Source organism: Apteryx mantelli, chromosome 3 (genome assembly GCF_036417845.1).
Source record: "Apteryx mantelli isolate bAptMan1 chromosome 3, bAptMan1.hap1, whole genome shotgun sequence".
In the NCBI taxonomy this organism is placed as follows: Eukaryota; Metazoa; Chordata; class Aves; order Apterygiformes; family Apterygidae; genus Apteryx; species Apteryx mantelli.
Window position 1 is genome coordinate 54,406,350 of NC_089980.1, and position 288,358 is coordinate 54,694,707.

The 288,358-nt window shown below is 39.0% G+C and overlaps 1 protein-coding gene across 5 annotated transcripts; it reads left to right on the top strand.

The window, feature by feature from the left end:
- Positions 1-32,910: 32,910 nt before the first annotated feature.
- Positions 32,911-186,759, top strand: SMOC2 (SPARC related modular calcium binding 2). 5 transcript variants are annotated; one of them, XM_067293385.1, is made up of 14 exons: positions 32,911-33,549; positions 78,798-78,969; positions 95,981-96,087; positions 97,207-97,306; positions 105,272-105,319; positions 109,769-109,819; positions 110,622-110,696; positions 141,330-141,516; positions 149,956-150,038; positions 178,390-178,492; positions 179,358-179,632; positions 182,244-182,287; positions 182,399-182,498; positions 185,116-186,759. In XM_067293385.1, exons 1-13 carry the CDS (start codon positions 33,469-33,471, stop codon positions 182,468-182,470), a joined length of 1,398 nt encoding a protein of 465 aa, XP_067149486.1. In that variant the 5' UTR covers positions 32,911-33,468; the 3' UTR covers positions 182,471-182,498; positions 185,116-186,759. The 5 variants fall into 5 exon arrangements, with proteins under 5 accessions (XP_067149486.1, XP_067149487.1, XP_067149488.1 ...); XM_067293386.1 differs by having other exon boundaries at positions 182,247-182,287; XM_067293387.1 differs by lacking the exon at positions 182,399-182,498.
- Positions 186,760-288,358: the final 101,599 nt, after the last annotated feature.

Genomic DNA, 288,358 nt, shown 5'->3' on the forward strand with positions numbered 1-288,358 from the left:
TTTTTACTGGCCATCCAGTTATAAATAAAATATTTGCATACTTATGCTTTCTTCAGATAAGTTTCAGAATCTCAAAGACACAGTCATCTTTCACTTCTTCCACTTCAACTGCAACATTTCCCATTCTCGTGTCCTTTGAGTCCTGGGATGAGTACTTCACAGCTTTATGAATGGGAAAGATACGTTCCATTCTCTGGCAAGATATTCTGATAAATGGTGTGTACAGGTAAAAATGGCTGTCATTTAAGTGATGCTAGCTTTTTGGCTATGAAAATGAAATTAGAATTTGACCTTGTGTTTGGCAGATACTCTATTTTCTGATGCTAGCTCCTTTAGGCAAGTAGTATAACATCCTAGGGAAAGGTGATCCAGATAGTGGCAGGACCTAAGCAGTTGAAATACGCGTATCCCTGCATCATTTGTCCCTACCTGCAGAAGTATCTCTGCTGCCCATGAAACAGAAGCCTAGCATAGCCCCCTGTGCATTTAACAAGGAAAAAAAGGAAAACCAATATTTATACTGAAATCTAAGAGTAACAGAAAATCATTTTATTTATATCTTTCTGCCAGAAAAGTAGTTATGTGAAAATTTTAGCACTGAGTTCTTCCAAGTTTTGAAATAATTCTCATGAATTATTTTTAAGGTCCCAGAGAGATAGTTGTGATGTGGTCAGCAGTGAACACCTCTTAGCAAATACCCTTGGTGGAGGAGGATCAGGCTAGGGAAAATTTAAATAAACTGGACATATACAAGTCCATGGACCCTGATGGGATGTACTCATGAGTGCTGAAGGAGCTGGTCAATGTCATTGTGAGACCTCTTTCAATTATCTTTGAAAGGTGGTGGCAATTGGGAGAGGTTCCCGAGGACTGGAAGAAAGCAAATGTCATCCCTATCTTCAAGAAGGGCAAGAAGGAGGATCTGGGAAACTACTGGCTGGTCAGCCTCAACTCAATCCCTGAGAAGGTGATGGTGCAACTATTCCTAGACACCCTTTTCGGATACATGAAGGACAAGAAGGTGATGAGGAGTAGTTAGCATGGATTTACAAAGGGAAAATCATGTTTAACCAACCTGATAGCCTTCTATGATGAGACAACTGGCTTGGTGGATGAGGGGAGAGCAGTGGATGTTGTCTACCTTGACTTCAGTAAGGCTTTCCACACTGTCTCCCACAGCATCCTCATAGAGAAGCTGATGAAGTACAGGCTAGATAAATAGACAGTGCAGTGGACTGAAAACTAGCTCAGAGGGTTGTGATCAGTGACACAGCATCCAGCTGGAAGCCAGTCACTAGTGGTGCTCCCCATGGGTCAACACTTGTTCCAGTACTATTTAACATCTTCATTAATGACCTAGATGAAGGACAGAGTGCACCCTCAGCAAGTTTGCAGATAATACAAAACTGGGACAAGTGGCTGATACATCAGATAGTTGCGCTGCTATTCAGGGGGACCTCGACAAGCTAGAGAAATGGGCAGAGAGGAACCTCATGAAGTTCAGAAAAAAGGAAATGCAAAGTCCTGCCCCTGGAGAGAAATAACCTCATGCACCAATATGGGCTGAGGGCCAATCAGTTGGGAAGCAGCTTTGTAGAGAAGGACCTGGGGTTCCTGGAGGACAACAAGTTGGATGTGAGTCAGCAGTATGGCCTTGTGGCAAAGAAGGCCAATGGTGTCCTGGCTTGCATTAGAAAGAGTGTTGCCAGCAGGATGAGGGAGGTGATCCTTCCCCTCAGCCCTGGTGAGGCCACAGTTGGAGTGCTGGGTTCAGTTCTGGGCTCCCCAGTACAATAAAAACATGGACATACAAGAGTGAGTCCAGTGAAGGGCCGCAAAGATGATGAAGGGCCTGGAGCCTCTCTCATGCTCCATGAAGAGAAGCTGAGAGAGCTGGATCTATTCAGCCTTGAGCAGAGAAGGCTCAGGGGGATCTGACCAATGTGTATATGTGAGTCAGTCCCTCCCTCCCTTCTTCCCTCTAAGTAACCATACATATATCTGCCCCCTTTCCAAACTGACTTCTGAAGCTAAGGGTACCGCAGTACCCTTTTTGTGATGGTGTTCTGGGCACATCTGACCTCCAACAAAATGACAGAGTTTTCTCTGTTTTAGCAGGCTCTATTTTTTATTTTATCAACATTTTATTTTATCAACAGAATGCTGACAGTTGGGAAGAGGTTTTCTATGAGGCAAAAAATACAGAGAAGGACAAAAACCTGAGGAGTGCTTGCAGGAACTAAGCCTGGAGAAAAGATGAAATAGCATATTGTAAGGCCTGAAGAGTATAAGAAGGCTAGCAAGCATTTCTGCTAACATGCTCTATTCATTTGCCTTTGCACCCTTGAAAAGTAGACAAATTACTGTCAATTTTTTGCATTCAGCTGTAAAAAATCCTGTTCTAGTTCTTAGCACTAATAATATTTATCAAAATTATGCTTAGATATCGCATGATATATAGAAAAAATTGTGTGCATGAATTTACTGAGTGATATAAAGTCACCTAGATTCAGCTACCTAAAAGTTAGGTATATTGTTTAAGCTAGTGGTCTAGGTGTCCTCCTAGTCAATGAAGAGAGGTAAGTGCTTCTAGAGGGAAATTCATTTCTCTTGTGTTAGACCTCTGTCTTGAAGCATTATCTTCTGGAGGTATCCATTCTTCCCCGAGACTGTTTTATCCTCTGAAAGAATCTCACTCAAAATTAAAACTAGTTATTTACCACTTATTTTTCTAGTTGTTTACTGCTTATTTAAAATTAATTTAAGGGTATATTATGGGAAAATGAGCCATATTTAAAAATTCCCCTAAATGTTGTGAATCCTAGTTTGTCAGCTGATCCAATACCAAGCAATTATGTTAGTTACTCTACTAATTCCCCATGATGTTAATCCCAGTTTTTCAACACAGCTAAGCAAATAGGTGATCTGTTCTGTCTGAGCTCAGCAGAATGGATTGAAATTCTGAGGTTTTGTCCTGATAAATGTGACACAAAGTGTGTATGAAGGATTTGCTTGGATTTTTATATTCTGGTAAGAAATTCCATTAACTTCATGAAGATTATGATTGCTTTAAAAAAGCGCTGTATGTAACTTATAGGGCATGAAGAAGGATTTAATATCTTAAACTGAGTTTAAGCATGAATTAAGGTACACAAATGTAACATTTTCATCACGTAAGCCACTGCTCAGGTGTTGCCTAATCTTGGAGGTGAAATTATTCCATTTTTGTCTTAAAGGTCTCTAAACACCAAAACTCTGCTTCTAGACATGTCCAAGAACTCTTCTGTCTTAACAGGCTCTGAGCCTATACAGCTTGTTTAAACTTCACAATTAGATCTCATCTTTCCCTCATACTCAGCGCTTTTGCAATATGAGGACTCTTTATGAGTCTCCATCTGGGACTCTCTAGATGGAAAGAGCTGAAAATACTAATCATTTTTACAAATCTTTTACAAAGCTAAAGCAAGTAGTAGATTCCCCAGTATAGCATTCAGTACAATAAAATACTTGCTAAAATTGGTCTGCCTACACAAACCCAAAGGAACAATCGTTGTTTTACTAAAATTTTATTTTTAGCCTGCCACTTTTAAAATGCTTTCTTCACCTCAGAATTACTTGCAGGCTAAATGGCTCAGAACAGCTCTTCTGGTAATTGCAACCCAACTCCAGATTCTTGGCATTGCTCTGAGGAGAAATGTGCCAACCTGGGAAACAGGGTCTTCTGGTGGCCTGAGGGATAGGTAATGTTGGCAGGAGGCTAAAGCACTGTCAGGAAGGCATTTGAAAGCTAATGGCATACAAAATAGTGTATATATGTTGGCTAATATAGCACACTATAATTATTCAGGAAAAAAAAAATCCCCATCGCTAGTGGCTTTCTCTTGCTTGAACCTCAGTTTATAGACTTCCTATAGGAGCTTAATCTCAAGGTGAAGAAGTCTCAATGACATTATGAATGACAACCTACATTACATATATATGTGTGTGTGTGTATATATACAGTATAAATGTATATATAATATTTATATATAAGTTTGTGTGTGTGTGTGTGTAGATAATGTATGTATGTATACCTGTTCTTGCCTAGTTTTCTGCCATCTTGGGAAGAAGAAGGGAACGGGTCTCAGCACATAGTCAGTGTTCACTCTGAGCTCATACCAGACCAGGGGAAGTCACACAGTTCAGTCTATGTGATATACATGAACACATGCACAGAGTAAATAGGCTGTCAAAGACAAGAACATACTATTCAAGAACCTTTCCTTTGAATTGGGCAGTTTTTGCACCACTGCAAAGCCATCTCTGGTGAACCACCTTTGAAATCATTTAGCGTACTTCCAGCTGTGTGTTGTCAGACATTACAGTTCTTCTCTGCTTTATTCTACTTTAGAGGAACTTAAATCTGTACAGCCCCTGAAAGTCTGTTTGCTGCACATGCCCACACTTCTAGACAAGAGAGGGCATGAGGACCCTTCCAGGCTGTATATTCAGGGAGAAAAAGCTTGTTCCCTGCCTTAGATACAGAAAATCTCTGCTGCTATAGCATCGCTATGCAGAGGGCAAGATAACGATTCAGGTAACTTGCCCCGGGACATACATCTCCCTGGACATCACTCAGTAGTACTTGGCAAGAGATTACTTGTGCTGGAGCTAACTTGGTAACTTAGTTTCAAGCAGTTTAAGATGTTACTTGGGTGAATGTTTGTGTGGGACCATAGATACGGGATTCATAGCTGCAATTAGGGACCTGGGAAGTCCTACCTAGCCCCGCATTACTGTTTTAACCAGTTCTGTAATCCTCGATGTGCACAGATAGGAAGAAACCACACTACATTTCTTTATTCATCATTATGATATGTTTGCCTCTACCCAGGAGGATTGTGGTATTATTATCTTTAAACTACTTTTTAAAATACTCCTTATGCTATCTCTTTTTATTTTTTCCAGATGGGTTTCCTCTTGTTGTTGATATAACTGCGTGAACTTATCAGCTGAGAACTTCTATGGTCCCAATGAATCCATTTATTAGTAGAAATGGGTGGAATATTTGGGCAATGCATTTTTCATTTTATCCAGGTTTAAAAGCTGATGAAATTGACCCACTATAAAAAATGTTCATAGAATTTGATAGAGATGAATCCAAAAGGGTTCTCTAAACTAAACAGGAGAATTATAGGAGTTACCGTAAACACACAGGGAAATATATCCTTTCCATAGCCTTTGTTTGCTTTTTAAAAATTCAGCCTATTGAATTCTGTAACAAGAACAGAATTTCCTATTAAGTACTCTCAGAAAAATTCTTAAGGACTTTCTTAAGTTAGACAAAACACAGAAAAGTGAAAGACTTTTCAGCTGTGCTGAGCAGAAACATCTTCTACCAATATCAACTGTGATGGGAGCCCATTTAAATGGCTAGCCCAAGGTTTCAGTCAAGTGATAAGTTACTGAATCTAGCAGATATGACTCTTTTTTCTGCTCTACTGATAGACAATACTCATTCTTATCTCAGGGATCTGCATTACTTTCCAAAAGATAGAGGCACAGGCCTTCAGTGTAGCTTCCTGATCCTTTGGTAGGCTGCTGGCATTTTGATTTCGGTATAGCTTTGCCTTTGTTATGCTCTAGCAGTAGCAAAAATAACCTTGCATAGCTATCGATGTTTTTAAGAGACATTCTTGGGATCCTAAATGTTTAGCTGCAATGTTTTAAAATGGACAACAGAGGGCAAAAATTATGATGGCTTTTCAGAGCCAGGCTAACAGGGGTGGGGATGCAGAGCCCTGCACATGCCTCTGCCCAGGTGTGAGCTGCACTGTGTTTTGGGTTAGGCTGACAGGGCCATGGGGCTGGTTTGCATGGGCAGGCATCCCCCAACCTGCTCTCTGGGCTCCTTCCGTACCATCACACTGGAAACTGATCCTCCTCCTCTTAACTAAACTTGAACCAGATGATACCTCCCAAAGTGAACAAATGCTTCTTTATTTAGTGCAAGGCTAATCCAGACAAAAAGTTAAAAATACAAAATATAAGAAGTGGGATGATAAATGTAGTTCCATGGCAAAGAAATCACATGACTGTGAAAAAGCTTTTTAAATGCATCATGATAATCAATCAGACAGCTTTAAATATCCTTACCAGGGACAAAGAAAGAAGGAGTATATTTTCCATTTAAAGTTTTGTCAAGTGTAGCAATCACAAATTTGTACTATTTTAACTAACTTTACTGAGTATTTAATATACCTTTATTCAAATTATTTTTCCTCTGAAACGTAGTTGTGAGCAGACAGCATAGCTACTCATTCTTTTGGTTACTCTGTAAAAAGAACTGTTGGAGAGGCTTTTGGACGTATTCTCCCATTGTCTTCTACACTGCAATGCAACATGCAGATAGGATTTCCTGTGCCAAAAGAACTGAGAGGACTCTCTTCTGTGCTATTATTATCATCAAGAATGACTGATTCTGTTGTAGCAATGGAAAATGTAAAATATCAGCCATGATGATTTTTCAATCTCATATTGCAAGGTATACGTTAGGAAAAAAGTCACGTGATTAGCTTATGTAGCATTAAATAATAGAAAATGCAGTGCATTACAAATCCAAAATACCTTAAAAAGGGGCTTTGCTAGGGATGAAACAAGTCAGACTTGTGCTCTCAGTGGCTGGCAGCTGTCACCCCGTAGCTGGAGTCTGCCATTTGTACAGCCCTTTCAGACAAGAGCTATGAAAGAACATCATGGACGTTGTTTCATCTCCAGATTTTTTTTGTGACAGTTCCTCACCACAGCCCAAATGAAACCCTTTGAGATCAAAGCATGACAATCTAAAGAAACACTGCCAAATATATGAAAATGTTCAATGTATTTTGCACAACTTTGAACATTTGTGGAGCTCAAGGAAGATCTCATGGAAGTCTGTAAATGTTGTTACATGTGATTAACTTCACAGCATGGGTGCATTGTTATTCCTAGTTTATGGGTAGGGAGATTGGCACACAAAAGATAAGCAATTAGTTCTTGGGAAACAAAAATATTTTGTGCCCCAGAGGGGAGTAGATCCCAAGCCTCTTGAACAGTAAACCTGTCCATCTCTTATTTTCCATAACACCATTTTGTGGAACTACTGTTTCCAATTTGGATTAGACTGCAAACAACAGTTCATGCTTACAAAATAGTGTGTGCTTTATAGTAATAAAATGAGAAGGGAAACTCCTCTCTCACTAGATTTCCTTCTTACAGGTACCTAGTAGCCAACCCCAAGCAAACAAATCATAAATTCATGTAATTCATGATCCAAGCTTCAAAAAGGATGAGATTGTCATATGGCTGTGTGATTTCTTTTAAAAGGGTATCTTTCCCTTTTGATTTCTAGTTTCTGGTTCTGTAGGATACACTTAAAATACATTTTTAGCTTTTCTACACAACTACTGGAATTAGAAGCATCACTACTGTTGAGAATGAAAGCTGAAATCCCTTTCAGAAAGGAGCTGGGTTTTCTGAGAAATGTTTTTTCTGTGAGGCTAGTCATAAACAGTCAAGAGATGGCCACTTTGCTCAGTATCATTTTTGCTTCTTTTCATTAGCAGAAAAATATCTTAAAACATCCAAATCTACATGAGCACCATGGAAAGAGAAAGTGAATGGGATTTTTTTGCAACTCCCAGATCACACACCTGTTAACTTTACTTCCATCTAGGATGCTTGGCACAGGTCTCTGGGTCATGGTCCCCTGGCTGTCCAGGCTGGACACCTCTCCCTCATATGCTGCCGGCCCCCCAGCCCAGGCAGACACTGCAGTGATGGGGAGGAATGGTGACTGGAAGGAGAATTTCCCTCTGATGTGGCCCCAGATATACATCCCAACTCAGCAGGTCCAAGCCATTCCCAGCATCACTGTTTTGATGTAATTTACATGACTTTAGAGAAGCAACTAGTGCTGCTCCATATTTAAATATTGCACCTCATGGTACTTGTGTAACCCTCTCTCTTGCCTAGAGTAGCATGGAGGTAACACCAATTGTAATTCTTGGCCACTGAGCAGCAGTTGTTAAAATGAGAGTAGTGAGTGTCCTGCCGAATGCTTAAGACAGGGAGTCCCAAGCTCAGACGAATGTAGCTTGGCTTCCAGATCCTAGCCTGAGCTTTGAGGCTGTTGAAAAGATTTTTAAAAAGTATAATAATAATAAAAAGGATTTCAAATTTGTTTTGAAATTTTTGACACCTGATACAATATCAAATATCTACAGACAGCTGTGTCTGTCTTTCTGCAAGGAAGGGAGCAGTCCCATGGATGGGCTGGGGCAATTTATCAGCTGAAGGCAAAAGATGTGAAGAATCTGTGTGCTTTACACAGCAATGTTCAATTTTATTCTCATTGCAAGCATGAAAACTAGTGGGGAGGAGACATGTATTTCTGTCTGACTCCAGGTACATCTCCACACATATGAGTGGTGGGGGAATGGGCAGCTCTGGCAGAAGGTCCCAGCATCAGCACCAGGAGGATCGTGGCGGTGGTTAATGGGCTTGGGGCGACTCTGACACTGCAGAGCTGCCATAAGGGGCCAGCAGCCCCTGGGCCTTACTTATTCCCCCCACTTGGGAAATGGCACAGCCACAAGCTGGACGAGAGGAGGATAAGATGGTTACAAAGCCTGAACAACCTTATGGAGCCAGTAGTCGAAGAGCATGGGGAAAAAGACCAGGGCTTCAGTATCTGACCCGTTTTGGATGTGGGCTGGTATGTATGTGTGTGCTTTTCTCACAGCATTAGGAATATGAGCAAATGGTCTAAACAGAGGTGAGTTTTACAGACAATGTCTTGCAATACGTAAACACTATTACTCTTTGAAATTTGGGCAGGCAATTCCAGAGCAGATAATGGGTTCACAGTTTGTGACACTACCCAATTTCCACATACCACAGTATTAAAAAAAAAAAAAATTAATTAAGCCATTGGCTAAACCAAGGCATGTATCTTTAGGGGGAGTTCTGTGTGGGAGATCTTTGAAGAAAGTGTTTATCACTCCTAGAAACAACAGAATCTGAGGAAATGGCACCTAACTATTGGAGATGGCAGGTTATACTGAGAATCTGTTTCCATTAAAGAGAGCTTGGTGATGTAGATGCCCACAGTCTCAAGGAGGAAAGATAGTGCCCTGCAGAGTGACCCTGAAGCTCCGGGGAAAAAATGTTATTTGCTACAGGGCTTTCCATGGCTATATCATTTTGCATAGAGGCTACAGTTCTCCCACCTCACCCAACACTGGGATACTAGCCAGCTGCTAACCCCAGGATGTGAATGCTGCCAACTGTGAGGGGCTCCCGATTTTGTCTGTGGTGGTGTTTGGAAGAAGATCTGAGATGCTGCTGGTCTCTGCCTGCTCTGAGCAGATTCCCAGTAGCATGCACAGCATTGCATGGCAGCACTGCTGAGGCTGCAGAGGAAGGCAGAAGGGCACCTGGTTAAATGAAGAGGTATAAATGTCTGGTTCACTGCACCAAAGGCTTTGGTTCCCAACTCAGCAGCACTTGTGCTGTATAGAGATGCAGGATAGAGGGGGCCAGCTAGTTAGTGGTATCCCAGCTGGTTAGTGGTATCCTGCTTTTTGTGAGGCTTCTGCTGATGGGCCAGGTTACGCCACATACAGTGAGAGCAAAATAGTGAACTGGCACATTGTGAATAAAATTGCAGCTGTTAATTTGTAACCTACCTTATAAATTGAAATAGAGAGATACTCTAAATATCTCAGTTTACATTTTTTAAAGTTTGGATACTCCTTCAGGGGCTCAGTCTTTGAAACCTACTGAACATTATTATAAGCCCTGCATTCAGGGCTTTGTATGTAGCAGATTGGAAGGCTAGACCTGGGCAATTGTGTTTGAAAATCCTCACTGAGCCAGGAACCCCAAAGATGCTTCTTTGCTTAGCTGAGACCTGGGAACAAGCGGGTGCGTGACAGAGCTGCCCCTGCCCCAGGCCCCCTTACCCAAGAGCTGCCTGAATAGAGACTTTCATACAAATGTGAGCAGTAGGGGGACCTCCCCCCTCCACAGACACTATAAATACTGTGGTGTGATTACATTAACTTTCTTGGCACTGCCATTTGGCATTGCGTAAAAATATTCAAAACTGAGAAGTCAAAATCATAGGCTGGTCTTTCTATAACGGTATAAGCACTAGGTGTCACTGCAGTCCAAGGGAAAGACATCATCTCTGGGGCTCCAGCAATTAGGCTGACTGCGCTCATTGCCAGGAGAAAAATAATTTTTCATTTACAGAATGGATTGAGAAAAAACAGTTTTTGATGATGGCAGAGAAATAAAAGATAACCATGCTATAAACAAAAATGAAAATATAAAATGTTATTTGAATAGCATGTCTTATTTGTACTGCAAATAGCGACCTATTCCAGGATCATCTTTTTTAACATATATAGACAGAGCCTCCATCTTGTTTCAGCTGAGACCTGCATCTCAAGAAGGTTTGTTGGACTGACACTGCTCATTGTTATTTCCTCGACAAGCCGCAATTTTAGATAACTGATATATAAATTTCACACAATTTAAGAGAAGTGGGGTATGAGGGATTAGGGAGCACCAATATGTAAGCAAAGTAGAAAGCATGCTCAGGCACACATGAATCTATGAAATAACCATCCATGCCTCCCCAATACCTCCAGTTTCCTTGTTCATGATTTTTTCTTAAACTTTAACTTAAACTTCTCTGCCTATTCCTTTCCCTGTGCATCCTAAATTTCCTTCTTCCCTCTATTTAAGGAAGTTTGGATGTGTTCTCAAATAATTGCAGACATTGTGAGCTGGAAAAATGAGAGTGATAACAAATACAAACTTATACACAGAGTCAGTGAATCTCTGTATCCCTTCATGTCTGGATTTCATCATTTGCTGATTTGTAATGCAGTGGAGTAGCATGAATGAGAAACAAAGTTCTGGCAATGTTTTGAGTTTTTTCTTTCTTTTTTCTCTCTTTTAACAAATGATGGCTTCTGTCAAAATAACCCCCCATAAAACCTTACATAGTTCCCTTGCGAGTTCCTCCTATGCCAGCTAAGTTCAAATGAAATGTAGTGGTTTTTTATTTACTTTTTCATTTATTAAATATGTCCAGACATCCTCTGGCTACCATTAGAAATTTGCAAATGAAACAGATGGCTTGTTGATCTGTGTTAGCTCGGCACAGAATCTCTTCCAGGATATACTAGACACGTTCACCACCACGTCCTCAGGCGAGGGCCTGAGCAAACAGATGAGCCATGAATCCTGCCCAAAAAATCAACAGTCTGGGACACTGACAGACCAAAGGAGGAAATGAAATTCACAGGTAGACAGACCTCTACTGATGAATTCCTGACACTAATGCTAAGATGTCCCTGGTAACACTCACTGGTAGAAGAATATCCCTGCTGACCACCTGCAAAGAGGGAGAGGGGTCTAAAGGTAGCTTGGTATCTGCCACGCCTTCTGCCAGCAGTGGGCTCAAAGCTGAATTCTGCATTCATTCACTTGAAGAAGTGCAGAAGTGAAACAGGTGGATTGGATACACTCACAGAAGTTACTCAAAAGGAGGCTGAAAGGATTGGGCTGTTCATTTTGCAGTTGCAAGGAAAGGGCCCTGATCCTGCTTTGAGCAGGGCTGTTGGACTAGAGACCTCCAGAGGTCCCTTCCTACCTCAGCTATGCTATGATCCAGAAAGTCTTTTCCATTGCTAATTCCTAGGTTCACAGGTTACATTACAGAGAAAAGTGAGAGAAACTGTGATTCTGGTTTGCACCTTTGCTGAAAAGAAAATACTGTGAGGTCAAAGAAGTTGTAGTAGGATCAAAGCACTGTAAGAAAAAAAACGTGGCCTCATAGTGGCCTATGAAATTTGCTCTAGTTTTGTGCTAAAAAAACCTTCATCTATTTTTACCCAGTTACTGTAAGTGCAAAGTTATCCTGTTAAGAATGGGTGCTAGCAGGTTAGAGAGCTGCAGATTGATGAATGTAAATGCCCTTAATCAAGCCTGACAAGAAGCAGTTATTTGCCACACGAGCTCCCAACAGCACTCTGTAGGTGTCCACACCATAACTGAGGTAAGCTGGCATATGACAGGCAATTATTCATAAGCCACACATAACAAGATGTTCGGCATGCAGCTAATATCAGGTGATGACTTTCCTTGTTGATGCTGTGAAAAATCCATTTAAAGGTGAGCTGAGGTGAACTGGAAAGTTTTGGGTTGTTGGGATTTTTTTAGAATTTAAGAACTGTGTACATAATTACTAAGAGAGAAGAGCATACAGCTAACATGAATTTAGCTTAAAATAATGTTTTGGAAAATTGATGGTGCTGTTATATGTCCAGGCCTACATTCAGGGTCCAGTTCCCTGAGTAAACTGAATGCCTCGCAAACAAGCTAGAACAGAACATTTTGGTGAATTCTCCTTCTGACATCCATATTATACTCTATGGCTATGCTGCTTCCTTCTAACTCACTGATAGCAAGGTCTACTGTTAGTACTTCAGTCCTCATGCTTTTGGCATGTTTGGTACCATCCCATCATTTTTCTTTCCTCTTCTGTTTTCTGTCCCGTACTTCTCTTCCATCAGCTTATTTTCTTTTATCTGGTCACTTTGATCTCTTTTCCATTAGCTTCATAGGCTTTCCTGATTTTTCTCCTCTCCTTAAATGCAAATTCTACTTCACCTGGGCCAACTCTGTAAATGTTTTAGTCTTGCTGAATCACTCCTTAACATCATCCCCACAGACTTCTCTTCAACAATCCTATTTCCACATCACGACTGCCAGAGAAGGAGCTGAGAGGGAAATACAACTGCCACTCCACCTGCCCCGGATGACATCAACACATGTGATGCTATTCCACCACAGGACTTGCTGTTATTTTGTTTTGATTTTCCTCAACAACTGATACTGGACTAGCACCTTCACAAAGACCTGTTATTTAATAGCAGCTATGCAAGCTAGAGGGTCTGAGCTAGTAGCTTTAGAAAGGCAGAGGCTTTGATTTGCTTAAAACATAGCCAGCTTGTGAGTAGGTGTCAAAGGGCCTCTGCTGTGACACAGGCCCAGATGAGCAGAGGACATAAGACAATGATTTCACAAGAGGGCTTGAGCTTTTACAATAAGCTCAGGAACCAAAAGGCGAATAGCAAAGGTTAAAGAGAGAGCATGTGGAAAAACACTGCCTACTTCTCTTCCAAGATAAGAAGGAAAATATTTCTTTTCTTTCCTCTAGCTTGGAAGCACTCAACAGAACTATCTCCTTTCTTAATAGGTAGGAGAATCGTATGGTGAATCAAAATATGAAGCTCATGTTTGGCTATAAAAGAGTAATCCAGATGTCATTCCTGGAAGTATAGTCTCTTTCTAGACCAAAGCTGGTGGTGCCTTGAGCACTGGCCTGCACTATGCCTTTTCAACAAGTGTAACACAGCAGGTAAGAGCACAAGACTTATCTAAAGTGCAGTGATACAGACATGTTCCTCTGGTGACTTCTTCTCTGAAAGAAAAAATGATCAGAGCCTATCACGTCAATTTTACCAAGAGAAAAGATATTGTTGTGAGTACTGTCTGCTTGAGCTAAGATCCAACAGAAATAAAATTGCAAAATTAGCGCATTATTCTCTTGTGTTTGAGAGCCCAAGGAGCTCCAAAAGCAGCTCCTTATTCTGCAGGCACAAGCACACATAGGTACCATCTTTCCATCAGCTGAGTGTCAGGGTGTTTGGAAACAGCTTCTTCCAGACACAGCCCTGTCCCTTTTTCATCAACCAAGCATATTACCAGACCTTTATCTTCCTCTTGCTTATTTTGATCCCTTTTAAGCAATAGATAGCAGGTTCTTCTGAGAAGGTTTGATCAAGAGAGGAAGTCCAAATAAGACTCACCTACTGAAAATATGACAGGAAGTATTTAGCTCCCCCCCTCATTAAGTTCTTAGTCCTACCTAAGAGCTTCCAAGGCTTCATTTGTGGTGCATGCTGCATCATTTAGGCTTTCTTTGCTTTTGGCTATTCAAATTTTGCCTGCTGCTTTGCTTTATCACAGTGCTTTCTGATGAGTGCTGCGGGGAGAAGTAAGAGTGCATGCCAACCCCATCCCTCCACCACGGCATAAAATGACATTCCTCATGTTTATACTAGATTGAAACTACAGTGACAGTACAGTTTGCACATGTGTGTGGGTGCATGTGGCATGGAAAGGTTCTGAAAATCCTCTGTCACTCAGTGTTGCTGGACCCTTGCTAACAATTCAAGATATAAAGTATTTATTGTTATAAACATCTATCCAGTCCCCAGACAATCCACATAAATATCAAATGTTGCTCAGTGACATTTTCCTCTAAATATATTTTTCAAAATTTTTATTCCATAAGTTGCCCATATGCTAAATTCGAGCCTACTTGTGACAGGCTTTTGGCATCATATGGTATCATTTCTCTTATCTGGGTTTGATAAACAGGAAAGCATTTCCTGCAACAATTGTTGCACATGTATTTCTGGAATAGGCTTATGGGAGAATATTCACCCAATTTGACTTTTCTGTGAGCATTCATGCCAGTGAAATGTGATCATTTCAATGTTTAAGGAAAGACTGAAATGTTGAAGGGAAATAGACAATGGCATAAGCATATAAGTTTCCTTGCAATTGTAGAAGATTCTTGGATTATTCTTTCAGCTCTGATTTTCTGGAATTTTAAATAGATACACGAATTTGTATATGTCCACAAAGAACAAAATCTAGTTTTAGTTGGTCACAGAAATGTAATTTACCCTCACAGATTTCATTGGAGCTCCATATTTCAGCTCAGGTTATCAACACTACAATCTGTAGGACATAAATAGGAATGCCATAGGTACTTTTAAAGACTGATTTTTTTCTGAGTTCACTGGACGGCCAAAGATATCTGACAAACATGCCCATATTTTAACTACAAATTTGCATTTTATCATTGTCTGTCTCCAATTTGTTTATTTTTCTTTCTTTCTAGAGGTCAAATGATCATGTTCTCTTCATTCCAATGGTGTATAAGGAAGTCATACATCTCATCAGAACCTTTTAAAAGCAATCAAAAGAAAAAAAATATAAGATAATAAAAAGGTATCTGCTTTGTTTAGATAATGAACTGTCATTTGGGAACTGAAGGTACATTGAATTTTGAACCAAGGTAAATAATAAAGAAAAATACATTTTAAAAGTTCAGTTGAATTTGGTAGCAGTTTTCTATCCAAGTCAATGTGTAAGCCTCTTGTGGTGTCATTAGTTGAAATATTTTAAGTTTGAAAATTCTGAAAGCAAGTGTACTGCTGCAAATCTTGAAATTGGCCCATCTACGAGTCTTAGGCTGTAATATCGCCATCATGTTGAGAAGTGTCCATTGTGTGCACAAATACAACTTATATAGTTCCTTCAGAGGCACAAATTGCCCAGCCAGGAATGGAAATGATATTACGTGACTCAGTTTCTAATCAAAGCAAACCAATAGTGAACGTTTACAAATTCCTAAATAGAAAACTTTTAGTACATTAGCATTGAAAGTAGGTGTGTTAAAATCACTGGGTACAGCACTTGCCACAGATAACATGGAAGATTGTTGCATAAAAGAATTAAAAATGCTCAGGAATGATTATTTCAGAAAAGTGTCTCTGATCTCTCTCTTTACCCTCTGCAAGACAGAGGGAAGGGAAGAAGGAAGTTAGTACAGGGCTGTTGCTATCCTTTAGTATAAAAACGCTCATCACTCCTTCCTCTAGAAGGCCCATTGCTGGTGTAAGATGGCAGCTAATGCACCTATGGACTGAGTACAATGCAGCTGGATGTTATGTTATTAATGGTCCTGCTAATAGCTGGTGACAGTGAGAGAGTGAATTTCCACAGTTCACAGCCTTTTGTAAGACTTCTGGAATATTTCTCTCCACTATCATCACCCAGACTCCCCCTCTGACCTCTTTATCAGTCAGTGAGTGGTACCAGAGGCTTAAGTCACATAATCACAGCAGTGTGCCATGTGCATGCTACAGAGCGGCAAAATGTGGTGGGAAGAATTAGAAAAAAAGCATTGCCTAAAAAATATAGGTTCCTGTTAATACTTCATGAGGTAATGATAATGTCATTTAGTTTCACTTTCTCCTTTTGTGCTTACCAATCTCTCATGAATCTTCATATTTCAGCCTCAAGTGAATTTTCATATTTACAGCTATGCAACCTGATCTAAAACTCACTGAGATCAGTAGAAGTGTTGTCATTGACTTCAACGGACTTTGGATCAAGTCTGTATCTACCTTGGAGTTCTGGCTCCCTTGTCACCTAGCTATGAAACCAGAGGCTGAACCTGGCTTATCTACATAGCTGAAGAATTTAAAAATAAAATTAAAAGAAAACATGATTGTGTTTGCTTCCACTTCTGTCTGTCTTTCAAGAGAAACAGAAGTAGCTGCTCTTTTCAGTGCATCAGCATTAAAAGATAAAACCAACAGCTACAGGTTACAGTTTATTCCAGGTGTGCTCTGTGCTCAGCAAACCATGGAAAATGGAACAGTTTTTGCTCCTGTCTCCTCACAGACCATGGGGGCAAGACGCTTCCCAACTTCTGGTGCAGACAGCATTACACAAATGTTGTCGAAGCACCACTTCTGGCTCTTTGCCTGCATTTGGTACCTGCAGGAACACTGGAGGCTTGCACGGGCTTCAAAGTCTTGCACTTGGTCTCTCCAAATGTGGTGACATTGCTGGTGGCTGTAACAGGAAGGATAACTGTAACACCTACTGCCCTATGTGAGACAGTAAAGGCATTAAACATCACGAACTTGTCTCTTGCAATTGTCAAAGCTTCACCTTTGAGACACTTCATTTGCTCTTTGCAGTATTTATGGTTACTGTACTTCCACAGAAAGCTTACATGTAAATTGTTAGGCTGGATGAAACCAGTCTTGAGTATCTGCTCCCTAACAAGGAACAATACAAGAACAATATAAGTACTTGACTGTCAATTTCTATCAAATAGTTACACTTAGAATAGGAATTAAAACAATTGTAGGGAGTCACAGTTTGTATTTCAGGTGTTCAGAGAGGTTTAAAATACTGCTTTTTTTCAGAACAATGAAGGGATTCATATTACATATCTATTTTCATAATTTAAAAATCAGTTAAGCTATTTTCAAGACTGCTTTACAGCAGAAGTAACTGCAATCTTTCTGTTGCACTTTTAGGTGTTCTTGAGCCTGCTGTGAGAATTCTTGAATACATCACTTATGGATATGATTAATTTTTTCAACATATACATAAAGGCATATTTTAGTTGGTTTGTTCTCATAACACAAGATGCTAAGCAATCTTTTAACTTGATGAAATAAGTGTATAATCCTTATTCAAACTCAGAAAACATCTCATTAAGCATAATGCTAAGAACTACCCTGGTTTGCAGTGTTGTTGTGGGCTGGTCAAACAGCAAGAACTTACACTATTATTCCTTTGTTTTGTTTTGTTTATTAATACCAGTGCTATCTCTTAAGAGTCTCTGACTGTAGACTAGTGTCTAGGATTGGTGGCTTAACCACTTTATATAGCCACAGTTTTAGATAGAATGCCCTTTATAAACAGCTGTATAGAGTGCTTCTGGAAGGGGCGCTTTTTCTTCCTTTTTTTCTGTGCATGCTGTATATGTAGTTCCATATGGCCTACAGCCCTCACGGGACACTGGACAAAACACACTAATCCCCAGGAACATCCCTCTGAGGTTGTTTTTCTCCCTGCTGTCTAGAATGGGACAATACCATGGTCCTTCTTTTTCACTCTGAGACCTTAAAGAAGCAAGAGAGACACCACCATATGTGCCCTCTACCCTCGTCTCAGACATGCTGCTCTCATAGAACTTGGTCAGTGTTTTCAAATCTTTAAACCTTATTAGGAGTCTCGTGGTAGTGAGGAGGTACCTTTTTCTCAGTTTTCCTTCCCAGAAGCCCCAGCTCTAAAATATAGCTCTAAGTATATCAGGTCAGTATACAATGCACACAGGACCAATAAGCTGTTTATAGCTAATACTGCCTGGCTCCCCACTAATTTGTGCCTCAGGATTGAAGCTGCTTCAGGAATTGCAGTACTTGAAGGAGGCCTTGCCTTTTTCTGTCTCAGCATTTCTTTCTGGCAATCTATTTTAATGAATTTTGGAGGAACTTAATTAATTTTCTTGGAGATTGCTATTCTTCCATCAAATTGACCGATAGATTCGAAAGAGAGGAGGCAGGATGAGAGGGGAGACACAAACCAGACATACACAGATCATGATAAATGTCTGAATTCTTTGGGAAATCAAAGAGGAAAGCATCTATCATTTTATTTTATCATTTATTTTAAAGGGTCCTGATTTTCATAGATTTTGCATGGGCAGCATACAGTTCCTTGGGCTGGGCTGGCAGAGAAAAGACTGAGGTAACTGAGGGAGCCCACGGGAGGGTCCTTCTCTGCAGCTCTGCAGGGAGAAACAGGCAACTGCTCCGAGCCGGCCCTTTCTTCGCCCGGGATAGACCCTGCCAGGTGCTACACATGCTGGCCTCACTCCAGCAAAGCACTTAAACACATGCTTAACTTTCAACACATCAATTACTCATGGAGAAGTCAAGCCTGGAGAAGCTGCTTCTGCAAAGATAGCAGCGAAAAGGAAATGGGGAGGTGGTGACCTTATTGACTCTTTCCCAGTGGACCTGTCTGCAGACATCATTCGAGGCCTGGGGTAAAATGATCACAGAGGCTAATAGGTCAATGGCCTGCTACTCTATCACTGGCCTAACCCCAACCTTTGCAAAAGAGAGGGGAAGGGAGGGGGAAGGTCTGTACAGTTTGTCAGATGTTATCACAGTTGATAAGACGAAGCTTCGTTTTCAGGAATTTTTCTTTCCTAGTTCGCTATGAAAAGAGATGGCAACCCAGAGATCTGTGATGGCAAAGAGGAAACTCTCAATCTTTTGTTCTTGCTCTACTACTCACATCTGTGACAGGTTTCCCTTCTCCCTCAAGCTATTCCAAGCTCTGGCTCTGCGTGTGCCAAATATATTTCCAAAGCAAATCACAAAGGCATGGGGTAATTAGAGCTATCATTTTGATGCTGGGAGAAAGTATGCCCCTTCCAAAGAACAGGTATACCTCCTGGTCAACAGCATATTGTGGTGATGAAGACTATGGCATTTGTCTCTTTGTAAAGTTTTGATTGTTTGCTTGAGGGATGTGATAAAGGAGAAAGGGGAGAATTGCCTTACACTGCTGCCATCCCAGCCCTTCTCTGTTTCAAGAGCTCTTAGCAAATGTGGCTGAGAGGAAGACAACTATATATAACCACTAAAACTCACAAGAGTGACCCTAGAGTCACCTCTTCAGAAACATGGACATCTAGCTGAATTAAAAGAAAAAATAAAGTGTATTTTCAAATATGACAATTATTCAGAAAAATTGAAACACAGGAAACTGAAAGATAGGATCTGTTCCTCCGGATCTCCAGCAACTTGAAAAAACTTTTCTAAATGTTTGGAAGAGTATCTTTAAAAAGTACTGAGACAGTCAGGCATGTAGTCCAGGTTCTCCCTCTTCCAGAGAGACCCTCAGCAACACATCTGAAGCTCCCTTTACAAGACTGACACAGTAACAACATTCTCACCAGGAATCTGTTCTAGACTGTTCTCATAGTTTTTTCTTAATGTGCGTATTTTGTAAGAATGGCAATATATGGAGATAATTAGTTCAAGGCTCTTTCTTTTCTTTGTGGGAGTTTAAGTGCACACAAAAAGAAACTCTATTCCAAGCAGGCTGTGGTGCTTTAGTTTCTGAACTTGTGTGCCATACATGACTCCCTGATCCTCTGTAAAATTACAGCTGCCTTCCTAGTCTGTCCTAGGGTAGCTGCAGCATCTCAGTCATGGGAAATTTCAACCAATTGAGTCCAAATCATGCTTTAGATGTGGCAGTAGAGAAAATAGTTGGAAAACTAGCTGAAATGTGTACTGCATTCTGAAAGAAGAATGGACTTCCTGCCTGAGGTACAGGACACTTGCACTCAGGTTTGCTGTCTTACAAGTGTCTGATCCACTTTTGGTGAGTCACTTACTTTCAGTGTCACTGGTTGCCCAGCTCAGCCATGGGAATCACTGTGATTCCATTCTCCCATCTTTCATACATTTTTTTTTGAAGGTGGCATCTTCTTGGTGTGCAAGGAGGTGTTAGGGTGAAGCACTGAGCATGGAGAGGGGGCACATTTGCGGTGCACTTTAGTGATGTGGTTTGCTGATGCAGTCAGTTTAAGGACTCCTGTTTTTCCTATCTATTGTTTCTGTCTGCGCAACTGCCATTCACTGCCCTGTCAGCTGTGCCACTGCAAATTTTTCTGGGAGATGATGAAAATCAGCAGGAAAATCAGATCAGGAAACTTATCCAGTTAAAAGTAAGTCTTCCCTCAGTGAACATCATTTCTCATTTCCCACTTCCCATTCTGGTCAATACACTGACAGTACGAAGTGGGCTTTCAGACATAGCACAAAGGCGGGAACAAGGACTTTGGGATTTCTTAAGTTAGTTTAGCCAGCATTTCATTTCACTGCAGCCTGAGTAAAATTTTTTAGGCTGGAGAAGCATGAAGTGTGGTTATATGAGTCCCTGCTGCAACCCCATTATGAAACTTTGCCCTTTTTCAGGATTTCTATTCAAGTACTACAGCAGCACTTCACAAACATTAAGTGCTGCGTCCCTGCAACACACCTGGCAGGCAGATACTGTATTCTCTTATCAGATGGGCAAAATGAGCTACAGAGTGATCATGACTGGCTCAGCCATGCAGCAGGAGCCAATGAGAGAGGCAGCAAGAATCAGAAAGTCCTAACTGCTGTTTTAACTACTAGGCTTCTGTTAGAAACCAGTGGCTACTGAGAGAAACTGTCAATGCAAAAAATGTTTCAAGCAGCAGTGAGAATGGAGTGAGGAGTATCAATGATATGACTTGCAGATGGCTTTCATTAAATGGAGTTTTTTTGGATTAAAGACACAATTTGGAGTCAACAATAGAACTGCCTGAAATATTTCTATCTAATCTTGAAGAGGCTTTTTGACCAAATCAAACATTTTTCTGGGAATTTGTCAACTCAGCTGAAATTTCCTGGGAAATTCTTGGTTTGAAACAATGAAAAAAGTCATTTCAAAACATTCATGATTGTTAGTTTTATTACTGAATATGAAATATATTTTATAGAAAATACATGTTTGTAAGTCTGAGAATAATTGCTTTTTTTTTCACCAGCTCTTGCCAGTAGGAGCTTTAGCATGGGTTAGCTTGGGTGATTGACTGGGCTATAAACACTGTAGAAATGAGATAGTTCTTTATGTTATATGTTTTTATATATATATATGTTAAAGCAACAAGAAAATACCTACTACAGTGATGAAACCAGTGATGATTAACCTTTCTTGAAAGAAAGAACTTCCTTCTTTCTTGTTGTATTCAGCCTTTATCTTCAACCTTTGAAAAAGATCCTTGTTTTCATAGTAAAAATGATTGTTCTGTGGCATTGTGCTGGCTTAATAGTTTTGGGAGAAGGGGTGTTAGCAGCCAAAAGGTAATTGCATTTATCCAACTGTTATCATTTTCACATATAGTCATATCCTAAGAAATCTGAGTCAAGGTAGAAATTACCTTGATTTGCAATGCATAATCCAAATAAAATGATATAAAAACACACAACTCTATTTCCTGGTATATTCTAGGTTGTTAACGCAAGCTTTCAATAACTGTGAAAAATATTTTAGGCAAATCTACCTAAATAATCTCATGGATAGACACTGAAGCTATTGGAGTGAACAAGGTGAGTAAAAGTTTGCCTCCTTTGAGTAGTCAAAGGAAGTAAAGAATTGCCATACTATATTTTTAAGCCAATCTGCAATTGCTTCAAAAACCAAACCAACTGAAACCTTAGCTGCACTTGAGAATTCCTGCCAAGTTTCAGCTGTTCAAAATTAGCTGTGGACCTCAGGCTCCACTACAAACAGAGCCACCAAACTCCACCTAGGCTGACTCTGCAAAGGTTAGATAAACCCTTTCTCATTATGGTTTATAAAAAGAAAACTTATTTATAAGCATGGAAAAAAATATTCATGTTTTTCATAAATTATGAGAACAAGTGGTGAGGGAGGTAAAAGGAAGGGATGCAGCTTGAAATTCCAAACTAAAGGAGTAAAAAAGAAAGCCAACAACCTCCTGAAAGATTTAGAAGTTCCATCAGACCAAAACCAAATGTTTTCAAAATCTGCAAAATCTTTCCGGTGTGAAATAATGTCAAGTTTCAATGATAGTGTGATTAGCAGTAAACTATAAATCACTGAACATAGAGGGTACTAACTGACAAGTGACTCACATATGAAAGCTATTTCTCCATACTTTTGGCTTGTTTGAATACAATTTTTTATGTTGTTGAAAAGGAAAGGTTTATATAATCTCATTGCCTTTCTCAGCTCCCCAAACCTTCTGAGCTCTGTTGGCTAATTCCAGCCAAAGCTGATAGAAAGTTAGAAGCTTGAAGTGACTGTGGTCCTAAAACCCCTGTGAACATCACTGGCCAGGTACTAGAGAGAGGCCCAGAGGGCGGCACAGAAGAGCTGTGGAATGAGCTGGCTGCATCACCAGACTCCAGAAACTGAACAGGTGAGACCCACAGAGCATGTACAAACAGCAGGAAAAGCTGTGATCAGGGTTCACAGCTTATGAGACACGAGATTTTTCAGCTGCAGAATCAAGGCCAGAGGCAAACAGTCTGTCAGTTCTGCTATTCATTGAACAACTTTGATATCATCATATCATCAGTGGCTGTATTTGAGGAAAGAGTCTCTGCTTACTCTCAGTTCTCCTCTTCTTCACTTTGCTCTTTTTTTAATTTCATATTGAGAGAAAACAAATAACAGGAGCTGAACGAATACCCCAAGTATATAGAGATTTAGGCAGCTGGCCCATTTTGTAACAGCTGCTGTATCTCTTTCTCCTTCACTCTCCGGGAATTCTTTGTTCCACAGTGTTTCCACTCATGAAGTAAAAAACCAAACACATTCACAGTGTCTGCAGCAGTTGCTGCTCTGATACTATCATGTGAGCATCTAGTAAGAGAGTACTCTTCCCTAGGAGTCACTGATTCCTCCTGAGGACCAGCAGCTTGCTGTTGAAATGTTCTCCACAATCTTCCTCTCTCTTTTATCTTCTGTGATACCAGTTTGGTCACAGGCAGGAAAGGGCATGTCTTCCAGTTGTGGATCCATACCTGATAGGCAGGAATGGACAACTGAATGCTTGAGGGGCAGCAATTACCTCCACTGTAGGGGCCTCTGAGCAAAGGACTGTTTCATAAGGGCTCAGGAAAGACTGAATTCTTCCACAATATCCAGTGAATCAATTTTCAGACTCAACTTGTATGTCTATGTCACTGACACTCCAGTTTAAAACTGTTTTAGTTGCCACCTGCTGTATGGAGCAAACAACACAGCATTTAGCATTGGCTAGGGGTTTAACAGATCCTCAGTGGGTTTTGTAAGTTTTAAACTAATTTAGGTTCAGCCTTCAGCCAGTGATACATAGTTGGTCAGGATTACGAGCCCCCTGAAATTTCACTGCTGAAAGCTGTGGGTAATGACTACATGGTCAGGTGTGACTTTGTGGTGCTGACAGTCACAGCGGCAAGGCAAAGCCCAGGAGCCTGAACCTTGGTTCAAGCCATAGTGACCTCAACAGGCTGTCCAGAAAAAGACTTCCTTTTTTGGAATGGGAATCAGCTGCATAGAGGAAAAAAGGATGACTGTGCCTACTGAAGGCAGAATTAAACCAGGGAAGAGACACAGGCAAGGGAGAAGGAATATTCTCAGGGAACATTTGACAGAAGTTCTATATTAGGGGACAGAAAAGAAATGAACCAGTTGAACTTGATGTTGGAGAAAGAATGTGATTTGCCTTTTATTAATAAAAGAGGTCTCTCCACAAAAGAAATTCCCATCTTGGACACGTGATGTAGCACTAAGTGGTAACTGATACATGAAAAGCCAAAGCCCATTGACTTGTAGTTATACTGGACTAGACACGTTTTGGGGCTTGTAATTACAGGGAGCTGGCAGACATACAGATTTCATCTTTGAGAGAGAAAAGGACTTTCTGCCCTCCTGCCAGCTTGGATGACGAAGCTCAGTGCCAAGCTGGACATGCCTTCCAGAGCATTTGTAAAGCAGTGTTCAGTTCTATCCCAAATTCTTTCGTTCTCTAGGTTTACGAAAATCAACTAATAAAATATTTGTAGTGGCACCTGCAACTGTGAGACATCTCAGAAAGAAAAGCCAAGTCCTGCCTTCCTACCAGAGGAAGGCAGAGTCAAAGAAGCAATAGGTCAGAGCCGCCTACGAGGGAAACTGGAGCCGTTTCACAAAAGCTCAGGCACAAATGATGGCTCAAAGACAACTGCTATTCCCAGGCACCACCCTAACTATATGCAGCAATTCACTGTCTGCAGCCATCCTAATGGTGTGTTATTGGAGGCACTAATACACTGAGCCATAGGGCAAACCTGGTTTCTGGGTGCTCTGCTGGAGGTAAGCCACCTGTGTCACAAGGTGACATCTGTACAGTCAAGACCAGTTGTAATTACACCTGGGGCGCCAGTCCTACCTGCTGCTGCTTTGTTCAGACTGTCTCAGCACATTGTCTCTCTGATCAAGAGAGATCACTGGGATCACCCAGATCAGGGCTCGCCATGGTGATCTATACCAATTGCCTAGGTGGCAGATGATCAGCTATCTGATTTCTAGTGAGACGTCTCCACATGAAATACATAAAAGTTGTCAGCAAAAGAGCAATACTATAACTTTTTGGCCAAATTTTGCTCTCTATTACACCAGAGAAATACAACTGAAGTCAGTCTGATTTACAGGAATAACGGACAGCAGATTTTTTTTCTTTGAGATGACATTTAGATTCTATTTGCAGTGAATAGTGGCTGGCCACAGACAAATCTCAAAGAAAAATAACATTATTGTTTGTTTTTCTTTTCCAACTCCAGTGTCAGCCCCAGTCTAACAAAGCACCCTATAATATTTGCTTAGGCACAGAATTTGTTAGCCTAACTTATTTTTACTGTTTATTCCATGATTCTTCAAAACTATGTAGAAAAAAAATTCTGTCAGTGCCAAATATTCTCAAATACTCTTTTTCATAGGCTTAGTGTACACTAGGAAGAGCTTGCAAGCATAGCTATACTGGAATTTTTATATCAATAAACCCCTGGGGGAGGTGCAACTCCTGTCGGCACACCAGCACCGAGGATGAAATAACACATACTGGCAACCAGAGAGTTTTTTACCAACATAACTGCAAGGCACTTTTTGCTGAGACAGAATACCAGCAAAAGTTTCTCTGAAGAAATCAAGCAGGGACTCCAGGTCAACAGCCTGGGATGCCCCCCGGCATGCGGGAGACAAAGGTGCGTGCCCCACTCCACCTAAATCAGCTGAATCAAATCTGCGCCCCTCTTCTTCCAAAGTGTTTCTCTAACTTTGGACCTACTGGCTGGCAGAAGATCACTTCTCCTCTTTCTGCCCATCTGTCAGAGCTGCTCCAGGACAATTCAGTTCCCTGGTGGCTAGGATGGACACGGAGCTGGGAGGTGGAAGAACTGGGTGTCAGTCAGACAAAACAGGAGCTGGAAGCTGGGTCTCCTGTATCTCTGGACAGCTCTAATGTCAGCCTTTTGGCTAGCCTGAGAGGCAGAGCTTTATCTGATTTTCAGCAGAAGAGCTTGTTTGGGCCCAAGAAATGTTTCCCAACAAAGCTTTTGTTGCAATCGATATGCCTCTGCAAAGAAAATAGCCTTTTAAAAGTTGATGTTTGCTGACACAAACACAGGCAAAATCATATTTCACTGAAAAATTTCTGACCAGCTCTTGTGAGTGCAGGAAAGGCCAAATGACTTAAGGGTTACAAGGTGCCAGTTACAGATAGTGTTTCACATTCTTTCTCAGAAAAATAGCTATGAAACTACTGGATTTTTTTCCTACTTTTTCTGTATCTCTTCCAATGCAAAATACTTTATTCTCCCAGTGGAAACCAATCATTTGCTAAATATTTAGTGTAATTCATATCTCTGTCTCTCAAGCGGGCCAGTGTTTACACTTCTAAAGCAAGAATCTTTCTTCTTCTGCCATAGTCACTCCACAGAAATAAATACAAACCACAGAACCCACACAAATCTTTACTAAAGCACAAATTTTTAAACACCTTATGGATTAATGTTTTTGGAGCCTGTCAGAGATTTAAAACCACAACGAGAAAGAAAGGTTTTCTTAAGCTGTGAGAAACCAACTTTTTGTCTAACGTCACTGCTACACTAAAAAACACTTGGCAGGTTGTTTGTCTAAGCAGACAAGTCCTTATTCAATTGTTCATGATGTCTTTCCACTTAGTGCTTGCTATGAATTTGTCTCTTTGCCACCCTCTTTACACTTTACCTTGGTGTGCCTTAGAGTCACACACAGCCAGCAGCTTACCACTAATTCAGCCGAAGGGGAAATGCTAGTAACAAAGACCAGTCTGCCAAAACCCATAAAACTTTCTGCTTTTTGCCTTACTTTAAAACAAAAAAATAATATTGTCTTTTCTCTAAAGTGGTAAAGCAACACCTGCCCAAATGAGTTCTTGACATTACATTACAGGATATTTTATGGGTTTTGAAGAAACCTCAGCACTTATCAACATGTTCTTCAAAATGTATGATTGTTAATTAGTTTAGTAGCCAGGAAAGGTAACAAAACTAGCGGCAGGAAGTGCAGTCAGAGGCTTTAAGTAAGGCAATGGAAAGCCCAGGAAAATAACAGCATCTGAAGTAAAGAATTAATCCAAAAGGAAAGAACTGTTTAAAAGCAGAAATGCAGGCATGTCCATTGCTATGCTAATCTGCTGTTTTACTGCTGCTATCTATGCATCTATGAGGATGTTCCTGTTCCTGCTAGCTGGGCAAAAACAGTTGCTGAAAATCATAAGCAAGAAAAGAAAAGGACATTTTCAGAGTGAAGAGTAACTTGCTTTATATTTTTCACAAGCTTAGCAGTATTTTTCCCTGAAATTTTAACCGAGTTTCTCACTACAGCACTTAACAGCTTCTTTCTTCTTTCTAAAGGGAGCTCAGGAAGAAAAGATGACTCTCAATGGACTAAAAATCATTGCTACCCATTGTAAAACAGAATTTGGCTAGGTCAAGCATGGCAACCTCTGTGCAGAACAGAGCATGTGATAACGCCACTTTCCCATCAGAAGTGCCTGCCCCTCTGCCTACCCTCGGAGGCAACCAAAAGCTGGCTGAAGGCATGCACTGCAGACCTGAGCTTGACACAAGACCCACTGGCTAGCTGTTCCCACTCTTCCGCATTGCAGGGTCCTCCCCAATCTCCTGCTCACATTTCCAGTGTTTCACACCCCAGACGAGATCATTTTTTGTAGCGCCAGGCACAACCTTGAGGCACCTTTCCATCCATCATAGAAGATTCTTTCCTGCCTTCCCTGGAAAGTCGTTGAGGGCAGAAAGGAGAAAATACACTTTTTGGTCCCGTGTGCCCATTATGAGGAGGAGGAAGGAAGGAATGGGAGAAGGGGTGAGGGACACCTCACCTCTCCCTGTTTGCTTTCTACTTCCTGATTTCTTAAAAAGAATTAATCTCTGTGTAAGGTGCCAGAGTAACAGCCCTGGAGACTGAAGCCCTCTGCTGATATACAATGCAAGAGCAGTGCAGGAAGGGACACGGGAGCCTTCCTTGCACTGTCAGGCCATTTCGCCTCCATCCTGTCCTGGGTTGATCTCTGTTAGCGGTGATGGTGTGGCTTGGGCACTGAGCCCATTTATACTTTGGCATCTGTGCTGGGATTGCTCAGCATGGTGAAGGCTTCACAAACACCTTGTGCCCACAGGAGACGGGCTTGAGACCATGAAGCTCGCTTTGCACAGGGACAAGGAAGAGCCATTAGAACACAATGGTTTTCGAGTTACTACGAGTTTACAAATCTGAAATAGCAAGCTGGTACACAATACAAATGTCAATGCTGAGGACTGGAAATAAGAAATACTCATGCACTTTACCTAACTGCTTCATTAGGTATTTGAGACTGCGTGAACTTTCCATTGCTAAAATACCACCCTTTCCTGGTAAAAGCATTTCCATTCAGCTACACAACAGATCTTTTACTATTCTGCTGGCAAGCAGTGCATATGGGATGCTGAAGCAGCGCATCTCTGACAGCTGTCCAGGATATTCCCAATAAGAAGACTTCCTAAATCTCCTCATTCAAACTGATCACTACTTCATTTGCTATCTAAGTGGAGAGCTCTTCCTCTAGAAAGATGAGCCATATAATAAACAGGCAATGATAGCAAAATAAGTCTGGTCAAGAAAGGGAAATAATAGTATAAGAACATCCTAGGATGTGTGCCCAATGATTTTGAAGCTGTTTTGTGACTTACACATTCTGCTGTTATTTTGTGTTCTGATGGTCTAGTGTATCCTATATGGCTTCAGCTACTCCACTAGCACTCAGAAAGCATTTTACAGCCAGTACTACACTTCATGTAATAGTTATTTTTTTGTATCATTTTCACTCTTGGTGTAAATCCAGTTGCTGACAGTAGACAAGCATTTGGGATAAATTTATTCATCCCTAGACAGAGCTCCTCACACTGACATTTTCCAAACTGTGGTCTGATTCCAAGGCTCCTAGAACCGTGCAGAATCCAATATTTGTTTCAAGATTATCAGACAACAGGTTGAGTTTGTCAGCAATATTTCCAAAAGGCTATTTTTTTCTTTTTTTCTTTCTTCCCTCTTTCGATGTTCACATCCTTCTTATCGTTCCAGGTGTTCCTTTAAATCAGGAGCTGGCTAGTTTTTCAGGGTTTGCTCCTGATCCCAACCACACTGTTCCAAATTCTACTCTTGGGCAAAAGAGGAGTGCCTCTGGCCACAGAGCCGTGGCGTTCCTGAAGGATGATTTAATGTAAGATGAATGAGTCAGCTCTGATGCCTCTCTCTGTGTTACAACAAACAACCTCCTTCTGAAAAATCTAAAAAGTATGCTATCTTCAGATAGGAAGAATGTAGCAGAATCTACTAGCTCTGCTCTGCTCTCACTCTACAAGATGCAGAGCAGCTTTTTGTTGCCCTGAAGAATTAAGTCCTTTTCCTAATGCTGTCTGAGCATAAAAATGTGAGAAAATTCAAGATGGTGAGCTTTAATCACAGAAAATTCAACATGCTAATATTGGAAAATCTAACTGAAGAATGACACTTTTCAAAGCTCTGTGTTTCCCAAGGAAACCCCTGTTCCTCCTAACCAGTCACAATTTTGACCTTACTTCTACATTGCATCCTCTTTCTAAAAGGCCTAGCTGGTGACTTTATTTTTAATGATCAAATAATGTGTGGGCCTTGGTGCTTTGGGATTTGGGTTTGGCTTACCTGTGTAGCTCTCAAAAACAGGATCTCAGCTCCTGGTTCCCATAAACACTTTAAAAAATTCCACTCTTCATTTCATACGGCATGGAGCACAGCTCAGTCATCAGTGGTTTGCTCATAGCTGTGTTAAAAAAATGCATGTTAAAAATGTTTACAAAGACCATTTTCTACTTTAAAAAAAGAATTAAATACATGATTTTTTTTTTTTATTAAGAAGTTCCATAACCTCCTACTTCTCTCTTGGACTCCATCTTCCCTACTACCCAGAGCAAATACAAAGAATCAAGACAGCGGAGAGTTTTATTATTCTTTCAGACTAAACACATATATCTGATTTTTTTTGGAATGATCATCTTTATCAAATATGAAATCCTTTGAATACAGTTTAATGATACTATGAGTACTGTAGGGCTAGAGTCTGGGATCACAGAGGACTTTTCATTCATATTCATATTAATGCCATGGGAGACTTTCCATTGATGTCAGTTTTGATTTACTACCTTTGTTTATGAGAAGTGAAGTAATAATGCTTTACAAAAAAAAAATACTTCTTTTTTGTTATTATTTGTGTTGCTACAGTCTCTATAAGTCTCTATCATGGACCAGGACTTCATGGTGCGCAGTGATGCAGAAACAGAAGAGAAAGGCAAGTCCTGGGCACATAGCTTTGAAATAACTGTTCTGTATTTATTTGCACTTCTGTAAGTGCTTGTGCATTTTCTAAGTATTAAAATAACTTCTTGCTTGAATTTAATATTATTTCCCATTATTTTTTCAAACTTTAAAAACAATCAAGTGTATGGTGTACCTCAAGTGAGTTTGCAGAATGATGCTTGAGAAACAGAGAACTTGAAAAGCAGTCAAGAATGCAGGGCTTGTTTGGTAATTCTTTACAAGCAGGTGCCAGGAATCCATAGGAGAAAAAGAATCTCCTGCTAAGAACTGCATTATCTTCTGCCAAACAACACCCTAATCCTGCAATGAGAAGCAGGTGACTGGACCCTTACATACGCCAGCCAAATAGTAGGGCTCTGTTTGGATCTAGTGGCCCATCCCTGTGGTTATAGTACTGCTTGAGGAGGATTTACTTTCTGTAGTGTTGATATTAAGAGCTGAATATTTCCTCCCTTCTCACAATTTGAATTTTCAATAACCTTATTGGAACAATCCTGTCAAATTTAATACAGAATGGTAAACTGTCTATAGGATTTTAAACCAGCCTACACAATTCTATAGTAAAGATATAATTTCCTTTTGCTTTCTCTGGCCTAATTAAAAGCACCAAAGGAGAGTTCTCAGGCTCTAGTAAATTCTACCAAGTATTTCCTGTAGAACATTATTGGATTCACTGCTATTAAACCATACAGGGTTGGTTCACAAGGCTCACTCATCTAAGCAACTTGAATTACTTTCTACAACTTCCTGAGCCCATATTTTTGGAAAGTCGGGGGGGGGGGAAGGAAAAAATGTGGGTCTCATTATGAAAGAACAGACCTAGGACCTCAGGAAATTTGGGTACAATTCCTAGCTGTACCACAGATCAGGCCTGGGCATGGTCATGGGGTGGATGAGGAGGTGTCTGGGTCAGAACTCACCCTGACTGAAGACTCAGAGCGTGTCAGGCCCTGGGAGAGGGCTGCTCTCAGGATAAAACTACTGCTGACAAACTGGAGTGTCCTATGGCAAGTAATGTAAAACAAAAACTTCCTTCAGCGGCATCTGTGCAAAGGGGACACTCAAAACCACTCTGCCATGTACTGCTCTGAAGGGGCCCAGGAGTCCTGCTGGGAATGAGGACTGGGAAGATCTTTCTGGAGAGGTGAGAAAGAGACTGTATCAACACAGCAGCTGGAAAGAAAAGCTTGATGAGGGGAGAGCAGGACTAGGTATGTGTGGAGAGTAACCCCGGGGTGGCTGCCTGCTGTGAAAGAGGTAAGAATTTGACAAGATCTTCTGGAAGGGACATGAGTGTGGATGGCTGGAGTCATGGTCACAAGAATATAAGCACTTTCTCACTCTGACAGGGACGTCAACATTCCCGAGTTTCCCCATCCTCAGCTGTCAGAAAATGGCTGTGGAGTCCACACTGGCAAAAAAAAAAACCAAAAAAACCACCACCTTTTGAAAAGCGAGCTCTACAAATTCTTGCTACTCTGGATGCCCGGTTGAGACCTGGAAGCCTTGTCTGCACAAACTATGACTAGGCTGTGGGCTGCATGCTCTGAATACTGCAGAATCTGGAAAAGCCACCAGTGGGTGTCCCAAGTTGGCATCCAAGTTTAGTGTATATAATTTACTTTTATGTGTCTCAGTCTTGGTTCAGTGTGTGCAAAGCTATTGATCCAGAGTGCATGCTCTGTCCCCAGTCCTGGTTGAGGCAGTGTGTGTCCGCAGAAGTAAGGACAGTGTCATAACGCTGTGCCATAGTGTGAGGTCAGAAATGGACCCTCAAGGGAATCTGTCACCTGTGTGCTAGGACTGCTCCGCTTGGCAGCCTCCCTAATGTGCTTTCAGCCTCGTTCTTCTGCTGGGAATGAGCACACCCTAGGAATAACACAGACGCTAATAGTTTCAACCTCCTTGGTAGCACCACTGAACCTTGGGGACCTCTGTGGGCTGGCAGAGAGCTGTGAGTCTCAGGGGAGGAGTGGGGGACTCCTCCATTGACAAAGACGCAGTAAAAGGGTTTCTTTCAGATCCTCTGGTGGTTCATAGTAAGAAGATAATAAAATTCCTTATTCGGTTCCCCAAAACATAAAGGAGAAAAATAGATAACTGTCACTAGGGATGTTTTACATGGTATTTATCGCATGAGTAGCGACAGCCCCACAGCAACCTGCATTTCCCTTGCCAACCGCGTGCCACTTCCCCGCTGTGGGGAAAGGGCCTGGCAGCGACGCCCATCCCACAAAACGCTGCTGCCCAGCTCTTGTGCCTGCCAGCAAACAGGCTGCCTCGGCCCTTGCCCCCTTGCCCTGCGGAGGTGCGAGCCCCGGCAGAGCCAGTTGGGTGCACTGGGGGGGGGGGGGGCGGCGTGCACTGGGGGGGGTCGGCGTGCACCGGGGGGTCGGCATGCACAGGGGGGTCGGCGTGCACAAGGGTGGTCGGTGTGCACTGGGAAGGGGTCGGGGCGCCCCGGGAGCGGGGTGTTTCGGGGTGCCTCTCATCGCCCCCAACCAGGAGCTGCCTGCATTTGCACGTGTTGATTCAGGAGGAGGCGAGGGGATCACCCCGCGGGGGCGCAAGGCGGCGTGCCCCCCCGAGAGCCCCGGGGAGGGATCCTCGGCGAGGACCTGCTGGTCTGGGAGGAGGAAGCGGAGGCCGGGCTGCGGTGCGGGAGGAGGATAAGAGGAAAAGGGCAGGAGAGGCTGGGGCGAAGTCGCACACCGACAGGCTCCCCCGCTGCGGCCGTGCCTGCCGCGGCCCCCCGCGGGCTGCTGACACGGGCGGGTGGTGTGGGAGGGTCCTCCCTCCTCCTCCCCATCCTTTCCTCCCTCTTCCCCCGCGACGGCGGAGGCGCGGGCGGAGGGGAAAGAAAGCGACCCCCAGGGCTCGGCAGCAGCCGGCCCGAGGCGGAGGGAGGCGCGGCGCCCCGGGGGAGGCCGCGGACGGCGAGGTCCCGCGGAGTCCCCGGCGGAGCCTGCGCGGCGGGGCGGCCCCGCGAGCGGAGGGGTTGGGGGGCATCGCCGAGCCCGGGCTGTGACTTTCCAGGAGCAAGGGAGGGACGCGGAGAAAGGGGGAAGCCGCCGGCTATCTTCTGTATCCCCCGTCCCCAAACTTCAAGGGGTGGGGGAAAAAAAACCCAAACAACCAACGGGACCTAAGCTGGGACCTCCCAGCAGGAGCGACTGAAGAGGAGCCAGAGCAGGCGCTGGGGCGGGGGGGGGCGCCGTCCCGAGGAGAGTCCCCCGCCTCCGCGTCCAGGAGCCGCTCCGCGCTCGCCGCCGCCGCAGGATGTGGGTGCCGCTGCTGCTGCTGCTGCTGCTGCCGGAGCTGCTCCCGGCCGTGCCAGCCCAGAAGCTCTCCGCCCTCACGGTAAGGCTGCCCGCCGCCCCCGTCCCGGTGCAGCGCTGGGCGGCCGCGGGGCCGCGGCGCACCTGAGCGGCGGCCGCCGGCGGGCAGGTTGACGTGCTGCCGCCGCCGCTGCCGCCGCCCCGGCAGGTTTTGGCCTCTCATTGCCTTGGGCAAGGGCCGCTGCCCCGGGCCCGGGCCGGGGGAGGCTGAGGGCTGAGCCGCGGCCGCCTGCGCTTGTGCGTATCCAGCAGAGCGGAGCGCCGTCATGGTGCTACGGGTGACAAACACCCCACCCGCCTGCGTTTTTCCAGGGGAAAGCGTGGTAGTTAAGTGGAAGTTTACTGTGGGTCTCTGCAAGACTTCGGACCAATATTAATGCCCATACTGATGCTTTTATTTTCCCGAAGAGGAATAATGCTGCACTGAGGTCTGCTTTTGGACTGTCTTTGGTTGACCGATTTTATTTTATTTTTAATTATAAAGTGACGCGAAACAGCCCTCTTTGGCTAATCCAGACTCCATGATGCTAAACATGGAACTCCGCATAGAGATGGGTGAGCCAATTCATTAAGCTTGCTAAATAAGCCATAACCACTTCTCTAGCCAGAACCTGAGGTTTGCAGCTAATAGCTCAGTTCAGTCTTCTTGCAGATCTCGCAGTGTTTGCTAAGCTATAATTAATGCAATCTGTAGAAATAAAAACATTTTTCTTAAATGTGTTTTTAAACAAGTGCTTGAGTAAACATAACGGGCAGTGAGTACCCCTTTCAAGCTGTTTTTAAGTGTTTTGGTGACGGCTGTGCCCTTTAGGGGTTTATTATGCTAAAGTTACAGGCAGTTGCAAAGTGAAATAGACCCTTATTTTCGTCTCAGTCTGTCAAAAAGTTTCTGTAAAATACCGAGAATTTTGTAGAGCTCTTCTTTCTTTTTCTTTCTTGTCTGTCTTTCTCTCTCTTTCTCTCTCTCTTTCTCTCTCTCTCTTCTCTTGAAAAAGGGGGAGATAGGGACAGCTCAAGGAGAAATGGTGGTGGGGGATGGCTGAGCTGTTCATACCTGAAATTCTTCAGAAGAAGTTTTGCCTTCTCATCTAGTTTTTTAGAAATGATTTGTAGATTAGAAGCTGTTAATTGAAAACCTTAAAGGAATGAGTTCCCTCCACGAATTTTATAGTGTGTGACATTTGCAAGTGTGAGACAGATGAAGTCAAGTGAATTTTATCTTTTTAAGAACCTTGTTTCAAGCACCCTCAGATTGTCAGGCAATGTATAGTATTCTAGTTTACAGGTTAACATTGCCATTTAATTCTGAGTTTGCTTTCACAATCATATTAGAGCAAATTTGAGTGAAGAGAGTTTACAGGAACCTATGTGTTATATTTCCTTTCTTCAGAACATAAAAAAGGTCTAGATATTAGCATGGGAGTAAACTGGAAACGCTATCAAAACTTAGTTTGTCCAAAGGTAAAATACAACTGATTGTTCTATCATCTTTAATCTCAAATGATTCCGATACCTTTTAATAGAGCGTATGTAAACTGCTGCTGAACATGTCTGTCATTCACTGAGTGCTTGCTATCTCACAGAAGCTGAAGGAAGAAAAATCTGGCCAAGGACACTTGGGCAATGTCTTTAGAAGTTAAATGACATAGACTCATGCAGTCATATTTGACTTGAGCATTAGTTGAGAGATCTCTGAAGCCCCTCTGCTCCCTCTCTTCCCCAGCCAGAATCTGTATCATTTAATTGAGGACCTTACAGTAATGTGCATTTTTATGAAACCATGAACAGAACAGTCAATCTGTTGGAATCCCCACCCTATGCCACCAAAATGGTAACGGTGTTGGAGACTTTAAGCTCTTGGACTGAATTAAACTCAAACTTTTCAGAAGGGGTAGCTAGCCATGTTGCTAGGTAGCTGTAGGTAGTGAGGCTATGTTAGTTTTTCTGCTGCCTGTGCTCTTCTTGCAGAGATGGCTAGCACATATGTATTCTAGCCTACGTTAGAAATGCTTCTTCCATAAAATGGGTAATGAACACTCAGACACCCATAGTAAGAAAACAGCGCGCATACACACAGGCACACATACTTTTTACATCTTCCCACAAGACTAAACTTTGAGTTCTGGTTGCATGAGACAGGTTTATTTCTACTGTTTGTGTACTTCCCTATTTAAACACAAAAACAGCAACAAATACCACAACTCTAAATCATTCTTTACTCCTGTAGTCATTTTGCTTGTAGCTCATAGGCTGTATAATCCCTTCTCACATGTACCTCTCTCAAATAAGCATGGACAGTATCTGCATAAATCATAAGAAGAAACAAACCCAGACTGCATAGAAAGTCCAAGGAAAGGTATGTCTTTTTAACTTGCTGTGTGTTGATAGAAATCTACACAATTCTTTTCTACATGCCGGATGAAGATTTTCCCTTTATCTGTGGCTGGAAGAATAATAAAGACAGACTGACACTTTCAAAAATAACCAGAGGCCATGGGGACAGAACAAGTTTCACTGTGGACCTGAGGTTCGTGAAAACTGCAGGATGATTATGGGGAAGAGTTTGCACAGCCCTGCTGGATGACATCATCATGTGGCATGGAATGTGCACCTTGCCAGGTGGTGGCTATGACAAGAACATGGTCTCCTTAACCACAGTAATAAATCTGCCAAAAAATGAACCTTAGCAACTTCCTGAGAGTTAAATTAAAGTTCCCTCTAGTAAGAGCAACTTTAAAGTTAAGGTTCCTGGCCTCAGTGTCATTTTTAAAAGATGACTACATGGATCAGAGTTTTCTTCCTCACTTGTATTTTGAGCAGCTTGGGGTTCTAAACTTCAAATTGAATAATGACTGGTGGTGATGGTGATAAGGGGATGTCTTTATGTTTTGATCTGGCTATACAGACTTTTGGGTTGTTTTAACTTGACATCCTTGCTAGCTCCAGAAACAGACAGGACTTTCAGTTGTTTACAGAGCCATATCCATGTTTAATTACAAATAATAGTTTTGCATTAGATTTCCCTTGGTCATAAAGAAACACAGCAACCACTCATGACTTTAGCTTAGGTGAATATGTGATTTTTCTGATGTGGGAAGCTTTGCAATAGTCTAATAGCAAGAGGTTACAGAGTTTTCACACAAATGACAACTCCAATAAATTCTCAATTGCCAAACAGTCATTTGTGATTCCAGGACTGAGTCCTAGCAGGTCTGCGGGGACTGATGAGTATATGGCTTCCTATGACCTTCATAATAGCCATCAGACCAATTTCTATCAGGCTGGTGCATCAGAGAAGTCATCAGGTAGTTGAGATGCATCACGTAGCCTAGTCTGGTCCTTTGGTCCTCATGGCTGCATTTAAATGAGTGGTGAATGAGTGTTTATAGTTTGTCCCTCTCTGTCCAAACTGTGGACCCAACCAGAACATGCTTGGGTCCCCATCTGTGCACCAGGGTAGAGAAGGAACATGGGGGGTGGGCTGATGCACATGTGGATATTAATTTATTGGGAAGCCAGGACATGCACTAGGGCGCAAGAATTTAGAAGTTCTTCAGGGTTCACTGGGTTAGACACAGCCCACAGCTACTTTGAATTTGGAGCAATCTCAGCCTCTTGTGGTCAAAAGATCCTCATTGTTACAGTTGCTCCTGGACCCTTGTCTCCTGAGTAGAAACATATTGCAATAATAGACAAAGTGAGGGGAAACATCATATTCCAAATCTGAATTACTAGCTGAGCCACAGAACTGGATGGGGGAGGAGAACGTTATTTAGTATTGTTTTTACTGCTATTTCAAATAAATAAACATTGGCAACAGAACAATGGCTTTCATTTTGGGAAGGTAGCTTGAGAGCTGTCTCAGAAGAAACGGTGAGATCTGGAGAGACTGTAGCCAGTTTGGCTGCTCCTTATTTTCCCTCCCCATGTGTCAAATATTAATATAAAACATTCTTACTTTCTACAAAATATCTCAACTAAACTTGTCCTTTAACCTTGTTTATGGAAAGGCAGGTAATAGTCTGCAATTCTTGTAGTACATTGTTGGAACATTTTGGGGATGTTATATTTTTATTCTATATGCACCCATTCTTTCTGGCCATACGAATAGATGAGAGAGCTGAGCCTTACTGGCATATTGTAATAGGGGCACAGCCATATCTTGAGGATCTAGGTAATTTTTTTTGAAACACAGTATTTTAAAGGAAACTCATTCTCTTCCTAAAATACGTAAGTTTTAAGAGGACTGCACTTATCGCCACACTTACTTTGGCATTGTTTATGCTGTATTTTTGGAACCACCAGCTTAGCTTTTATCTCAGTTGCAGTGTTGTGTGTGTGTGCATGGGTTTGTACAAACAATAAGACACAAGTGTTTCTTATTTTAAAATCTTGATGACTTATAACACACCACAACTATTTCATTTTATGCTTTCAAAGCCTTGCTGAACCATGTGTTCTTCTCAATATGATATTGATCTTAGATCTTACAAAGGAAGAAAGTTTGCTTGAAATCGCTTCTTGAAATGAACACCTCTGCCGTTAAAAGTTCCTTTCACCAGAGGCTGAATATTTCAGGGAACAATTGTTTTCTTTTTTTTTCCTTGGCACATGCTTTTTGAGTATTCAATAGCATTTAATGCCCTGGATAGCTTCCACAACACTTAGCAATATAAGATGGGCCACTAAGGTAGTTCAGTAGAGGGAAACTAAACACAATCAAAGCTTTCCAAGTTAGGGATCCATTTGGATGGCGCCTACAAACCCAAACATTTGGAAAAGTTACTCTAATTGTGACTCAAAAACCAAGACCATAAATAAAACTGTAAGTGGCTCCAGATCCTAACAGCATTGTTACTGCAAATGGGCATTGGTACAACCAAGGGTGCATCAGCTCTGAAAATAAAACACTTTCAACAATGCTTCCATACACTAAATTCTCAAGACACTTCTCATTAAAGAAACAAAAACAGACCTGTGAGGGTTATTATTGAAAGAGTCAACAGAACTTTTGATCAGGAGTTAAAAGTAATATTTCTGCGTGTAGCCAAGATAAACTCTACCTTATAATGTGAAATACATAATGGAGATGGCAGGTTGACTGTACACACATAAGATTTTAGAACTAGAAGCATACAGTGGAAGTGGGCATGGTTGGGGGAGGGAAGAGCAGGACAGAGGAAACAAAAAGAAGAAAAACACACAGAGGACCTTTTGAACAGTTCTGAGGTGTTCGTTCTTTCCCTGTTGCCCACAGAATACCTCGAAGAACAGCCGTGTATATTCCTTGACAGTTGGCAAACCTTAGGGTTTCGTTCATTTTGAGAAGAATCCAAAGGTTTAGCCGCTATCCAAAACTTATCTGAACCATGTTGGTTTGGAAATCAGGCTAGGAATCTTTTCAAGATCTGGCTCACTCAGGACTTTGTTAGTGTTTCCATTTCTTTTGCCAAACCAGAATTACCACAGAGACAGCCATTTGCATGGTATTTTGGTACTTCCATTTCCTGTCATGCCTGAGACCAGGAAGTGCAGAGGCGCCTGAAAATTAAAAACTGAATAAGCAAGAGTTGAGATCAAAAACCTATTTTTGAACGGCAAATGAAGCCCTGAATTTGGTTCAGGAGTGGCAATTTTTATTTGAACCAGTTCATGCATTCTTGAGGAAGCTGGAAAGTGAATGGAGGTTTCATTTTTTGAAGGACTCAGAAATTTTAAAATGTTCTTTTGTTTTCTTTAGGATCAAAATCCAAATGCTTCTTAATTTTCTACAAAGGAAGTACTTTGGGTTGACTTGATATTATCTGTTGAGCTAGATTTTTAGAAAGTTCAGATAAAATACTTAAAATGAAGGTCATTTCGTAGTGAAAAGTTGGAATGCTTTCTTCAGAAGGAATGTCGAAATAGTTTTTGACTGTATGAATACTCCCCTCCTCCTCATCTTCCTCTCCGCTATCTTCTACAACAAAATTCTGGTGATGCCAGTCATTTTGATGTCAGTGGCCCTGCATATTCTCACAGGATATGTTTCTGCTGACATTTCTCTGCCCAATTCTAATTCTTAATTGATACTCACTGCCTTCACTTTTATCTACAGTGATAGATAAAACACTTTCCAGTGCAACATTGGCAGTAAGCCTGAAAAAGAGGAAATGCATCAGGAAAAAACTTACAGTTTACAACATGCTGATGTTACACAGCATAATTTTTACCAAAGGAAGAGGAAAGATAACTTACGATGTAGCAAAAATTTGGCCCTTAACAATACTTGGCAATTCTCTTGAAGAAAAGAGAGCTGATTAAGCAGAGAGAGTTGATTAAGCAGAGAGAAACTAGTATATTCCTGCACTTCTCCCATGTCTACTTGTCTTAGATACATAGGGAATAGATTTGAAAAACTGTGATGGATGTAATGCAATGGTATACACTGGATGCAAGCATGCAAACTCTGTTTGCTTAGGAGGAGGTGAAACCTGCCCAAAAGTAAATGGACTGCTTAGGTATTTTGGATGGTGTGGTAACACTTGGTATTATACAGTTTCTTAATAGGACTTGACCAAATTAAGAAAGAGTTTCAAAGAAGCAAAGTTAACATAGTATCACATCTTATCATAGAACCAGTGAAGTAAACTTGTGCAGAGTCAGTCCCTAAAACTGAAGTTTTACTCAATCCTTGCAGAAGAAGTTGCCTTGATGAGATAGTAAGTGCCCTTCAGTGATTTTTTTCCCCTTTCTACTTTATTAGCTTTTAAAAATGATCAGTAAGTATTTCATTAGCTGCTGAAAATCCAGGCTAATAGAGAATACATCCTAGAATTCTTGTCAGGACAGAAAGAGAAAACATTTCCTGAAGGTGATCCGGTCCAACTGTCTCCCTGGCTTTCTCAGTGTGTCACTAGAAAACTTGCTCAAGAATGCTTACCTCATACCTATCCAAAATCTTACTTTTTTTCTTCATTTACTTTAGGCTGCTTTTTCTGTCATCTTACGAGACAGTGAGTAAACATGTTTTCTTCATGTGTGTTACCTTAAATTTGCTCTGAGGATGTAATAGTATGCTTTTCTGTCTTTTAGGTATTCATTTTAAATCTCTATACAAATTAGCTGTCATACATATGCTATAAATCTTCAGCTGTCTGTCCTAGAGCACCTAAAGAGTACTTAAATGAAAACAAAGAAAAATTGCATTGCTCTGAAAGGCTTGCTGTTTATGCCATGATTGCCTGCTGTATTTTACAGATTGTTAGGGTACAATTGCTGCCATATAGAGCTCACAGTCTTCTGTTCAGGCTAGATTTCTCATACTTTTATCAATATAATGACCTTTGTTCAATATTAAAGCAAGATATTGTCAGTGAATAAGCAGCATAAATGATCAGGAGAGGTCTGTACATTTTTGACATGAAAGTAGTGGCACCTAAAGGACCATTTTAATAGATAATGATAATCAGGATAGACTCAGCATGATTTGTGTAGCAAGCTGGAGTACAGAGAAAACCTGCAGGTTGCAAGCATGTGTGGATGTCAGGGAGGGAAGGCAATGACTCAGTTTCATTATCTTTCCCCTACTGTTATCTGGAGTAAAGGGGAGGAGTGGGGGAGTTTAGTCTGAGTAAAGGAGTCTACCATTGAGTCTCATTACCGGTTTGAAGGAGGAGGCGGAGGGAGGGTGACATTTTGGTGGATACACAAACCATTTGACCATAATTTAACCATAAATTGACTTCATGAGCAGAAATGCTCTTAAACCAGTGCACATGTCTGAAAGTATCAGAGAGCAGAAGGTGTCTGTGAACTGCCTTGAGCAGTTCATATAATCTAGAGCACTGATTCCCAAAACTTTTTCTTTGCTAGGTGCCGCTATCTACAATGGCAGTGGGTATTGCCATTGGCAGAGGCAACTGCCATCCCTGAGTCAAGTCTATAGTGCTTTGAAATGGCTTGACTACTATTAATGGTAGAGGTTAAGGTCTGGGATCCCTTTTTGGAGAACAGAGGGTGGAAATATGGAGCTGGCATTATATCAGAGAGGCAGTGACACTGGAGTGAGGGAATCTCTTCTAGGTGAGGCTGTTTCTGTGTGTGCCATGTTGACTGCACAGTACTTGCCTTGCTCCTGATTTTCTATATGCATTCAAGCACACTGTGTTCCCATTTGGAGCTGGGAGGTGAACCTAATGCTCTTAAAAGAAGGAGAGTTACCATCAAAGGCAGGCATCATAAAGAGAAAATAAATATAGCTCCCACAGTGACTCTGACTCAGTTGCCCCGAACAATGGGTTTATCTTCATGTCTATCTGCTCATATAAAGAATTAATTAATGCATTAAATCAAACAGTGTTTTAATCAGTTCTAATTCACTTTAGCATCTATAGTAAAGCCACTGACTCCAGCCAGAGGGATGCCAGTGAAGCTGGCCTGGGCTCTGCAAGGGTGAATTTGTCAAGTACAGCACTCACTGTGTGACACCTTTTTAAGCCAATAGTGCTGTTAAGTGCTTCTCAAGTCCACATGTAGACCGATGTGCCTGTTAGAGTGAATAATCACTGTGGCAGATGTTGCTTTTTAAAGTCACAACTTCTATTGAATAAATGAAATCAACTAAGTGAAGTTTGGTCTAAGTGTAGTAGGGGATAGCACAAATTCTAAAGACACCTATATCCCCAAAGAGGGTACAGATGTGAAAAAAAACAACAAAAAACAACCATCAACAAAGAAACTATAGAAGACTCTGACTTGAATGTATGTGTATTTGTTTAGTGAATTATCTCCAGTCTGTTAAATGGCTTACTTTTTGGAGGCAGCCATCAAAGACTTCAGAGATTTAAGATTAAAAAGCCAAGAGTGGATCTATACACATCTTTCTCCATTTCTTCTTCTGTCTGTTCCGCTGCAAATGTAGCCCGCTGAGTGGCATTACTGACCCAGCATTGCCAAGGCCTGGGATGGCACTTACCTACTTCTCCTATTACACTTTAGGAATCCACCACCGGAGGGAGTGCAAGAACAGCACGGTCCACTTTTTCCCGTCTGTGAAGGGCTGAAAGTAATAAAATCGTTTCTCCCACCAGCTGTATAAGACTGGAAGTTGGGAGATGTGACACTTGGGGACCCTCACTTCTCAGCACTTGCCACTCAGTTGCCCACCAGTTAGGCCCTCAAAAACTCAACAGAAAAATCTTAAAATGTACAATTCATTTCTATAAAAACAAAGTGTTCTATGTCTTTAGTGACATAGCTTGCCTTGACATTAATCATGAATGCTGGTGACTGAACTCAGAGCAGGCTGGTGTGGACAAGAGGGGAAAAATGGCCTAACATAAAAGTTGCTCTTAACTGTGGGACATTAGAATGTGTTCAGCCTACTAAGAACTGGCATTTGGCCAGTTCATTTCATTGCATGTATCCATAGGATTTCTTTTTGCATCATTTAGTTACAGGACTTCTGGTGAGCAAGATAAAATAAAGTGGACAACTTATTTTCCACACTACATTTAATGGGATTATGTTTCAAACTGCATCCTCCTGGGATGGCAGTTTTCAAGCATGTCAAATTTTTGATGGATTTCAGCCTGAGTGGATTTAGTTGCAAATCTGAACTTTGTACAGGAGGTTTTATCTTTCCATCATGTTTCCTCCTTGAAAGGCTCCATAAATTACATTTTTGAAAGAAAAGGAAAGATTTTTTGAAAGGAGTGTTCATTTGGTAAATTGCTCTTCTGTTTAAGTTTCCCCTTTCCAGATGCTGAATAAATCCCAAAGCAAAAGTTCTGTCATTGCTTGGCAATGGATGTTCATTAGTTTGTAATAAAATTACAAGGCAATATTCCTGCATTGATAATTGATTTCCTTCTGAAGGGAAAAAGGCAAAATGCAGAGAACTCTAATCCCTATTTGTCTGTACCTAGTGCAGTCATTGTCTGTGGTGCAAAATGGGTATATAGTGCTGCTCTTCAGAAGTGTCAGTGATTTACATTTGCTAGCCACAACACAATGTGAGATACACGACAATGAGAGAGTCATTTCGAGGTATTTCCTACTTGATGGCAAAGCCAGATCTGACACCAAGATGAAATGATATTGCTTTATGCATCCAGGTGGCTGGTGACAAACCCACAGAAACACAGCAGACACAGCATTGCTAGTTTTGTAGAGTAAATAGTGCAATAATCACAGATTCACAATACATGTGGCATCAGGGTAAAACCAAAGAAATGAGCTATGAGAGACCTTGCTGGTTTGAACAAGCCCAGAAGACCTCAAAGCTGACATCCTTTGTGACCCTTAGTTTTGACTGGGCTGTCTCTGGCTGGTGCAGATTTTGCTCCAGCCTTCTCCTTCCACATATACTTGACCTTGCTTCCTTACTACATCTCATTCCCCAGTGTGAGCATGCCTTGTCTAGTTATATAGACTGTAAACTCTTCAGGTCTGTACAGCACTTAGGGCAGAAGAGCCTCATTCTTGGCTGGCCCTTTTGGTCTACCATCATCAACAAATTCAATAATAAATAAGTGTAATAAATTAGCATAAAACTCAAATGATACCTGCTACAGACAAAGTTGAATATAGCTAGTGGAGGATATACAAATAATGGAATTAATCTGGCAGAAGGCGACACAATCCGGTTCTTTACATCCTCTGCTTAGTATCCAAGCTGACTAACTTGTATTGACTTTCCTGGTTTGTCTGAACTGAGTCTAGGTATTCTAAAGTATTGGAGTAATCATTCAGCACTGTGGGAAGAGATGAGCAAAGGGTTTATTCCCTGGTTTTGTCATGCCACTGGCCAAAGGGGATCTACATAGTGCAGAGGGCCAAGTGTCATCTACTTGGTATTTCCTGTCTTGTGAGAGCTTAGTGTTTCAACCTTATCATTGCCTAAAGCAGGGGTTTTCAATCTGTGGTATGTGTTTCCTTTCATGGTGCAAAACTCTTTTTTCCCTAAAGGAGAAAAGCCCCAAACCCGTACAGCCTGGCCTTTCCTGCAAAGAAGAAAGGGAATGTCTGGATGCCTCTTCCTGTTTTTGCATGCAGCTTAGCATGGAGCTGGGAGCTTCTCTAACCACTGCTCCTTCGTACCTATTCTTGAGGGAGTGAAGATGGGGCTGCATTCAGGTTACTTCTTTTCAGTGGATGCAGACCAAAGAGCTGAGAACTGCTCTTGCTGCCACCCCACCTGATGACTGAGCTCTCTTCTTCTATAGCAGCAGTACCAAGTACCCTCTGGGGCAACCTGACCCAAAGGGTCTGTTGGCAACCTCACAGAAGTGTCAAACATTATTAAGAAACACTGTTCTTCTTCCTGTGGGGATCCTGGAGCTTCAGAATGTTATCCATCCTCTGCAATAAATTCCCTAGATTGCTATCTCTTCTCTAAGCCTATCCATGTCAGTCTTTCTTACATATGTGTATGCAGGGGTGAACTATATACATTCCTGTGCAATACTCTGCTTCCTTTTGCTTTCTAAAGATGATAGGAAAGCCTCCATAAGGCTCTAAAGATCCATTTGGGTAAATATCCAGAATTTTAGAAACTTCAAGTGTATTCAATTTGGTCTGACCAATTTGATGTGGAGCTGTTTGTTTGTTTGTTTTCCTGTAAGAGAGGAGAAGATGCATAAGAAGTGGTAGTTTTCATTTGACAAGATTTCTAAGTTGTTATGTTTTAACCATGTTGGAGATATGTCAGGGCAGCTGTGTTTGGTAGTTGATAGATTTGTGGAGTTATCTGAAATTGAAAAGAACACCATCTTCCTTCAAATCTCAGCTTTGGTTCACTTCACTAATTGCCTCTGGCAATAGTTTGGTTTTATTCTATTAACTCTCTTGACAGTCAAACTATGAGAGAATAGAGAAAGCCTTTACTGATTGAATTGCTAAGTATGACAGCAGCAATCAAAAAGTTACACAGTTTCTACTCCTTGACAGCAAAGTATATCATTCCTTTAAAGCTGCTATCCTGAATCTCCTCCTCACACCTGGGGGCGAGGAAACTCTAAAGTGAGATTCATTTTACAACTATGTTGGGAAATCACACTTATTTAATACAAGTAAAGAGCAACCAGAATTGTTCATAGAAATTATATGGTTACAAATAGAACTAATCACATGTAAAAACTCATTATTTCCACCTGACAGCAATTAAACTAGTGTCAGAGATGCAATGAAATTCCCTCAGGGGAGCTTCATATAAACTAGGGAGTTAAACTTGAGAAAGATTGTGCATGATGGATGGAAAAGCTTGAGAGAAACGACAAGTCTATCAAAGCTGAAGGGGGTCACAGTTCATATTTTACAGCTACTTTGTGGTATGCAGGATGTCTCTCAGGAAGAACCCTGCAGCTATCTGCTGTCAGCAGTGGCAAAGCAGGTGTGCATGTGTGTCTGAAGGAGGCAGAAATAGGTGTTTTCTATTGCCCATACCTGGTCTTTCTTGTCTGAATATAGGTCAACCCCTTTTAAAAACTTTGCGATTCTTTTTTAAATGTTTCTTTCTTTGTTAGAACACTACAGTATGGTGGAGTGCCATTTAGAAGATGTTAACAAAGTATAGCATGAACTAATTACTTAATTTCTTATCAGTTCTTTGCAGTTGTAAAATGGCCTGAGGGCTTTGTATATCATGTATGCGCATTCTGTGTCCTGCTCTTATACCAAGCATTGTTAAAAAAAAATGTGGTGGGATATGTGCCAGGCATCTGCAAAGCATTTCAACAGGTGGAGAAGGGTGGATGAGGGGAAGTGAGACAGTTTGCCCTAGTTTCCTGTTTTGAGAGATCAGAAAAGATTCTGAACACATCACGTTGCAGCACTTCCTAATGAAGAGGGGGTTACAGTCTCAGCTTCTGTCCTAGCCCTCTGGAATCAGTGTGTTTGTGTCAAAGCAGCAGTGTCTGAGACAGGCACTCAACAGAAGTTAGTTTGGAGCTCTCTGATCATGTCATATGTGTCACGGATAGAGGAGCTGCAGATGCAGCCATACATGAGTGTCAGAGGATTTGTATGATGGCAATACAAATATTGCAAAATGTTTAGTGGTCACAGCAGAATTTCTCCACTAGATCCTTCTGAGTTCAGTGGGAGTTTGAATTGGGCAAAGCTGGACATGCGTCTGTCCTCCTGACTCTGGAACAAGGGAAGCAACTTGCTCTCCTGAAATGAATGAGGGAGAATAAACTTGACAATGGGTGTCCCATACAAGGGCAGGAATGTGCAGAGGAGCTTGGAGGTGACAGGAGTACCTGAAACTGATACCGTCAATGAGCATGTTGTGATGTGAAGCTAGGGCCTCAGAGACCTGATAAAATCTCTGTCAGTCTGTACATGTTTAGAGCTGTTCATACCCACAACTCTTGAATATAGGAGAAATATGCTGTCAGCTTTTCATACATATAGCTAGAAGATGGTCAACAACAGGATACCACTGAACATGTACTACGCAGAGGAATAGCACAAAATCACCTCTTCCAGCTTTCTGGTGCCGGTATCCTGATACTGAGTGGTTTATACTTTCTTGAATCAGTCTGATCACCATATTCATGTTTGTTACATATTGTTGGCAAATGCATGTGCTGTAACTTAAAATTCCATTGAAATTTTAGGCAAACAATAATTAGATGAAATCAAAGTTGTTAGAATGCTGTCTGTCTTTCACTCTACAGGGCAAATATAGCTGACTCTCCTAAAAATAGGTTGATAAGTTGGAGATAAATCCCACATCCATCAAAATCATTATTACAAGACCGTCAGTCTAATTTTTGGTGAAAATCCCATTGTTGATCTTGGCAGCAAGGGGAGAATCTCTTCATAGACATAGCTGTTCTTAAATTTTAGTATGACATACTGTTTGCAGGCTCCAAAGATTGTTCTGGGTGTCAAAGGCTGGAAATGCGTGAATGTGGTGGTGGCACTAGTTCAGGTGAGATAGAACAAGCGTGCAGAACCTGGAAAAGACAGTAATCAAGGTCAATAGAATGGGAAGCTGTAGCAAAATCAAAAGCGTGGGAAGGTAGAAAGAAGCTCATGTCTCACTTTTTTTCTAAAAAGATATGCTTATCCCTAAATAAAATGGACTCATTTTTATAGAGTTCTTTTCTTGCAGGTAAACAATAAGACAGTCTCTAATGGTTTCATATTACACCAGAGTCACAAGAATTATCTGTATATAAAACTCTGTTAAACGAAAGCTAAGGCCATGCAAGTGTATTGTTCATCAATACAATCATTAAAAAAAGCTCAGGGAATTGGGAGTGCTAGGGCACCTGTCATTCATTCTGACTGCATTATATAACCAAGCAGATTCAGAGTGCATTGGTTCCATGATACACTCCTTTTTCCAAGCTAACACCTCTCCAGTAGCCTCATGTCCTACCATCCGGTGCTCTGGAATCCTGCCTGAGCTTGATTAAGATACATAAGGTGAGGTTCCTATGATGCAAGTATGCTTACCTCATGCTGATCTATGTCAGTTAAAAGTCTGCCCTGTTGTCCAAAACTATTTGTGCATTGTGTTAAAAATCCATGGGCAGCTTGTATATGAAAGCATGCAACATCAGGAGTTTGTATTTCCAACAGCCAGCCTCCGTCTTAGTAACTATATGATGTATGAAACTAGTTAATGCTGCTATTTCAGTTAATGCAGTCAGTACTCCCTCATGTCCATTAACTTGAAACTGTGAATGGTGCTATAAAATGAAGGGTTGGTCTCTCAGTGTATGGGTCACTCTCGTTGTTGCAGCACATTGATCAGGGTTTTAAACCTTTTCTAGCTCAGAGATCTCTGTTGCTCACTGTTTTGCTTTCTCAAACAGCTGTTGACTATATGCTGTCTGTCAGATAGACTTTTTTCTCCATCACGCTTTTCATGTCAAAGGTGAACACCATTGCTCTCTTGCTATTTCATTTTCCAAATTGCATTAGGATCTCTGCCATGGGAATCCATTTAACTGTTATGGTGTTGTTCAAATGCCCTGTAACTTGAATCAAACACTTGGCAGCTTTAGCCTGATGGACTGTGAATCCAGATGTTATCCTTCTCCTGCTCATCACCTAGTAAAATGCATATCCAGTACTTTGTTACCCTAGGGATCATTTATCAGCAGCACTCAGATTTGTTATAGACCATTCCCTACCCCGAGGGCTGTGGATCTTTCCAATGGATAAGTGCAGTTCCATAGCTCATAGTAGGTCACCTGGGGATACACACACCTTGGGAATTTCACTGGGTACCCTTTATCCTAGAAAGTGTACATCAGGGCTTGGGGGCTAGTCCTGAAGCTCTGGAAATACCTGAATTAGTGACAGTGTGCCTACAATGCACTTCAGAACCAGAGGAGACAGGCTGGGTTCTAAAAGAAGAGACAAATAATTCTGCTGTATTTATAGGTGAAAAGTAAATCACCAGTGCATTTCTGATTGATGGCTAGGTCTAAGAACAAGCTCACGTGAGGTACAGGGACAGTTGTCCAGTTGTTCATGTTTCTTTACCATTACCTCTGTAAAGCTTTGTTCTTTAGTACTGCATGGAAACTGAGTTGATGGAAAGGATGGTTCCCTTGCCTGCTGAAAGAGCATTTATCAAATGCTGAAAAGATATTATCTATAAGATAGGCTGAAAAGATAGGGAGAGAAGAATCACATATATCCAAAGATAGGTGTATATATATTCAAAGGATCAAAAAAGAAAAGCACAAGAGAAAAATGTTTTAATAAAAATCATATACAAGATAGCCATCAGACTGCTCCAGGAAGTCTGTAGAAAATGCTCTCCTCTTGCCCAAATCATGTATATGCACGTATTGCCTCCTTTGTTTGTTTTTTGTTTTTAACTGATTTTCTTCTTTTATGGATAAATGGCTTTTTATTATCTGGGATTTAAAAATAATTGTTATCAATAGTAAAACAAGTGAAACCTTTGCTAGCCAATCTGATTAGCTGAATGGCTAAATGTTTTCTTTCATGATAAGAGTTATGTAAGCAAAGCTACAAGTAATTAGAAAGTATATTGGCATAAAAAAGGAAGGAACAGAAAAAATCGGGCAAAAATTTTTATAAGTTCTTTAAAAGGCAATTTGTCTATGAAACATTCCATTTTCAAAAAGAACATTTCCTAACAAACAACTCTTCTGTTTGAAAGTTTTCTATAAGCTGTGTGCATTTTACTGTAACAATGGTTTATAGTCCCGAAGTTCTTCAAGAGACAGAGAAGCAGTCATTAAATTGTACTCTAGAAATAATGTACAGTAATGCAAAGGGTTTTTGTTTCCTAAAAGAGCAGACAGAAAATAAAGGCATGTGGAATCTAACAATTTTTTATGTAGAAGGGGTTTTTAATCTGAAAGAATTCCAGCCAGCTGTAGTTTTTCATGTGTAACGTAACATGAATGTAACTACAGGTTACTATACTTACATGTATGGTTTTGTGGTATATCAGTAACCATAGCTAGACAGGAGCTAATACAGTTTCAAATGTTTTGTGCATTGAGCCTGCTTTCGTGAACCTTTTCTAACCTGAAAAATATTCTGCAAAATTTGAAAACTTTCACTTCTCTGTTAGCTCGTTATTAATTATCATGTGATCTTATTTCAGTAATGAAGATGATATAGCAATATAGTGCTGCCTTTTTTGCAGTTACCCTTTCTCATTTTTGAGACTTCCTCTACTATTTTTAATAAGAGAATAAACATTTCTGATAAAGGTTTTGGCATATGTCAAAGATGTGGTTCATTTAAAAAACACTACATGAAGTCCTCTGTACATAAATCTGTAGCCTCCAGTACAGGCTGGCAAAAAGGTCTAAGGATTTTTCAGATTTTGCAGAATACTTTTCAGCCTTGAAATGGCCTACAAAGCTACACCCTATTTATGAAACATTTAAAGGTGTAATAACTCCTGTTTAACTTCAGTAACTAATATACTACAAAATTTTACCATAAAGACCCATACCAAAAAATCTCTCAGGTACATCTAAAGTATGGGCAAAATTCATATTTGAATTTTGAATCACTATTTAGCATCAGAAGAGACTGAGATCAGACAGGTCAAGTTATTGATTTTTCTTTAAGGAAGAAAAAATAACATTCTAGTATAACTACCATCAGAGACAAACTCTTACACAATAAAATCTTGCTCGCAGTTTTTTATCTGTTCCATATTCACAACCTTCTTTGCATGGCAGACAAGATGATCTATAGATATTAAAAGATGTAATTCTTGGGGATATCTCTAAAGACCCATTTTTCAAACATGCTTTTTAAAAAATTCACGCTATTTCACTTATGCATTTTTTTAAAGCTGTCTTTGGTGATCTATAGAAAATTACTTTTCAGGTTGCTTATTTCTTTGGTTAAGCAGCAGTTCAGTTGCATTTATATCACTTGCATGATCTTCTCAGTGTCCGAGTGACATTACCAATATCAAAATCTTTAGTGTCAAAACAGTCCAACTTTACAACTGTCTTCTCTAATCATCCTAATTACCCAATGTCAAAACATCCCTATAACCCAGTCTAAACACATTTCAGTCCAAGAAATTAACACATCTAGCCCTTTTTTCTCATATTATTTCATTAAAACTAAATTCCCCTTCCTCAGTCCAAAGCAAATCATTACACATCCCTCTCAGGGGACCAATTCCTTTCTCCTTGCACCATTGCAACTGCCAAAAACCTCTTAATATGGTAAAAAATGTAATGTAAAAGGCAAGCAGTCTACATTAGTGTCTGGGTGCCACTGGCTGGGGTCTCCTGGGGCCAGGGGCTGCCGGCGGGGCCAGACCAGGCCTGGCTGCCAGGGCCCGTCCGCTCCCTGCCAAGGGCACAGGGCCCCAGGGGAGCCAGGGCAACCCCAGCCCCAGGTGGCGTTGGGCACTGCTGCAGGGACCTGGCCGGGTGGGTGCATGCGTATTGGGACCAGGGGGCTTGTGGCTGGGGAGGGGCAGGGGAGGTCTGCGATGCAGCAGGAGCTGTAGCTCTGGCAGGGCCAGACGGCAGAGCTCAGCTTAAAATCAGCTCCCAGGGGCCAGGGGTTGCCCAGCTACAGCCTCCCTGCCGCCCTGTTGGGGAGCCTCTGCCCGAGGCCACCGAAGAAGGGGGCTGCCCCCAGCTGCACTGTCTCGGGGTTGGGCTTGCACCTGGCAGCCAGCCTCCATGGGTGGTGATGCTCCCATGGCCCTTATGTGGGCCAACATGGCATATGGGTGCTACAGGCCAGAAGGCACCCTAAAAAACAGTTGTACAATCTGCTAAGGAATTCTGCCAACTAAAAATCCCAGCAGCCAGATTTTTGATCTGGAAAAGGTAACAGAGATGACCTAACAGCAAGCAGAGTCCAAGCTGTTGTTTCCAGTTTTAGAGGATGGAAACTCAGTTGGTCAGTGGCAGCGTAAAAGCCCCAGCAGCCCACCTAAGCATTTCAGTTAGTATTGTACCAAGCCTGCTTTGTATAATGTTGGTTCGTAGCTTTAAATAGCTATGAAATGTGCAGGGCAATAGAGAAAATAACTCTCTGATTTGGTCACATATGCTGAAGGAGCTTTGTTGTTCATGAGTGAAGACCTTTTACTCAGAGAAGCACAAGCAAAAAGATAGCACAATACCAAACCTAAGGTACTCAGAGTCCCCTAAGTCCTGAAAACAGAGACCAGCCTGAAGGGAGAGCATGCAGAAGTGAATCCCTATTACATGAGCATAAGAAGCTGTAGAAAAATGCAGCCAGCTGCGAACAGACCAGTCTCAGACTGACTGTAGGAGTAATGTGGGTCTAGCAGTTTTGCAGCTAATCAACCAGCCTATCTAGAGAATGATAGTCTTTGTAGGTTCCCACATCATATTGAATATTTTTGCAAGGCAGCATTTACTAGACTGTTGACCACTCATGTCAATATACGTGACATGATAGCCAACATGAAGACAAGGTTCCCTCATCTACAATCTGCTCTGGTGTGAGTTGGAGCAAGCTATTACAGGAAATGAATAAATTGCTCCACTCGCTTTGAAATCTCCGCATCAGCTACACATCCTGCTTTCCACACCATATAAACCACAAAGTGCAAGGAAACCTTATGAAAGCATAGATGGGCTGCCAGAGTCAGAAGCTGCAGAGCGGACATGTCCATCCGTGTCTGTGTGCATGCCTGCGTACGTGCATGATGCAGGAAGCAGGATGCATGCGTTGCGAGCATTTCTGCGCTGCACAGCTGAGCACTGTGTAAGCCTTCTGAGCTGGAGGGGATCACATAGTTCAGCATAACTGTGTTATTGTGGCACAGTGCCGAAGTACTATGGTTTTCAGAGCCATGCATCACTGAGTAAACATACCAGCCTGTATCGACACTAACATGGGAGTACAGTTCTCCACTGGGCAGTGCAGAGATACCACAGGTTATTATGCTTATAATCGTCAGATATATTTTTAAACAATTTCAAATTTCAAAAGAAGAGTAAATTGAATAAGGAAGTTGCAGGTAACTCACAGATATATGACTGCCTTCAAGTGTCCAGCCCATGAATGCCTTAATGGGATCAGTTTCTATTATCCTTAAAGGCCTGCTCAGGAATAGCTGTGGGACTGCAAAAACTGCTCTCATGATGATGAAAGATTGAAATTCATCCCTTGTAGCAGCAGTAAAGAAACAAAATATGCTTGACAGCATCACCTTCTCTGAGACAATAAGAAGACTCAGAATGACACTTCCTCCCCACCAAAGGAGGAAAAAAAGAATTATCCATTTCTCATTTCTTGCTCTAAAATGAATGATATTTTTATGTTTACATTCATTTCTTCATCATATCAAGACTGTTTTCTCTGCTTTAGTTTTTTTGTTTCTCATGAGCAAATTCAATGTGTTTGTGCCCAACAGTAAAGTAGAGACAATATGTCTCTCAGGGAAGCTGTGATGTTTGCTTTACTAGGTGTTGCTGGTCAGTACCATTATTCCTGTACAAGAAAGGAGCATGTGCTCTCCCTCTGCTCCTCACACCTGGAAGCAGTCTGGATCCTGCAGCTCTGAACAGGAGCAGACTCCTGTTCCTATTGTACCTTGCATGCCTTCTGTAGGTGCAGCTTTTACCCTGTTGTGCAGGACTAGCAAACTATACTTCAGGAAATAGTTCAACTTAAATCAGCTCCGGGTGACAACAGGGAATTTTGAGGGTCAAAAAAGCATAATGTTTGTTTTGCTAAGGGGCCTTGAAAATATAGGCTGAAGTCCAGGCTGTCTAATTCAACTGTTCTTCTCATGATGCCATCGAGTGTCTTCCAGACCCTTTGCTGTGCAGCGGTTTTCCCGAGCAGAACGTCAGTGCTGGTAGCCTCAGGTCATTTTTTGCTGTTATTGTACAGGTGTTGAGTAGTTATTGGCATGTGTGGCTACATCTTGAGCCCTTCTTGTTGTGTGCTGCCTAAAGTGAAGGCCTCCCTGTGCAGTGGGAGTTACTGGGGGAGTCCTAGCCCTCCCCTCCCCCCCATGCTTTGTGATACATCATGAGGGAGGAGCTGCTGGGCCGGTCCCTCCCAAGAGCCATTGCAGCTATGTCCAAGCCCTGTCCTATTCACTTGTAACATCTTCAGGGCAAAGATCTCTGTGTGAGGTAAGTCTTATGTGTGAGGTTGTGCAATGAATTCCTGCAAGAACTGTTGCAAGGCAGTCTGTGTACCCCTGCATGGTAGGAGAGGTGTCAAGGATGTTTGTCAGCTGTGTTACTTGGTCCTGTTTAAACTGGTGGAGGGAGCTATTGAAATCTAGCTTGAGTGGAGGAAAAGATGTGAATTATTTGGAAAGAAAAGTTGAGAAACATTCTCACGCCTCTTGGGGAGACTTTCAGATTAAATGCCTCTGTCAAGCTGTTTTGGCCTAGAAACAGCAGAAGCCTATAGCTATCTGGCAGGAATGACTGAAAAGTTCTCCACCTTCTTGTCCAGTGCAACCTTGCCTTTTACTGCTGTTTGTACAGACAGGATCTGATATAAAAAACTACTGTCCATGCTCCTTTAGGGGAGAGGATGAGATTGCGGAGAGGATTTGTTAGGCAGATAACTGTCACTTAATCTGAGCAACCACCAGGAAAGTCTTATATGGCAGTGAGATGATATAAAATGTTACATGGAGCAGAACTTTAGGATGAAGTTGATACCAACTTGCACGCCATAAAATAACCTGAGCACTCAAAATGTATCATTTGCTCTCAGAAGAAGGAATTTTCCCGCACTAGTGGTGTGTGGAATTAGTTCCACAACATGATGGTTGTGTGACTAAACATCACCCCCTTTTCTGGGGATGGTGAGAAGGGGAATATGGGAAGAATGTTGAAAAGATGTTCCCTAAAGCCCCATAATAGAAACAATGGAAAAGAAGAGTTACTGCTCAGGCCACTATGTCCCCTTGTATGTTTCAGTGACTTCACCCAAAATTGCCATGGCCACAGTGAAAATATTCTTAGCTGAAGCTACTGCTGTATATTTAAGTTACACGGTCTGGTTGAACACTGGGGCATCCTATAGCAGTGAATTCTCAGCACATCTTCAAAATGGAAACCCTGGGGAGTTCTGCTGAAAGGTCCATTTTTGACTCTTTTAATGAAAATTGCAACACACATGTATTAGATAATACTGGAAAAAATTATTCCCTGTTACACCAATGCAACTTCATTTAAATGGAAGTGGTTGCACTGCTGCAACTCAGAAGAATTTGAACTAGAGTATTTACAGACTGGCTCACAGTGGTGGCTTAGTGACATGTGCTGTTTATTTTGTCTTCTCTCAGTGAGATGCTTCTGTGTTTAAGGGTAAACTCTACAGGCAGTATTTCTTAAGTGATTCTTGATGTGTCCATGCTATTCAAACTGTTCAGCTGCAAGGGGGAAATTAAAATAATTAAAATAAACTTGAGGATACTACATTGATTAGGGATTTTTTTACCATAGGAAACAATGTACAATATTATAAACTGTTTAAGGATGAAATCTGTACCTTTATTGAAAGTTATATTGCTTCAGGAAAGATGGATAACACTTTGCAGTCTGTGCTCATTTTAGGATTGTGAAAACAAAGACTACTGAAGGTTGTATTACAAATAGGTCCTTGTAAAAGTTCATCAGCTCCTTCAGTTTTCTTGTCAGTTAATAACAGAACAGATATCCACATCCAGCTGCCTCCTGAAAGCATGAAGATCTTACCTATTTGAGAAGAAAGGCTCTATTGTTAGCAACACTTTACTGACTCCTGTAAACTGGATTGAGTTCACTAGTTAGAAAAACACTAAGATTGTGACCATGGAGCTTTTCTATTAATAAAATCTAAAAAGGATAGAACATTGGATAAAATAGTATGTTTTTTCTTAGACTCAGTCTGTTAGAGAAATTCCTGAGGTAGATGAGCATTTTCAGCACAAATGCCTGCTAGTATGTGCACTAAATCACACTAATTGCAAATGCCCTAATACAGATTATAATATGTAATTTACACCTTCCATGGGTAGGCTTATAGTTCAGAAGAATCCCAGGTGATGTCTAGATCTTAGCAATAGCAAATTGCTACATAACAGCAAGGAGGATTTTCATATGAGCTCTTAGAAGAGAATTCAAGAGTGGATGGGGATGCCTCTGTATGTTGAATCTATAGTTCAGAGAAAGTGTTAATCCTGAAGTGAAATGATGCATAATTCATTGTGCTCATGTCCAGTTTTTGAAAGGTGCAGTTTGTGTTGCTAATGTTTTTCGCTATTAAGTATGTTAAATAACTATTGGTTGGGCCAAAAAAACTTGGACACTGATCTCACCTGGAAACTTTGAACTTTTGAACTTGGAAGGACATGTCCTTGAGTTACCCAGTCTTGAAAAAGGGATGTTTACTTATCTTTTTTTTATCCAAGTAAACATGTCCCATGGACATACTGATCAATCTAGCTCACTAGTTACACTTTAGTGAGTCAACAAAAGCTGCAAATCTTGCTAGTTTTATATAATGGGTAGTTATAGTGCCATTGAGACAATAGTACAGTATAGGGAAGGTTGTCAACTTACTACAGTAAAATGCTCAGATTTAGAGGGTTATTTTCAGCAGTGCTGATAAGACTTAAGTAACTGGCAACAAAAAACAATAGCTATGTATGCTGATGTAGTTTATGATGGCTTGGAATACAGTTGAAAAATCAGCAGAACTGAACTGAAATTCATCATTTATTCATTCAAAAAATACTTTCCAAGTGTTTTAAATTCTTTCACTTTACAAATCATCTTCTCTAATGACAAATAGCCAAAGAGATTACTGACATTTAGATAGAGATGGGTCTTCTGGCTCTAAAAGGTAGCTGCAGTGACTAAAACTCTTCTCCATGCAAAGTAACACAGATGGACTGTTCAAGTTCACTGTTGTATTTTTGCAGATGCACACTGACAGTATTTTGAAAAATTGTGATTTGTGCTCATCAATCACAAGCATAGCTGGGCCTATAGTTCCTTGATTCTCTGAGCTATAATAAAAGACCTCAGAGAATTTTTGCTCAGTCAGTTGCTGTTAGTATATGAACTCATCATTGCAGCTTTATTCACACAAAAATGGTTTAGTGTCTCCTGTCTGTGGCCGAATGAAGAGTCATTGTGGACATGCTTGGGTTTTCATAACAAATGCTTATCACCCTTAAACACAGAAAGAAAATTCCAAACAGCTAGAGGTCAGAAACATCAAAATCAACTGTTTCCAGAAGCCTGTGTTTTATCTGTGCATATTCTCTTCAGATACAGCCAGGCTGACAAAGGGTGGCCTGGTCTTCGTGAAGACAGTTGGCAATATTGAAATGAGTGGAAAAATGTCATGATTAAGTTTTTAATTAAACTCTGAGTGTTGCACCCATGAATTAAATATAGAGGAATTTGCCCACTCCTGTCCAATGGAAACAAAGTGGCTTCAGACCTTCTAGTTACCCATTTGAAGAAAGATACCAATGTTTAACTCAGTTTACTGAATTGACTCTCTGAGCAAAGAAACACCCACCCTCCCTGCTCCCACAGTAAACAGTCTTATTGTCACTGAACTCAAGAACAGCAAAACAAAGCCATGGAAATAATCCGATAGCTTTTTCTATAAATCTGACCTTTTTTCTGTGCTGAGATTTGTAATCTGAAGTTTCTTTATTGTAATATAAGCATCACAAGATGAGTAGTAGTAAAACAAATTTCCCATGCACTTCCTTTACAATATCACCCTGACTCAGATACCCTTTGACTGAAATATTTCAGTCCCCAGGTCTGTGTAGTCTCAGGATTTTTTGCTGAGGTACTGTGAAAAAGGTGCCTGCAGAATGGCATATGGGTTATATAAAAACCACCATCTAAATTCAGGCATAACCCAAATCTGAAGAGGTAGATGTGTGTATATATGTACACACAAACAGACAGATGCATCAAAATCCCCCTGTAAAAAAAAAAAAATCCGCTTCCCACCTTGTGAAAGCATTGAGTTCACTGCTACAAAAGCAAACAAGAACATCTGAACATGACAGGTGTTGCAATATGGATCACTCTGAGGGATTGGAGTTAATTTATGGATATGTGGAAACAAGTAGAGCTTTGGTAGTGTTCCTCTATGAATGCTGCTACTGTTGGTTTGGAGATTCAAGAAGCCATATTTTTGTTTCACCCTCTTTCCATGTTTAAGGCTCAAAAACAGTAAGAGGCATAATACTACTTGGTTTTTGTCGGTAGTCACGGAAATAAACCATCCTCTGCTACCAGATGTCGGAGTGGGGGGACGGACCCGGAGTAACGATGAGTCTCAATATGAGTATGGTCGTTCTCCCTTTATTAGAGCTTACACAGAGTATATATAGACAAGCAATAAGCATGTACTAGCAATAGCTGTATGATTGGTTTACTTCTGTCCACGCGCCTAAAACGGATATATGATTGGTGCAAAGTTGCTGTTCACGTGGAGGGGCTTGTCGGCCCCCTCCTTTACTTGTTTACCACTACTTGCCTTCCCCTTCTGTAATGGTCTAGGAATGCTCAAGGACAGGTCACATAGCCGTGGGATCCTCCCTTCATCATGAAGGCAGGATTGCTCACTTCTAAGAGATCATGCCCTCTCTCGCTTAACCATTCTCCCACAGGTTTTGATTAAAATATGTAATTTTGTCCTATCACATTATTCAGTTAGGGTTGAGAAAAACAGTTCCTGCCCTTATAAGTGGTGGTGTTCCTCTGGATATTATGAGGTCAGGGGTCTGAGATCTGCTTTAGGAAGTTGCTGTCCTCTCCCCAGACATTTGTTCCTTTTGCTGCGCCAGGCAATTCTGTGGAGATGGTGTAAGTGCTTGGGTGGGAGAGGGTGGGCAAGAACATCTTACACTGGGGAAGATGAAATACTAATAAGCTGTGAAAACATTGTGTAGATAAAAAGGCTGACATTTAATAACTATAAATGCTAACATCCAGCATGCAACTTGAATCCTGCATATTTGTTCTTCAGTCATGCTTGCTGAAGAGGAGAATCCCAAGTTCTTCTACTACAGTACTATGAAAACCCTTCAAATGACTGAATTATCATAGCTCAGAGTGAAAGGGGAAGTGAAGACTTACTCCGCATAGCCCTGAGAGTTCTGAATTGTCAACTTGGTTGGCAGCATATACCACCACTGAGAGAAAACATCTGTGGCTGGAGTCAGTAGACCTTTAACTTATTTGGAAAGTACTTTCTCAAGCTTGGGATTCCCGGCCTAGACTCTAGGAAAGAAATCTTTCCCACAACTAACTGCATGGTTGGCATATTTTGGTTTGGACACTGGTTCTTGAGAGTGGGAAGATGACTTCATTTTATTACTGTGTTAATTACTTCTTATACAACCAGTTTCAGTATGTACATTTAAAAACTGCAAACTTTTAAATTCAGAACAATATTAGGGATGAAAGTGTTAAATATGTACATATTCATAGATAGATAACTTCTGTTCTCATTAATACTAAAGACCTTGTAAATCCATCTGATTAATTACCTGTCTTTTAAAAAGCTGTCTTATATCTGTTTTGAATTTTTCTAACATCAGCTTCCAGTTAAGGGATCTTTTGATGCCTTTGCTGAATATTAAGGCACATCTATTGAATGAACAAGGTATTCAGCCTGTTTAATGCTTTTGGTAAAGTATGTTTGTATTTGAAAGCAGAACTTATCTATTCTGAAAACATTTGAAATGCATAAGTGGTCAATAGTTCTGTAGAAAGGAATGAGATTGCTGACTTTAATGATATTACAGAATTTAATCCCTCCCACAAATACCTGAGTAAGGAATCAGCTGAGGTTGATGGATAATCTTTAGAGAAATAGAGTTCTGACTTTAAGCAGAAACTGTTATTGGAGCACTAACAATCTTTCATGCTGGAAAGCATTGGATTGTCCTGTAGTTGTCCCTACCACTTAACTGGGAAATAAGTTCTTCTAATTATCACACAAGAACTCTGTTGATATAGCAAATTAATGTTCGCATCTGAGTCATGGGCAATGGAAGTTATAATTTCAATGGAACATCAAGTTGGCACTGGCTTGTTAATGTGTTTATTTTCCATGTTTCCCTTTTGAGTTTTAAAGCAGTACTCATTACTGTACATTTTCCACAGCTTAATTTATCAGTTACCACAAAGCCTGTAAAATTCAAACTAGGTGCTGATTTACACAGTGTGATATATTAGTTAAAATCACAGCAAACTGAATTGTTACAATTTATACAGACATGGGACTGAATCAGAATTTCAGATCTAAAACACCCCAGGCTTAAGAAGGGTTTGGATTCAGATCTAAACCCCGTGGTTTGGGTTTTTCTTTAATCACATGGTGTTAGTAACATCTATTTTATGTCTAAACTGTCCCAGCTGTGCAGAATATTTCTGCGAACACTCTGGACTTGTTTTTATACAGATGTAAATCAGGAGTAACTTAAGTAAGGTCAGTGCAACTGGTGCCAACAGATGATGCTGTGGGAGGAAAGGTCTGGACTTTCCATGCAGTACCCCTGTATGCTAATAATACACAAAGGACATGTATTCTTTGCATCAGCTTTGGGAGAAACCTGTCTGCAAGTCTTTGCAGGTGCATGAATATCTTGCAGATATACGGGCAAATATAAGGGATAACAGAATAGGGATGACAGCTCTGTAGAATGGTGATTTGGGACCTTCTGTCAAGGTGGGCCTCACTGCCATGGCTGCATCCTCCTCCTTGTCTTCCCACCACCTTGTTGGTTTCTTCCATGCTCTGCTACTGCTAATGCCTTCTCTTCATGATTTTTATAGCCACTTCCTGCTGTGTCCTGTCAGTGACTCTGGCTTTGTCATTGTTCCGTTTGCCTCTCGCCTTTAAGGCTGCCACACATCATCAATTAGGAACCAACAGTATAGAAGATTTGAGGTAAAAAGAATAGCAGAGGTGAATCAAATGTTGATTTCCACTCCAACTTTCCCTATTGAATTACAGAAATGTTTCACTAGAACTTGAGCTGTAAAGAAACCCAAGCTTCTCTTTAGGTTGGACAGAGCTTGCATAAGTTTTGTGTTTTTGTCTCTCTTCCCCCCCCCCCCCCCAATTCTTCATTATTCCTGCATGCATGTCCAATTCTGGCTTAAACTATGGCTGTTTTTGTGGTATTTCTGTCCTGGCCAGAAACAGGAACTCCTGGAAGCATTGCTATAAAATCCTTCTTTTTCTGTGAGTGTTCCTGCCTAGTTTTGCAGGCTTGCTGAACCTAACCTTTGTATGTTTTCAAGATTCACACTGGATGACAAATTCCTATTCCTTTACTTGTGTCTTTATTTGGATTTAATTGCTAGTTTCCTCTCTTATCAGCAGAGGGGGCTTGGCTAATCTGTCCTAGTAAAAGTGCTCTGTCTTGCACCATATTATACCAGCAAGGAGAAACTATGCCCTACAGATTTTTGTTTTCCAAAGACTGTACGTGGTCTCTGCACAGCTGCAATTCCCCTGGAGGAAGATGGTCAGACTTCTCATTATTGGGGGTTGTTCGTTTGTGCCTCTTCTAGCCAAGAACAACATAAGACAGGGTGAATCAAGGGTAGGATCTGTGCTGTTACCAGGCTCTGTTCAGTAATACTCAGTATGGAAATATCTTCCACTAAGGGAGCAAGGTCCATGAAATCCCTTGTGTTGCATACTCTATCAGAAAGAAGAAACTGGTACTTCGGATAGCTCTGGGCCAGTAACAAAATGAGTGCAAAAAGATGGCATGATCCACAGGCACTCCTTCAGCAAAGTATTGGGTCTTGGCTCTTGGCTGGAGAACATACAAATCTTGACACATCCTTTTAAGTTGCCATTCAAGTCTGTAACTTTGAGGCAGGCAAGGGTGAGCAATCATAGACTGCCTCCCCTTGAGAATGGCAGCATTTCAAAGCTTGTGGAAAGTGTGAATCCTTTGAGGAACAGTGGGAACCTTGTTTTTGTGTCCATAAAATACATGACTAGTTAAAGCCTGTTGAGAACATAGGCTAGCTTTGTAGCAGTTATCAGCTGTTCTTTCCATCTCTTAAGAGCAGTTTAAACAGATATAATAGAAAAAGCAAGTCTGCTTTGTCTCTAGCTTTTATGCTATATATATCATATATGATTCATCAGGGATGGCTCATACTCAAACCAGTATTACTTTATGCTGTGGCAGAACACAACTTTATTTTAAAAAGTGTTCAACCAACATATTAAACAAGCAGAAGAAGAGCAGAACTGGGGAAAACTCAAAGGTAAGAGGAAGCCTACAGGGTAACTGAGGAAACTTATAAAACCCTAAACCTTTAAAGCTAGACACTTTTATAGTGCTCAGATAATGGTGTGTATTCCCTCACACCAATAGTTAAGACAATCCAAGTTAAAGACTTAATGGCTTAAATTAGAAAACAGTTCATTGTTGAGAACCATGTTTCCCCCAGATTTATCACTTGCTTTCTCTACTGGAATTTTATGAGTGCTTAACTGTAGATAATTCTTGGAATCCATCTCCTTTCTATTGGAGACACCATGTCACCTGCTCCTTTATCTATAGCTCAAGATTCACCTTGACAATTCACATTTGTCTTTACTACTTCTGCAGGGGTTGTAAGATAGTCTTAGAATTCATTGATTAAACTTATGAATAGCACTGTTCTCTATTTCAAATAGTTCTTTGTCATTCCCAGAGTTCAACTCTTAATGTTTCCTGATTGACTTTACTATAGCGAAAGAACAAGATTCACATTTGATTTTTTGTATAGTGTTACTTCAGCCTTTCTGAAAGAGCTTGGAGCATCTCTTGGCTGACAAGCTTTTTAGGCTTAGAGATGAGAGGAAGAAAGGTGAAGGTTTGGTAATGGGCTACACTTTATGAAGCTGTGTATGCAATATAATTACCTCATGGAAAAATACTGCATTGGTCTGTTGTTTCTTTGGTATTCTGTATGTGTGAAAACTTGATGTTATGTTTCAGTTCCATATATACAAGGCTGTTATACTTCCGAGCTATGGGGAAAGGAATCAGACAATAAATGGAGCTTGCTATGTCTCTTTGAATTTGCTTTTTCGTAAAGGTTAGGATTGAAACACTGTAGCAAGAAGAAAAGCTTTGAATGGACTTACTTAAGCAGTAAAAGTGAGCTGTTCTTTATCATATTAATTTCAGTTGACTCATGTCATTTCACCTCCCAAAACCAATGATGGTTAACATTATATCCAAACCAGTCATAAGTTACCAGTGAATCAGTAACAGAATATTTTGGGCTGGTATATAAAAACATCTCTTGCTCCATATTTAGTTAGCTTGGATCCTCTTGTGGTTCAACAATATTTTACAAAAACAAAACATTCTCAGCTTCAAGCAGAGTCCAGTTTCTTTAATAAAACTTTTTGTACAAGGAGAGCAGAGTTTAGCCAATTTACAGCTGCATTCCTCATAAAGCAGCTAACATAAACAAAGAAATACATCTTGCATACTCCATGTTCAAGACTTTCCACTGTCACTTATTTTCATTATCTGATAGACATTCTGATATTAAAAGAAAGGTATGCAGCAAATAAATCATGATGATATCAACTCCTCACTGCAGTATTCCTCTTTGCTTTTCCAAGTAGGAGGGAAAAAGAGTAAAGTATTTGGATGTGGCAGCCATGCTGAGGAACTTACCTTCCGTGGCTAAAGGATTTTATTTGCTATTTTTCTCAGGTAAATTTGTAATGTAGATGAAATATTACAATCAAGAAGCACTATAGTTCAGCTTTTAGAGAAATTAGAGGTAAGATGTAAGGCCTGGAACAATGTTCAGAAAAAATCCTGCAAAATGTGCCTCTGCCTTAACAATACCAGATTTACTATAGAAACATTAAGGTACCACATCTATTTTATGTTTTGATAGGTATGTTAACAATATGTTAACAATGACAATAATGTCATTGTTTCTACACGTCTGAGAGCTACACAAGGAAAAGTGTCTGAAAACTGAAGGGTTCCTAAAGCTAAAAAACCCCCCATAACCAAATAAAACACTGTGCTAAACTATCACAGAAAATTCAAGTAATCCACTGCTCAGCAATAAATAAGCCCCAGAGAATTAAAGTGAAAGTCAAGTCTGTGGCCTCATTTGGAGGCTGATCTTGTGGCTTTGGCACTTACATAATGTTTTGCTGTTATGTTGCATTTTTCATTCATGGTTTATGAAATGCTTTACAAAGATGGACAAGTATAATGGTCTGATTTTTTGGGGGTGAGGAGTAAAGAAACTCAAAGAGATAAAATGGCTTTTCTGTGATTAAGTCAGCTCATAGTAGACAGAAAGAGAGAAGTCCTGTCTCCAAGCATTGCCTTGTGTTTTAGGTAGATGTGGTTCTTTACAGGAAAGATCATCAGAGATACATACGTCATACAAAGTAAATGTGTTTGCTTCCCTATACTATTCTAGGCTCAGAATTGGAGGAGGATTCTGGGAGACCTTGAATTCAGGACTGGCTGTGAAAGAGCTCCAAAAACAATCAATACCACACTGTTTTTCAAAAGTTAGACTCAATAGAGCGCAGAGCCAAAACAGCTCAGCCCATGCTTTTCCCTTGGAACATCATCCTAGATCCCATTAAAAATGCCCTTCAACAAAGGGTTTTTTTAATGGAAACCAAGAAGACCATAATTTAGTTTACAAAACATCCTAAAGTGTTTTTAACAAGAAAATCCACATGCCAGTTTTGAAGGAGTCATACAGTTTTTCTTGCCGTGTACTTACTTTGTTAATGAGCAGGGCCTTTTCCAGCCATGACTAAATCTTTTGTAGGAAAGAACATTTGGAAGGATGAAAGTTGTGGTAAAAAACAGGACTGAGTTTCTGGAGTCTTGAGTTTAGTTCCCAGCATTGCCACAGACTTCCTCTGTGACTTTGGACAAGTCGCCACATCTCTGTGATTAAATTTACCAGCTGTAAACTGAGGCTAATGGAATTTCTCTTCCTCAAAGGCATGTTGTGAGTAGACATTAAGTAACTGTGAGATGTTCTTATGTTAAAAGGACTGTATATTAAAGTATCAATTGCAGCTACAAAAGTCTTTGATTTTTAGCTTTCTAAAATGTATAAATCCAAAAGAAGTACTTAAAGTGTGGTCATTTTCTAAGGCAATTTTTTCATTGTCTCAATAATGGAAAAATGCCAGAAGGTAAATGGAGTCATTTGTATCAGCAGCCTGTGGCACTTCAGCAGCTCTTTCTGTCAGACACCTTCACAGCTGAACATACTTCCTTAACAAGGTTATTGTGAGTCCGAGTCCATATTGGTGACAGCAAACTTATGGCAAGTATGTCAGAGTCAACTAACAATGCTGCTGTGAATAAGATGTGGCTGGAGCTGTAGTGGGTGAGGTGTGAAGCAGTAAAGGACCTCTGGACTCTAATAAGCCAGGAGGGCCTGGCCCTCAGGCACTGTAAGACATGGCTAGTGGTATCAGTCTGTGACATCCAAAATGTCAAGTGCAAACACAGAAGTGTAACTTAGCCAGGGTATCAAAGGGAATCTGTGCTAGACCTGATGGGGGACAAGTTCTTCAGGTTCGCAGGCCCCTGTAGTTAAAGTGCAGGTCTTAACTAGGAGACCCTTTTTAGGAGACCTGTCCTGCATGCCCAGTAGTAAATATGAGCACACTGAATTCACATAGATCTTTTGTTCTGTTTTCTGAACAGCTGAATATTTAGGAGCCTGAATAATTCCCTTGTTCATCTGGTCCAATACATATAGTTGAATATGTTTAGATTGATATGTCATACTCATCCAGGCTGTTTTTAATGTGGTCAAGTACTGCCCATAGAGACCATTAGTAACCACAGGTTGATAGCTTGTAATTCTGCTTAGGTGCTTGGAAAGGGAGGGGAATGAGGAATTCCCTTTATGCCTGTCACCTGATGCTCCTTTTCCTCAGGCAACAGCACAAGGGGAGATGAGAATGCCTTCTTTTTCTTAACCTTTGTTAACCTTTGCAGGGAGCAAAGGTTAAGATTTTTTACAATGGCTTCACTATTTCTTTTCCCCCTCCCCTGCCAATAAAACTTGGTTGAAAATAGCTATTTCACTGCTGGTTTTCCAGGCCCCTACAGACAACTGAGCAATAGAGCTGTGGGTACATTTGTTCTCTTTGAGCTTATAAGCAACAGAAGACAAAATATGATTTGCAAGAGTCAGGCCCCAGACTCCAAGAAAGACAACAATTTGTACATAGGGGAGGAAAAGGATGTGGAATCAGTGGGATGAGTATGTCTGTTTTCTGGTATGTGTGCTATTAGAAGGGGATGACTCTGTTAAATGCTCTTCCAAATAATATAATCTTTACAAAAGAGTGTATCATGGAGCTATTTTCTGCAGTGAAATGCTGAAATGTTTTGTAGGTACCACTCCTGTCTATTTTTTGTTAGTTGACCAGTTCTATTGCATATAATGTGCATATCATGGGGTTTGTTGACCCCTCTACCCACTTCTAGATACATTCTTTTTTCATATTCAAGGATTTTTCTTTTGCACAACAACAGTCTTCATAATAATTAGAAAGAGATGACTTTTAGTGACTTTTTTCCTTGGAAAACAATGTTTTAAATTAAAGGATTTTTTTCCCCAACACACAAACAAACATATAAGAGTTCTATAAAAACCCAAATTTGGGAGGAAGTAGAACTGCCAGTGGTTTGATAAAACCACAGCCAGGTTCTTGCTTCCCTATGGAAAGTGTTTTTTCTCATTAAACTGTTTTGTTAAACCCTTGTATATTCAAAAAGTGTACTATTTAACTGTTTGCTTTTACCCTTATTTCTTCTTTTAAATATGGCAGTATTTAAATATAGTAACATGTTGTTTTAAGATTGACAGTTTGACAAGAGCAAAAGCTGCCTCTCAGACTCAGCTGCCTGCCTTCCTTCCAAAATACTTTGTTCTGAAGAAGCTGATGGCAGTGATAAATGTAAGAGAGTTAGAGCTCTGCAGTTATTGTCAGCAAGTTAGCTTTATGGGTAGAGGATTAGACCTTTGATGTCTTATCAAGTTTCTGCCCTGTGTGAATCAGTTGCTTACTTGATTTAAATTATAAAGAGAAATGCTGTGTTGTGATATTGTCTCATACTGTGTCTTCATCATTTGAGATGCCCTCTGTGTTCTTTAGTTTCCCGAGTAGAGAAGACAAGCAGCCATATGGAGAGTGGCCAGTTGCCTGCTGATCACGATAGGCATTAAATAGAATTGCATAGAAACTGAGATATAGAAATCCCTGTTTAGCTCAGCCTTTCTGTTCCCCCACAAAGGGAGATTGTTCTCTAGAATTCCGTAGCACAACATCCAGTACTGTTTCCCTTTAGCTGTTGGATGCGGGGGTCCCCCCAATTCCTTTAATAAATTATTGCATCAGCTAATGGCGTTCTTCATTAGGTGTTTTGGTTGTTCCCTTGCTGTCAATGAGAAAGACATAAATCATATGAAGTGAGGTGGAGGTAGAATTTTTTTGGGGGGGAAATTATGAGTAGGAGAAGCTACTGATTAGATATAATTTCTGTGCATCTCCTGCTAACCCCACAGAGCTCTGATCACCAGGGGTAACAGCTGCTTCTCGTGAAGCTGGCCTTTCAGCATCCCCTGGTGTAATTGCTACTGGACTGGTACAAAGAACTGGTGACTGTATGGGCATGGAGTAGGAAGAGAGCAGAGGAGACCTGGGAAGAGGGGCTCCCTTTCCATGATTCCAGGGAACAATAGCATGGGAATGCCAAACCTCACTCTTGGAGAAAACAATTGGATACCATCTAGAAGCTGATGATCAGGGTTTCGTAGGTCCTATGGGCTGTATCTATGAGTGAGGAGGTTTCCAGCCTTTAGCACAGAGGTTCAACCTAATGCTTCTTCTTTTTAGTTGTAGGTCATTGCTTTTAGTTTTGTTGTTTTAAGCTATCTCAGACACTTCAGAGATGTATATGGATATTCTTTAATCCTAAAATAAAAACTCCAAATGCAGAAATGTTGATCTGGCTTAGATTTTATTTACATTTTAAAATAGCATTTCAACATTTTAGAAGCCAGAATATTTTTCATTGGAGAAGCCTTTGAACAAGATTTAGAAGTAGAATGTCTGTTTTCCCAGATCATAGCTGTGGGTATTAAAAACACCAGTGAGGCATATTAGCCCCTGTGTGAGGAAACTGGTTAACTGGATGGTTGTGCTAGCCCACTTGTATTCTGAAAATCGGGTCAGTACTCATGACAAGCTTAAGTAAACTAGAGGATAATTCAATACATAGACAATGCATCCCACTGTTTCTCTGTTTATTTTCTCCCTGTGTGACTTCTGGCAACTGAGAAGAAACACTATAAATGACAGCAACCCGCCAAAGAAAAGATTATGAATAACAATACCACAAGAATGAAGGGCATAAAGTTACCAGTGACTTGGGAAAGATGCAGAACACTGGACACGACACATCTAGAAACTAGAATACTTCCAAATTGGAAAACCCTTTCAATTTGAGTTTCAATATTAATTTATGGTAGATTATTTTGTCCCTGGTAACCCGAGATTTATTTATCCATACATGTTATGTGACTCTGTTGAACCCCTATACTTTGCTGATAAAACTCCCAAACCAAAAGCAGTAATGCCACTGGAAAGAGAAACAAAAACTATATATTTATTGATAAATAAAAAACCTGAGATCTCTCTGATTAGTGGTTGAACATGCATACAAAGGACACCACTTTCCTGATAAAAGTTTGCCTGTTTCTTTACCACATCTTTAACAGTGCTGCTTTCGGCACTGTACTTAGGACTCAGTCATGCTTTCCATCCCAATCTAAAGTCCAGTTTTCAGTCAACATATCACAGCAGGCTGATGTGTGACTGGCCTAAGTTTGGATACCATTTAACATTTTTGATGGTGCAAAATGAAAGAAACCGTTTATGTTAAACTGATGTTCAAAATAATTATAATAAAAATAACGGGAAGATTTTTTGATCTCTGAAAAGCCAAATAAACTATTTTTTGGGGAAAAAAAGCTGTTGTAGTCCATTTGTTTTTGCTGTGGTGCCCTTTTATTACTTCTAAATATCTTCAGTACCAAAAGTTTGGGCTGTTTTCCTCTATGGTGAATACACAAGGCTCATTTTGCAAAAGTGAGTGTTTTAATGGAATGTGGTAGACTTATGATCTTGGAAGTGTACATATGAAAGTTGTCAGGTAGTGGCTGCTTTAGTGTCACTGTCTGTGTTTATCAAGTCTTGAAAATTAAGACCATTAGTTCATTTTTGGCAATATGGGGTCAGTGCTGACAAATCATTCATACATTGGTTCTGATGCTTAGACATTGCAGTTTCAGGCATTACTCATTTGGAGTCAGTACTTTGTGCTTTGAAAGATTATATTATGGCAGCATTCAAATGAAACAGTGAAAGATCCTTCTGAAAGGGTAGTTCATCAGGGCTGAGTGCTACTCTTGAGCACAAGCCTGCTTCTATTGAACTCTGTACATTTACATTAGTAGGGATGGAACTAGATCCTAAAATTAAGCTACTCAGGAGAATAGCCCTTCAAGGGCTATGATTGCACTACCTTGAAATCTCTTTTCACAACAAAGCCAAATGGAGAGGAAAAAAAAAGATTTGGGCCCTTCATTCTTATTACTGCCTTTTAGTGTTTCATCAGGTTTCCTGGTATACCATACTCAGAATGCTTAAACAGTACAGAATACGCTTTTGCTGTAACTTCCCCTATGCCTCCAGAGGCCAAAGCAATTCAGTTCCTTTTTGAACAAAACTGTAATAAGTAGAAGAAAAATATGGTCAACTGGCAACTTTGAACTCCTTACAGAGTCCATTCCCTCCCCCTGCAACCCTTCTTTTCTCTGCTTATGGTTCCCTCCCCTTCCACCCCCTGCCTCTTCATAGCAGATTAGAAATACTGTTAATCGTAAGGAGATTTTAGGTGCTTTGGTGGCTTTAAGTTAATAAGCTGTTGGGAAGAATTTTTTTGCTGATAGGGTAATAGTGGAACTTGGGGCTGCATGTATGATAAATTTATGTCCATTCTTTCTTCAAAGCAGGAAAGAACATTTGTCACTCAGTTTGATTTCAGCTCAGTCCTCCCTAGTTTACATGTATGCAGAATTGAGATGCTTTGCCTTTTTTAGTCATCTGTGAAGCAGCAGCAGCAGAAAGAAGTGATGGATGTGCTGACATTCAGCCCCGCCATCCATCCATCAATACAGCATAGTAGAGCTCACTTAACAAAATACCTGTTAAAGCAATAAACATTTTAAAAATAACATGCCAAAGCAAAACATATCAATCAAAGCACAACCCTGTTTAACAGTCAATTTTCTGTGCTGGTTGTAACAAGATGATACTGTAGTTTAGCACGTTTTCATATTCAGTGGATGGCAGTTAGTCTCCAAGAGCTCCACTGCACTCCAGGCACCGAGGGAGTAAAGCAAAACACTGTCCTAATTGATAGGTAATTTGCAGCTGACCTTGGGCACAGACCCAAGAGTGCTTTGCAAAAAAACCCAACCAGCTCAGTGAAACTGCATACTCTGTTTTTTTCAATGGTTTGTGCTACAGTTTACATGGAAAGAGGACTGATGTGATGTTACACCTGAAGAGTTTCATGAAATATGATAAGGCAAAGGGCGATCTGTGTTCAGAGGTTCAACAGGGTCCTTTTCAATAAGACAATGTCTTAGCAGCCATTAGAGAGATTTCTCTTTCTTGTGTGTGCCCTGCAGACATACAGACAACTCTTGGACACCTTTGATAAAGCTCTTTCTAGAGACATTTCTCTCCCAGTAGAAATAAGTTTTCGGTTTTTATTCTTCAGGTTATTGTCCTTCTGAAACCTGAAGCTCACATCTTTTTAATTGGCTGGAACCTGGGATTCTGAATGTTTCTTTCCCTTTGTCTTCCTTTGATGCAATGGGTGGGGTGAACCTCATAGAATTTCAGCCATTTACAAGAGAACTAGCTGATCAGACCCTCTAATTCATAAAGTGGAAAAGGCATTTCTAGGACGGGATTCCATCTTATCCTAAGTCAGATGAATCCTATCCTAAAAGTGCCTATTCATTTCCATTCTCTCCTTAAAAAGGGAATCTACACAACTAGCTTCACATTATGAAGTCATGAACATGGCTATCATGCTTAGCTGCCCTAGAGAGTGCTACAGTATTGTAACCAGAGAATTAGGATTTTTTGTGGACAACACAAATAAATGAACTTTCACACAACAAATGTTCATTTCTGGGTGTCTGAAATAGCCTCAGTGAAATCAGAAGTCCATTTTCTCACTTGTTTGGTAGTGGAAGATAACTGGAAAGACTCTGATTTACACCACTTGAGAATCTCTATCACTGAGAAGAGAAGTGGAAACATTTTGATGAGGTTCTTTATTTTAAGTGCAAATGATCTCAAATTTTACACTAGCATCATATAACAGCAGGAGTGAGCACATTCTAGCTCATCAGAATAGTATCTGTTAGTCCTATGTGAGATGGCTTTCTCTGTAAATCCGTCCATGCAAGCTTGTATATCTGGACAAAGAAGTAGGTTACAATTTACATTAGGCAGCTCTGAGCTTTGTCCTGGAACACTCATGAAGGACTATTGTGCTTCAAGGGGATAGTGCATGGTGAGCTAATCTGTTAAAGAGAGGTTAAGCCCAGCAGCTGTATGGAGTTGCCATTTTGAAGGTTACTTCTAGTACTGTCCTAAATCACTCAGTATGGATAAGGAGAACTTAGGTTTTCCACAGATTGCAAGACTAGGGTGGAATGCTTTTTTGTGGTTAGAGATGCTCAGAAAAAGCAACTGGCCCTAGGATGAGAGTAAGGTTTGTTCTGTAACTGTACCTTATGCTTTATTCCTTAGCAGAAGAATGATGAAAAGGAAGCCTGAAAAATAAGTGGTGTTTTAATAAAGCAGGTTAACTGAGACAAAGTAGCTGGTTGGAATGCTCTGTAAGGTAGAATGTAGCATGTTGATATTTAAACATCATTGCCTGTGTCTGAAATATTCATTTAAATACCACTTAGAATATATATATATAAAATAGCGTGTGTGTGTGTGTACACAATGGGGTGTGTATATAAATACATATATAATACAGACAGACAGACACACACACACACAAACACACATATATACACATATATGTATTACTATTGTCTAACTCAGTTTTCCACTGTAGACCAGCCCAGAGGGAACAAAATATTCCTAGCCTGGAGATTTCCACATCTGCCCTTCAGGCAGCTATCAGACAGAAAGAGCATGGCTACATAAATCACTGTAAATCACATTTTTCAACAGCACAAAGCCCTAAGCACAGAGCCACTTTAGAGCGCACTGCTCCATAGTTTGTACACGGACCTCCCATGCCAGCAGCAGGAAAGTCAGAACGTTCTATTCAACATCTTACAGTAACCAGATGAAGGATAAAGAAATTGCCTTTCAAAGCTGTAGTCTGCAATAGGCCATTCCAAGAAAAACAGTGATGTCCAGTGTCCACCTTTTCTCTTCTGCTTATTTTTCAGGCCTTTCATGCCCCCAGCCCCCCCAAATGAAATGCTCCTCTCCTGGTTTGCAAGCATCCTTGAGCTTCGTTTTAGATTCTGAAGCACTAGTTTTCACTTGGTTCATGCCAGGGTGTGGTGAGGGGGAAGTATGTATACCAATTCTTAGCAGTCCACAAAAAGTAACAGAAAAAAAAACTTATTGTTAGTAGGTTTAAGTACCTACTGACAGTGGAGGGTCCTGGAAACTGAGGCAGTCTATAATCTGAAGAAAGATTGAAAAACTCTGATAGACAAACTGAATCCATGAACATCTAGGTCCTTCTTTTCCGCAGTCCTTTTCTCATATAAGACAACAGAGGTTTTCTCCCCAGTCAGAAAGAAGCAGTTTCTGGGCCTCTGGTTGTAGTAGGAAAATGTACATTAGGGTGAAACAACAATCAGTTCAGCATTTTGAGCTGTGCCACTCTATGGGCAGCCTGTTTGTGTTAAGGATGTTACTACAGGACTGTAGGCACACTTTGTTAAGTTGGTCCAAATTAAAAAATAAAAAGCCAGAAAAGAATAGCTGGGAGAACGCTCCTGTGTTGTTCAGATTAAAATCAGACAATGATGACCTCTGACCAAAGACAATCCACAGCTGTACACTATATCATGAAATGCAGAGCAGAACATGTGTCATTACTGTTTAAAAGGCGATGAGCCAGATTCCATAACTAATCTTTACACTTCAGCCTAAACCTGTCCGTCATCAGCTTTCCTTTCTATGGGCAGAGATGCCCTCACCCCATGCCCAGACTGTAACATTGGTCTTGGCTCTATTGCTTTCTTGCATTGATATTTTGGCTGGTAGATGTACCCAGTTGTTAACCTTCTGGCTGTGTACCACTTTTTTCTCAGTATATTCTGTGATCTGCTTTAGGTGGAGAGAGAGTTGCTGTGCAACATAGATGGTGGGATCCCAGATTTCTGCAGTGGAAATGCAGTGACTCCATTTCATCTGAAGATCTTTTCTACCCAAGAGGTCATATGGAGGCAGGATGTAGCCAAATAGAAATGAAACCGAATCTTTGCATAAGAGTGCATAGTATAAGGTAAAGAGAAGATACATGTTATGCTGTAGCAATTAACAAGTTTATGGACATATTATCTTGATAAATGGTTTAATAGCACAGTAAAGAAATAATCTAATGCCTGCTCTTGGGGTACTGGAAAAACTGTCTAATGGACTGGAGTAGGCTGCTTGTGGTTGAGGAAATTAGCATCCTGACCTTCCAAAGACCAGATGTGGGACCAGTGACAAGAACAATGCTGAAAGATAGAGTAGAGCAGAAACTGTAGCTGTAGAAATAATTTTCCGCAGTATAAGTAAGGTTTCAGGTATCTGCTATTTCAGAAACTGAAAATTCTATGGTTACCAAACTCCAATAACAGAAGAATGAAAGATCACTGGGCTGCTGGTGCTATAGGAGGGCACATTTCAACCAGTATGAAGAGCCTTTGGTGCATGAGTCAGTGAAGGAACACGATGGATTTCCATGGAGCCTGAAACACATGACAGTAAATAGTTTATAGTGACTTTTGCTTTTATTAACTGAGATATACTTAATAATCAAGAAGTCTTCTGATATAGTCCCATTATCATTCTTTTTTCCTAGAAATACTACATGATAATTTAAAGCACTGTCTAGGATAGAATAGCAGGCCCCTCAGAAATTTGGTGTTGTAAAATATAATACATTGGAAAGGCTTAAGTAAATTGGAGGCCATAAAAATATTTTATGATATTAAAATGGAAAGCAGAAGATAAAAAAAAAGCCAACTCTGGTTAAGTAGTCATGCCTGCTAATCTGTAGCATAAACCCAAATTTGTAGTTGAAAACCATTTTCTGAAACTAGACTAGGCTGGTTCCTGTGCTGTTAGGGGCAGGAACAACTCTGTATTAAAAGTGGTTTGCTTGTTAACAAGGATTAGCAATAGTTGTCCATTTTTTGCTGGATGTTCAAAATAGCTCCACCTCAGGTTGGCCAACTCTTGCTGGCTTCATCTCAGTTGCTACCAGCAAGTAACAAAAATACTGCTTTAAACTTGTCTTTCAGTGCATCACATGTTTTTACAATAAAAGATTTGTTATTTAAATGAACTTAAAGCTAGAAATAGATGGGCCAGTAATCAGGATGAATGATGTTCTGGTCCACTGATTCAGGTTTATAACCATCTTTCTCTCTAAACAGTCCTATTTTAATAGAAAGGAATCTTTTCACAGTAAGGGACAGCTCCAATGTGCATCAGTATGATCCCAGTTTCTATATTACTGACTCTTCTTGTTTCTGTTTAGACAAATAATCAGTCTCATGAGAAATCTCATAGCCTTCACTCATTTCAGCGATTCTATTAGTTTTGACATATTTATCTATTCCTTTGCCTACACGTGAGTAAGCAATGCTGGTTTGCACTTGTATCATTTTATATTGCTGCAGTAAAGATGACAACAGATTATTTTCCAAAGGTTAATCACATACTTTTTATTTTTTCTTAATACGTACATTTACTAATCTATCTCTTGTACACTATCTTTTCTGGCAGTTACTTGCCTTTTTGTATTTCCTGCTATTAGATTCCTCAGTTACACTAGCCTGGTGGAAATTGTTTAAATGTACAACCCAAATTCTCCACTGAGGTTTGGCTAACCAACAATCTATTCAAGTGGCTTTGTCTCCTGGGGATCTCTTCATTCTCTGCTTTTCCAGGTTATGCGAATATCCTTGAACCTATAATTTACCCTCATCTCCTCTAAGGCTTTGAAATAATAAAATGCTTAAATAAAACTCTGGATAAATGCCCTTGAAAATATAGCTTTATCTGTGAAATGTCACTTTTTCAAGGGAGTGGATTTTGTTCCTCAGACAGTTGAGGGGATTTTCTGTCCATTGTGTTACTGTGATTTGTCCACTGTGATCAAGCACACTCCTCTTAATTCCTGCAAAGACTCAAAACAGAAAAGATGAGGAAAGTGTGGGAGAAAAAAGGGATGAAGGATAAAATGTTGCTCTGTGTGATTTTTTTCTGAGGCCTGGGTTCAGTTCCCTGATCTACCATGGGATTCAAATATGAGTTTATGTGGGTTATGAAGCCTTCCTATCCTTTTGAAAAATAATTGTCTGCCTGGCAGGGATGTTGCTGAGTATAAATTAAAGATGGCAAAGTGCCTAGCCATTTCAGAGATGGAAGGGGTGGTCTTATAAAGAGAGAAAGATAGTACTCTCATCATTACATCTCAAAATGGTAAGAGGAAGATTATTTGATTTGCCATCATTAAAATCACACAGGAAGTATGAAGCAGAACAGGGAACTAGATACAGTTCTTCTGTCAGAAGTCCCACATAGTTTGTATTTCCTTGAAAAGTCCTCTTCTGACAGCCTCGACAAGAGCTGTGGGTCAGTGAATGGGTTAGCCCTGGCTAGGTCTAAACCCCGAGTCCTGCAAATGCTTCCAAGGCACAGCATCACCTGTCCCATCTCACAGTCTGATCTACATGGGGAGGAAAGGAAGCTTGGAGGACCTCACCAGGGGCCCAGGGCAGCTGGTAGGACACCAGGGCCTTGGCGCATGCCCTGGAGACCAATATAAGTTGTAGGCTGGGCAGAGACGTGGAAGCCTGTCTTCACTGTTGCTCATGTTGCATGTAAAGAGAGATGACTTCAGTTTTCACCCTTTCTAGTCTGCTCATCTAGTTATTAATACCTCTTAGTGAAAAGGATCTGCAAAATAGCATTAAAGGGGGGGTGGGGGGAAGAAACATCTCTTTCCCCCTTCTGAAGCTCTATAGCTAAATTCCAGGATGAAAGGTTTGGGATTTGTGTGCCTGTGAACTGAGTAATTTGCTTCTGAATCTACTTATTGTTAAAAATGAAAAATTGCGCAGAACATCAGGAGAAGGAAGCTTTCCTTTTTATGTTACTGTGACACTAAAATTTAAAAATTCTGGTCAAATTCCAACCATATGGCTATTATTTTAAAGTGACACCTCTGAGAGTCTCTCTCCATGTACAGGCATACTCTCCATAAAGACATCTGCATTTCCTCACATTAATTGCTAGGACATGCAAATAGACCACAGCTTAAGTATGAAGATTAAGGGGCTTTATGAGTCTATGCATTTTTTGTAATAAAATGTAGGAAAGCTATATATAGAAACAGTTTTCTGAAATTGTTATCTTATACTACTCTTTCCTGCCCAATTACTACTCTTTGTCCTCTTTTATTGCTTGAATTTTTCCTTCTAGTGGCCTCAGTTTGTAATCTGGAGTATAAAATTTTCTGTAACTGGGATTTATGACAACGAAGCAACACTGACGATGATATAATAAACTAGTGTTTCAGCCAGATGAAGACCTTTTCTCAGGTCCATTTCCTTGTGCCTCATAATGCCTGGCAGAATGATTATCTCCTGGTAGATATATATACTTTGCATAAGGTTGCACTTATTCAGGAACGGCCAAACGATAGAGGTATTCATCTGAGGGCTCAGTAGTTTGACCTCTTTCATAGTCCCAGGCTTTCAGGCACTCAGAAGACAAAATGCTACTGTTGTTTTGGGCCGGCACGCAGCGGCATCAGGACTGATTAGGTTTTCGGTGCAGCGGGATGGCCCGACAGAGCGCGCTCAGTGAGGCTGGAGCAGACTCAGAAGGAGGAGCGTCCCCCGTAACCCTTAACGGAAATGACCTAAATTACTTCTGTCGCCCTGTAGCCCGCTCACCCTCTCCAGGAGGAGCTGAGATTGAATTGCTGGCGTGGGGCACCGGATGGTGCCGGGGGCAGCGGTGCTGGGATCTCAGGAGCAGGGGACGTGTGGGGGTGACCTGTGTGGGAGGAGGCTGTGAACTGCCCTGTGCTGGTCAGAGCCGGTTCCAGCCGGCTGAAACCAGTGTGAAAAGCAGAGGAAGAGAAATACCAGGCACCAAAACTTTACCCCATTGGAGGTAAACACGCAGCGTCCCTACTTGGACATATTTAAGGAAGAAACTGGCAGCAGCTGGGAGCCGGAGATGCACTCTTCGGTGGGGGGTGAGGGGCAGGTACACCCCCGAGGGACCCGACCCGCTAGGCACCGAGCGGCAGAAAGAAACCGTTACCGCGCGACGCAGCTTGAAACTGCCGTGGATGCCACCTCATCCCCTACGCTGCCTGTCGCCTCACCAGTGGTGTTTTGAGGGACTGAGTGTAACCTGCGGGAAAAACCCCAAAAGCTGTGACTGGGGAAGGGGGGGGGGATAGGTGTCTATAAAAGTGATTGTGCAATTGTGCTCTTTTTTCCCTCAGTACCTGAAGAAGCAGTCAGAAGTTTGTGTGTTGACTGGTGATAAATTAAGTGAAATTCTTCGAGGCGTGACGGTTTTGCCTGCGCTGTGCCGCCTGTGTCAGGTTTTCTCTGTTGTGCTGGCCCATGGTGGGGTGCTTTGGGGGAGGATCTGGGGTTTCGTCCTGTGGGCCACTGGAGAAACTGCAAGCCCTCACAATTTCCTCTTCAGTTCTGGCACCTTTTTTTTTATAGGCCAGCATATGCAGAAGTACAAACAAATCTATAACATATCTCTAGAATTTCTGTTGCATCAATGAGCCTTTAGATTTTGAATATATGTATTGTAAAAATAAATGATCTGTTTCCTGTTTCACATAGTGCTTTTAAATCTGCAGTGTTGGTATCAGTTCTGCTGCCTTGCTCATCCTCAGGCATCTTGGCATCTTGAAGCCACTGGAAATATTATGGATATAATTTTAGATGAGTATTGATGCTAGAAATCCTATTTGGATCTTAAACTTTCAGCTTGCTATTGTAGGCTAATTCACCCATGGCTAATAAAATAGACAAGTTTCCATCGCTCTCATTTTTATTGTGGAGAATGTTTGTGCTATTACTATTTTTGCTCTAAAGACTCTGAGCCACTGTTTTCAGCTTCATTATGGTTGGAGGATTTCAGAGTTTTACTATTTACTAGATTTATTATATGCTTTATATAGATTTATTATATGCTACAGAAATGTTATATTTACTGCAGCAGCTGAACAACTCCAGGTATGCTGAATTGGCTATTGTTTGAATAGGCTAAAAAGACAGAGCTTTCTTTTCAATTTTGGATAATACTTGTATGTGTACAAGTACCACTTGGTGTGGTGATCAGGCAGAAATTTTTACTTGGGAATAGAATTCCTACAGCATCATTTTATATCATTTTTTCTAGTTTTTGAGAGTGGACCAAGACAAAGACAGAGAATGCAGCCTGGACTGTGCAGGGTCCCCCCAGAAGTCTCTCTGTGCATCTGATGGAAGAACTTTTCTGTCCCGGTGTGAATTTCAGCGAGCAAAATGCAAAGACCCTCAGCTGGAAATTGCTTACCGGGGCAACTGCAAAGGTGAGCAAGTAAAAGCTTTCCAGTAGCTTCTCATGATCATAATGAAAGATAATGACTTTAAATAGTTTTTGAAAATGACAACTAGGCATACTGTACTTTAAGAGTTATCTTAGAAGCAAGTAGATTGAAATCCCTCCTGTTAATTCTATAACAAGATGCTACATGAGTAAACAAATAATAAATAATAAATAAGACAAATTAATCTTTTTCTATCAATAAAAATAAGATTCCCCCACTCAGTTACACAATAATAAGTCACTATCAAGCAAATTGTAAGGTTGGGTCTTTGTTCTGAAGGACCATTTCTTTAGCAGGCTCAGAGTAACTCTCAAGGCTGGTATCTCTGTTTCAGTGTTTCGGTGGTATTAACCACATAGAAATATTCTGTAATTCATTTTCTTGATGGAAGAATTAACCATTTCCACAAATAAAAAGCTTTTCTTTATCACTGAGCCTGCTAGCTTCTTTTTCATTTTGGTAGTGGATTCTCTTTTACCTGTTCAATGAGAAAAATCAGTGTTGTGAGATATATTCCAGTGTGTGTGCCCATAATCTTTTAATTCTGAGAGTCCAAACTGGCTACTTGTGGGGTCAGCATTTCAAAAAATGTTCAAGTAATTTAAGAGCAAAAGCTGCAATGAAAGCAATGAAACTTTTTTCCATAAGTCATTTCTATGCTTCTGCGAGAGATTGGTTTAATCAACACAGAGTTACCAATCAGAAGCTTTTTCCTACTAAAGAGCTACAAATAGAGAAGAGGTGACTGCATATGACCATCCCTAATCCAAAACACTGAATTGCATTTTGTAAGCAGCCTCAAGCAGGTGTCTGTTTGGTCCACCTCTCAAGATAAAAAAAATCTTAATTTTGGACTATGTCCTGTGGAAAATCTCATCTACAGTCCCTGTATGACTGTTTCTTCACCTGCAGTGTGTGCATGGGACAAGAAAACAGCACTGTGCAGAAACACTTGTGCTAGTTTTATATGAATTGCCTCAGGAAGCTTAGTAGTCAGATGAGTATGATGTTCCTATGAGCAAAATGGCTTCCTGAGGAGCAGTGAACTTTAAATTCACTTGGATTATCATGCTGCATCTTCTGGGCTTATAAACAGATTTCACACATGATGGATTCACTGCTGAGATAAACAGAAATCTGTGCAGGGCAGCAGTTACACGCAGTAAGTTGGAGGAACAAGGTCTTTCTTTGATGCCCTGTCTGTGTTAGGCCTGATTCTGTAAGTTACCTTGTAGCCAAAGCTCCCAGTAAATGAAATGAGAACTGGGAATGACCAGTCCCTTGCAGGCTCAGGCACACAACTGGGATTGCTTTTAGATATCTCAGAAATAAGAACTGAACTGGTTCTTGTTTGATGTTTCTTGTCTACTGCAGTTTGGTGTTTTGGGTTAGAGATGGTCAAATTCAGTCTTGTGTTTCCTAACTCTAATCATTTAGCTAGCAGAAGGAGATCCAACTGGTTATTGTTGTTTTGATTTGTTTTAAAATGTAATCCACCCTGACATAAATCTGTGATTATAAATTGTAGGAATTTTTGTACATTTGAAAGCTTGTAAACCCTCAAATAATATTAATTTTGAAATTCAATTAAATGGTTTGTAATGCTTAGAGCCCTCACAGGCCATCCCTAGCTACGTCATCCACTATTTTACTTCTGTCCTCTGTTTAAAGAAACTGTGCAACATATGCAGCCCTCGCACTTCAGTTCCAATACTTATAAAGCATTCACACAGTTTAGTCTTTTGACTTTTAGAGTAGGCCAGTGCTAGAGAATGCAGTTATACTAAGACAAATGTAATGTAATTCCCTTCTGAAGTGTAGGGTGATTCCCTACACAATGATCTTCTTTTTTTAAAATGTAAAAATAGCAGTGATCATAAAGATTTACTTTCCCTTACTCTCTGTTCAAAATGAGAGATAGGGGAAAAAAATTCCAGGGACCACACAGACTCAACCTCTAGGAGGCAATTTTCCACATCATCTCTCTCCATTAGCTCCAGCAAGCCTCTGAAGCATCAAGACTGCTTCAAAGAGACATTCTGTCTCATCTTCTTCCTAACTGAAACACTATGCTCATTCTTCAGTTCTTTCATAATAAGCCATTGTATTACCTGATGGATCTATTACCTTATGCAAAAGGATAACATAATGAAGCTATCTGAGCCAAAGTTTTTGTTACAGTCATGAACAACAGAGAGAATTATGTACGCTTTGTATTTGTTCATTGTATATATTTAGAGCATTTTACACTTTTTGCAGGAATGAGTTTTACAGTTTCATCTACAAGGAGTTTTCTCATTAAGATGTGTGGAATTGCCCTACCCAAAGTGTGTCCGGCAATGCTGACAACTTTGCTGTAGGCAGTCAACAATTACAATTTGGAGAAGTGCTCATTTGCTGTTTATTTATTAATGTCTAGCATGTCACTACAATTGTAGACTTGGAATTAGACACCTTCAGCATCTTAAGTATTGCTAATAGTAAACAGATATCATGCCTTCATCAACTGGGTGCTTCTAATCTTTCATTTAAATGAATGCAAACATCACTCTAATGTTTAAATATTTTTCCCTTGGTTGTCAATAGACACATGACTGTCAGTAATATACATGCTCAGTATCAGCCAGAGACCAGTGCTGTTTTCATTTTGCATTTTCATAGTATTTATTATTTAATCAAAGCAGTCTTAAATTTTGAAGTGACCAGTGTCTTTATTCCTGCCCATGGCTGTAATCATCAGAAATATTTCAAGCTGTGAAAACAAGTTTAAAGGAAGAAAAAGATGATGCACTGGCCTAGCTGCTGTTTCAGTTTCAGCATTGCAAGAGCTACTTTTGATAGCCCCATCAAAACTCCAGAAGCAGCTGAGGAAGTCCTCAGATTAAGACCCTTTTTAGGCAGTTGCCTTTGAGTGGTGAAATTTATTATTCCAGGTTTGCGTTCTGCAAAGAGCAGAAGGTTGTTTTAGTAGGATTAGCCAACAGATGACGGTTCCATTTCAGGGCAACATTCAAGGTTTCAGAATTTGTTTTCATTCCATGTTGGGATGAAAATAAATCCTTTGGAAGTTTTTAATCACTCCCCCTAAAACCAACAACCAGTAGTGCATTAAAACATGAATTTTTGGATCAAATTCTGAGATTGTTATTGCAGGAAGAAGTGAAATGAATGTGTATGTGTAGATGTGCAAGTTAAGAATGGAAAAAAGAGATGAGGTCATCTCTGACTCCCAAGTGTAGGATTCACAGCTTTAAATTTCTGTCTGAAATCCAGGATCACCGTGAATCAAATAGAGCAGTTTTAAGTCTGAATCTGTCTCTTCCTCTCTTTTTCTCAGCGGAAAAAATCCCCCTTGCCCCTGCTCCCCCCCAACTTGTCTGAAAGTGAGATACTTTCAGGAACCATTTTATTTAATTGAAAACGTTGTGAGTGGCTTTTTGTTCAGTTCAGTGTATCCATTAGAAATCTAAACACCTTGACAACTTATGACCCAAAGTCTTCAGGAATGATTTTGAGTCCATCATTTCTTGTTTATACATTCAGAACTGGGATTTATTTTTACATCCATAAGACAGTTTGAACCACCATCAGATTGATGTCTGCTTTCTCCAGATATCCCTAGATGTGTCTTTTCTCGCAAAAGCCAAATTTGGATTGACCATCCTTTAACCTCCTTACTCACTCTCATCATTTGTCTAATCTATTTGTTTTTGATCACTTAAATGCTAAATTACAAAGGGCTGGATTGCTTTAAAGTTGTCTTGTTTCCTTTCTCCTTTACACTTCTTAATTCAAGTTTCATTCATAGCAAAAGCGGCTGTCTGAGGAAATTCTTTAGCACTACAAAGGAAAAAAATTTCAGGACCTGGATTTCAAAGCGAAACAATAGAATACATTGACGAACTGTATTCCTTTTTCTTTTCTCTCACTCCTGTCCATCTAGTTCCAGATGGCTGTAGCAGAGATTGAAATAGCTTGGTGTGTTTTTTCATATTTATGTCTTTCTAAAGTATAGAAAAAATGAACAAACCTGAAAATGAATAAACCCTGAACTTTCCCCTCAGTCCTGAAAAACAGCTCACCTTTGACAAAAGCATCACAATAGACTGTTTCGGTAGGGTTTTTTTTGTTTGTTTTTTAAAAGACCTGATAGATTTTTATTATGTTTCCTTTGTTTGCAGTCCACTTCCAGGCAGTTCTGGAATCAGTTGCTAAAGTTGGAAACATTATAAAAAGTCCTAATCTTATAAAATTTCCAGCCTACTTTTGCAATTTCAGAGGGTTCAAATAGTTTGCATAAACTGTAGATGAACATTCACATTTTTGGATGATTTTCCAAACAAAATGTAAACTCTGAACTTCTGGAGGTTTGCCACTTACTAGAGACAAACATTTACTGTGCAGTAAGATTTTGAGTCTGATAAATAAATGTATTTTGACAATTGAGAAATATTACTTGTGTTAGGGGGACTGTTAAAGTATCCCCTGTGACTGGGATCTGCTACACACATGCACATGCATCCCATGCATACACATATACTTCACAGTAAAGCTGGCCCTGCATAGCCAAAGAAACAAAACATACAAGAAGCGGGAAGGAAATATGTTTGCTTTTAGACAGAACAGAAGGACAGATAGGTGATGTCTCCCTGGTATATTAAACAGTGCCAGGACATGGTATGACTAAGTAAGTAAACTGGTAGAGTGATCCCTGCTGAACTGTGACCGTGGGCCAGCTAGAACTTTCTCAAGAACTGTATGCACATTGCTCAGGAGTTAGCATGCTCCTGGGACTGTTCCCAGGAGACAGCATACACACAGCCACTTTCTTTGGGGGTGTAAAGCAGTTCAGCAGCACAGCCATGAACTGTTCTGTGTAAAACTCTTCAGGATCTAGAAATATTCCTCAATACATTTAGTTTAGGAGTATAGAGAGCCAGAGCATTATGGCCCCAATCCTCACATGCAAGTGGAATGAGTTTGATGCATAAATACTTACGAAGAACTGGGCAAAATGAAATACTGAGAGCTAAACCTTGCTATTCTTACAGGACTTTCTTGATACGTGTCAGGGTAAATCTATTCCTATGACTAATACAACCTTGACCATGAGTCCTTTATCATTTGGCCTTGTTCCATCTGCTACACCTGGTAAAGATGGGACTGGAGAGTTCTGCATGTTATACCGGAATGCTTCATAACTTACAAAACGGAGCCTTTGATACTCTCAGTGCGTGTGAAAAGTACAAATTGAAGTTTCTTGGTCTTGAAAATAGTCTTGAAAAAAACATGCAGAAGTACCATATTACCAAAACAAAACTCTTTAATTTATAGCCCTGAACTATGTAGTTGCCCACTATGAGTAGGGACTGTTGCCCAGCACTGCAATCTCCTGTAGGGACGATAGCTACAGTCTTACAGTTAATGGAGATTTTATATAATTTGGAACATGGCATAGCTTACTCCAAAAGGCTGCTGTATGGAGACTGAAATGCACAAGATATAAGCCAAAATCAGCTTCCTTGACAGAAATGGGAGAGGCATCCTCTTTAGACTCCTTGTAGCCCTTGCAGAGAAAATCTGCTTCTCAGCTCTGTGAGGAGGAAGGCAATGGGGCCCAGGAGATATGCTGGATATGCTGCTATTGCCGGTACCTTTTGTCAGTTTCCTGTGCGTAGGAGAGGTTGTCATGGCATGAAGAATTCCCCAGAGCCCGACTGTCATGAAAGTAGGAGAAGGAGCTTAGATTAGCTTGTCTACATGCTTGTCCAGACTAGATTTGTATTACTATGCCTGACCCAGCATTGCTCTTCTTCAGGTTTATCTTTTAAATTGGAAAAAAATACACCACCAGATAAGTTCCGTAACGAATGGATATTATAAATATGCTTTGCTTTATATTAGTGATAAAGCGGAATTATGCGTTCCTTCTGTTCAAGGGACTCATGACATGGATATTGTAAGTTCAAGCTCTGACTTGTTTTCACACTGCTTAGGGAGGACTCATCTCTCTAATCACCCTTTTCATTCAATATCATTTTTGAGGCTGGCTTTCTGAGAACTAATACATCCCCTCAAAAGCCTGATGTTAGACAGTAATGCCCTACTTGCAGTCTTCCAAGCTATGTGAGTTTTTATCTGGTGCTCAAGTATGTGCTATGCTGCAGCTAGACTCTGAGTGGCCTTTTGAGGCTGCACCTTGTTTGGTTCCTGTTTTCCTGTAAAGAAAGAAGTATTATCCAGTTGAGAGAAGGGGGGTTGTGAGCAGTTAGGTCTTCAGGAACTGGTTCTCAGCTGTGGGTAGGATAGCACAAAATTTATCTTTGCCATGTCTCTTACCAGCATGGAAGAAGTTATTATATGGCTTTGTGAAACTTCAGAGAACCTTGGATGAAAAATGGTTTTATAATACGAACATTCTCAGCTTTTAAGGCAAACTAGCTTTGATGAATTTTTCCTAAATGTAGTCTTTGCAGTTCAGACCATCAGCTGCATTGAGGGTTTTATCAGAGGAAAAATTGAGTAAATATGTCAGATGCTTAAGGACTGACACAGAGGAAAAAGGCCCTTTAGTCACAGAATACCTAGTATAAACCTGACTGTAAGCAGTGGTACAGTCTCAGTACTTCTGCATGTGCTCAAACCTAAACATGTGTTTAGTATGTACTTTGCTGACTGAGAACCTCATTCTTTGTCTGACAAATGTAAGGGCGAATGTCTGTCCTAAATTGTGATATATAAGAGTACCTGAAACAGTTTTTTTTTTTTCATGAACATGTTAAACATTCCGTATGAAAAAGTCTGATTTTTTTCTGTAAGTGTTTAGAACTACCCTGTAAAATTTAGTCTCATCACTCTAGGATGATACTGTACATAGACTATTCAAATTCTGTATTAAGTCATGAGAATTTTTTATTACAGACATCAGAAAAATCAGAGAACACTTAAAGTCATTTCTGGAGACACCTATCAGTTTCCCCCCTGTTACAACTGATGGAATATTTTTATCAGGATTGCTACCCCTCTCATCCCCCACTACTGAACAAGGCTTTTCCCATGAACTTTGAAAATGTGAGCTTGTTTTTTTTCCTGTAGCGGTTTTCAAATAGTTTTAGGCTTTTTAAGCAGTTTCCCATGACAGTAAATAACATGTATTAACTTTTAAAACTGAAATTATGATGCTGGGTAGGTGAGTAGGGTTGAAAGTTTCTTTTATGCAACTATGCCTTTTTTCCATTCTTTGACATGACAACAAGCTTTAGTCCTAGCTAGGTTAGTGGGAGATTTTTTACAGGATCAACAGAATTTTTCAGAGTACAGAAACTTTGAATGTGGATTGAACATCTCAGTTCCTGATGGACATCTCTTCATCTCCCACTTTAGCATCTTCAGATCTCAAGTCTACCAATCTGCTAGCTGATGGCATCTTGTTCAAAGAAAGCAGTACTTATAACAGGAGTGTCTAGTGGGGGAAACACAAGTTTCTCCTTTCCCATGGACAGTCAAGAGAGCAATGACTAGTTTCCCACAGCTGCCCATTTCACAGTTTTGCTGATGATGTGAGGTGAATTGGAACAAGTAGCAATTTAGTTCATATGGGGTCATTTGAACTTTCTGTAAGCGTTTAAGCTCTTTCTATGAATGTTTGGTGAGATTTAGGCAACTTGTAAGGAGGAAGCTGAACAGCATATGCAAGGTCTGTGACTGAATTATGGATATTTGTGGCATTCCCATTGTGGCTACTGGGAATGTTTCTTTTGAGCAACAAAGCCTTCATCTCCCATGGAGATGTCCCTCTTAGAGTTAGCTGAGAGGAACTCCTACTGGCTTTGACTAAAGTTTGCCATGAAAGGGTTCAGCAAGCATTGAAGGATAATGCACTCAAAATATCTTTTTTTCTTCTGTCTTCTTTCTTAAATAAAAATAAAAATACTTGTTACCTTTCTCAGTTCATTTTTAATTGCATGTAACAGGCCCGTAATTGAGGCACTGGAGACTAATATTGTGAATCCATTAAGTAAGTGGGTTAGTAATAATATTTGGCATCCTGTCTTTGTGATCAATAGAAAACCAAGTTAACATGTACAGTCCTGACAGTGTATCTCTGCCCTAACCTAGAGTTCTTGAAGCATCCCAGATGAGGTGTTTGGATTTTTTGGCCATACCATTCTTGGCTTCTCTACCAGTACTTCACTAAAAGAAGACATCTGTAATGGCTGGATATTTGATATAAATTGTTATCACTGTAAAAGTGTAACTGCCCACTTGCACTACATTTCCCTACTTCACTGTCATCATATAGCAGCAACCTGGATTTGCAGTACCCGTTGAACTAGCAGTAAAAATACCTACTCTGGCTGGTGCTCAGAATATGTATTCAGGCTTTGCAGAGGTGGCCCCAACTGGGCCTTGTTGCTTCACAAACACACCAGTGATAGCCATCACACACAATAGTAGTATTGTTATTCTATAACTCAGTAGATCCCCTTTCTCTTTTGGAAACCCTAGATAGCTCATGTTTAGCTTAACTCATTTATGGTGTCTTAAAGAGCCTGACTGTTTAAAAATGCCATTCTTTTATGGGCTATCATAGACATAACAAAAGGTACTATCTTCATTCTCAGGATTCACATAAAGAACCAAAGCACATCAAAATATGAGTGGAATTTCCCATAAAGAGGTATTTTGCTATTTGCTATTTGCTTTCCTTGAAAGAGAGATGCATCCAGCATTTCCATTTCATTAAAAATGGGGCTTATAGCAGTAGTGAGAAGTTTCACTCATTTGAATTATTGGCAGAATGAATTAATGACTGAATGAAGCACATGCTACAGGTAGTAATTAAGGTTCCTTTCTCTCCTTGGATAAGCATACTGGTGTGATATTCCCTTTGTGGAGATGAAGGAGCACACCACAGGTCAGTAGTTGTCTTAGGACTTGAATTTTGGGCTCATATATTAGCTGTGGTCCCATAATGCAGGAACCTAAGCATTCTTTGGGGAAATGCTACTGTTGTCTCTTAGCTAAAGAACTGGGTTATAAATGCTGGAAGTGGTGTCTAAGTGTACACCTAATACTGTATTCCTACAGAGGCTGCCCACAAGCTTAGGTTTGTCTGTGAGCAGAGTGTGAGCCAGTAGCTGTGAGCTTGACGTGTGCTTGCAGTGCCCAAGTGCGTCCCTTAGGTTAGCGTGTTAGCAGGAACATTTGCTTGGCCAGTACATCGCCTGCCTGGAAGGCAGCCTTGGGGGCTGCTTTTGGAAGGCAGAACGTGCTCCTAAGATGTTTGATTTGGAGAGAGAAAGACATAGTGAGTAGGCTTAGTTCTGTTCCTAACTGAATTGAGTGAAAGTGGGACTGGATCAAGGTATCAGTCTATAAAATGAAGCTGGCATCTTGCATTTCACCTGATGTACTGCAAGCTTGCACAGCCTGTAGTTTGAAAACAGAACAGTTTTCACTTGTCCTCTTCACCTCTCCCTTTTCTTTTTTTCTCATATTTTCTGAGGAAACAGGAAAAAAAGAGGGATGCAGGTTTTTTAAATTCTTTGGGGAAAAAATGAAAATTAAGAAGAGGACATACTGAGAAGTGGTATCAGAATAATTTTGAAAACAGGCCTTTTCCTGGGAAAAAATGATTATGGGGCAGATTTTACTTTTAAAAAATTTTTAGCTACTATCTGTCTCCTCCTCTTGCAGACATACTTTTCTCACTGTGAACACTGAAGTTTCAGCTGTAGGTTGATTCTGCATGTTTCTAGAGTGTAGTGTTGGCACACATGATAAAAATCTTGTCAAACTCCAACCTCCTTATGTTTTGTTTCTGAGCCTTCCTTAATTGACTGTTTTGTATCAAGCTATTGTTGGAAGGAGCGTTAATTTAAGAAATAAAATATTCAACATCTTGATGAACAAAATGTATCTAACAGAACATAATTGATGTCAGGCCTGACAGCAGGATAAGTTGACCTCTGATTATGCTTGCTTGTAGGTACTAAATAGGGGTGCATAACATTTTAAGTATGCTTGGAGTGTTTGTATGTGGTAGTTATATATGTAGTAGTTTTATATAGCAGTTTATATATGTCCACTAATAGATGAAAAACAGATCAGTAACACTGAAATATTGTCCAAAATTTGTGTGTACGTGTCTGGATTTATCGCTTTTAAAAATTATCCATTTTTCTTAATATTTCTCCAAGCAGAATTTGCCTAAGCCAGACAAAATGTGGAGGAACAAGGAGTGTAAGAGCATTCTTAGGCATGAAAAAAGTACCTTTTTAGTGTCAAATATGCTACCAGTCACTACTGCAATTGTGTGAAAAGTCATCTTTTTAATTTTGTGGAGTTTTTCTTTTCATTTCTGTCCATGTAGTGTCAATTTAAGTTTCTGGTTTAATATAAAATGAAAATCTAAAAGCAAATGAAGTAGAAACTGCTAGTGCTAAAGCAATAATACTGCGCTGAAGACTTGGAACCACAAATAGTTGTAAGTCTCCTCAAATTTTCAGTGCAAGAATTACAAATTGTCCCATATTGACTTATTCAAACTGTTTATCAACTCTGTTCCATTCAGAAAGCGTAGTCTCATCTTTGGTATGTAAGAAAATCAAAAAACTAAGGGTGATTTCTGTAGCTTTAGTTTTTCTTGCAAATATTTGATTCAGTTCTAGTCACATTGTATCTCTCCAAATGTGACTGTTAGCAAATCAAGAGAAATATTATTGTGCCAAGAAGGATTCCAGCACAGCATTCCTTATTTTATCTTAAAGCTTAGCTATCTAAATTGCTGGGCAGTTGCAAAACATAAAAAAACACACTGCCTGCCACTGTTGGATGCCAATAGAGAAGAGTTTAGGCTAAGAGTGCTCTGCTTTTTTGTCTGAATCCAGAATGCAGCAATAAAAATAAACAATGAAAGCATCAGCCAGCCCTTGTCAGAAAGCAGAAAGTCTTTATTTTATGGCTGTGTTAAGCTTAATGTCTGTGCTGACATCCTTTCCAGCCCAACAGGCTAGTGATCTACATCTCTGAAAATGAAACTTTGAGCATATATAACTTGTTATGTGTTTCCTGTTAACTACACACTACAACTATATGTATGTGCTTCGTTGGTCCGGACGTGATCAGCTCTTTGGAATATGTATTGACCTAGGTCAAATACAGAAAATTTCCATTTTGTGAGTAGTTTATGCCATATAAACCAAACAAAGTCTTGTGCTCTGAATAAAACATTTCTGTGCTAAATGAACTACAAATTAAGGCCATTTGACTTTTATCATATCATTACCAGTTAGCAGAAGGATGTAAGATGGAGAAAGAAGCACAGAAGTGGGAAAAAAATCTGATTTGTTGTTAGACCAATCAGTAAAGTGCTCAGATAGATAGCTAACTTTAAACAGCTTAATGATGCACTGTATACTTCTAAATTTAAGGGCAAATAAGTGTATATGGGTGTTTTGAGGCATAATGGAGGGACAGTAAGGGAAACCTACAGAGAAACAATGAGAGGTATTTAGATTAGTCTATACTAGGTCTGTTTGTTCAAATCTGTACAACTTAGAAAAACTTTCTGTTTAGCATACGAACGGCTAAGCATCTGTGGAAAGCCCTCAAGGGAATGTTTTCTTCAAATGATTAAGTTTGACCACTTTATAAGTGGTTTTAAAAAAGTGATAAATGTTTCTGATCTGTTCAGCAGGATATTCCATCTATAATAAAATAACTAAATAAACAATTAAGAGAATTTTATGCATAAATACATAACAACCCCATGTCATACAGAGTAATCTATTTGAAAGCAAGTGAAGGCTGCTCAGTGCATTGGGATTGGGAAAGGTACTTCTGTTCTTACTGAAATTATATAGCAAACCAGAAAATATTGGATGGACTAAATCAAAATCTTTGCAGTAGATTTATCTATTTTTCTGGCAAGCTGTTTACTTTTCCATGAGAGAATCTGGGTTACATCTCCCTGTGGAGCTCCAAAGTTGCTGTAAATTCGATTTTATTAAATGTCACTTTAGAAGTGGTGTTTACACCCTTGATGTGTTTGTGTCATTGTTTTAAAGATAAACTTCTACTTCACAGTAATAAACTTCTCTCTGTATGATATGTTATTCAAGGATTAGCCAATAGAATTAAAGTTGATGGGGTTTTTTTTCTTCCAAAGCTCGGTATTTTAGGTGCTGTACTGTTGGAAACAGAACATAAAATAGACAAGTTCCAAGTCATTTCAACACTGTTAGTGAGGCTAATTCTGTTTTAAGAACTTCCTTGTATACTACAATTTCCTGTTAACTTTAGCACCATTCTAGGAAGTCCTGTGCTTCTGAATCTGGTTCTAGATTCTGTAGATATGTACCTGCATCACTTCACTTAATAGGTGAAAGTCTTTGCTGTTCCATTTAGAAGCTTAGCACAGCCATAAATGACATTAAATTTTATCTGTGCCAGATACTGGACTCCAGTCCAGCTGCTAAGTCGTAGTAGTACAAACATCATACAGGCCAGTGTGCTAAAAAGCATAGAGCCTGGTACTGCCCCAGTTTGACAGCTAATACTGTCCAGGTGAGCTAATTTAGCATAAATTCATGTGTCTTCATGCTCAGCTTCTGTGCTATGAGAACTCTTTCCCAGCAAGCTTCTGGAATGTAAGAGCGCATTTACCTGGAATAGAGAGATTAGAATCTTACTCAGCCACTGAAGTAAAAATTACAGTTTGGTATACATATCTGCAAAATTAGTTTTTTCCATTGTCTGAATGTAGGCAAATAAGGCCTCATTTCAGCTTCCTATAGGTCCTAGAACCAAACAGTCTTCACCATGTCGTACACCAAATTGCTGTTGGAGCCTGCTGGATTGCTTCCCTATTAATACTTCAACTAGGGGAGAAATAAAGTCTAGTGGGAATTCCAGTCAGAAACCAGTACAAATTCAAGTCCCTGATTTTTTCATTAGATTGTTCCAAAATTTTAAACAAAACCAGATTCAAAAAGAAAAAAGAAATAAAGCTTTTATTTTAGAGCTCAATACATTGTAATGAGGCTGACTTATTCCAATGATGCACAGCATTGCACGGTGCTTTTCCTCTTCTGAAGCCTTGCAGACTTGGAATCTGCCCTGATCTTGGGTTGTGTGTCACCAATGTGATGCCATTCATTTCAAAAGAGCTATGACTCCTTTGGCCAGGTGCTATGATGATGAAAATCAAAGCTGTGAGCTGATTCAGTAAGCACAGAGTTGTCAGGTAAGTCCCACCATCTTTTACTCTTGGTCTTCATTTCAAGATAGATCAGGGGCCATCCTGATCTGAATCATCCCTGTTGTAGCTAACAAGGAAAAATGAATCCGTGTGTGAGAGACTGAACTGGAATCCCCTTAGATGTCAATACTCCTATGAGCTTCCTATTGGCAAGCCATTTAAGCCTAGACTCATCCTACTAATCTGGAGTTCATGTGTGAGTCATCTTCATTAGTTATGCATGTGTGAGGTGTGTAGTGGGGTCCTTAGGCAAGAACTCTCCACTGCTGAGTGCACTTAGCACAGTTGCAGCAGCATTTGGCTTCACTGAGTGATTGTAAGCAATGGACATGTGAAAGATTGGTTTCTCTACAGGTTTGGGCCTTATGCTCGACTGACTTTTGTTTGTTAGGAGCTGCAAGGTCTTCCTACATATGTGGCATGTTTAATATCTGTCTCTTGTGTGAATACTTCTATGTGAGCTCATGTTTCAGACTTTCTTGCAGTCAGGGCAAAAAATAAGTTTCTTCTCCTTTTTCAGCTGTTATTTTCAATAAGGTCTAGAACATAATTCTCTTGAATTCTTCCTTTCCTCTGGAAAATTTGGTTGAAATCAGGCAGACTCAAAAGATACTGTGACTGGAACACACAGGCAGACACTCAGATGGTGTAATCTTACAAATTTATCATCAGAAATATGATAACTCCTTTTGACTTCAGTGATGTGTTTGGAATGACTTTAGCTCTTCTATATTAGTAATCTAATGTTCATTAGTATTCCAAGGAAGAATATTTTTATATGCCTTATTTTTGTCTTGACAGCCCTGTTACATTTCTTCTATCAGGTTTGGATTGCATCTCTGTGTCATACTTCTTCCCCTATGGCAATACCTTGGTGAAATAAAAAATCAGAACTAGGAATAACATTTTGACTATTCACAGTTTCAGATGCTTAACTTGAAAAGAGAACTTCCTCCTGAGATTTTTTTTTTTTGATATAATGAAGGACATTAATGCCCAACAGCTTTAAAATGTTTCCATGGTTATGCAAAACAAGGCTTCAGATCTGAATTTCATATTTCACTAAATTTGGCCATTGTTATTTTTAAAGACTATTAGATCATCTACAAATAGGATGCCTTTAGAACACCAAGCTGTTTAGAAACAAAGTGGTGGACAGTTTGGAGAACTTCTCTTTCTCTCTGGTGGGCTTTTATGATAATTCAAATATTGGAGATAATTTATAACCCTGCTAGTACTGTAGCAGAGACCTTATGTGATGGAATTTATACCACTTTTCCTTTTAGACTTTTAAAGCACATGTCATTCTAGAAAAATGAGGACAGAGGTCCAACAAAGAAGTGATTTATTTTCAGTTAAAATACTAGCTACATTAAAACCACATGTTATTAAGTATTGTATATCCAAACCATGCTCAGAATAACGCAAATGACACCAAAGATTGGTTAAAATATTTCTTGTTTTCTTCCCAAACTTTGGCAGTGCATATACTAACAGATTCTACCTGAGCTACACAGTACATTAATTATAATTTTTCCTTGATAAAAACCTAATAGTTATTAAAGTACCAGCGTACAAATTATTTCAGCCTTATTATCTTTCTCATATATCTGGATGGTTGAACTTTTCTGTCCAGTTTAGGTGGCACTGCGTCTCTGTGAATATCCTTCCTGAAACAGCATAATATGATTGAGTTTAAGTCTAAAACTTAGATTTTCCACGTAAAACATCTTGTACTTCAGACATTTTACCAAAATGAACTGTCTAATAACACTCATAATGTTCCTGTGATATAAGTAAAATCTCACTTTACAGAAGAGTAAAGTAATGAACAGAAGTAATGCATACAGGTCCAAGACCAGAAGGGAAATCACTGTGAAGATTAGAATTAAGGGGGCACCATTTTATGTTCAGGGCACAGATACTGAGGACTGGTTTCTGTCCTCAATATGCTGCACTTTCCACACCAGATTGTCTAGGACTTCAAGGGAATTTTTTGTGCTAATTTTGCTAGGTAAGTTGTCCAAAGCTTGGTGGAGCTGACCAGTGATGAATTCATCCTGTACTACAGACAGGTTTTTGCAGATGCATAGAACTTCCATGTTGCCCCTGTGCATATATGGCTAAATGGTATTGGCACAGAGAGGGTGCTTGGGAGACCAGGAACTTAACTGGCTCGCGCTTATATGACAGAGTAGCTCTTGGGGACTGTTAGATGCTGAAGAAATGTCAAGATGCGCTGGTATCAAATGGGGAAATGAGAGTGCTGTTGCCTTACTGTTCTGATTCTGTTCAATGTACAACTTGCATAGGCTAGAAAATCTGTTCCTGTGCTAAGAATTTACAGTCACTAACCACCACAATGTCCCTGTCTCATAGGTAAACAGTGGACAGTTTTAATCCTAGAATGCTAACAGCCATTTACTGTCAAACAATCTTTAAACAAAACACAGATCAGAAGCAGTAATTTTTTCTGCTTGTACACTTGAGATTATTCTAATTCAGATGTTACAGTCACATCTTGAAATCATTAATGCTACCTTAAGCTTGCCTGGTATTCTCATTTGTCTTGAAATTGCTTAGCTCAAGCAGATCCTGAAATACTGATTCTGCATCAGCAACTTGCTAAAATCTGTAATTACCTTAAACAAAAAAATTACAACAGGTTGTTTTGTGTCTTTTCTCAGTCTTTGGCTACCTAATCAAAGTGTAATATATTAGACAATGGAAACTCTACTGAATTAAAACTATTCAGTTTGCTACCTTTTCTTGGATAGAGACCAGTACCAAGTAATATGTGAGACGGTGCAAGGAACCACACAGTGGACAAAAAAGGTCCATGTGGTAGGCTTGACTTAAGTCTAACTCATAAACTGTACCACACATTGTTAGCATAATATGAATTAAATATGGAAAAAAATATATTATTGAACTGCCCACTCCCCCAACAAGTCCTGTGTTGTGCAGCAAATTTAATTTAATTTTTTTACCAGCCTGGTAGTGGCACCCATAGTCACAACTGAGATCATTGCCTAACTGAAGTAAACAGTGTGCAAACTCAGAGTAGGAAGTACAAGGCAGCTATGTTCCTGCTGTCTGCTTTGCCTTTCATGAAAAACTAGAAAACTGGTCTTACTGCTACTATCACCAGCGCTGAGAAAATATTGGCAGTTATTACTATATCAAATCAGCAGGATCAGCTCCATTTCTTCTACCCTTTTTGGCAACAGCAAGAGCAGCAAGGCTGTGTCTCAAGGCTCTCCCTCCATCTTGTTTCCCAGTTCTACCCTCTGTGCTTCACTTTTTCTGACCTCCTGCCTTTGATATGGTAAAATTTCAGTTTTGTTTATGCTTCTTGGCAGCGTGAGCACACTTGGGCAAACCAAAAGAACTTATAGGTTAAATAGGCAGCCAAAAGGTAAGAAGAAGAACGTAGGTATACTAGTGACTGTCATATGATACTCAGTGGGAAATGCTACTGTCAGGAAGGTGAATTAGGATGATATTGACCAAAAGCCTGAAAAGCAATTATGATACAATTATTGTCTTTCATTGGTTTTGTTTCCAAAAAATAATCCAAGTAACTGTACATTATCACTGATTATCATTTCCATTCTCTTTATTTTGGTTTCAGAGCCTTCTTCCTTTTTTCTCTTTAGGTTATCACCTAGGTTATCACCTACCTTTACATTGCATCATGAAACTAACTTGTCTTCTCCCTTTTTCTAGATGTTTCCAGATGTGTGGCTGAGAGGAAATACACCCAGGAACAAGCTCGCAAGGAATTTCAACAAGTGTTTATCCCGGAATGCAATGACGATGGCACATACAGTCAGGTTGAAAATTTTTGATTTGGTATTTTGCATGTCTGAAAGGTTAGAATTTGTGTGTGTTTGCAGAAAATGAAGAAAAATGTAACATAATGAAATGTAATTTCAAAATGGAACATAATTTATGCTAACACTGAGGTTAAAAAATGGAAGGAAAATTTATGTTTTGTGGCAACTGTCCTTGTTTTTTTTTCAGAGTTGGCCAGCAAAAGAGCCAAACATTACCATTGGCAATTAATGTGATACACTCCCTATTCTTCTAGGCTGAGACAGCTGAGTCATTCTTGTATCCCCCTGAATACTCATCAGATGGTAAAATGTTTGGAATTTCTGATCTGCTCCTGATCTGAACCAGAAATCTTGTGACAAGAGTCTGTATCTTAGTGCTAAAGCATGAATCATACAGGAATCTTCCCTATTCTCAGCTGATTTTCTGCACAAGCATACGGCCTGAGACTAATTTATGTAGGTTAGATCATAGAATTCAGAAGGGATGCAGTTAAAAGCTTATTCTTTGATGTATATTCTAATAATGATTGCTTTCTGCTACCTCTGTACTGCATTTAAATCACAGAGTTGTGCAGAAGACAGTCCTTCTCAGTTTAAGTGTGGTGAAGGAAGTGATATTGGCCCTCAGGAAATAAAATGCAATTGATTTCTAAGAGGAATTCCAAGAGTTTCCTTTCGGACAGCTTGGGATATGAATAATGCTGGCAGAAGCACTGTGTTCTGCTCTTTCAGTGGGTGGAACAACATGTTCTCTATGTGGAAAAAAACTCAAGATTGCTTACTTCAGGAGCAGTTTATGTGTCCCCTGAGGACCTTCACTGTGAGGTTTTCATAACACCTGCACCTCACTCTTCTGAAATAGGGCATAAGCAACAACATATTTCAATAGTTTTCTCTTCCACTGTAAACTGAAGGACCTACCACACTGTGCTTGAAAGAAGCTCTTTATGCTAAGGAATTATATATTGGACTGAAATTAAGGTCCTTTATAGTTTATCATTCTAGACTTCGCCAATACAGTTTGTTGGACTAGCCATTTGTACGTGTGTCATGAATGCTTTGGGATAATAGACTTATGTCTCATAGACTGCACATGGTTTGTATCATTTCTGACAGGTTCAGTGCCATAGTTACACTGGATACTGCTGGTGTGTCACTCCTAATGGTCGTCCTATCAGTGGTACTGCTGTGGCCCACAAAACTCCCCGGTGCCCAGGTAAGATTTGTTTGGCTGGCCAGGTTATAACATTGTGTCAAGAATAACAGTCAGGTTCGTCTGTGGCATCTGATTAGACTTAAGGGAAAAATTCTTCACCAGGAGCATGGTTCAGCACAGGAACAGGTGCCAACAAAGACTGTGGACTCTCCATCGTTGGGGATTTCCAAAAGCTGACTGGATGAGGCCCCGACCAAGTTGGTCTAGCTTTGAAGTTAGCCCTGCTTGAGTTCTTCAGAGGTCACTTCCAACCTAAATCTTTCTGTGATTCTATGATCCATCTACTTTATTTGTACTATAATCTAGCGATTGAGGGGGTGTTCTTCTGCTGTGGTTGTTTGTATGATATATATATGTTGATATATGAAACCATATAACTGCTTTGCTGATGTAGTTCTTTCTTTATGTTGTAACTCTCTGGCTGGTAAACTCACTGCAAAAATTCCAGAGGATTTTGCCTTTTAGATATTTTAAGTACTTAGATTATAGAAAAAATCGCAACCCCAACAAAAATATGGAGTGTGAATGTCCTGATTTGTGATGTAGCCTAGTGAAACAGCTCATACAGCAAATCTGATAAATGGCCAAATCCAGAGGAGAAATAAAAATGAAATGAAGCACTAAGAACGTAATGGAATCATTGTCTGTAGAAATTAATTGTCAAATCAAACTCATTGCTGTGTGCACTGCCCTTTATCTTTCATCAGGACAATTAACAGGCTCACCGTTTTTAAGGAATTTGCTTCTGACCTTATTTCATTGACACTGATAATATATAAAATAAATCCTCAGTGTATGAGCAGTTGCCAGAATTACTGTTCACCTTGCTTTAGGCTGACAGAATTGCACCCCTTCAACAGAAACAGCTCTAAAAATACTTGTGCTCTGTCTATTATGTTTCTGCTTTCCCTTTCAGAGAGTGGAAGGAATAACTAGTAACAAATAAGTTCACCTTGTAACATAAATTAAGCTGAAAAAAGGTGTCTTTGCAAAGTCAGAGGTGGATTGCCGTTGAGAGAGTTCATCTGGCATGATCTACTTCAATTGTTCAAGTACCATATTGATGTTTTTAATAAATAGATGAAGGAAGGAAGGACTAGAGAAAAAAATCTCAACAAAGACTATGAAAAGTTAATTCCATCTTTGAAGTCTGTCTAGTTTAAATGATTTTCAGAGTCTTCCATGCATTTTGCCTGTGGGTAAACTTTAGCTAAAAAGAATAATCTTCAGTCTAATCCATTTGATGCAGTCTAAAATGGGATATATGTTGAAGAGTTACTGTGGCATGGCAGTGAATTGTGAAAAGTCATATAAAATGTTCACAAGGCTTAAAATTCAGAAACACATGCATTAATTTTAATGTAATTACTGTTTATAACTGGGTCATGGCTTCAGAAGACACAGATGGTTAGGATAGCGTTTATGTGCTTCAACGTACTCTTAAACAGAGGTGTTTCTGCACATTCACAACCATGGCTTCTTTGAAAGTGTGCCTTCATTGCTTTCTCTGCAATACCAATTTGTGTCATAAAGCCATGTAGCTTCCTCAGTTTCACCTACATCAATGAAGAAAAGATTATGTATATGCTGAAATTTCAACAAGTAATTGTTTGGCAACTGTGTCACAATCTGTGACTTTTTTTGAGTCAAAATTTTGCTGAATTGGTTACTGTACATTCACTTGATTTTGTGTATTTAGTATCAAGGAGAAGCTGCAGTGTAGTTTCAGGTTGATTAATAGATTCACTGAAGAACTATTCTACCTTTACAGGTACCAAGCCCTGATTTTCCTCAAGGGTATATTCATGGGCCTAGCAGATAACCTGCCAGATTGCTTCGGTATTTTTTTGGAGGCATGGGAAGGGAAGTTAGTTTTGCAGAAATGCCAAGGAGAAGGGGATGCTAGCATTCTATTTTAATTTGATAGTTCAGGGATAAAAAGACTGCTTTTGAGTCCAAGCAGGTATGCAGAACCTGATTCTACTGCATGGAAGGCCAAGGATAGTTCTCTAGTTGTCATTAGATCGTTTGGTACTGGCTCTGCAGAATTCTTTCTCTGCTTGTATTGGTGCTCTTGTGTTTACTGCTCACCACTTCTCCTTTGTCCCTTAGGAAAGAATTCCAGCTACAGCAGAATTCAGAAATTAACTTGAAGCGCTAGGGGATTTTGCGGTTGTAGCGGGTAAGGGCTCAGTCTTGAAGAGGTGTGGAGAAACCTTTTCATTCAGCAGAGAGGACAGCTACAGGTTTTCTTAGAAAGTTACAAAGCATAATAAGGCAAAACTTCGTGCTTACACTTCCTACTGAAAGCCTGAAGCAGAATTGCACATCTCTCCCATTTCCCACTATATGCTCAGAATTGCCATCCGTTTAGTATAAAAAACTTTTTTTCTTTTTTTCCCCCCAGCAGGACTGTTGATGTTTTCCAGAACAGCACTGATTCACCTTTATACTTTTTCTTTAGCACCACTATGCACAGAAATTTCAATGAAAATATTAGTAGGTATACTGATGTTGAATAGATGTGCTCCTGTCTTAACTAGCAATTGTGGGATCCTATTATTTCCCAGATTATTGTCCCTAGTCAGTCTAATACATTTTTTGTGGTTGCTAGCCTGTTTGCAGGCATTGTCTTGCTATTTCTTGATATTGCAAGCAGATCTCTTGTAGTAATGGCATCCTGACAGCTGCATTTTTATGTAGCCTTCACTTGCTTCTGTTTATTCTGCAGGAATGGTGTTATAGTTATTTCAAAGAGGTTTATGCATAGTAACAGACTTGTTTTCTCCCAGGACCACTTTTGCCACCTTTTCCCTTTAGAGTAGAACCCATGCAGACCATCAAGATGACAGGTAGAGTCAGCTGTGAACATCCTTTTGGAATGATTTTCTCATAGGAAATATGGTACCATAGAATGTGTGAAAAATTCTCTTCTAAGTAAAAATTTACAGTGTTTCCAATTACAGTTCTGCAGTAACTTCAGATAAGGTTTAAATACTTATCTAATCAACTGTGCTCTTCCTAAATTATGGGATAATTTCTTGCCTTTCATTTTCTCCCAGTGGAACCTCCTTTGGCTTGGGTGAATATCTGGAAATAGGAGAGAAGAGCATGACAGTCTGAAAGAACTTGGATTTTAATAAAGGGAATATGGAGCAGAATTTAGAATGGGCAGTTAGGAGTTTGGTTTCCTGGTTCTTTTCCCTATACATGCTTCATATTTTCTGTGTGATTTGGATAGGTCAAATAACTTTACCTAAATGTTAAATTCCTTATCTGCATGACATGATTCTTCCTAAAGCTATCTCAGATCATGTGATAGAAAATATATTTTTTATGTATCTGCAATATCTGTATGAGCAATTAAGTGCTCACTGTGCTGTTTTGGTTACTCTTATTAAAACTGTCTTTTTTGCTAGAGACAAAAGATGTGGAAGGATGGAGGTTCTAAAGCAGCATTAAAAATGCAGGACTCTTTTCAGTGGATTCATGTAAAACCTTCCATTTAATTACTACATCCTTACCTGAAAAAGCTCCTCATCCATCCTTTCCAGTCCTTCCCACACCAACACTCGGTACTGCTAAAACACACATGATAAATCTCAAAATGCCATTCCACTCCGTGGATATAACCTCCACTGTTCCAGGAGCAGTGGTGAGAAGGAGAGTAAATCAAACACATTCCCATGACAGCATTAAAAAGAAAGCTCCTTAAAAATGATTAATGTCCCCCAATCCTTTCACTAAAGAACGCCATACGTAAAATAGACATTTTTACAACTCTCCATCTCTGTTAACAGCACTGCAGGGAACTGCAGAAATTCCAATCCCGGAGTTCTGGGAAATGGGTCAGAAATTGAGAAGCAGGTGTTAAATTTTCACAGGAAAATAAAGTGTTCTCCTTTGTAGGAGTAGGATTTGTCTGCCATTTTAACTCTTCTGGGCTTCTGCCTTAGCATGCCAATGAGGTTGCAGAGGGATAGCAACAAGTTTTATTGTTCTTTGAAGTTGGTTTGCTACCTCACATTTAAGATGCCATCATCATCTCTAAAGGCAAAAATGCTAGTAACCTTAAAAATTCAGAACTCTTTGCACCTGTGTAATATTATCATCAGATAATAAAATGAAAATGATCATATTTGGGAAAGCAATGATGTTTTTTGAGTTTACATTATATTGCTTTTGTTAACTGAGAAAAATTTCCATCCTGGAATTATCTGGTTCTTCTGTCCCCATACATAGTACTTTCCCTAAACACTCGTACACACACGTGCAAAATATAGAACATGGGCAGTTTACGTTCCTGTTTCTTGTTCTCTGCATTCAATGATTACTTATTAAGTATTCCTTAGCAGGAGATCAAAAGTTGTTATCTAAAACAGATAATAGTAAGCATTCCCTTTCTCCTTTAAAGCCCAGTAATATATGATCAGAACTGTAGAAAATATATATGTTAAAATCATAAACCACAAAAATCACACCACATTCCCTGAAAGATTTTCTATGCCTCAGAAATTGTTTGACTGAAACTGGGCTGAATTGTGGGTTTGGTAATAAACTAAGGCATGAATATTTCTACCATTAAAAAAAAAAATCCTCAGAATCATTAATGGATGGATAGCTAAGCAAATGGAGGAGATAAGTATGTATGAACTAGAATTATTCTTGTTAAAATAATGCTGCTGAATCTAACATCCCTCCTTGCTCTCTCCGCTAACATCAATATGTTTATGTGGTGTGATTTGGTTGCTTATAGTGCATTAAAAACTTGAAAGTTGATTTGTATTGCCTAACTTTTAGAAAAGTTAAACACTGCGATTTCTGCTTGTTGCCTGGCTGAAAATTTGAGCACTTCTGTCGTGAGTATTGAAGATATAATTTCCTAAATACTTTTGTTTGCAGCATCCTATCACCATTTAAGCTAGAAGTACTTCTAACTCAAATATATTCAGAAAATGGTAAAAAAAAAACAATGTAAGTTCACTAACATTCTCCCCAGCTCAGAGTGAATACGAAAACAAATTTTCTGCCAATATTTATTCACATAAATTTAAAATCCCAAGTGAAAGTATGTTAAGGGCAGTGATTTCACTTTTTAGGAAGTTCTGTGAATATTTTCTTTAGCTTCCCAAGGATGTTTACAAAAATTAAGGTCAGCCTAGGGATCCTAATTTCCCAACCTTCATGTAATTTCATAGTGAAATTAGTTTCACTATGCTGTGGTTAGCCTTTGTGCATGCCAACCTGTCCCTACACCCATCAATTTTCCTTCAAAATTTAGGTAAAAGAAAGCAAAGCATAGAAAAAAGTTCAGTTTTCCTGATTGTACATCAGTATCGCAAAGTCATCATTTCTCACCATTTCTCATACATATGGAGTAATCTGAAGGCCTCTTGATGTTAATGAAGTCTGGAAAGGCTTTTCCACTTTTCGTCTAGGATGTGGAATAACTGTTTAAATTTCACAGATGCTTTAAATTGCTTAGGTATGAACTCAATTATCAGTTCCATTCATAATGCTAGTTCTGAGTGTGTGTAGAGAACAGACAGAGAGCACAGGTCTCGCTTAAACTAAGGCTTCACTTTTTCACTCTTTGTAGTGCAAGGGGACTATCAGTGGCTGTTCATAAAAAACCATCCCCATGTCAGGACCTCTTTTGTACTGACAAATTGATGTAAATCAGTTTAGTGTTGTTGTGAGTCAGACCTAAAACGTCTGGATTTGTAAGAGAATTTATAATTATACTCCTCTGCATCAAAATTAAATTGAGAAACTATATAGTTAATTGCAGCTGGATGAAATCTGAGAAAAGATTTGGATCACTTGTCTATAGTGCAATTAGAAAAACCTGTAATTTCATACACACTGCTTCCTATACCTGGAAGATCTTATTTGAATTCAGGATGAGCTTCTTATCAAATTCAAGCCAGTCCCCTAAAACCTCAGGTCTTCTGGCTTCAACTAGCATGAATACAAGAATCTGCCTCCTCTTCAGGTTGAACAACAGGGCTTAGTGTTCTAGTCTGTTTATAGCAAGCTATCACAAACAGCTTTGGATATACTTCTTATGATGATAATGCCTTTTTCTTTTCCTGTCTGAATTAATACTGATGCAACTGTTACTAAGTATATTGAATTTCTGGTGATTCAAACATGATGCAAGAAAAATACACTGCCACAAAAGAGGAAACAATTCCAAAGTAGAATATTTTTGATATGAATGTTTAAAAACTGCACTAAAAGCCGAATCCTTCAGAAGATAATGCCAGCTTGGCTTCATGGTCATGTATTCTTTTATGGAGGCTTTCAAATATGCATGCCAGATTTGTTATGTTAGCTGTTTTCTCTCTGGCAGACTTTCTTGTCTAAATTTCATGCTGAAGTAACCATCAATTCAGCATGGTAAATAAGGCTTTGATGTAGTGAGTTCTCTTATTTAAATACTTACTTTAGAACAACAGCAAGGGTTTCTTTTTGTTTGTTTAATTCCTAGTGAATTTAGTTCTCCCAAAGGGAAATAAATTAAGGTAATTAAGGCAACCAAATCATTTCACACCATACTGAACAGCTGTCAGATGGAAATGTTTTTTCATTACTCCAGGTGTATGCAAGAAAAATTGTTGTGGTAAGAATTTATAGACATTATGCTTTTTAATTTTTGATCATGTATTTGGCTATTCAGGGAGAAAAGTACCACATTTAAAGTTTTTTTTAATGCATCAGAGACAGATATGTCAATAAGAAGTGGCTAGGAGTTAGAATCATACAAATGGTTGTAAAAATGTGCATAGGTGATGAGGCAGTATTTACCCTGAGGCATATTACCCTGAGGCATATTATCCTGAAGGGAGCTATCTGTTGTAAAACCTGTGGATTCTCCATTTCTTGATTATTTCAAATCAAGACTGGATACTGTGTTGGACTGAAGTCCAGGTTGGAAGAATAAGCTGTTAAAACCTATCTCCTGCAAACTTCATAACTCCTTTTCCCACTACTTCTGTCTCCTAAGGACTACAGCTCTGTGGACCTCTCCTGCAACCATCTCTGGCTCAGACTCTTAAGGCCCTGTCCCTGTCTCCTCCAACACACAGGCAGAATCCGTAATTGCCTGGCATCACAGTCCTAGAAAACATGCTCTTTTCAAGTTAGTAGGCATAATGCGAGAACATGTGCTACGTAATAGCCTATGAGAATAAAAGAGGTCAGAAGAAAACCTCTTTTGCCCCTTCTAACCCTAGCATTTGTGTACAGCTATGCAGCTGTCTAGCTCAGCTCCCAGTGCTTTTCCGTAATCACAGTATTACAAAACTACAGTCCCAGATTCACAGTCTGCTAGAAACTCTAGCATGGACTTTCCATACATGTGTAGGAGAGTTACTGTTAGCATTCATTCTTGCCAGAGTGAAAAGTCTCCTCAAAGAGGATGGATGTTTTGGCATATCCTAAAGACATTCAAACTTTTGATTCACTGAATATCCTCTGGAAGTTAATTCCCTAACTGACCCAGGACTGGGCAAGAGACTCAGGAAACCCTAAAGGGCGCTTGAGGTGGGTGGGCAAGACTGTGTGTGTAGGAAAGGATCTGTCCTGCACAAGAAGCTGCAAGTGAGTAGGATTTCGCACAGTGCCAGGACTATGCATGTGATTGTAGGATGTGGCATCTGCCTGTCTGTTTGGAAGGGACAGTATGACTGTGCAGCACATGAGCATGTTCTTGCACTTGTATTTATGTAGTGTTTAATGTCATCTCTTTCTCTGGTTAATAAATTTATCAATAGTCAATAATTTGATGGTGCACAAACGCAGATATCAAGCCAAGCTAAAGTCTATGGCTTGCAAAAGAAGAATTGTCTGATATTTATTTCTGTAATAAGCAAAGAGGAATCATTAAAACAGAACTGTGGTAGAAAACACATTAATAATGAAAATAGTATTTTTCTAGTTAATTCCTTTTTCCAATTGCAGGTTCTGTAAGTGAGAAGTTGCCACAACGAGAAGGTGCAGGAAAAACAGGTAAATATCTTAGAATGCCTTTAAATAGAAACTAAAATAGCTGTGGGATATGGACCTTCATTTCCCATAGATTTAAAATATCAATGTATATATATCATGTATATTATATTTATATTATATGTATATATACATGCACACATGCTATCGTTTTATGTGTACATTGAAGGTATTAGTAATCTTCGGGATATAAATGTGTATACATGTATGTGTGTATTTGTGTATATATGCATGCACATTATATTTTTCTAGTCTCGGCCCTACAGACTTTACTATTCTGAGCTGATGGGAAAATAATTTTTCTTCCCATAGCTGTTCTCTGAACTCTTCTCCCATACTATTTTCTTGCTCTGGATGACAGATTATTCTGTCTGTTTAATAAAGCCAGCATTCTGGAGTCCCAAGATCCCAGGAACTGGAGTCATCACTTTTTATTCACAGCAACCAGTGCTTGAGTTGTCTTGGACGTAGCACTTCGTTCTGTATTGTGATTAATTCAACTGATGGCTTACATTCATGGCCAAATGATTATTGTTAATAGAGATAGATCATGCTTTATATTATGTCATCAGGGCAAAATCTGATGTGACTCCAACATAGCTTGTGGATGTAAATGAGGGAGATATTTGTGTTCTAAACAAAATTAAAGCTCTCACTTTCCAAATACTTACATAACTTTTAAAGTCAGCTGCAAATAATATAGGAAATATTGCTGTCAGGTACACTAGGCTAAATTAATTTTAGTGAAGTTATTCATATTTCTTCTAATGCTAATTAATATCCAGTTTGATCCACTGTAAATGTAAGTGATACAGTTTTTCACAGGAACTTTTGCAGCATTATAATATACCTAATATTTAAATAAATTATTGTGCTATTAGGTTAAGAAAATCAGTATCTCTTTAAAGGCTAATAATGACAAGGTATTTTAATAATCAGTGGAAAATCTTTCCTTCATATTTTTCCAGAAAAATTGTGGGCTCCAGTAACCTTAAGTTTCCCATTACTTTCTGGGAAAATTTCTTTTAGGTCAGGAATTTAATTTTTGGCTTTGAACTGTGTGAACTACCTCATATATAAAACTTGTCTGGATCTTGGAATTCTTTATTTTTGTCTATGATTGTGAGGGCTGAGTTGCTGAAGCCTGAATGAATGTACAGTCATGGAACAAGAAGCTTAAATGAACATAATTTATCGTATTTCCCTCCACATCACGTATATTTACATCTAAAATGACACAATTGCATTTTACTTATGCCTTCTTTTTACTCTCCAGCACAAACTTGCAGCACAAAGGGCAGCTGTCCTGGTTCCCAGGTGGTTCCTGGCTCTTCTCAGATGCTGCTTACTTCCTCTCCCCACCCTTCTTCCAACCAGTCACTGCCTTATGCTTTAAATAAAGTAACATTGTCAAAGACATCACAGCCTCTCTAGAGACCATCACAGAGTTATGAATCACATCATCTGTCTGAGTTAAAGATCTGTGCTTTGGCTTCACAATTAGTACAGTACACATATTTTATAGCTCAATCATACAAAAGCTTGAAAGGCCATGGCAGTAGTTTTTGGAGTAACTGTAAATTTAGTATACTCCCCTCCTTGCCTCTCTTCTCTCTGCATGGCTCCGATGGACTAGCAGGAGGTACTTGGATGAGTGTAGCTGCTAGTATCATAACCAAGCAAGCTTTGTCGGGTTCATGACATTCTCCATGCTGCAGAGGACATGCTCCAGACATTCAGGTCTGGTCTTGAAGACTGTCCTCAATAGCCAGCATAAACCTGGCCTGAGACAGTCTTCCAAGATGTCCTGCACAGACTCACAAGAGAAGAGGACCTGCCAGGCCATATTTGTTGCAGTTCTGCAGCTCACTTTCTCTGGGTACACTGAAAGAAAATTTCCTGATGCAGGTTTTGGAGATCAAGAGCTGTATTTGCACGTTTGCAAGTTTGTATATTAAACCGAACAGGACCAAAGCTTGAAGGACACTTCCTAATGTATCTTCCCTTAGACCTCACAGTTCCCTCCTTTGGTCAGGAAAAATACTTGGATTATCTGAAAAGCATAGGTATCTGAGACAAGACTACGTTGACTTTTCTCTGATTCTTAGCTGATTGCCTAGCTGGAAACTTCTTGGTAACTGAACTTTGATAGCAGAATGGTGTCTGTTCACATGTGTGCACATATGCACTGGTATAGATGGGCCAGCCAGAAAGTCTTATGAGGATGACATGAAGTACCTAATTAACATGAAGATGCTCTGAATTGCTCTGAAATTATACAGTTGTTATGCAACTGCTCTGAAATTCTGTAGTTGTTATTCTGTACTGAATTTTGTTATGAACAGTGAAGTGCTACATACCTCTTCATTCTGAAAACAAAAAGCTTTTTTTTTTGAAAAGAGGTAGACCTGACAGAGTGTAAACAGAAGATTAAAGGGATTGTCTTCCTTCAGATTAAGAGTAATTCAGGAGCTGTTGCAGCTCCTCCAGTTCTGGAGTGTAGTTAATATCTTTTAGATTATGTTTGGTTCAAGACCTGACACCTGTTTTATGACTCACATTTTAAGCATCTAAGGGGTTTTATTTTCTTTAATATTTTGATATACTGTGTCTTAGATGCTGCTTGAACAAAGTTGTTTGTCAAGAGGATAATTTTGACTGGGCTGATAATCTTTAAAGTTGCAGTATTATAGCTGAATTTCAGGTGATAACATAAGATCAAATGTAGCACAAGCTGAAACTGTGTACAGAAAAATGATCAGAAAAATATCCTTTAAACCCCAAAATGTGTTTGTGGCAGGGCTGTTGGTAAAATTTGCCTACCCTAGGCTGCCCTCTAAAAATTTGCAGATTTTCTGAATCACTGATAACCTAAATATATGTCATGATCCTTAGTTCACTAGGATACTTGATGGCCTTTCTGAAATTGATCAATGGTCTTATTCCACCACCCAAAGGACACCACAAAAAAGCCATCAAAACTAATGGGAAGTGACAGTTTATTATGCCATTGGAGCAAAGTATCCTGCCATTGCATGAACATAAAGAATGAACATTCTTAAAGAAAGTCTCTTTATGTTTGGGTTAAAACATTTTGAAATGAAGATAAGTTTCTACTGCTGCTGCTTGGCTTTTGTGAAAAGCGTGGAGATTAGAGTTCCATGGCTGTAAATTTGATGTTTATCTGGTATCAGGATTTACTTGGTATCTGTATTTCCTATGAAGTAGGTTGTGGCTTCCAAATAAGAGGGACAGAGTGCTTCCAAATCTTTTACATGATCTGCATGAAGGCAATACAGATTTGGAAACACTATGATAGTGACAACAAAGAGAACAGGAGGTGGCTGTTCTGAGTTGCAGCAGAAGGGAGAAACTGAAACAGGTAGCATGTTATCCTTAAAACTGCTACTTACAGTTACCACAGTAGAACTATGTGCAAGACAAAGCTTCACAGTAACCTTTGGTTCTAGCTTCTGTGTAAGTGTCAGGAAGACAATCTGGAAACTATGTTGGTCTGAGACCCAGTTGTGAGACTGCAAAAAATACTAACAAAAGGCATGGAAGATGCTGTTTGCTGCATGGCACCTTGGTCCTGGAGTTAGCTCTATTCTATAGGAAACAGCAGCAGCTGGAAAATATGAACTATCAAGGCTTACTAAGTTCTGTTTATTTAATATCTGAAATCATTTTAGATAAGGAATACATAATAAAATGAAGATGGGTCTTTGGTTACTCAATCTCAAAGATTGTTAACTCAAATCATTTTTTCATATTGAGATTTTCTTTTCCAGCACTGCTTCCCCTGTATTTTACTGAATCTAAAAATTATCCATGTACTCTGATCATTTCTGGTAAATTTTCCTCCCTCTTGTCTTGCAGTAATGGTTGGTTGTGGACAGATTGAGATGGCTGACGGAAGGATAAGAGCAGTGCAAACAATCTTCTGGTTCTTTAATCTATGAATCTTGCTTATAAAATCAACTTGTCTGTTAAATAGATTCTGCTGTACCTTTCATTTTAAGGTGTCAACATGTCTGCAACCACCCATTCATCCCAGGCTGCTTTTGCTTTCGCAGGGCTTACCCCTAATATACTTTTATCCAATTGCTTTTTAGAAACATTGATCTGATCAGTTAACAGTTTACAGGAGTCAATGTGCATCATTGAAAATGAAGGTTTACTGTCTGGGAAGCGACCTGATCACTTCACGTCTCGTCAAAGACTCTGTAATCAGTTCATCAATCATAACCTTAAAAGTGATTTATCTATAGTCTGTAGTTTGTAGGTGTAATATATCTATGCTTTGCAGTACATATTAATGATATTTAAATTACTGTTTGTTTACCGGCCGGGGCTATGTGCAAATCATTAGTATCAGTCACGTATGTACACTTATTTAGCTTACTCTCATAATTGTAGTCTCCTTGCAAATCTTTTCCATTCTGAATTCAGATGATGCCTCAGCTCCCGCGCTGGAGACTCAGCCTCAAGGTGATGAAGAAGGTGAGCATCCATAGGAATTGAAACAGAACAATATTGAACTATATAGGAGGGATCATATACCACAGCACCAGATGCTGCCTTAGATGAGGATAGTGAAATTTAAAGTTGAAAGTAGAGATTGAAAGTGGCTGTACCTTTGCTTACAAATAACAAATTTCATGTGATAATTTTGAGGCGGCATTATAACAATGGAATCTTACAGTAGCAAACTGATTGTCACTTCAGTTCTAAAACTGTCTTGCTTAGAGACAGTTTTAAGTTTGAGCCACAATAAAGATTAAAACTGTATGGCCAAAGAAGAAAGTTAAAGGGTAAATTCTGTCCATAATATATTGCCTAGTAATAAAAGGTTTGTGTTTTGCCAGGCTTATTTATATCTGGTGAAATTCACTGGTCTGTAAATGAACAGCTCAAGCTATATGCAATGGTAGTCCTATACTGAGACTATCTTATCACTCAGTGTAAATCTGGCAGAATCTGAGCTAAAGTTACTACGTGTTTTGAGGTCACATCAGGATATTTTTATTCTGATTAAATATAATTTTATTCTACAAGCATTTCTTTCAACTTCTTGTATGAATGGAATAAGGAAGGAACTTTTCAAAAGGAGTAAGGATGCTAGACATTGCTGTACAACTTTTCCTTTGTCTTTTCATGAAGATTTTAACTGTTCGAATAGAAAACAGTGTGCCCTTTTCTTTTTAGGTCTGAGTAGCTTTGAAACTCACATTTAATACTCAACTTCCAGTAACTTTTAAAAATCTGTGACATTTACAAATTTTATTTTGCTGTTTTTTTCTAGATATAGCTTCTCGTTATCCTACATTATGGACTGAGCAAGTAAAGAGTAGACAAAACAAAACCAATAAAAGCTCAGGTAAGAATCTGTGGTATCCTTGCTTTGCAAAGCTCCTGTGAAGCCATGTATTAAATCTTATTAAAACTGAAGCCATGCAAGTGAAAGCCATTTTAAAAATCATTATGCTTCCACTCTCATCACAATAGTAACTTAACAATTTGCTGTGTGATGCTTTTGTAGACTCATGTATCATACATTCATTTTGTATGGAAACATTTTTGGCCAGGCTTCAGTTGGTGTAAACTGGTATTACTCTGCTAAAGCCTCTGGCCCACAATTGTTTGTATCTGTGAGTGGATCTGACACTTTATTTTTCTTGTCCTCTTTAATTCTCTGTCTCTTTGTTTTCTATTTGTATTGTTATTATTTTGGTGATGTGTAGCAAGAAGATACTTGTAAAAGGATGGTGTGGGTTATTAATTTTGGTGGTCAATCTTAGGAGACAAACCTGAACAGAAGCAAAATCCTATCAGAAACCAGTTAAAAGGAAACTGGAAAGACAGTGTTACCTGTTTGTTTCTTATATCACTGTACAGTTTTACAGTCATCTGGTGTTTTACAAACTGATTGCCAGTTTAATATAGATTAATTATGTTGCCTCTTTTATAATTGCTAAATTTTGGCTTTACTTTTTCACTGCTCTTCAGAAATGAGCTTAGGAAAGCTGGGTTAGAAATGCCAGTCAAATGTGTAAAGACTGAAGTTTCTCAAATATTGAGATATGTTAAGTGCTTTGATGAGCTTCAGATTTTGAGGCTTTCCTCATTGCTCCCTCCTTTCAGGAGAATAATCTTTAGAAAAACTTCCTGAGTTTCCTGGATTCTTTTGCTCTGGAAAAATGTTTAGTTTCAAAGGAAGCATTAATAATAAAGGCCATGACTCAGTAAATCACCCAAAAGCACACTTAAGATCCAGTGGAAATTAAGCTTGTGCTTTACATTAAGCACTGTGCTTAAGTATTTTACTGAACTGATGCCCAAAAAGATTTAAAAAGACAAGCAATCATCATAAGAAGGAAAGACATATTCTTTCTAAGAGGTCCACAGATATAAACTATTTTTAACATCAAAGCGATAGTTATTAATGCTTTTTCCTCTCCTTGATACTCCAGTAGGCACTCAAGAAAAGGACTTTAAACAGAGTGTAAGCAAGTGCTTGAAGCAAACACTTTTCATGCTGGAGATTTGTTTTGTCGTTTCTTTATTCAGTGCTAGAGAGAACAGAATTCCTTCGGGGTTTCTGTTGTGTAAAACCAGTCTGTAGGAATATGTTACTTTTAGGGGTATTTATTTCATTTTTACAGTGCTAGAGACCAGCAAGCTCTAAAGCAAGAGTTTGAGTTTGGAGCATAGCTGTAGTAATTGAAAGCTTAAACACATAAACAAAGAAAAAAAGAAAAGGAAAACACCAAAGAAAAAGCTCGGAATTGTTACTGGGAGATTGTAAGCTCCAGTTCATCTAAGGTCATAATTACAAAAAGGAACATAGGAACATAGTCTACCTGTACATATTATGATTGCTAGCCCATGGTGCATTAGCATCAAAAGCATGGCTCTGTTGGATTTGCTAATAACTAGGACTTGCTCACAATTATGCTATGTACATAGAGTCTCTGGAGGGTTTGTACGCAGGCTGTCAGCACATGCTACAGTCTATTGTACCACACATTCACTGATACTGTTACCCCAGCTAGCACGAGTATGTGAGCAGATACTGCATAGCCCATCTTGCTTCAGTTGGTAAGCATACCTGATGTTCTAGAAGGGACCATTGCTATCTCTGCTGTTACTTTTGTTATCTATGTGATAAGACATTATCAATCAAAATGAATGCAAGTGTTAAAACTAGTGTCTGTATTAGTTGTGTTAGGCAGTATCTCTCTTCTAGATTTCAAAAAGATAACAGCGTGTCATGTGACCACATATTTATAACTTGTTCTGATAGCTGATCCTCACCGATATTCAGTAACTAGGTCTTCTGAGGTCTCGGAAAAACTTTAGAGTGATGCCAAGGCTTTTAGTTACATCCACAGAGTACTAGCTCTGGGCTGCTACATATATGGAGTAGAACCTCATGATTGAATTCAAACTTCAATAAAAGCGATAAATATAGATGTTTTCTTTACTTGGTTTGCTTCGCAAATGCTGATTCAGACTCTGTTTTACAAACGCAAGAAAGCTTATCAAAATATGTTCGTTTGAGTAAACTGAGCAGAATTTAAGCTTGCATGTAAAGTGTGCTTATGAAAACCAATTTATTGATAATAGGCCAAACATTCCTTTGTTGTGCTTTAGTAACCCAGGTGCTTTTAATGAAATTATTCTTGTGCAAATAACAGAATGACCTAACCTTGTATGTAAAAAATAAGCAAAATCATAATGATATCAATTTCAGGCAAATCACAGATATCCTACTTACAAGCTACCTACGTTAGTCTGTATTGCTCTTATTTTTTATATTTTTTACTTGAATTTATGTCCTAATATGTCATGGTCAGCAAGTTATGGACATAGCTTGTCTTGATTTGAGAAATCATTCTGTTGAGGAGAATGTTTTTATGGGTTAAGGCTCACGTTGCATTTATTATACTCATCCTGAAGTGGTTTGCTTTTGTTATTCTGCAAATGACCTGCCAATCATAATTAGTCAATAAAATTAGTGTAAGCTTTTAGTATTTGGAAGATAGAAAATAATGTCTTAGGAAATTCTAGTTTATATTAGTTATCCAGTGTTTTCATTTGATTTAAATCAGCCTAAATTAATTTAGCACAGAGAAATGGCGTTTGGAAGATTTACAGATGCAGGGCATGAAATTACTGGATTATATTTCCATGCCATATAATGTTTTCTGGTGCATATTCTGTTTGTTGGTTCAGAGAAATAGGCTTTTGCTGTTCATAAAAGGAGTTTGCAGGAGTGATATTTAACCTATTAACTCTTGATGACAAAGTATTACTCCTAGCAAAAACACCATCAGCATCATGTCATGTAACAATAGCTCTGTTTAGGATGATGACTGTGGGTAGAAACATTTGGCTCTCCATTTTAGCTCTTTTTGTGTGTTGAAAATGATTTTCAAATGTTATTTTTCTAACCTTTTCTTCCCAGATTTAGAAAAGCATGTATCTGGCTGCTAAAGTAATGTAGTGTTTATAATTTTATATATATATTTCTGTGCCTTTACAGGTATTTTAAGTTTTTTTTTTTTCTGGACCTCTTTTTACCCCTGCACTCCACATTGCTTCCTTTATTCCACAAAAAATATTTTGGTTTTGCCATAGCAGATTGGCAAAAATATGAAGAATTATAGCAACAGCTAGCAAAAATAAGCAGAAATGCATTGAAAATACTGAAGGTGGTACTGTTTGGTTCCTGAGTAAGACATCAAAATTTAGCAGTCTATACACTGCTGTCTGTATGTGAATTCAGTGTTTAAGCTCCTGCTGTAGTTGGTGGTGATACAGTCAGCGTAGGCACTGATGTCTAGAGAGCAATTCACCTCATGATAAAGTTAACACTTGTACTTGGTCAGCTAACTAGATATCTGGACCTCACTGAGTGTGGTGACTAGTCTGAATATCTAGTTCATGTGAAGACACCTATGTTTTAGATCCCTACATTTAGATGAGCTGAATCCTACCCCAATATCAGGTGAAAATCCAGGTAGCATTTTGTAAAGTTCAGATGACACAAGGTCTTTTGTCTTACAGAAAGGAGACATTTTGGTCTAGGTCTTCAGCAGTTATTAGTTACTGTAGTCTCAGGGCTATTTGCAGTGAGGATATGGATAGAGGGTGCTACATGGCAGTGCGAGTACTTACTCATGACCTAACAGGGACAGTGCAGGTTCCTGAGGGGAGCTCAGGCTGGACTATAGATCTCTTAGATTCCCCATGGTAAATCTGCCTACCAGCAGATTGAGAACCAAATGTCACATTTTTCAGAGGATATATGTCATTTTTTGAGGCTGAGTACAGGCAAAGGAAGGGTAACTTGAACACTTGCCACAGTGGCCTTTGAAGCTCAGGATTCACTCTGTTGGCTTGAATTTAAGGGACAAAATATTTCTGATAGTCTGGTTTGGGAGCACTTCCATGGAAAATAAATACAGTGAATTTAACTGATAATATCATTAGTATTTAAAAAATTCTTAAAGTACTGAGTAAGTACATTACCGAGTAAGTGATTTTTAAGTACACTTCTGTAACACACATGCAAATGAGAATAAATAACTCTCACTATGAAATTTCATTAGTCTGAATGCAAAAAGGCATGCATAATCTGGAATATACTTACTTATTTGCTTAAGGTCATTAGAGGTTCTTGTGATTATATAATTCAAGTTAAAAGTGCCAGGGTCAAATAATGTATCAGTGGGTAAGACATGTTAAAGTCTCATGGATTTTCCATTCAGTTCAATTTGCTTATTATTAATATTAATAGTTTTTTGTTCTGCTTCCTTAAGGATTAAATAGTAAGGCACTGTTAGCACATATGATTTATATCTGGATTGATCAGTTGGGAAGTTTATTTAATAAGTATTCTATTGAGTATTATAAAATTTGGGTTTTGTTTTGTTGATAATCTGGTATGACGAGTAAAATAGGAGACAGGAAGAAATTGTCATATTTCTTTACGCTTCACTGAACTTGACTTTGATTCCTGTGTTCAAATTTAAACGCATGTAATTAGTGGGTAGAAATTTAGGACCCCTGGAAATCAATGGCAGAACTCCCAGGCATCAGTTCCACAACCATTTATATTCTGTCTACATACTACTAGTTCACCCAGTAGTCCAAATTTCATCTGAATCAGGCATAGATATGTGATGATATGATATACTGTTTATGCCAGCTTTATGCTTTCTGCCAGCTTTGTGTTTTTATAGGCTTTAACCAGGTGTTAGAGGACAAGCAATACATGACCCAGTGTAAAATAGGGTTGGCACATGGAAAATTCTGACATAAAGCCTGCTGAGAGAGGATCAGCCTGTGAAAAATCTTAACTCATCTGTGCAAAAAATAGTGTATCATGTGATCATGAAATTTTTGATCTAGCACTAAGAATGTTAAATCAGAATTTACTGTCTCTTCAAACTGTGGCTTCAGTGACTTCAAGAGTATAAAGATTTCAGCCATTGTACCTGGATATTTGGGTAACATAGAATCATCTTTAACTTCATTTTTGTCTTTGCTTGTGCACACATGAAAGAAACATAACTTTTTATTTAATTTTCTGACATAATAAGGTGGTGTTTTATTGCTGCCATTTTACAACAGACTGTCAGTTTCAAAGCTTTAAAAATCTGTTACAATACATTATCAATTAGCCCCAAAGGGTTCAATCCAGCAGGAGTTTCATTCTCAAAGCACCATCTGAGAGAACACTGAAGTGCATATACAGACTGCAAATACAAGTGAAAAAATATTATAACATCTACTGTGAATGCTTTCTTAAAAGAATAAAATAGAGAATTTTAAAATCCTGTAAATGTTAATCCAGCTATCCATATATCTATACTAAACAGTTATGTTCATTTGTCTGTCCATATAGTCTGAATCTGTTGGTAAAGTCTGTCAGTGAGACTGACTTAGGTGACAGAGTGACATTCTAATATTGAACACAGTTTCTCTTAGCTGGTCATTTTACAGTTTTAAAGCACTCATACATTTGTGTTTTTCTCACACGGAAACTGTGTTGGTTGTCAGTGAGGTTTCTGTTTTGTTTGCTTGCTTTATTTTGTTTCTCAGAGGCAATTGTTCCAGTGGGATCCCTGTGCCCTGATTATTCTCTAAAAGTCACCTTTTCACAAAGAACCAAGACAAACCTTCTTCCATAGTTAAGTGCTCACATTGATTCCAAACTGAACCTGGCTAATATTTTCCTGCTATGCCTACCCTGGCAAAACTCAGTCCTGAAGTTAAAAATCAGCTATGCCTGCATGAAAAACCCAAAGTAGCATTTTCTTTCAATGGAAATTAATGTAAGAGTTTGTGTGTCTGCCCAGTCACATCAATTCTAATGACCATTCCTCTGTAAGCCTAGGAAAATGAGTAACTAACAGACAGGAAAATGAATAACAGTTCAGCTACTTTGTATTTATTCTCATTTATTGTTGCATTTTCCTGATGTTGCTCTTAATTTTGACTCAGGAGAAATTTTGTGCAGTTGAAGATGTGTGAGCTAGCAAGAAAAAAAAAAATATCCAGACAGTTGCGCATTCCCAATTACAAAAGTCTTACAAATTAATTAGAAGTTTTCTAGGGCTGTTTTGAATTAGACTCATTTTGCAATATGAAGATTTGAGGTATGAAACTAGTCATAATAAAATAAAAATGTGTATCATAGTAAACTGAGAAAAGAGTGAAGGAAAAAGGTGAAATAGAATATTTTAAAAGGTTGTTCCTCCCTTTCTATCGACTGGGATTCCAAATACTTAGGGCTTTGGCCTATAGGACCCTTGCAGATATTCTTTTCTCAAATTTGTCTGTATTCACTGCTTAAGGAGAAGTAGGTGAAAACTTTAAAGGAGGTGACTTTAAATACAGCAGAATATACATGTACATTCAAAGGGTCAAACTCACTCTGAATGCATTACATTCATATTGGACATCCAGAAATTGAGTTTAGATGAATATATAAAGTAGATTTGCATAGGAAAGCAGCCTTAGTTGGACTGGCTCATTAATTGCAAGCAACTGACTTACATATGTAAAACAATTTTTTTTCGATATTATCCGTAGTATCCATATTATATTTACTTTATCATTCATTTCCAACAGGATAGTGTTTCTTTGCAATGGTTGGGGAGGTGTCAACCATACCCAAAGATGGGATTTGCATTCCCAAATTGCATTGTAAGTAGAGCCATTAGCTGTAGCAGGAGAAACTGGAAGTGGGAATCAGTTGCCTAAATATAGGCATCTACTGCTATTTGATTTGTCCAAGAGTATGCGAGATGTGTGCATGGGCCTGGGAGATATGACAGTCTGCTGGAAACCTGTGCCCTTCTGACATCCAGGTTTGATAGTCCAGAGTACTTGAAATAGCACTGAGCGAAGCCCAAAGGATCTGATGTCAGGCCATGAAATGTAAGTACAAGGCAGAACTACTAATTTTAAATAAGTCTTCAAACATATCAGTTTGCTAGTAAGTTCATACATGAATTCTGTTAATGGGAACTCAGTCCATTAGAGATGAGCCTAATCCCTGCAAGTCAATTTCTGCCAAACTTTGGAGAAGTTCAAATGCAGATATTAATGTGAACCTTGTGGCTTGGGTTCATCTGCAGACTAATTATCTACACAAGAAAAAGCACTAGCATTTTTTACATGACATCTACAGCTGAAATCTGAATGTTTTGTGATGGCCACTGACCTGGCTTAAGGGGCTTGTGAAATTTACAGCTGTTGGAAGACATCAGCTAGTAGAATATTTATTGTTTGGTTTGCTGTGATCTCAGCAAGTTGTGTGAGGAAGATAAGAGAAAGACATTTTAAGGAAGTTGGGTAAGAGAACTTGAAGTGAAAGAGTACTGGAAGCTTCCAAGTGTTAGGACCTCTGCTGACTCTTTGTGTTGACCCTGATTGCTAACTCACTAACTAACTGTTCCCTCTGGAGTTCCTGAATGAACACAATTATTTGGAGTGAACTATAATTTGTGATTTGTATTTTAATGTAAAAACAGCATTGTTAAGAAGCTCTTGGGGAGGGAGGTGCATTAGACACTGTCATGTCTCATTATTATCTCCTACTGTGTTGTTTTTAAATATTTTGAAGACCAGGAGATAGCTTTATTTTTTTTTCTCCTCCATTTTTGTTGTTTCCTGTCAAGAATCAAAACAGATTCAGACTAATATTTTTTTAAAGGTGATTTCAAGGTGCTCCCTGGCAGCTGAAAAGCTGGTGTCTTGGGAACTGCTGGTTACTGTTAGAACATTGGTTACTGTTGGAACACTGTTAGGGCCAATCAGTAATTGGATGACTTTTCATTAGCAATTTGTAATGAAATCCTTGTCTCGATTTAGCTATTACACAAACGGAGAACAGTATTTTTCAGCTTCTTCATCAGTGAAGGCAATTACTTTTCATCCTCCTTTGGTCCCTATTCCCTTCCTTCTTCCCTCTTCCCTTCCCTTCCCTTTTCCCTTCCCTTCCATCTTCCCTTCCTTTTCTCTTCCCTCTTCTCTTCCCTTCCTTTCTCTTCCGTTTCTTTCTCTTTCTCTTTCTTTTTTTCTTTTTCTCTTTCTTTTTTCTTTTTTCTTTTTTCTTTTTCTTTTTCTTTTTCTTTTCCTTTTTCTTTTTATTTCTTTTTCTTTTCCTTTTTCTTTTTCTCTTTCTTTTTCTTTTTCTTTTTCTTTTTCTTTTTCTTTTTCTTTTCCTTTTCCTTTTCCTTTTCCTTTTCCTTTTTCTTTTTTTCTTTTTTTCTTTTTCTTTTTCTTTTTCTTTCCTTTTTCTTTTACTTTCTCTTTTCCTTTTCCTTTTTCTTTTCCTTTTTTTCTTTTTCATTTCCTTTTCCTTTTTCTTTTTCTTTTTCTTTTAACCTAAATTGGTAAAGGAAAATGAGTGTTTTCTTTCTGCACTTTCAGCCCCTTCCAAGTAGATAAACCTTCCCAGACCTCCCCAGAGTGCTTGCATATTAAGATACATTCTTAATTTGCAGCCTGCTGGATCATACTTACTACAGTACTCTCCTATCTTTAATAATCCTTTTTACAAGCATTTTCATTTATCTTCATTTTAATTTTACATATTAGTTCAAAACCTTTATAAACATCAAGTTTTGGCATTTTTCATTTTTTCCTCCCACCACAGGGAAAGATCCTCCCATTCTGAAACTTGTTTTTTTAAAAAAAGAGTTCTGTTTTACATCTAGTTGATGTTCTTTATGTTCGGGATGTTCCAGAGTTTTATTAGACCCCCACTCTGGGGGGAAAAAAAGGATCTGCTTTATGCAAGGTTGATAATTTCTGTTTTACTGTGTATGTTAAAATTTGATGCCAAAAGATACTAATCTTCCCTGAACTATTTTTAATTATATCATATTACTTTCTACAGCAAGTAAATGACACAACAGTTCTATTCTCCTTAAGTTTTTAGACATGCAGACCCCAACCGCCCACAGCCTTCCACAGTTTACCAGACATTGGATTGCATAATCATAAAAGCATCAATAGGTTTCATAAATCCAAAGCTGGATGTCAGGCTAACAGTTCATATTTTACTGGACAGATGCAAAAAAAAAAAAAAAAAAAAAAAAGAAGGTAAATCTTGTTAGTGCAGAGATACATATTGGATCATATCTAAAGACATAAATATTTCTGGGAAATAGATATTTCTTCCAGTACAGAAAGTTTGGATCTGGCCTTGACTATACTATGATTGCAGGGCTGTGTATAGGAAGATAGGTCTGCAAGGGGGTTGCATATTTTGCAGGCAGGTATAATAAGTCCAGAAGGGTCCACAATAACAGCTGCCAGGCCTTCCACCATCATGTCAATGACCTGATAATTATGAGAAATGTGCATGTTCCATGCCTTTCCTTCCCTTCCCTGCCTCCCCCCCCAAAAAAAAACGAAAAAAAACCAACACCCTAAAAGCAGTGAACACAAAAAGCAACCCAAGATCTTTGTCAATATGGTACAGCAAATTTTTTCTTGATTCCTATGCACTTTCTTGGGCAAGAGACCCAGGCCAAGAGTGAGTACTTGGAATTAGGCACCTAAATCTGTAACAAGGCATTTCAACAACTGTCCTGTTTTTTTTTGAAATATTGAGAGTCCAATGCTACTCTTGAAGTCAAGCCATTTAAAAAAATTAGAATACTTTAAAATGTAGGAAATACTTGCAGTGTTAGAGAGCTCTAAGACCCTGATCTTTTCAAAACTTCCATAAATGGGTGGTTGTGTTCTTGAACAAGAAAACCCCCTTTTTTTATAATAAAGATGGTGACGAAAGTAATTCCGTCGCTCCAAGGTTATTCATGGAACTCTCCCACTTTTTGCAAGGTTAGGGACTCCTTATATCTTCATCTGTGAGCTGATAAAAAACCTGGAAAATGCTAACCTTAGAGAAAACCAAAATGTTAAGGATTCACTGTTTTTGTAAGGTCATCCAGTGAGCTGTTCTGGCAAGTTTTTCCTGTTTTTACAGGACCGACTAGACTGTTCTGAAAAAAGTAATTTTCTCTTTCTTTCACTAGAATCAGTCCAACTGTCCATCCTTCCATTATTTGAGTAAAAAGTACTTAAAAAATCCCAGAACACTTATGGCAAAATATTTCCCTGTTAATATTTCCCTGTGAACTGTGATATTCTGCTCTATGATGTGTCCATGTTCCGTACAAAAACCTTCCACTGATATTAATGAAAATGCTGCCATGGACAGACTGGCAGGCATGTAATGTGTATCAGCTCTGGTGTTTGGAGTCAAAATTTTACTTCATTTTCCTGATATGTACATCTCTGACAGACTGAATTCATTTTTAGATGTTCCCTTGTAGATCAGGTTATGGGCAGACGCAGTTGTTGAATTTTAGAGGGATTTTTAGTGAGATCATTTGTCACATATTACTTCCAACTTTCTTCTTTGCCAAGCCACGTATCTCTGCACAAACTTCCTGAAAAGATTGACAGCTCATGCTACAATTCATGCATAACTTAATTATTTTCAAATTAAATTATTGGCTTTTTTCCTTCTTCAATGCCTGAAAAAATTGCCATGTGATACAGGAACTTTTTGTGGCTTCATCAATAATGTTAGCATTTTCCATTTGGTACGAAAGCAAGAGAAATTCGACTCTTACGGGGACTTCTGTGGAAGGAGTGAAATTCACTCCCCAAACCTGCATTCTGGCCACATGTTTGCAATACAGTTGTTTTATCAGCACAAGCATGTGCTTGGACTGTAGCATCTGCTTTTATGGACTGTTAGGATCTTAGGTTGACACCATCATCCATGGATCCTTTCCCTCAGCCTGCCCTTAATGCAGTGCACTGGCTTTTCTGTTTGGGACCAATGTAGAGTCTCCTTTCCATGAAAAGCCACACTTCAGGTCATAATTGGCATGAGGGAACTTGTTCCAGCCAAACTACTTCTAAAGTATGTAAAACCACTTTGAGATCTTTTCATCTTTAAGATGTATATACCCCAAATACTGTATTATTACTGGTCTGCTTTCTTCTTCACTCCACCCTGTCCATCATGCTCTCCTCTCTCATAACAGACTGTTCCAGACAAATGCTCTACACTGTGTTTTCCCTGCACTCTGCTCTGCCTAAAAATAACGTTAACTACTGTTGCCATAATGTGCTAGATTTCTGTGTTACTGGAGAAGAAGCAGTGGTTGAAGAGACAGGCCACTGTTTTTCATTAAGCTATTTTTAATACCCGTTTTAGTTTAAGAACGGCAGGCCAAGTATCTGCATTCAACCACAAATAAAGCTATGTTTAAATAAGATTAAGGCTGTAAATTAAATTTCAGATCTTAAATTCTCTCAGTGCACTACAAAACACAAGAGAAAAGAGAGGGCAAAGCTTAATATCACAGAATGGTTGAAAATCCAACCTCCTCTGGAAAACTCTAACTTCTTAAGGAACTTTTTTTTTAAAAGATATGCATTTTCAGCTCAAAAATTATATTTTCTAAACCAAAATTCAAATAAACAACAAAAAAGCCTACAAAAAGCTGAATAGTTTTGATAAAATCTTGATTTTGAAATGTTCATTGTAATGCCTTGTGGGTGCTGTAATTTTAAAACCTCATGATCCCCTTCTCTTTCAGGGGTTGGTGTCCATAGGCTGACTATACATGCAGGATATGAGTTTCCCCTTTTTTAAAAACAGAGGGATACCTCATTACACTGGCATAGGGCATCTTGGATTATGCAGTTCCATTGGCAGTTCAACAGAAAGAAACAACCTTTGGTTGTGGGTCTTTGGTTTTTTTTTATTCTCATAAAAAACAAGTCTTTTATGAAAAGCAAACACTTTTAATGAAAAACATCTTTTCATCTAAAGACCTGTTTTTCTATCAAATACACTGTCACAGTGAAACATTTTCAACCAAGCCTACTACAGTCATAACAAGCTATGAAAAAATTATGTTATCACTGCTTAAACAGTGAGTTACCTTGTTTCATTGGCTTCGAGTGGGATCTTAATGTTATTTAAACTTGTCACTTTTATTGTCCTTCAGTGAGTAAAGATAACTTATCAAAATGAAAGGACTTTTATTGTGCATCAAAAACACTCTATTTTGATGACTGCTTAGATATATTTTTTTCTGGAATAGAATGCATTATAAATACATAAAGTCCTGAAATCTTTATGTTTCAGACTATTAACAGAATACATTTGGACATGTCCCTGTATTGCAACATTCATTTGGAAATGAAGCCAAAAGGTTTTATTTCCCTGCCAACAAGAGTTAGGGGTGCTTGCATTTTCTAGAAGAGCTAGGGATACACAAGCAAGTAAGGGGACTACACAGATGACTTTCTTATTTTTTCCTCTCTCACATTAAGCTTTCAGTGACAACACAGCTAGGCACAAACAGTCCAGGAGATTCCTGCAGAGCATTGGTGACAACTTCTTGACACAGGTGGTGGAGGAGCCAACAAGGAGAGGTGTGCTGCTGGACCTCATACTAACAAACAAAGAAGGACTGGTGGAAGATGTGAAGATCGGAGGCAGCCTTGGCTGCAGTGACCATGAGATGGTGGAGTTCAGGATCCTGCGAGGAGGAGGCAGGGCACTAAGCAGGATCACAACCCTGGAGTTTAGGAAAGCAAACTTTGGCCTCTTCAGGGACCTACTTGGAGGAATCCCATGGGTTAGGGCCCTAGAAGGAAGGGGCATTCAAGAGAGCTGGTTAATATTCAAACATCACTTCCTCCAGGCTCAAGAGCGGTGCATCCCTATGAGTAGGAGGTCAAGCAAAGGAGGTAGGAGACCTGCATGAATGAGCAAGGAGCTCCTGGCAGAACTCAAACAGGAGGAAGTATACAGAAAGTGGAAAGGGGGACAGGCCACTTGGGAGGAATATAGGAACGTTGTCAGAGTATGCAGGGATGCGACGAGGAAGGCTAAGGCCCATTTGGAATTAAATCTGGCGAGAGATGTCAAGGACAGCAAGAAGGGCTTCTTCAAATACCTCAGTAGCAAGAGGAAGACTAGGGAAAATGTGGGCCCTTTGCTGAATGGGGTGGGTGCCCTGGTGACAAAGGATACAGAGAAGGCAGAGTTACTGAATGCCTTCTTTGCTTCAGTCTTTACTGCTCAGGCCAGCCCTCAGGAACCCCAGACCCTGGAGGCAAGAGAGGAAGTCTGGAGAAAGGAAGACTTTCCCTTGGTGGAGGAGGGTCGCATTAGGGATCACTTCAGCAAACTTGACACCCACAAATCCTTGGGCCCTGATGGGATGCACCCACGAGTGCTGAGGAAGCTGGCAGATGTTATTGCTAAGCCACTCTCCATCATCTTTGAAAGGTCATGGAGAACGGGAGAGGTGCCTGAAGACTGGAAGAAAGCCAATGTCACCCCAGTCTTCAAAAAGGGCAAGAAGGAGGACCCAGGGAACTACAGGCCAGTCAGCCTCACCTGCATCCCTGGAAAGGTGATGGAGCAGCTCATCCTGGAGGCCATCTCCAAGCATGTGGAGGACAAGAAGGCGATCAGGAGTAGTCAGCATGGCTTCACCAAGGGGAAATTATGCTTAACCAATCTGATAGCCTTCTATGATGGGATGTCTGGCTGGGTAGATGAGGGGAGAGCAGTGGATGTTGTCTACCTAGACTTCAGCAAGGCTTTTGACACTGTCTCCCATAACATCCTCATAGACAAGCTCAGGAAGTGTGGGTTAGATGAGTGGACAGTGAGGTGGATTGAGAAGTGGCTGAATGGCAGAGCTCAGAGGGTTGTGATCAGTGGCTCAGAGTCTAGTTGGAGGCCTGTAGCTAGCAGTGTCCCCCAGGGGTCAGTACTGGGTCCAGTCTTGTTCAACTTCTTCATCAATGACCTGGATGAAGGGACAGAGTGCCCCCTCAGCAAATTTGCTGATGATAGCAAACTGGGAGGAGTGGTGGATGCACCAGAGGGCTGTGCTGCCATTCAGAGAGACCTGTACAGGCTGGAGAGGTGGGCGGAGAGGAACCTCATGAAGTTCAACAAAGGCAAGTGCAGGGTCCTGCACCTAGGGAGGAATAACCCCCTGCACCAGTACAGGTTGGGGGTTGACCTGCTGGAAAGCAGCTCTGCTGAGAAGGACCTGGGAGTGCTGGTGGACACCAAGTTAAGCATGAGGCAGCACTGTGCCCTTGTGGCCAAGAAGGCCAATGGTATCCTGGGGTGCATCAGGAAGAGTGTTGCCAGCAGGTCGAGGGAGGTGATTCTCCCCCTCTACTCAGCCCTGGTGAGGCCACATCTGGAGTACTGCGTCCAGTTCTGGGCTCCCCAGTACAAGAGGGATGTGGCACTACTGGAGCAAGTGCAGCGAAGGGCTACAAAGATGATTAGGGGATTGGAGCATCTCTCTTATGAGGAAAGGCTGAGAGAGCTTGGCCTGTTTAGCCTGGAGAAGAGAAGGCTGAGAGGAGATCTTATTAATGTGTACAAGTATCTTAAGGGAGGGTGTCAAGAAGAAGGAGCCAGACTCTTTTCAGTGGTGCCCAGCAACAGGATGCAAGGCAACGGGTACAAACTGAAACACAGACAGTTCCATCTGAACATGAGGAAATACTTTTTCACTGTGAGGGTGACAGAGCACTGGAACAGGTTGCCCAGAGAGGTTGTGGAGTCTCCTTCTCTGGAGATATTCAAAACCTGCCTGGACGCGATCCTGTGCAACGTGCTCTAGGTGACCCTGCTTGAGCAGGGGGGTTGGACTAGATGATCTCCAGAGGTCCCTTCCAACCTCAGCGATTCTGTGATTCTGTGATTCTGACTGCAGTGGAGTTACTACTTTGTACACTGCTCTCAGTGAAAAAAGGTTTTGTGCCCACTGAAACCAGACCATCCCCTCCTACAGTCATTTGCTATTATTACGTTGGACTGTTTAGTTTAAGAGATGAACTACAGGATGTGTGACTACATTAGAAGGCACTGTTTCATCCTTGTGGATCCCTTCCTTACCCTTTCACCCTAGGCCCTGTCTGCACTGAGGCAGCCAGGGGATACTCTGCAAAAGGCCTTATAGCCAATATGTAGATAGCTTCCATTAGCAGTGTTTCCTATAATATTCCAATCCACTATGATCACAAAGGATTTTTTTGTTCAGATGACCGTTTCTTTTCACGTGTTTGCTGGTGGCCTGTAATGCCCTTGAATTATTTTCCACTGCACCTACTTAGATCAGGGCAAGAAAGTGGCTGGTGTTTGGTCTAGGAGTAGAGGAATATAAAGGTGATTTAAAGCATTATCGCTTGCTTTTTAATTTAGACTGTACATACTGATGCAGTTGATTGCTTATGCCCCCAAAAGCCGAGACTCAGTTCTGGCAAGCAAGTTGAAGATAGTTCAAGGTTCAAGATCTGTTCAGGTTCAGATCGTAAGAAGAGTTAGGATTTCCAATTCCCCCTAAGTCATTCGGCCAAATCTTCAGGTCTACACTGAGGAAAATTTCCATTGATGTAAGTAAGGGTTGACAAGGGGTGAGCCTGTTTGATTATGTTTAACTTTCATTTAGTAAATCCACCCACAGATTCCATTACAGTGGAAACTCCTCACAAAGGCAAAGGTGTGAGTAGTTGCAGAAGCTCATGACTATCACATTTTTTCATGGTGCAGTTCACTCTTTTTTTGCAACAGCTCTGTGCCCCGTTATTCTGGCTGGCAAGAAGATAGGGTGTAAAGCCAGGGATACTTTTTTTCTGCTTGTTTGCTTACCTAGTTGTTCCTGGAGGAAGATATCTAAGCAACTTCTGATCTCGGACATTTCCCCTCTAACTTTCCAAAAACTCCCACCATGTCTAAAGCCATAATTTCAGTAGCCCTTACTGGCCTAAACAAGGTAATGAGACAGTCATTATTGCCATTACTGCCCTGTTTGACTGAATAAAGGCTAAGTCCTGCCCAGCCTAAGAGACTTACGATGTTAGTGTTCTTGCAGTTTCAAATCAGGTTTAAAAAGCAATTTCAAATAATTTTTAGGACATGATTTTAGTTCCTCTGGGTTGATGCAACAGAGAAGCAGCAAGGCCAAAAATATCAGTATGAATGTCAGTGGTTTGAAAGATCACCTCTCCCCCTTTCCCTACCAACATCCCAAGGATGGAACATTGCCTTCTAATGCAGTCACACATCCTGTAGTTCATCCGTTAAACTGAACAGCTCAATGTAATAAAAGCAAATCACTGTAGGAGGGGATGGTTTGGTTTCAGTGGGCACGAAGCCTCTTTTTACTGAGAGCAGTGTACACAGGAGTGACTCCACTGCAGTCAGAAGGATCATGTCATTTGAAGCCTGATGAGGAGAGAAGACTTGGAGGTTTCTGACAGTGCTATATCAAAAATACCACATAAATAACAATAGTGCTAGCTCCACAGATGCAGGACAGTAATCTTTTCAATATGCTTGTCTAAATGAGCCTGTGTGATTTTTGTATGGAATGTCCCAGGTCCAGAGCAAGGCTAGAAGAAAACTGCCTTGCTTTGGTTCATTTTTTTCTTATATTTCTTTTTTCCTTACAAAAAGTCTTGAGTGTTATCTTTAGCTTAATTCACCTTTTTTGGTATCTGCTTCTATTGGAGCCTTATGCAGTTTTGCCATAGTGTCTGTTACCTCTGTCATAATTACTCATCCTCACTGTTGTTTGTACAGACAGAATTCCCAGTTCTCTTTTCAGTTCTTTCTTTGCACTCTGTTTTCTCTGCTGACTGTCCATAGCTGATCTTCATGGTGTATTTCTCCTATTTTGGCTGTGCATCATTCCTCAATCTCAAATGCTGTTCTTTTGGACTTTTCCTGCAATACTGTTTTCTCATCTCCATTCTCCCTTCTTCTGTTTTTGTCTATTGCCATCAAAGGGAAGATTAGACAAGGAATAAAGGCTGTAGTCATACTATGAATTTGCAGACTTCATTCTGAAAATAGAATGTCTCCAAAAAGAAGCTGAGAGGTCTTATGAGCAACCAGCTGAACAGTGCAATGGATAGGAGAGCTACTTTGATTCCTAGACTGAGGGTAAATATAGAGAGGTGGCATTACCTATGTATGTAGGATTTCAGAAACCATTTCAGGGATACCTTATTCAGTTGTGGTATCCACATTACAGGAAACTGAAGAGTTGGAAAAGAGTCAGGAGAAGATCCATATGAATATCTGGAAAATCTGTCCTACACTGAATAACTTAAAAAGGCTCAATGTATTCTGACTGTATTTAGCTCTTTAATCTTAGCAAGAAAACCACAATCAAATCCATTGGCTGGTAGTTGAAGTGGGAAAATTAACCTTAGAAATTAGGTAGTTTTTTTTTTTTTTTAAGTGAATGTGATTAACCTTTAGAACAATTCAGTGAAGAATGGGATACATTCCTCAGCACTGGAAGTCTTTATATTAGAACTGGGCATCTTTCAATAGCTATCCCATCACTCAGACAGAATGTATAGGATTGATGCAGTACATGGCAGATGAAACTGTGCATGCCAGGTATCACAGTAAATGATCATAATTGCCTCTTCTGGCCTAAAATCAGTTGCTGTACTTATGAAAACCTTTTCATCATGGTCACCTTGGCTGCTTCTCCCTCTTCACCATTGTTTACTACCTAACTGTGCAACAAACTGGGAGAGCAACTAGGTGTTTGCTCCCAAAGCTAGTGGAGTGTATGCTCAGTATTAAGCAATGCTTTTCTAAATAAGAATGTTTCCATAATCAAGGTTGTAAGTTCTTTGTGGAAGTGACCATTTGTTTTTTTCAGATAAAACTCAGTGCAAGTGTTATAACACCAATACTATTAGACAGAATGATCAATGCTATCATGTTCTTTGCATATATTCTGGGGCAATTTTATTTCCTCAGGATGTCACTGAGGAGACTTAAGCAACCAGCCTAGTGTAGTATGTGAAAGTATCTGACATCAGCAACTGCAGAGAGACAGCATGGTTTAATGGTTTACATTCATGGCAGCTAGCCAGGAACTCCAGGGCTCTAACCCTGGCTCTGCTTCTGGGAGAGTTGCTGCAGTCTGGACAGATCAATGCAAGCAGGAGTAAAAGTTTCGGCAGAGACATGATTGAGATAGTGTCTAGTACTGGTCTACTGAACTTACCATGAGAAGTTTTAGAGACTTAGATGGTATGGGAGGTGGATGTGAGGTCCCTAACTGTGAAGAAAAATGGATTGCACTGACCAGTGGAAATAGCTGCATTTTTCTAAATGAAAAGACCCAAGATAAACCCCTTTTCTCAGTGTCAGTTTTGCATCTAGACTTCCTGCGTTTTGTTTTGTTTATTTGTTTGTTGCAGTCACGTAAATCATGACATTGGGTTTTCAGCCTTTTTCCTTGAAGCTGATCAGCAACTTCAAAGATCCCTCCCCTTCTTTTTGCAAAATGCACCTGCCATAGCATGGTTACAATATGAATATATGTAGAACCCCAAGACAAGCAGAGGATGCATGTGACTGGTGCAAAAGAGAGCCTATATAAAGACTCACCTCTGTGTTATTTCCATGTAAATGTGCCCACATGAATGAGGCAAAATTTCTAGTAATCCATGGCACTTGCTATAGGACTGTACTGTAGTTACCCACAACTGTGACCTAAGGCAAACAGGTCTGTAAATACACAGGCTTTTCCACTCTGCTTTAGCCTGTGTCTGTTCCTCCTGACTGATGGAAACAGCCCTTGCAGGCTTCATTAATTATGCCAATGGTTGATTGGTTTGGCACAGGATGCTTTATAATAGGCAGATGTAATCAGCAACAGCTCCAGTTGCAACAGCTGGGAGCATCATGCACTGTGCCTCACTTTGTATTATTTTCAAGCAATCAACCTTTACTCTTACCAAGTTAAAAAAACAAAACAAAACAAAGCATACATATAATATGTAGAAAAACAACAGAACTGTCTTCACATAAACTGTAATAAAAATGTTTCCTTATTAGGTGACTGAATACCAGCATTGCTGTTTCCTCTGATACTGGTTATCTGGAAAAGTTAAATATTTAGAATCTGTTTTATTTGAATAGTTTTGCCAAAAGCAGTCCTTTGAATTTTCTCTCTTTGTCATAGAGAGCTTCAAAATAAATGAGGCCTGAGGTAGATGTGTTCATGTGGGAGTGTAGCAACAGGATGGGAGCAGGTCTGAAAGGGATGGCAGTATTTGTGGGAAACATGTTAAGCAAACACTTTGAAAAATAACACTTTCTTAAACATGCTGTTTACTCTCACACACCATGGATTGCTGAGAAGTATTTATTTATGCAAGGCTTTTTCTATTCATACAAGTTATTTCCATGGTAGGATAAACACTAATCATCTACGGAACACTTACTATAATCATATGACACTGGGTTGTAAAGGATTAAGGATCATTATTCACACTTCAAAATTCTAATTCTACTGTTTCAAAAATGCTTTGACTTTGCTACTATGCTTCATTTAAGAAGCCTTCAAAAATTGCTCTGTGTGTGCTAGAGACTGACTTTTCTGTTGGTGACCCCCACTATGTTCAGTGAAATGGTTCCGGCTTACAGGAGCGGAAATCATGACCCAAGATTTTCAATATGCTAGGGGTCTTTCATCCTTCAAAATCATAGGGGTGTTTCATTATCACACCATATATAGACTTCATTATCTGGACTTCAGAGAACTATTTATTTTTGAAAGCAGAGATAAAAGTGGGGTGGAATTAGTGTTTTAGTTTTAATTCCCACTGCTCTTGTTTTTCTCCAAGTTTGAAGGCAGAGCCAAGCCAAAGATTTTGGCTTTGCTCTTGAAACCAAAACACAAGCTGAGCCATTTAACCATAGCCATATGGGAAAAAAATAGCTACATAAAACTGTATTAAAAAGTTGCTGGAGCTGAAAGAAAGAATCTAAGAATATTCTTATTGGCTTTTACTCTTCTTTGGCTCATCCTCCTTATTGGACACAAAACTTGGCCAAAATTAGTAAATAGTCTGCTGTCTGAATCCATTTTTTTCTACCTCTCCTGTTAAGAATATTGACTTCCTACATACTATATAAATAGTGTATTGTGGATGTAATGTTCAGAGGGCCAACACAGGACCTATACAGCATTAGCCTAACATGAGCCTTCCGAGCAGGATTTATGCAGGGTTTAAGTAATGCAATTACCTTTTGAGCAGGGTTCATGTACATGTTATTTGTAGAATCTCATGCTCAGGATAAGAGTTAATCCATTCCAGGAGTATTGTGACTCAACAGATGATAGCACTTTACAGAATTTGCTTCTGGTTCTCTGCAAGGACTTTTCATTGCACAGCACGGTTCTTTTAATTAGAGACATGACCAGTAACGTGCATATGTATTTCTCCACCTGCTTCCTGCCTTCTCTTTGACAAGATGAAGAAAAGCAAATCAGAGTAAGAATGGCCAGGCTTTGGTTCCTGTATCATTAATTAGCTTTTAAGGATGCAATTGTATTCTTGGCATTAGCACACTTTCTAAATATTGGCATTTTTTACATGGAGTAGGTTTGAAGGGTACATATCTGAGAGCTCTGGAGATAGAATCATTCTCCTTAGCCACGGAAGAGGTGGTGGGAACGATGATTGTATAAACTGTTTCTGGTTGTCAAAGTAGCCTTCCCTGAAACAGTGAGGTAAGGCAGAAAAGAGAATTTCACTTTCAGCTGCCTGTTTAATGTCTGTATACCTGCCAAGTGTCAGAGAGCCAAGTCCTTATCATTTTGTAATGCTTGTGCTGTCTGCTATGAACTAGACAGAGGTGCATATTATATTTGCCATTTTGTAAGGTGCTCTGAGACACCATGCTATGGTGGCAGAGAATGGCAATATCTGTTTTGCTTATGCTTTCCCAGGGCTTGTGTGAGCAACCAGGTGCCCTGGGAGGGCAGGGGGTGCAACTTCTGTCTCACGTGCCAGCGCAGTGAGTTGAGACTGCCATTTTGTAAACTGAAAGCCTGACTATACAGCCCACTTTACAAGCACCAAATCCACAGTAAATGATGTAATGAAGCAAATACATGAATTGAAAAGATTGTTTGATTCTTCTTATTTTAATCCTGTTTATCTGTTGAGTAAGTATATGCCTAGGAGAGCTGCCTGTAAGGTGGTTGAAAAGGAGCTGATACTTAGAAAAGAAAGTGGAATGCTTCCACTTCAAATGGGAGTTAAGCAGTAAAGCTGGAAAATACTGCACAATGCCAACGGCATTGGCAGGGTGGACCAATGGCAGGAATGTGGTATAAACTGTAGCCAGTGATGCCACTGTACACCTTTGAAATTAAAATTACTTGGTTCCGAGGTCAGGTATCCAAAGCCATATCCAGGCACTGATGTGTCTGCTTCACAAATGCTGAACAGAAACAACTCCTGTTTTGCTGAGAGGAAGCTCTGGCAGATCAACATTTCTGCAAGTGGGCTTGCTTAGTTAAGGTGCCGAAGTATGAATTTAGGCACCCAAGTTTGCACATTTTGTCTTGTAATTTTTAATAGAGCTATTCAGATAAATAGCCCTCCTGGCAAAGACTTTCACTTTCACAGCTCTATGGAAAAAGTGAACCAGCTTTATTTGCACCTCAAATATTTCTTAAAAATGAGAGATTTTTCCACTGGCAGAAGACTAACATTTGCTGGTCAATATACTCATGAAGCAAGAATGGCAGCTTTGAGCAATTTTGGTTAATGAAGGAGCCTTTAGATTGCTATAGCAAACTGTCCAACTAGCCATTGTGTTTGGAAAAAGCCAGTGACTCCCATTTGCTCTAATTTTGGGTGGTGGCTTTTTTGTTTGTTTTTGCAGTTTGAAAGGTATGATGCTGCTCTACTTTGGCAGTATTAGGCAGCCGTACCTAACAATAGGAACTAGTGTTTCCTCCTGTGCCTGGACTCAAAGGAAAACCAGGTTTCAGCAAATACTGCTTTCAGTTATATCTTTGCAGGATAGAGCAGACTTTGCACAGTGTCTTTACTCATGTTGGGGGAGCCAAGTTAACAAAGTCAAGCAAAAGCACTGGGAGATGATAATTCATCCTACGTCCAGCCCTGTAAATCAGTGAATGCCTTCAACTCATTGAGTAAAAAGGAGTGAGGGACCTCATCTCCTCAGAAAATCTGAGGTCCTTGTTAAAGCTGATGTCATGTGACTGACCCATTGGCCTACAAGAATTTTTGATTTGTGTTAAGGTTGCACTCAAAGATCCAGTGTGGTGGTTAGGGTGTAAACAGTCCTTGGATCAGAAAATCCTCAAGTCTGGCTAAAGCAATCTGGTTTTCTAAAGCTTTCTATCATTTTCCCATTCTCCTGTTAAAGATTTAGCAAAAATGAGCTACTCTTGGCTTACTGCTCTTTCACGTTTATTAGATGGTATAATATATGTTTGACTCAAGATGTTCAGGGTACATATTATGGCTCTAATGCACAATGGGTCTTTGAAAGAACTCAGGTTTATACTCTATACGGATTTCATACTTATCTGTCATTTATCTACGTGAGTATTGAATGATAAACACTTACAGCCAGATTCTGTCACACTTGTAAAAGAAGACTAGCTACTCAGAGCTTTCATCATGTCAGTGGCAAGTACTCGCACTATGGTTTTATTCAAAGTAAATAAGAATGGCAGAATTTAACATTACCTTTTTGTTTAAAAGCAGATAGCTATTTGGTCCCTTATATTCTGTGCAATGGCATTGTGAGAACTCTGAGAAGGAAAAAGATGATAATAAATGAATAATTAAAATGAGTAATTTAAATGAATTATAATTCGGTGACAGGAAAACTTCAAATACATAGTATTTCTAATCTCTTCAATTAAGAAATTTTTAAGAAAAAAAACCTAAAATAACAGGCTTCTGTAAGAAATCAGTTCTTTTTGTATTAGAGGTGTTACAGCCTTTCTCATAGCATTCCTAAGGTTTCAAATTGGAGGCAAAAGGAAGATTTGTAGAGGTGTGCAAAACCTTCCCTAAAACAGAAACTGGTGATATTAGCTCTTTTAAAATCCCAGTAGATATGTGGGATTGAATTTTGATTAAAGAGCAAGTCATCATATTTTCGTCTGAGATCTTTTTTCTTTCGGGGCCCCAAACTTTAGACTATCTGTAGAACTGGAATTTGTGTAATGCAGGCATCTTGATTTGAGCTAGTGCCATTTGGCTAATCAAACCAAGGGTAAAACTGGAGATCATCCTGGTGTATATGGGTACATCAAAGTGGTTGTGACTATGATTTTTTTCAGGTAAAGATAAGTGGAGTCTGGTGCTCTCTGCATTCTGGCTTATTGTTTCTATGGGCTTATGGCATTTCCAGTTTATCCTCTGTATGTATTGCAGTATCTTTGCATATGAAACCACACAGATAAATGATAACATCTGCCTGTGATTTATCCTGCCTTCTTCAGTGGAGTGAAGTACATAAATTAATCTTTAGGGTTGTGTTGAAGCCATGAGCTTTGTGTTTGGCCACAAGCATCCACTCAAACTCCAGAAGTGCAAAATAGTGATCAGCTGTATATTGGGAGTACTCTGCAGATACACACAAAGGGCCGAAAATATTTGGTTCCCACAAGTTTTCACAAATGGGTAAGTATGGGTAGGAATGTTGCCAGCTTTCTCCAAGCCTTGAGAGCCCTCATGCTGATGCATATCTGAACATAATGTAAATCAAAACATGTGGCACCAGACGAGTGTCAATACTGTAATTTAGACTTAGGTTTTGGTTGCCTTCTAGATGTTGGGACTGAATCTGAATGTTTATTAATGTTACCTATTCCTTCCAATCATTGCTTGGTCTGTGAGCAAATATTGGGCTTAGTTGGAAACATACGTGCATGTGAATATGTTCAGCTGAGGCCTGATGTAGTGTCCTTTGAATCTAGTGGGTGTTTTTCCATTGAGGTCTTCTAGAGGAAGGATTGTGCCCAGTACTGCCCATTTGATTTAGGTTTGTGAATAGTCTCTACAAGAAGCTACAAGCATGAGCAAAGTTGTTCCTGCATTTGTTTCTAGCATCAAGCTTCACTTGATTTCCATTGAAGATGAATTTATTTGAAATGGTCAAGAAAGGGAGGCAGGCAAATTTTTGTAGAAACAGAGCTTTTTAAGGAAGACTAGTATGAGATGTTCATACACAGGCCATAAGGGACCAGAGAATAACTTCATATGCATAAAGTGCATGGAGTTGGCATCTTAACACTGTTATACCACCTCACCTCCCTCCTTATTGGAGTTTGTCATGCTAGAGAAGGTCTAAAGGCAGGCTCAAGACCCTAAAAGAATGTGAAGCCATTAAGTTACACCTCTCCTTCACTACAATGAAATCCTTTAGGGAATTTTTGCCGTTTATGTCAGCTAACATACTTCCTTGGTTGCTGTCTTTATAGCAGAGCCAGATGTCATAGGTTCTAGGTTATGCAAATTGGTCAGCTATAGAAAAAGAACCTACTAATTTACTCCAAGGATGAATATTTACTGCAGTTAGGAATAACAGGGCAACTGCTGTAATGGACTCATTTTGTTCTCCAGATCTGCCATCCAGTCAATGTAAATTCTTCTGTAGGGAAAGTGTAGCCTGTGTAGAAATTATCACACTTCCCACTGCCTTTTTAAAGTGAATGTCCTGGTCATATGTGGAAATGCAGTTTGGTCTAGTGTAAGTGGAAAACCATTCAGTGAAATTTGAATACCATGAAAACTATTTGAAAATATAAAAACACACTGTAATCGGTTTCCTCAGGGCCTATTAACTTCACTGTTTCAGCGAGGGTTCATCCTAAGCAAATAGATCAAATTCTTATACCAGTGAGAAGTGAATTTTTTGGAGTGTTGCATGGTTGTCAACAGGAAGACTACTTATCCATACTAATTACTTAGATTTTGAAATAAACTAGCACAGAACTTATATGAATCAGTATTTGAAGTGTTCTGAAAGTGTGTAAATTAAGCTTAATTAAATAGGACAGCCTGATGATTTTGATAACATCTTGGTTAGCAGAAAATGTCATAGAACTTGGTAAGTCTCTGTATATAGAATTTTTGAAAAGCAATATATTCTGTTGTTATATATATCCTCCCAGAAACATGGGAAGACTGAAAAATTAACTGTCTCAGATGTTACAGTGCACTCCTCCAGAGCATGTGTATCATTTTTCAGAGTATTTTTGTTCACAGGCTTTTTACTTGCTTTCTGTAGAGGATGTTAAGCTTCAAGGCCCGATAAAAGATCCCTTTACCCTGGAAACCAGGCTGTCTAAATTGTGCTTTCATGGCCCATTATGGTAATGAGAAATGGAGGGAGAAGGAATCAACTGAAAATAGAATTTCTTGGAATGGATTCTGTTTGTCATATACACATTGTGGAGGCTAAGGAAATTGAAAGGAAATGTTTATGTAGTGGCAGGAAATGTTAAAGTAGCACACAGATGCCTTTGTAATTTTCTGCAAATTTGGCAACTTGTTTCTGCAGAACACACTGAAATTTAGACATAAGTACAGCAATTCACATTTAAGCAAAAAAATCAAAATTATTTGTAATCATGAAAATTCCATGTGTTGGGAGAAACTGTGATGAGACACAGTACATCAATTTCAAGAATTTCTGAAATGAGGGGCTAAAATGTCTCCTGTTACAAAACTAACATGATGGTTATTATAATCAACATAATGTGGTGCTGGTATTTTAGATATACAACAGACAAATGCACCAGTAAGCAGTTGGGTCAGGATGACTTTTCCAGGAAAACCACTTTTTTCCACTCTAGGACATCACCTAGTAAACATTAATTAACCTTTTAAGTAACCCATCAGAGACTGATAAATGGATTCTTTCATAAAAAAGATTTTCAGTTTTAGACCCTTCTACCATTGCAGTATTTTTCTGTTCATATAAATTAACTTAATTCACTGGAATGTAGACTGGCTTTTTTAGGAAGAATTGATGATTAGCAACAAGAATGGACTCAAGATTTTATAGAAAACATGAAACTTATCCAGAGAGTTTGCATTAGCTATAGTATCTTTGCTATTGACAGAAGGTGAAGCATTTCCACTAGTTATTCCTAACAGACTTGTGAAGACAACCTGAACAAGAACAAGAAAGCTATATTTAGTAACTAATACTTACAGGAAAAAGAGAAGAAATAGAATAACAATAAAACACTGGAAGAGTAACAGAGATTACATTTAAAGCAAGTATTTAAACTCTTTCTTAGTGGTGAGCAAGATTTTTACTTCATCATTCAGAAAGTCCTTTTTCAGAGTAAGTAGATGGTCATTGGATGGCACAAGGCTCTTGTTACACAACTGGGCAAAATATACGTATTCCCTTACATGCTTGGAATTTGTGTGTTGAATCACTAATGCTCACAAAAATGAAATAAAATATAGTTTTGGGTAGAAACTGTAACTAGGAATCCCAACTGTGCCACATTGTAGCTGGCTAACATAGCAGACTATCTTGAAAGGATTTTTTGGCAATGTCTAACTATTTTATGGAATTAACATGCTTGGAAAACCATCCCTTTTTCCCATCAAGGCAGAACTAAAGGAACTAAGTGAAAGTAAATAGCGTAAGCGTATTCCCTGAAAAGAAGCTAGGATATCAGTGCTTTTTTCTTCCTGGAAGGAATGTTGTTGTAGTGACATATTCCATAAAATGTTTGATGTATTCTGATGATTAAGGTATTTATCCCACTTTTATTGTGGTATAGATCTTTTTCCATACTGTTCATTTTAAGAATTTCTGGCATCCATCTGTTATGGCTCCAGATTGCAGCTGATGTCTGATTATTTGGACAAACTGGCAGACATTTTGTAAGTTAATGACATCTATAACTGGTTCTCCTAGTAAATGAACATTTGTTGACTGTGATTCTTCTGACATCACAAAGGCAAGTAGTTGCAGTAGTTTGGTATCTCTATGATAAGGGCTCATAGTCATTACAAGGCTAGAATTGAATCTTCCCAGATCTCCTGTTGTAAATGATTGAAAGAAGAGTTTAAAAAGGAATGAATGGTTCCCTTAGAGAGGAAATTACACTGAGGACTAATATTCTGGTCCTGGCAAAAGCAGGCAGGATTCTGGGTTTTGCTTTAATTTATGTAGGAATAGTGTTTTGGTGGAGAAGACAAACAGGAAAGTAATAATAGTGGCACAAGTGATTTGGTCCTGTCAAAACTGTACAATAGTCCTGGACTCTGAGGAAATGATTCTGTTGGGCAGTCACTGCATAAATTGCCTGATGGCTGACCAAGATGATTAGCCTTTGTGTAAGGAAGGGAAATAAAAAACTATTATGCACTTTTGGTGAACAAAATGAATGAACTCAGTTCAGAAGTTTTGTAATAAGGCTAAGTCATTTGGTACATACAGAGCTGACAACCGTAATGTCCATCACACTAATTTATGTATTTTCGAATTTGTCAAAAATATTCTACATTTTGTCCAACGGATTATTTAGGACTACTGATTAATTTCTCTTCCTGTTACAATTTCCCATCTGTAGGCAAAGGGTAAGAAATGAAAGATTCTAAGAAGGGAAAGACCTTCCTGGAAATACCACAGTTTCTTTCATATCAGTTTTTTGTTGTGAATGCTCGTGTTGATGCTGCTCTTCAAGGCAGATTTTTCCATCACTAGAGTCCTTCTAGTTTCAAAAATTTTCCTCTAGTATTTTGTATGAATACTAGACTTTTTGTCTATATTTGCAATACTTCTGCCCCTAAGAACATTTCTTTTTATCATTAAACATTCTTTTTGGTTTCTATCACTGACCGGTTTCCTATCTATCTCACTCGCAAACTTAAGCTCCACCAGTCCTCAGTCTGATCGTGCCTCCTGATGCCATTATCCACTTTTGCAACCCTCCTTTGAAGTCTCTCCCGTATTACTGCTTCTCTGTACCTTTAAAACTTAAAACCAGACATGAGGGAAGAAAGGAGCACAGAAACCTAGCTTAGTGCTCAAGGGACAAAGTTCTGGCTTGAGCAGTAGCTAGCTGAAAACCTTGCCTTAGGAATGACTGTTCCTAAATGAAAGGACTGTCCGTCTAGGTCTGCAGCACCTGCTCCTATGCAGGGACTGCCCCAGTGGCTCGTGGCTCAGTGTTTCTGAGTCATCAGTGTGGTAGTTTGCTGGTTATTTCAATCAATAGAATCTAGAGCAGCCCCAAAATCAGTCACTATAGCTTAAGCTCACAGCTGAAATAATCCATATCTGCCTCTACACTGGGGATTCTCTATCATACTCGCTTCCTACTTGCTATTACATTTTGTCTATCTGGATTATCTGACTGTGTAGTCTCCATACACCAAAGTATTTTCTAAACAAGGCAGAGAGTATGAAAATATATCTTTCCTCTGGGTTAGCAAGAGATAATAATACTTACACATCTGCCAGATTCTGTTGCTAGTTACAAGGATATAAAATGAGAAGGTCACAGTAGCTAATGGAATGATCCCAAGGATTATCAGTATGAATGAGAAAAAATTTAATTGAGTTTAAAGAGGAATAATGTTTCCTCCTCTTATTGCAACTTCTTCATCCTGTTTGTTCCTTTTTGGTTGATTATATACAAAATATTAAAAGTGAGCAACCAAACTAGTTGATGTGTTTTCCAGAGTTGTAATACCTTGTAAGTCAATAATTATTATAATCCAGATTCACTGAGAGAAAGATTTATTTTGGCTACCCTAAGAGGATATTGGTGATGGATTTCTAATTCATGAAACCATAGCTGTTTCTGTTTTAGTTAGTTATTTGCCTTTTTTAAAGGAGCCTTTCTGTCCTCACTACACTGGTTCTGTAATTAGAGTGTATTGTCTAAACATTGGTGCTTTGAAACTATTTCATCTCTGATTATGTCAGTGGGTAGACAAGAGAAAAACATGCAAAATTAATCAATTCATCTAGATCTCCTGCTCAAATACCATATGCAGCAAAGAGGCATAAAATTATCAACCAAAGAACTAAAAAAACCCCCCAAATATCAGTGGCTTGTAACCAAGTTAGCAAGTGAAATGCATGTTTTTTAATACTTTATGTTTATTGGAACAAAATACACTGTTTTGGAAACCAGACCACCATATACATAGAATTGTGTGGCATTTCAAGTATGAAGGGGATATACTTCCTGTCGCCTTTTCCAGTGCACTGGAAGACTTACTGATTTTAGTCATCTCTGCAAGAAGCTGGCAGGGACCAGTGGCATTCTAAATGTAACTAATGACTTTCTGTCACTTTGTGCCTAAAATTTGCAAAGCATTTTATCAACCCGTGATCAACAGTAAGTGAGATTAGATCAAAGATGAAACTCATTGCAAATACACTGGAAAATACAGTCAGGATTCAACTTGTTCTTCTATGGGTTGAATCAAGAAGTAAAGTCTTCTGGAGATTCAGAGAATAATTGTGCCACTAGACTTTAACTGATTTGAAAGAAGAGCAAAAATTTTCTGCAGTTATTTTTCTAGACAACATTAAAACAACTTTTCTTTCACCGAATGGATTCTTTTTGTTGACTGAAGTTCTAGCAGCTTGAAATTTTCTTATCAGTAGTTCCTGTGTTTGTAGAGTTCTTATTATATATCATAAGGATTTTGGCTTTTTCAAATATTTATTTCTATTCAGTGGATTATTTTGAGAATTATACAGAACAAATTTTGTTAACCTTCTAAGTTTTGCATGATTGAAGACTGACTTTAAAGTTCCTGAAGAAAGAAGTGGCTTGAGAAAATAGTTTGTTTCATTTATAATTGTTATACATTGCCAGACATACAAGTTTAGTGGTGACCAAAATTAATCTGCAGAGGAGTTGTACACACTGTTGTGAAATAAATGGCATTCTCTGTTTCTGGGCTTTCTGCTCTTTGGTCCCCGGTTCACAGTTTCTGCATAAAGGCCAGGAATGTGTAGACAAAAGATTTTCTCACATCCAGAAGAGATCTGGGACGTACTGATAGGGCAGAGAGAAAATTGTATTACTTTTTCCTGGAGATCTTTGTCTCCAGATCAGATGATACATCACCAATACTAGAATCACCAGGAAAGAAGGTGGAAGTGTTTTCACTATATTAAAAGGTTATTCCAAAATTGGAAAGAAAGAGCAGAATATAAACATGCCATTTAGATGAATAATTCATTTATAAGGAATCTTTAAAAGTTGGATTTTGACTTTCGCTCTCTAAAAAGAATCAGTATTTTAGAGATTGTGGAGTGGGAGATTTTTTTAAGATGGCAGAGAAAGTATTTTGGATTTTGGATTACATCTAATATGGGAGAAGGGGTGTCAAGATACTGTTAGGATTGCATTTTGAAGTGGCTACGCCAAAAGAAAACTAAGGATGCTAACACTATACAACATAAACCAATGTAGCTGATATTTGAGCTGTAGTGAGCCTCTTCAAATACAATCCTTACGTGCAATGAAAGAGAGATATAACAATTGTTTGATAAATCCAGTGGGTCCTTTACATATAGCTTCTTCAGTATTTTTTCTTTTTCTTCCAAAAGCATCATCATGTGATCAAGAACTTCAGTCAGCCCTGGAGGAAGCTAAACAACCCCAGAAAGACAATGTATTCATTCCAGAGTGTGCTCAGGGTGGCCTTTACAAACCTGTTCAGTGTCATCCTTCCACAGGCTACTGTTGGTGTGTTCTTGTGGATACAGGACGTCCCATCCCTGGCACATCAACAAGGTAAGGGAATACATTTTCAGTGCTCAAACATGTCATGAGAGGGTCATGGGGGCTGATGCCCTAGTGTGTTATGTACTAGCATGTAGATTTTTACTGCTAGTGCGATTACATCATATAGATTTCTTCCACTGTGAAGATTAAGTAAAAATATGTCTAAGAGCTATCAAAAGTTAAGACCAGATGGCCAAAGACTGACTGCAGTGTCACAAGCTGCAGGCTTCTATGATTCTCTTCTTGCTTTCCTTCCTTTTATTTTGTGCTGGGAAGCCAAGGTTTAGGAGCTGATAATGAATCAACCCAGAGGAAACCTCACACCCCTGTAGCCTGAACATGAAAGAACCAAGTGAGATGGGCTATGACAGAAACCAAAGCCAACCTCAGAAATGTTCAGTTATTTTTCCAGCAACCTCCTCAACTATTTCGTATGACTGGCTTTGATAGAACAACTGCCTGGGAACCCATGAAGAGGAAATATCATTTTAGTGTGTTATTAATAGAAGCTTGAAGTTCAGTCATCTCAGCTGAGCCAGATACATGGTAAAGTGTTCTGAGATACATAGAACAGATGTAGGCAAGGCATATATCAGGTTCCAAAGGATGTTATTTAGGCTAGTTATTGAGGTTTGGCTCTTGCAGAAAAGCTATAGACACTCATATAAAGCTGTTGGGCTGTATCGGTAGCTTGATGCAAGCATAAATCTTTTCAAACTTAAGCAAAGATCATTTTTGATCATTTGCATAAAGCTTGTGAAAAACATTTTAAGACACTTGCTGCAATTATATTGCATTATATGCTTGGGGAGCAGCATATTCTTTAAGTGCTGATTTACTGATAGCTGTTTGTATAATAGATCAGAGCATGTCAATTACAGTACAATTTCCTAGCTGAAGTAATCATGACTTAAAGTTACAGGCGATCTGCTGTTTCTGGCAAGCTGAGGTCCATTAAATATCAAATGATATAGTCCAAATTTGGTCCTGAAACTGTAGGATCAGTGTACCTGTTATCTGAGAACCTAGAAATGTTCTCTAGAGATTCCGGAGTGTCCCATTTCTGCTCTTCTTCTGTTCTCCATCCACAGATTTGCTTACTGTTTCTTGTTCTTAGTGATAATCCTTTCCCTCTGTCTGTCTATTGACATATGTTTTATTTATCCCAAATTAGAGGCTGGTGCAGCTTTCCTTCTGAACTCATAATTTAAGCCATTTTATGGGGCCTTAGTTCCTATTCCTTAAGTTGAATACAAATCATCTTCTTGTGCTGATCAACGATAGGACTTTTGATGGCCTTTTCTGTAGGTCATTTTGTTACAGAATCACACAACAGCTAAAGTTGTAAGGGACCTCTGGAAATGGTCTCCTCCAATTCCCCTACTCAAAGCAGGGTCAGCTAGAGCAGATTGCTCAGGACCTTGTCCAGTTGGGTTTTGAATATCTCCAAGGATGGAGACCCCACAATCTCTCTGGGCAATCTGTTCCAGTGTTCGATAACCCTTACAGTAAAAAAGTTTTTTCTTATGTTTAAATGGAATTTCCTGTATTTCAGTTTGTGACTCTTGTCCTTTCAGTTGGCACCACTGAGGGAAGTCTGTCTCTGTCTTCTTTACTCACTCCCAACAGGTATTTATATACACTGATCATATCTGAGGCTTCTTTTCTACAGGCGAAGCAATCCCAGTTCTCTCAGCCTCTCCTCATATGTCAGATGCTCCAATCCCTTAATCATCTTTGTGATCCTTCACTGGACTCACTCCAGTATGTCAATGACTTTCCTGTACTGGTAAGCCCAGGGCTGGACTCACCACTCCAGACATGGTCTCACCAGTTCTGAGTAGAGGGAAACAATCACCTCCCTCGACCTGCTGGAAACACTCTTCCTAATGCAGCCCAGGATGCTATTGGCTTTCTTTGCTGCAAAGGCACATTGCTGGCTCAGACTCAACTTGAGGTCCACTAGGACTGCAGGTGCTTTTCTGCAAAGCTGCTTTCCATCTGATCGGCCCCTAGCCTATACTGGTGCGTGGGATTATTCCTTCCCAGGTGCAGGACTGTGCATTTCCATTTGTTGAACTTCATGAGATTCCTGTCGACACAGTTCTCCTGCCTGTTGAGTTCCCTCTGGATTGCAGCACAACCGTCTGGTGTATGAGCCACTCTTCCCAGTTTTGTATCATCTGCAAACTTACTGAGGGTGCACTCTATCCCATCATCCAGGACATTAATGAAGATATTAAACAAGACTGGTTCCAGTATTGACCCCTGGCATATGCCACTAGTGACTGCCCTCCACGTGGACTTTTTGCTGCTGTTCAAAAATCTTTGAGCCCAGCAGTTCAGCCAGCTTTCAGTCCATCTCACTGTCCTTTTTTCTAGCCTGTAGTTCATCAGTTTGTCTGTAAGAATTTTATGGGAGACAGTGCAAAAAGCCTTGCTAAAATCAAGATAAACAACATCCACTATTCTCCCCTTACCCACCAAGCCAGTCATCTCATCATAAAAGGCTATCAGGTTGGTCAAGAATGATTTCCTCTTCATAAATCCATGCTGACTACTCCCAATCTCCTTCTTGTCCTTCATATATTTTGAAATGGTTTCCAGGATTATTAGCTCCATCATCTTCGCAGAGATCGAGGTGAGGCTGACCGGCCTTTAGTTCCCCAGATCCTCTTTTTGCCTTTCTTGAAGATAGAAGAGTCTTTTGCTTTCTTCCAGTCCCTAGGAACATCTCTCAGTTGCCATGCTATCAAGAGTGGCCTTGCAGTGACATCAGCCAGCTCCCTCAGGACTCGTGGGTGCATTCCATCAGGTCCCATGGACATGTGTGTGTCTAGTTTGTTTAAATGTTTCCTAGCTTGATCCTCCTCCACCAAGGGTCTTTCTTACTCCAGACTTTCCTACTGGTCTCAGAGACCTGTGATTCCTTAAGGTCGGTCTTACCAGTAAAGACCAAGGCAAAGAAGGCATTGAGTACTTTGGCCTTCTCCGTGTCCTTTGTCACCAAGCATCCTGACCCATTCAGTAGTGGGCCCACATTTTCCTTAGTCTTTTTACTGCTTGTACACCTTCAGAAGCCCTTCTTATTGCCCTTCACATCATCTTTGGCTTTCCTAACCCCATCTCTGCACATTTGGACAGTGTCTGTATATTCCTCCTGGATCACTTGACCCTGCTTCTACCTCTTGTGTGCTCCCTTTTTATGTTTGAGTTTTGTCAGGCACTCCTTGTTCATCCATGCAGACCTCCTGCCACGTCCTTCACATTGGAACAAACCATTCTTCAGGCTGGAGGAGGTGATCTTTGAAAATCAAACAGCTGTCCTGTTCGTATTTTATAGTGTGCAGTGCATGTGATTTGGGCTTCTGTGGTCACACTGACTGGATTTCCAGGTTTTCCCAACACCTATGAGGAATGACCTATGGAGCTCGAATCAGGTTCCTTCTTCTTTTCTTTCTGTTTGTTTGGCTAGCACTTGTATTCTAAAACTGTACAGTGATTCAACTGCAGGGGTTTCATTCACCGTACTGCATGTCCCCAAAGTTCGAATGCTAGCAGGTTTGGATTCAATCATCTCATGCATACGAGCTAGACACAAATCTTCGTTTTGCTAGATGTATACTCTGTCTAATGGCTAAAACACAACAGACCACTGCTGTGGTCCTGACCAAATCTGATTTGCCCAGCTTCACTAGACTTATGGAGAGTTCAAATCTCTAGCCACTAAACTAGGACTATAGTGGGATCCAAGTCAGTAATATGTAGTAGTATCTCCAGAAGGGACACTTCTGAGCATACAAGACAACTAGAGTGCTTAATTTTAGGAGTTTCATGCTACATAAAGAATGTCTAGTGAATTTAGGAGACTACAGTGCTGAGCACTCCTGAAAAACAAGCAGGTGGAATCACTGCCTGGAGTTTAGGAGGAGTGTTTAGATCTCATTTCTGGGTGAGATTTAGATGGGCTGGGATCCCATTATTATTTCTGGATTTTAACATTTCTCTTACTCCATATTTATAAAATTAAACTTTTTCCCTTAGAAAGGAGGAGAAAGCTGAAAGTTTTCCTCCTGATTCTCTGGGGATTCTTTGATGAAATTAGCACTACAAATGATGAGTATAAGATGAGAAATATGCAGTTGTCTTATAGTAATTATTTCTTATAGAATGCAATGGGTGAAGAATATGTGAGTCTTTTCTAGTTTCAACAATCAGGGGCTTGTGGAAAATGGTGTATGCTACCTTCCACTTTTCCTCTGCAAAATACAAATCAGAAGAGTAGGTATTAAAGCTCTACTACAGAAACTGATAGCATTAGTACTCCTGTTAGCAAGAAAAATGCTTTGCAATCTGGAATCTCTCTTCTGCAAATCTGAATACGCGGATCTGGGAAGCTGTTAGAACAGCTTACCGTTCTGTATGTTGTTTGGTTTGAATACATTAATGAGGATGAAATTTGTCATATTATCTGCCTCTGTATGTCAAAATAAAAAGTAGTCCCATAAAATTAGCACCATAAAATGAAGGAAAGCTATGAGTACTCACTGATCATCTAATGCCTTGTCATTTGAAATCAGGATAAATCATTTGTCAGTGAAGGTATTTCAGAGAAAACACATCACTCCAGAGTTAAAATAAAGATGAGTGAATGAAGAACCATTAAAGGACATTTAAGACAGTGTCCTCCTGGAAATGATGTTAACAGAAGCTTAACACAAAGAAACTCACAGGAAATGTGTGAAGTTGAAGACTTGGCATAAAGCTGGCTTTTATGAAAGCCTAGGGGAAGTAACCATTAGACAGAAAGGAAGCAATGCATTTAAATGGTACAAACAACCATTCCCCTGAAAAGCTTATGAATTAAGCATTCAAAATATGAAATGAAAGGGCCAGCAGAAAAAGATTCTATCAGTATGGTCTTTACCAGGTAGCTCTCAACACCTCCTGGACATCATTTAATTGCAGTAGCATGACCCTCAGACTGTTTTACTCAGGAGGGCCATGAGTCTGGGCTCTCAAATGTGACTTTTGTGCAGCTAGGATCATGGGCAGAATAATCCCCAATCTACCTGCAAAGGATTGCCCACACTGTAGAATTCCTGTGAAACCCTTGTTACTGTACTACTTTATATACATCAGTATATCTCAGTGACTCTAAGGGCACTGCTCAGAGGTATAAAACAGCCTTTATAAGCCTTTGCTGACTCAAGATACACATTCAGTGCTGAGGATTCTTTCAGTTTTAAAAATCTGAAGAGTGAGTAACTGGGGATGTCTTTTTACTACATTACTTTTAACCTGACAGTGCTTCATTTTGACATGCTATCTCTTTGCCACTCTTTCCCCATGAAAACTGAGGCTCAGCTCTTAGCATGGCCGTGTCTCTGTAGGTTCAAACAGATAAATTTCTGATGATTCACTTAATTTTTCATCATTTTCTTGCCTTTAAAGAGTTAAACATGGACTTTTCTTGTTACAAAATTTTAACACCTAGTTGGCTTTAATAGATTTAGTTTATGATGTGCTACATCTTTATTTAACAAAAAAAAAAAAAAAAAGGGGGAAGAAGTGGAGAAGAGTGGAGGCCAGAAAAGAAAGTGTAGGCACAGAGCAGTAACAATAACTGAAGAGGACAAGGGGAATGTAGTGGGTGTCAGATTAATCAGGGACCAGGCTCATTGCCAGATGCTGCATTAGTGAGTATTGCTCAGAGATTTCCCTTTCACTCTTGGCTGATTGAAGTGGTCATCCATCAGGTATCTGAATCCCAACCATGCTATCAAAGTCTCTATTCCTACCATTCTTAAGGAAAAAAAAGTGCTTGTAGCACTCCTAAGCCTGTGAAACAACATTGTCACTTCTTGCAGCAGCCAAAATTAGATGGGCCAGTGGACAGTTTCTTCATAAGATGTGGAAATAAATTAAACATTCAAAGGAAAAACAACAACTTTTTTTCATTCTGCCCTGTAATTAAGGTCAGAATACTTACAAACTGTTTTTAGGGACAGTCTGGCTGGGACCCAAGACATAGCCACCATTTTATACTTTTAAAAAGAATATTTTTTTCCAAAAATTTGACTTAGTATATTTTGATTAGACATTTTAATATACAGCTGAGTAAATGTGATATTTTGAAACATATAATAGGAGCATTTCGAAGAAAGATGAGTGGTTATGTCAAATACAAAGTAACCAGGATTCAGTGAATGAGTATATGTGTGCACAAGCCTGTATGTGAACACATGTAATATTACTGTATTTAACTTTTTAGAATTGAAAATTTTCCTGAAGTGCTGTACATTAAAGTCTGTAGCTTTAAGCTATATAAGAGAAGTAAGTAAAACTTCTCTGAAAGAGAGTCTGTCAAACTGAAATGCCATAATTAAAAGCATAGAGATAAAAAATGTATTAAGAGCTTACTAATTTTTTAGTCATTTCTGATCTTAGTATAAATAATGATTTATTTCATATATAACCTTTAACCTTGCCAAGTTAAAAAAATACTAGTAAGGATGAAGTAGGTAAGACACAAACTGCCAAAAATAGTAGCATTTCAGTGTTAAGACTGAGTAGCTTTGACAGAGCTTTTTATGCCTTGCTGTGCTTTATGACCTATGACATTATTCATGCAAACACCTGAATGTATTTAAATATGATCCCATGGATAACAGAACTTTACCTGTGAGTCCAGTAATATGTGCAGCACTTTGCTTGATAATCAATAAGTGCCAGTTGTCATAACCCAAAAACCCAAGTGTGAATACCACTTTATCAAAAAAGGACTGCATAATGCAACAGCCAAGTAAGATCAGAAGGGAGGAGTCCCATGCTAGGTGATACTAATGAAATAGCTGAAGCTTTTGTTAGCACCCAACAGAAAAAAAACAAGTTTTAAAAGAACACAGACAGGACTCGCTTAAGCCAGAGAAGGAAAAAAAAAAAAAAAAGAGAGGCTTTGCAGTTTTGATCTAGGGCTACTTTACTTACACATTGACTAGATAAGGAGTAAGGCATGGAGAATCAGACCCGGTTTCACTGACAGAGAAAAGGAACTGTAACTTGAAACCTGCAAACTGCTAAGCTATGACCATACACTCTGTGGCAGCATATAAAATAGCTTTTCTGGACACTCGCAGGGTAGAGCCTTTTTTTAAACCAGAGATCAAGAGAGTACCAGGTTTTCCAGTTCAATTCTCTAGCAGTTCCAATAGCCATGGGACAGATACCTGCTCTTCTGTTCCTAACCAGTACAAAGATATTTCCTATATACAATGATGGAAATTCTTCTCTGGTTGCATGGGTATCCTTGAAGTGATCGGGAGACAACCCAACTGGGCACTGAGGCCCAATACTCCTGTTTATAAAAATAATAGATACACTTTGCACAGTCATAAATATATTATATGATTTTTGTCATATTTGTGGTAGTTGTATCTGCACAAAACCAGCATGGTTATACTGTGATCACTAGAGCTCAGTCCTGACTGCTATTTTCTTGCCTTGCAATACTCACTTCTACACAGTGAGGGTAAAAAAGATGTGAAAAGCTAAACAAAAAAGGGAGAGAGAAGGCTGATTCATGCCACAGGACTTTCTTTCTTTTCCCTGGAATCTCAGACTGTAAAGGCCCTTGAGAACCCAGAAACTTGGTCATGAATTGGATGAGTTGGTAAAATCAGCTGGTCAGTGTTCTTGATATTCACTGGAAGTACAAATAGCATAGGATTTCTTGTTACCTGCTGAACTAATAAACTGGCTTTAGTTAGACTTCTCGGAAAGAGTAGGGGAACCTCAATATTCAAGTAGCAGGTGGAGACTTGGTTTTCACAACCAAGTTCAAACTATTCCAGCACAATTCCCTTTGTTCCAAAATCCATATCAGTTTGTGTTCAAATATTAGCTGTTAACCTTTCTTATGTAAACTAACATTTGTTTTGGAGAGGATACAATAGTACACAGCTTTATTGCTATAGTATTAAACTAATTACAGTACCTGCATTGTTGTGATTTTGAAGTTGCTTTTCTGGAGTTTCACAACATGAATACTGTGCCAGATGCCAGAATTTGTTATGCTGTTTAGAGCTTTTTGATTTGGTAGGTAGGAGGAACCTGGCTTTCTGTTTTGTTCTTATTACATATTATTTCATGGCACTTCCCCACAGCTTTCTCCTTCCTCAGTTGTCCTCCCTGTATAATGGACTTTGGAATAGATTATAATTATTGTGTTTTGTCTCAACCCCAGAAGAATAAACTTCCTGGATTATTTGAGGTAAGTGGAAAATAGGCAGAGGAATTTGCATTGCCTCTTCTGAGTGAAGAATGAGAATTACAAACTTCTTCCCTGAACAAAAGATACAAGTTTAATTTGGACAACAAAATTGGAAATAAATTAGTTCTAAATTTAGTTGACCTTGATGTTTTTTTCTCTCCCTGTTTGCTCTGTAGGTATGAACAACCTAAGTGTGATAACAGTGCCAGAGCTCACCCAACCAAAACAAAGGATTTGTACAAAGGACGCCAGCTTCAAGGTGAGTGAAACAGATAAATTTGGTTTCATGTGTTTTAGTGCTTTGTTTATTCACTGCAATAATTTAGAAAGCATTTTCTTACCCTGTATCAAAATAATATGTCTTTTAGATATTGCCATATTGATTTGGCACTGACTGAAGTCTTTGCATTTGGAACAGTATATGTAAATATGGGTCTTCAGATGTTGTCAGAGAAAGTAAGGCTCATTTCTCAAATCAGATCCCTATGCTGAAGTCAGTAGTTTAAAGGCAATCATAGTTACTTACTGGAGTTATTTCTTTCTGTTGTCATTCCAGAGAAGTCAGCATGTCGAGTAACTTGGGCCATACTTCATAATCCTTGTTCTAGCAAAAGCCTTGTGAAATTAACCTCTATCTTCAGATCAGACTAAAAAAAATCTATCTACTTCCTTTTTTTCCAAGGGTCCCCTTGTCAATTTACCTCAGAATAATATTATTTTATTATCCTATGTTGTGGGAACAAACCTCGGTATTTGTTAGATTTTGAGTGCATTTTTTGGACTATAGAAATCTTATTTCTGGAGAGTTAAGCTACACAGAAGTCAGTAGACTTACTTCACTTTTGAATCAGGCTTTTAATTGATGTTTAGTATATTTTAGTGCTATTGCCCAAATCGAGAGGAAATTGTGAATCACTATCAGCAAACAAATGATTTGGGGGGATGTTTTATGTCTTGGGAGATATTTCAGTTTAGCGACCCAGAGGAATGTCTAGACAATAATTCTGAGCTAAACATGCTCATCAGTGTTGAAATTCATCTTGAATGAAGCACGCATTAATGCTGTCTGTCATGAAGCAAATTTAATTACAAGATATAATTTGAAAAGATGTAAGAAATGTGAATGATATGTTAGTTTACAATACATAATTATATATTGTGTTCTTTATGGAAAGAAGTCAATCGCAGGTTAACTGTAAGCCACCCAAACTTCAATGGCTGCAAAAATGGGAAGTGTAAACAAAAAACATATCTAGCAAAGTATGATAGGACAGACAGATGGGACAAGACAGATAGGGAAACATTTATGCCAATTTCGATAGCCCTATTATTTTTTCTGGATTTTATCTGGAACCATGAGTACAATTCTGGTCATCTGTGTTCATGAAAAAGATGCAGGCAGGAAAAGCTAGCTAGCCCTAATATATTGGAGAAAGAAGGTCTATTACCAATTGCTTCATTTAGACGAACAAGACAAGGTCTGGAGGCAATATTGTTCTGAGAACACAAGGAAGGGAAACAGAACTGTTTGACTCATTGACAGTTTTGGCACAAAAATGAATAGGTATGAACTACCCTAAATGTATTTAGCCTGGAATCTGTAAAGAGGTTTCTGTTAGAGCAGTGAGGCAATAGCCTTCTAAAGGAGTAGTAACGGGGCAGAAAACCTGTTAGTTTTCAGTGAATCTTGATCAGATTATTAAAGAAACTGTGGGAAACAGAATCAAATGACTGAGGTACTCACTCCACATTCTTTGTTCCCAAGATATTGAATGTGTGTATATGCTAAGAGTTGAAAAAAGGATTTGCACTAAAAACTGAGTTGAAGCATGGATTCCACAGCTCTTTGCAAATTGTCTCCATTTGTTTTCCTTCACAAAAAATGACCGAACATGCCTGACTTGCAATTGCGCTGTTCAGCTGCTCACAGACTTTGAGTTCAGCAAGAACCGTGTGTACCACAAAAATCCTCAGATATGTGACATTTAGTGGTAAATACACCTCTGTTGACATTCAGATTGATGATGTCTATCCATAATTTCATCAGTCAGTACTTGCTCACTGAAGTTACTTACTGCTGTTGTAACTCCAGGGGCATTAGAAAGTATATCAGGGATAATTTGGAACATTATTATTTTTTCTCTGTCTCTCATGGCTTTCTCTTTTCTATCTCTAAAGTTGTCTATTAAATGCTCAAGTGCTCATCACTCAGCTGACAAATTTATCTTATCATTCAAACACAAAAATTACATCAAGTCAAAACTGAATTGAGTTTACTCTAGATATCAAAAAAAAAAAAAAAAAGGAGGGGGAAGGAGGGTCTTGCACAAAGGCAGCAACTTGCTACCAAGTAGCAGGTAAAATTGCATCTGATTACTGCTGAGTGAAACTTGAAACTGCACAGATGGCTAATATTCAAATTTTTAGTAGAAATGGACAACTGTTACTCAAAGTTTCTCACTGTAGACAGTGTTACAAAAGCATGTTTGCATTTGTACTGTCTGAATTTAAGTACAGCATCTGATTGTTAGTGGTGCCAGGTTTGAAGAGAAAATGTAGATTAACTATGTATTTATGTTCACGGAATGATACAGTTTTGAAAGGATGGGTTTGCTTGAGTTGCAGCATGTACTCACAAAAATGCTGTAGCTTTGGGTGAAACCACTGTGACTGCCTGCAGTGTAAAACCAAGATTTTAAAACAATTACTTCACTGCTATGAATAATTTTTTAGTAGAATAAAACACAGTGGTACATCCTCAGGTGGATTGAATTGACGTAGCTCTGGAGCTACACTGACTTATACCACTTGAAAATTTGAACTGATTACATATTAAGCCAAATATTTTTTAGCAATAATTTGCAAATAAATCAAGGTGCAGTTTTTGGTAAACGCTGATATCTTTCTATGGCAAAATCATAGAAGATAGGCATCCCTTAGAGTCTATGGCAAAATTCCCACTGATTTAAACTGGGCTAGGAGTATATCCTCACAACCTGAGGGTAACTTAATATAAAGCATCTGAACTTGAAGGCTTATCTAATGTTTGTAAGAATGATCCAAACCACCTGTACCTGTTAGTTTGGGCTGGAAGTTACATAATAATAATTCCTCCCATTAGAGGTTTTTTTTTTTTTTAAGTCTAAATTGTTTTTCTGAGGTTATTTGTGGTTTTGGTCCTGCTTAGAACCTATTTTTTCTGAGATAATGAAAGTAAACCCAAAAAGGATTCCATTCACTCCAAACATGTCACATACTGAGTAAACAGATTTTTTTTTACTTTTGTCACACTCAGAGTTTTCAAATATTCGTATTTCTGCCTTTTGTTCTTCACTGTGTTATACAGTAAAAAGAAATCCTGTGATGAACGGATGTATTCTTCTCTAAAGAGTCTTGAATGCTTTATTTTTAGACTGCTTTGGATAGCTTGTATATTAAATAGAAATTCAGTTTTCTGAATGAGCTGATCAAGAGCTTTTAAGAGGGTATAGGATGAAGGCTGGCAGGGGTTAAACCTAGAATATGATGAAGTAAGGTGTAGGTGCGCCTGTATTTTTTCACAAAAAGCATAAGTAAGTAGTAATAGGTGAAATTCAGGAAAGCTGAAGAAATATCAGTTCCTGGAACTGTATCTTTTCAGGCTGGGTCTAAGGGTGAAGGCATTTTCAAGAGTTAGATATATTCAATATTTTTAATAGATGAGAATAATTCTATCTCAGAATAACGTCAGCTCAGTAATTATGTGAAGCTGATGAATTTTTCAAAGCACAAAAATCTAGATAATTAAAAATTGCTGTACTTTTGGTCATATGGTGTTTATTTGATTTCCTTGCTTAGTTTAGTAACATGTATTGTATTTGTGGGGGAGAAGTTGAGGATTATTGCCAGAGGCAAAACCTTATGCAAACTTCATGTAAAACTATCATGAGAAGATTTTTCCATGTGCAGAGGATGGTCTCTCATAGGGCATAATAGGGAATTCCTAATGTTGGGAATTATATTTAATATTTATTTCTGAAGTCTCAATAATAGGTGGAACATAGAAATGATACATTTCCTAATCTAGCTATTCTAACAGACTTTGAAATTCTCTGGAGTCCAGACACCAGATGACTTCCTTGTAGACATGCCATTCCAAGATAGGGTCTGCCTCAAATTTGTGAGTTGTGCAAGGCAGAAGGTATTGTAATCAGGCATTTAATCTCACATAATTGAAAATATATGCTAGCTAACATATTTCAGTGTTTCCTTCACCACAGACCAGGGAAAGCATGTAGGTATATTAGCATTCCTTTAATTAGAATAGAAATATCTAGCCTCAGAGCCCATGTTCATGAGTAAGATGTGACTCTGCTGTGTGTCTCAGGATGGTGTGGGTTGGACAGCTGATGGGACCGTCAGGACCATTCCTTCACTGTAACCAGCCTCTGCAGAAGGCAGCCACTCCCCAGAGAAACTTGTTAGGGGTGGTAATAGCAGCAGAGGTCACTTTGGGTGTTACAAGAGCATTTCTCAAATCTGCCAGACCTCCTGGATTTACCTTCAATAGTGGATAGCTACCTGTTCATGAAGCTAGTTTTGCCTCTGCGCTAAGCTAGCGGGAAAAAAAAGGTCTTGGACATATCACGGAGCAAAACCTGATAGCATTTTGAGACAGTGATGGACCACTCAGCTAATTTGCCTCAGGGGCAAACCTTTTTCTCATTAAAAAAGTGTACATTGAGTGCAGCAAAGTTCTGTTTTAAACCCTGCCTGGTGTGAGGGCCAGAGAAGCTTTGGATAATCACAGAATCACAGAATCGCTGAGGTTGGAAGGGACCTCTGGAGATCATCTAGTCCAACCCCCCTGCTCAAGCAGGGTCACCTAGAGCACGTTGCACAGGATCGCGTCCAGGCAGGTTTTGAATATCTCCAGAGAAGGAGACTCCACAACCTCTCTGGGCAACCTGTTCCAGTGCTCTGTCACCCTCACAGTGAAAAAGTATTTCCTCATGTTCAGATGGAACTGTCTGTGTTTCAGTTTGTGCCCATTGCCTCGCGTCCTGTCACTGGGCACCACTGAAAAGAGTCTGGTCCCATCCTCTTGACACCCTCCCTTCAGATACTTGTACACGTTGATAAGATCTCCTCTCAGCCTTCTCTTCTCCAGGCTAAACAGGCCAAGCTCTCTCAGCCTTTCCTCATAGGAGAGATGCTCCAGTCCCCTAACCATCTTTGTAGCCCTTCGCTGGACTTGCTCCAGTAGTGCCACATCCCTCTTGTACTGGGGAGCCCAGAACTGGACGCAGTACTCCAGATGTGGCCTCCCCAGGGCTGAGTAGAGGGGGAGGATCACCTCCCTCGACCTGCTGGCAACACTCTTCCTGATGCACCCCAGGATACCATTGGCCTTCTTGGCCACAAGGGCACATTGCTGCCTCATGGTTAACTTGGTGTCCACCAGCACTCCCAGGTCCTTCTCAGCAGAGCTGCTTTCCAGCAGGTCAACCCCCAACCTCTACTGGTGCATGGGGTTATTCCTCCCCAGGTGCAGGACCCTGCACTTGCCTTTGTTGAACTTCATGAGGTTCCTCTCTGCCCACCTCTCCAGCCTGTCCAGGTCTCTCTGAATGGCAGCACAGCCCTCTGGTGTATCGGTGTATAATCTGGTGTATAATCCTTTATACAGTTTAAGATTTTTGTATCGTTATTTAAACTGGGAATAAATCTGCTTTTTTGTGTAATACAGTTCTCATTAGAAATAAAAAGTACCAACACCTGACATTTGAAAAGCAAGTGGAAAAATTTGAAAAGTATTGTGGGAAATGTGATTTTGCCAGCATAACATTCTTTAATTAGAAGCGCCATTACCTTCTTGTGAAGCAAAAAAACCAAACAAACACCCACTAAAAGACACACTAGCTTGAGAGAGGGACACAATGTCATGCTGGATTTTCAGATTTAACTCTGGGTTTCTATGGTTTTGTGGCTTTAGGTCAGACCATTAATGTTGTTTACATTTCATTTTGGTTTGTTTAAGTTTCCCCTTTTCTTTAGCACAGTATGTTTTTAAAGTTTCTATAGTCATGATACTTCCTGTCATACAAAGGGATAATTTGGGAGGGGAAACTGTAGTTTGGAAATGACAGTGCTTTATACACTGTAACTGTAATACAATCTACTGACTTGGGTGAATGTGCAGATTCAGTAAGTCCATGTACTAAAAATCCTGAAAGTTTCCCTTCTCTGTTTTCCCCTAATACTGTAATTCTTCACTACTAAATATTTCCTTATGCTGAATTGCTGATCTCAAATAAACCAATTCAAATCTAGTAGAACTCATTAATTGCATCAAAGTTACTGTAAATTTCTACTGGTAAATAAGATCAGCATTTCACTCTTATTTTTGTCCTTCCTGGCTGTAAGGCTGCTCTCTGGAAAGCTTCAGATGCTTCTCATTAGAATTTTGGATCCTAGTGCATTTCACCAAAAAGATCAGTATTTGTTTTTTTTGACAGAGCTGAATTAATAAGCACCTGAAAGATTTCCATTGTTAATACTTGGAGTTTATTCAGTGACACAAGAAGGATCCAAATTAGCAAAACTGCCTTCTTTGCTTAGTCTTGCTGTATTCTCAGTGTACATTGCTCCTCCTCCCTGCCCCTGGTCTAAAAACTGTTAATCACATTCATTACTGTGCTGATACTGTGTTGGTCTACAATTTAAATCATGGTAAGAATCTTAAACTTTTATTTATTTGAAATGTCTTCCAAAATATCTTGATGCTTCTCTGTTGTATAGTCAATCAACTTATTTATAAACATAAAATTCCCTCTTAACTCTTCCTTAAATATGGTTCTATTGAATTACAGGGTGAGCATCTTCTGATTTCATAGCCTACTAGTAATTCTATTCTCAGCTATTGTTTTGTCCTAGGGATCTTGAACAACTTGATCTGACCTTAGCATTCAAGCAGTTAATATTTTCTCCTGAAAATCATTCATGAGAGCTGTTTAAGTCATGTTTATTTCACATTCACATGTTACTTAAGAGAAAGGAAGTTATTCTAACTGCCTAATTTTCTTCCTGTTGTCACGGCTTTATTTACTGATGGGATATTCCAGCACTGACCCTGAACAGTTTATATTCTGTGGAGCAAAACTCATGATTTAAGTTACATAGGAATCCTGTGTGGATAAGTACAGTTTGCTTTTTTTACAGTTTTACAGTTTTTCTTTTAAATTAAATGCCATCATGGATAACAACATTAGAGTATCAACTCATGCAGCTGACTTGGAGAGGGTTAATGTTTTCTTCCTTTTTTACCAAAAAATTTCAAACAGCTCTATAAATCTGTGCTTATATTTAGCAGTTCTCTACCTCCACACATTGTAACTTTGCTTGGATATCTCTGAACTGTTTATAGGAAGGAGCCCACCCATTAACAACTATTAAAACAGTGAGTTTTCTACCTAAAAGCAAATGCTCTTACAAGACAGTGAAAGTTTGGACAGACTTTGTAATGCCATGGCAGATTAGCCAGTAACAAGCAGATGTAGTATACAACCCTCCCAGATAAAACTCAGAGTACCGTTACCAGTCAAATCACACTTGGAAGAGTATGAAAATCTGTCTTATCTTTGCAGTCATCACACCAAAGGAGGAAAAAAGTCCACAGAGCATTCATTCTTACCTATTCAAGTGAATGGTCATTTTTGTAATATCTGAAAGAAGAACAGGGACTTTGATATAAAGAATGTTCAATGAGTTCAGATCTTTATAACAGAATTTTGTCTCTGTGTCTTACCACTATCTCTTTTAGGTTGAATCACTTTCTGGAAATGTTTATCTCCATTGACTGTAGAGGGAACATATATAACTAACATCAGTAGTTGAATATATTTTTGATAGCTTAAGTTAAATGACAATATTCCCACCTTACCTATACAGATCCTGAAAATGAACTGTTGGAGTATTCCACAAGTAATCAGATACAACCAGGTGTTGTCTCTGCTGTGGTTGGTGGTATTCAGTGGGGACTGGATCATGCTGCAACATTTCTTTCTTGCAGAGTTCCACTCTGAAGTGTTTTTAGCAGGGAAATAAGCCTAACAGTAGTAATAGGGTATGAGAACATCTGTCTGAAACCAGCATTTTTTTGGATACTACTTTATCTCACTTAAAGCAAGTACTTGGAATATTACATACATTGTGGATATAGTTGGGGGAGGAGGGGAAGAGGAATGACTAATGGCCCCCTGAAACCGATTTAGTCTAATGAAGTCTTGAATTTCATTCTTCTTAAACTAGTACTTCATGTAAGCTGCCTGGCCCTGCTTACTGATGACAAGCACTGAGCATCTGTGCATGGAGAAATACTCTCTGCCTCAAGAGATTCCTGTCAGTCAGTGTTCAGCTGCTCAAAAGCACACAGCATTTAGCTCTCCCTGGGGATAAACAGAGAAGCTCTAGAACTGGGAGCAGTGAGCCCTTCATTCGTCCTGAACATTACATTTACTCTCCTTTTTTCTTTATTTTTGTTTTCTTTTCTTCTAATACCAAAAATACAAAGAAGAAAATGAATTTATGCAAACTGTTTTGATGCAGGGATCAAAATCTAATTTAAAAAATCAAAATAAAAAGAGTAAAATGGTGTATATTAAACAGCTTTTTCTTTTTTTTTCTTTTTCTTCTTTTTTTTGTGTAGACAGGAGTCTGTGGAAGATATATGTGAGTATTAGGAAAATCAAGATATTTCTTGTCTTTTAAAAGAAGTCTGTAGTTTGGAATGAAAATACCTCAGGCCCTTTAAAACAGTTGCTTGTAAATACATGACTATAGATACTGAGGTATTGTCTGTGCCCAGTGTAAAATCCTAGCGTAAGCAGGCTCAACCTTTGATCACACTGGAACTGAAAACAGATTAAAATACTTGACCCCACTGAACAAACTTTGATGCTGTCTTCCTTAAGCTACTAAGCTTCAAGAAATGCATTAAAAAATCTTGAAATAATTTCTGGTACAGTGAAGACATGAGAGAGGTTATCTCATAATAGTTAAAGGCAACTGGATTGCAATTCTTGGGCAAGGAGTAGAAAAAACAACACAGGAAGATGGAAAGATTGATGCAGTATAAGTTCAATGTTTTCTGCCAGAATGCCTGCAATCATTGTCATCTCACAGTCTGAGGGATGGCAGGAAAAACTCTCATGACTGAACGGAAAAGGCAAACCTTCTAGTTTGCCTGGTCTGTAATTATACTGAAAAATGACACCTGAACCTTATCATGACAGTGAGTGGGAGCTACACAATAAGACGTTATTTCCTTTAAGAGTCATGGTATGAGACTTCTCCTCTTTCATCTGATGGAGTATATACTGAATAAAATCATGCTGTTGATTTGTAAGGCTGTTCCCTGCAAAATGGATATTTTGCAGTGTCTTGTTTTCATAATTGGATATAATTCCTACTTGATTATCTGACAGAAACAGCTTTCATGCTTAATTGGTGGACAAGGAGCAACAAATATTTTCATTTTTGAATGAAAGTGTATCTGCGGTTATATTTTCAAGAGTGAACCACAAACATTAAGCATGTGTTTTTGCATTTGGTCACTTGAAGAAGTGTTCCAGTTTTCAAACAAGCTGAGCACTTAGTTTCCAGTGAGTTCAGTGAGATTTTCAGTTCCCAGCAACTTTTCAAAACCCCTATACTGATACTGAAGCACCAAAGTAATTTTGTGTTTTGTATCAAATAGTGACTTTTTAAAATGCAAGCAAGGTTGTGGGGTTAGGGCTTCATGAAATATTAAGTCAATGTAAGACTTCTCACTTTCTAATATTCTAAGTAATTTAACATAAAAATCAAAAATGACATCAGCTGAGTAACAGCTGAAAGCATCAAATAATGAGATTTGCTCACATGACAAGGAAAACGAACAAAATGAAGTCAGAAATATTGATACTCTGATCTCACATCAGTAGGTATATTTTTCTGAAGAAAATATTTAGATATTGGGTTGCTACATGCATTGTTCTGTATATTAGCTTTTGAGAAACAGGCTGTCTCTGACAATCAGAGAGCATATTTAGTCCTCACATTCTGTAGATATTAGCATGGCTTATCTGGGAAGACCAGTGAAAGTTTGTGAGAACAAACACAACCAGTTCACAGAATATCTAGTGATTCCAAAATTCAGTTAGGTACAGGTACAATCCTGTATCCTGCCTGTACTCTGATGGAGATTGTCCACAGATTCACATTTGTCCTAAAGGGAGAAAATTACTTTGACAAGAACTCAACATTCCAAAAGCGCTCAGTCTGTTGCTGATACAATCTTTCTCCTCAAAGCACATCCCTGAAACAATCCAAAGGATTCAGATATTATAGTGGCCACAGAGGAGAAGTTGACTTAGCTACTATGACATAGACTAGCATGAGTTTATAAATGGTAACTAGCATCTTAGCTTCTCTGAAAATGGAACTGATAGCCAGTTTAAAGGATAAAGTAAATGTTGCGTACTTCCACTGTGGTTGGATTTATTTTAGAAGATAAAATATCAGTATTAAGCAAAGTTTCCAACTGTAGTTCAGAGGTAATGCCAGGTTATGTCCTATGTTTTGTGGGGACAAAGAAATGATTACTATACATGATGTATCTTGGAAAGGAAGTGCTGCAAGCCTTTGCACAGTCACACATAAAAGAAGGCAATTTAGTCACTATTCATTTGGGGAACCTGAGAACAGAGATGAACTTGGGAAATCTCATTATTGCTTCTCATTCTTACTCTCTTCTTATTACTTCTCATTATTGAAGCCTCAATTATTTGTATCACAATAGTTTATAGGGACACTGTGCATAGCCTGGGATCCCAGTGTTCTGGGCACTGTACAAGCACAGAACAGCAAGATGATCCCAGAAAATTTTACAGTTTAAGTGACTGCAAAGCCACTTGGACAATGGGTGGACAGATGCCATCAGCTGAAGAGGCAGTGAAAGTTCCTGCCAATTCCTCAAAGCGCTTCAGTCTGCCAAAATGTGTCACCTCTGTTTTACACTAGCTGGGCTTAAGACAGCTGGCTTTCTTCCAGGTCTCTTTCTGCATCAGGTATTTAGACAGTAGAGAAAACATTTCTCTGGGCTCAATGAAGAGGCATAGAATTAATATTCTTGTCCATAAAGAGGACACTGTGTACAAGACTATCTCGGTGGTTTCAAATACATGTTATTCCTCCTGCTCAGTACGACTCCTAGGCCTCCACAACTGACAGCCCTTGAGGAGGAAAAGAAATTAATCTTACAAGCATCTGGGAATTCTCTCAAAGGATTCAGAATGCTTCACAAGATTCAGAAATTTGCTTCTCTATAGCTCAGCAGGAGTGCTACTGTCCATAGATTCCTGGTGCTAGCATATGGCAGAAATCCTTGAATAATTTGAAGAAAATAATTTATTCTTTGAATTTCACCCTTTCCTGCTTGTGAATCTTGATTTTGTTTGCTATCTAGAAATGTCTTCTGTTAAAACCTTTTGCTCTGTAAGCCATCCACAAGCAACTCATTCTAAATATTCCTAAAATACAATTCATGACCTGTCTAACCCTGATCCTGCAAACACTTACCCTCATTCTTTTTGTGATTAGTCCCATTAAAATCAAAGGAAACTTTACATATAGTTGTAAAGTTAAGCTCAGGCATAAGTGTTTGTAGGACTAAGGTTTAGGTTGGTTCCATAACCCTTGATATTCTACGTGCTATGTAGTCTCTGTTTGCTAAATGAGATGCAGGCACTCAGAACCTGTTGAAAGTTAGGATTTTTCAGTACCAAGATTTTATTTCTATTCCCCAGCTGGAGACGTACAGAGTCCACCCTTAAGAATCTGAATTTTGAATTCTTTGAATATATAACACAGACTTGCTGGTTAGTGATCCAGCTTGGAATTAGCTTTGGAACACAGTTAAATGCAAAGCAAAGGTTACTGAATAAAATTAATTTAAAAAACAGAGTGATTATTCATTAACTTTTTTATGATTTATTTAGCACTCCAGACCACTCTGTGCTTTGAATTTTACAATGTGGAAAAGTACCTATAAGCAAAGAATTTCTAGGTTTTATAGCTGTCTGCAGTTATAAAAGAAGATGTCTACTAGAGCTGAGCAAATTTGTTCACAGAAAATAAAACCTCGACTTTGAAAATTTTAGCTAACTCTTTGAAGACAAAAGCAAAACCTAGACATAGATATTAACTGGCACATTCAACTATATATTTAGCTGTATTATATATACTCTATACATGGTGGTCAAAAAGAATATACTGCATTTTCTATTTAAGTGATAAATAGCATTTGGTATTCAGTTCTATCATCTGTAGATGATCATCTGAGATCTGTGTAGCTGAATTCACAGTATCAAAGAAAGAGCTGGAAGGATGCAAAAATATTCCTAATAAAATTTTTTAATTTTTTAAAAAATTCTCTAAAATATTTATACAAGAGGTTTTTGGATTTTTTTCCCCCAAATAACACATGGCATATACAGTGTTTCTGAGGATACATTGTGGTATAAGGTTTCTACTGGCATTTGTCTGGGGAGACATGCACTTGTAATTTCACCACTCAGGAGCAATGTAAGTTTCTGTTTTATGCAGATTAAAGGTTTTTATGTGATAACATATGTAGCCCTAAATATAAAATCTGTATTTTTACCAACACTGACATGTGCACATGCAGACCCTCTTGTGCATCTCAACCCACCCTCATATGATAAGGTCTTGAACAGGTTCTACTAACTCATAGATTGAAGTCAACTTGATAAAGAGTTTTCTCATGTTTTGCACTGAACTGAAGCTACTCTGTGAAATTCATGTTATTTCTGTTTTTTGTCATTAACTGTTGTGACATACTTTAGGGAAACAAATTAGGATTTTCTTATTTAGGTTAATAGCAGACTGTAACTGTTTAGATTTAAGAAACAGCGGTTTTGCTATAAGGATTTTTGCTATGTTAAGTGACATTTATTAAGAATGAGAAAAACAAACATTACAAGAATAGTTCTTCTAACATTAGTTGATACAATCCAGCTGATTATAAAAGATGTATCTGTTTAAAAGTAGCTTTGTAATTGACTTAGTAAATAATAGTTTATTGGTATGCTTGGAAGTTACTTGCTCTAAAGAAGCTTTTTTATTTTATTTAATCTATAAAAGTGTAGTTCAATTTTTTCTTCTACTTCATTTCTTTGAATGGAAAATAGTTCTACAGTAACCACTTGGGTTATTCAGTATTTAAAGTGGAAAAAAAGATGGTAATAACTGGGACAGTATACTTACCAACCCCTACAAAGAGTTGAATATAAACTGTGGAGAACTCTGATATTTTCATGAGTATTTTTGTTTTTAACTTCGCAGAAGGAATGAGGTTCAGTGGCAAGGGTTGTCAGAAGGTTTCCAGAATTGTAAGCATTATAATCCAGACATCTCTCACAAATACTAACTTTTTCTGGAAAGCAATGCTGGGACTTGGAACATAGGTGTTTTTTCTTCTGCTCTTGAAATGTCTGAGCCTAAATTCATTTTTTAGCTTCTGCTCTGTTGCTCTAGAGAGAGTCAGCTCAGACCCCTGACTCTGGAAAGCCTACCTGAGGTGAGGCTGGGGTGACAGAAACCGTGTACACCCCGTGCACTGAGGGGGTATCCCCCAGCCCAGGAATAGGCTGGGACAATCAACTCACTCCAAATATGTCAGAGGGAAACTTCATAGTGAATGAGTCTGGGCTGATGGCACACTTTGATGAACTCTTTGTGTCTTTTCCTGTCAGTGAGACCTAACAGGGATTTGAGACTGTTCCCCTGCCAGAATTAGGATGAACTCCTCTGGCCAACCCACCTTTCTTGTAGGCACATGTATTTTCCCACATCATTTGCCTAAAGGTACTTGTGTGACCCATTCCTTTGGGGGGGGTCAGAGTTGACTCTACACTGCATCGGTGAGCTCAACAGCCCCAGGGCATATCAGGTTCACTGCACATACCATGTGACATCCTGAGCATATCCACACTATCAGTTTATCAATGATTTTCTTGCATCTTAAAGCTATTGAGTGGTAGGTTAAAATGTACAGCAGTAGAAATGTCAGGTAGGGGCACATTTTTCAACCCCTTGTGTCTGCTTTTTGCATTTATCTTTCAGTTTTTTCATGGAGACCTATTAACAATTTTGAGTCTACTTAAACATGAGAGCAAATTTAACTTTACAGCCATTACAGTTGTGTCTCTATATCTTTTCTCTTTGAAAGGCAGGAAGATTGCTTCTGAAAAATATGATTGATGCATCTTACACTGTGTATATTTCAAGGGACTTCTTTCTGCATATAGCACAAGGGTTTTTTCCTTGGCAAGCCAGGACACTTAGTTAATTAAGAACTTTTCATAAATCTCTCTCTTACTCCTTAATTGTCTAGTGGAATCCAAGTTTTCAGATCTGCTTGTGCAAAGCATACCTCAGTGTGATTAGAACAACAGCTGGGCCTTTTGAGACTGAGATTATCTAAACTACATAAACAGCACCTACAGAGAATTCATGCTCTAGATGTCATTGTCGTTGTCATATCTGTTTGAACTGAAGTCATGGATAAAAATAATTAACATTAGATATACAATTCCGATGTCAGATTTGTCAGTCCTGTTCCTACTGAATCAAAGGAAGCTAGGATCTGTCAAATATAGCTTTTGTTTCTTGAATAAAAGAGATCTTTTTCTTTCCTTTTTTTTCATGAAAATCCTACTTTCCTAATGCAAACTGTGCAGTTGACTTTTCTTGTGAACGTTAAAATACAAACTTGCTATGAATTGTTTGAAATCATATTTTCTCTTTTGACTGTCCCCTTTCTTTTACACACTGTTGATTTCATCCTTTGCTATGCTTTTTTTCCCCTTGTTCTTGCTTCTTGATTAAAAAATCAAGACAAACAGAGCCACAACATCTGTGTCTCACATGTTTACAAGACAAGTTCATTACTTCTTCTATGATCTCTGCAGAATTTATAGGGAGGATTTTGTTCAGTAGATGTGTTTGTCAATAGCAAAAGTTTAATACACCAGGGTTTACACAAATCACTCATTTGAAGTTCCTATAAAAAATCAATTTCTTCAAATATGTATTTTGACCCCTGTATTAACAGGGTGCACAGTTCTCTTGGAGCTAAACTTGTGGTTCAAGGCTGGCATCACACAACCTTATTGCAAACTTGGCAGCTGAATCAAGAAAAAAGATTAATGTCCACTGCAGTGGTTGGACATGTAAGGTCCAGAAATCAGTCTTTAACTTACAGTTCCCTGTATGGCTTGATAAAAAAGAAGGCACACTGCTGTGGTGCTGGCATTTCCGATGTGTAGACAAACAGGGCTTACTGTTCATCTTGAGCTCTATTTACTTTTGAAGTTCATTAATTTCCCTGACACAGGCAGGTGGCTTGGTGAAACCAGGGTTATTTGGGAAGCAGGAATCTTCAGGGAGCATAAAAACTGTATGGTTTATTCTACAGTGAAACCTTGTTATTTCAAATTCCTCAGCTGCTTGTGCTTTAAGCTTGGAGACCTTGCTAAGCTTTTGGGTGAATGCTTTATTGTTGCTAGCTCTCGTTCATCTCTAGCTGTGGGGTATCTTGCAGGCAGGCTTCACTTGATAGTCACTTCATGTGGAAGGTTGGAGGGGGAAGGAGGAATGTGAACAGATACACACTGCGCTGATTCTTTACAATCAGCCCAAGCAAAGTCACCCTGGGAACCAGATCATAAAAATCCAGTTTATGTGAGGAGAGAGGCATGCATTTCTTATCATAAAACTATTACTTGAATGAATCTATTAAATGTGGGCTCCTCATTCCAAATAAAACCTGTCCTTCTAAAGGGAGGGGAGGAAAAAACCCCTAGACCCACTGGATTTCACTCCATAATGTTATACCATTTTCTTAATTCAGAAAAATATGGCTGATACATAGAAAGTGAGCTCACTGAGGGGTACAGTGAGTGGCTTGATACGGAAGTTTTCTTTCCTACTACAATGAATTTCAGAAATTGTATAACCACACAGAAAGAGAAGGATACCTCATATCCATTATTTCTCCATCAGCACTGACTTCAAGGTGGCACTGATGTGAGTGGACCTATTTCTACTCCTCATACTGAAGAATACATTTTTTTTTATATTTGTTTTCAAATGTATTTTCTGTTAAAGAAAGGAGTCATATCCCTGAGCATAGGCTCAAATTTCCATCACAGCTGTTTTCTCTCTCTCTGTTTAGCTTCAGCACTTTACTTGAGTAGAGCTTGCTAACCTCTGTAATTTGGAGATGAATGGGAATTAATTCAATTAATTTGCTAATAACTAAACAAAATTTTGGACTCCTTTCTTCAACAGTGAAAGATTCATTCCCCAACCCCTCCACCCCCAGTCATCTCACTTGTATTTTATCTCTGTTTATTGATAAACTAGAACACTTTACCACAGGAAAGATAAGGTGAGGACATTCTATACTCATTATATTCTCAGTAGAGTCTACAGATAAATACCTGTCATAAAAAAGAGCAATTTATTCTTAAAATCTGTTTTGAGAGCTATAAATTTTATATTCTTGTGCAGTGTTTTCTGGTAAACACTTCAAAACACATCACCAGCATTAACTGAATCTCTCAAATACTTGAGAGATTAAATATAATCCTTTTTATACAGAAAAACAGAAAATAGAAAAACTCAAGGTCACCAAAAATTATTGTTAGACTTAAATTTGGAACCAACATCCTCTTATCTTCTTCTGATAGATGTTTCTATCTTTGTATGTCCATGAAATGCATAAACCATATTGATTCTGCTCCAGCAGATCAGACATCAGGGCAACCTAACATACACTTAATATTCAGCACAATCTTAGGTGCTTTGCTAAGTCATGTCGTTGAACATCAAGTTTGATAAAGTTTGTGAAGATACTTACTTCACACTTTGTGAAGGTATTTCACACTTAGTAAATTAAATTAAACCTTTTCATAGAAAGAAAAAAAAAGCAAATAAAAGGGAGCTTGTGCTCTGGGTTATAAATGGAAACACACCTATCAAATTGAGGCAGTATCAGTGAAGTATCCTATGCTATATGTTGCCTACATGAATGATTTTTTCCATTATTTTCTGATCTTTCCTATGTCTGATTCCCTCCAGATCCCCTACTTTTTCCTTTCTGCTCTGTATTTAATTTTATCTCAGTGGATATTGCATTTTCTCCCCTATTTTATCTCTCCTAAGCTAAACATTTATCTTGAATAATAGTCAAGTTAAATACTCAGTTTTAAATGTGATGGGTTTAAAATTAGAAAATAAAATCTAACAGACTTAACGAGTTCCTATATCAAATGACAGGCTTCTCATGTGTATATGCATTGCTGGAAAAAAAATTTAACAGCATCTTAAGGTATGGCAGCATGGTTGCATGCTGCTTAACCATCTGTCCCACATCTCTGTTGTCTGGTAACACAGAAAGCCTAGAGCCCAAAACCTGCAAGGCAAGAAACTTATTCACTGAGGATTCAACTCGTAAGTGTGCAAAGTGCAGTGGTCTTTATTGAGCAAAGCACTGAAGCACATGCTTTTCTTTAAGCTTATGCATTCATTTGATTTAGTGAGAGCACACTCTGTTTGTTAACCTACTTGCCAAGTTTTTCAGAAGGTTTTGGTTGTTTCTCTGCATCATGCAGGATTAAGCCTAAGAACATGCTGTCCAATCTGACTTCTATTGTTATTTTTCAGAAAAAAAATGTTTTAATGTAGCATTAGAATTACTTCATGACACTCTTTTCTTCTGAAAAGTTTTCTCATAACAAGAGGAACCCTTCTGTGGACACAGAATAGCTTGATGATTAGAGCACTCAGCTGAATAGGAAAGGACCTAGGTTCAGCTCCCTGATCCAAACCAGACAGAGCAGGGAGTTGAACCTGACTCTCCAGCGTCAGAGATCAGGGTACTCAGCTGGGATAATAGCAAGCCAGGTTCAACTCCCTGCTCTGTCTGGTTTGGATCAGGGAGTTGAACCTCAGTCTCCTTCATCTCAGCTGTGTGCCCTCATCACCAAGCTATTCAGCCAAGATGGGGTGGGGTGTTTTGTTCTTAAAAAAAAAAGAGTCCATTCTACATCAGAATAAAATCTAAATTCCCAAATCCTGACACTTCCCACATGATGGAATTGTTTTCCGGCCAGGCCTATAGAGAGCTACTTCATGGTCAGATACCAACAGAGCCAGAAGCAATAGCAAGATATAAAAGCTCTGTCTCAGCAAATGAAGCTAAAGATGCAAAGGGATTCAGCCATGTTATCCACATGACTTTGGCAGGAACAAGGAAAACAAAACCACCAGAAGCCTCCTCATGTGAGAGCCAGAGCTCTCTCAGTGAACTAGTTTTGTTTGGAGGAGAATGGGGGAGGAGGATTAATATTCCATCAATGTCGGCACTGTCAGGGGTGTCTGTGTCAGAACACAGGCTGTCTGTGCAAGTTCACTTGAAATTTCAGCTATTTTCCCCCACCAGTTTCTGTGCCTCTCTCCTCTACCTTGGCTTTCTACCTGCTTCTCTCTAATTTCCATGCTTGTCTTTTCCCTTCACTACCTTTACCATACATTCATGTTCTTCTGATTTCCTTAAATCTTGAACTTCTCCACACAAAGAAATTGTTTTGGCCTAGACTTAAATCTTCTTAATGGCACACATAGTTGAACCCTGGCGCAAACTCCTCTGTGAATATGCTCGTATCAGTTGACAAAAACAGATGGGTTTTAGCTCTTTATCTTGTCCTTGTAGTTCACACGCACATATTGAATTTCTTAATGTAATCCCAGGCATGTATAAAGGTTTAGGGATCTTTTTTTCCCCTACCTTTTCTTGTGCATTCCATTTCTAATCAAGCAGTAGACTATATTTTGATTTTTGACAATCTAGCATGTGAACCCTTTTATAGCCATTTGCAAAGAGTGTAGCTTATGCTAGTCATTTAAAGTTCATGGATTGAAAGTCCTGTGTCAGTTGTAATTTGCAGTGCTGGATATCTTCAAGTCTGGAGTGTGGAGCCCTTTAATTTTGAATAAGAGTGCTTTACATTCACTCAGTTGAGATGGAAAATGATCACTGCTTACTAAATTGACATTAGAATATGCATATTTATATGCATATATATATATATAAATTTTTATATATATAAAAGTATTCACATGAGAGTTTGAATGGAAGTGTGGGATGTATGAATTATAATCAGAGTCATTATTTCAGTTCCATCCACCAAACAGGCAAGCACTATCGCCAAATGCATGGCTGGAAACCAGGTTATTATACATGCATAAGAGGAACCCATAGTTTTGCAGGGTATGAGCATTTGAGATGTTATACATACACAGATTGTTAATTTCCCCTTATCCCCATCAATGCCCAGGGCAGAAAGAATTAATGTGGTGTCTTGATCCCATCTCTCTCGATTAATGAAACAGCAGACTGCAAGCTGCAAGAGAACCCCCTTTATGTGTTACTGTTGCTGTGCTGACAAAAATCAAGATTGCATTCATGTGCTACTGGCTGCTTCAGTTGTGCATGGCCTGCTCCACAAAGGTGATACATATGCTCCTATACTTGTGTACCTATGCTCAATGTTGCAGCCATTCCCAACAGTCCTTGTCCTGTCAGCCCATGAATAAATGGGATCTTTTTTTTTTGCAGAACAAGCCTGCCTACTGGAGGGATATTATATAGTATTTCTTTATCTCTTTGTGTTCTCTCCAGTCCCATGGTCACTAAGCCTGAGATGGTTTTTGCTTTTCCATTTTTGCCTATCTCCTCAGCCTTATTGGATATTATGTATTAATACTGAGTGACTGACTCCGGGCAACCTCATCAGCATTAAACTCCACAACCCCTGCTGAAGTAATAGGGTGGGCTTCTGCACAAATATAAGGAAATCCAATTCCTGGCACGGCTGCAGGATATTCCTAGCTAGGTTTCTGAACCAATGCAGGATGTGCAGCAAAAGAGGGATACTGACCACACTGTATACAATTAAAGTATCATACAGTGTAGTAGTCCAGTTAGGAAACCATCCTCATAGTCCATAATGGATTGCTATCATGTAATTGGATCTCCATGCTGTCAGACGATCCAAGGGACTTTGTAATCAAACCACACACCGTAAACTATTTTACATGAAGTCAGCTTCATTGCATCTTTCCTGGCAGGCACTTTAGAACCATAATTACATTCATCTCCATCTTTAATTTACTCCATTGTGCTTCTGTCATTGCAGGATCTTAGCTACCAAGCACTATGTGTTCATTTCCTCAATACTTACTGTAAATTGCAAATTGAGGATGGTATTGGTTTTAACTCTGAATTGCCCTGTTTTTTGTGGGTTGAAGTCAAGCTCAATATTACTTGAGTTTATTGTGGTTTAATGAGGTACACAGTATTATATTTGGCTTAGGGGATCCATTCCAGACAGATGCTAATTTGCAAAGAAAGTTGGTTTGGAAACCTGCTCTAGCTACAGCGATCCCTCTCTGTCAACTCTGGAGAAGTGAGCTGGATAATGGTGAATTAGGAGTGGATCTTCATTTTTTAATTAAGTTAATAGAGTCTAATTGTTAAGTCCTGAGCCTGCAATTTGTCACAGTACCACCCACTTGCTCCAGCAAGAGTTGAGGGTGTTTCATTCTTGCATAATATCATACCCTGTAAAAGTTTCATACCGAGCAATTATAAGACTGTATTTATGCTTTTGTATTAGTCATTTTACAGCTTTTTTATTTAGCAAAGGATGAGCCAGTGAGATTTGAAATGGTATGTGCAGAGGAAATCTGTCATGTTTAATGGAAAGTATCCAGGAAGTTAACACAATTGCCAATCCAAAATTAAATGCTACATAAAGAAAGTGATAGATTTTTGCGATGCCAGGTTTCCAAGGACTGGTTCATTCCACAGCGTTCAAGTAATGCATTAGCAGTTCTTGCTGACTCTTGTTTCACTTCAGCTACCTCCAAAATTTCAATTTTATAAACCTCTGTTTTAACAACTGCTGTAAAAACTCGTTCTGAGTTTAAATTCAGTATATAGTTAATGGATCAAGAAATAGCCTTCCCTCCCTCTCCTTATTCCCAGCCACCTCAGTATTTGAAATCTGTATAAATAAAATAAAGCATGGGTAAAGTTTTTTTTTCATAAGAGGCTAGTGTCCTTCTACTGTCTTTTCATCTTCACCTGACTGCTTGCAATGTAGCTAGGTGTCCTTCCCCCCTTCTGCTCCCCATTCCCTGTCTCCTGTTCCAGCTCATCCTACACCATCCAACAGTGGGCTTTGTCCCTCATAAAAGTGACATAGTTTCTTAATTGGTCGTTCTGCTACTGCCTTAATTCCAGGGCAGAGAGACACTAAGTCATTGCATCTGTGGGACTCTCCATTTTTGGAGCACAGGTAGGATTTGCTCTGTACATCTGGACAAATAAAACAGTGTTTCAGAGGTGCATTGGAAAAATATATCATGTGTGTATCATCCTTCTGGAGAACTGAAAGGTCTTTAAAGAGTGTTGACCTTACAACTCCATCTATCCCATGTTATGACAATGTAAGGATCATAGACGGGCATAAAGGCTCTCCTCTGCTCTCTGAGTACCTGGTACTGTTCTGTGGACCAGGGCTCTTTGAAGACACACATATATGTGTGCTGCTGGGCTGACTCAACTTCTAACTCAGCTTTGAATTTCCTTTCATCTTTTTGGTTTAATGATCAATGGTTCTTAGTGTATGAATAGAGAGCTCTCTTGTGGCTTTAATTGTTTGAGGGTGAATGCCTCCAATGATAAAAGTCTCAGTAAGTGACATCCAGAAAGGTTAAAAACAACATCAGTTTGTAGAAAAGACCATTTTTCATGCACATTTCCAAGGAGCAGGCTGCTTAGTTTAATTAAGTAATGTTAAAAACATCCCTACTAAGCAAGTCCCCATTGTTCCATTTTTCCAGCAGGAGACCAGAATTATGCATCCTATTGCTGAGGTCACTTCCATAATTACAACAACATACATTTTTTTGTAATAGCTTTTCCTTTTTAATGGTTATTTAAATATAAGTAATTATATATGGTTATTTCATACCCATCACCTGAGAGGAAACAACAGCATGATGAAAATACTTAAGTGAATTGAAAGTAGTAAATTTCAATTAAAAAGGGATGCATTTGACTCCCTAAATAATGTTGGCTGTTAATTGTTAAGACTCTCAAAGTGATAATGTAGAGATTCAGATGCCTGCCGTGCTATACAAAACTGGATTCCAAAATATTTCCATTTAATAAGCAATTGTAGAAAGTGTTACTGTGCTCAGAAATAACAGTTGTATATCTCAGCGAAAGGTAGTCCTGAAATATGGTATGCAAGGCAGAAATGTAACCCTATGAAAATTATGTCCAGTTGTTTTTCTCTTCTGGATTTTGTTGGCCCCTTTTCTAATCCTGAAACTCTTCTGTCTGTGTCATAATCAATGAGTTGATTGACCTGTGTCACTGTGCTAATACATCAGACAAATACATTGTGTTTCTTTTGCTGGGACAGGACCCATACAGCTATAATGATGATTAAGTTCAATGTAATGTGACCAGCCTCTAAAGGTTGGGAGTTTGCATTGGCACAGACTGAACCTAAATGTTCAGAATTTCATATTCTTCTCAACATACTAAAGTGTCTTCGACTTCCCAAACTGGATTACATATGGTGTAGGCAGTGACTACCTTATAAAGGTATCAGCCTGCCTAGTTTCTAGCCAAGCAGCAAAGGAAGCAAGAGCTCTTTAGCATCTGAGTTTTTGGTACTTTTTCCTGTTCCCCAGTCAAAACTAGGAAAATAAGAGTCCACAAAAGAATGTTTAAAAAGGCACATGAAGTCCACAGACCTTCTCAAGTTCTGCTTTAACTTTTGGATGGCATTTGTGTTTTAGCCTGTTCATCTCTATCTGTTCTCACAATGACACCTCTGAACAGTTAGAAGAAACAAATTTGCTTCTCAAAACCCTTTCAAACTCTTACAGAGGAAAAATCAAACTAACAAGTGACATTTAAAAATTAGTCATTTCTCATTGCCTGTGTTATGCTGTGATGTTCTGATTCTCTTTTTCTTGTTTAACCATGATATCAACAGAACTGAAATAAGCCGAATGAACTGCTTTTCCTATCAACAAATGTCCTAGCCTAACTTGGTCATTTGGGCCTGCAAAAACTGTTTATAGGATCATATGTGTTTCTGCTATGAACATTATCACTTCTTTCCACTGTATTTACTCCGTGAATAGCATGGAATAGTTTGAGTCTAACTGAACTTAAAAAACAGATACATATAGGATTTATCCCAACCAGTTTTCCATCACCTTCGTGTGAGCAAGCTGTCTCAGCTTCCTCAGTAGCTAATGGGGAAGAAGAGAGACATTTCCAGGGAGACACTATCCTATTTTAAGAAAAAAGTCTAAGATAGTTGGAATTAATACCCTCTGAACTCTGAATGTGCTTCTTCCTTTCTCTGTACAGAGCTTAAACAGTGGTTATGGGTGAGACACCTCATTTCAGCAGACTCAGGTTCAGCAAATCTCATTCACTGTACTTTGGTATGATATGAATGTCTGGAATAGAAGGACGGGGCCCTAAAAGACCATCCTATGCTAACCCTTTTGTTTCCTCCTCCCGAAATTAGAACAGAAAGATCATTTTAAAATAATAACAACAGTAAAGTTAATGAATATATGTAGAGAACTGAAATCTACCTCCTGTCCTGTTTCAGAAATAATACTTCCTCCCCTTAAGACGTAAAGATATGAGGCTCCACAGCAATGGATCTGTAACTCCCTTCCAGCCAATGTCTGTTCTATCCTACTTTATTATTTCTGTGCTGATCTGCTCAGGACACAGAAACCCTGGCCGCAGTGCTACGAAGAGAGGCATACAACACTCTTCCTCAGGATTTGCCATCAGTAAGATGTCTAGTCAGTCTTTAAGTGATAAGAACAGCCTTTCCTTGGCCCTGTAAACCACAGGACAATTTAATTAAGAAGAAATGAGAGGGGCGGTGATTAAGAGAGACTGAATTTATGGGAAAAGGTAATTTCTTTTTATTAGGCCAAAGAATATATTTGGAAAAAAAGAACTAGGAAATTGAGCTAAGCACAGATCTGGGAGAATCTGGCTCTGAGTTTAACTTAACTCTTTTAATCAGTAAGAATATTTGAGCAATATTTGAGGAAAAAAAAAAAAGATGGTTAATACCTGAGGGATGTTAACAAGGAGAAATGATAAAGTCCTGAAATCCTGTAGGACAGAGAGAGTAAGAGGAAGATAATTACTGTTTGTGAGAGGTTATCAGGAGGTGCAGTGCAGGAAAAACTTTAATGAGCCATAAAACCACTGACTCTGTTGAGGCCATGATTTTTAATCTCCAGCAGAGTTATGAATTTCAGTTCCCAGACTCACCTTTGAAAGTTTTTTTTGTTGTTGTTGTTGGAATGGGGCTCAGGAAGTCCTCAGGAAGTCCTCAGTACAATGAGGGCCCTCTGCATATCTAGACAAATACAAGTTTGCTGTGATTTATTTAGTTCAACATGAATAAACTCCTAAACTGTACATATATATGTATATAGTATAAAAATCAGAGGAAAAGTCATTTTCCTTTTTTTTTTTGCCCTTTCAGCATAACCACTAGCATTGACAAACAAAACATGTTAAATTCTGTTCTCCCATATATTACTATTTTTCAGTGAAGTCAAAGCTGCAAAGGAAAAATGAATAGTTCTGATAATTTTGATTTTTGGCATGTCAGAACATATTTATAATCTTCAAAGAGATTTCAGTGGTCATTGTATTTAAGTGCACTGCTAAGCCTGGTGTTCATAATAACAAATAGGAAATAAAAAGGGAATTTTACATTTGCTAATTAAAAGTTGTCATGCTTTTAGTTCTTGAGTGACTGACTCAAGACAGTTTCCTCTGTTGCAGATGCAGAGGGAAGATTAATGTAAACTCCCTTTTAAAGTTTTTAATCTTATCTATTGTGTCCACGTTTTTACAGAAATGAACAAAATGCTTTTCTATCCTTGACTTCAGATGTGTTGTAAAAGATAGTCTTCCAAGATTGACAGTAGTAGATTATTATCAACCAAGCAGGGAGCTCCAAGGCATTTGGGTGCATATTTTAGAAGGTTTGTAGACACCTTTCCCACAGATTAATTCCAAAAATCCATCCTTAGTACTAATGGGAGATACCTTTATAGACAGACATGTATATATACCTACATGCATATGTGCGTACAGATATATAATTTTATATCATAATGATCCTTTGATTACCTTTATGCTGTGGCTGAAGTGAGGTGTTTGTATATTCCCCTGTCATATGTGGTATTTGTTGGTCTAAGGTTTCTAAGGCCTATTATCTGTTTAAATGGAGAATACACTCTGGGTAAAACTCTCCCTAAAGCAAACACTCAGTTCTGTGTTATATCTCTGAACCTGCAGGATAACTCCATGTGGTTTCAACTTCAACCCTTTAACAACAAATTATTTATGTAACCTGTCAAAGCCACACAGGACAAGCAGCTGCACAAGAAGAAACTGAAGCACATAAACCATAGTGAGAAGCATAAGGCTCCCATCACAAACTAGTTTTTCCCTTTCTGTGTTTAGTCCACTAAGAGTGAATTATTCATTACACTCAGGCAACAGCTCCCCCAGTCTTGCCATTTCGTCTGCAAGTTTGCTGAAAATTAAAGTTCAACATGAAGCCTCTAGAGAATTATTCTGAGTTAATAACACCTGCAAAGAACAGAGATTTCACTGTGAGGTAAATTGCTGTGTGACTGCCCACACATCAGCAAAAGTTGTAATTGGGAGAAACTGAATATTTTCTCTGTGTTTAAATGGTGAGGATTTTGTGGGGTGTCATTTTACATTAAGTTGTAGAGTTATAATTGAGAATGTTTCACAGCAACGGACTGTGTTTGTTTTAACAGCAAGATTTATTTTCTATGAGAAGATTTCTATTACTGTCAGCTGCTATTGCAGTTTTGTGCAACACACATTTAGAAACCTTTTTTAATCTTAAGCAAAATTGTCAGAAACTGGACTTTAACTATGGATTTTTTTTCTTGCAATTTCTTGTGAATTTAGAAGTTGATTCTTTTGCCTCCCTAGCTGTATCTCATAAATAGCAAGCTAAGTTCTGATTTTAATCTCACATCTGTAGCATATGTACACTCAGCAACTCCCTGGACAGCAGTGGAAACTACCCAAGGTATACTTTTTTCTTTCTTCCAGATGTTTTAGAAATACATTCATAACTAACATGAAAAATTCAGATAGAGCTCCTGAATCAGATCGGATATTAACATTATCATCTATCCAAAAAAGGACAGAGAAAGAAAAAAGAGAGTTAAATAATCCTGTCTATGTATGGTGCTGAATTTTTATATTTTGAGATATTACTTTCTGCATTTTCAATGAACCCTGTGTAAATTCAAAACTCACATTTAGAGTAAGATTCAGGTTTATGTCTGATGACAGTAACACAATCCAAACAAGAAATGGATAAGCCTAGTATCACTGAAGACAGGTCTACATGGACATTTGTGGACAGATCTCTTTTTTTCCTGCGCTTTGAAATGAGCCAGCTCTGGTCCACAAGCCAAGTAAGTCTTGTTAGCAAGATGCAGTGCTGTGCTCACTAGGTTGACCAGAGTTTTAATTGGTTGATTGAGGTACACTGGCATGCTAACATGGCTGGATGTGCTTTCTGGGTTGGAACTACTTGGACTCTGCCTGCTCATCCCTGGACAAGTGAGCATTGTGACTTGCAAACTTACATGGTCTCATTTAAATGACAATATACAACTTGCACAGTCAGAAAGTGTTTGAGTCTTACACGCCAGCATGCACTTTGTTCTGGAGAACATACTTCTGAACTACCCACTGAATACTGCCATGAACCTTTTGGAATACTCCTCAGTCCCTTCTCATTTCTGCTTCTTTCAGAGAGAGCTCAAGTGCTTGGGATTATAGTCCAAGTTAGGTTGCATCTCCCCCCCCCCCCCCCCCCAATTACAACATAAAGAAACTGATGAAAAGTTAAGGGAAGATGAACATTTCTAGGAGAGTGACATCTCATTTCAGTTATGTACTTCTAGTGCAATGGAACTTGTTTCAGTGAATTCCTGTTACATGCCTTTTACAGTTACTGGAATAAAATATCCCTGGTGCCGAAGGCAAGCATATAAGATACAGGGAACTCACAACTGCATAAATGTGTTAGACACAGTAATATGTGGTGGCTGCTGCTGCTATACATAATAGCTGAGCAATATAGCTATTCTTACTGCAACACAAATCAGGGCTAATATAGCAGAGATTCATTTCCTTGAAGCGTCATGGGATGTATTAAAGAATAATTTGCTTGGCAAGATGAGGCTTTTTAGGCTCAGATAATTTTACTGTTTGGTCCAGAGGTCTCTGAGAAGCATAATGAAATAACAAATCACTACTGACTGACTAATACTCCTTTTCCACAACTCTTCAATGCATTTCTCTTTTTTACTTAGAAAAGGAACTGTAGGTAAGTTCACCTCCAGTGCAGAACTGTCTGAAAATATTGTCATGGGCTGAAGACCATGCCATGGGCTCTAGCTTCAAACTTATGATCTCTGTGTCATGGCTCGTGGATGGTCCTAGAATTTAACTCAGCCATTACAGAGAGAGGTGAAGACCTGGGAAGAGGAGAGGAAGCAGGTGCATTGTGGAAGCAAACCTCTGTGTGTCAACAAGCCCGTGCTTGTCAGATGAATTTATCTGCTCCAGCTGCACTGCTCTAAGAGTGGATCTTTCAGTACATATTTATTTGATGTATTATGTATCTGAAATGTGCTGATGTGCTGTCAGTTTCTTTCAAAGAGCTTTGTGGGATTGGGAGTATAATTGTTGGGATGATATAGTATCATTGTAGCATCCAACAGTATGAACCAAAGTACCAACTAACAGCATCCCGTTGTGCTAGGTGCTGTATTATAGTGGGAGTTAACCCCTTGTCCAAGACAACAGTGGAAGAAGAAAAGAGATGACTCTCATTTTACAGAGAGGAAAAATGATGCGCTAAGAGTGTTGAGAAAACCAGTGGCAGCTCAGAGGAGCAAAGGTGGAAATCTGAAAAAAGTGTTGTTCTTTGGGCTTCTAGCCCGTGTTTTCAGACTATGTGATAGACAAACGTATGTCTTTTCATAGCTGTTCTTTTCAAAATGTGACACCCATGGAAAAAGCATCTCACAGAGGGATGAAAAATGCCCAAATTGAAAGAAAGGGATCCAAGCTATGCAAACCAGATTCATGAGTTAAAAAGGATGTTTTTCTGTCCCTGATCTGTCATACAGATATGTGCCTGATTTTAGATGCTTCACTTTGAATTAGATTCTGAACTTCTCCACAGTTTATGGGAGTTTATATACAGAAGTCACATTTATCTCTAACTTTGAAATGCTGTTGGAAGTTAAATGTTGTAAAAAGAGGAAAGAAGAAAAGGAAAAATCTGTTGCTTTTCTAGGTTGTCCTGGGGCCAAGAAGAATGAGTTCCTGACTAGTGTTTTGGATGCATTATCCACAGATATGGTGCATGCAGTTTCTGATCCATCGTTGTCTTCTAGCCGGTGGGTTTTAGATCCTTTTCATGTATCTTTAGATCCTCTTCATGTGTTCTGGTAGCGGTGAATGAGTAAAATCTCCAAGAATTGATCTGGGAGAGTTTACTTCAAAGTTATCACTGTGGACAATGTTTACTAAATAGACATGTATCTGATGGCTGAATTCTTATCAGCAGCACAGCTTGGAGTTTATCTGAAACTGCCGGTACAACTATGTGTCAGTCTTACTTTGTTTTCCTGTCAGACTTCTCTTGATTAATGTGTGCTACCTTCCAGATTCATATTTCGCCTAGTGTCTTCTAAAACAAAACAGTGTTATCAACAGTCACAGCTAGAATTAAAAATGAGTAAGTGCTGTAAAACTTTGGAAGTCTGCAGATCAGGTGCTTACCATCTGAAGAGGAGGTGGCATTTATTATTATAACTTACCCTCTATTGAATGCATTTAGGTATATAATCTCTAAGAGCGTCCATTATGGGTTGTACTCGGAGTCTAGGTATTTGCTTATGCTGATTGTTGGCCTGCTTCAGTTATGTTACGTGTTTGCATCTATGGAACTGTCCTTTTCACTTTTATTTCTCTCTTCACTTTTCTGTACTTCAGGAAATAAAAGGGGAAGGCATTGTTTTCTGCATGTAGTGCAGACCTGAGCAAGGTTTCAGAGAGTTGGTTAAGACCAGATTCCAGCCCTTAGTGTAAATTTAGGGATACAGCTGGCCACAGTAAAAAGAAATTCACTACAAGAAAGCAGTGTCCAAAAGCAGAGAGGTTCATCTAACAAAGCACCTAGTGATCTAACTATTCATAAGTAATGGTATAAACAAACACATGCAATCGCAACTAAGGCTTAACACTTGGTTTCTGTTTCAGGGTTTCAGAGCCTGATCCAAATCACACTCTGGAGGAGAGAGTAGTCCACTGGTATTTCAAACAACTTGATAAAAATTCCAATGGTGACATTGGCAAGAAAGAAATCAAGCCATTTAAGAGATTCCTACGAAAGAAATCAAAACCCAAAAAATGCGTGAAGAAGTTTGTGGAATACTGTGACGTGAACAATGATAAGTCCTTGTCAGTTCAAGAATTAATGGGCTGTCTGGGAGTAACAAAAGAAGAAGGTAAAGCGGAAACAAAGAAACGCCATAGTAAGAACCTTTTCTAACTATCTTTTTCACTAGATTCTTCAAAGCTGGCAAAGTTGGTATTTGTATATGCTGGAAGTATACAAAATAAAAATGTACATCTGCCTGTAGCTTTTGGAGTTGTTGCTTAGGGTGGATGAGAGGAAAGCTGCTTCTGTGTATACAAATCATCACTTTGCATCCCAAAAGAATCAAAAACTTCCTGTGACTGATCATTAAATGCTCACTTGTTGGAGTCCTGCTGCATTACAGCAGGAAAACTAAGAGATATGATACCATTGACAGTTACCTGAAAGCCAATGCAGTGTTATTACAGGAGCATGTCCTGAATGAGTGGAAGTGTCACACCTGTACTTTTTGGATTCCTGCTAGGAAGGAAACACATTATTGCCCCTTCCAATAGCTTCTCATTTCTCAAATGTGACTTAGAGATACAGGGAGGAATGTGGTCATCTCTCAAATATATGGAACAACTGCTGGTACACAGCCACTTTTGGCTGCAACACTGGTAGAAAGGGAAACAGCTGACTAAAGTGCGTAATAGTCCCTGCAGTATTCATTCACGTTCAGTTTCTGAAAACAAAGAATTAAAAAGTCTTTGCAAACAACAACAGTAGATCCACATCTTTTTTTACTGTAAGAAGTTGTAAAATATGAATTTAGGCAATTTCTTCTGTTTGCTTGGGGCCCCAAAATGAAGCCAGGACAGTAAAACAAAGGTGTAATAGTGAATGAAGAGCAAGCTAAATGGGAAATGCAGTCAGAATAAAATGGTTTCCACATAGTTGGTTGTATTCCAGTCTAGAAAGGGTATGTTACAGAAAGAAGGAATAAGCGTACACTGCAATAGTAAAATAAATTGTCGATGGCTGTCTGAAATGGATTTCTTAAAACAGATGTATCAAACCTAGGATTGCTTCTTTGGGTTGTTTTTTTTTTTGTGAATTTAATAATAATCCCTTGCATTTTTCATTCGTAAGGGAAGGGTGAAATCATATATATGAAGGTGGCTAAGTGTTACCATCTTTATGCTACAGATGGGGAAGCTGAAACATAACACCTTTTTTTATGGTGGCTTAAAATGGAGGCTGTTATGCTCACTTTATATGTTATCATCTACTTCTGTACTGCAGCAGCCAGCACTCCTTGGCCTTACTGTAAACAAAATTTGGGTCCCAGGTCATTGGTCCAGGACATAAAGTAGGGCTGTAGCAAAACTCAAACCAAAACCCATTTTTTCTTGCTTATTTTCCTATGCCCATTCCAGTGAAAAACAAAAGGTTAGGATTCCCCTCCTGTCCATAAGCTGCCTGTTTCAGAGGAGAAAGTTGTAAGATATATGAAATTATATGAAGATTACACAGAGAGCTAAAGTAAAAATTTTAGCTAAAGTAAAAGTTATATTCACCATAACTGGGGATTTTGACAGAACTTCTCCAAAAAATGTAGTAAAAAAAGAGAACACTCATTTTTGGAAGGAAAAAAACTCAAAATTTTTGCATTGAAAAACTAACAGCACCCAATCGGAAAAAAAATTCTTAACCAATTATTTGGTTGCTTTTCAGTTTCCTAACAATGCATACTTCTTAAGACAAGAAAATAATAATTGCTTTTGTTGGAATGTCAGCATTCTGTTTTGTTTCTCTTGCCTTTATAATTAAAGTTTATATATATAAACAAAAATATCATTTTCTCATTCAGGACATTTCCTTCCTGATAATCCTTTTACTTCCACAAAAGAAATTGATCACCACTTCACTGAAGTTAGAGTTATACTTTCAGGAATAGGTGAGAACCTTTTCACCTCAGGTGTGAAAGCTGAGATACATAGGTGACTCTATATGACTCTATGTGGGTCCCAGATGTCTTATGAGAACCATTTGAAGCAATATAAAAATCAGAGAACTGCAATATGTATTTTCTCTGGGGAATGGTAGTTTCTGCAGCATTTTTTCAAGGTCAAATTTAGTTCCTCTGTCTCAACTCAGCTTGACTGACCAGCAAACTGAAATAGAAAATCAAGAAGCTGAGTTCTTCTCAAACCTCTCAGGTTTGCTTGTGAAGGTGAATAGTCCAGCAAATTCATGTAGCTGGGTTTTCTCTCCTCATTTAGAGTACTGTCTTGGTCTTTGCCACTATCAAGAAACTTAAAAGCCAGAGATAAGTATATGCTTCTACAGCTTAAACGTGAACAATGTTTTTGACTGGTAGCGCTAGTGTTTTTGTGCAGCATTTGTAAGCAAAGTGAATGCTTTCAGGCAGTCTTTGCTTTTCCATGCTTCTTTCCCGGCAGGGATATTAGACTACATCTACTACTGAGGATTTAATAAGTTTGAAATTCTCAACACTGATTGACTGGATGCAGCCTGTCCTAAGCAAATGTCACATATTACTTGGCAAGACATTCTGTTATTCAGCTTTCAGATAACTGCGTGAAAGAAGCAGCATCTATAGTGAGGAAAGAAGAAAATGGATGTTTCAGTTAAAGATCTGAAATATTTTATCTTACTTATTGATAGCTGTGCATCCCTTTTCAGAATGAGGGCTTCAATTCCTGAGGAAGCTACATGTAACTTGCAAACCACGTTCATAATATTTCTTTTCCCCCTTTTAGCAGCCCCTAAAACCAATACTGAGAGCACTTCATCCAGCAGGCAGGTGAGTACTGAGTAGAGCAAGATCTCCATTCCTGTCTTGCCCAACTGAACATTTTGGTGTTTTAGCTGTTATCATTGAAGCTTGAAACTGTATTCATCTGCCATTCTGCAGACTCTCCAGGAAAATACAGAGCAGCATCGTGATAAACAAAGCTTGACTTCATATCCTTCTCAGGAAAGTTAGATCAATCAACTACAGGTGCAGAGTAAATGTGCGTGAATGCAAAATGGATTAGACCTGCATGTGGATGTTCCTAGTAAAGTGTAAAGTGACATCTAGGTTAGTGACACTGAGATCACTGAGATCACTGAGATACTGAGATACTGAGCCCTCATATGAGTCTTCTGCCACCTGAATGACAGCATTCCCAAACACTTTAATGTGGACTGTTTTATCATCATTTACCTTTTGCTTTAGTTGATTTCTGTTAACTCTCCTGTGAGTCATACTGCAGACACAAACTTACACTGATCAAAATCACTTTTTGTGAAGAGAGCTATGCATTTTTTATGCCGTATGAAAATCTGTTCATCTAAACCCCACTTAATTATTGTATGGTGGTTTTAAACACCTTTTAAAATCTTAGTGTAGAGAAAAGAGCTGTCACTTTGAAATGCCTTTGCTGGCTGAGCAAAGTGATGCTGGAGAACCTAGGATTTGCATCAGTCAGATGACGTATCTTATAACTAAAATTTGTTTGGTCTGTCAAAGGATTGCAACAAATAAGAAAATGTCAAATGCCCTGATAACATAATCCGTGATTGGTTTTCAGTCAGTTTTCTGCAAAGATCTGATTTTGTTTTTCTGAATAACACCAGTTTGTGTCATTCATAGAGTTCTGGCAGTACCTTCAGAGCTGCGCAAGGCACAAAACTGTAAAATCTTTTGAATCATGAAAAGGTAGACACTGAGAAGGAGAGATGCAAAGGGAAGCTCAGGAGAAAGGTTAGAAAAGGGCTTCTCATTTGTGTGTATCTATTTTTATAATCATTAATCTTAATGATTCACTTTTCTGGACAATGTGGGCACAACTTCCTGTTACTTTTGCATAGAAGGACTTGTGAGTTTGACAGTTATTTGAATGATCTAGTAAAAGCATTAACTTATAATTCTTGCTTCACTTTTGTATTAGAAGTAGTTAAATGAGTAACAGATACAAAAGCATCAGGTAATGATGATTTTTTTTAAGGTATTGCTATAAATATATTGAATAACAGTTCAAGAATGCTACAGCTGAGAAAATATGAGTTTGGGTAAAAATACACAAAAGCCATAGTTGTGGTTAATTATCTGCTGTCTTCCTATCTATCAGAAAGCTAGATTAATTTGTTGAAAACTGTACCCTGGGTGAACCTCCCCACAAGCCAAGAGAAATCTTCCTCTCATTGTTGCTAGTCAATTTGTTACTTCCTTTATCTCTTTATTTCTTTGATGTTAGGTTCACACTTCCTAAGGCAAGCTCAAAACTGGCTGTGGATTCTACCAGAGACCTCCTACATACCTTTGATGGAATATAAAATGTTCTCACAGTTAGAGGGATGTGATAAGTTTGTGTTTATTTAAACACATGTTTGTGGTCTTAACTTTTCAAGTTCCCCCCACAAATCACTTATACTTTAAACAAGGCAGCCTGAAAACAATTACCCTGTCGGAACTCAAAAACATTCAAAGGGGTTATTTTAATTATATAATAGCAAGTACTGGCACATGTGCATTGCACTTGAAGCATGACATGCCCTCTCTCCCTTTCTTGTAATACAATCCTGACTTGCAGAATCTGTAATAAAAGTGTCCTAGAGAGTCTATTTTTTTAATTTTAGCCAATAATTTTGCTGACTCAGCACAAATTATTTTAAAAGCTGTTGCTGACAAATGATAGCTTTGAATTAAGGCTGGCTCAGCAAACCATCTGTTGACAGTTTCATGCTATAACAATACAAGGTTGCAAATGCAGAAGGTGGTTTTCATCACAAAAGCTTTTGCTTGAAAGGAAGTTATTGAAAAGGAACTGGGCTGCGTAGGAGCCACTTAAAGGAAACCACCCACCTAAGAAGGAGTGATTAGATCAGCATCACTCAGGAGATGGGTACTCGGAAGCACTGCCCCCATTTTTACTAGTTTATTGCTGTAGTCCAGTTATTTATACAATTGTAAAACATGTGCTTATGCATGTATTCATGAATATTTTTTACATATTTATATTAATATTTACAGTATTTTTTACAAACACATAGATTTACTGAAAGAAAACAAATATAGATACATATACTAATATATCAGTTGAGTCTCAGCTGTGATCATTCTAACCGAGGTCAAATACATCACAGATCTGACAGAACTGGGGTAATGGCCAGGGATATTTCCCTTACTCAGCTCCACCCTGTCCAACAAACATACACATACATGCACACACACAATATCAATGAATCCCGGAGGGTGTTTTGCAGTCTATCAAAAAGTTTACAAGGGAACTACAGATTGTTCATAAGGCTTTGGCCAGCAGCCCACTCCTTATGCATCACATGCCATAGAAAGGTATATTGCACCAGGGACGTACCCAGGCAGTTGCTAAAACTGTGTTTAGCAGGTATAGATTTAAAGAGGCCATAGGTAAGAGATGGTAAAGATGTTGCTGTTCCCCTTGTTCATAGATGCCATGAAGGACTACATGTCAGAGATTGTTTTATTTCCCGTATATATTTGTGCGGAAGTCTTGTTCTGATAGTGGCATGTGGACATTGCTGAAATAAAAAGAGATAACTCTTTATACATGATTGCTTGAAAACATCAGTAATAATGCAATTTTTTTCCAACTGTCTCTCTTTCAGCAAGTTTCTAAGAAGCAAGGGTGAACAGCTTATTGATCCAAGGCAGATCTCTGACATGGGAGATTTCCTCACCAAAAGGCGATAAAACAACTGTAGTATTTGCACTTTGTACTTTAAAATGTAAATTCACTTTGTAGAAATGAGATATTTAAACAGACTTTTTTAATCTGTGAAAATGTAATGGCTAGTTTTGAAAAATTATCACATACAATGTATGTGCCTTCTTCTGTTGTCTGAAATATGTAAAACGTGTTGGAGATGTACAAGTTTGCATTTAAACCTTTTTTAAACCTTGTTTAAAAACATTAGCATAGAAACATGATTCTATGTATTTTGGTTTCAGTAGTATGCCTTGTTTTTTTAACCAATACTGTCATTTAAGTAGAGCTATGCTGAAAGGTCTACTGTATTCTCAGTTTTGTCCAAGCAATACGTTGGATATTTCAGGTTTCCAGGACCAAGGGAAATGTGTAAATTGCTGTTGACTTGTTTTTTGCAGTTTCTAAGTGAACAGATTTTTCATTGGTGGCAATGTTTTCTTTCATTTTGGTTTTATTATTATGCTTTCCAAAGATCATGCAATGAGAATGCAACCACTAATGGATTCAAACCAGTTATACTACAGTTAAGACTCTTGTAGAAAAATGTATCCTTTTATCCATTTTTGAGGTGCCTTGCATTATAAGTTTTGGTAGGATTTTTTACCCTGTTTGTTTTTCTTTGAGTTGTTAATGCAGCAAACCAAGAAGGAGTAAGGTGAATTGTAATGTCACTTCTGTCTGGCTCAACCTAAGCCTAACAGCATGCTCCTACAGTCAGTGCAAAGCACAAGAGGAGTCTGTGTGGGTCAGGATTGTAAATCTAACTATAAAGAGACAGGGAAGGCTAAACAGATTTGTCAGCCTTTTCTTCCCCCACACCTGGCTGCCCCCATCAACTCTTTGAGTTGCCTTGAGGTCCACTAAGAGGTAAAGCTATCGCTGAACAAATTATGAAGTTGCCATGAGGAGGGGCTACTCATATCACCCTTGCTTGAGGCGTTTTTCTTGCTTTCTGGAGGAAGTTCTTACAAGTTTTCATACTTTCTCCGTCATTCCCCTCCCAACACCCCAACACTTTTTTTGTGTGCCTGAGGGGAATAAGAACTTGCGGATGTGAATTTAGAGCAGAGAACCTAAGTAAAAGGGTTCAGCCCTTGAACAACCATGAGTTACAAGCAGCTGGATTGATCGATGCAGTGGTAGATGGATTGCTGGCATCTAAGAACTGACATGAAAAGGCAGGAATGTTGCAACAAGCATTGATTTCATTCTGGTTTGCTTAAATAATGTGTGGGATTGGACATGTGACTAGCTAATCATAATAGCACCCTGGCTCAACCTTGTACCTGGAAAAGCTTTATTGCAAATAAGAATGTTTTATTTCAGTTCTACATATGGATATATGCTGAAGTGATAGCAAACACTGTATGCAATGGAATTGTATCCCAGAAAGTGAGTACTCTAAGCTTTGACAGCAGGAGGAACCAAGATGCAACTGTGTGTTATCTTGTATTTTTGTTTTAAAATGTATTTGTTATTCTTTTATAATGCTAAACTTTGAATTTAATCTTCCTTATAGATTAAAGTCCAGTATACTATCAAACTTTTCTGGTGTTTTTTTTTTTTTTTTTTTCTGCAACACAAATAGGCATCCTTAGAAGCAGGTGCACACTGTGATGAAGTACATCATCTTTAATCATTTTTCAATTTTTTTTCCCTTAGTTCTGCAGTGAAGCAGTATTACAATTTTTATGAAGCCGCCATCACTTTGATACCTAAGCACTTTGTGAGGCAGACAAGCAATAAGTTATACAAGCAACTGTAAATATCAGAATGATTGTAATAACTTTACAAGCAACCTCATGACCTCACATTGTGTCTTATCTCCCTTTCTTCCCTTGCCCCTCTATTGACTTCTCTCCTAAGTTAGTTCACACCTTATTTACACCATAAGTTTCCAAAGATAGCAATTTTGAGACCAAATGCTTTGTTTTTACTGTCTTCATATAGCTTCAGCTTGGCCTCTTGCCTTTTCTCAGTAAAGTACAATGTTGCACAGGTCTGCATTGCACCTTTTGCCCTTAGTGTGATTGCAAGCTGCTAGGCAACCTTCAGCCACACTGGAGTCAATAAGGAGAGAAAGGCATTCCCTCAAGAATACTCAGCATCTTGCTAGGTGGGGCCATTATGGTTTACAGCAGCATTTTGTAAGGAGCATCTAACTTCATCACTGTGGCCTTCAGAGGCAATATAAATGTGTGCTGTCAAATATTTTGTCAAGCTGTCCATGATGTGAAATGGCAGCTGTTTTTAAACTTGGAGGGGGGACAACTTTTGACTGGCTATGTAATTATGTTAAGAGTAGCCTTAAGAGCTTCAAATCACAAATAAATACAATGGCCATTTTCCAAAGACTCTTACAGCATTGAGTCATTAAAAAAAACAATGACTGAAACATAAGGTATTTCATCTTTGTACATATTTCTGTACCATCACATCTACAGTTCCTTCTAATTTCCAGCCATTACACCACTCTGCTATAAGCAGTATTTAGTTCTCATAGTTCTAATTACAGATGAGTCCGAACCTGTACCTGGAACACACCTGAATGCTTGCCAAATTCACATTTGGCTCATATATCTCCTGTATGTCTATAGGATAGTGAGATTCAGATAAATCTTTGCTGCTTTCAAGGAATTATATATATTTTTCAATGTAAACATGAACTTTAATGGTTGGATTTGGGCCTAAAGAAGGAGCTAAGGAATAAACTGGTCTGTGCATCATATTCTACTTCCTAAATAAATTTAGTGGATTTGTAAATTTTTTTAGAATTCTTGGCTATTTCTATCAATTAGTTACTGATACCTCACATACTTAATTACCTGTTAAGTGTGCTGTGGTGCCTGTTAGAAGCATCTAGGCCATGGGCAGCTCAAAATGGCAGTACAACTTAAACTATGCTGTTCAGCTCTTCTTTGGCTCAAGTGGGGAGCTGAAAGACCACAAACAGGAGAGACCTTCTGTGGTGCTGATAAGAATATTGATTGTACTTGGGACTCAGTAATTGAAGCAGGTTTTCCATTTACTTTGATCTAGCCTGATCATACCACACTTGACTTTTGTGAGGGTGACAGAGCACTGGAACAGGTTGCCACGAGAGGTTGTGGAGGCTCCTTCTCTGGAGATGTTCAAAACCCCTCTGGATGCAATCCTGTGCAACATGCTCTAGGTGACCCTGCTTGAGCAGGGAGGTTGGACTAGACGATCTCCAGAGGTCCCTTCCAACCTCAACCATTCTGTAATTCTGTAATTCTGTGATTCTAGTTGCAACCAAGCATGGCCTTGATCCCCAAAAGGAATCCATGTGGATAGACCCTTAGGCTCACACCAGAGTACCAGTGTTTATTTAGTTCCATGGTAATGAATTAGTTCTAGTTTTTATCCTATTGCATGTGCAACAATTTAGATGTAATTTTAATTCCATTCTTACTGAAAGCACAACTTATGTTCTGGTTCTCATTGACCAATATTTCTTCTAGTTCCAGCTATTGCTGAAAAGATTTGTTTAGAGCTTTTATAAAGTTGTAAGTCAAAGATTTTTAACTTTTAGAAATGTGTATGTGTTCAATGATTTGTCCAGTCTGTTGCAATGTCCATTAGTCAACAAACCACACAGTGAGAAATATTCTATGTTTTGTTAACGTTTTGGATAACTTTGTCATCCTGTTCCCAGTCCTATAATTAGGCCAACCTCATAGTGCCAGTTTTACCAAAATCACTTCGTTCTTATTCTTGTCCCAATCTAACAAAATGCTTTCGGATTCTCATTTTGCAGACCTGGGTCCTATATGATTGCTTTCAAAGATGTTTTTTCTTATTAATGCCATTTCAGACAACAAGAGAAGGGAGTAAAAAACCATCAGTACACATGAGAATTAGGCAAAACACTGAAACTAAAACTTAAACTAAAATCTTTTCTGCATATAAGTCAGGAGTTACACTTTGCACTGTTCTCATTTGGACTGGGTTTTTGCCCTCCATATGAGCTATAAGCCAATGGAGAAAGCATGCATTCCTAGAAAGCTGAAAGGCAAAAGAAAAATATAGACTACATCACTATAGACCTTTAAATGTGTCCAGGATTTGGTAGATTTAGTTAATGTTTTCCTTTTACAGTAGTCATAAAAGATGGATTAATAGAGGTTAAGAGATCTTCCCTGGCAAAAATAATTTAGCTGTCCTTTTTAAATAGTTACACTAGCGTATTATATAACTAGGTTTTGTAATAGAAACTAGTGTGAAAGAGTCTTTAATGTAGAAAGTGAAAGGTTTATTGCTTTTGTTTTCTTTAGGATGGCAAATTGATGTCATTTTGAAGCAATTACTTTGACATTAAATAGCAACCAATTAAGTTTATTGATGTCTGAAACATTGGAACAATTATAGTAAATTACTGATACAAACTGTACTCTTTGTCCCATTTAATTGTTTCAGTTCAAGTTTTATAAGTGAAAATGTGTCCTTTGTTTAAAAAGCATAAATATTGCATGGTATTTTTTTCTTTAAACAAAAGCTTATGTGGAAAGTATTCAGAACAACACACTTCTCTAGAACAGCAAATGGTGGGGGATGACAGGGAGTGAAATAGTCTTCCGTTTTTCATCTAGGTCAGCAATAGAAGTATCTGCAGTATTATCATCTTTTCTAGGTCCACATTCCCTATTTTGTTGTTTGTTTTGTCCTCTGACTAATGTCACTGCTGAAATACAAAGTGTATTGGGAAGCAAGATAGTGATATGAGAATCAATTACATGTATGTGAAAAACCTTTTCTGTAAAATAAAGTCGTCTGAGGCATCCTTTCACTAGATACTCTCTTTACTCTTGACATTAATTCAGTGCACAGGATTGTTTACTTCTCATCAAATACAGAATGCTTCTTTGCACTGACGTAGAATCCATTCCTGGCTGAACAGATACTTGATGAAGAAAAGCACTTATACAAGCTTAGCATAGTCTATGAGGTAAATCTGTTACAGGTGGAAGGCTGCAATTTTGTATTACGGCACAAACAACAGTTTATAAATGTCTGCGAAGCCCACCCAGTACCTAAAGAACATCCCTGAGATTGCCCGTATCTGTTCTAAGTAGCCAGTCAGAAAAAAAAATGCTGAATGATGTTTCCATTGAGAGATACTGTTTTCCCTAAAACATGACTGACAGATTTCATGTGATATTGAAGAATTCCATGAAATTTTGCTTTAAAAAATATGCTGTCAGTTCAATGTTTTTTATGTTGAAACTTCCTTTCCTTTATCTAAAAAGCATGGTGTCAACACTAAAAAGGGACATTTTGACACTGGTTTTATCACAAAATTAGATATGAAAAGTATAGACATTCTTGTTTTTCAGCCCAACTTGAGATTTTTTTAAATCATTTTTATTTGAAAGAAGTCTGATTTCCAAGCTTTTGTAATTCTTCAGCAGAGTTTCATTTTGCGGTCTCTGAGCACCTTTCTATCTGTGTATCAGGCAAAGAAATTCTATATTTTAATTTAACAAGGCTGATGAACTGATGAACTTACCACTGTAACACAAAGATCATGAAGAAAACTGCAATACGGGCAAGGGTATTTATACTAGTTTGTACCTGCACAGCACAGTTAAAGCAGCAAAGCCATGGCAGCATGAATAGTGACCTGCAGACATATATAGCATACCTTGCAGGCTTGCAAAATGAGTCTGCTGTGGGATTGAAAGAAATCCTTCTAAAACCTGAAATAGCATCCTAACACATCTTTATCTTCTACCAGACATTTCACTCAAAAACTGATGCATGCCAAACACTACTTTGACCACTACCTGAGGAGCAGTCCTAGCTCCGTCAGTGCAGAGCTCCCAGTAGGCTTCCTCAACCCACAGCTTGGTTTCAGCTTTCTGAGACCCCAGGCTGGCCCATCACTGGGACCAAGATCCAAAACAACACAAGAAAAAACACATTGGCAGATATTGTTAAATAACAGGATATTACTTCATAGCTCAGATTTTTTACCCTTGTGGGCTGTGACCCACTGCAGAAAAAATGGCTGGGTACTGCAGCCCTATATCATCAATGACAAACCCTAACTTCTTGCTTCCTGATCCATCAAATCCATACTGAACAGCGACAGATCACTATGCTTCAGCAGTGTGAGAGTTAATGAGAGTCTCAGTTAAGGGGCATTTCAGAAATAGTGTCCTCCTTCAACAAATGTCTTTTCTCAGTAAACTCACCTAACAATTCCTCTTTCTTCACAGCACCATATGACCAACCAGCATCTGTACACATGTTCTTTAATGTTCTGCAGATGGGAGGCATGCTTCTCTCAGTCTGTGATATATTTCCTTGTGTCAAAGTTAGGTTTGAGAGAGGAAGCTTGTTCTCTAGCCCTTCTCTCTCTGTTCTCCCAGGAGCTTGAGTTGCACTGTTGCTGCTTTAAATAGGTTTAAAAAAAATATTTTGCAAGACAAAATATATGAAGGATGAGGTGATGAAGTGGAAGACAAAGAAAAAACATGAAGTTAAAAAAAACTAATAAAAGTAAGAGAAAGATAAGAAAAAGTGAAATGGAGGGACAGAGAGGAGAGGAATGCAGAGTGGAAGGAGGGTAATGGAGAAACCAAAAAGGGAACTGAAAGGGAAGGCCAGAGTTGACATTAAACTGCCAGTAAGACACAGACATGAAGAGAAAAGCTCTGAGGGATCTAGGAGGGAAAAAGAATGGAGGGAATACACGTGAAAAGGAAACACAAAATTTCCTCTTCCTGGACAACGGCATTGCTCTCAGAGGCAGCACATTTACTTTCTGACCTGTACAAGAGGTCCAGCCTGCCCTTGCATGATCTCCCTGTCCATACATAAGGTCTGAATTTGGCCCCCTGCATCCCAGTAGCTTGAGTGCTTTATTTCAAGAGACATTTGCTTTCCTGGCCAATCGCAAGGCTTCCTTTAGATCCAGGAAGTCTAAGCAACATTTAATGAAAATATGAAAGCAGAAACCAGCATATTTCTAAATTAAGAGCAGATTTGAACAGGATGAGGAAATCTGAACCACAACAAAGATAAATTTCCTTTTGTATTTCTTATTCAGTAAAGATGCAAGCAAAGTGTAATTAGATTTTTTGTTTGTTTGTTTGTTTTGTTTTTTTTTGTTTCATTCATTCTACCAATAGGTCCTCTCCAGGCTTGGCTGATACCCTGCAGTTTAGCATTTTCTTTAATCAACACATTGATGGCGAAGGATTACAAGAGAGTGCTGGCTTTTCATTATCTTTTTTTGTGGTTGCCTTTATGTTCACTCTTGGGGTGGCTAAAAACTAATGATTTAAATACCTCTCAAAATCTTTAATCTTTAATCTGGAGGTTTGTGTGTGAGACAGAGAAAGAAAGAGAAACAGAGTGCAAGAAATATTTTCAAAGAAACCTTAGAACCTACAGAAAATATCACAGGTTCAGGCTGGAACTATTTTCAAGGTACCAAATATTCTGACGACTTGATGGCAAGCAGTTTGACTTCATTATCTTTGAATATTCATCAGGAAAAATGACCAGGAAAATAGCTAATGACAGGAAATGCCTCACACTCCAGATTTTCAGTGGTCCAGTGGAAAAGGTGAAGGAGCAAGTCCATAACATGCTGTCCTAATGCAAATAGCAAACAGACCTAGGCTGGGACCACTGCATGAGAAGAGGCCAGGAGCCCTCCCCTGGGCGCACTGGGAGAGAGGAAGAGGGCCAGCTATGTGCCCATGCACAGCTGGGGGTAGGATGGGGGAGAGGGAGGAGGCAAAGAGGAAGGGGCTGACCCTTAGGGTGGCCAGCCAAATTGGCTTGGGACTAGGGCCTGCTGCACCACTTAAAGCCCAGAGACTTTTAACTCTCCCAAGTTATGCCCTTATGGTATGCAGCATATCCAGTCCACATTGGGGTTCTCAAGACAATTTCTGCCTGGAGCCAGGCAGCACAGCTATAAAATGCTAGAAAATGACAACTGGCACAGATTTACTGGATGCCTGCAGTGCACTCAGGGTGGGTGAGTGTGGGTGTGTGTGAAAAAAGGCTGTTTTAAACTCTGCAGCCTCTATTCCCTTTTATTTCTTTAAAATAGAAAGAAAGGACCATCTATCTCTGAAATCTATGACATGCAATTTCCCAGGTATCATCATCCTCTTCACAGAGAGAAACACGGATTGAGGCACCAGCATGATTCAGGCCTACAGTCTTTTTGAAGAGACGGTCCAAACACCAAGGGTGTTCAGTCAGAAGCTTTGGGAAGCACCTCTTTGGGCATTTTTTAGCCAGGAAATATGCTAACTTTCATGGTACATCAGAAGTCTCACGCCCTTTTCATTTTTTTATGAAGTTTGAAAAGATTCTATAGTTGAGAGTCAGAAGGTCTGCATTTCTCCCACAATAGGGCTAAGGCTACAAAGGGAGTCTTCTGACAACAGAAAACACATAAAATCTGGCGTTGCTTTTAGCTAGTAACTAAACACATGAATGAATACTAGATCACAGGAACTCAATCATCATATTTTCCTTTTTTCTTTTCTTTTAACTTTCAGCATCACTTTTGTTGTATTTTGTTTAAGAAAGTGGTCATTATGGCCTGAGCCATAGAAATGAAACAGTAACAATGCCTACTCAGTTTCAGAGATATTTCCACATATGTCTTGCTTTAGTTTGTATTGCTTTTCAAATGGAAAATATAGATCTTGTTGCAGAGGAGAAGCCAGTAGTGGATACATATGCAGTCTTGGTTGACTGCAACTCTTAGTGTATCTTTTATTTTATTATTCTATTTTGTTTTTTTTCTTATGGGCTTGAAACAGAGTCTTTCACACCGTGAAACACCACAGTTGTACCAATTTTCCTATATATTATATAATGTTGCCAATCTTCTTACGGATAATGGAAAACACAGATGAGAGAGACCTATCAGGTCATTTCATCCAGTCTCAGTATATTGGTGGCAGCAGTGCTTTACTCATGATATTTTCACATTTTGTTCTTCATGCATTTAGGTGATACTTAGCTTCCAACATTTTTTCTATTAATTGCTATTTTTTTAATGAGAAAAAATGAAAAACAAAACCAGAATAAATGCATCTATTTCAGGAAGAGCAAAGTCACATTCTGCCAGTGAATCCATTGTATCACAAGGTTTATTAATGTTCATTATCTTTTACACACATTTCCATGAGCAAAATTCAGCTCAAGCTGATGTACTATGTGGTTCAGTCACGCTGCAGGATTTCACAAAAGAGTTTCCCATTCCTTAAGTGTCTGCCATAAATATAAGGGAGCTGACTATTTTCATCCTAATCCCCATATGGTTGTAGTATATCACAAAACTGAGCTAATTGGATGTGGCTGACAGCCTTTGTTTCGAAGATAGCAAGGAGTGGAATACAAATGATCCAGGTGGAAGTGCAAAAGCAAAGCTGCATGTGGAAACTTGTAAAATGCCTCCTTGTGCTATTCTTAAGCTTGTCTTATGGTGAACTTTCAGTTCCTTTTCTTAAGAGCAACATTTAATAGATAGTGAAATATGTTACATTTGCTACAGGAAAATGCATATAGATGTTTCTGCATATAAAGATAATGCCCTCTGTCTAATATCCTTTGTGAATTTCCTCCAATAAACACTCAGTGCTGTGATTAATAGCAAAACCTATGTTTATTCAGACGACCTGACACACAGGCAGATTTTAATTCTCACACAAAAATCCCTACCTTTCTTTAAAATGCTGTGCAGACCAGCTGTGCTCTGGTTCCCCAGGAATGCTGAGCCAGTGTTTGTGACCAGAGATGGGGACTCCACCGAGCACTGCGTGGATTTACAGAATAAGCGAGATTTGAGAGCAGAACCGAAGTATCACTTTATCATGGCGTGTTCCTGTGAAAGTCAAGACAGAAATGCTCTCACAGGTAGTGAGCTTGGGTGCTCTTAAAGATGAGTACTCCCAGCTCCCTGGAAGCAAGGCAATAGCACGAGGGGCACAGGCTGTGAGCTAACCTGCTCATAGAGATGCTGCTGCCCCTTGCCCTTCCTCCTCAGCCTGCAGTGCAACAGGGATGTTACTCCGTGGTACTCTGTATGTGGAGGACACATACTCCTGATGCCCTGTGCCTTACAAACCTCGCAGAGGGGTGTTGGTAGATGAGCTAAATGCATGTGCGAGTAGGTGTCGGGCTGCAGTGTAGCCTTGGGTCCGTTTCAAAGAGGGGATCCAGTGCTGTCACTTCAGAGCAAGGCTCTGCGGGCTCAACACTGAGCTGGACTCCAGGTGAGCCCCGGCACAAACCATTCCCACAAACAGGTTCCAAGCAGCCTTTCCATCAGGTTTAATAGTACAGGCATGAACAAACAGATGGGACCTATTCTGTATTGCAGAAGTGAGCAAGGACTGCCACGAACAGGGAGGAGAAATGGTTGGTTGCCAGCAGTAAGTTAGGGCAACCATTACTTCAGCTTTAATTCCCCCTAAGACCTCAGACTAGGGCATAGTTGGCCTCAGATACAAAGGAATGTATCTGTGCTTACTGGCTGACTTTTCTGAGTAATGAGGAGTATGTGAAACCAAGATAGGGATTTGAAGAACAAGGCAATGCTGATTTTATGGACCAGATATATTTTTTAAGTTTAATTTTATTTTTTCTCATGGGTGAAGCTAGGATCAAAACATCTAATATGTAATCCAGACATCTGTACTGATGTAATGGTTTAGGCCATCATCAGAAGGAAAAAATGTTGATCCATTTTTCATTTTTGTGAAAGGTCAGCAAATTGTAAGTTTTACTTTGGGGGATCTTTAGAAAGTTGAGTCAGAAGAGTGCAAAAGCTAAAATTTAAGGGACAACCAGCAGATTAGGCATTTCTAATAGTGGATAAAATTGGTCCTGCTGAATAGAACCGTAGAAGTTATATGCACTGCTTCTATTCCAGTTGAGTTTCACCATCCTTGTACAAGTCTTGTGAGAACCTGTTTCCAGTAACAGAGCAAGGTTGAAGGCCCAGGCTGTACACACATCTGTGTTTCCAGAAACATGGCAAATCTACAATTTGCATCACAAAGCTGGGTTACATGTGTTCTAGAAAGCCATAGGCACTGATTCTGAAGAGAAATTATTAATGTGGGTTGATTTATAATGGTTTTTAGCTTTAATTTAGTTATTTAGTCTGAAAACAGATTCCATACTGAAATCTTCAGCTAAAGTAGAAAGATTAAAGGCTTGCCAAAAAGCTTTTTGACTGGAGGAGAGTTGGGTTAAATTTTGTGGTGAATAGTAAACTCACTCCCCAAGAAAGCATTTTGGGGGGTAGGAGCAGCATAGCTATGCACAGATTCTGGTCAGGTTTGATAAAGAAAGTTTGCCTCCAGAAGAAAGAAAAAAATCATTTCCAGAAAATCAAAATCAAAGATCATGAAATTATGTTTCAGCTGACTTGAAGCAAGTTTTGTTTGTCTGTCTGCTTGACTACCAAGTCAGATAACTCACAAGTGAGATTCATTTGGAGTGAATGTTCAGGTATATCTTCCTCTTGTTGTCTCGGTGTGACTAAAATATAGGATGTACAGCAGCAAGTTCTAGGTAACTTTTCAGGTCATGAACTGGGTTAAACCCTGAAATGTTATGCAAAGCTCTAGAAATTATTGCAAAGGGAATTATGAGTGTAAGTTACACAAATGGAAAGAGCTAAAGGAAGCAGAGACACTACTGTGAAGATGCATTTTCTTTTGTAGTTTAAAAGTTGTAACCGCCAATTCTATTGCTTTGGGCAATGGACCTTCACCCTTAGTGCTAATCTATTGTCCTCCTCACCTTGGATGATAAACTACATTTCCAAACATCCAGAAATCCCAGGCTACTCTGGACATTATATGGGGGACTTAGTGTAGTGAAGTCCAACCCTTCATTTCAAAGGCATTTCAATTCATTTAGTGGATTTCCCGGAAAGGGGATTCCCTAGGTTGGAGTCTAACTTCCCTGTGCTGGCAGGTATGAAGACATGATATACTCCTGTGATTTTATCGTAAGTGGTTCCATATACTTCACCAGCTTTGTAACTCAAATATGGATTCAGGCATTTCTCATGGAAAAAGAGTGAAAAAAATGTAATTTCATTGTAAGGTCCTTAGGGAAAATGTAATTTTTTGATAACCCTTTATGCAGTTATTTTTGAAGTTTCTTCATTATATTTATTTCTCTGCTCTCTGTCTTCACTTGTCTGCTCTTTCAGAAACAGCTGCCCTATTGCTTTGCTAGTGTAGGAAAAAGGCAACAGTCTCTTAAATTAGTAATTTCTAACCCTTTTCAGTTTGTAAATTTGTAATTTTTTTCAGAAGAGGTTCTTTCTCCAGTGGAGTCAATATAAGCTGCTGACAGCAGATCTTTCTTCGCTGTTTTTCAAAGACTCCTTAGAAATAGCCTGTGGACCACAAGCAGTCGCAGTTCACAGTTTGAAACTACTGCTGTAGACTGGCAGTATGGATGATACAACTGATAACTTCACTACAGCTCGTTTCCATCTGTTAGTGCTCATTTTTGCACTTTGGAAATGGATTTGCTCTGCTGTGAGCTCTGTTGGAAGGTCTGGTTTCTCCCATTTGCAAATCATCTGATGCTGCAGTATGGTAAATTTGTCATTTTGTGTTTTTGCATCTGTAGCTGTGCTGCTGATTTCCTAGATTACAATCTGTTTGGATGTCATTTTGAATCTAGCTCTGGTCACATATAATGAAATTAGGAATTACTCAGAGCTCTAGAGAACAACCACTTCATCAAATAACATCACTGTGGATCCCCAGCATGGAGATGTGTAGAGCAAATATCATGAAGTTCCTCTGTGTTTCTTCAGATTTGCTGAAAGCTGGTCACAGCCAAATACTTAGGTAGTAATTACATAACCAGGATGTGGGGAAGTCTTTCCATATGCTGCAGTGGGGACAGAATTTCACTTCTTAAATCAAGGTTGGTGTTTCCCCCAAAGATATTCACTATTTCAGCCAGGATGCTGCGCCAGGAGCAGTTGTGGCTGAGCAAGGGTCTATGTGGCAGGAATGAGACTATCAGATTATGTGGTTCTTCCTGGCTTTCACAGATTGTGAATTTCAAAATAGACATGCATAATATAGGAGAGAAGGGGGGAAAGTGCCTTTAATGCCACTAGTTTAAAATTAATCCTTCAATATATTTTTTAATTAGAGATCAACTTAGCTGGCAGGATTTAGATCTGCCAAGTTTTACTGGTGTTTGTTTTCCAGAGGAAAATACTGGCTCCAGTGTTTAGTTTCGGGCATGCTACTTTAGATTTCATATCTGTTTCATCCTCTTCTTTAAACTGAAAGAAGATTAAAAATCTACACAGGGTTATATACCATTCAGTTGTTGGTCCAATGTCACTGTTTCTCCTGTCAGCAAAAAAATAGCAGAAGTGGGAAAACAGATATTAGCCATGCTTGTTTTGACTGATACCGAACAATTTATCTGCCCTTGTGCAATGGGATGTAAACACATGTTGGGATGAAAGATTTGACTTCCTTTGACCCAAAGACCCGCACAGACGACGTTGGCCAAAGAAAGTCCTGCTGTGCACTGTCCATAAACAGGCAAAGTTGCCCCGGACCCTGTTGGGAGCTACCCATCACTATAACTTGGCAAACCACAAAGAAATTTACCGATGAGCTTGCTAAGTGAGATGCTCTGGGGAGGGCCTGCAGATTTAAACTATGAGGTCCTACGGCTAGACTCACCCATATGTGACCAGCTGGGAATCTCTCCCAGCATCCCACATTAACTTGTTTATGCATTTCCCAGGAATGCTAAGAGGTCCTGATGGAGAATTTGAAACAAGTTTCATGAAGCTAATTATGTAAATATGCAAGACACAGAACCAGGTAAGTACTGGGAGGAAAATCATCAAGAAAAAACGAGCATTTCCATGAGTAGTGGAACAAGTAGGGCCAGCTTGACATCTGTGACTGGATTCCTTGGTATAAGATCTGGCTAAAGGTTTTCATGGACTCACAACTGCTCTTTCCTATCAGAAGCTTTGTTATTTAATGTGTGCTGAACCTTTCTCTCTGTCCTTGCAGAATCTATTTTCTCCAGTTGGCTACCTACTTTTAAGAGACTTGTAGATACAATATCTTAAAGATCTTCACTCCTTTGTCAAATAGTCCTGAAATTGGCCAAGGAGTTCAAATTTTTTTTAGGGATACACATAAACGCATCTCACTTCCTTAGGAGACCTGGCTAACAGTTCATATGAAGGAACTAAGATTTTCAAATTCAGACACTTCAAATGAACTGTCCAAAAGACATGCTCTGATGCTCAAGTTTTCTAAGCATTTCTTCCAAAAGCAAGACTGAGTACCCTTAAATCAGGTCTCTTATTCCAGTGCCTAGCTACACAAATAGGAATTCTTTGTCCGAAAGCCTAACTAGAATCCACTGGTCAATTTTATAGCAACATATCAGAGCTCAGCTAGCCAGGGAGAGCTGATAACAGCATCTTTCAAAGCTTTCCTCCAGATGAAGCATCTGTCCCCCTGCTGCTATCCCAGTGTCTGTAAAATGCACTATCACCAGTTCACAAAGGAATTTTGTTGCCTAAAATGAAACCAGAAGTCAGCTGTGTTTTGGATGATTGTTTCATTTATTAGCGTTAAGCATAATTTCCCAAACAGGACTGTTAAATGAGAGCTGGCTTGGGCATTGTATGCTAGTTTACAATCATTAGTGCTGTGGGGGAATAGTAAAACAGCAATTTTTTTGAATTGAGTCTGCATTCAAGCTGCTTAGGATTTTGTTATTTCAAATTATCAGAATTGCATGGATGTTTATAATGATTATTTAGCAACTCTGGAAGAAATATGTTGTTTTAAATAAAAATTTTCTTACTGGTCATTGGCTAGGAGCAATCACACACTGATCAAGTCATTATGTATTTTTTCTTATCAATATTAGAATGCAGTGTTTTACGTTTTTGCTAAAAAAAGAAAGAACAAACATTTTCTCTTCTGTTCTTCTATTTCCTTTCCCTGTCACCTCACACATGATCATTAACTTAGGTTAGTAAAACATTCCTTCTAGCTTTGTTTAATGCAGAATCTGCCAATTTATTGCACAGTTCTTTTGGAGCCTTCAGATTTCTTTTCTTTCTTTTTTTTTTTTAACCCTTGAAAACAGAGAAACTGTCACTAGTATGTGTTTCTTCAGTGTTAAAACTCCAAGGATGGGTGCTTCGTAGATGTGTATTTTCCAGTTACATCACCTGAAGAAGCATCCTCATAGCTGACTGGTTGATGGAATATCCCACTCTCTTCTTAAATTTACACTTCTTCACAATACCTCCCATGGCATCAGTGGTGCCCTGGCACAGGGGCTTTTCTTAGTAGGGTCTTTAGTCACCACAGCAGCATTATGTTGTTACTGTCATATTGTAAAGAACTATACGAGGAGCACTAGATACTTAACTTTCCTAGCCTTCACGTAGCCTAGTGTTTTGTTCACACCTACAAAGTTTTGCTGTGTTACACTCAGAAGAATCACATCAATCCTCCCTCTGAGACTTAAGGATTTCAGGACTGATGGGAGACACATGGACCACTTAGATCCTGTGAGAATCCATCGGCTTGTGGGCTAAGCACCTTATGCTCAGTAGAGAAAATGATTTATCACTGGTTTCTGTGGGAGCAAGACCTAACCTCAAATCCTGCCTGTGTTAATTATGAAATAAACTCATCAGGGAGCAGGCTGGATGTGGTGTTTTTGTGCTTCAGCCATCACATCTCACAAGTGGTTTGTTTCCATGTGTACTTTTGGTGTGTTCACCTGTAAACACATCTTCTAGGTGACTATCTTTTCTCACATCTTCTTAGGCTATTGGAAATGACTGTCCTCCTACCATTCCACAGATCTGGAAAAATCAATGAGCATGTAAACTACAACAGTTTTCCAGAACATCACTGCCACAATTACTTTCCCTATCGGCTGAAAAGATGTTAGTCAAACCAGAGCCTGAAGAGAATCCACTCAGCTAAGTTATAAGAAACATTCATCCAACACTACTACAGTTTTACTTAAATGTACTGAGCCCGTAACATAAGGAACATTTTTCACCTGAAATAATCCATGGTCTTCTACCCACAGGAAGGCAGTAGAACTCAACTGTTCAGCTGAGCCTTTCAGTGATTTACCTCCTATTGGGCTAGCTTTGCTTTACTTTTAATTGGAGTGCCTGATCAATCTCCTGTATCTAATTTAACTTGTGAAGAAGGAACCTCAACCCTTCATGACTACAGAGAACAGACCATATGCCTGGTACCCACTCTGGCAACATGCCAATTCCAGTAGAGAGAAAAGTTTCTCCATGGCAATTAGCCGTTTCTCTTAAAAAACAGTTTCTGCACTTTCTGTTTAGCAGTTTATCCCTTCAGAAGGGACTGTCTGAGAGGATACTTTGCTAGAGAAGGAAAGCAGGCTGGACAGAAACAGCATTTTCGAAAGGATTCATGGCATGAGCACCTGGACAAGCACAAGTCAATTTGGGCTCCACATTTGAGTATTTTATATCACTTTGGGAGAAAGCTACTTTACTGCTTGAATTGCCTAATGATATTTTCCTTACTATGAATAAATTTGTCTTTCATGCCCCCCTTTTCTTTCCAAGTTTTGTTCCTGTGTTGAACACTAAGGACAATTTGTCCCACAAAGCTGACAGTTTTAAGAGTATGAGAAAGGCAACAAACTTGATCCAGAAGAAGGGGAGAACCAGGATAATTCATAGTGAGCTCTTTTTGTCTATATTAGGTGGGCCTGGCCAGATTTCAAGCAAAATTTGGTGGCATGGCTCATCATTTGGCTGTATGGAAGGGGTGGATCTGTTTGCATTACACTACAAGGTGCTGTTCTTTTGGTTTCATAATACATGGAGCCAAGTGAACTGAAGGTCTCTGCATTGGTCTGCTCAGCAGACCAGATTCAGACATGACATTAACAGGCACAACTTCAATGGAGTCTGCCAAAAGATGGGTCCACCTCACTCCTGAATTTGGCTCAGTCTTAAGGCAGATGAGTATATCTAAGCCCGGTGTCTTTGATATATTTCCTTGTACTTCCAAGGCAAGTTTAATACATGCCATTCTGCAACAGTATTCGGAAAGTCTCAGTGCATTTTATAACAAATTAAGCCCTGTAGCACCTCAACAGAATTCAATAAATAGAATATCTATATTATGTACAACAGCAAAGAATAAATAGGCATGGTATTTACTCAAAGAGTAAGTCTAACAGTGTGATATGGAAGCCTGGGTTTCTTTCGCCCACTTCAACTTCCTACCCACCTGCCTACATTTATCACATTTCAATAATTAAGTGAAGCTAGAAATATTGCCTCCATTCTTGGACAAATTCTAATTATCAGATTTTGTACAGGGGTGTCACTGAATCAGAACAAATAGATTCACTTAGGGAACAGTAGACGCATGAAAATTAATTTAACACCATAATCGGCCTATAGAGAACACAGTACAATTATTCTTTTCCAGCCAAAATAAGCCTTAAGAAATTTCATACAAGCTCTATTTTGCTGGGACAGAAGGACAACAAACAAAATAGTTCTTTCCAAGACTTCTGTAATTTCTTTCCATACTTCATGTTAAACAGTTACTCTAATTCCTGTGTTATTGTTTTGTTTGGATTTTGCTAAGACAATTTTTTGGAAATTCAATAAATTAACTGCTCAGAAGCTTGTTTGCTTTTGTGCTGTGAAGAGCATGGCATAGTGTACACAGTGGGATAGCATTTTCTTAAAGAAGTGATGCCAGCTGCTTTGGTATTATACTGATGGTAATCTTTTCCTGTTGTGTGTTTGCTCTTAATTTCCAGACCTTCTCCCAGGACACATTTAGAGAGATATTCATGCACAATATTTTTTTTTATTACTAATCTGCCAAGAATTGTTAGGTTGTTATGGAAATACAATATACTTAGCTGAGGAACAGAGATCTAGTCTAACCTGAGGCCTAATATTCACCTATAGCACAGAACCTAACATTTTTTACTACAGACAGACAAAGGCTTCATATAACAATCATAGAAACCATATCCATAGTGAGTGGAATCCAGACTTTAAGTACAAGGGAAACACTGTTTCTTGCTTGCTCTCAAAGAAAAAAAAGACATCCCCTTGCAAACAGCATTCTGCTGAAGCTATGGCAGGTTTAGTTTCATTGAGACCAGACTTAACTCCTACTCCAGAAATTTGTGTCAGAAAAAGTAATTTATACCTAAGTAGGAGGAAAAGTCCATTGTAATATTAAGGTTCTTTAATTCTTTTCTAATGTAACAATTGAAACACATTATATTTTATAACAATCATCAGGACTAGAGAAATATGCTTTAGTAGAAAGAAAAGCCAATTAGGTAGCATTATTAGTAGCATTATCTGATTATGTGATCTGAGGAATAATGGGTACATTTTAAATGTCTTGGACCAAAGTATTCAAACTTGAAGGTATAAAATAAGCATCTAAATTAAAGGCCTGACTTAATTTTGGGGGAATGCCAAGCTGTTAAACAAAGCCAAACCTAGTGGTGTTCTGGTAGACGAGCAATCTACCACCATGAGAACAATTTCAGACAGATTTATGGTCCCTCCCTCCGAACCTTTTCTCTTTGAAGATGCTTCTCTTAACTCTGCAACATGGGAGGCAGAAGCGTGAGAGAGGGAACAGGCTGCAGTCGCTTTTCTAGTCCCTTCTTCAAGGCGATGGCACAATGGCACTGATAGTCTGTGAGGGCTCTTGTTAAGTGTTAGGCAGAGAGTCAGACAACCTGGTTCCTCTTGTTCTAGTCAGAGCGTTGACTTGTTAAGCAGTTGTTTATCACAGAATCACACAATGGCTGAGGTTGGAAGAGACCTCTGGAGATCATCTGGAGATTTCTCTGCTTGAAATGTTAGAAATAATAAAATGGAACATTTTATTTTAGTCGGAAGTTTTTTGGAGGAGTAGAGGTGATTTAAAGAGTCTTTCTGACTGGCAGTTGAGTTGTTTTCCATTTTCTGTTGCTGTTTTAACTATTAGAACAAAAGGAAGAAGGAGGAATCACATCGGGAAAAAAGATAAAGTAAAAGGTGGGAATACAACTGCCTCAAACATCTTACTGGGCAAGAAAAAATAAAAGGAAAAAGTAGAGTTTTACTTTTGGAGTCTTTGAGACCTAATTTAGTATTTTGTCTTTCTGCTGGAAACCTCAAACTGAAATTCCTGAAGATGCTTTCTCATGAACGCTGTTGGACAAAATCCTCTTTTCTAGCAGCAAGATTTTAGACAAACTTTTTGACCAGTTCTATTTCAAATCTTGAAGGTATAGCTGAGTCATTTTGTATGTATTTAGAACTTCAGTCAGGAACACAGGCACTCTAGGGAGAGATATTCTTGAGTATATTCTTTCCCTGGCAGTCATTCAAAATTGGTAGGAGGAAAACAGGCATCCTGCAGTGAGCCAGCGTTGTTCTCGCTCTTCTTTCTACATCTGACAGAAATCCCTGCTGCCACTCCTACCCCCTTCTATTGTCCCTCCCAATGGAACCTATAGGGAGGGATGTTTTTTTAACTTTACTGCAATTAGTATACAAAATTCTTCTGAATTTCTTCTTCTTTCTGGTTTCTCTTCTGAATACCTGCCTAGTAGTCTGGAGGTGCCTTCTGGGCCTCTCCTTCTGCACCGTGGGGGTGACTGCATTTAGACTGCCGCATGGAATGTCAGAAACATAATCAAGTCATAACCATAAATTACATTGAGACACTGAGGGAAAAATCAATAACAGAAACACGTTTTACTAGCTTATTCATGGTTGTTCATAGCATTCCTGAACAGCAAAATGACTTGAATGACCAAGAAATACTCTACAGAATCCTTCTAAAGGGTAAGATTCTGGACTTGCTCCTATTCAAAGTAATTTATTTTTTGCACAGGTGTTTAGAGGTATGTTTTAGTTACTCCAGACACAGGATAAGCAAAGTACCTACAGATCTGCTCCAATTCACATCATCTGCCTGGCATCCACTGTCTCTGCCTAATTCCCCGTATATCACTACAAGTATGATGGTTATGAATTAAACTCTGGGAGGCTGACTAAGCAATATCTAGAGTGTGTGGACTTTCCTTGAATCTTCACCCTGTCTCAGCATGCTCAAGAAAGCGTTTAGGAAGTCTGTTTTATCCTTGATTTTGAGAACCCCATATGAGACAAACAGGTTTCCCACCTGCTGTCACAGAGCATATATGATTTTCTCTGACTCCCCATCTCAAGCTATGGAGCTGGGAAATCATCTATACTACTGCCAAAGGGAGTTAATAATTATTAATCAGCAATAAAGCTCACAATAATAATGTGGTCACTTTAAACTCTGATCTGTGTGAAAGCTGAAATTCTTCCCTTTTCAGAATAATCAAAAAACTAAAAGGAACCCAAAGAAAAATAAAAGAATGAAACAAGGCAAGGGGCATGGGAAAAAAAATTATTATTCAGGAAAAATTTGAGAATTTTTGACTGTTATATTTTTATTTAGGACAATTAGAAGAACTTTCACTGGGAAAGGGGGAAAAAAAAAGGTTAATTAGGTTATTCAAGCAGATCTGCTTTATATACATTAGAAGACTTTCCTAAAACTAAACTTAATTTTCAGTGCAGAAAGAAAGGTTTATTCAGAAACACAAATTTTCTTTAAAAAATGGAATTTTTTTGAGTTTCCAAATTTTTTAAAGTGGAAAATTCATCAGAATGAGCTCTTTTCAAAAATAATATGACCGGACTTTACTTGCATCACAGGAAGCCTTTTTTCATAGGAAGCCATAATGTTTGGCATCATGTGTTTGACAAATATTTCCTCTTACTTCACAAATATCTCCATGACCCTTTCTCTTGCTATCAAGAAATCATGATACCACATCCAGCAAGACCATGCCTTTATACTTTCCAGGGTTTGAAGCTTAATACAGTAGCATGTCCTAGACCTAATTCCCACATTTTTCCATCCTGGTCCACTCTTCCTGCTATTTAGCCAAACTTCTTAAGAGACTTCATAGACACTGATCCTTTCTATTAAGAGTAAACTGCCTATAATATAGACTTCCCTGCTTATTCGCTTTGTCAGATCACTCCTGCTTTCTGAGTCCCATAACTTAGGAGGTAACCAAGTTAAGTCTGGGAGCTGAATCTTTCAGATGACAAAGCTGGCCAATAAGACCTGTCTAATTCAGACTGTGTATATCGTTTATCCTAGAAAAGGGTTAGCTACATCAAACTTGCATATGTGATGTTCTGTAGCAGTTATATGCAATAGAATTTATGTTGAACCTAAACAATACTATTGAGGAGGTTTTCAGAATAATGGCTGATGCTTCAAGTATACCTAGTGAGTCAAATAGAAATAATCAATCTTTATAGTAGAAAGGTAAAACAAAATAGGATTTTACAGTGATGTGTAGGCCCTAGTGAAGGTTGTAAGTGGCTTCATGTGTTTAGGTAAGAAAATTAGATGAGCATAGTTTTAATGTTGCTCTGTGGCAGCAGCCTAGGAAATATTAAAACTAAAAAATGCTTTAAAAATTTCTCTGCCTTTGAATATGTTTCACTTTCAATCAGGATATAGATTCAGTCTGATCCCCATGATGCACTGATGCAAATGCTCCCATTTTTAGTAGTGCTTCTTGAATTCATTGAGGTCATAGAGAAAGGAGTCTTCTCTATATCCTGGCAAGATGATGAGGCCTGCAAATGAATGCATCTTTTTGTACCACTCTGGCTTTAAAAAAAAAAAAAAAAAGTATTCCTGAGGACATCACCTCTCACTGTACTCTTTAGTTTCAAGTAGATGGTTTTTATTTGGAGCTATTACGAGAACACTGCTCCTTCTCAATCTTTCCAAATGAGAACCACATGCTGGTTACTCGGGATCTCTTGGAGAATAGCAATGCAGTTTCTTGCTACGTGAGTTTGACTGTATGCATTGACAGCTATCTCAGGGGGAGGAATGAAAAACTCAGAATGACAACTGTTCTGTTACAAATATTAGCAGCTTGGGAAAGATATTGGAGCAGAACAGAATGAGCAGGAGCAATATTACCTAGGCTTCTTTAAAAGCACTCCTTTCATCATGAGCAACCAAAATATGCTAAGCCAACATAAACCAACACAATAATTTATGTTCCCAGGGAGACAGAGTGTCTAGCTAGAGGTGAGAGTTAGGTTAGTTCCATAAATAGGAAAGAGGCAAGATGACTAAGATGCATGTGTTTTATTCTTATTCTGATCTGCACTGGGTCTTGGTGTTTCTCACTTTTATTTTCTTGAACTTGAGTTTGCACACCTGTTGTCAAAAACTCATCCTCCCAATATCCCTCCCTCTTTCCTACCTTCCCCCAAACCAAGCAAAAATGCCTAGCAATAATATCATGTATAGATTGAGAAAATTAGGAAATAGCGTGGTTGAGGTTGGTATGCAACCTGTTACTCTGACATCCTCGAATGCCAGCATTGTTACAGCCCTGCTCAACAGGATGTTTGTGGGAGCTCCGGGAACAGAACCCAATTCTTCTCAGTCTCAGACCAGTGCTTTAGAATATAAAAACATATGCTTTTTAATTTTTTAATTTTTTACTAAGTTCTCCTTTGCTCTGCTGTCTGTGCAGTGGGTATACCCAGATTTTCAAGAAGCAATACATGTGTTTTCATGTACCTATGTAAAACTGTGTCATAATGCATGTATGCCCAGAGGTACATTGTGTAGTCCAATGGTCGGGATGTGTGCTAGTAAGTAAATCCTGAGTGCACAAGGATTGACCCTCGCAATACCCTTTGAATACAAACTTTTTTCACATGGGTGTCTCATTTTTTTCCTTTTATTCAGTAAAGACAAACTGAAAACAGCACTTTCACCTAATAAAAATATGTTGAATCCAGCTTGAACAATATGAGAAGGAGAAGCGTAAGACCTTTTAATCTATAGTATAAACCTCAACCACAAGAACTACCAGTAAGATGGCAGCAGCGGGGTGATAACATTTGCAGTGTGGACCAGTGCTGGACAGCACATGTAGGTTTTTTTTCTGAGCAATAAAAGAATAAGGGGGAGAAAGTAATCCTGGTTTATATTCCTGACTCTTGAAGGGAGGTTCTGGTTTGTTTTGTTTTGTTCTAGAAGTTTTGTTTTCCATAGGTGGGATTCATTATTATTAAAATGAATGAAAACAAATTTTACTACTAACAATGTAAGTATCTAAGATCTGAAATGACTAGCAGAGATAATTTAGCTTCACAGCCTCTTATGAGCCCCCCACTAAAGCCATCTTATAGGTGGGAAGGCAGAAAAATATTGATCAAAGTTTAAAAAAAAGACACTGTTTTTTCTTGCAGGTTCACAAAGTGAAGAAGATTCAGTTTACCAGGAAATGCAGTGAACCCATAAATTTTCAGACAGAAAAGTGAAGGAGGAAAAAATTTTCCAAAGTTTAATTGTACTTGCCAGAAGAGAATAAGCATAAACATGAGGGTTGTTGCAAAGTGTGAGGGCTAGCTGAAAATGTTCTGTTTGAACTGTTTTTGACAGAAAATTGGAATTTGGAGCCGATGAAGCAAAAGAATCTGTTTCTCATGGAATATGGAACTTTCTATTAAAAAAGAAAAGGTCCAATTCCAGCAAAATCTGATTTGGAGTTGCTGCCACATGGGTGTTTTGGTTCAGGTACTTTTATCTTCTCTGTGGACAACATGAGGGATACAGCATAGGAGATGGTTCCTATCTGGGGTACGCCACTATATGCTGTGGAAGACATAGTCTGGACAGAAGAGATGAGCACAAATAAAACATCTTAAATGATACGTCAAGATGACATTTCCCAAGAACATTTTTCAGGTTTGCTGTGTTTGTGGCCAGGATTGTATATCAAAACTTCAAGAAACACTTTTTTAATCTCCTCCTACAGCATAATGCCTTTGTATCAGAAAGGCACTAGAAATGAGCATACTTTGAGGGACTGTTTGCACACTTTCCCAACAAGGGCACTCTCGGTGTTTTCAAATCTCCGTGGGAAACTGGGAAACTATGAATGGCATACTCAGGAATCCCTGCACCAAACAAGAAGAACATGTCCTTGAAACATCTCAGCTCTCCTGTATAAGACATGGAGGTCCTGACCAGGAAAAAATTGACACTTTGGGTCTCCACCTGTATTTTCTTTAAAGAACATCTACTACAGTCAGGATTGCCTGTCTGTTTCTTGGCTGCTTAAAATTGTTCCAGAAAGTAAACTTCAATCAACTCTGTTTGCAAATAGAGCTGCAAGGTAAACTCTTTGTTTCAATTGGTAATGTCATCCTTGAGACAGAAAAGACAATATGATCTGGATAGGAGTAAGCAATGAACCCCCCACAAACAGTGCTAAAATCCTCTTGGCATTCACTGCATTGGCTGTTGCTACTGCTGGCATTCCAGATATTTCCCCCCATTTTTCCCTCTCTCTCTTTTTTTGGAAAGACTCCTTCCCAAATACAAAATATTTTATGAACAGAGACACCCACAGATATTTACTAGGGCTGATAAACAATGGAAAACTCAGTCCACGATCTCAGCTCATTTTTATAAAAATGAAAAGCTGTTCATGTTTGCCAGGTCTGGGAGCCTCAGGCCACCACCATTAAAGTTTACAAAGGCATCATGAGAAAAAAAGAGACTTGAAAACTGAACTCTGGACTTTGTCTCCACAGAAAATGCACCTTTTAAAGTAACAATATGTTTTTTAACCACATTAGCTAAGCCCATGCAAGCAACAGGGTGGACGTTTAATACATTGTGGTCTAGCAGGTAAACATGAGCCCCTGGATGCAGCCATTTCCAGGAGAACCAGTGTGATCTTTGGCTTCTTACCTGTGCAGAAGAACAGAGAGGTAATGTCATCCCCTTTTTTTGGTACAGACACAGCGCATAGGAAGGCAGGGGTGTAGAGCCGCTGTTCACATACTTAAAGGAACTTTTGAGAACTGGAGAGGGTGCGGGGAAGCATTTAGGCCAAATGCTCATAAAGTCACCTCACAAGGAGAGATGTATACAGTTCAGTATGCTTCGATAATCAAATTGCGGATAAAGAAGCAATTCACTTTTAGCATGGAGTATCTTCCTGGGTAGAAAATGGCAGATATGAAGCCACTCGAATCTCTCAGGCTGTCCGGGTGCTGTTGGCTGGGGGGTCCTGGGGCTGGTGTGGGGGCTGAGGGGCTCGGGGCTGGACAGGGGCAGGGCCATGGTGGGGCTGGAACTGGCACTGCTGCAGCGTAGTGGGGCAGCGACTGATGGCCCTGGGCTGGGCTGAGGTGGGGCCAGGTCTGGGGCTGGGCAGGGACAGGGAAGGGATGGGAGCACTCTCAGGCCCTGACACAGAGAAATAGGACATATGTTTTAACAGTGAGGGTGATCAGCCCTGCTACAGCCCAAGGAAGTAGAATATTTTCTGTTTTGTAGTGTTCAGATGAATACTGGATGCCTTTTCCAGAAGATTTAATTTTGCCGTTGCAAAGATATTAGCTCAGTCAGACTAAATAGCCCATTGGTGCTTTCTGGTCTTACAGTCTGCGAATCCCCTATCCTACTTCAGTTCGAACTTTGTTTCCATTCAGCCTAAATCAGGCCTTGCCTGCATCAGAAACAAATCCAAAATATCATGAATTATGCTATCTTGATTTTGAATTAAGTACATCTGAACGGCCAGTTACTTCAGTTCAACTAAATTCAAGTAAGTATTTGTGTGTAAATATCAAGATATTGGCTCATGTTTGGGCTCTAGGTTGAACTCAGGATGTGTTCAAATACAGCCCTGACTGGGGTATCAGGGTCACAAAATCCTGAACTAATGCAGAAGATCTAAAACTGTTTTTCTTCAGGTATCAAGTAAAGACAGGACCATCTCTGTTGTGAGCTTCACTGGAGGAGTCTGACCAAAGGAAATCAAACAACAGCAATGACTGACTACCTGCAAGAGTCTGGGGAAGCCAAGATAGGGGTAGTGGCTGGGGGGATTAAAAGAGGAATTTCTCTTGACCATGTCATTGCAAGGTGACCCCAGCCAGGGCTGAGTGCAGTGGAGAAGACTTTCTTCTAAGGAAGCCCTCTCCTATGTGATATAGGGCTCTGACCTGCCATGGGAGATGATACAGTTTGTGCACCAAGATGCATTTGCACCAGTGTTCAGATAGAGAAATTACAGACACATAGCGAAACAGTTGTTGATAAAGCCAAGCATTTTTGAGCAGTGGTAAATACAGTTAGTGAACTGTAACAAACACACTGGCATTTCCAGAAGCTGTTATTCAGCTAACTGCTGTGTTAACAGACTGCCAACTGCCTTACTGGGACCAGGAGCTGAAGGACTTGAAAGCTTTTTGGCCAGTGTCTCTGCAGCCATCAGTGAAGTTGGAATTTTTACTGCCATTTACACAGTGGTAGATAGTCATGTCACTACTAATTTTTCACTACCTGTTAACATCTAGTTTAAAGTGCTACAGAGATTTTAAAATTTGTTTAGAGAGTCTCAGGGATTTGTGTAATTATTTGACACCTTGTGATATGGCACATAAATACTGGTAAATGGTAAAGGGAGGAATATGAAATGTTGTTTAAAAAAGGGAAACAGAAAATTCACAGCAAGAACACCCTGTAAAGACCAGAGAATGAGGATCCTTAAAATGGAATCACCAAATGGTGCAAAAAACCACACACATGCTTGGCCTGATGTGCTGGTTAATATGGACCTTGAAGAAGACAGCAGGTTTGGGAAATCAGATGTGTCACGGCCTGAAGTGGGGATTTGAATAATTCATATGGTGCCAGGGTAGCATATGAGACCCAGAAAGTTTAAATACCACTGTGGCATCATGGCTTTCCCATGTCCCAGAGACTCTGCTCCAATGTTAAATTCAAAATTTCATGCTGCTGCCCTGGGCATTTCTAGCTTGAACTCTCTAAGGGGCACTGAGGGACACATCTATCCACTGTGCCTAGCAGTGACCAGGCTGCCTATTGCAATACACAGAGGCCTGGGGGCGGCAGGGCTACAGCTGTCCAGACTTGTGCATGAGAGACCGGGGAAGTCAATATTTGAAGCCCACTTGAAATAATTAAATGATGTAAAAGTTTTTTTTATAGAGTTTCCCCCCTGATTTCAACATCTCAACAACACTTAATGAGTCAGTTAAACTGTTTTTTTTTGGTGAATAATCAGTTAGTCATTTCTCCCTTTTGTTTGTGTGGGTCTTTCAAACTACAAGGAGAGGGGTTTTGTTATTATTTTATTATTTTTGAATGGGGAAAATGTGCTTGTAAAACCATCAGAAAAAAATTGGCAGACCATCTGAGTGAAGCACCTGAAATTACTTATAGTTCATTTTTATGAAAGTGATTAGATTGTAAATTGTCTGCAAGGTTGAAAGAACTGTGTATGTTTAGTCTCTATGAGACTAGAGAAAAATGAAAGGAGACATTCTCTTCACACACATAAAAAAAAGTTGCTGCAAAGGAAAGTTTTGTTCTTGTCTTCCACTGAAGGAAGGAACAGAAATGATGGGCTTGAACTGCAGCAGGAAAGATTCAGGGCAGACACAATTAAAACCTTCCCAGTAATAGTGACAGTGAAGTGCTAAAGAAGCTTGCATGGAGGCTAGTGCTTGGAGTCTTAAAGAGCAGGCTGGATACGCCGTAGACAAAAATCAGACATGAGTAATCCTTACAAGGAGATGGAGCAAGCATCATCTCATCGTCCCTTTCAGCCCCTTTTCCTATTATTCTATGACTGACTTTTTCTAATCTCTCTCTCTCTCTCCCTCTCTTTTTAAATTTTACAGGCTGTTAGAGTTTAACTTCTGGCATCTGCTGAGAATATATTTTTCCTGAACAGACTTATCTAGTTTAGCTCTACCTCTGTCTCCAGTTTCTGCAGCCCATTGCCTATGGGTATATGGATCCAGTTCCAGAATCGATATTACAGACTTTATCTCCAGAACCACTTCTAAATGTCATCATTGCACCATTCCAAGGGTTTATGTAAAGTAAGGCTTTTTCTGACCATAATTATTTTTCATTCCTATCATAGTACTACCACTAGAGTGCTAACATAGATACAGCTCCAGCTGGGGCTGGAGCTTTAACATCTTTGCAATTCCTTTTCCTCTGAGCATACTGGGATAACCTGTGTATAGTGTAACTTGACATTGTACCTATTCCAGAGCTCCTATCACAGGAGCTGAACCAGCAGTAGCAGTGATGGGGAATTCATGGAGGACAGCAGTTCTCAGTTCATCCCAATAGCTGCCATAATTAGCATCTTTTTACTTGCCGCTTGAATTGTAATCAGTCTTTTCTGTGCAGAAAACATATAGCATTTCACTTCCCCTCCATCTCCCTCCCCAAAATTGGATACATTTAGGACAAATGGGTGTGTGTCATTTTTTTTCTCCCCTTTCTCCTTCACCCAGTTTTAACTTTTCAGGGTAGGGTATCTTAATGTGTGGCCCTTTTGTGTTGGGAACTTGTCTAGATTAGTGACATTTCCTGGGAAAAATCCATCCAGAATTAAGGAATATGTGCCAGCACTGTGGCTTTATACAAAATAGAATTGGCGCTTTCAGATAACTTATCTCTGGTTGAGAGGCAGTGGAGTAACAGCAGAACTCCCCTTTGGTTTGGGAACTGTGGCATCTACACCACAGCCACCTCTCTGTTCCCAAAGATTATTGTTAATTACTCAGGTGCATTCATTTTTTTCTTCTCTCCCTGCCCCTGGTCTCCACAGCAGATCCACATGTAGAGGGTAGTTTTCATGAGCCGTTACAGAAACATGTGAAGTTAGCAAAGAACTTGGAAAAGGTCTGATTACACTTTCATGCCTTTAGATCACATAAACCCACTCCACTTGTAAAACCAAGGAAGGACATTGCCACAACTTTGTGTATGTCTTCCAAGAATTTTTACCACCTTCCTCACCTTCACAACCAGAACCCAGATGACTGCTTGCATGGCAGTGCTTGTTCCTGCTGAGGCAAGTTGAGAAATGAGTCAACAGGAAAAAGAAAACTTGACATAGCTTTGGATGTGACCACTTTGACATTTTTCTAATCCTGTGTAATAAAAGAAGCACCATGAATACCATGGTTTTAAACCATGATCACCAGATAGTGTAGGTGATGCCTTGTAACACTCTCAGTAAAGGCTCACTTAAACACACATTTGACATTTCTGTTAACAGTGAAGACTGCTCATTGTCTGTTACTTTCTCCATGAACACAAGCTGCTTCTTCACTTTTGGTATTGTCATAGATCTTGATTAAATGTTTGTCTTCCTTTTTGCCTTCTCTTCTCCTTATTTTCCTCTATCCATCCCACCCCCCCAAAATTACTTGCAATTTTCTCTCATCTTACCTGCCTCCTACCTTCAGCAAGACTGTCAGTTTTGAAAAGATAAAAGACAGGCTGCTAATTCAGCATTCTTTGTATGACCAAGTGGTTTGCACACTGGCAAACTTGGAAGAGTGCTTTGGATGAAATGCAAACCCATGGAAGACAATGAGAGTTTTGCTACTGATTTCAATAGAGTCAAAATGAGTATTGTTTATTCAAAGCATGTTTACTTCCCTTTTATTTACGTAAGTGGTTGCTGCTCAGATTAACTGCACTGGTCTGTAAATGTTGGGTTTTAGTATGATACACTGAATGGGGCTTAAGATATGCCTCCCTCTCTTTTCCTCCCTGGATTCATTAATCACAGTCCAATCTTTTCATCCAATCTTTACTACAATTATATTCCATCAGTGCATTTCCCTGAATAGTTCTGGTGCCACTGGAAAAGACGGCAGTGGTCTTTGTGACTGTTATTTTTTATGACTTCGAAGACGAGTGAGGGCTCGGAGTACCAGGGCTGACTGAATGTACCTTTGTTCCAACCCCTGAATACATGATGTTTTTCCCTGATACAGAGCCTAGGGCTCCCAGTTTTAAATACAGGCTCTGCATTACACAGCAGCCTTGTGCAATGAATTCAGCATGTTTTAAAGTTGCCTGCAAAAATCTATTCCCTGGAATCTATACATGAAAAATAAAGTGAATTAAACAAAAGGCAGGACTTCCATAAAATGACAGTGGAAAGATCATTTGATGGGTAAGGACAGGGCATGTCCTATTTCTTCTTTCCTCTCTCTAATTTCTATGATGGTTTGTATTATTCATAAAGCATCCCTGCAAAGACATTAATAACAGGAAACTGGACAGAGGTGATGTGAATGTGGGTCGCAGTGGTTCACAATGAGAAGACAAATGTCTACAACGGGACAGTTAGATTGTAAAGTATTTTAGATGAGGCTAGATATTTTTCCTTCTCTCCTGCATTTTTTATTATCACAGGTCCTTTTGACATCACTTGACCTACTGTCCATGGTCTATGACTGGCTTCATTTATCCCTGAGCTCACAGGCACTTTTGTTCTGTTTCAAGATAGCATTGAGATCTCAGAATTGTGGAGATAAGCAGGGCTAAGAAAGAATTTACTTTCTTCCTAAATCCTTGTTCTCTCAGGAGTTCTCTCAGGATATTTGGCTAGGCTATAGCCAAGAGAAGATTTTATAATATGGACTATCTTGTCCTAATGCAATACCTTTCCTACAGAAATTTTAAACCATTTCATAAAGTATATTTTTATTTAAACAGGAAGACTGAGATATGAGGAAGTCCAAGTTAAAAGAGCAAGTCAGTGAAAGAAGCAAGAGCTGGTTGGTAGCAGAGAGAGCAATAGATCATATATTTCCTGACACAGCAACCTTGTTAATGCATGGCTTAAGAACTGGTTTAACTAGTGTAGTTAAAAAGTAGGTTAAGATGTTCTCTGCTATGGATGTGCACCCTTAACTCGGACTGCCTAGTCATGATTTTATGTAAGTTAGAGATGAAACAGTTTAGGCTCAGTGCTAGAGACTGAGAAGTGTAAGTTTTCATTTCAATATCAATTCCACATAGCCACAGCTATTCAAAAAATATCACATTTTTCATGATTTTGATACTTTTATATGCAATTAACTGCTAACAGGCAAATAAAGAGTGATGTTTGTAATCTGTTTGTTGGTCTTCACTAATAAACCTCTTCTCCCCATTCACATCTCTTGTATATTAAGGCGTGAGGTTTTCAAGTGCTTGCTGTCACTGAGGAATGTGAACAGAACCCTCTGCTTCAACAACACGCTAATGATTGTGGAATAAAGAGACTTTTATTTCAGAATAGCATGTCTAAAGGAAATGATTCCAGAGTAGGTTATTACACAATATTTATTTGAATCACTTTCCTCATACAGACGAACTCAAGACTGATTTAGTTAAATCAGTATTCAGACTTTATGTAGGCCAACACACAGACTTGTATTCTCAAAATATTATGCTGTCTGTAAAAGACAGGATTTAAGAAATTTTATGGATATGGTCTAGAGATTTCACCCTTCATATTTTTCACCTTTAGTTTATTTTAATAGGTTACTGATTTGTAATTCAGACCCCAGTTAGCTGTATCTTAAAATATTTTTTAACCTAACATTATCAAGAGTAAATATAAAATCCTCTAATGGAGAAATAGTTGCTCTTTCATATGCTTGGTAATCAGTTCTGCTTTTGGCTGGCTGATTCAAGAATCCTGTGAGACTACTTTCTTTACAAAACATGGCCTGTGACTTCTCTTCCTTAGTGACTTTATTAGCTTCAGAGGTGTGTTCAGGGGAATAAACAACTCAGCTTTTCCAAACCTCCAAATCTGACTTGCTCTGTGTTTTGGGCAAGTGGCCATGCCGGCTTTTATTTTATTAGACCTTGTTTATCTATTATTAACTGTTAGCTATAGGCCAGCACAGGACTGTGGTTTGGGTTTGTTGCTTTGTTGTTGTTTTTTAATATAAACAGCCTTTTGAACATCATGTTTTGCCTTCAGTGGGCTGGGGGTACAGAACAAAATAAAAAAAGAAAAAAAACAAAAAATCCAAACAAAGAAACCACACCAATGAGCAAATAAATAATGAAACACATGATGTTTTCTGTATAGAGCTAGCTGCAGACAAGTTCATTAATTAAATCATCCAACATGGAATGTAATGGATAGTAAAATTTAGGCTAGCGGTAGTTTCTCACATTGTTTCTCTTCTTTTATTTAAAGTATTTAATTATTCTCAGGCTCTCTTTCTCTCAGACTAGTAATTTTTTAAAATAATATATTCCAAATGAATGAGCTTTGGAAAACAAACCCAAATCAGCCTTTGAGCCAGACATCGCTCCTAAATCTAGCTCCAAGTAAAATACAGAATTCTGCATGGCCTTGATCTAGCAGGGCACAAACACAAGTATTTAACAGGGGCCAGAATGTCAAGCAGCTTCCTGGAGCAAAGTTTTACGTCAAATTAAGTGTTTATTCTCCCATGGTTATCGTTGTAGTACTTGTCACTGATAGCTAAACACCAGTGGCAGTGACAATCTGTCCCAGAGGGATGCTGAGAAGTGGCTGGATGTGCAAGATTTCCACACCTCTCACCAGCCAAAACATGGAGTAAAAAGAGTGTGCTGGTATGGTTAAGAGAAGGGTAGAATCTAAACCAGCGTGGAAAAAAGCAAACATAAAACAACAATAATCCAGATGAACTGGACTTTGATGTATGCAAGTTATGTTTAACAAATGGTACATGAAGGCTGTGGGAAGTCTGGATTTGGTGGTGAGATAATTCAGGTTGAAAACTGGAGGTTTTCCATCCCTCATCCCTGCCCCAACCAACAGTAGGTATTGAGGATCGGACACATTCAGTACTTCCAAGGGTGCAGTTTTGTGGGGAAACGCTGTGTTATTTGCAGGCCTGAAAGAAGCAGGAATCCCTGAGAGTTTCATAAGAAAGCAGAAGCTGATGAGATTTCCATCCCAGCTATGCAGGCACGAAGGGGTTAGACCCTTCAGAAGAGCTTCAGATAGGCATAAAATCCTTCTTCAGGCTAAAGCTGAATACCAAACCTTGTATTCTTCCCTATTTCCCTATGGGGGAATTTCAGCCACTGCCTTTTTACTCATTTTCTCTGGGAGTTGGAATTTGCTTTAGCATGGAAGAAGTCAGAAATTCTGGAAGAATCATTGCTGGAGCTCAGGGCTCTGTGGGGATAGATGCCAAGTGCCAGGCCTCACTGGCTCTGGCTGATACCTGAGCAATACATTTTCCTCCTAAGCCTCTCTGCCCTTCCAGGAGCTTCCCTCAATATTTTTGAACCTCTCTTAACCCTCCTTTTGATCCGTAAAGGGAGGTTTCACAGCACAAAGAGAGAAATGAATGCACTTGGGATGGGTCAGCATCACCTTGGCCAAACTTGTGGTCTGTACAGGGAGAGGCTTAAATACACCCTCCAGAGCACACAGGATCTTGCAGGCCTGAGCATGCTGGTCAGGTTAGCATGCCAATAAGGAAGCTTGGCGAGCTGTCTGCAGCTTGTCTGTGAGGAGGAGGAAGCACACCATGATAAGAGGTACTTTTAATTACTTTACCGACATTGCCACTTTTTTCTCTGCTACCAGCCCAATTTCTCAGTGTCCACCGGGACTGAAGCTCAGATACCCATGGAGAGACTTCCGTAGTGTCTGACGGGGTACAAGCCCACTGGGGCTTGCAGCAATTTTACCCCTTTTGCAATGGATCCTACCCCTTCTGAGCAAGTGTGAGCTTCAAACCTGGGCTACCTTCCTTTCAAATGTCCCATACACAAGCTATCTTCAACTTACAGAGAAGATGGTGAATCTGACAGCAGGTTTATTCTTTATCTTCCCAAGACACTTCCTGGTGATAATCATGTTATTTAGGAAGCCAGGTTCAGTTCTGTAAAGTTAGCAGATATCACAAGGCAGATACTCTTCATAAAATGATTGAGAGACCATCAGAAACTGGCTATTCATTGAATGAGGTTCCTGTGGTAGACCCTTAAAATGGCGGATGACAAAATGCCAAAGGGTAAAAATCATAGAACAATAGTCCAGTGTGGGAAGTAAGATTGCCTTGTTTGTTCTGCTGGTTATTTTCTTTCCAAAATTTTCTTAAAGAATAAAATTTTACCCTTAAAGGGTCTTGTGTCAGTGAGCCCTTTGAGGCCTGCTGATTCCAGACATTGCCTTGTGTACAGGCAAGAAGCTTATTATATTTGGTGCGTATCCTGAAAGTTTTCACTTGAAAGAGTATTTTCATTCCTTTCAAATGGAGTAATCTGGGTGTCAGGAGAAAATGAAAGGAAGAACTGCTTGTACAAGCAAAAGTTTGCAGAATCATTAATGAATAGTGCTAATATTAATCATCCCTCTCCAGAAGGATGTCCACAGGCCTACCTTCACCACCAGTCTGGTGAACATACAGGTCTCAAGGTCGCATTCTCACATATCAAATTGCCAGTTCAAAATATGAATATGTAAAAAGGATGTAGAGACAGCAAAGATTTTTTTTTCTTTTTGAGCACATCAAGAAGGCCTGTCAGTCACAACAGAATTTCCTTTGCTTCATGAAAGAAAAAAGGAAAAGAAACCAAACAAGGCACAAAAGTGTCAGGCAGAATGGAAAGTCTTGTCAGAAGACAACACAAGTGTAAGCTCCTGAATAAAAGGGTGTGTTGCCAGGAAAAACTACTTTTGAGCAAATGCAACAATGACAACAACACGCCGAAACCAGTAGGAAAACAAATGTGGATAATGTAGAGTAAAAGAAAAGCTCTAGAGCCTCAGAAAAGAACAAGGTTATAAATACAACTGACAAGCTGGTGTTTTGTAAACCACTGCGTTTGAGAGGAATAATCCAAAGGTAAAGCTACTAATCATGCTTTAGCATCAGTTCATTAGCCTCTCTTTCCACACACTGTTACAGCAGATATACATATGGATATATAAATATATATATACAGATAAGCTACATAGACAACCAGGCTGGTGAAGTGGTGAGGGAAAGGGAAGCACGGAAATCATTGTTTCCAGCTGTTTTGGCACAGCTCATTACCCCTCAGTTCTGCTGATACCGGTGTAAACACCCTGCACCATGTTTTAGTCAGAGACTAGCAAACACCCTTTTTCTTGAAAAGGGAGCAGTGCCCAGGGCCTCAACTCAGCGCATCCCTATCCCCGCAGCGGTGCCCGATGCCCCCCTTCCCCAGGGTTGTGCTGCCCCAGCTGCCCCTGGGGCCCTGCTCTCTCGGGGTAGGGGCACCCCCCCGCTGGTACTGCCCTGGCAGGAGTGCTGGGCAGAGAAGAGACTTGACATGACTGGATGGCACTGCAAAACTGCAGGACAGTGCTGAGGCTTTCTCCCAGTTGCATGGGAAAGGGGTCAGGACTAAGTCTTCCAAGTCCTCAAAGAGATTACAGTTTAAATACTTTAATAAGAGCTTACATCTTCCCTGGAGTCTGAGCCACCCACCTCTCACTGAAATTCCTAGCCAAGACTAAGTGGATTTCTATAGCCAGACTAAGCATTCAGACATTACAATGATGATTGGAAGAAATCCTAATAACACTAGGGCAGGGATGGGGGAGGAGACTGTGGTTTTTCAGAAGTCACTATTTAGTACCTCTTTGACAAAACAAACCATAACCATATCTGCTCTGTGAACCCCAAACAACATAATTCCAACAAATGATTCATGCTCTTCTGCCTTGTACTCAGTCATGGATAGCTTTTTATATGCAAGTGGCAGAAAAGCATAAATGAGCACAGCTTCCAAATTCTAGTAGATCTTGTACCCCTGACTTTCTGAGTCACTTCAGAAATATGTCAACACTTGTAAGCAGAGATATAAGAATAATAAGCCCCACGGCCACTCCTTTAATCATTTATGTACTCATTTAGCTTAAAGCTTGAAACACCCCGACGAAGTCCTTGTGATTTCTCATGAATGAGCTTATTTGTATCATGGTGGAATCAGGGCCTAAGGATAAGGGAAGGCAAAACTCAGATCTCTTCACTTGCAGTGCCTCTTTAACTGTAAATGTTGTTCTCTTCTACAGGCAGGTTTTGAAAAAATCAGGTAAAATGCTTTCACAACTACCCATCGAAAAGCAATTCCTGAAGATGTAAATGAGCCCATTCAAGATGTTTGACATGTGCAGAATGAAATGTATACAAATACAGTGAGTTTTATGGCAGATTTGAAGGCAGAAGCTGTGACCCAGCCTCCACTCCTGCGTGGTTCTTCAGAGCTCCCCCAGCACCGTGGGGAAGGGCACATCAGACAAGTGGTCTGGGAGTTATTCCTGACTGTACAGCTGGATTTTCGTTTTGTCTTATTTCATCATTTCATCTCCATGTGCATCGGTTTTAAAAAAGGGTGAAAAGATGTGTCTCCCTCTTCAAAGCCACTCAGGATGAACTGCTGGAAAGTGTCCTTTAAGAATGAGGCATCATTACTGAATTCCATTCATGTGAGTGTAATTGCAGGACTGGGATTACAGATTCCTTGTTGGGTATTTAAATGACCATAAAAACCTGAACTGGTACTGACTGCTTCTGCCCTTATCTGCAAATAGATTCTGACTATATTTGCAAGGATTAGTACTGCCTGTGTGGGATTGGACCCACTTTCAGCAAGGCTGTACACAACCCACAAATAGCTGAATATCAGACATCTGTATGCTGACTTGCTGTCTTGTGATATATTATTAGAGGTTGGTGCTTAAGGGAGGGGTGCATTATGCAAACAGCATTTAACCAGAATTTCTGATATTGCCCTGTATGTCCACTGCAAAGCCAACACTAACCATTTTGTCACAGGTCATGCCATTTTTTGTTTTCTTTATAGCATGGGGATATGCAGTTCTGTGATTACAGGCAAATCACAGCTGTCAACTTTCAAAACCAATGAGTTTCTTGACCTTAGTGCCAGCAGATAAAAGCTTACTAATATGACTGTTAAAGGATCAAAAATGAGAAGCTGCAACTGGTGAACACTCCCCACTACTTAGATTGTTCAATTTGGATTTAGGAAGGCTGGGAACTGTTCCAAGGGGTCCCAATAGCTTTCTATGTGATGCCTAGCCACTCGCTCAGGTTTCAAAGATATTTAAGCAGCTGACTCCCACTGAAATTCAGCAAGAGATGAGATGTGCAACCCAGTTTGAAAATCTGGGCTTCTTTTTTGTGGTACAATTCCTTTTCTTCAAAATAAGGATTGTAGAGCATCTCTGTTTCACATAGTTCAGGGAAGGGTTGAGGAATGATGCCTGAGAAGTACAGGAATCCTCTTGGAACAAAAATTATACAACAAACAGAAATCCAGAAGTTATGTCTTCACCAGTATATCCTGGGAAATGTCAAGGACACTGTCTCCAGATTGAAGAACAGCTACATGAGGAGAGAGAGATTCCATGGTCCCATGAGTGTCATTTTTCTCTGTAAGTGCTATTGCATGTGAGAGAGTGGAGGATGCCCCAGGACCTGTGCTGCTGGAGGAAAAGCTAAGCTCAGTAGGATCCAAATCTTGGCCAGACACCACTCACAAACATTGCTTCTTCTGACATTTTCCTACATGTTTCTTTACCAGTTGCATTTTAGATTTGAACCCTCTTTCTGCTGTTCTTGTTTTATGGACAATGAAAAATATGACTCCCATCTATTTCTGATTACACAAAACTGTAACCAAAACCAAGGACAAATAAGCCTTCCGGTATAGTATGATGTATTATGTATCATATCATTATCTTTTGTTTTTTGCTAGCTAGCAAAATAATAATACTTAGCACTTACATAGCAATTACCTCTTCAGAGCCCTTTTTAAATATTGGCTAGTTCAGTGGTTCCCAAACTGTGGTCCATTCACCAGGAGTGATCTGCAGAGAGCTGTTATCTCATGCTATTGGCTACATTTGCTTGCAGCTGCTCTACTGTGATAAAGGCGGCTACATATATGCTCAATTCAGCGATGCAGAGTAGTTGGGAGGAATCCTGGTACCAGGAATGAGCTGGGGCCACTTGTCAAATTGCACACTAGTCCTCATCCCCTCCTGCCATGTTCGTCACCTGGCACCTGGGCTGCAGTAGCCTGGACCTAGTGCAGCTCCTGCTCTTACTTGCCAGCCACAGCAATGCCTGAAGTGGTTCTTATGTGAGCAAGTGCTTCAGTGGCCTCAGGGATGTTGTATGACCAGGAAGGTGAAGAGAGATGATCTGTATGATGGCAAGCGGGTCCTTTTTACCACAAGGTCTGTCTTCAGAAGATATGGGGATAAGAAGAAATGTATTCCATCCAGACAAGTAATTTCATGCAAATATAAAATTTTTTTTTGCATTAAAGGATTACTTGGAGTCCATTTTTTAAATGGTTTACAGTTGTGAAAATTACCCATTTGGAATTTCAGATATTCACTGAAACATGGACCCCAGACTGGGTCTTTCTAACCACAGAGCACATCCTAACAACCAGGACATAGTCACTCATAGTCACTCTGACCTAAACAAAGCATTGTAGTGTTGTATACAAGTGGAACAGCTTCAGCAGGCCTGGATTAAGGCATTCTGCTGGGACATGACCAGCCTTAGTTCAAAAGTATCCCTGTTCTCAATCACAGAGCAAAGACAGATGAAGCCAGACCTCCTCAGTTGTGGCTATGTAAGTGAGGAAGGGAAAGCACACCTTTTCCGTGAGCGCTGCTTCAATTTTCTTGCAGCTTGCATCTTTGGCTTTCACTAAGTGTGCCCAGAAGTAAAAGCGTTTGTTTCCAGAGGAACTAAAAATTATTTTGGTGTGGGGAGGGGAGGGGGTAGTTTTTTGCCTCTGATCTACCCAGATTTCTTAAAAAAAAAAAAAAAAAAGTCTTAGCATAAACCCAAAATACTTTTGGTCTGGTGACTCCAAAGTTCTGCAAATCTCTCAGTTGCATCCAGTGAGAAGATACAATCATATATGGTTGATGATATTTTTCTTACCATCAAATGTACTTTCTACTCCTAAGAACAGACACACAGGCTAGATCAAACAGGCACAGTCCAGGACAGACACAATTTCTGGACTTTGGTCATCTGTACTATTAAATTGCTAGAACAGTTCCTAGCACATAACAAGGCACAGCCAGGAACCATTTGAAGTAAACAGCTTGGACGTAGCCACGCTGTTTTTGGAAGTGTGTGTGGCTAGACTATTCCTATTGGCCTCAGGGCCAGAGAATGGGACCTAGCACTGCTGTTAGCTTACTAATATACACGTAGCCACAAAGGTTTTGAGGTTCCAGAGCAAAAGAATGATCTATACATTTCTGTATGTCTGGATGTGTCAAAACACATCAGGCTAGGTCATGTCAAACTGGACAGGGCTCTGACAAACAGCTCCACTTGCTTCTACACCTCTCCTCTGCTCTGGCTATTAACAGTTGAAATATTCCCTCTAGTGCTGTAAGGACTAAGATAACCAAGAAATTTGGGACCAGAAGGGAAAAAGAAAACTAGAACCTCAGCTGTGGTATTCAGCACATCTTGGGAAGAAATGGGCTTAGGGAAACTTTTTTGCTTGTGCCCTTGAAATACACTCTGCTCTCACAGAGTCCTTGGTGGTTGCCAACAATTCTACCACTGTGCGGTACAGGGATGACCCAGGGATTAAAATAAGCAACTGGGTCAAGTAAGCCCTGCTCTAGAGGAAGAAGTTCCAAATCTCTCCCAAGTTTGTGGATGCAAAATTTTCTCAGAGCTCATCCTCTTATGGAGGTTCATTGCAAGCTCTGTGAAACTAGGTCATCCTCGTACAACACAGAATGTTTCTCAGTAGGCATCTGCTCTGGCATTATAGTTGTCATCTCTCAGATCTTTGCCATACAACAGCCACATCCCACTGGCGCATATGTTTGCATTGTTATTATGCAAAACTTCATTGCTTTAACTTGCAGTAGAAAACAGTCTTCTCAGGCTGAAAAGGAGATAGCTACTTGTAACTACAAAATTAATCTGGATACCTCAAGAGAAAAAGGCTATTTTGTAAGGTTATTAATGCTTCCTGTTTCCATTCCATCCAAAAATACCACAATTTCAGTCTTGGTCATGGCATTTCAGCACTTCTTTCCCAGACAAAAAATCTCAAAATACTCAAATGTAAGGAATGGAAAATAATCAGAGATGAGCTCAAACCTCAGAAAGGGGTCACAGAAGTCCTCAGCATTCTGTAACCTTGGATTATGCAGGCTAAAAATTCATAAAGGCAAGCCAATCTGGGGATTTTATTGGACATCTGTTTGATATTGTTAATTTTGAAAACCTATGAAGTTTGGTTTAGATTTTGTGAACAGACTCTGAAAGAATCTTGTTCTATTTCAGATGAACTGTGTCTCCTCCCTTCCTCTCTGTCCCCTCTGCAGCTTCTCATGAGAACCCCATCTCTCCCATTCCCTTTTCATGGACTAAAAAAGTACTTTCTATTTATAAATTAGATGTGATCCAGTAAAAATCCACACACACCCTGTAGTTTTAGCAAGGTTTTGTTTGTTTGTTTTGTTTTTTACTTTTGGGGAGAGATAGTATCAAAAAGTCTAATTATTTTCAAGCAAATAATATTTTCTATAAAAATCTGTCTTGCATAAAAATAGCCAACTTTCTGTCTGGTAAACAAAAGGTTTAACAGAAATGTTTTGATAGCTAATATTTTAAATTCATTCTAGAAAGTGTGCATGTGTAGGATTAACTCAAATCAGAAATACCTTTCAATTTCTTACTATGGTACAAAATCATTTAATACAGACATTTGCAGAAAGCTTCTTTTGACAGATATGGAGTTTGTCATGGATCAGAGCCATAGACAGGCATGAGGAACAGTGTAAACAGAAGAGGGAGGGCTGAATGATTCTTTTTCTCTTCATTGCCTTTTAGCTCATAACCATTCAAAAACTTGCATCTTTAAACTATATCATTCAAGTCTCTCCTCTGCCCTGCAGTTAGGTACTTTTAAACTGTGGGATTAGGGGCCCAGCAGCTTCCAGGAATGCACTTTACAATATCAAGCTGACAAATTTGTTCTAGCCACCTAGCCCTCTGGGTAGGTGCAAAGGAACTTTTTGTGAAGTCTGTTCATTGTTTGCTTTGCTTTTAAAAAAATTTCCTTCATAGCAATAAAGAGGCTGACATCCAGATAAAGGCAAATGTTTTCTTTATTTATAAGGCAAACCTTTGTCTTATTTTATTTTATTGTAGCTTATGAGAGAAGATACTTTAGTGTAGAAGCAGAAATACATGTAAGAAAGGAGGCAGCAATGCCTGAAAAAGTAAAGCAGCTCACCTTTATGTTTAACCATTGTGCTGTGGCCAGCAGTTGCATGAATGTATGCTTAACTTGTCCTCCACATTAGCCAGAGAATATGTTAAATGCAAAGACTAACAAAGCAAGGCTTTGGGGAAGACCTCCAACATGTGTGGGAAGCGCCAGCAGGGATCAGAGATGAGGTACTTCCATGGCTGACTGACCTGGCACATGGATGCCTTCCTGATGGTCTGGCTGCAGGAGGGGTTGTGAGTGCCCACCATTGATTTTGCAGTCTCTCTTGCCACGGCTGCTCAAGGCATGCCCGGGCTGAAGGTATGCTGGGGCCAATGACATATGGCTGACATTCATTTATACCCATAGTCACTCCACATTGGTGGTAGGGTCACAGGAGGCGAGGGCAAGGGCAAGGGCGAGGAGAGAGGAGAGGAGAGGAGAGGAGAGGAGAGGAGAGGAGAGGAGAGGAGAGGAGAGGAGAGGAGAGGAGAGGAGAGGAGAGGAGAGGCGAGGCGAGGCGAGGCGAGGCGAGGCGAGGCGCAGTTCTGTCTCTGCTGTTCTTTTTTGCATTTGTGTCTCTTGCCCCAGGACAGTCAAGCAAAGCAGGGAAGGGCTGTTTGGTCCTCTTCTGTTTCCTCATAATAAATGAACAATTTTCTTAAAAGAGACTATGTTTCTCTTAAAAGAGGAAGGTCTTAAAAGAGGGATGTTATGTACTTCCACTGTGCAGCTGCGTGACCTGTGGTCTGATGTGCTATTCAGGTTTGTATTTTGATGGACACCAGACATTGGAGGAGCCTTTCTGACCATTTCTGACTTTTCTGACCAGGATAAGGTAGTGAGTTAGCTCTGAGAGAGAAGTCTCTGGAGAGGCAGACCAGTCTGTCACCCTCTTATCACAGTTTGTTAACTTAGTTGTTGTTATGTAAAGACTGAGCTTAAGCTCTCGATGCAGACTTTTTCTTGATCACGGTTAGAGAACACAACACAGTAACCGAATTGCATTTTACAAAGCTTTGAGGCAGTAGTAGGGACAGAAAGAGAAGCAAAAATGCTAAATTGAATGGAGACCACTGAAAAGAGACATGGGCCTGCTGCAACTGCAGCTGGTATAACCATAAGGCATAGTGTGAAGACATGACTTTGGGCCCTAAAAGCAATATGGTCAAGTCAGCAGTATTTCCTTGGATGTGTACATAACACTTTGGTCTTAATTACATGGCCACATGTTTTTGTGCCCCACATGTGCAAGTGGGGAAATTAAGGTTCCGCAGATATGTGTAAAACTACTTTATCCTAGCTTCCTGGCATTTAACTTTTCAAACTAAGTCAAAAATGGCAGCAATAACTTTTTTTTTTTTTTTTTTGGTAACTGATGCAGCAGATATCAGATGTCCCAGGATAAGCATGTTATAAAGACACTCTATTTCCCCAAACAGCAAACATACCAAATGAGCATTCATCTGCTAAAACAGTCAAGCATCTTTTGGGAATAACCAAACATGGCATACCAGCATGTAAAAATATATTTAAATGGCTGGGACAACAGTGACACATGTTCATTCACTTTCATTCAAAATATTTGGAACAGCTCAGATATACCAAAGCTTAGACCACCCTGTTTTTTAACATTTTCTATAACTTTGTGGTGAATTATAGCTCCTGGACAGGATGAAATTGTTCTGACATAACATGGGAATTGTAAGAGCCTACAAGAAAAGTTTATTTCTTTTTTTCTCTTCTTCCCAACTGTATAATTATGATAGCATTATTGACTAAATTCAATTCCTCTTTAAATAAACAAAAGCTTTTGTGTTGGCTTTGTGTTTGCTCCTTAACATTTTACTTCATGGCTGCGACATAAAGTGGATATAACCTGGAAAATTAGACAGATTTTCTAAATAAATTTTGGCAAGTCTGAATGGAAAACTTTGTTTAGTTGTGGCCTTTTGTAACTTTGAGAGCTATCTGTTACTGTTAGAAATTAGAACTTTGTACACAAGGTATACAAGGACAATTAGAAATAGAGAACAAAAGCTCCTCCAGTGGGTAATTCTTGATTACTGAAAGATTCCCCACCAAATCTTCTTGTCTGTTCTCAGGCTTCTGTGCTGATGGTATTCAATCTTTAAATGGATGACCAACTGTTAAAAACAGACAGTATAAATAACTAGCTTTGGTAGGCTTCACCTGACTTAAGTTATGCATTTGGCACTCTGTGTCATCTCTACTGTGAGCATATTACTGGAGGCATCTCCCAAGACTAACGTTGCAATCTATTGCATGCTATTCGAATGGCGTAGGACATACTGTCATCTTGTCAGTCAGCCCAACCCTGTGTTTTCTTTTCATCACCTTTGCAGTTGTCTTTGAAAATAAAACCTAATACCTCTTTCATGACTCACAGAAATGGATTCTCTCTGCTGTGACAATGCATCATTGGTCTTTTGGATTAATCAGTCAATGATATCCCCTGTTCCCAGAGCTCTAGCAGAATCAGCAGCCTTTTGGAGTTCTAAGAGAACCAGTGTTTTTCACGTATTGGTTTTAATGTGCTCTAAATAGGGGAGAAATCTCTTTGGGGTGTATCATGTCTTATAAGAAAACTTATGAGAAGGAAACCATAAAAAATTGGAAAATTATGCACTTATAAATTATCAAAAGAAAAAAGAAACAATGGGCACAAAGATCCTGTGCAAGTACTAACAGTTCATAAAAATGTGCATTTCTCATAAATAGAAAGTTTAAGTAGAATTCAAAAGAGACAGCCCTCACAGTGTATCAGTGTTGTTTTGTTTCAATACTGGTGGTTTACAAAATCCTCTACACCTAAGTTCATTTTCTTAATGCTGAAAATACACTGTTCACACACATAATTAGGACAGATTACAGGAAAAATCTCAGAAAGTGACTAATGTTTATTTCTGCAAGATGTTAGAAAAATCTTCAAGCTCATTTTTGTTTCCAAAGAATGTACTTCTTTATGTGACTTATTGTGGTGTAGTTAAATAAATGGGCTGTGCTGTTTGTGGTTTCAGCAGAGATGGTATCATTGTCCATTCTTGTCTGGAAGAGCTAATAGGTTCAGCACAAATATCATCACTGTTCATCCCTATACTTATTTTTCACAGATAGGTGTGGAGTTCATTTCCAAGGAACATCAAAAATCAACTTCAGATTGACTGCTCACCTTGTATAAGATTGTGTAAAACATGTCTGAGTGACATTTCTGGTTCACGATGTACAAATTATTCATTCAGTTAGTTTGTATCACAGGCAGCCTTCTCCCCCTCTAAACAGACACATCTGAAAAGCTGTAGAAACAAAGAAAAAAGTGGTGTCAATTAGTTTATGTAAAAAGAAAAAGAGTGGGTAAGAATCTGTAACAAAGCTCACTGAAAAAATGGGAGGCAGTGTGGAGAAAAATGAGAAAAATGTAAGCTTATTTCCATCTTGTAGAGTTTTTTCATTTTTTCACTTCCTTCCATTTTTCTAAACCTGTGAAAAGTTTGGCCAGTTTTCCCTTAGTATGCACACAACACACACACACACACACACACACACACACAGAATATATATATATTTATTTCCATATTTTAATTTTATATACATATATATATATATACACACACATATATTTTCATTTTTCCTTCTGACATTCGTAACCTTTGAAACATGGCAAAGTTGTACAAGGAATTATATAGTTACAGAGCTACCACTGCATGCAAGTGGGAAAAAGAATTTTTTTAGCATTTTGCTCCAGTCCAGACATTTCTTAACTCTCTCTTTGCTAAAAGAAATGGACTGAGATTCTTGAGTTTCTAACAGCCTGGCACGTTTCCCAGTGCTTTAACAAACTTTGTAATGATCAGAATCAGACACGCTATTTTTATAGCTTTGCCAAATACAAGAATTCTTAGAACAGAAGGAAAAATCCCTTTACTTGAGTTCAATATACTCTTATTTATGCAGTTAAGGAACATGCTATCCTTTAGCCATAGCCTTGCAACATGATCTGCTGATCCAGCATGGCTCCAAGGTGATCAAAGTCAAGTCTTTCTGAGACAGATGCCACCATTCTATAGTCTTGAACTACATTTTTTACTTTGTAATGTATGATTTTGCAAGTGGTATTTTAAAAAAAGTTGTATAGTTTCTTTGCACCTAGCTTATAGGAATCACCTCTTTTTATCAGTACTCCCACCATCATTTTGTCACCTGATAATGATTTCACATGCTTCTCAAGAAAAGCAACACAAATAGAAAATAATGTAGTGCCAGATCATTCCCACTGGATCCCCACAAAAACCTACCCACTCAGGGATGATTTCATGTGAACAATTACATTTCAGTTATGACTTCATTAACTAGTTTTCTATTTTGGTTTTCTATTGTTTTGGTTTCTTTATAAAGTGGAACACATTAATGTGTCAAACATTTTACAGAAGTTCAGTATTACTGTATGAGTACTTGCATTTTTATCAATCAGTATGTTATTGTCTTTAAAATACAAAGTCAGTTTGTCAAAATAAATTTTTCCATAAAACAATATTAACTAACTTCTATTACATCACTTTTTCTTTATCTTTATTAATGAAGTCCTGCATCAGCTGTTAAGTTAGCTGGACCAGGACTAATGTTCATGAAGACCAGGGTTGTAACTTGTTCATCCCACTTATTTTTTATTAATTTTGGCATGACATCAGCATTTTTCTATTCTCTTGGAACTTTCCTACTATTTCCAAACTTACTGGAAAATAATAATGTCAATTTGAATAGAGATTCAACCAGCTCTTTTGAAAATCTTGGATGCAAGTTAACCTGTATTCACTGGTTGAAATGTCAAGTTTTAGTAGCTTTTGTTTAGTATCTTCTGTCAAACTGGAAACTATTTCATCAGACTGAGAGCTAATACGGATTTTCCAAGGGAAAATCATTTCTAATTTCTTTTTATAACATAGTAACAGAGTAGAGAATATGCAGGAGATGTTGTATATTTTCACTTTTAGTTAAGTTTTATGTGAATCCTAGGGAAATCTTGTCTTGATAGTACTACTAAAAACTGGATGCAAAACCAGATAGATGCCAGTTCCAGACAGTTGTTAGCAAAAGTCCATGGTTAATGGCAGGATATATCCGGTGGTGTGCTGCCCTGGACACAGGTATGCTCAATATTTTCGTGAATGACCGACACGCAGGAAGGAAGACAGAGCATGGTGATTAAAATTACATCTAAGTGGAAGCCAAATGGATAGAAAGAGAATTCAAAATGATCTAAGCAAATTAGGAAAAATAGTCTGGATGAAGACTGGATGAAATTCAGCAGTAACAAGTGTAAGAAAAAAACAGTGACACAACTATAGGATAGAAAACAACAGGACAGTAGCCATTTTTTGGAAGTGCATCTGGGGGTCTGAGTGAATCATGAGTTGAACACAAGTCAGCACTGTTCTGATGTTGTGGAAAAGGCTAACATCACAGTGGGATGTATAAACAAGTCGACATGTGAAATAATCCTTCTGCTCTGCTCAGTACTGGTAAAGCCTAGCTGGAGTATTGCATCTACTTTTGAGCAGGGCATTTCAAGAAAGATGTGGAAGAATTGGAGATAATCCAAAGGAGAGTGAGGAGAATGATCAGAGGCCTAAAAAACATGACCTATTATGAGAAAGTGAAATAACTGGAGAGAATTGCCTAACAGAGAGAATACTGGATTGCAGCATAATAATAGTGTTCAAGTACGTAAACAGATTTTGCAAAGATGAAAGGAATAATCTGTTCTCAGTGACCATGGTAGATTGGACAACAAACATGGGGCTTAATCTGCAGCAATAAAGAATAGATATTGGGAAAGGTTAGATGGGAAACAACTTTATAAGGGGAAGAATAGTGGAGCGCTAGAACAGATTGCCTAAGGAGATTGCAGTTTTCAGCACTGGAGGTCTGTCAAAACAGATTAAACAGCTGTCATGAAAGACAAAGGTATTGTTGGGGTGAAAAAATGGACTAGCTAACCTCTCAAAATCATATCAAGATGTTTTTTTCTATTATCTTCATAGTGCAAACTTATCTTTAAAGCACTGGAATCACTAGATAAACCATTGGTATCACTAGAAAAGACTGTCTCTTTAGATGGCAGTGGCTGCAAATGACTGAAGGAAACAACACTCATTGCAGAGTAGAAAACCAGAAGCTGGTGACATACTGTGGAAATGTCACTAGTGAATGTATGGTGAGAGCAACACCAAAATGGCCTTCAGGATGCACTATATTTGACTGAAGTCAGGAGTGCAAGAACACAGTGGCCAGACAGAAAAGCAACATGAATGAATGTTTGCTCTCTGTTTTATTTCAATCTGCGTCTATGCACCAGCATGTAGAGGAACCTACCTGAATGCACTGGTATTTCTGTTTGAAGAAATTCTGTCTGTCGTTTGCAGCTTACTGAGATGTGAGTAATGTCATACACAAACCAGAAATAAATCCAAAGCAGAAAGCCTTTGATTGTACTGAAAGCAGTTAGATACAAATTAAGTGAAGGAATGAGCATATTTGCATACTTTCCCCTCTGGATGCTAGAACCTTTGCCCTAGTACAGTGTGTTCATACAGAACTGTCAGCTCTTTAAAAGTTACTGTAATTCAGAGTCATGCAGAGTTTTTAAAGCCACCTTTTAGATGTTGTAATAGCCCATTTGGCCCACAATGCAGTCACAGTGCTGCAGTTACTGCCAGCATGCATGCATAGAGAATAAACCTTGGGTATTTTTTCTTCTGTGATTCAAGGGCTCAGAAGCATCCCCATAGATGCAGTGAGCTACTAACTATTTCTTTCTATGCCCTTTGGACAGCCCTATAGCTATGCAATGCTTGAGCTAATCCCCAGGGCCAAGCACAAGGGGTGTGACTCAGTCTGAGATCATACCTCAACAGACAGAAAAGCTATGGGGGTCTGTGTGCCTGGGGCAGCTCACCTGGCTGGCAAAAAGGCTGAGCAACTAAAATATAAGCAGGCCAGATCATGACCCCACTGTCTCATTAGAGAGGGGCTATTCAGTTGTTGGCTATTTCTCTACCCAGTTAACCACCCTCTTAGATTCATCCCCCTGTCGCTTTTCAGGCTACTTTTCTGTGGAGATGAGACCAGCATGTGAACAGAGACAGGCATGAGCTGTACATCCTTGCTGTTGGTAGAAAGATATTCCTAGGCAGAGGATACAAAGACAAGGAGTTGGGAGGGGAGGATTAATCTATTTCAAATTCTCCTAAAAAAGAGGGAAAAAAAACAACTATGAAGCAGAACATCACCAAAGCCTGAATGGAGTCATAATGTGTGGATGGTTTCCATGGATGGTCTAATTGAATCTCAAGTGTGATGGGGAGAGGCAAACAGAATATATAGGCTGGAACTGTGGATTCATGTTTAAATCCTGGAAAAATCACGTCGGGTGTCTTCCTAGCAAGCTGCATGACATAACTGAAATTTTTCTTGCAGTAAAAGGGCCAGAGCAGGGTTAAGACCAATTTAAAGTCCTGTTTCAAAGACAGGAGAAGGAGGTAGATAGTGTGTAACTCTTGTCTGCACATGTGTATAAGTGCCAGCCTGAACCTGGAGCTATATTCCTCCAGCAAGAAAATATATTTGGAAAAAAATGAAAGATATAAACCATGATTACTCTGTAGATACGTGTCAGTGTTTTCCTTTCTACATTCACTCAGTCTAAAAAAAACAATAATCCGCCCCCAACTATGTAAGAGAAGCTCCAATCATTTTACAATTTTCAGTCCTTTGCAAGAAATCCCTCAAAAGTATCAGTTTTCACATCCTTATGTTTTCAAAACATAAGTGGATATGTCAGAATCACTCTGAAATTGATTTTTACGGCTGACACTATTTATTTGCCCTCAGTCAAGAAAAAAAAAATGCTTTCTCTTGGATAATGTATGGCTAAGATCTGTAGAGGTGACTGGCAATTCTAAGTGCTGAATTTATTACATTGCTTTATAGCCTCAAACACTGGATGCTCAGCATTTTCTGCAAATTAGGTATGTGAAAAGTGTCATAAATTCAACTCCCCCAAATAACTAGTCATTTGATAACATATTGGCCAACTGCTGAAAGTATGGGAATATATAAGTACGTATGCACATCCATCTAAATAAAATATATGTTGATGTGGTGAAACAGAAAAAATTTATAATCATTTATTTAGAGTGATCATATTATATAGATAACTTCAACTGAGAGCTAACATCGTACCATATTGCCACAGATACTGTATTAGATGCAGTATTTTAGAAATGTCCTAATTAAAAATGTTTTCCACATTTTTCCTCTCAGAATAGGTTATCTTAATATTAGCGCTATTGTCCTTAGAGTTGCCCTTAGACAGAAGGGAACATTACAACTGATTAATCAAGGAAACAAATCCTGGGTGTGCTCCAGGGGAAAGGAATGAAGTAATTAACCCTCTTTGCATGAAATGGAAATTGAGATAAATGTACATGTCGTTGAATGTGAACATCAGAGTTGAAGGACCTATACACCCACACATGCCTTTGCTAAAAAGAAAGGAAATTGGGCTAAGTATATGGTTATTATCTTCATTTCTCTGGTAGTGCCTGCAGGAAGGTTATATGGCTGTAGGTTCTTTCTGAATTTTAGGGGAGTCAATCTATGGGAAACATCTAGAGCATCAGTGAATTTGTGATCCACACATGATTCCTCTGAACTGGTAGAACTAATCTACTCCTTCTTTAAGGTAGAGCAAAGAGAGTGAAACTTAGGGAGACAAGCATGTATTTAAACCATTAGCGCAGGTTTGACACCGGCAAAAAAAAAGGCAAGCAATTTTGAAGAAATGGGAAAAATTGGATCTGCTAAAATGTGCCTTGATATCTCAGTCTGGGGAAAAACCTACAGAATCAACAGGATCTGACAATCTGTTCAGAAAATGTATTCCACCCCTGGGATTAATCGAGTCCCACTGTGCCTTTCCATACTTCAAATAAACCTCTCTCCATACCGTACAGCAAGGAACTTGCAGGCCAGAACAGTGGGATCTAGATTGATTTTAACACCTCTCCACGATCTCTGATTCCCAGCCTCCTGCAAAGACAGGCTGAGTTTGAACAGCCACCTGGGCTTGCTGTGTCTCAGGAGTTGCTGAGATTCGTTGATACACCACAGTTTCACACCTCTCGGTCTCATCTCCCAGGTCTGTTGTCCACAGAGTCTTAGCAGGCTGGCTCACAGTTTTCTTCTACAGCTTCTTTGACAGGTGGATCCTCACATAGCCAGAAATGGGGCATTTATACCACCACAGCTCTTTTACAGCATAAAAGAACTAAAATGGGGGATGTGTGTATCTGTATCTCATCATGAGATCCTTTTCAAGCAAGAAGCCAGTTCTCATATTCTCTTTCTGGGGCTTCCTTACTTTCTATGGCCTTCTCCTTGCTTTTTTGTGACATGAAACCTGATCTGTACCTTCTCCTTCCCAATTCTTTTTCTCGCAGCCTTCCACTCTGATTAAATTGGCTTGGCCATCCAGCTCTTTTTCCCTTCACAGAAGAAAACTCTTTGGTGCCAGAGGATATTAGAGTTCTGACAGATTAAAAAAAAAAAAAAAGAGTTTTGACTAATGAAATGAAAAAAAAAGGGACATTACTGGTTTCATGAAAATGTTTGTGGGGCATCAGCTGAAAAAAGTAGGATATCTTTATGCTTTCAAGCCATCAGCTTTAAGAATGACATATAATACACAAACTCTGTTGGAACTGTCTGAATAAGGACACCCACCTAGAGCCCAAAGAAAGATAACAGCTGTGAGTTCACACGGGACTGAAACATGGAAGCAAATTTTACACTATCTCAGTATTTGATGTAGATCTCCTTAACAATTTCATTCCTATTTCTTTCTCTTTTTTTTTTATTTTTTCTAATAGAAATGGCAGCAAAGGAAGACAAAAAAGACCAAGGAAACAAACACACAAAAAAGACTTTTTCTGCTGAGGTTATAGTAGCTTCTGTGAAGAAGAATATTTTCAAATGGAATATTATGTAATATTTCCTAATAATAAAATCACTGATGGAACAATTTCTATGTCACCTAGCCCATATACCTGGAAGGAATGATTGTTCCCACTCAATTATTTTTGGCCATATGTCCATTTTAGTTTTAAAAAGCTCAGACTCTGGGGTTCCCATCATTTCTCCAAATAGAATATATTGCTGTCTAACAGAAATACTAGTCATAATAATCCCCTCACCCTCACACACATACTCTAATTTTTCTTAAATCATTGACAGGACAGACACAAAGAGCCCTTATGCAGATATTCTCACTTATTAAAGTCTACTTAGAAAAAATAAAGTGACCGAGCAGAGGATAATGAGGTGCTATGTTTTTGGCAATGGCACAGAAATACTTAATAGCTTCACTGGGTTTTGCAAAAATAAGGAATTCATTTTTGCAAATAGTCACAAAAAACAGTTCCTATTTTGTTTCAAAGGAGCCTGCTCCAAATTTTGTTTTGCCACAGACTTTTGTGGCAGAAGAACAAAGGTTGTTAAATATTTAATTACCAGGACGGTACACATGACTGATGGATTGAGTTGAATCAACGAAGTTGCAAGTATTTCACCACTGTGTGGCTGACTAGGATTGATAGTTGGCCTTCACTCAATGGTTTTCATCATTCCACCAGAAATAAACATAGCACAGGCTATTCTCAATACGTTTATGCATCAGTAACTTATATTACTTTTGGAAACTGTGAAATTTATGCCAGTTGCTTGTAAAAGAGTACAGTTTTGATTTTTTTTCTCTAGCCCCTCAACCCAGAATCATTGTGTGCACAATTTTCATCCTTCTTACATTACATGTATCCCTAAGAGCTGAGGCCAATAAATAAATGAACATAATTCCATTCTCCATCAAAATCTTTTGTTATTCTGTCCCTATTGTATGAATTAGAAAGGGATCTTGCAGAAAAATTAAGATATGAATCCAGACCTCAGTTTCTCTGAATAAAATACATTCAGGGCCAAAAGTCTGGCTGAGACCAAGGCAGACCATGACCCTACCACAAAATTTGGATTTGTGTGCTAATGTGGCCTTCTACAAAGTCTGGAAATATGTGGATCTAAGGTTTGCATTTCAAAATATCTGTAGTACAAACATACTTGAAATGTTTTGGTCAAGGATTTGTTTGGCCTATTGTTTTTTTTTAAAGGGCTACTAACTCCAGTTGTAAACTGGGAAAGTAGCAATCATTCTGCCTAACTTCAGCTATCTAAAATTAGGCATTTACCTGAAGCCAGCCTATCTAAGTCTTGTCTATAGTTTTGAGGGCTCTTTAGATCTCCTAACTTGCTTACTCATCTTCGGATATGACAAATGTGCTCTAGAAGTGCCTGCTTCTCTCCACTGACTGTAAAGAGAGCCCAAGTACATTAAATAAGTGACTTTTAGCTGGCAAGATGAATCCCACTGACAATTTCAGATCCTATCTATGCTGCACCTGGCAGACTTGCCCTGCCATGTCCCATACTGTGTGTGCACACATAGGCTCTAACTCCAGAGTCATGTAGGTGCCTTGACTACAGGTTGGCCCATGGCAATGGTGCTGTGATAACGACGTTGCAAAGCTCCCAGTTCAGAGGTGGTTCGTGTCAAGCCTACTCAGAGGTCTAGCAAATGATAGAACCGCTATGTCTGAGTATATCTAATGCCTTTTCTGTATTTAGTTTTCTCTTCAGTTTAGAAGTGCAGCTCTCCCTGTAGAGGCAACAGTGGGGATACCAATATAGATGTGAAAACAGTGGTCTTTTTCCTTCCTTCCCACTATGTCATCTAGCCTTTTGAGCAGCATATGGTAAAGAAATGATCAAAGTCCCATTGCTTTGTGTACACTGATGTCTCCGCTGTGGCTGCCATTAGGGTAGCTGTAACAGTGCTCTTCAATGGCAATACAGTTTAAGGAATATGCTCAGCATGGACGTGACCACAGGCACACAGAAAGCTCTGAAATAAAGGTTAGAGTTCATGAAACTGTCTTTACACACTTAATTGCTCCATTGAGCCTTGCACTCTATTTTCTGTAATGAAAAAAGCACACACAGTCAGAGTCAGAATTAATTAAATTGAGGTTATTTTCTTAGCATGGTTTGCATATATTATTTCAAGCAGACAAGCATGAGTCTCCTGAAACACTGTATTTCTTTGACTTTCTGACATAGGAAGCCCAATCATTTATTGTGAAGATTCTACATTTGTATTGATAGATTGATTTCCTGCAATGTGAATGAGGCCTAACATACCTCTCACAACTATTAGTCACTCCAAACTAGGACATTGTCCAATGTCACATGGATAAATAATTTCTATATAGCATTTTTCCATTTACTTACCGTGTTCCAAATGACATCTTGCTTGTGCATGGGCTTAGTTCTCAATCTGCTCTTAGCAGTATCATGCACTCCATATATGTTTATGATTTTTTGTTTGGTTTGGGATTTTTTATCATTAGGATTAATTCAAGAAGGGGTTGGCATGCAGGAAGCAGAAGAATACTGTCTCAGCTGCATCATACCCATCAGTGGTCTGCTCAGGTAGACTAGTCTAGTCTAGTAGGCTAGGTAGTCTAGTAGACCTAGTAGACTAGATCTAGTCCAAGCAGGCTTGAAGGTACAAGAGAGAAGACATGTTTGATTTTAAGAATGAGACGTTTTACCTGACATGCATGGGGCTAAAGAGAAGCCAGGCTGCAGAGCAGGAAGACGCAGAGGTAAGAAGGACCTACATAGGAAAAGAAGGAAGATAGCTGTCTACAGCCTTAGATATAGCAGAATTATTATGTTAAACTCCTTTGCTAAATTCCTTTTGGCCATAGTTTAGTACTGATACCACCTCCTAAAGGAAAGATTTGCAAGTGCTATAGCCAGCTGAACTTTCCAGGTGAATGTGATTGGCATGGGATACCACCATCAAGAATCAGTCTAAGAGTGGAAGAATTAAAAGACTGAACCTCAGTACAGGTTTAGATAAGAACCAACTCTATGGGGAATATGGTACTGAGCAAGGTAAAAAGGAAGAAGAGAAAGGATGGTAGTCCTACAACTATAGGGCTTCTTCACAGAAACTATTTTCAATACACTTCTTTCAGTGTTGAACTCATTAAATTTAAATTTTTAATACAAATGCATAATTGATTCTAATGGCTTACCCAATGGAATTAATAATATTGAAAATAATTAGAACTGATTAAAAAAATAGTTTATTTTCTGTTACTCTTTGTTTGTTTACTTTTTACATTTCACTTAAGAGTTAAACCAGAGCAGTCTTTTGCATATATAACATAGCTCTGATTTTGTATGGATATGTGCATATTTAATTTAATTAAATTCTCATTAGTGTTCTCATTAGCATCAATAATTTTATGCAAGTGGTTAAAATTAATAAGCATGGATGTAATAAATTAGTGTTTTTAAATTCCTGACCTTGGTCATTTTCAGAAACTGACACTCAAGGATTAGTATAGTGCTCTCTAACTTATGTTTCAGAATATTTCAGGAAATTGTTTTCATTTTCATTGAAGTTTGGGCTCTCAAAACCTTGAGAACATATATTGGGACAAATTTTTTTAATCTTCCTCCTTAAAATCCTGTGGTTTTTTTTTTTTGTCCAAACTATTCACGTTCCCTTTCAACACTAAATTAAAGAATAAACAGCTGATACCATTTAATGCAGTTAGTTATTCATCAGAATTCATTATTAGGAGACACCACTTAGCCTCAAATACAGAATTCATAATTAGAAAATAAATAGAAGCAATAAATTTAGTCTTAGGGTATATCAAGAACTATAGGAGGTATGGATGCTTATACTGCACAGTGCTGTAAAGTCAGCACGTGTCTGACAAAATACAAATGACAATGTGAGACAAGTGATTCAAATAAAAAAAGAATCAATGGGATATTCTCTTGAATTTACTCCTGTCTACTTGCCACTTCTTTACAGAAGATAGTGAGGATATTAAGCAGCAAGGCTTCAGTTAAAGTGCACCTTCCATGCATTAAGCCTGTGCTCCCACAGCTCCAAAACCTCTTATCTTTTCTGATTTATGATCTGTCTACATTTCACATCGTGCCCCTCCTAATGTTTTTTTTTTCCCCAATTCTCTTCCAATCTCCCTCTATCTCTCGCAAGAATTGGCTACAGAATGTACTAGAGGTGTGCGTCTAATGTAGAACAGATGATGTGAAAATCCACAACAGTAAAAATAGAAAGGGAAAAAAGACAAAAAGAAAATTTGCTATCAAACTTTTTTACTTTAATGTTGCTTTTCTCTATATGAGATACATATTTTGGAAAGAGGTGGGGAGAATATTTTCATTTAAACATTGATTATCATGTTTGGTCAAACTTTCTCTGCAAGTACAAGGGAAATTTTGAATTATTGATAGATTTTTTTGTTTGGAAATCATAACGTAGAGCATAAATAAATTTATAATACATATTACATGTCCTTTATAGGGTATTTTAAGGCTTACTAGAATTAAACACCACTAGTTTCCTCCAGCAATTCACTTATAAAACACATAAACCTGGAAATGTGAAGAATAGTGAATAAATTATGCATCAATTTCCAGCTTTTACAACAGCTTTCCTGGAAATGTTCTCACCAAATTACCTTGCATAAATGTAAAGTGGTTTTATTTATGACTGAATTCCTTGAATTTCTTTGCTTCCATTTTTGTTCACTGCAACCACTGGAAAGAAACAGTCAAGTACAAGGAGACTTCATAAATGTCTTTCAAATAATGTTACTTCAATTTGTCATGCTCTTCTATCATAGGAAGATTGCTTCACATTACTTAGAAACTTCTCAGTGAATAACTTCCTATAGAAGAAAATTCCATTTGTCTCTGTTACTGTGATAATAGGAGGTATATCCTGTATAACTATAGCCATTTTGCAGAGGTTAAAATCCACTGCTTTGGAAATAGAAATCAATGTCAGCCATTGTGTAAACGTTCCATATAAAGAAGAAAGAGTTTTGAAGGTATTTTTTATCATTAGAAATACCCCACTATTTATATAGAGATGAATTTTGCCTTTGAGAGGTAGACTGAAAGCCAGGAAACACATGATTAAACAATTGCAGAGACTAAATATAGCAACTCTGAATGAAAAATTGTCTAAGCATCCATTATATCAGATGATTACAGAGCTTTTCTCTCACTTCGTTCAGGTCTTCAGAGCTTAGACCGGGCAATGAGTGAGTTTGATTGCTACTGCCCAGACTGAACAGAGAAGAATCAGGCGTAAGCTGAAAGAGGTGTTCAATAGATGAGCCTGAAGTGAGATGGAATTTGAATATTTCCTGACTCTGGTAGTGTTCAGAACCAGCTGTAGCTCCCCTGTCTTACAAAGAGGGGCAATTCAAAGCCCAAAGCTATGTGCTGTTACAAGACTGGAAATACCTGGGGGAGATTGATTCCTTTTCTCTGCTTCCCTTGCAATACCAGTACTAGTCAAACTATTTAGTGATGAATTTGCAACTTTTACTCACACAGGGTTATGTACTGAATTAGCTGAACAACTGACTGCATCAAGATTTTCTTTTGAGAAGGGCAGAGTACAGGACTGAACCTGCATAACTGTTATATTTAAGTTATTCATTCACTCTTATCTGAACTTTCATTTCCATCATTTCCATTGTTTTGGTCACCTCTGTGGTTCATGGATATCCTGGTAGCACTTCACCTGAGAGCTAATCATAGAAATACATCTATTCATAGTAAGACATTCAAGTGATGGCAAAGCTTTATTTTTTTAAAGTTTGTTTCTGGTCTTCCTAATAGAGGGCATTTACTGGTTAGTGAATACTGGCAAAGATAAACAGGCTGATGTGGTAGATGTTTGTTTGTTACACAGTCTCTTGCACTTCCATATCCTTCTTACTTGGCCACTTGTTGGTACAAGATTCAACCACAAACTCAACTGGTACTAATTTCCAGGTTGTCCAAAGCAGATGGAAAACAGAGAATAAAGGAGCAGCCATTAACACCCACATGACGCCTGACACAGCTTGAGATTGTTACCGTGACTGTATCAGTGTATGAACATAATAACTGTTTTACGGACCAAACCTGTGGTTCATCTGATCTGGCCTTCTGTCTTCAACTGAGCCGGTGCCAGCCGTATCAGATGAACGCACAAAATCCCCCTAATACACAGAATTGTGCAATGCTCTGCCACAGAGGAAAATTATTCTTGACTCCAGCTGTTGTTCAGTTATGTCCTGAAGCATGAGGATTAATGGTTACTGTGAATTTTGTCCCAGCCTGAGTAACTGCAGATGCCATTCTTATTCAGATAGATGGGTAACTCTTCTCTCAACCTTCCTTTGTGTTTAGCCTCATACTAATCTGTGACCTTAGGTGGCAGAAGATGTCATATCATTTTTAAAACACATCCCAACCATACCACAGGCACAGGCAGAAGAAGCAGATTTTATCTTGGTGTGAAACCATATTTATCTACAGAGAGGTATTAACTAAATATCAGTTATGCAGTCAGTTGGCTATTATTCCTACCTATGTTTCACTCATATAAACACATTCTGCTTTCAGCCACACTCGTTATGTTGCATTAAGGCCAATGAGTGTGAGCAGACAGATGAGAGCAGAGATACCAGCCCAGATTGGCTGCTGTTGTGGAAGTGGCACAGTGGGTGACCACAGTCTAACAGACACTGCCAGCATGTTCACCCAGCCAGGTGTGGAGGTGGTTCCAGGGGTGCTGGGATGCCACCATGCACAGGTCTGCCTCCGCCAGTAAGTCCTGCCTATCCAGGGTAGACATTTTTCACCTGGAGAAGAGTTATTCAGTAATTTTTTTTCTCCTGATTGCTAGTAATAAAGAAAAAAGGTATTCATTAATGGATTAAAATGTATCATTCTGATGGTCTTATTTAAAGGGTACACCCATTTGAAGGAAAAGGGAACAAACAACTAAAAATGCCAGGATGTCTTTGAGTTACTAAGAAAGCATTCAGCTAAGTATTTAATAGCTATAAAGAAGTCCATGATTCCTGCCCTGTATAAGACTCTTCTACTTTAAATCTGAGGCTAAAAGAATGGGGCAGCTTTGTCCAAGAATCATTAAAATGACCAGAAGAATTAGCAGAGTAGATACATTAACTGCTCATGGTAGAAAGAAAAGACTGAGCTGTTTTTTATGTACAGACCAAAGAAATTAAGTAAATATGTATAAAAGCAACGTTTCTCACTACCCAAGAAATGACTGGTGCCAAGTATTTTTCTACACTTGCTGCATCAGCAGGTTTTTGGCAGGTTCCTTAAGGAAACATTTCTGCACATTCTCTGTTCCCGTTAGGAGACACTGTTTTTCAGACTGCCATTTGGGTTGTGTTTGGCAGCCACAGTGATTCACCAGAAAATGAAACACATTTTTGATTGTATAGAATATACTCAGGTCTATACACATTTGACCAGGAAAAAAATGGTAGAAAAGCAAGGCCAGATGCTCAGAGCAGCTTTTGGAGCAGCCAGACCCTGACTTCAAACAAACAAACAAAAAAAAATAGTACAAATCCTAAATCAGAAAAGAAAGAACTTGGGGAAAAAAAGTTACATGCGCAGATAAATCCCAATGAGATTGAAACTATCATCACATACCTCTTTTAGGAGACATGGAAGGGACCAGTCATCGGAGGGCTAATGTGCAAAGCAGTTGAGTGGAAATAAATGCAAATCTTCGGAAGTAACTGAAAAATAAAGTAGTTTCTTAACCATACCCAGACAAGCACAGTTCTAACTTGTCCACTGATTCTTCAAAACTGGATGTTGGCACAATCTTCCTTCAAAAAAAATAAAGAGCAGGGGAGTATACATGGAAGCTGCTAAGAAAACTGGGCATCATTGTACTTAAATATAGAAGATGAGTTTGGTCATAGACTTTGGGTGGAGAAAGGGCTTTTTATTTTTTTTGAAATACGAGGCTAGCATTAGTTGTGTCTGGAAGACAAAAAAAAAATCTAAATGGCACTTTTTTTTGCATTTATTCACATATTTGGTATGCAATTCTCTGACAATACATAGGCAGACTTTCCCCCACAGCCAAAACCCAGACATTTGCTTTCTGTTCCTTCTGTGATCCAATGCATATGCTCAGCACTCACTGTTTGAGAGCCATCTTTTCTACATGAGTTAAGGGAAACTCTGGTAGAGAACAAATATAAACATGGTAATTGTGAGCCTTAATAGTTTGATATGAGCTAAGCTACTTTATTAATGCCTTTAAAATTAGTGGCCTCTGCCCTCTCTATCCCCAAAGAAGAAAAAGTTTGAGTAGGGCCCCGCTCACATTTCTTCTAAAGACTCTGAGCTCCTTAAACATTCTCTCTTCTCCTCTTTAAAATCTTTCTATTACCTTTAGGATTGTACATTTTGTGAGAAACCTTCCTCAATTGCTTTTGCCATCTTGGAAAACTTAGCCACACTAAATGCTCCCATCTCATCACAGGTCCTGACAGATAACCACAACCACAACTACTGTCATTGCTTCTCGCCTTCTAATACCAAGAGCCTTCTGGTAATATTTTGAGCAGAGCTAGCAAGAAAGATGTAAATTGTCACTTCATTTCTATTCCTTACGAAAACTTAAAAGTGACTATGCGCAAATAAAATGCTCACCATGGGTTAAACGGATAAGTAATTTTTTTATAATGTGTTCTTTCTGATCTCATAAGCTATGTCTGCCTTCAATAAATGGAGCTTCAGAGGGCAATAATTTTCATAGTCTGTTCAAGTTGGTTACATATGTCTGGATTTGAAAGCCCTTATAGAGTTGAAAGGACCTAGATCAAATTTAGGAGTTATACCAACAGAGGGATGATTGTGTGAAAAGGATTATTTGTCAGTAATAGGTTAAAAAAAAAAAAGCATATTATTCAAATATGCGAATCCAAATTGTAAATTTCATCTATATAAATACACTCCAGTGACAGAGGAGGGACTCTTCATATATGGATGTGCTTTCTATAGTAAGCTGTGACTCAGCCTGATTTTATCTATCTGAAATGCATATAATGCCATTACTGTCATAGAATTGTATTTGAGCAGGTATAATTGTGCTGAAATAATGCTTGGCTGAAGCAACCAGGTACCACCTGGCTAAACTACAGCTAGAGGTAGTCCATAAAGATTATATTTGAAAGATGGAAGGGAGAAATATCATTTAGCATGGCATTAAACTTTTTTTTCAGATCAGTATGGATTTTTAAATAACAAAATTAAGGCTTATTATCAGGAGAAATATTCAAATTGTGAGGTGTTAGTTTACTTAAAACAGGATGTAATGGTGTAGTTTATACAATAGATATATTGTATACTCCATTGTACATTGTGTATTATAAATGTAGATTATACTACAGTGGATGAAAAGAGGTTGAACATTTGAGTGTTATGAACTAAACAAAAAATACTACAAAATACTCTGAACTCAATATTTCCTTATAATTGTGAACTGTAATACGAGGTGTAGCAGCAACTTTAAAGGATCAACTTCTGTTAATTTCTGTTGTGGTAGCATATTGCAGCATCATTGACAGTGAGCTAATATAACAGTCACTTATACTTTTAAATTCTTTTCTCTATGATTCAGTAACAGTGGTCATGAGTACATGGTAAATCACATCTCTAGAACTCTCAGAAAACATTGTTCATGAAAAGACTTTTCTGTCTGCTAAAAAAGGGCATTGAGATCACACTCTTAGGGGAAAAATGCTGGCAGCATGCTTAAAGCTCTTTTTTGTGCCCTGGAAAAGCTTATCTTGAGGGACTCTTGGTAGCATTAGCTCCACCAAATAATCATTCTGTCTCTAATCTAGTTTGTTTAAGGGTTAAACATGAAGGAATGTGCTCAGCCTGCATTATTCTGTGCTTGAGAGAAATGAATCCAGAGATGGCTGAACAAAAGACCATATACACAAATGTGTAACCCTTAATGAAATTCATGCTGATTATTATGTCAGTGGCCAGCCACAGTCACATGGGAAATTTTATTTGGAAGTTTCATTTGCCTGCTGAAACAGCTCCATGGTCCATCCATTCCCAGTGTGTTGTGGAAAGGAGGAGGAGGGAAAAAATAACCCAGACATATTTCCATCCCAGATACTCACAAAGAGGGATGCATGAGAAAGAACAGTTCTTTGCGTACCAGACAAATGGTTCTGCAAATCAACATTTCAGTTATGGATATTCCTTTAAAAGCCTATTTATGGAAAAAATCACTGGTCAACCAGCTATTGCTGCAGTTTGCATGTGGGACTGGAAGACCAACTATATGAATACACATAAAACATGCAGGCTTTGCTCTGCAAGGCCACACAGTCAAAAACGTAAATGTGTGTGGGTAAGCCAATGCCGAGCTTGTTTACACATGAATAAATCCTAATTAGAGAAATGGAAAAATGTCTGAATCTAAATTTAAAATAGAGTCTGTTCATGAGAGTCATGGGTGACTAAAAGTAATTAAGACCATCACTTAACTAAACAGATGTGACAGATTAACCATGTGTTCCTATCTTTGATGTAGATTTTTTGTTTTGGATACAGTTGCAGTTTAAAGTCCTTTAATATTGTTTGGGATACATCTGCTGTTATTTTGATTTGGTAAATTTCTTGTTGCAAATGCATTTAGCGCTGGCTGACATTTAGGTTGTATAAACAATTGAAAGTGTTTACAGTGAAGAGTAGTTGTTCAAGCAAGCCACAGTACAGCGAAATACATTCAGAATGTAAGACTAAAGACATGCAGATAATAAAATACATTTTTATGCTTCCTTTACTCTGATTTGTGCTAGAGATGGATTTAGATAAAAGGAAGAAAGGAAGTACATTTTCCTCCAAAGCAAAAACTAGTCCCTAGAAAAGCAATATCTTTTTTTATTGCAGTGCGGACTTCTACTTTTGTTGTTTCCAGCCCTGAAGAGGTTCAGATGTGCTAAGCTGCCAGGAGTCATCCTGTTCCACCAGCACTTCTCCCCCAAATGAAAGGAGGAGAGAATGGCGATCTCTTAACACAGCTTATTTCTCCTGAGCTTTAAAATCCAGACGACACAGAGCTGCACATGGTAAACATGCTTAGATAACTACATATACAGATGCAGCTCTGTGAATTAGTTTACATCAGTTTCAGATCCACATTCAAATTGGAGCACGTATCCAAGGCTTGATTATCCTCCCACTAGGGGAGAAGGAGAATTTTATATATATGTTACTCCTTTGGCTTTAATATTTTGACACCCAATTTGCACATGTGTGCATGAGAGAAACACCAAGCTATGTGCCTCTGAGTATCTATGGCTTCACCCTTGCTGGGGCAATGATACACCTACCTTACACAGGATCATGTAATAATCACAGATGAAAAGAACAGTACTGCCCTGTGTCTCATTTTATGCTAACGAGACTTATATATGGTGCTGCAAGTTCTCTGTGTGCATCAGCTGGAGAAAACATTTGGTTGAACTCTATTACCTTTTATAGAAAGTCATAACTGTTGAGGTTCTCTGGCTCCACATTGGCCAGCCTGTATAGTATCTGACACTCCTTGTCTGAAACAGTAAATTCCCTATGGGACTAGGGCTGACTACAATTCTTTACCTCTCACAGTGTTGTGTAGAAGTTCCTTATGCCCAGCAATGGGGTTGAAATATCAGAATGGGCCTCTCAATTTCCGGATTACAACCTTTTACACCCACTCTTCCAGATGCTCCATTTAACCGGTCTCTTCTCTACATTAGCATGTTTCAGTCCTTACTTCTTTCAAGGAAGGAAAAATCTAAGTGGGATCATAAATTAAAAAAAATATATATCTCTTTTTGAGATCTCTATGATGAATATGTTTCCTGCATGCTGATCAGGGAAATTTCATGGGATATCCAGCATTCACCTACCAGAGAGCCTCTAGCTCTCTAACTTCTGGCCATGCTGCCTGCATACACCCAGAGTCCTTCAACCAGCAGCTTTTTGAAGGCCAGATGTCCCTGGTTTTCCTTGGGCTAAGATATTCCTGTGTCTCAAAAGAACTTAAAATGACCTTTAAGGGATAGTATACATGAAACCTACTGTTAGACCTGGGAACCTTGCTTCCCTAGATTCATTTTCTGAGGCGAGAGACACTTCCAGGCCACCTGTCTGCTTCAACCCCCCCCCCCCCCCCCAAAAGGAGCCCTTCTCTCTCTGTGGAGGGAGTCTAAGGAGACAGACTTCAGCTAAAGTTAGCTTTTGTGTTTTGTCCACTAAACATTTTGTACAGTCATTTATCTTTCGTATATAGAGAGTCTGGAATTCAAAGAGTCATACCACAAATGATGTCAGCTAGCAATACAAGAAGAGAAAAACCTAAAAGTATAAGGTCATCTTGTCTTTCTTCTGCTTGCATGGGATTGTTTCCCACAGAATTCGTGAATATGCCACCCATAAAGGCAGCTGGTAAGCACAGCAACTGAGTCTGAATCACACAAACAAGAAGGGAGGAAAATTGTGTAAACTGTGTAGTATAAGAAGAGGACATTCTGCCCAGTGTTTTGAGGATCTGGCTTGTATCTGATGATTCCCAGCAGCTATAAAGCCGGCAAATTTGACCTCAGTTACTGAGACCAGGTGGCACTGTAGCTCTATGCTCTCTTCTGTGCTCCCAGCAGAAGAAATATCCTAGAGGAAAAAAATAGAGAGGCAAAATTTCCTTACACATAGGATAAAACAATCATACTCACAGCTACAAACACATCCAGCCTGCAGAGCCACTTGGTCTGGGCTGACGTCTCTCCACATTGCTGAGATTGGGACCATCTGCTTAAGCAGCCTTGCACTGTTTGAGCAACCAGCAAGAGATTCAAGGGCCAATGCTGAGGGCTGAGCAAGATCTCAGTAAATTCAGGACCCCAGGATCAAAGAAGTGACTGTTTAAAAGCCACACCTTCCCCTTCAACTATCCCAAACATGGCAAAAACTGAATCCAGTAGTTCTGGCAGTGGTCAAGTCATTCGACACCTATATACCATTCTGGTGATCACTATAATTAATTATGACTGTCTATCTTCTACAGCTCTCTGATAAATTAATAACTATTGGTATGTTTACCAAGACAATAAGTCTGGTAAACAAGATAAGTTCATTGAATTTATAGGATTGCATTACCCTCCAGGTAATGTGTTCTCCTAAAAATGTCTAAAATCAGCAAATGTGTTTAAAACCTCTTAAGCTATTCATAAGTTTAAAAGGTATTAAGACTGAAGAACATATATATGTACATAGCCATAAAATATGTTTTTACTATAAGAAATTAGGTTAAAAGGAAAATAGAAGTATTGTGTTTTTCAATGTCTTTATGGTTTAATAATACACTTTACAAGTCTTGGATAAAGTTCTTTTTTCTTCCTGTTGGAGATCCAGGCCCAAAATCACCTCTAACTTATTTTTTTAATTTGTCCAGGTAAAGATTGTAGGATTTGGTCCTTAAGAAGCAATGCAGTCCGTAAGAAAATAAATACAAATTTCATATTTGATAACCTTCTTTGCTATCATTTGTTAAATGAGTTCCCAGCATTTAGCAAGATGCACTAAAGTATATCTCCTGACCATGACTTAGTCTGTAAATATAAATGTCAAACCATTAGAATTATCACTACTGCTACTGATATTATATAGAAGATTCTCAGTTACTAGACTGGCCAAAAGAAGTGAAAAACTCCTAAGCAAGAAGATCCAGACAGTAAAAAATGCTGATACAAACATTGAGTTAACATTTTAAAATCGATTTAGCTAATTGCTTATTAGTTGTATCTGTCTTAGGTTTCAGTATTGTCATTCATCTGCATAATTTTCAAACATATACTGTTTTAAATTGACTGACATTAACAAAACACTTAAAGAAGACCCTTAACACTCATGTTATTGCTGGTTCATCTCAAATTTCTTATTATAGTAAGATCCTTTTGGGGGAATGGTGGAGGAAGCCATCAAAGGCCACTTGAGGCCAGCAAGGAAGATGTTTTTTTTCCAAACTTTTCTGAAGAGAATGACATATAACTTGATGATATGCATGATATAAAATGATTTACTCTTGACCGGACGTCATTTCTGGTATTGTTTGCAGCTGACACTGAGAAGTGGACACAGTTTTTTCTATCTTTAGTCTCTCTTGCCACTTAGATTGTAAGTTCTTTCAAAGATGGTCTTCTCCAGTGCAATGAGATTCTTTCAGTTCTACAAGAATATACCATAATATTAGCAATGAAGAAAATAATCTCTTCTGTCCACATCCTACTGAAGAGGTAATTTAGTTTTGAGTGATGGCCCAGATGCTTTTGTGTCCAGTTCCTGTGAAAATGTTTACTTGCCCTGTAGAAAAGAATGGTCCCTGATGTAAAAACAGAGCTGATCTCTTCATGAGCCAAAACCGTGGTCAGCTGTCACTTCCTCTTGAAACCCGTGAGAATTCGGCCTGCTATTAGTCTCAGAGCATGAAGAAGTGGAAAGTTCTCTACAACTGACTGTGCATGCCATGTGGTTTGGGCTCTTCATGTATCACACCACAAATTCTAGTATAGAACCATGTCCAAATAAATGATAATATTCCTTACACTCTTCTGTTCCACCGCTCACCCACTTTTAGGAGATTATATAGCATATTGCTAGAACCGTCCATTTCCAGGATTTAACTCAAGTATTTAAGATTGTTTTCTTTCCTTGCTAGGAACGTAATTAAGATTGCTGAAGATTCTTTTTAATATTATGAACTTTAACTACAAAGCCAAATGGCATTAAGTTGCCAGGAAACCATCCCACCAGTTTTTGACCAGAAAACTCTCATGTTTGACTTCTACTCAAAAGCTGGAATTGAATGTATGTTATTGTGTAATGTTTGGGAATCAAAGACTTATAAAATACAGTGGGTAAAACTCAGCTGTAGACAAAACCACTTGCAGAGGGTCCTGCCTGACATATCACTGAGTGCTAACAAAAGGGAATCCAGGACTAACTATCATGCTGGAGACAGAAATAGGAAAATGCAATTTTAATTTCAAGAGGAAGAGGCCCAAAGAGTGAACTATCCTCCAGAATATCAAAGGAGCTTGAAGAATAAAGGGGCCAAAGTATAATCTCCATTGATTTTAGAGCATTTGGGCCACAGACTATTTCAACTTAATGTGGTTAAATGTTGGTACATGTCTAAAACAACAGCTGCCAGCAAAACTATATGAAAAAACATTATGAGTCTTATACTGAAAGTACTGGCACATTGCCTTCTAAAGTAAAAATAATTCTGCAGATATATTATGTTTGTATGTAAAATATATTGTTTATGCTTTATAGTTTCATTTAATTTAGGAGAAGTAATGAAAAAGGACACTGTATTCAGCTGAAACAGCAGTGGGAGAATAGTTTTGGAGGGTTTTTTTTCCTTCAACATAGTATGTGTTAGAAAGCTTCTTCCATATTTAAGAATTTTGCAGGCCTCAGTGCATCAATAGAACCAAGTGAAAAATGCTCCTTCCAAACAGCATTATAGCATGATCTGTTTCTAATCATTTCATCATGTATTCATTTGTCTTTGTTTTTAACATCTTTTCTTTACACATTTGTATTTGTGCATGAAAGCCATTTATAATTACTATGTTGTATAGGCATATATTTCACAATAGCTGAGGAGATGTGTAACTAAAAGTATGCTGAAAATCTCTGTGTAGTGGAGGCCAGCTTGCTGTTAGCCAGCTAAGTGTATTTGTCCCAGGCAGAGCCATTAAGAAACCATTTAGTGAGATAGTTTTGAGCTTGCTAGGTTCATGTTAGATGCATACATCACGGTGGGCTTCATTTCACCTAAAGGGGCACCTGGTTCTGTCTACTCATTTAGGCTTCCTACAGAAATGAGGGGGGAACAGAAGCATCTTAGGAGGACAGTTCATTCCATTTATTTTAGATGTCTGACTTACAGTGAAATAAACTATTATTTCGAGAAGGCTGCCTATCTCCTCTGATGAGAGAAGGAGCTTAGATGGACTGATTTAGACCAGATACCTAAATTTTAAACAGCCAAAATAAGGGGGAGTGGATCCTACTTCATCTGTTCATAATTACTTAGTCGTGATTTTTTCCTCATTTCCTAACTCAGACACTGAGTGTCTCTGGGTAAGGCGCTGTTAGTTATACTGTAGCTTAGAGACAAGAAACCTGAAATGACTGCCTCGAAAACAAACAGAGCAAATAGACAATAAAAATAAAAGAATACATTCCAGGGTGGATCAGCAAGAAGTCCCAAAGCATGGAAAACTAAGGAAACTAAGGGAAGCTAAGCCAAAGGAAGAAAACAACTCATATGCTTAAATTACTGGAATACTGGAACTAAATTTTATCTCAGTGAAAAGCAAAGCTGCATGCAACAGATTCACACTGCTCTACTGACAGGTGCCAAGTTCAAGTCTGTACTCCTCTGCAAGCAGCTGACCCAGATAAACAATTACCAAACAGAAGCTTATTTGTACGTATTTTTTCTTTCTGGCACCTGCTATACTGGCCAAGTGCTGCCAGTCTAGCTTCAGGCCACGCACATTCTCCCCCAAATTGGGGGTGAGCTGCCGCAATTTGGGCTGACCTCTCTGCCCAGTGGCCCGGAGTGGCGATGAGCCCGGGCCAGGCAGCCCGAGCGTGGTGTCCCATGCTGAAGGGGTGCGCTGCTGTCAGTGTCCTGGGATCACATTCCTCCTGTGATGCGAGGGTGCTCAGACGGTGGGCACGTCCAGACCTGTGGGTTTGGGGATATTTTGTTTCTTGGAAGGAGCTGTGAACTTGAAGGCGTTTTCTGTGTTTCTGTGACACTGCAAACAGCAGAATAAACTTTGGTATAAAAGGGGTCATTTGGATAAATTCATCTCCTTCCCAAGATGTTTTTGGAAAGCCCCATACACCTGCACCACAGTGGATTTTCTAACTATTAAGCAAAGACTATCTATTTTATATGTGTGTGTATATATATAGAGAGAGAGAAAAAAATATATACATATATACATTTTTTCAAGTATTTTGTTTGAAAGCACTTGCTTTTTGAATGTATGAATGGCTAGACCTCAAAAAATGATTTAAGTGTTTTCCTTAAAAACAGGCCAAGTGTTTTCAAGGCATCTGTTTTTGGTGAGAGCACACTGATCGGTTTGTAGAATATTTATATATGTCTTGATACTTACAGATTTTTTAAAAGAAAATATTTATATTGTGGTTTCTGAATCAAACAACATTAAGTATGTAAATAATGAAAGACTGGACATTTCTCTTTCATTTTTTTTAACTTAGGGTAATTATTTGGAGAGCTGGACTTAAATGTAAAATGGCTTGAATGGGGTCAAATGTAGGTAGGTGCCTTCAGTCATGAAAATATTAAAGAGCCACTTGTTTGAGAGAGATTTTATATATTTTGATTGACATTGAATTATAGGCCTAAATGTCCTTTAATGTAAGTAAGTATAAATTAGAAATATTTAAGCTGAATATAGGGCACATGTGACAGTTAAACTGTAAAAAGCATAAGAATAATTAAGCCTTTTTCATCTGAACTGGAGTTGTGTACATTTTTTTTTATGAAGTTCAGAGCCATGTGAAATTCACATCTTTCTATAGCAATTGGTGAGAGGCTTTTTGTGGGACAAAGGAAACAGAGGAGAGATTACTAGTCTTTTTTGAGACAGCTATGTTTTGAGTCGTCTTTATAATCCTCAATTTGTCCCAGATTTAACAAAAAGATTTTTCAAGTTTTGCCAACCCTTGAAATGAACTCAGGCTGAATTTACAAAGTATAGACCAACTGTCAAGTTAATTCTCTCTCCAAGTTCCTCAGAAAGTTTTCTGATTTGTTCCAAACCATGCAAAACTCATGATTATGGCTGAGTATTGCTTTGAGTTTTTGAGTTTGTATGAACCCAGAAACTCCAGGCTAAACTCAGTGGGTGTGTGAACCCACTAAATGAAACAAAAAAAATCCAGAAAATATATTGAACTCTGGGGATGTGAAACTTCCAAAATTCACAGAGCTTCAGTATACAAAAAAGAATGATATTACAGCACCATAAATGTTCATCTTGTGAGAATGACACTATTTTTAAAAGCACTGCACTGTCACATTGCTTTCAGGAAAGATGTCATGATTTGGTAGCACTAATTCTATATACACAGGCTATTCAACTATTTAAACTCAGTCCAAAAAGGACAGAAATACTCTAAATTGTTTCTAATCTGTATGGAATCCAAATGATTTGGGCATGTAACTGACAGCATGAAGAAATCTTGTACTTGGATGCATTAAAAAGCTGCATTACACAGAAACTTCATAAATTGCTTTCTTTTATAAAACTCACTGAAATCTGTGAATAATTGTTTGATATATATCACAGAGCATTTTTCAGCTCTGACACCAGTTCATGAGGTCCGAAATCAATTGATACCATATTCACTTCAATATCTGCATGTCCTTTTATATGAGAGCGTAGATGAAAGTCTAAGCTTGAGGGGTGACTCACTCTTTTGGGATATGTGAACAGTTTTGCAGATTTTTATTTTAGTGTGTTTGTACCCTTTGCATCTTCTGCCTGTGAATTTAGCTTAATGAAAATGGTTACCTTCTGGTAATGGTTTGAAAAATTACATATCCTTTCACTTCATAAACAGGACAGTATTTTTTCAGTCTGAAAAAGTCTGCTTAGTTATTAATAACTTCATAGTTTATGGCTCCTTTTTCAGTTGTGTTACTCCTCAGAATGAAACCAAAGTCATAGGAATTCATGAATAAAGAAATTTCATGGAAAAGGGGATGGTCAAATAAAGCAGAGAGATTTAAAGAACAGAACTGATGAGTGTAATACAGCCTTTTAAGTTTTACTGGATCAAGCATAAACCTCTTCAGAAAAAAGATGACCATCATATTTGTAAGGGAGTCAAAAGTTTCTGCAAAGAGAAATTAGGGTCATCTTTCTAAAGTACTGTTACTTGCATTGAAATAAGTGCTGTTTAGATGACTAGCAAACACTCCTGCAGTAGTCTCTTTGTACCTGCGTGTGAGGTGGCTGACATCCCACTGCTTTTGTTTGCTCAGCAAGTTTCTCATTGCGATGGTTAGGATTTGCAGTATACAAAAACAAATAGATCAAGCCACTGGGAAGGTGTTGGCAAATACTTTCATCAGCAACAGCTGCTTGAATGAATGTTACTTTCATCCAGATCCCACAGTCTGTCCTCTGTCCTGGCTGAATTCAATGGGAATTTTGCCTGCATCAGTTCAAGTACTGTAGGATTTGGTCCTCTTCATTTTCCTCAGACACAGAATGTCGGAAGAACCTCTCAAATTAAAAATGCTTTCCAAACAAAATTCCATATTATTTAAAAATAATTTTCTTTTATTTAAGAGAACCCCTCTACAGGACTGAACAGAACTGAATTTTGGAAGTAATAGTCTCCAGATTTTCAGAAAAGAAAAAAAAGTTAGCGCAGATTAGCAAAATGTTTTATTTTGAAAACACACTAACCATTTTTCTGTTCCTCAGATAATACTCTTTTGAGACAGCTATACCATTCTCGTGTCCCTAGGGCACGTAACAGGGAGTAAATGACCAACCTGAGTAATGACAGGATTCAACTCATCCAACTTTCATTGACCAAAGACAGGCACCTAGTCAAAGCCAGTTTCCTGCACTCATCTACAATAAAAGGGAGAGGTGGACACCTTGCCAGGGATGATCTAGCCTATCTTATGTTTAAACTGCATAGGGTCCTCACAAAATGCCTCTTTCTCTCTCCCCTGGTGATAGGGAGAGGCTAGTTGACTAGCTTAAATTAGGTATTTCAAATTCAGCTAAATAATCTTATGCTAACTGTCAGCTTAAAAGTGTAAGTGGCTGACACTAAATTTTTCTTACCTGTGCTGGAATGCCTTGCCAAATCCACCCCACTGTTAATTCGCTTGCTCCTCTTTCCATAGCTCTGCAGTACTTCTGGCAGAAGAAGCCTTCACAACCATATCGTTTTGCTGTTAGCAGCCATCCAGACCCAAAGAGTCCACTGCTGGGTTAACAACTCAGCACCCATTCACTGACATTTCACACATCTTGACTCCAAACTTGCTTAGATTTGGCCACATTATCACTCATACTTTTTTTTTTTTTAAGGAAACATATTCTAAGGGATCTTTGTACACACGCACATATAAATGTACAAATTAGAGACCATCTTGATTTAGTAGTTATTTGTAACAATATTGTGTTCATGTTATATACACATAAATAATAATGTGAGGTACAAGAGAACAGAGAGATTAACTGTATGATTTTAGGGATTGTTAGTCAGAAGTTTGGTGCAAGTTACTGAAATTCATAGAATACACATTTCAATGTGTATTGAATGTGCTCTTACAAACGCACGTCAAATGTAGTCTGTATTTTTTTCCAAGTCTCAAAAAAAACCTACCCAGGGTCCAGAAGTCAACTTGTGTTAATCACAGTCAGTGGATTTAGTCTAATATGACCACTGTTCTGGTTTGTTTTGAGGTTTGGGCAAAAGATTGATTTCATATTTTTAATCCTACTTAATTAATCTGAGCTATTGGTACCTGTAACTAATGAGATACATCTGCAGTAGACAACATTCTATTCTGTGAGAGAAGTTTATGTTCCCATATCTCCTTTACTCTGCTTGTATAAGGAACACCCACGAATAGAGCCTAGCTGAGATACATCCAACAACTAATGACAGCACAGCTTAAATTTAATGTGCTTTTTAGTTTGAAGTTTGCTGCTTCTGTTTCAGGTCCGAAAATGGAAGTGTAGGCAAAAGACTTGCCTTTTTAACCAGTAATATCAAACTCATCTTAATAATAACAGTGATAATAAACCCCCACTATTTCTCACTCGAAATCTCCCCTGTGTTACTCTTCTGGCTCTCATGGCTGGAGGACTATCACTGCTACTCCTCAGAGCAGCGCCTTGGTCCTCTTCCACAGGTCTCCTCTGTGGGGTTAGGCAGTGGACAATAACTTTAATGTTTGCTTGTTTGTGTGGCCATGCATCATTACAAAGCCAAATACATTTTTAGACATGCATTTTATATACAACATATATGCAGCGTAAAACAGTTTAGTATTTCCAATTTATTTAATGAATGCAAAGTGACTCATACAAGCCAAGTATTAGCATCTTATCCTTCTCTCATATACTGTATTGGCTTTAATATGGCAAACTGGTAATTGCAGTTACATCAAAACCTGATTTAATGCCTCTCTCTCTTATATTTCCATATGCAATTTATCTACATACTTAACACAATAAATACAATTTGGTGGATGATTTAATTTCTCTGTAATATTGGTATATTGAACTTTAAAAATTGTCCATTTTATAAGACTGTCAGCTTTTCTCATACATGTTTAATTTTCTCTATTTAAACAGTGATATTCCCTACAGATGCCGATTTTCATTCACGTATTGTGGAAATATCACAAGTAACCATCTTTTGAAATATCAGGATCACAGAACTAGGGTCTTTTTTTTGCTTCTTTATTTTGTGTTTTCCAGAACTGGAAAGGGCCAGAAAGCTTATTAATTTTCCAAAGATACAGAGCTTTCTCAGTATTTCTAAAACCTCTAATTTTTCATAACAGTTTTGCCCTTCATATATATATAATATGTGACCACAACACTCTTAAAATAGTTAATGATATATTTTATTTCATATGATATGAAATATTTCAATAATTTGTTTTCTGGTAAATGAAAAAAAAAGTCTATGAATAAGGTTTTATTAAAAGTTCCTTGCACCAGTTCAACAATGCTGACTAAAGCAAAAAAGACCTATAAAACAATGCAACCAATGCATTAAAAAAAAAATGTCCATTTGGACACTTTGGAGAAAAACTTATTTGCAACATTTTGAACATGTGAGTAAAAAAGGGTTTTGATTTTGTACCAAATTTCATTAAAAAAGAAAAAAAAAAGAAAGAATAATGTTTGCATACCCAAAGTAGATCAAATCAATACACATGGTCATGGTTAAGGCCACCCTGGGTGAAGATGGAGATGTTTGGTAATGACAAGATGAATGAAGTTGAGAGGGACAACTTGTGAATAGATTGCAGATGGCATTTTCTATTGCTTAATGCTTATTTTTTTCCTTCAGGTAACTTATACGTTAGTTTTAAAAGTTGAGGGCTTTTTTCCTGAGAAAAAGCTACTTTGATGAAACATTTTTTTTCATGAAACTCAATTAGCATCAATGAAAATCCCAAAGTACCTTTTTCAAAATTAGAAAATTTATTTCTGGAATTTTGAATTTGCTATTAGTTTACAATCTCATGGACTTTTTCAGCCAACATTATTTCATTATTACTTAAAGACATGTCAGCAATAGTGTCATGGCATGATGCTGACATTCTGTAGCAAGACATAGCTGTTGAAATCTTTCATTTTGGTTTTACAGTACTGCTGCTGCATGCTAGCTGAAACAGCTTTTCTTCTTCTATCACAGAATATTCCCTGCTTGTATTATATTTAAGCCATTTGTATTTTAACACAGGTGATATATGAATGGAAATGACCTTCAAAAGAGCAAAACCTCCCACAGAGTGGGAAAGACTCCAGGTTTCATCAGCTGTACAGCCAAATGTTGGTGGGATACACCGTGTTAACTCCAAATTATTTCAATATTTGGGGTGGGATATTACAAAGCTGCTGATCATGATTCTGTAGTCAGGGCTGAGTCCCATATTTATATAACCTTTATATTCACAGTCTTGAAACTCATTAAAATCTGCAAATAAAACACTGGAGACAGGAAAAATATAAGAGAAAACATGTATTATAAATATCACTTAGGTAAACATAGATTGCTTTAAACTGATATATACTTCTTACAGTATTAAGATGTTCTTGTGGTGGAGGAAAGGACAGCTCATCTGGAGATGTTACGTTCTGTTCTTAGCCCTGCCACAGACTTGCAGCCTTGCTGGTCACTACCCGTATGTGTACCAAAGGCAGGGGATTGTAATAGATTTCAGCACAAACTGAAGCCCTGAAAGTCTGAGAAAAGATCAAAGCAAAAAGGAATAGGGAGGTGGCAGGGCCACCGAAGGGGGGATAAGTGCGTGAACCCCCAGGTGACTGCTGCTGGGCAGCAGAGGGGTCCTGGCATTGCCCCTCTGCAGCAGCAGGTCAAGAAAGCAACACTGTCTGGGGGAAAGATCACCAAGAACAAAGTGTCCAGTCATCAAAACATCCCACTTCAATCACGAAAATTATCTTTTTTTTTTTTTTTTTAGCTATTATAGCCAGAGCTTTCCACAGGGCAGTACTTCTGGAGCACATAGGGATACCAGTGACCTGTCCGTAACACATCCAAACATGTATCTGTATGAGCTATTTATTCCGCTGCTATTAACAAAATCGTCATTACTAATATTGATTGCTAGCCAGTAGCAGCTACGTCCTCACTTGAGGGGAGAGCCATACTATACCCGAGCTAGACAGAAATGAAATAGAAAAATAGTCCCCAAAGATGTTCAGTTTCTGACATGGTATGATAAGTGGATAGGGGATATAAGAAGTGATAGACTGAGATAACAGAGGAATGAGTAGGTTTTACAGAACAAGCTCTAATGATAGGTTGTCATGAGGTAGAAGGAAAATATGGATTTTTTTTTAATACAGAAGTACTACATACAAAATATAAACATCTAGAGAGTATAAATATATGTATTAATTGTTTTCTGCATATATAAATTAAAGAATGGAAAAGGAATACAAACATATTTTTGTCCAATTTTCTAATCCTATAGGATTTTACTATAATTTGCAGTCCTCTGATATTTTGGCGTTTACTCCGAAACTTTTAAAAAGCAGTTTTTTACCTTCAAGGTATAAATAACTACAGGGGAATGGAGACAGGTACTTGAAAAAATCTTCAGAAAGTTGAAACTCTTCAAACTAGAAAGTGTCTCTGATGAGAAAACAACTTTTGTTTGTTTTATGGCTTTATCCTGAAAGAGATCAGAAAGCTGCTGAGGATTGCGAAGTATGTATATTTAAAGTTATTCCATTTGATTTAGCATTTGATGGGGTGTATAGAAGTTTTAAATCCCTCTACATATTTTGAACTTCTAAAGTCTTCTAAAGTCTTTTCTCTTTGGGTTGTACTTGCTCAGTTTACATTAAAGAGTTCAACAGAATCAGTAATGCGGAATAATACTTTGTCTTTCATATCACAATATGCCCAAGAACTAGTTCAAACCTGAAAAAAAAAAAAAGCTTACAGTAAAATGTAAGTTGATGATGACCCTCGTGTCCCATGGTTTTTTGGAGCCTAATACAAAGCCCATCCAAATCAAATGAAATATTTAATTTACTTTCAAAAGGTAATACCTCAAGCTCTTATCACGTAAGTATTATCAATGGTTTAAGGTACAATTTGTCAAAATTGTTATATATAATAGCATCTCTGGAACCAAAAATCACTGATTTGAACACCCCACTCTATTGGAGATTCAAGTCTGGATCAGAACTTCATGACCTAGATCATGAAGTCATTTTGCCCTGTTTGCCCCATTGTTTCATTCCTCGGGGTTGTTTGTTTTTTTGATACTTTTTTGTTTTGTTTTTTTGAAGGTACTTACGAAAGGTATTTTTCAAGGAAAGCTGTGGATTCTGCTGACACTAGGTCATTAGGAACATTCTTGATTTTTCACGAGGCAGCTGTCAGTTATCAGAACGATGTTTCAAGTCATCACAGACTCCAGTTGGATTCAAATGAATGACCATGAGGCAGTGTTTTTGTGTTAAAAGAATAGTTTCTCCCTGTTCTGCTCCACATTTAGTTCTAAACCATGTATATCTCTTCCAGAAGGAGATTCTTAATTCACTGTCTGTCTCTTTTTGCACCATGAAAGCTTGGCATTTCCCAAGGGAGGGGAAGGGAAGAGTTGATGTGATTATGTTGACTTTGATATGCAGTCTAGACCACCTTCTTAGCTGGTAGAGTAGGAAGGCAAGGGCTGTGTCAAGGCCTAAAATCAATGTACTCAAGCAATTCTGGGATGTTGCAGCTGATATATGTGGAAGACCAACTAGAAGACTAATATGTCCCCAACCATTGGAAAAACAAATAACAACTGGCACCTTTATGAAGCCTCTTCACATCAGGTCCTAACCATCTGCACTTGTATTCTACTGCATGCATGACACCCTGGACTTTCTCATGCTTACTGCTTTGCTTCTCTGTGTAGTAGCAGTCTATTATTCCAGTGAGTTCATACGAAAAACAACGACAACAACAACAACAACAACAACAACAACAACAGGAAGCAGAACTGTAAGAAGTGTTTTGACAGGAGTTTACAAAGCAGCCATCCAAAATGCTGCAGGCAAAGATATGAATTCTAGAAGTCTAAATATGACAAAGGTTTAGCAATTGCACTATCCCACCCACATTTTTCATGCTATGTTTTGTTTATATCATCTGCAAGATAAAAAACAGATGGAAGTAATAGGTTGCAGAAAAATGGATGTTGTATGGCCAAGTGCTCCTGACTCACCCTATATGGCATCTGTCTCACTGCCTGATCAGTCCTGTTGAGCCATGACCCATTCTGATGGACAGACACCCTCAGTAGGGCTCCATGCGCTGTGGTGTCATCACGTCATTCTGATTTATTTGTGTGCCTTCTGGAAGATATATACTGAAGAGGGAAAAAGAAGGAAAGTAAAGAAGATCAGTGGCAATTCTGTTAGTTTTGTTATGGTTCGGATTTCTCAAAACTGGATGCAGATTTGAGCACTACTGATTACTCCTTCTGTACCTTAATTGTGAACCAAAAAAGTAAGGGTTATCTGGGTTACTGTCATTTTTTCTCTTACTGTCTTTTCTTTCTCAAACTCTTTGAGACAGGGAGACAAACTCTACTGTATCTGTAGAGTGGCTGGCCCAGATGGGGCTCACAGTTGTGCTAAAAGTGGAAATAACTTCACCAGTGCATATACTGACTAGAACTATACACTGGACAGGGTAATGTACTTTAATTTTACTCCCTAGCTTTAACTAATAAAATTAACTCTCAATATTTTATTCCCATCCTTCTAGCAGAGAAAGGAATGCAACATCTTGTCTCTCCCTGAAAGATATCAGGAGTTTGATGTACCTCTATTAATAGCATAATTGCCTTCATAAACATTGACTGCCGTTTAACAGCCTTTCTCCTGTGAATTATTTTGTGTTGATTCAAGCTATGCAAAAATGAAGCTTCATCACTTTCCACTTCTGTTAGAGAAAACTTAGAGAGCTGTTTCAAGAAATATCAAGGAGTAAAAGTTCCTTAAAGGCTACAGCTGTTTGATTCTCTGCACTGTAAGAGTCTCACTCCTGAACGGTGCGTTGGGGAGCAAAGATACTTTTTCCTTGAATTAAAAATAAAAGACTTTTGTAGTCAAGAACAATTAATGCTATTTAAAATGTCTAGTTTTTCCTTTGACACATGCATTGAAAGCACTATGAAGAAATGGTAATTACATGACCAAGCAAATCCACAATACAATGTGCAATATCACATTTAAGAGTAATATCATATTCACAGTACAGAGGTATTGATTCTCAGTTTTGGTTTTTGATGCTAAATCTTCCAAGACTTCTAAAGTTAACTCCAATTTTTATTTTACTGTTGAGAGTCAGGCAGCCATGCACCTCAGACAATCTTGGCCAGAGCTATTTTTCAGGTCAATTAGCAAAATGCCTGAATAGTTCAAAAGGTGATGTGCAGGGGATAAAGCAGTATTTTAACATTCAGGATGGATTATCTAGTAAAAATTGAGGGTTCCAGAGGGTTTCCATATATCATCACAGGAATTCTGCCTGTGGTAAAATAGAGCTGCTAATCATAAAATCTGTTTCTCTTAAAGATTATTTTTCTCTTAATAATACTTTCCTGTTTACTTCTTGGACTAGATAGTGCTTCTTTCAACCAACCTGTTTTCCACAGGAATGTCGTCAATTTTGTCAGAACCGGCAAAGTGTCTTTTCTAAGCCTGGCCAGTAGGGACTGGAGTGACAGAAAGCAGGACAAATGTGACAGCTGAAATAAAATGCCATCTTCAAATTGTCACTGATCTTTGTGTCCTAATGATATTGTTGCCTGAAGCTGGGCTGCTTTTCAGGTGTTATGGAGTCATCCTCTCAGATAGTGAGGGACTGTCCTGGCTTAGCCCTACAGCAGGGTAAATTTGGGGCTCTTTTGTACTCGCAGACTGGATCTGGGCAACACAGAGTCCCAGCCTCTCTCTGTGGTCTCTCTGGGGCACCTTCAGCATTTGCAGGTGAGGCCTTTTTCTAAGCAGGAATCCAGCAATAAAATAGAGGCAAGTCAGCTCCTGCAGTGGTAGGTTGGTTTTATTTGGGTATTGCAGGTACAAGAAACTCATTTTCAGGCTCCAAAAACCTAGGGCTCAGCATCTTACAAATTCAGGTCAGCCGCTCCTCAGGGAGGGCAGCCACTCCTCAGATACCTTTCCAACCCCACAGCCTCTCTCCTTCTCTTTTTGACACTTCCAACTCTTCTCACTCCTCCCCTCCTGTGATTGAGGTGGGGGTGATCCCAAGGTAGGGATCCCCATTGCCTCCTGACCCAGATATCCCCTTTCTTGCCTGTGCCGAAGTAGCAACACCCCATGTCTGAGCTTAACTCTTTCCTCTGCTGTGAGGCTGCACATCCTAACAGAGATAAAGAAACAGTTCCTGCAAAAGAAACATTCAGCACACACAGGCATTTCTTCTAATTTGGGTTCAAGTGGGCTAAAGCCAACCCTAGCAGACTCATTGCTTTTCTTCTCTGTATTCTTTCTAAAAAAAAAAAAAAAAGAAAGAGATATTCTGTGGTGCCCGAGACAAAGTGTATGCCCACTTCAATCTGAAACTACTCTCTGGTCTCTTTTCTTTGGAGGACATGGTTGTCTGAAGGATTAAATAATATATTAATCTGCTGGGATATGCCTGCTTCAGAAAAGCATGGCTTGGGCAGGTAGGGTCTGCAGGCTGAAGCCCATGGGTTGAGGTTGTTATTGGCTTGGGTCTACTTGTGTTGAGACTCGAACTGATTGAAATGTTAAATATTGATCCTGTCTCAATTTCATTTTCTCTCAGATTTTGAGAGATTTATTTGTTCTCTCACTTCCTTTTTCACTTATCTCTTTAAATGCCAAGTGTAACAGAATTAATTGAGCCAGGATTGTTTTCAGTTTTTTTTTTTCCTCCTTTTGTTCTAATTCTTTGAATCATCTCCAGTTTACGGAAAATAGGAAAATAGTGAAAGAAAAGAAGAAAGCTGCATAGTTTTGTCACAGTGTAAATTTAAGGGAACTGGAAATGCTGAATCACTAGAGTTTGAAGGAGATAGAGAAGAAAATGAAAGAGCAAAAGATAACCAAACAATATGTATTCTTCACACATTTGATGGCAAAAATGAAAAAAAATGACAAAAGAGCTAAATATCATATTTTAAAATTGATTTTCTCCTCTTAAAACTACTGTATTTGGAACAGGAGAAACAATGTCTCTCCTTTTTTCCCCATTTATGTCAGGTCCCAGAATTACTGTTTAGTCTCCTTTAAGCAAAACCCTATGCCCATTTCATCTTTTATCTAGCAATAGATGGCATTTGACATATTCTGCACCTGATATTTGCTGTTGCATTAGAACAAAACACCTCTCTTTAACATTAAACAAACATAACTGACATTTGTGCAGGATGGGAAACCTTCCCAGCATCCACTAGGAAAGGCCTACCACATGGGGCCTTCAGCAGCTCAGTTTGTGTGAAGGGTGAGGGTTTGTGGACATACCTCCGAACATTTCAGAAGAACTCTGTGCAGACAAAACTGCCTTATATAAATAAGTGGATTCAGAGTAGAGCAGAGAAGTTTTTCTGTAGTAATACTTGGATATCTCACAAAACCTGAAATTTTCTTTAAGTTGCAGAATTAAAAATCTTGCAAAATAATTGTGTGAACTCAAGTTGCAAAGATACCAGCAACTGCAGGAAATTAAAATTCAGTCCTCAGTCACTGTCAGCTTGAGGCAGACAAATATAGTGGAGTAGGAGGCTGCTGTTGTTTACATACATTCACCATGTCCCTGCCACAAGGCATTCCAGAAAGGATCTGCTTGTTTTTCTAGTGATACAAAAGTGTGTACCTGTAAAATCACAGGTAGAAGTAGCTACCTGAATGTTGAATCATTAGGAAGAGAGAGCAAACCAGCAGAATATTTCATAAAATGTCAAAACCTTTTTCTTCTTAGGTCATACATGCCTTGCCTAAAGCAGCATTCATATAAAAATTAGGCTACTGTAAGATTTATTGGATACCTGCATATTTTGAATTTAATTTTCTCTCATCATATTCACACAAAGGATAATAGTTGTGCATGTTTGAGTAGTCTTAATTACAAAGAGTCTGCTCAAATTCTAGTGTGGTTCACTTCAAAATATGTTGCCTTTCCCAGGGCTCTGGAAAGTGGTTAGAGGTTCTTGGCTGAATATATCAGAATATATGTACGGCCTTCCTCCCTAAGCAGAAAACCCAGTGTTCCCCTTTTGTGCAATAGCCTCAGTATGTTACAAGAGAAAGTCTTAAACTTGGGGCAGTTCATGGGGCAAAGCTGCATAATGCTCACAGAAGTAGATCAGCTATAGTTATTGATACTGTATTACTGCCTGCTAGCCAGCGTGCTTGACACTGCCCCAAACTCAGCTGCAAGGACATTCTTTGCTCAAAGCAGCTAAGACAATGAGCAAGCAGAGCACAGTGCAAGATTCACAGGATGTAAGATTGGTTATGTTTGCTGAACTGGTTAAAAAAAAAGTTTTTTTTTTAAAAAAAGAATTCTGCTTTATTTAAGGTGGTGCATTTAGGAATACCAAGCTCCACTAAGCTATGAAAGTTTAGAAAGGTGATTGCCTGTGCATCACGTAACATTAGGATTTGGCTTGTTTCATACAGGAGTTGGGTCTAAATCTCAACTTTGCTACAAAGTTTCTTGACTGGGTCAAGAAAATATTGAACTTGAGGCAGTGCAGAAGCAGGAAAAAAAAGGATATGGTATTCAGGACTAGTACAGGTGCAGATCTTATAACTACCTGCAAAATTCAAAATAAACCTCAACTCTTAAGTAATGTTTTTGAGCTTCAGAGAAAGACTGTGCCTTTGGAAAGGTCTGGTGAGCCTGGCGCTCCCCCCCCCCCCCCCAAGCTAGGAAGTTTTAAGTAGGAGCTAACATAGAAGTGGCAAGGAGCAGTAGGCAAAGGAAGATGATGGATGAATACTCATGGGTCTAACATAGCACCAAGAGGAAAATGGATGCGACAGCATTCAGTTACCAGTTCCAGCCATGTATGGTGATGCTTATTTAGGTCCAGTATGGAACAGGGTAACAAGGAGTTTAAACCTGACGTAAGTAGAAGAGAGGATGATGGCTGGAGAAAGCTCAGAACAATCAACAGCCAGGAAATTCTTTAGCAAAAGTAGTTCAGAGAGTAACCCAGATCTCAGAGAGACTGAAGTAACCAATTGAGAACTGATGGGAAGCATTAAAACATACCATACTTTGGCTACATAACTGAATAGTGAAAAGTCAGAAGATGTTTAGGATTAACGTGTGCGCAAAGTTGGTCTGAGAATAGAACAAAGCTTTGGTCTGCAATTTTGTGCAAACCACTAAAGTAGTTGTTTCTTAGAGGAAAATTGATAAAAAATGCTAAATCTTCTAGACTAAATTCTTTTCAGTTATACAGGCATAGTGTCACTGCCTCTAAAACTATGAAGACAAGTTAGCCTAACACTTGGAAAGAGAATCATGAGAACATTTTTTCAGAGAATCCTTATATCAAAGCACAAGAGGTTTTTCTTTAGATGGGAATAACTCATAGTTGCTGAAATAAGTTTATTTCCTTGTCTTACAAGCACTGGCATATTAGCACTGCCACACAAAGCAAAGCTCTCAGTGTTGTTGCTGCTGACATCAGAGAACTGGAATGTGTCTGCAGCAGATCTGCTGCGAAGAATTACCGTTCATTCCTTGAAAGCAGACGAGGTGTGAGAAAATACTACACTTCTAATGAGACCACTTCTGTCTTTGTTAAATATACTGTTTATGTTAAAGATGTTTTACGAGCATTTAAAGTCAAACCAGAATGTGAATTCACCTGACATGAGAAAGCACAGCTGGGAGAAAGACTTCCTTCTCAGCAGTTTTTTCCCCCTTAATACCTTCACTCTGGGAATTTTAAATACATTTGCTTATTTGTCTTTGTCCAGTTTCCTCTTCTAAAGTTTGTTTTAAAAACCTTGAGTCATTACCTCTGTCTTGAATAAATACTGAGGAGCTAACAGATAGCTAGCGACATGCAGTCCTAAACACCTCTCCAGTTCTGAAGATGTGAGTAAGAGTCGTATCTAGCCCCACTTCACACTTCTGTGACACCACTTATCAATGGCAAAACATCAGGAAAAACTTCAGTCAGATGTCTCAGCATCTCTTCTTCACTGAAGAGTTTAATCTACATTCTGCAGAAGGGAAAATGCAACAAAGCACAGCTGAATAGTGTATCAGTACTTAGAAAGCAAGACAGCACAGTACGGAGAATTAGACAATGGCCTTCTAGCAAAACCTGTGAGCTAACCCCCAGGCTGAGGATTGCTAAAATCATCTTTCTGGAGAGGCAGCGGCTCCTGAATGCATTCAAGGCTTCACATGTGCACAGTTGGGGGTGAGGACTGTGTTTCACAATAACATCTGTCACTCCTATTTGGTCCTCCTGCATCAACTTCACTATCCAAAACAGTAATTCTCCTTCCTCTCCAAATATTAGCAGTCAGTCTTTTTTTTAAATTATGGCTAGAACCTTGGGTACTCGGACACAAAATTCACATGCAGTAGTTGTTTGTGAGTTTCATGCTGATCTGTACTCATCAAAACACCTTTCCTAGAAATGAAACTAGCAAGAGTATCTACATAATATATCCATAAGCCCTGATCTTAAGCTCACTATGATGAGACTGCAAATATATTAATAGTCCATCACTACCTTTTCATGGAAGCTTATAACTAATAGCTGAGAGATGGTAGTTTTCCTCTTCTCCACTCTTTTGACTGCAAAGTGAAAGAAGACAGTTAAAAACACCAGGAGGTCAAGCAGTCCTCTTTGATTTGCTCTCAGAAGCATAGGGATGATGGTAAATGGGTCTGAGAAGGGCCCCTTAGCTGACAGTCTGAATGCTCCTAGTATACTCTGGAGAAAACCAGCACCTTCAGTGGTTTTATCTAAGTGTTGCAAAGAGCAGATACAGCCAAGGTAGTCTAAGAAGCTCCCAGCTCCTTAGGACACTTATAGGTACAGCTGTAAGTTGTTAAGCAGCTGAGCTAAAACTGTAAGAAAGAAACAGCCTCTCTAATGACTTCTCAGTTATAAATCTCTGATCTAGGGAGTAATTCAGCACTTTCTACATTTTATGTAGAAACCTACATCTACGGTTTCAGTATCGGGGTTTCTTTCAAGAAATAGATCAATAACCCACAGTCCACTAGAAAGATATCCTTAAACCACAGTCCACTAGGAAGGCACTGTGTTCCTGGATCTTTTCTGCACAAATACTCAGGAAGCTGTGGGCTCAGTGCCGCAATGATAGGACTATGCAGAACTACTTGTAAGGTAAGTAATTATGCCCATGGAGTTAGAAGCTCATTTGTTCTGAAACATGCATTCAACATCTCCCTAAACACCTGGAAGATCATCTTCAGATTTCTCAAAAGTATTCCTTAATATCTGAGTTGAACTATGGAGCCAGTATGACTTCAGGGTCAGAAGACTAGGAAGGAAGTCATGGACATTTTGACACTGGAGTTCATTTTGCTTTTTCCCCTTTCAGACCCTTCAGAAGATTGCATACAACATTTTAATATAGAAAACCAAAGCTATGCAAAATGTTTATAATGAAACCAAAAACATATTACAAATCTGGAATCCAGCATGGGGTTGGTCAACGCTTGCATGCCTTTTGTGCAAACTGCTTTGAGAGAAGTCAGCCCAATGTATGTTTTTCAGCTGGAATTATGGGAAGCAGAATGCTTGGCTGAGTTTCACATTGCATGCTCTGAGTTCATTTCAATCTGAGAATTATGCAAAATTGGGAGCATGAAAATTCATACAGATCAATACTGGGAAAATGCACTCAAGAACTGTTTCCATGATTCCTTAGAGCTTCAGGGCTAGCATTTGGTGTTGTTTAGTGCATGGAAGCTGTTTGTGATTTTCATGACTAAGGCCTTCAAGAAAAGGCTACTTTGATGAATTGCTGCAGATCACTTTAAGATAACGTCTCTGTGTTTATTTTCTTCCATCAAAGAGAAGGTTTAGCATAAACTTTGGCCTGAGCAGGCACAGCTGATTTCTAGGAAATCTAAGATTAAGATTTGTATTATTTGAGCTGAGGTGCAAGCTATGTATTTTCCAGTGCCTTTTGGAAAGATACGGAAAAGAAAGGTAAAAATGAAACTCATGGTATATATCCATTTTATTGGTAGTCATGAAGAAAACATAGTTCTAGACAGATGCAAGGAAAGAACAAATGAATAGATAATCCTATACAACTCCTCATGGCCAGTATAGTAAAGAGTTTGTGAGGGGGAAGACCAAGAAGAGTAACACAGAGAACTGATATTCTGTGAAGAAATGGCAAAGATTTGAAATAATTTGTGGTTACCTGACCCGAATAGAAAAAATGTGGCAGCAGGTTTCTCAAAGGCACAGAGTATGCAGGTGGAATACAAAGAACACATCCCATAAAAATAATGCTAAATGAAACTGAAAGGGCTATGTATTTTGGAAGTAAAAGAGGAAGTTCAGTGTCACCTCAGAAGCTCCCCTTTCTATTTATAGCTACATGCTTTGATACCAGTAAGGTAGCATCCAAACTAGCACAGCGGTGCAGAAATGTTGAATTTTTACCACTGACCACATAAGTTTTTAAATTCAGTCTATCGCTGGCCTCAGTACTGTGGTAATCCAGTGAAATTTCTATCCCTTTAAAGTGCCAGAGGGTCTGACTTCTCATTGAATAAAAACGCATTAACAGAACCAAACACTGGTCACAGAAGAACTCTTTCTGAGAAGAGCAGTGGAATCAGCACTAGTTTGTAAATAACTCCCTCAACATTTTTATTGACTTGGAGGTTCATCTGCTAGTGGAAATGAAGAGGAAGAAAGAAAAGACCAGTCCTCGGCAGGAGAGAACAGGAATCATTTATCCCTGTGTAGATGGCCAGGCAGAAGGAACAGAGGAAGCACAAATCCTACCAGAGCCATCAAGCTCACAGCAAATGCAGAACAGTTTCTGTTGGCAGCAAGTCCCAGCTGCCTAAAGCAGAAATATTAGAAAGACACAGTGGGCAGAGGTACCATAATTGTGAGTAATTCACCTTAATCCGAACAGTTAAAGAGCTCCTTGAGCACTGAAATAAAAAGGCTTTTATTCCTCTTAGAATTACTTGCCAGCCTTAAGAATTGTGATGCTGAGTGTTCTTGTTTATCCATTGAACCTGGTTTTGAATCTGACTCAGTCTTTCACTTTCAGCTTCCAGCTGCAAATAGTTGGGCAGTCTGATGACACACTTAGTGAGGGAAAACCATTTCCCTTTTATAAACTTTGCATTTTCTGCCTCCTAATCTTAGTGAATGTCCCCTCATTCTTTTGCAAGATGAAACATAAACTCTACATATACTTTATTTGCTTGTATGAGTACTTATTATCATTATTTTCCTCTTTGTTCTAAGGTATACAGCCCCAAGTTTTTCATACAGCCATGGCTCCATATCCCTAATGTTTATGAAGTAGTTCTGTAATCTTTTCAAGGCTGTACACCTCTAGTCTATTGGAGGACACCTCCATTAAGAGAATGATATTGTTATATATGTACTAGCCTTTTAAGGGAACCAAACGTTGTACTTGTGATGAAGATAGTTTCCTATCGAAGGTTTTACTTGAAATCTGTAGCAACCAATGAAGGACTTGAAGGACTCTAATCTTTCAAAGCTCTGATTATATCATGCTAAGAAATCCATGTTTTTCCCATTTAGAAACCTCACATCAACCTTAATGTTGTGTTCTTCACACAAAAAAGTAGTGGAGCAGGAGCAATACATAACTTGTCTCTTCTGCTTACCTTCTATCACAGTGGAGGAAGCCACTACTATTACACAGATCAAATGCAGGAGCTTTGGAGATGAAAGTAACGGTAAATAAGAGTCCTAACATTAAGTTCATATAGGTGTAATTTACAATAACTTTCCCTGTCCTCAAGGGGCCTTTGCTGAGGTTGTGGATAACAAGAACAGTTTTTTTTGACATAGGAGCACAACATCTTTTGAAGGTTTGATTTTTACACCCACTCCTTTAGTGTATCCATTTGGAATGGCAGTAACTCTGAGAGGGCACATTTTGAAATGGTATCTTAGGTTCCTTATAAAAAAGAATCTTATATACTGCAGTGAACATAGAAAATGTGGGAAATAATTTGATTCTTGCCATTAAAAAAAAGAAATGTGGTCAATATTCCAGCAGCTATAAGACAAGGTTCCTGCCCACTGAAATTTGCATGTATTTTAACTGAATTGATGAATAAATGAACTAGGAATCTAGGGACAGTATGAGAGGACAATGCTTGTGCAGATTCATGGCTCTAGTTAAATATCCTGAGAAACTGAGAGACTTTGGGCTTGAAGTCATTCTTAGGTTTCCTACTCAAATAGTAATAATAAAAAGTGTCTTTCTTCTTTTTTTTTTAATTAAATCTATCTATTGTAAATGTTACCTAACAGCTGGACTGCCCACTTTATCAGGAAGTGTGCTCAAGTTCAGATAACATTTATCCCTGCTGAAGTGGCCACCCTGTTGGATAGCAGCAGCCCTGTATGTTTGCATGACTCACAGAGCATCCTCTTCAACACATAATCCCTCTGTTCTTCCCACTACATCCTTAGAGCAGAAAATCAGCTTTCTGATGAAACAGCATATCAAAACTGTAACTAAATTTACAGTCTAGCTGCAACAGCCCATATTCTGCAACTGCAGGCTTGCCAGACAACCCTGTTCGCACTTATTCCTAAAGCAGCAACAGGAATGCTGTGTCTCAGCTGCCTGGCTTTCACTACAACCTTTTTTCATCTGATACCAATATCCAGAATGGAGAGCTCCTGCAAGAGTATCAGTCAAAAACAGATAAAAAGTGATTGATTCTGAGCAAAATCACCATCTACTTTGCTGGTTAGATTTACGGTCCTTCTCAGTAGCAGCCACAGAGCAGGGACTTGTAGGCACTACAAAATGCAAGAGGTTTTCAGGGCATAATGGGGGAAAGGGAGCCCAAATGCCTGATTAAGAAGCCACTGTAATGGAAAAGTTCCTTGACTAATCTGAATTCTAGTCTGATCTCATCCAGGCTCTATTTCAGTGCAGAGATCTGTGAAAGTACCAGTTCCTCAGAAACAAGAACTAGTGGCTTACAGCTTTGATGATATTGGCTGTTTTGTAATCTTTACAGGAGTTAACTTTTGGTAGGCACATAATTTGATTTATACTTCTTATACTTCATCTTATATTTCACTTTTAAAAAGAAGTCATTGCAAAAAAACAACCAAACAAAAACCAACCAAACAACCAAAAAACCCAAACAAGTACACTAATCACTGAAGGCGGGGAAGGAAAAAGCAAGAATAGAAAATTCTCTCTTGTGATAGCTGCTCAAAATTGCCCAGAGTGGTCTACTGCAGTACCCTTTCATGTCTGCTTTTTTCTTCCTGGCATGGGGGAGGCAGAATGGGATATGTAATCTCCACCAAACCTTCATAATACATTAGACTGCAGAGAATTATGTATTCTTTCTTTTTTCAGCATCAGAATTCAGCATACAAATGGTTGAATTTCTGACCAAAGCCATCAATTCCTGATGACTCTGATACCTCTTTTCCAAAAGTGATCACTCTGAGCATATTTCTATTTATCAGGTAAGACTGAGCTATTTTATAGCACTGAGAAAAAGTTCACTTTGCAAACTGATGTTCTTCTGAAATCCACAGTAAATTCCATAATGAAATTTAGTGCCACAGTATTTATCAAACCATCTGTCATATCAGAGGAGCTCTGAGAGGACAGAAAGCTTAGGCGTTTCAAGGTTACAAAGGGCTGGAAGAATTAAAGTGAATCATAGACAGAGGGGCCAAGTGTTTTTAAGACATGTCAGCACATAACTGATGAACAGTTAATCCTTCAGTAATGGGTTAACCTGTTGCCCTGTTTCTAACCATGAGAAATGTTCCTGTGGGGAATTCCCTCACTTGTCACTTGGACTGTCAACCTGCTCTAATGAGTTTGCTTCAAAGCCCAAGCTAGTGTACATACTGAAGCGCTAAACCAGTTACTTTTCCCTCTCTGTTGCAGACATTTTATTCTCAAATCATTCTTTTCTTATCACGTCTCTCCCAAATACTTTCCCAGAGCCAGCTGACTAGTGGGAAAATTCTGCATGGGGAAAACTACTGATGGGTGAAGGCAAGGAAAAAGTCAGGCTTGAAATGAAATTAAAGGCATCTTGCAGTTTAATGTTTTGGACTCAGAGCTCTCTTACTAGTATCTATTTGGCACTTTTGAAATTTTTTGTAAAACTATAACACAGTTGAGGTGGTTGTGTGCTGTTTTGTCTTCAGTTTAACCATCCAGAAAACATAACTTGAAACAGTGGTTAAGATATTCAACTGAGAGGTGGGAAACTGAGAAGGGAATATAGACCACACCTTCTAAAGGTTTTACTTGGCTCCTGAAAGAATAGGATGTTCCCAGGAACTGGGGTGTTGTGAGAGTTTAAAAAACTTTTTCAAAAAGAGTAGAGGAATAAACTGTCCGATTCTTCTAAAAATTGCAGTTTTCCCTGAATTCCTTGGAGAATCACTGCTCTGCTGCAAACAACCTAGAGCTGACTAGGGTCACCAAAGCGGCAACTGGCAAAGGAACAGGCATTGCACAGATCTAGCAAGTGGAGTTTAGCTCTCCTTTTTCCTTTCAAATGATAGCCTTAAATGTTGGAATAGATCTTTCTATGAGGACTTCCATTGCAGACTTCAGGACATGCTGTGCAGCATGTTGGAATACCTTCTAGTTGTGCATAGTCATCCTGGAAGGGAGTGTGGTACACAGCTGTATGTGCCTACACTGCAAACACATGCAAGTAAAAGCAGACCCAGAAATGAAAAGAGCCATCATTCTCAAGGTTCATTTGTGTCCTGCTTTTAGCATGGAAGGCATGACTGATATTAAGCTTACGGATATTACTTGGCAACATATTCTCATAACCTGGCAAGATCTGCTCTGTCTTTCATCTTTGAGTGGTACATAATTAAGTCCTAATAAGCTTTCTGTATGACCAAATTTTTCTGACAAGACCAAAGTCTTCTCTGTTCTATGCAGAGTTTAATGATCCCATAGCATCCTTTTTTCATAAGAGACACTGTTTCCTAAGTCTATGTATTTTGAGCCAAAATTCTCCTCCCCCTGCTGTTCTCTGTTCTGTTCTTTGCCAACTCTCTGCTTGGATCCCAATCTCCAGCTGAGAGATGGAGACATTTCAGGGATGGGCAGAATAATTCCTTTATAAATATCATTTATGAATTGCTCTGGTATGGCAGATACTACATAAATGTAAGATATCGTTACTATTAAACTGTCATTCAGCAGCATCCTGTCTTCATTCTTTCTCTTAGAAATAAGATGGAAATAATCTGGATCATAAAAATTGGTTGATAACCTCTACTGTAACAGCTGGTATCCCGACTTGCTTAATAGGAGTAGCCTTTTACATGCAGCTTGACAAATGAAAATGACATTGAACAGCACTTATGTTTCTTAACATGTATTTTAGGCATCTTTTGCTAAAAGATTTTCAAAGTCTCTGCTTCCTGTCTTCCTGGTCATCTAGAGCTCATAAATATGTTGAAACAAGTGTCTGTGGAAGTGGCTATGTAGATCAGGTAATATTCAGTTCTATTAAGGTGGTATGAGTAGCATAAATATCTAAACAATGCATGTATAGACCTTGTGAATGTGGACTGCATGGAAAGAGGGCTTGATTGAACTGCGGGAGAAGCCATTATTTTGCCAGTCAGTGTTTTCTGAAAGGAATGAAGGAGAATGTAATGGTTTGGGTAAGTACAGGACAAGCCACAGTTATGCATACACATACAAGCCACAGTTACCCAGATCCTCCAGAAGGTCTGTAGGAACAGGGATGGGGAGACAACGTAACAGAAGCTGCTAAAGGTATCTGTTTCTTTCATTAAAAAAAAGAATTGTTCAATGCATCCATGGTTAACTAGGTTCCTTTTGGATAAGGTAGCTATAAAACTACTGAATGTCTCCACTGAAAAGATACTCTTAAGTGTGTGCGTGTGCATGTGTGTGTGGCGTGTATGTGCATGTGTTTTCATGGCCTTATTGCAGGAATGTAAAAGACTGAGACTTCCTGTGGTAAGAAGCACAACAAGTAAGGTATTAATTTCCAGAGAGTTTCCCAGTGCAGGCAAAATTTGAGTGCAGAGTGGGGAGCAAAGGAGGAGGGAAGATTTCAATTTAGGACTTGATTGATCACAGTTCACCTGTTTTTATCCCAAAGAAGAACTGTCTATACAATTCAGCTGTTGCTGTATGGGATCTGTTATGAATCCAGACTTGGCTAGTAAAATCTCTGCAATAAAAACATGTCTTTGATGTCCAGCCCAGTTCAAAAAAAAACAAAACAAAAGTATGCTGTTACCAAGGTGAATGGGTGAATGGTTTGGGTTAACATCTGAGCAGTTACAAATGTCACAAGCTTGGAGAGTTTTAAAAAACCAATTGAAATTTCCACTGAAGCCAGGTTTCTGGTTTAAATTTAAAAGAAATGAAAATATCTAATATATTTTATGGAGCTGTCAGGCATGAAATTGCATCTTTGAGAGTCTGAAAAACACTGAGAAATTAATGCAAATACCTTAGGTAATGAGATACAAATCAAAGAGATAGCAAATGATAAATGGTGAATTATCCTAAATGCTAGGCTGCACAGTAGAAACAATATATGTCTGAAGATAGTATGTGGCACAGTGATGACACTGACCGTCTTCTGATAAATACCTGCTAAGAGAGCAAGATCCCCTGGCAGGCTTTCTTCCAATAGGGTGTGTGTGATACCAGAGAGGGTAGTCACAGGCTTTAATCTACAAAAAAATGTCTCTGAAGTATGGCTTGCTATGGGAGAAACACCTTCCCTAACCTTTCCTAGGAGAAATTATGGGTTGTTGCTCTCAATCTTTCCTGCTGATGGAGGAAAGCAAAACTTGGTTGGGTGGAGATGTCTCCTGTGCCATTTAGAAGCCCAGCATATGTCCTGTCTGTACACTTTGTTCCCTGGAAGAAGAGTGCATGAGATAAGAGGGAAGCTGAACCCTGTGTATTCAGCAAAAAAAGAAAACCAATTTCAACTACTAATCACTACTCCATTCTGTAGTTGTTATTTTCCCTAACTGGTGGGGAATTAAAGCACACTTTTGAACAATGTAGCTGTAAGTTACTCCTAATGGAGTATCCTGCACTTTTTGCCCCTTGATGCTAGTATAGTGCAATGGTCTCAACTGGTCAATATGTTTTAAACATAAATTAATCTGTTTTGTACAGACATGTCCAAAGAACAAAAGAAGACCAGGCTAGTAATTCAAGTTTTGTCAAGGAAAGGTCTGTTAAAGCAAAGCTGTGCTGAAAGAGTTCAGTGAAGCTGAGGGAAATCTTTGCTTGGAAAACACTTGAAGTTTTCATAAAATGTCAGTGACAGTAGAAAAAAGCTATGTGTGAGCTGTGTGACCAGTTGGATAGCAATATTTCCAGCTAGGAAGATAAAATCAACTGGAATGTTGTATGGTGTTAGTGGGAACAATACGGGGAGACCTCAAGCTTGTATTCCTTCATGAGGATTTAATTTTGTTGGCTTTGTGTGATCCTGAAAACTAGCATACATCATTGCAACTTGCAGAAGCTAAAAGAAGGCTATAACAAACCAGAAAAGATGAGAGAAATAGGCAGCTTTGGAGCAGCAATGTGAGCCAGAATTTGACAAGGACAAGACAGTAAAGTGAAAGTTTTGTGGATTTAGGCAAATTAAAACATAGCCACGTCTTCAGCATTTTGGTTCTTTGTCCCCCTCTGGTGACTGAACAGCTGCAGAGGTTTATGAAGCTAATACAGCTTTTAGACTAAGAAGAAAATAGGGCACTTTTTTGTTATGTCTGTTCTGTTTTATATCCAGGCAGTTGCAACTGCACTGGAACTATTCTTCAGTTTCTTCATTGCTAGCAAATCATATAGAAGTCTCATATTTCATAAGCGACGCCTGATAAACCTAGTCCTAGACTATTTCTGTCTATATGTGAAATGACTTCTATGCTTAATGGTGCTCAATGGAGGCAGAATCTTTATCCTATGGCTAAAAGTTTTGCTCCAAATCGTCATTTTTCCTGGAGTTAGAGTGCAGTAGATATTGGCACTTCATAGTTACAGAGCAGATTTTCTCAAAGACAGTTACGTCTGTGTTCATGCTCATGCCTGTTTGTTTGTGGGAAGCAGAGTGGCATGTCGCTTTGTGCCTACTCATGTTAAGGCTCAAAAATGGGATTTCTTTTGCTAAAAACTCAGTTATTCTTAGCTTCTTAATAAAAGCTTAGAATAGAAAATGGGTGTGCTAATGCATGGAAGTACAGATCTGTCCATCAATCTGTTAAAGATGTCTGAAAAAACACTAATAAGGGAAGACTACAGTAACATGTAGGGCCAAAGTCACCAAAGGTGTGCTTAACATATAATTATCCAAACACTATTGGTCATTGTGATGCATTTAGTCACTTAGGGGTCCTAAAAATTTCAGGGAGGTGGACAAGACTCCCCAAAAGAGGCACAGTAAGTGGGGAGCTGCCTAAAATAGGCAGTAAGAAATGCTGAAGACATGAATGAGGCTGAAGGCCTTCGTTCTCCTCCCTACCAAAGATAAGTGCTCACATTTGCTCAGAATTCACAGCTATGCTTTTTGTACTGAAAATGAAAGCCTGGACAATCCTCTCTTGGGCAGAGGAGGTAATGGTGGTATCGCTCCTTTCTCATCAGCATCACCATCTACTCAGAGCACTTGTTTGTGTTTGGGAAAACACAGGTCCTGTTCCTTTCTTCATTTGGTTTGAACCCAGATCTTTTACTTTCTCAATTATTGGGCATTGCTCTATGCTGAGAGTCTTACCCTCATTCTGCTGCCAGAAACTGCTTCACTTTCTGTAAAATATGTAAATATTCACTGAGCCAGATCAAGTGCAAGTTACCAACATCATAACCCAGTGGTTAGAAAACACATCTGAGACGTCTGACAGGGAAGTTCAAGTCCTTGTGCCAAAAAACATGTATGTGCAAAGCAGAATAACTTCCAGAGGAGGTACCAATACCACAGGGATGGATTAGGTTGCTGGGAGATATGATGTTTAAATTGCCCCTTGCACAAAAGGAGATTTGAGACTCCAACACCCTACGTGATACAGCTAGTGTATAAGAGAACAACATCTCCTCTTAGATGTTATCTGGTGTGAGCATATGTATGCCCAAACTCAGCTCTCACATAGGCCCTGTGGCAGGGTAACTGAAGGAAGGCTGTAGATGTGAATCTTGTTTGGCAGGAATAGGAAATGTGCTATTTAACTTGCTTAACTTAACTCAGGATAAATGCAGTGCTACTGATGTCCAATGAGAAAAATATAAGCACAGAGGGCACTTTGCTGGCCTTGGGAATTTTGATACCTCCAGAGTAAGGAAGGATTTTTTTCTTTCTTGGTGGAAATATATGTTGGGCGTATGCAATTACACACCCATTTTTCTTGTGAATCTAGCCCAAAAAACAGCACAGAAGTTGTTCTAGCTGGCATTGACTGAGTCAGTAGCTGACTTTCCACCAGCGGGTGCTATACTAGGCAGCAAATATCATTGTCCGAATCTTAAACAGTAACTACAGATACTACTTGGAAGCTGTCTTCTCAACCTGCTTGTTTACTGCTTAAACTGAATTGCCACAATGATATATAATTACATTGTTTTACTGACCATGTCTTCACTCTAATAATATTTACGCAGATCTCTTCCTTCAAATAGTCTTTCTCTGCATCTGCTTGGCTCAGTGTAAACATTCCATGCTCTTCTGTTAGGGTCTGATGTTCCTTCAGTATTTTGGGTACCCTGGGTCTCATGCAAAACCCAAGGAAGTTAGCTTGAATCCATGATTTCAATGGACTTTGGAAAATATTTGTTCTGTTGAAAGTGCATCCTTTACCTGGTGTCATCAGCCCTAGGGTAAGAGTTGCTCTTTGAAAAATATATAAACATTTCTACTTTAGTTAGAATTAATTGTACATATTACCCCGGCGTTATTGAGGCTACTGCCTACATCACCAGCAATATGTATGTCCTGAGTGCAGTGCAGTTGGGTTAGCTGAGAAATGGACAACGCAAACATTTAAAAGCCATGCCTGAAGCTGAAGTTATTTTTTCAGAAAATACTTGTGGATCCTAACTTGTGTCCAGTAGTCCATGTCCTTAGAGACTTTTTTATATTCACTAATTCACTGACTCAGGTAAAAACTATAGTAGAAAAGACTGTTTGATCATCACTCATATATCAAGGGACATACTATTCCGCTTATTAATCTTTTCATTGAGCCTCATAGAAGGCAGAATTGCCTGTATAGCCCCAAAGTGGTGCTGCAGGTTTCTCTATTTGTCCGTATTTGACAGCTGTAGCTTCTGGAAAGACTGGAATCTCCCCAAAACCTCATTTTAAAGCATCTAAATATTGAGAAAAGTGAGAAGTGATAACATCAAGGTCCTTATTTTTAATGACTGAAGCCAGGAAAATCTTTCAGGTGTTCAATTTGTGACCAATCAGGAAGGGTTAAATCTTCAGGAATGCTGGAAAGATATATCTTTGCACACTCTTTGTGACAGCTTTGCCTTTTATTTATGGTAATTGGGAAGTAATGGCATTCTGTCAGGTCACCTGTGAAACATCTGGCTTCAATTTTGGTAAAGTAGTGCATCAAAAGAATTATAATTTATTTGACTATGTTTGGCACAGGTCAAAAAACATTTGGCTGTCAATATGCCAGGTAAATTTATGGATATGCATGGACAGAAAGAAAGAATTGAACAGGCTGCAGAGAAATAATCAAGAACAATGCCCTTTTCCTTTGATAGACATATTGAAATTTCATTTTTGTTCAAATCAGCTATCAGTGACAGATGTAAAATGCATCTGGTTTTGGTGGCACAGTACAGAGTAATATAAATGGTGATGAAGATAAGACAGAGAAAAGGTCATTCTTCTGTCACCAGAGGAAATCCCTCTGTTCTGATCACCACCCATACAATAGATAAGTCAAAGCTACTGCATTTTGGTGTAATGACTGAACTTGAAAGCATTTCCTGGTCAAAACACTTTCTGAGCACAGTGTTAATTCACCCTAATTTACCCTAATTACAGACAGCAATCAACTCTTTTTATAATAAGCATCAGAACCCCTACTTTTCCTACTTTCTGACATTTTCTTTCCTCCAGCTGCTTCTCACTGCAATATTTAAGTGTAAATTTTATGTAAGAACTCTTTTATATTGAAGTATGTTTACCTCAAATGAAAGTTATCTGTTCTTCACATTCAGATAGTTGACATTTACTTTCACAGGAAATACATGCAACTACTTTTTCTCCTTTTCCCCTGTATGCTCCGGGCCAAACAACACTGCATTTTGAGCAGTATCTTTACACGGAGATACATATCTCTTCTATGGGCTGATCATGATGCTGCTATTTGCAGAGCCAAATAGTGTTTCTAATCTGCTTTCTCATCCCTACAGGCTGAATTTTGGGTGTTTGCGAGCCAGAAGATATTAAGGGGGAGTTATTTAAGGCCAAATGTAGGTAGAATGGATTAATTTTCTCCCAACTAAAAATTTTAGCAGGTATTTCACTTACCGTAACTATATCTCTAGACTCACAAATATAAGGAAACTTAAAGATATTTTGAATTTAGGAGCTGTTGAGTGAAATGATATGATCTGTGTTGTATGGCAAACTAGGACTATTTTGATCCTTTCTTGCCTCAGAAATCCATTTACCAGTGTGAGTGTCCAGTAAATGGTGGAGAAGGCAGAGGTGACTTCTAAGCTGTGTGGGCAAGGCTGAAGTTTTCTGCTCAAGAATGAGAGGCTGGAGTTTGGTTGAAGTCGGTCTGCGTCAGCCATGGGAAGGAGAGGGGAAGGACCGAGCTGGGATGGAGGGCACTGGAGGGCTGAGCTAGCTGTTCTTGCTGTCAGGAGTAGGGCTGGCAACTAACACCTCCCGTCTCCTCAGAGAGGCCATCTCTGTACGTGAACTGGCCTCAGGAAAAACCACCTTGGCTCTCTGGGCATCTGTGCATAGCAAGGTGGGCAGCAATCCATGGATGTTCAGGCTGCCCCAGACACCTGAGTTTGCATTCACCTATGGCTGGCCCTGGAGATGGACTTGAGGGGAGAGAAAAGGTTGGATATGGTAGGGAAGAATACACAGAGTGTATCCATGCAGACAGATATAGAGAGATAGTGGCTCATGGTGTTTATTAGCAGGGCTACCTAGTTTGAATGCAGTTGCTGCTACATGGCTCCTAGTTCAGAGGCAGCTTGTATCTGAGCAGACATGTGTAGAAGGATTGAAGCACAGCTAGACATTTTGCTCCCTCTGAAAGCGGGATCATCCTGACCAAAAACAGTCTTATCAACAGTGCTTGCAGTTATGAAATATGAGACATGAAGTTTTCATCCTAAAACCCAGAGAATGGCTTTAATAGATTAGAAGTCCTTCAGCCTTTCCATCATGTCTGTGTGGGGGTAATGGAGAGGAGGGCTGAATTTCAAGCAAAGCTTAGGCTAACTTGTGGTTTATTAGAATTTTTTTGGTACCAATGTTTCGGTACCATCTGAAGGCAGACAAAATTCAGCAGTTGAGGCAAGATTGTCCTTACAACATTTTCATTTGTGCCAACTGAAGCTCTAGGCTTCTGTTGAGGTTCAAACATAGCAGAGGAGGGTACAAAATTTGGAAGAGAATTTGATACTCGATAGTGACTGTTTATTACATTTCTTCAAACTTCACTGATCAGCTTGGCCCCTGAAAACAAAGTTTGTCCAACTTAAAACTACCAATGTTGTTTCAACATTATGTTTAGTTTGTCCAACTTACAGCAGGATAAAGCAGACAAAAGTTCGTAGAGATCTGACTAAAAATTCAAAGTGGGCAAACCTGTGAGCTGAAAACAGGGGATGGTGCAAGACTACTTGAATTGTTAGTTTGTTCAAAGAATAGATCCCAAGGACACTTTCATTCAATAGTTGTTTGCATGTTTTTATTCAGGTGTAAAGCAGTGGGCAGAGGCCCCCCTCCTTGTACATTTAGAAGGCACCTACCACACAGACAGCTGAAGAAAAAAGCATAGCTGAAGAAAAACTCAGGAAGCCCCAGCAACAAGTATATTGAATAGGTGGGGGTGACAATCTTACACACCTACAGCTTCAGAGAAGTGGCTATATGGCTGTAGAGGTTCAGAGATGAACAGCTTTGTGTTTTCCATGATAAAAGCATAGGGCATGGAACAAGTTCTATGCAAATCAGAAATGACACTAAGAATATTTCAGGGAGACCAAAACAACAACTTTACACCCTGCAAAGAGCATAAGACTTCCTAAACACCCTGGCTAGAAATAACTGTAACTGGAAACATAAGCTGATGAACAGGTTTTTTGCATTAAACACTAAGCTATTTGAAAGAGGGTGGTATGGGAGCTAAAGCAAGAAAAATTCCCCTAAGGGAGAACACTGAGGAAAATAAAGACAATGCTACAATTATCTGAAATAAGAGGAACATAATAGAATTCTAGAGTGGAATTCTTTTCTGCTTTAGGAATCTGCTTTAGGCAGGGGGTGATGGAAAGGACTGTAGTTAGAGGGGAAGAGGTGGCAGCAGGGTGGGAGGGGTGAAGAAAAGAGGGAAGCATCTGGATACCTGAACACTTTGATAGGAAACTTTGATAGTGCCAGAAGGTACTATTTTCTCTGATTTTAACTCTGTCGTATTTCATCTTGCAACAGATTTGTATTCTGCCTACTAGTATATTGGTTATTGTCTATGTTATGTTTCTGGTGTGTAAGAAAAGAACCTAATACACTTTGTATTTGTAACGGGTCTTGCACATACACACACACACACACACACACACACACCCAACACCTTTCCATGGGACAGAATAGGCCAGATAACCCTGAATTTGGCTTGCAGCCAGTCTTCATAGGATCATAGGAAAATTCAGGTTGGAAAGGACCTCTGGAGGGCTCTCATCCAACCTCCTGCTCAAAGCAGGGTCAGCTCTGAGGTCGAAACAGGTTGCTCAGAACTTGATCTGGTCAAGTCTTAAAAACCTCCAAGGTTGGAGACTGCACAGCCTCTCTGCACAACTGCCTCCACTGCTTGACTGTCCTCACGATGTAGAAGTCTTTCCTTATATTCAGTCTGAGTCTCCCATTTCAACTCATGTCTGTTGTCTCTCATTCTCTCAGTGTGCATTGCTGTGAAGAGGTTGGCTCTGTCTTCTTGATGACCTTCTTGAAGACCGTCTTGAAGGTACTGGGGAAGATGCTGCGAGGTCCCCTGGATACTGCCTGTCCTCCAAGCTGAACAAGGCCAGCTCCCTCCACCTCTCCCCATAGGAACAGCATTCCTTTTCCTTTGGGGCTCAGAAGCCTAGGCCTCTACCATCCCAGTTAGATATAGTACCAGAAATATCATAATTTCACTATGTTTCAGCTCCAAAAGGTTGAATATTACTATTATTTGTAACGTATATACTTTCTTTACCTTCTTCATCAGAGCATGACCTTGCTGATATGGGCACATAAGGAAAGCAGTGCAAAAGAGTCAGAGCTTGGTTTGGCTAAACATACAAAAACTTAGTTGCTTCTCCAGGATTTCACGGTGCTGAAATAAACATCTCAGAAGTATGAATTTACCTCTGAAACTTCTGCTACTTCCATATTTTACCCCTTGGCATCTCAGCACCTCTAGACTTGATTAAAACCAACTTTACAAAAGGGGAATATAGAATTAAACTAATTTTAGGAAAAGTAATTTTAAGATGTCATTTGTGTAGCGTACTGGGTTTTTTTTCTGTGTTATCCAAAGTAGCTAAGTGTCCATCACCAGTGATCCAGAGAGGCACACGGAACTCAGTCAGAAATAACTTTAACCATTCATCCTATGAGCAGATTATTAGAGAGAAACAATATCTTTATTTCTAGGCTTTTGGCACCTACAGAAACTTTCAGAGCCACTTGATCATCACATTTATCACTTCTTTGAACACTCTTTTAAAGCAAAAGCAGAAAACTTCTGTTAAATTTTACCAGGCATGTAATTTGCCAACAAAACCTGTACTGAAGAAGATATAATATCAAGCCTCAGGATATGGAAAGGTATATACAAGTGTTTACTGTAGGTTGAACACCAACTTAGTTAAGCACAAGAGTGCTAAAGAAAATAAGTCTTACATAAATACCCTTACCCAAAACTTCACATGCTGAAAAACTTTAAAGAAATCCTCAAAGGCAGAAATAGAAACGAAAGGCTGGGTTTTGCAAAGGACTCGTTGTAAAAGAGGGACCTTAAGACTCACAAACATTTTAAAGCCTAGCTCCTAGGCCAGAGCTCCTATCTGATATAAACAAGAAGAAAATTCCAGCTAAAACCAGTGTGAACTACAAGATGAAATGGGCAGTGAGCCAGGTCCTGTCAGGATTCAAAACATTTACAAAAAAGTCCCTATTTGTAGCAAAGGTATTTTAGCTTGGCCAAAATGCTTAATCTTTCCTACATACCATCTGTGAGACAAGGACAGAACATAAGGCAAGGACAGACCTGGTCAGGATCTGTCAAGTTATTCACTGCTTTGTAACCTATCTCACTGATAAATTTGAATAAAAGTTGCTGGCAAGCAAGCTGGAAAAAATATGTCCTGAGCTGATAAATACCTAAAATACCTAAATACCTAAAATACAGAGCCTATCTCAGTCTGCACAGATGAGCTAACTGATTTCAACTATTCTTATGAAAGCAAATAGGAAAACAATGTTTTTGTACCATAAAACAGAACCAGAAAAAAATCTTTGATGCTGGAGGAAAAAAATGTCAGCTTTTTTAAAGATCAGATTTTGGGAGAAAGGCCTTGTACTTTATTCTCTACCTTATTGTCCTGACACATCAGACAGGATACAAACAAATAATGTTAAACTCATACTTGTGCTTAAACATTTGCAAGGTCATTAGCCATTTTAAAGTTCAAGGGAGTTCACTGAATCAAAGATATTCAAGCTATAGCATGCTGGGTCTACATCCTTAGAGCTGTAATTCTGAGGCTGGTGTCAGAAACTGGTTGGCTGTTGAAATATTTTAAAGACTAGTAAAGAGATATTTTGTTAAATCCTCTTTGGATTTGTTTTCTAAGTTCAGGTTGATAAAGCAGAATGCAGGAGTGCCAATTTATCTTTTGCTAAATCTAAAACAAAGAGGAAAATATATTTGGTGGATGTAAATGAATACTACTTCATTTCTTTGGTAATTTAGTATTTTATATGTAGTTAAACAAACTTCCATTCAGTCTACACATATATATCAGTCTAAACCCAAGGTCCTGTTCCAGCAGACATTAAAAAAAATCTCTGGATGAGAAACACTATTATTTAATCTGATGCTCATCATGAAATGCACAGGGGCCTCTGGTAGGATAAAAAGCTATCATGTTTGGTTTACATGTTTTTTGCCTTTTTTTTTTTTGGTAATAATTACTTGAATATACTTGATAACTTCTGAGTAAAAATACAAATGTCACTCCCAGAACAAGGGTAAGAATGCATTAGTGTGAACAGTTCTTATTGGAAATGAGAGTTTTTCCTCCTGTGTAGTTTTTTTATTCTGAAATAATCCTAGCGCCCTCTGATGCAATTTAGATTGAGGTAAGGCATTTGTCAAAAGCAGTCATAATGTTTAAAATTAAAATGTTTATCTTTGGAATAACCACATAAACCATATGAAAGGAATTCCAAAGAAATTTTCAAATCATTGTAGCAGTTCGCGCTGCAGTCAATAGAACCACCTACAAACATAATGCCAATGTGTCTGTAGGACTCAAACGTGAACAACGTTAGAAAAAAATCCTAGCATAAGAGTTTAAGGGCATTTTCCCTTATTCCCTTCATCAGGAATAAATGGGAAGCACTTGTGTGTATTGACCTAAAGTCTGTCTTTGCCTGGAGTGCCATAACAGTGCAGGAATTCCCTGCAGGACTGCAGTCCAATGCAGGACATTGCAACAACAGCACTGGCACAGTTCAGCCCTGCAGAACAGGCAAAATGTCCCTGATGTGTTGCGACACTGATGTGTCCTGCTCTAGTCTACGAGCATGACCCCTGCAGCTGTCCTGCATGGGTGCGCAGGGGGGGTGTCTGGAGCGCACCAGGTCTGCTGTGTGAGTGCAGTTAGAGGGTACCTGCTGCCCGCACGGAGCCCACTACGCACGCACTGACACCTCCACCCCAGGGAACCTGGTGTTGGGGCTGCTCACGGCCAGGAGCTCAGCTGGAGGTGACGCTACCATGAGGTCTGCCCAGCAACCCTGCACAGGCGGCTGAATTTCACTGAAACCACTGTCCCACAAGAAGAAAGAGAATATGTGCCAACCCTCCATCCCAATCCCGAGTATATTTAGTCCTGCTCTTGCTTTAAGTCACTGTTATTGTCTCATCCCTCACAGGCACCCCTTTACTGCTAGATGAAGTCTCTGCCTTCAAATCCTCTGGTCCATTAGTGAACCATTCAATGTGCCTTCCTATTATGATGCCAACATTTATTACACCAATATGGGAAAAGCCAGGCATGAGAGAAGGAAAAGAGAGAAGACAGTAGGGAAAAGATTATAAATATATTTTATTAGCTTTTGCACTTATTCTGTTGAAAAGGATCATAACTGAGCAATATAACAGTAGGATAATGAAAAGGCCATTCCTTTGTAATATCTTTAGAAGGCTCTGTCTCTGGCATATTGCTAAAATAAAAGTCAGGATGAAAAGTTATGAAAGATTCTATTTTTATTTTCACTACAGTGATTTCCCCCCCACTATCCTGACTCAGACTTATTTCTTCTTTATGTGCAGAACTGAAGCAAATGAAGCACAGATCAAAATACTTCAGTTTAGACAAAAATCACTGAAGGGATCATTGCTTTAACAAGGATCTTTCTTTCCACATTTTCTACAGTCGCCTTCATTTTTTCCAGAAGCCAGGCAAAATGTAATTAAAAAAAAATGGTCATGCTACCCACATCTTATGAAGTTTGTATCGTTATTTCTCTACCATTTTGAATAAAATTGCGAGTTATTTTTGTTTACCTTGATGTTTTCAATAGACTTCATAGACTCTTCATATATCTCTTTTCTACCTCCATCCTGCATGTACTCAGGTCACCTCTAAGGACTAGCCTGTGGTCTGTGGC

What these genes read in the sequence shown, in the direction of transcription:
- SMOC2 (XM_067293385.1), top strand. Translation starts at nt 33,469, where the DNA reads ATGTGGGTGCCGCTGCTGCTGCTGCTGCTGCTGCCGGAGCTGCTCCCG. An exon ending in AGAAGCTCTCCGCCCTCACG is followed by an intron (nt 33,550 to 78,797) that starts GTAAGGCTGCCC and finishes CATTTTTTCTAG; the next exon opens with TTTTTGAGAGTGGACCAAGA. An exon ending in GCACTTCATCCAGCAGGCAG is followed by an intron (nt 182,288 to 182,398) that starts GTGAGTACTGAG and finishes GCCATTCTGCAG; the next exon opens with ACTCTCCAGGAAAATACAGA.